Source organism: Leucoraja erinacea, chromosome 26 (genome assembly GCF_028641065.1).
Source record: "Leucoraja erinacea ecotype New England chromosome 26, Leri_hhj_1, whole genome shotgun sequence".
Classification (NCBI taxonomy): Eukaryota; Metazoa; Chordata; class Chondrichthyes; order Rajiformes; family Rajidae; genus Leucoraja; species Leucoraja erinaceus.
In genome coordinates this window covers 11,851,318-12,139,675 of record NC_073402.1, presented here as the reverse complement: position 1 = coordinate 12,139,675, position 288,358 = coordinate 11,851,318, and the positions used below count along the sequence as shown (strand labels likewise).

General features: G+C 40.9%; 1 protein-coding gene across 1 annotated transcript; it reads right to left on the bottom strand.

The window, feature by feature from the left end:
* Positions 1-46,798: 46,798 nt before the first annotated feature.
* LOC129709659 (CUB and sushi domain-containing protein 1-like) lies at positions 46,799-276,105 on the bottom strand. Its single transcript, XM_055656151.1, has 3 exons — positions 275,775-276,105; positions 139,658-139,874; positions 46,799-47,636 (listed from the first exon to the last, which is right to left on the bottom strand). Exons 1-3 carry the CDS (start codon positions 275,842-275,844, stop codon positions 47,516-47,518), a joined length of 408 nt encoding a protein of 135 aa, XP_055512126.1. The 5' UTR covers positions 275,845-276,105; the 3' UTR covers positions 46,799-47,515.
* Between the last annotated feature and the right edge of the window lie 12,253 nt (positions 276,106-288,358).

Below are 288,358 nucleotides of genomic sequence, written 5' to 3'. Positions count from 1 at the left end.
ATTCCAAGCCGCGCGGGGCGGTGATGTAGGCCCCGCTCCAGGAGCTCTTCGACCCCGCAACTCGGGCGGGGGAAGTCGCCATTGCAAGAGCCCTGAAAAGCGGTCTCCCTCCAGGGACCCGCGGGCTCCCGGTGCCGCCGTCCACAGACCTGCCGTTGGAGCCTCCGACTCTCCGGTCAGGCCGCAGCAGCAGCAGCAGCAGCAGCAGCGCTCCTCCACCGCTCCACCTGCTCCGGACTCGGCCAGCTCCGCGACGGTGACGGTGAGTCGTAGCACCAGAGTCCCCGGTCTCTTCCTGTTGGAGGCCGCTCCTCGTTGCGGCCCCAACGACAACGGAAACCCGACGAGAAAAGGTCGGGTCTCCCGTGCAGGGAGAGATTTAAAAAGTTTCCCCCCCCCCTCCCACCCCACCCCCGCCCCCCCACACACACACCCCAACAAAAAATAACAAAAACTACATAAAAACACAGACAGAAAATAATAAAACGCGGACAGACTGCAGAGGATTTTAAGAAATGGCATGTGACCAGCAGTGAAAACATACAACGGTTAATTCCAGGAATGTATTTGTCAAAGTAAATCACATCACTTTGAATGATTATCCATCCCTTTCCCTATAGTTGCCAAAGTATCAAGAAGTGGAATCCAAGGAAAAAAGTTTGGACAACGTCAGGTTTTGTTTCTTCAGTATTAATGTAGAAATGAACACCATGAAGTCATTGATGATGGCCTTTTTCAGTTAACTTGCCCAAGCATTGTACATGAGGAGCCAAAATGGATTTCCATTGATTCCAGGGAATGTGGCTCTGAAACAACTTTGCAGTGGTAGGGGGATGAATTAATGAGAACATTGTCAAATTTTCTGTGGCAACATATACATGGAAGGTTGGCAGCAATCATTCCATTATCACTATAATGAAAATTCTGAACCACACTGTTTATCTTCCCAATGGAGGAATAAGTCTGAATATTAAATCCTTAAATATACAATTTGATTACAATTTTTATAATTTTGCTCTCCCTTAAATATCTGATGTGATAAATGTCAAGCATATAAAGAAATATTCGATATAGAATTGCTTTTGCTGTCATCATTTTATTTATAGAAAAATGGGCTCTAAAATAATATCTCAGCTAACCCATTACCAGTAATTTGATCTAGTGCCTTTTGGTAAAGTTATACAGATTGCAAGCCTTGTAACTATAAACTCCATTAAATTTCCATAATAGGAAATTAAGCTTCACAGCAATAACCACGCAGATTTATTGAATCTGAGGCTTTTCTGTTACCATGTCACAGTTAACATTTTTACTGACTTAGGACTTCCGGTGGCGGCATATTGTGGGAGGTTCCTGGATTATGAAATTCAATCATTTTACACAAGGGGACTAAGTCTTCATACTCAAGTACATATTTGGGCAATCTGCAGGTTTCGGTTTCATTTTATTCTTTATTCTTGGACAGTTTGAATCAAACATATACTTGAGCCATGGTAAACAATGCAAGCTGATCCCAATAAGGGTCTCGACCTGAAACGTCACCTATTCCTTTTCTCCAGAGATGCTGCCTGACCTGCTGAGTAACACAATGGTTTTGTGTCTAAATGCTGTGACCCGTTGGCTGCTGGTTTGTGTTATAGCAAAGGGAGACATTGTCAATAAAATGTTATGCCAGCCTTTTTAACAGATCTATCAGTATTCAAAACAACGAAAAATCATCGTCAGCGATTGTGGGGGAAATAACCTGGAAAAAATGGAGGCATTTCTGTCCAATTTGTTGTATTCTTCTAGAGATTGCCTTAAGGATCTATTGGGATCTTATAATATGTTGCTACACAAATTCCCATGCACTAATCCAGACCTGTGATCAGAGAGAATAATTGATTAGAACAAAATGAAAGCCATTGATAAAAAAGACAGAAAAAGGAATTATATCAATATTATCACCATAAATTGACAAGGAGAATAGATTTGTGATTTCATAATTTGGAATGTTCATATATTGGCTAATAAACAAGTCCTTAGATACTGTGACTTGGTAAGGGTCCCGACCAAAAATGTCACCCATTCCTTCTCTCCAGAGATGCTGCCTATCCCACTGAGTTACTCCAGCTTTTTGTGTCTATCTTCGGTTTAAACTAACATCTGCAGTTCCTTCCTACACAACTGCAGTTCTTTTCTAGGCTACTTTTCTAATGTGTTCAAATTATATAAATATTTATTTCAGCATTGGTAATGTGGGAGCCACTTTCGATTTTCTGTCCGGATGATTCTTTGTCAGTCAGACCATTTGTCCACTGCAGACACTAGTCAATTTGCAGTCCACTGAAATAAATTGAATTAAAATGGGACAGGCTCCATAGACTCTACATCTCTGCCAAGAGATTCATTAGAGCCAAATATAAATGTTGGCCCATCATTCAATGACTTTGTTTGTAAATTCAAGCTCTGTAACATACTACCTTCCAAAATAAAGTATTCAATAGATGACTAAATAGAAATGCTTCATCCTTAATTTATATATGTGAACTGCCTCTCTAAACTACAATAAATAATCCTTTGCATCCCTCTGGAATACCAAGGTAAATTTGCGAAAGGATTGACTTAATTTTTAACCCCTAGAAAGCCTTGTAACTATGTGAAGATTTTCGAAATACTTGTGGCATGGTGGTCACCATGGTGGTCACAGAGACCCGGGGTTGATCCTGACTTTGGGTGCTGTCTGTATGGAGTTTGCACGTTCTCCCTGTGACCATATGGGTTTTATCTAAATGCTCCGGTTTCCTCCCACATTGCAAAGACGTGCAGGTTTGCAGGCTCATTGGATTCTTTAAAAGTTATCCCTAGTGTGTACAATAGAAGTAGTGCACATGGTGATCGCTGGCCGACAGTGTGGGCCGAAGGGCCAGTTTCAACGATGTATCTCTAAACTAAACAAAAAAATGAAATTAAATTATTAACCATTAAATATATTTAACTAACCCCAAGGGCATGAAATATGCCAAATAAAGGCAATAGTTTTCATTTCCTCTCTGCCAGTGGAAGTAGAAATAAGTTGTTAGACTCGGAGTCATGGAATAACACCACACAAAAATGAGCCCTTCTGCCCAACTCGTCCATGCTGACCAAGATGCCCCATAGAGAGTGGTGAATCTCTGGAATTCTCTGCCACAGAAGGTAGTTGAGGTCAGTTCATTGGCTATATTTAAGAGGGAGTTCGATGTGGCCCTTGTGGCTAAAGGGATCAGGGGGTATGGAGAGAAGGCAGGTACAGGATACTGAGTTGGATGATCAGCCATGATCATATTGAATGGCAGTGCAGGCTCGAAGGGCCGAATGGCCTACTCCTGCACCTTTTTCCTATGTTTCTATGTTTCTATCGAAGCCAATCCTATTTGCCAGGCATTTGGTCATATCCTCTAAGCCTTTCCTATCCATGTACCTGTCCAAGTGTATTTTAAATGCTATTATAGTATCTGCCTCAACTACCTCCTCTGGCAGCTGCTTCCTTATGCCCATCATTCTAATTGTAAAAGTTGCCCCTCGGGTTTGTATTACATCTGGTTTGTCTCAACTTAAACATTTGTCCACTTGTTTTTGATTCTCCTAGCCTGGGTATCAGATTCTGTGCACTCACTCTATCTATTCCCTTCATGATTTTAAATTGCCTCTATAGACCTCCCTCAGCCTCCTGCACTCCAAGGATTAAAGTCTGAGCCTCTCCTTATTAGTCCTGCCAACATTCTCGTAAATTTTCTCTGCATTCTTTCCAGCTGAATGAACAGCACGGTGACCAAAACTAAACACGATACTCCAAGTGTGGCCTCACAAGCATTTTGGACAACTGCAACATAACAACCCAACTTTTATGTGTAGGAAGGATCTGCAAATGCTGGTTTATACCAAAGATACACACAAATCTGGAATAACTCAGCAGGTCACGATAGCATCTCTGGAGAAACAGAATCAGTAGCATTTTGGATCGAGTCCCTTCTTCAGACTTAGGGAAAATGGAAATTAGAGATATAGAAAGTACATAGACCAAATGAATGAAAGATATGCAAATAGCAACAATGATCAAGGAAAGGTGGAGCCCACAATAGTCCATCGTTTGCTCTTGCTAAGAGAGGGGATGTAAGGGTTACTTGACTATTGATTTCTCTAACTTCAAGATGCGACCTAGTCACCAATGAGGCCTTGCAAGCTGGTGCCCATTTTCAGAAGCAAGAATTCCAGGATAAGAGAGAGGGGACGTACACTTATTCTCACTAGATTACGAGCGTGGGATGAATTTAGGGGGGGGGGGTGCCCATTTCAGAAGCAAGCGTTCCAGGATAATTGGACACACTCATTCCCACTAGATTACGAGCGTGGGAAGAATTTGGGGGGGGGGGGAGAAATGGTGAGGCCAAGCAGCGGACTGAATTGGACATGATTTGTTCCCACATTTCACAAACCGATCTTCATCAATACATCAGGCTGTGATTTGGGGAATTGAAAATAAGGGTGACTTAGAAAAATAAGCAGAATAATTTGCATGTTTATAAGGTGGCTGGCAAGAGCATGTAGGATGGCACAGTGGTGCCCATAGAGCTGCTGACTCACAGCATCAGAGACCCGAGTTTTATCTTGACCTCAGATGCTATCTGTGTGGACTTCACATGTTCTCCCTGTTACTGTACGTGTTTTACTCTGGCTGTTCGGATTTCCTCCCACATATCAAAGATGTACAAGTTTGCCAGTTAATTGGCCTCTGTAAATTGCCACTGGCATGGGGTTTGGATGTGAAAGTGAAAGTAGAACTAGTGTGAAGAGGTGATTGATGGTCAGTGTGGACCCAGTGGGCCGAAGGGCCTGTTTCCATGCTGAACCTTCCAATCAATGACAAAAAAATTGTGATGGAAAACTCACAAGGAGTGTAAGACACCTAAGAGATTGGTCACGCTGAAATCCTCTACTCATTTTTCAATTTATTTACACAAATCAGGCTGCAAAATGGTTCAGTAAATCACTTTCAGAAATTCTTCTCAGATCTTCCAATTTTAATGTCATGGATTAAGATGGATAATGGATAATTAAACTGAATTGTTTGCAAGTTTAATTTCATGATAAAATTCATGCAACACTGAGAATGCAAGGAATACTAATTGTGGTCCTGCAAATTATGTATTTAATGAGCTGTAAACACAGAGCAAGGAACTTTCTCATTTTTGAGCCTCCTTCTTCTTAGTAATGCAGAGAATCATTACAGCACATAGCAAATTTAATGGAACATTGGACTCTATTAATGATTTGATACTTTCCATTAATCCCAGTTGAAATGAATCTTTTAATAGTATGCTCCACATTTATTTTCCCGGCAGCCTCCATCTCATCGAAAACAGGTTTATCATACATTTGTATAAAACTCATCTTTTTCATTAAAACCATTTTCTCTGAATTAGTCATTAATGGAATATTAATTCAGACTCTGCCCAAAAAAAACGATTTGTAAAGAATTGTTTTTTTTTTTTTTTAAATGAGGCAAATGGAAAATAGTTTGGCAAATGAGTTTTAAATTTAAAGAGACCATAAACCGGTTTAGTTGATTTGGACTCAATACCCACAAATTCTTCACTCTACTACCAGGGTACCCTTTCCTATACAATTGTGCAATTAAAAAAAAATGATATTAGTTTTGTCCCTTGGAGTCTCATGCATTATAATATATGTATTCCAATTAATATTTGCCAAGCTAAGTTTTTTTATAAAATCTATTCATGCGATATTTATATTTTGCATTTTGGGAAGTCTAACATGGGCAGGACCTACACAGGGTGGCACGGTGGCGCAGCAGTAGAGTTGCTGTCTTACAGCGCCAGTGACTCGGATTCGATCCTGACTGTGGGTGCTTGTCTGCACAAGTTTATACATTCTTCCCATGAACTGCGTGGGTTTTCACCAGGAGCTTCAGTTTCCTCCCACACTCCAAAGACTTGCAGGTTATTGTAGACTCCGTGGGCCGAAGGGCTGTTTCCGTGCTGTATCTCTAAACTAAAGAGCAGGGCTCTGCAGAGTGTTGTGGAGCAGAGGGATCTAGGATTGCAGGCACTTAGTTCCTTTAAAGTGGTATCACAGGTAGATAGGGTGGTCAAAAGGGCTTTCGGCTCATTGGCTTTCATCAGGCAGAGTATTGAGAATAGAGGTTGGGAGGTCATATTGCAGTTATACAAGACATTGGTGAGTCCACATTTAGAGTATTGTGTTCAGTTTTGGGCACCATGTCATAGGAAAGATGTTGTCAAGCTAGAAAGGGTGCAGAGGAGATTTACAAGGATGTTGCCAGAACTCGAGGGCCTGAGCTATAGGGAGACGTTGAGTAGGCTTGGATTCTATTCCTTGGAGTACAGGAGGATGGGGGGTGATTTTATAGAATTGTACAAAATTGTGAGAGGCATAGATATACATATATAATTTACTACAGCTTATTTTACTTTGTACATAATATTTTGTCCCACAGCAATTATAATTTAATTAAAAAATTGAGCCACTTGGTCAGCTCCATATAGGCTACCTCTCATGGAATTATTGTATTTAAAGGATGCTTTTTGATTTGACTGTTACTCCTCATATTCCTAACACTTATATTGCTTCCAGTGAAGTGTTAATTTATGCATTTAGAACAACACATAACTAAGTTTCATAAACAACTTCCAGTATGAATTATTATTGTTTGGAAAGTCGCCAAGTAGAGCCGCTAATTCTATTTGTAAATATGAACTGCGCACGACTCCACTTTGACCACAAATGAACAAACTATTTAAAAAAAAAAATAACTACTTCATTTATCTTGAGTAAAATCCGTGAAGACTAGGCACATGTAGTACTGGCCCTTTAATTGTCCAATGTTAGTGTGCAGAGGAAACCGTTTCTGGAACTGAAATTTCTGCATGCAAAGAATAACCTATCATAAAAAAAAACTGCTATCAATTATTTCATTTTGAAAGAGCATTCCAATTATTGTGCAGTTTTCTGAAATTATTTTGTATTCTAATAGAATTTTTTCAAAATCGATCTTATTTGGCATGATGCACCAATAAACAATGAGATTTATTGTTCGTAATTCAGAACCTGATAAATCAAAGAAAAAAAACTTTACATTTTTCCTTTTAATTTTCAGATGTATTTTATATTCCCCCTGCTATCTTTCCTTTACTGGTAATGTCCCAATTTGTTTTTTGAAATAACTCCAAATGTGCACGATTATCTTCAATATCCTTGCAGTTATGCTTATGAAGTGTTCAATATTCTTGCAGCTTTGCCTGTGAAGTGTTCAACTTCAACTTCCCTGAGACTGTGCTTGCATTTCAAGTACCTTTTTGCATTTCACGCCAATGCCTTCTATTTACTTATTCTTTGTCAGCTCTGTTTCTCTGCACACAATATATATTTAATAGAGTTTACAACAACTGAGGCACCACAGGTCGCTTGAGCCTCTGCATGACAACAATACAATTATGTATCATGTGTCCCATGCTGAGAGTCATTATTCAGGAAAGGTTTCCCAGCATATAAACTAAACAGGACACAGAGATGTTAAGCAAGGAGAAAGAACAACATTCAGAATGACAGAAAATAAATCAACGGGTAAAAAATGGAAAGACTAAGAAAGCAATTTTCAAAGTGTTAGTTACATATGTCCTGCATTTACAGACCATTATTCCAAATCAGTGTGAAGGATAGCTGCCCTATTCAGTTTAGTAAACTTGACAAATTAAGCTGTATTTGCCAAAATGTTGCAGCACTGACTAAAAGTACCAGTTTTAAATGAATGATTGTTACTAGCCACATGAACATATTCTAAAATTATGTCAATTTGTACATGTGACAATAAATGACCTTTGAAACCTTTGAAAATCAAACTTAAAATGTATTCCATTCCATCGAATGTCGGACATCCTTGATTGTCGGACATTTATTCCATTTAGGAGCTTCGTATAACATAGAAACATAGAAACATAGAAATTAGGTGCAGGAGTAGGCCATTCGGCCCTTCGAGCCTGCACCGCCATTCAATATGATCATGGCTGATCATCCAACTCAGTATCCCGTACCTGCCTTCTCTCCATACCCCCTGATCCCCTTAGCCACAAGGGCCACATCTAACTCCCTCTTAAATATAGCCAATGAACTGGCCTCAACTACCCTCTGTGGCAGAGAGTTCCAGAGATTCACCACTCTCTGTGTGAAAAAAGTTCTTCTCATCTCGGTTTTTAAAGGATTTCCCCCTTATCCTTAAGCTGTGACCCCTTGTTCTGGACTTCCCTAACATCGGGAACAATCTTCCTGCATCTAGCCTGTCCAACCCCTTAAGAATTTTGTAAGTTTCTATAAGATCCCCTCTCAATCTCCTAAATTCTAGAGAGTATAAACCAAGTCTATCCAGTCTTTCTTCATAAGACAGCCCTGACATAACTATTTCTAAAGCAGCATTGCCATATTCGAAGAATATTAAATTAATATTCCTTCCACGCTCCCGTTTTCAGAAGGGTAGCTTTGGTTTTGCACAACGTTACAGTTCCTGAGGGGATAGAATCATGTTTGGAACAAGTCCAATTGCAGCAACAGGCCTTACCTGTTTGTTTTATCTCACATCATAACAGCCAAATTATTTTATCTGGCAAATGCATCAATATATTAGCTTATGCAAAATTAAAAAAATTCAATCTACAAAGATTTGTAAAGTGTCAACATGTTCATTCATCTGCCTCAACATCTGCTGAAGGTTAGAAGTGATAGGATCGGGGTGAGTTTTGGATGAATAACTCAACAGCTCAATTTAAAGTGCCTGACTGTCTCTGGGGAGTTGGATTAAAATCATCCAACCCATTAAATGTTATGACTATAAGGTGAAAAAAAGTATTTTTGTTGAAGATAGAAATCAGTGATAACAATAATCAGATCACATTATATTCTTTATTCTGAAGAAGGGTCTCGACCCAAAAAGTCACCCATTCCTTCCCTCTAGAGATGCTGCCTGTTGTACTTAATCACTTCAGCATTTTGTATCTGTGTTATTTTCTGGACCTGGAGTACTTAATCAGAATGCATATACATGTACTGTATATATTGAATGTTTATTTAAGAGATAGGGTTAAATATCTAAATTAAATCAGTCATTGATTGTAGATGAAGCAAAGATAAAATAAATGAAGTGTGAAAAAAATGACCTGGCCTTTTTTAATCAGCTGAGCTGTCGTAAACTACATTTTCATATTTGTTTATGAAATGAAGCCGAATCAGGTGACAGGACTGTGCAAGGAACCTAAATGGCTAGACCACAGTAAATAATATTGCAATTTGGGATTTTGTGTTATAAAGTGGATTTTGTGCAAAGTGCATGCATAGAAAGTCTAACCACATGCACCAATGACCTCTGCTGCTGGACGCAGACTGTGGGCATCAAGTATTTACGCACTGGCATAGGGATAACCGGCTAAAAAAAAAATAGTGGGACCTCCTACCAACAACTCTGTCTACCACAAAGTCTGCACTGAAATTCATTTGCTAGGTACTATTCTACAAATGGCTCTGTGTGTAAAAGAACACTTGCCTTGCACATCTCCTTTAAACAGCTCCTCTCATCTTTAAGCTAGTATTAGATTTTTCAGGGAAAATTTGCCATTTTGAGGGAGTTACGGCATTTGACACCAAGATTCCTCTGTACATTTATTGTATATTTTCCTCTTATGTTGACCTCACAGAGTGCAGCACCTCCCACTTGCTCGGATTAAACTCCATCTTCCATTTCGCCAACCATTTCTGTTGCAAACCGCGACGTTGGTCTTTAATATATTAAAATCAAAGCTCATTATTCAAGTTCTTATTCCGTAAAACAGGTCTGTAATTAAAGGGGTTAAATTAAACCAAATTAAATCAGGAATTTTGTATTTCTCAGATTTGACGAGATGAGTAAAGAATTTATTGAGCTGAAGCTGTGATTACAAGTGTTAGCAGAAATACCTGTCTATTTCTAGCTGATTTTTCTGCAGTTCCACTAAAAGTTACATCACTGGTTAGAAAACCACTAAGAATAAGCAAACCAAGCACCTTGTTAGAGATGGAAAGTAAACCTGTGTCAGGATTGACCATGTTTTCAAACAATACACACAGTCCTGGTTGCCACATTGTGAAAAATATGTCAAGGCACCAGCGAGGGTCCAAAGATTTAAGAGAATGATACCCGACATTGAAGATATACAGATCAGGAAACCATGAACCGACAGAGTCTCTATTCCCCTGAGAAAAGAAGGCTGAGGGGTGAATTTATAAAAGTCTTAAAATTAAGAAAGTATTTTGATATAGTTGATACAAAGATAGTATTCCCACCTCAGGCTCTAAATAAAGGTTTACGTCAGAGGATAATTCACAAGAAATCCAATTGGGAATTCAGAAAAGAATTCTTTATCCAATGACTGGTGAGAATGGGGATTTTGCAATCACAGGATGGGTCAATATCATTAGGGAAGGTTTCTACAACATATGTCAGAGAATTAGGCTGACATGTGATGAGGATAGATGAGAGGCGGTTTAAATGGAGCATAAATGTTTGCATACTCCGCTTGGGCTAAATCGTTTCTATACCAGACCCGTAAAGAACTGTAGTCAGATACTTTCAGCAAGAACTACACAATGATCAATGAGTTGACTGCAATTTATATCCAAAAGCAATGTGCAGAATTCAACTTTTTTTAAAGAAGTTGTTAAGCCATAAAATAATTGCTAAAGTGTTGTTTATGCAAACATCAGCTATCCTCTGGATCCCTGCTATGAGTGTGCTACTGAAGTAACAAGTCATCATATAAACAGCAAGATCACTCCAAGATATCTAGCTCTGTGCTCAACTAGCATTTGCAAATGTGAATATTGTGGAAAGATTCAATGAGAACTTTTAAACTGGTAATAAATCAAACTTTTCTCAAACAAAGCATTTTTGGTGTGATAAACGTTTGGTGTGCTTGCACTAAACGTTATTCCCTTAACATGTATCTATACAGTAAATGGATTAATTGTAATCACGTATTGTCTTTCTGCTGATTGGTTAGCACGTGACAAAAGCTGTTCATGGTACTTCGGTATACGTGACAATAAACTAAACTAACTAACTAACTAACTAATGCATAGCTATCATCCATTCCTGCTTTAGGCAACAGGATGGCGAGGATATGATCAAAAGTGAAGGTTGCATCAATCAAATTGTCACCTTTGTGATTGTTGCATTACAAGAAGGGGTTTGGGTGGGAGGGAGAAGGATGGTGGCAGTGGAGGGGAGTCAACTTGCAAAGAGAAATTTGTGAGTTATTGGTGTGGCGAGTGGTGTCTAAAATCCTCTGGTGTTAATAGGTAAAATATATTTAGAGTTTATAGATAACTTACACTGAAATGGCAAACAGATTTGACCATGTGTTGAGTGAGAGGGAAAGGGGGATAGGGGGAGAGGAGGAAGGGGGGGGGGGGGGGAGGAGCATTTACAATACAATACAAATTTATTATAATTTGAGCCCCAGTGAGACTCAAACGAAATGTTGTTTCCACAGCCATACAAACAAAGACACTGTCTTACAGACATACACATAATTAAATTCACACAAACATCCATCACAGTGAAGCCACTGTGAAGGAAGGCAAGTCTTTTCTCTCCCCTGTTCTCCGTGTCTCTCCCGATGTCCAAGCCCCAGGCGGGCGATGATGAGTCCCACGGCCATTTTAGGCCGCGCGGGGCGATTTACGGCCCCGCTCCCGGTCTGAAAGTCCAAGGTTGGAACCCCCACGGGCGATGGTGAGTCCCACGGCCATGAAGCCGTGCCGGGTGATGTACTGTCCCGGTCCGGGTTGTTCCAACCCCGTGACACCGGCTGGAGAAGTCGCGTTGCGGGAGCTCCGGGAAGCGGTCTCTCTCTCTCCTCCCAGACCCGCGAGCTCCCGATGTCACAGTCCACCGGACCTGCGGCTGCGTTGCTGGAGCCTCCGAGCCCCAGGAGTCGAGTCGCAGCAGCGAGTCACCACCGCTCCCCACGCTCCGAGGCCGGCCAGCCCCGACGATGGTGAGTCCGCAGCTCCGCAGTCTCTGGGACTGGAGCCCCCGGGTCGTTCAGGTTGGAGGCTGCTCCACGGTGCTAGGCCCCAACGACAGCCGAGACCCGACAGGGAAAAAGTCGGGTCTCCCGGACAGGGAAGAGATTTAAATAGTTTCCCCCTCACCCCCCCCGCCCCCCACATTTACACATTTAAAAATACTATTAAAAAACACCAAGCACTACATTTAACTAGACAAAAAATAAAAAAAAGACAGACAGGCTGTAGGGGCCGCTGCAACGGGTGAGTCGGGTAACCTTTACTGTTAAAGGTTAAAATATATACAGGATACATAAATTAAAGCATAGCAGTTTGTAATATTTTGCAGCATTGTATCCCACATTATTTGCACTGTTTGCATTTGTGGTACTTAGTTGAGATTTAAAACAGTTCGAACATTGAGTGCTTTGTGAGCCGTATGGGCCTGTCCCACTTAGGTGACTTTTTAGGCGACTGCAGGAGACTATGCGGTCGCCACATGTTCGCGGGTGGTTGCCGGGGAGTCCCCTTCATGGTCGTGAGGAGTTCCCGCATTCTGGGAACTAGTCGGGGCCTCATTATGGTCGAAAAATTAGCGGCGACCAGAATGAAGCCGCCATGGAGAGTAGCGAGAATTCTGGTATTGAAAGTTCCATGATCATAAGGTTGTATAATGGGCTCCTACCCCACCCATACACACGTAGGTGCATGACTCCCCTCCACCAGATGTCATCTACAAGAATCTTCACGGTAGGTGGGAAGGCTTCCTGAATAATCCTTCTGTCTGAATGCCTGCGCCCTCCACAAATGAGAGCTGCAGTCACTGGTGTTTGCATCAACACCCCAAGGCAAATTCTAATCAGTAATTAAGACCAAAGTTTGCAAGCTTAACCCAGACTTTGAAAATGACAGCATGCATGATTTCTGCACCTGCTTTAATCCATTCTCCCTGCAAGTCCTCGATTGTTTTAGCAATGTAAACAGCATTAGGCTGCCATGGACAGATTCAGTCTAGTTATTTCACCCAAAACCATGCAATTTATCATTCACTGCTAAATTAAACATGCATCAGCAAAACAAAACTCACAACGTGATCCATCATAACATGATGGTTGGCAAAAAAGCATCAAAGCTGGTTGAGTGTCTACAGTTAGATTTTTCAAAAAGCTTCACTTTTATTAGGTCTAATTTTCTCTTCTTTTTTTTAAATGTAATTGATGAAGTTGCATGTTTTTCCCTACTTACAAAAGGATAGTCACAGATTACTGCAGGTCTGAGATTCCCTCATCAAAGATGTGTACGGTCAGCTTGTAGATTCATTACTTAAACTGCTCACTGTTGAGAAGACGGTGGAGATACCGACACCAAGACCAAGTTGTTTCGTGGCTGAGATATGGCGTTTTTGGCATTTTACCACTCATTCTAGTCCTGCTGTGGGATGGACTAGAGAGAGCTCATGTCAAAGGCAGAATAATGTTCGAGGAAGTATTCAAAGTGATCCTTTTGGCAGGTGTTGACTGCCTTTCTGTTCTTGCAAAATTCACTATGAGTGGATGGACTCTTGGATATCTAGGATGTTGAGAGCCAGGTCAAATAAGAATCAGCCTGTCTTGCCAATGATCGAGCTGTTTGCCATCCTGCTTTCTTCACATCTGCCAGCTGCTCTTAAGATCAAGGCTTATTTTGGACTTTGCCTTCTGGAGCCTGGAGAGTGATCGCTCTTCCTTTAAGAAATGGTGGAACTTCCTTTGTAGGCACACTTTCTGTTTGCAGTTGACAAGCTCCTCAAACTCCTGGTCATATGTATCAAATTTCTGCAAGTTTTTCAAGGTGGACAAACCTAGAGAATTTTCACAGGTGCCAATTATGGTGAAACTCAGAGAAATTAATTTCTTGTGGCTGTCTTGGCCTTCTGTCGGCTGGGAGTCCTCATGTTGTATATGAGGTGCTGTCTGACAAGAGCTGCCTTTGTGGACCTTTGAAAGCTTTCTGAGGCTACGTTGATGGAGATAACAGAGTTCAGTGCTCATCCATTCCGGTAACAGTCTGGGTGCAGTTGTATCTTTATGGATTCTGGTTCAGATGGTGATATAATCCAACAGATTCCAATACCTGGACCAAGGTTATGGAGACAACACCTCTAGTGTAACGGGGAACTGGTTACAGGATCCTGCTCTAAGCATTTTGTGAAGGATTCCTGCACGAGAGACTTCCAGTCGCTCCTTGCCAATCATGCCATGCCAATAAGTTTGGGTCTTTTCCCAAACTAGTGTTGAAAATGCCCAGGAGAATCAGCTGTTGCTGACCATCTTTGAGTGGAGGCCCTTTTTGATGTTGATTGTAGCATTCAGGTTTAGGGAGTATCTGATGACTATGACCCATTGTTTCCATGTCAGAATGAGTTACATTCAAACATACTGATTACAGACAGGTATCCCTGATGTCTGCGACAGGGAATGCCATTGTGGACCAAGTGTGGACTTTATCCATCTCTTTAGGACCTTGCACAATGGACAAGATCTTTACCTTTTTACAATCCCAACAGAAACATAGGGAGCAGCACAGGCCACCATTTATGTCCTTTGTGACCTTCGTGAAGTCTTTGACTCCATCACAAGGCAACTACTGTGCTTTTTGCAATCGCTTGCTTCATCATGCCAAGCAAACCATGATACAAACCCTCACTATATCCATGACAGCCATTAGCACCGAAGGCCAAAGTCATGCTCGGATCTGCCATAGTGCCAGCAATTTTTATGAAATACCTTTTGCCACAAAGCTGCACCTCATCTCCAACAAGCTCGAGTGAATCTCATTGAGTGCTGTTTGCATGGTGTTTGTACGTTCTCCCAGCAATCACGTGGGTTTTTTAGGTGCTCCAGTTTCCTCCCAGATTTATAGATTAATTGGCTTCTATGAATTGTCCTTAGTGTATAGGAAATAACTAGTGTATGGGTGATCACTGGTCAGCACAGATTCGGTAGACTGACCAGCCTGTTTAAACATTGCACCTATAAAAGTCTATTCTGGAAAAAATGTTCAAACTACATATAGCAACACTGTACAACCAAGTCGACCCTAATCTCAGTCATCAAGACATGGCACACGGAAGCTGGGTCCATCATGGGCACTGACCTCCCACCATTGAAGGGATCTACAGGAAGTGCTGCATAAAGAAGGCCACTCATATCATCAAAGGCTAACACTACCCTCTCAATTCCCTGCTACCATTAGAAAAAAGGTACAAGAGCCTGAGAACCATTACTTCCACGTTCAAGAACAGCTTCATCCCATCAACAATAGCACAACCCCGAGTACAACCCTACCTCAGCACTGAAGCTGGTAACCTGGTTAGAAACATCAAAACACAGAAAATAGGTGCAGGAGTAGGCCATTCGGCCTTTCGAGCCAGCTCTGCCATTCAATATGATCATGGCTGATCATCCAAAATCTGTACCCCGTTCCTGCTTTTTCCCCAGATACCTTGATTCTGTCAGCACTAAGAGCTAAATCTCATTCTCTCTTGAAAACATCCAGTGAATTGGGTCCACTTCTTTCTGTGGCAGAAAATTCCACAGATTCCCAAGAGATTCTCCGGGTGAAAAAGAGATTATAATTGACTTCAGGAAGCGAAGCCTGGCATACATTGATGGTGCCAAAGTGGGGTGGCTTGTTTGTAATCATATATAGTCTTTTCATTGACTGGATAGCATGCAAAAAAAAACTTTTCACAGTACCTTGGTACACGTGACAATAATAAACCAAATAAATGAAGGTTGCATTCCATACTTCAGCTTGCAATATTATGGTCTGGTTACCTAATGTAACTGATAATTTGTAGTTTTATGGTTTATTATATATTTATTTATTGTGCTGTTGTGCTGTGCCTGTGAAGCTACAGCATGTAAGTATTTAATGGCCTGGTTTAAGTGCATATAGCAAATAACCAGGCTTGAGTCTCTCTTGACTTTTGAGGCTTGAATTTGTTCACATTTGGCAGCCAAGCTTCAAGTCAACATGAACTCATTCACGAAAGCACAAGACCAAATGTTGTGTTGTGCCTGTGAAGCTACAGCATGTAAGTATTTAATGGCCTGGTTTAAGTGCATATAGCAAATAACCAGGCTTGAGTCTCTCTTGACTTTTGAGGCTTGAATTTGTTCACATTTGGCAGCCAAGCTTCAAGTCAACATGAACTCATTCACGAAAGCACAAGACCAAATTAACTTAACGCTCAACATCCATTAGACAAAGACCTTACAACTTTACTAATAGTCAATGTGAACCGTTACCCATATTTTGAAAAATACCTCTCAAAAAAAGGAAACATTGATGATGAAATCCATTATTACTATTAATGCATCAGTACGGCATTTTGCCAACAGAAGAAAATTGTCACTCGAGATTGAGAGTTCAAAATTGGCGTATCACATGTGGTGTACTGAAGAACAGTGATTCCTGCCATTCTTAACTCTCCTGAGACTTGTATTACCACAAGCTCCTCAAGGCATTGAAACGTTACCAACAATGCTGTAACTCAAATCCACTGGTAGGATAAGGAAATCATTATTAGCGTCCTCTCTCAGTCAACATCCCCCGATCTAAGGTTCCAATTACAGTCTTTCAGCTCCGTTGGAGGATCCACATTGTCTGCACGCCTGAGATAAGACTCCGGAAACATACTCTCTATTTCAAATTCTGTCTCTGGAGAAGTCACCAGGTTGAAAGAGGAAAAGACTCGAGGATATTCTCAGAGCTACCTTGAATATATATATATATATATATATAAACAGCCCCCATCAATTCTGTGACTCCATGGAACATGCCAGGTTAAAGTGGAGGAGGAGTATTGGAATCTGGTTCGGAGAAGTTCAAGTCTGTATGTGGGGAGGACACAGAAGCTCAGCAGAAACTGCTCCATTTGCAGACAGTCTATAGTTCCCACATTGGCCTTATTCACCACCTCAGGACCCTTAGCAAAGAGAGCAAAGAGGGATGCAGCATGGGGGGGGGGGCACCACCAAGAACAAAAAAGGACCATTGCGGGCTACAATTAACATTTTATAACTTTGTCGGCGCGCGACATGTGGTGTCTCGTTGCATACTTTGTGTATGGTATGCAAAGCAAAGAATTTAATTGTGACACGACACATGTGATAATAAAGTATCAATCGGAACTGGAATCTGCCAGGTACTGCTGAAGAAAAAGACTGTTCCCCTTTCTGTCCATTATTAAGAGTGCCATTTGAACAATTAGAACAATAACAATCAAGGACAACCGTACAAAGAATGTGGGGTGGATGATGTGAGGGTGAGCTACAATGGAGATTTGTACTTGTTTATAAATCATATTAAAGAGTCAGTATAACAATCAACAGATTATTATTGTTTTTAATTCAATTGATTCACTGCATTTTGCACCTCAATTCGCATTTATTTTTTCTTGAAACTCAGATTGAGTTGTTCTACAAATTCATGTCTGGAGTGATACATGAATGTGAAGCCAAAGATGGGCAAGTATTGCAGTCATGGCAAACTAAATTGCTTTTCTATTCACAGAGTAAATGATATTCACAGCAAATTCATTAACAGTTAGGACCCCATATGTCCTTTCCTAATCAGAACCACTATAGGCCTAGCTGTTTCATTATGCAAACAAAATGACTGTCTCCAGAGTTAAATGCATTAATGCATTAAAGGCTGTTCCCCAATCACTTTAAGTCACTTGTGAAATTTGCTTTGGTTTTTGGAGCGAGTCACCCTTGTGCTTCCTGTTACTGAGTTCAGTCACTCCCTGTACTAGCTTCCCTTTAGAGGACTGTAAGGGGACTTGGACTACATTACCTGGATATGCCGGCTATTGGGCATTCCCACGACAGTGTGATCACGATGTTGTACAATTTTCAGGTGAGTATTTTCTCTGCTTTCCTCTTTGGGTACGCCAGTTCCTCTGCACTGATCCCCATCCCTCCATTGCTACTTCTTCAATCTTCTGTAACTCCATTGATTGAAAAATCTTATTCACAGTTCCTCCCAGGTCAAACTGCAATTGGCTGATTGCCACCCGCTTAGCCCTCAGCTATAAGTGACATCTTTAGTTTATCTATCATAATGCACTAGAAATGATAGAGAAAAGAAAATCTAATTCCACTTCTGAAAAAAAATTCTGTTCAACCAGAATGGTCTGTTGGATGTTGGTTGGATAGTCGGATGGGAGATATTGAGAGATCAGGAGCATTAGGGTCTGAGACTCTGATGATCACAGGGTTGACCTATGATAATCACATCTCATGTGCCACTGACACAGAAATCATACTAGGGTATCTAGGGTATCTGCGGCACAGTGGCGGAGCGGTAGTGTTGCTGCCTTACCCAGGTTCAATCCTGACTAAGGGTGCTGTCTGTATGAGGTTTGTACATTCTCCCTTTGACCATGTTGCTTTTCTCTGGGTGCTCTGTTTCCTCACATACTCTGAAGATGTACAGGTTTATAGGTGAATTGGTTTTGGTAAAAAATTGCAAATTGTCCATAGTGTGTTGGATAGTGCTAGTGTACGGGATGATAGCTGGTCGGTGTGGACCCGGTGGGCTGAAGGGCTGATTTCCACACTGTACCTCTAAAGTCTAAAGTCATACCAGAGTGACATGGTGGTTCATGCTGTGAAGCCCGGCTGAATTTATAGACGGATGCAGATTGCAAGAAATTGTTATTTTTTTACTTGAAAACAGATCATCAGATGGAATTTAAACATGGAATACTTGGAGTGAAGTTCTCAAGGAATAACACAATGAGAAGGGATGTGAAAATCAAAATAAAACTTAAGATGCTGAAACTCTGAAACAAATACAGACATTTCTGGAGAAAGCTGCTCAGGGAGTATGTATGGAAAGAGTAACAGTTTCACATCCCAGGCCCTTTGTTTGAACAAAATATTAACAGTATCTCTATTTCCCAAGACGTTGCTTGACCTGCTGAATGCTTCCAGCAGGTTTTTGAGAAAGATGGCCTCTTGATTTATGAGCATGGTGAGAGTGCTAATAGCACTCTTACCACTGCCTTACCCAGGTTCGATCCTGACAATGAGTGCTGTCTGGATGAAGTTTGTACATTCTCCCCATGACCGTGTGGCTTTTCTCTGCAACACCGACTGCAATGCCCAATGCTGGATAATCCATGTACTACTGCAGACCTTGCACTTAACACTCAAATAGCGCAACAATGTGTATCGCAGTGGCGAGCCACTATATAGCATAAGGACACGAAAGAAGAAGATGCGTGGTGAGATTTACAAAATAGGATGGAAGGAAGTGCCTGTGATGTTGTTATTGACTCGATGGGCTAAATGACACAGCAATGATGCACAGTTTATTTAACTACTTTCAAATATCGCACTCAAAAGGAATGGAAGTACACATTTGTGAAAGGGATAAGTAATTTTCTGTGAGTTCTGTTAAATTTTACAAGCGTGATCACTTCACAACAGCAGAAGCCCATCAACAAAGGTGTTCCTGAATAATGAGTTCAGGAAGTTGTTACATTTTAAATGCCTAGATTTTCTTTGAGACTGAATGAACAGTACCAATATAAACCATACAGCCTCATTTCACAAGCAAATCAAAACAGCTCCCAATTTAACCACATGATCATGGCAATCTACTATTTATTTCAGAGAATCAATTTTGCTTGAAGTGGAAGCAAGAAGATCAAAGCTGCCCATGGAATTTTGCAAATGCTTCTCTAATGGCTGTTCAGAGATATAAAGTTTGATATGACTACAGATTACCTTCCTTATTATTCACAAGATGGACAATAAGAGGCACTGAAAATGTAATTGGAATGTCTCAAGAAATAATGTATCATTATTAGTTACGCAGTAGGCAAAATAAGTGGGCTCAGTTCCAGGTTCCAATTCTAACCACAGTCACACCTCATTGTAATTACATTCACATGTATGACCAAAATAAAATCTATAATTACAGTAAAGGTCTCAATTCAGAATGACAGATAATAATCAATTAAATTCATTTTTAGCAAATAATATTTGAATCCAAAAAACTGTTGAATTTCAAGTAGTATTGAGTGCACAACATAAAAAGAATGCTCACCCATCTCCTGGTATTAATTAAAGAAACTTCAATGTTATGGTACTTGATACTTGTTAGTCAGTGGATGACTTAACTTTTCAATTTTTAATTCCTTCAAGAAACCACCAAGGTGGCACCGTGCCACAGTGGCAGAGCTGCTGCCTCACAATGCGAGAGACACGGGTTTGATCCTTATAACGGGTGTTGTCCATGCGGAGTTTGTACATTCTCCGTGTGCTTTCTGCGGGGCTCCAGTTTCCACTCATACTCCAAAGACAGCCAGGTTTGTAGGTTAATTTGCTTTAGTAAATCACCCCAAGCATGTAGCTCCTGGTGTGTAGGATGAAAAAGTGGATTAACATCAAACAAATGTGCATTTGATCGATGTTTGTCTTGGGCCAAAGCATTCGCGCCACACTGTATCATGAAATTAAACTAAGCCTCAGAGTGAATACATCAGCTGTATTATTTCATAGCTTCTCCAGAGCTTTTCACTGTCTCAATTGTGCCACTCTAATTTCTCTTTGGTAGAAGTCATCGCAGCACGATCCTAATCCATGAGTTGGAAGGAGAACAAAGATGGGATAAGAAATTAGATTTGGAGGAAGCAGATTGTGAGGTTTGTGGAAAATATATGCAATTACAAAGACAAGGTGACGGTGAATTTCTCGTGTTGCTCTGAAAGCCTCAATGATAGGTTAAATAAATCAGCAAATTCATCGCCATCCATCAAACAAACAGGCCAAAGATGGCACAATCAAAGGAGGGTTTGTGTCAATTAAATTGTCAAGAATGTGTAGGGTTAAGATTAAACTGAGCAGCTTCATAGTGATGTCGTCAGGACTGATCCCTTGCATACATAGGAACCCACCATGCTGAGTGATCATCAGGGCGAGTTATTTTTAAAACCATCTTGAGTCAAATAAAACAGTTCATATGAGTAACAGCAAAACTTAAATGGCAGCCTGCAAGGAAAGTGCACACAAGTGATCACTGTACAGGACTCCTTCAAATGATGCCAGGGTGAGTTGCATTCAGAGTCGTAGAACTACATGTGGGTTGTAATTAAAAATTAAACTTTTTATGGTGTTAAAGAGTCCAGAGATTATAGAAGTGTATAATATTCAGAAATAATTATAACAAATAATATTTGGTTGTATTTATATCAAATATTTATATCAAATAATATTTGGTGCACCACTGTGACTGTGGGCAGTCACGGTGGCGCAGCGGTAGAGTTGCTGCCTTACAGCAAAATGCAGCAGCAGAGACTCGGGTTCGATCCTGACTACGTGTGCTGTCTGCATGGAGTTTGTATGTTTTCCCCGTGACCTGCGTGGGTTTTCTCTGAGATCTTCGGTTTCCACCCCACACTCCAAAGGCGTACAGGTTTGTAGGTTAACTGGCTTGATAAAATGTAAAATTGTCCAGTGCTGAGTGATGCTCTATCTAGAGCTTTTCAACGTACTACATCCAGATCCAGTATAATCATATCCTGTTATGTTATTTTTAACGCTTGGATTATTATTATTTTATAAGCATCATCTTAAAGGACATTTAAGGGAGTTTTGCATCGTGTTGCTCTGAAAGCCTTGACTAGTTCTATCCCACCTGGATGGGCTACAATCATACTCAGTAGATAACTTGCCTTTTTATTTTATCACTGCAGTTTTGGAATTGGTCATCAAAATGTATTGCAAAAATCAGGAACTGGTCAAATATGCAGATTCATTCTCTCTATTCTCCAATTTAAAAAAAAGTAAAACCAAGAAGGTAGTCTTTCAAAATAACAAAATAAACATAATTATAATGGTCAGGGTATTCATCTATACCAGAAGTAATCCTATATGTTTGACCAATCCCAAATGACAACTCAGAAATATATTGTTAACGTCCACAATTGAAAAGTCTTGAAACAAAACATTTTTTGGTCTTTTTATTAGTCTCACAACAAGCATTCTGGAAATGAAACCATGAATGGAAACCAACATGCAAAAGATAGCAGATGTTGGAAAACTGAAACAAAGACAAAAAGGCCAAGACACTCAAACAACACACAGGGCGGCATGGTTGCACAGTGGTAGAGTTGCTGCCTTAGAGAGCTTTCAACGCCGGAGACCCTGGTTCAATCCCAGCTACGAGTGCTGTCTGTACGGAGTTTGTACGTTCTCCCCGTGACCGCGTGGGTTTTCTCCGAGATCAGTTTCCTCCCACACTCCAAAGACATACAGGTTTGTAGGTTAATTGACACGTGAGTCTGTAGGATATTGTTCATGTACGGGGATCGCTGCTTGGTGCGGACTCAGTGGGCTGTTTCTGCGCTGTATCTCTAAACTAAACTAGTGAACAGTGGATTAACTAATGTTTTAAATGTTTTCCCTTGTCCTCAATATGAAAACAACAACCATAGTGACATCCCACATTCCCACATATGAAATCCCAACATTTGCTGGAATATACCCATCAGTAAGGAGCAAGGAATCCATTTATCAATTCTCACTTCTCTTAGCTTCACAATATTGGAGCAAGTATTTAGCACAAAATCCAAATTCTTTCAAGCTGGACAGTAGCCACTGTGGAGATGTGGCAAGTCGGCATTTGACAAACTGCCCAGTTCCTCCAACAGTAAACAAGCTATTTGACTGTGCATTGAACAAACAATGCCAGATAACTGCATTGCTGGCAAGGATCCAAACACACATCACTTTTTGTTTCCATAGACTGATTATCTCTATCCCGCACAATGCATGGTGTATAATATATTTTCTTGCATTGTGCTATGCTCTGAAAAAGGAACATCATAATCAGCAGAATGATTCCTTGGCAATATAGCACTAAAGCAGTAATATAACAAAGGCAGCTGGTATTATCTTTTTAACTTCAGATGCTGAAACTCTGGAAGTCGTCCAAAGATGGGGAAAGGCAGACGATCAGACTTCTAAAAATGCAAAAGGCAAACAGTTACGCAATTCTATGAAATAATTCACATGGAAATGTATTTTGTTCCAGACAATGCTACTTTTTGTAAAAGCAAACCTAAATAGTTTGGTGGTATAAATCCACCCAGGAAGCAAAAGGAATGAAAGAGAACGTGAAGTTATGTGATGGTATAATGTGGAGGTTTGTCCTCCAGAACTTGCCGCTTTCTTAGCCAAGCTGTTCCAGTACAACTACAACACTGGCATCTACCCGGCGATCTGGAAAATTGCCCGGTTATGCACGGTCCACGAGAAGCAGGACAAATCCAAATTGTCAATTACGGCCCCATTTGGCTACTCTCGATCATCAGCAAAGTTGCTAATTCAAAGCAGCACTTTTGAATTAGCAACAAACTGATTGGCAGACCTCAATCAGAGCAAATCATCTAACAACATCTACTCCAAACTGACGATCAACACAAGTGCGCCACAATTACGCGTGGTTAGACCCTTCCTCTATTCTCTTTACACCCATGGCTAGTACAGGCCAAATGCTATCTATAACTATGAGACACTGTTGTTGGCTTAATTATAGCTGAAGAAGAATCACTGTACAGGAGTGAGACAGAACACCTGGTTGAGTGATGCCACAGCCCAGCACATATATGTAATCATGAAGAAGGTGTGCCAGCACCTCTACTTCCTTCAAAGTTCAAAGAAATTCAGCATGTGTCCGCATACTCAAACAAACTTCTGCAGATGCATTGTGGAAAGCATCCTGGCTTGCCGCATCATGGCCTGATATGGCAATTCCAATGCACAGGAAAACAAAAGGCTGCAGAGAGTGGGGGACTCAGCAGCCCAGTCTATTACAAGTTCAGCCCTCCCCACCATCTGAATTATCTATGTGAGGTGCTGCTTCAAGAAGATGGCATCTATCATGAAGGATCTCCACCATCCAATCCATACCCTCTTCTCACTGCTACCATTGGGCAAGAAGGGGTGGGGGGGGGGGGGGAAATCTGAATTACCACACTATCAAGTTCGGGAGCAACTACTTTCCTGCAACCATCAGCTTCATAAACTGAGCTGCTCAACCCTTATCAGGTGAATATATTCGTAGGGCCTGAGGGAATGGATTCTCGGACATTGTGGGAGGCTAGGGAAAAATTACTGGGGCACTGGCAGATATCATCATCTTTGCATCATCTTTAGCCACAGAACAAAATATTGAAAGACTGCAGGGTGGCTAATGTTATGCATTTATTTAAGAAAGGGTGCAAGGATAGGCCAATGAGTCTGACATCAGTGGAGGGTAAGTTATTGGATCGGATTCTGCAGGACAGAATTTATGAGCATTTGGATAGGCTAGTGTTGATTAGCGATAGTCAGCAAAGATTCATGCATGAGAAATTCTGTCTCACCAAGCTTTTTGATGAGGTTACTTGGAGGATTGATGATGGCTTTACCTTTATGGACTGATGATGACAATGCCTTTATGGACTTTGCCAAGGTCCTGCATGGTAAGAGAGCCCAGAAGATTAGGTCACATAACATCAATGCATTTGTGTAATTTTACAAATCCATGATGAATGTGACAATATTCAGCAAATGCACAAATATATAAAGCATGAAATTAGGTTACAAATTTTAACGGTGACCACATACTGACTTGTGAGTTATCTTATTAGGACCTAGAGTCATACAGCACGGAAACAGGCTCTTTGGCCCAACTTGCCCAAGTCAACCAATTTACCCCAACTTCACTCCTAATCAAATCTAATAAATCTGTTTTTTTTTCACACATCAATTTGAAAGAGAATATTTTCATTTTTAATTGAATGCCTTCACGCATAAGGACCAAACAAAAATAGCACTTCTGACTCTTAAATAATGAACAATTAAAAACAAATTGGGAAAATTGTCAGATCAGAGACTGCTAACATTTGGCTTCTGCAGAACTTCTTTAAGTCACTTTAAGGAAACCTTGCATTCCCTTAACAACATCTGCACTCACCATGAGAACCTTGAATATTATTTTTTACAGACAGTTTGAAAACTTATCTTTGTGATAAAGTGACACATCTGGTAGACCTGCTGCTTCATAGCACCGGAGACCTGGTTTAGATCCCAATGTCGTGTGCTGTGTTTGCGCATTCCCCCTATGACCGTGTGGATTTCCTCCAGGTGTCTGGTTTCCTACCACATCCCGAACGCATATGGGCTTGTAGGTTAATTGGCCTCTGTAATTTGATTCTAGTGTGTCGGGAGTCATAGAGTGTGGAAACAAGCCCTTTGGCCCAACTTACCCACATGTCCCATCTACACTAGTCCCACCTGCTTGTGTTTGGCTTATATTCATCTAAACCTACACTATCCATGTGCCTGTCTAAATGTTTCGTAAACATTGCGATAGTACCCAAGTGGATGGGATAACGTAGAACCCATGTGAACGAGTAATCTATGATCGGCTTGGACTCGATGGGCCGAAGAGATGCTATATATATACTCTAAAACATCTGGACTTTTTGTTTTCTGGAAACATGTTCACTTCAAGATCAAGATTCTTCATTACAGCTACAGTTTCTATTTTTTGCATTGGGTTAAAAATTATGAGACTCCATGGCTTTATTTTTACTTGCAGCCCAGGCTTCTTACAAACAAATGATGGACCTCAACAATGAAAAAATACCTCTGGAAGGGTCTTGGAGAAACTGAAATTTTGCTGACCAAATATGCAATGATCCTGCTAATATTAATGGCAGAGTATTGTTTCATTTGTTAGCTGTTTCAAGCTCGGCACCTGATGAATTGAATACTCGAGCCTGTTGGGCTGCGTTGTCTGGTAAAAAGAACACCAAGACGCCCAGTTGTATGGTAATGGGGCATGTCCATTGTTATCTTTAAATCAAAACCAGCCTCCATCCCAAAATTATGCATTAACCGTTCTTACCCCAGCTCTTTCCCAAGATTGTATGCTAACTATTACTTGCCATAGATTTCTCCAGAACCATCCAAAATCCTATCCTGACCCTCACATCAGCAGCAATTAAGCCCTAATCATTGATGTTTTTGAATCAATTTAGCCCAAAGGAGTACGTCAAAATATTCAGAAAAAAATAATTTCTGATTTTGTGTGGTACAGTAGCACAGCGGTAGAATCGCTGCCTTACAGCGCCAGAGAACCGGGTTCGATCGTGACGACGGCTGCTGTCAATACTAAATTTGTACATTATCCCTTTTTTTTACACAGAGAGTTGTATGTCTGTGAAATTCTCTGCCTCAGAGGGCGGTGGAGGCCGGTTCTCTGCATACTTTCAAGAGAGAGCTAGATAGGGCTCTTAAAGATAGTGGAGTCAGGGCATATGGGGAGAAGGCAGGAACGGGGTACTGATTGGGGATGATCAGCCATGATCACATTGAATGGCAGTGCTGGCTTGAAGGGCCGAATGGCCTACTCCACACCTATTGTCTATTGACCATGTGGATTTCCTCCACATGTTCTGGTTTCCTCCCACACCACAAAGACCTATAGGTTTGTTCCATCTATTGTCTCAGATATAACAAACAAGATGAGAAATTTAGGAATATATATATATATATATATATATGTCTGTCTATCATATATATATATATATATATATATATATATATATATATATATATATATATATATATATATGTCTGTCTATCATATACTTATTAAAAGTCAGATCTTGTACGTGTGTATATGTATACATGTGTGTGTATGTGTGGGTACATCCGGTTGCCTTTACATCTTCGCAAAAACACTACGTGGTAACGATTACATGTTTACATATTCTGATTAACATTTTTCCCCTAAGAGGCCGAGAACATCTTCACTGAACATTTTATGCTTCATTTCTCGACTTATTACTAATTAATAACATCAAAAGACTTTGAATTTTAAACAACCAACTTGCACTGATGATGTCACAATGGCTCGGCTAGCAGCGATCAGCTTCACTGAAGATTTCATCCTATATTCCACGTTATTCGCGATTAAAGCTTTAAAAATGCCAACTTTCACAAGATGTTTACATTTTCTGATTCACATTTTCCCCCTCTAGGCAGAGATCACCTTCACTGAACATTTTATGCTTTATTTCTCGACTTATTACTGATTAAAGTATAAAAAATTAAAATACTTTGAATTTAAAACGACCAGCTTCAATTGATGACATCACAATGGCTCGGCTAGCAGTGATCAGCTTCACTTACATTCGGGAACGGCTTGAGTTGGAGGACCATGCCGCCTGTGGGGACTATGGGTAGGGAACGGGTGCGTTGGGGGAGCAGCGGGTCTGCACTTGGTCAAGTATATAACTTTAAAACTCTCATCTTGTATGTGTGCATATGTGTGTGTCTTTGGATTTTCGCCAAAAAAACTACGCGGTAACGATAAGATTTTTACATATTCCGATTCATATTTTCCCCATCTAAGCAGTGATCAGCTTCACTGATGATTTTATGCTTTATTTCACCACTTATTGCTGGTTAAATTAAAAAAATATTCAAAGAATTTCCTTTCAAAATGATCAGCTTTGGAACGGTGTCTCGGCTCAGAGCCCATTTCACACACAGAATATTCCACGAGCTTCCTGTGACGTCAGGGGGATGGCCGCATTTCCATAATATTCCTCAATTGCTTCAACACCTCCCCAACGGACGACCTGTTTCATTCTCACTCTTTGATGCATTCTTTGATGCATCATTCTGACTTTGCTCTCTTTAAAGATAAGACCACGATTTTTACACTAATTTGTATTAATTAACGTTGCTTTCATTCACATAATTTCCACTGTTGTGAAAATACTTTGCCATTTGTTACTTCTGTGACTAACACCTCACGATTTCACTTAACGTTGGTTTCATTCCACTTTTTCCGAACCGCGCTACTACCCGCGACGACCCGGCTGGGGTTTTACGCGGCCATCAAGGAGACATTGAGACCGGAGCGGTGAGGCCTGTTCTTGGCTGGGCGGGAGTAGAACTGGGGTTGCCACTTCTTCTCCGCACACTGGCTGTGGCCCCCCCACAGCCAATGCCGTAAAGAATTGGAAACCCCAGCTCAAATAGGCAGCTAACACTGGCCAGGTTATTCACACTCCCCCTGCCCCGGGGTATTTACACAAACTCTCATCTTGTTTGTTTTCGTGCATGTGTGTTCCGGAAACTCCACCAATATGGTACATGATAGCACTACAATGTTTGGCCCACCTTAGTCACAATTGTCCTGAGGTGTGCAGTACCAAGTTTCATTCGCATTGATGTTATATTTTACATGATTGACATTTCAAACTTTACAAAAAACACTTTTATATTTTTCCCTGCCTGTCAGCCGCATTCAATGTCTCAATGGGATCCCAAATTTAATTTACATAAAATAATCGCGATTTTCATTGACATTGATTTTATTATTTGAAAAATAATCAAAAATAATCAAATTCCATTTTCATTAACAGCTAACATTGTGTTTACGTTATGTTAAAGAAAAAACGGGATTTTCATTGAGAATTTTTTTTTTTTTTTTTTAAATCATTGTGATTTTCATTGTGCGGTGGTGGGATAGGGGGAGGTGAGGAGGGGGGGGGGGGGGGGGGGCGGGAGAGGAGAGGGGAGAGGGAGGGGAAAGTGGGGGTGAGAAGGGAGAGTGGGGAGGAGGAGGGATCGGGGGAGAGGAGGGGGTAGGGAGGGAGAGGGAGGGGAATGTGGGGGAGGTGAGGAGAGAGAGTGGGGCAGTGGGATGGGGGTACATGAGGAGTGGGGGAGCAGGGAAATAGAGGGAGAGGAGGGGGGTTAAGGAGGGGAGAGGGGTTATGGAGGAGGGAGGGAGGGAGGGAGGGAGGGAGGGAGGGAGGGAGGGAGGGAGGGAGGGAGGAGGGGGAGGGACTGAGGGTAGGGGAAAAGAGAGGGAAGGGAGGGAGAGGTGAGGGGGAGGGGAGGGGAAAGAAGAAGGAGGGTGAAGAGGAGGAGGAGGGAGTGCTGTGGGATGTGGGCGAATGGCGGAGGATAGGGGAAGGAAGAGGGATGGTGAGGTAATGGAGGAGGGGAGGGGATGAGGGGAGGAAGCAGAGGAGGGTTGGTGAAGGGTTGGGAGAAGGAGGATAATGGAAGTGGGGAATAGGGGACTGAAGAAGGAGAGTGAGATGCGTTCACATTTAACTTATATTTTACAAGTTACTGGCATTTTGAACTTTAAAAACGTCGCCATCATCTCCTAACACACACGGCATAGAATATCTTCTGCATGCTTGATAACACTACAATATAGCTGTAAGTACTTGATCCAAGGCACCCTGCCCTTGCTACTTCCCAGAATACAAGAATGGGAGGACATAAGCTCTGGCAGGTTAATTGCAATGCAGTGAGTGTGGTCGACTAACACAATTCAGATTAGGAATCAAAGCAGGACAATCAATGCTATTACCTGCAAGTTCCCTCTCTAAGTTACACACCATCACAACTTGGAGATTTATCACATTTTGCTTGTTATCATCATCAGTAGCACTAAATACTTAAACTTCCTTCTTGGGATTTACGTTCTCACGGGCAATCAGGACTGTGTAATAAATACTAACCTTACCAGCCACAGTTCCTCCTATTCATGAATAAAATGGCTTGTCTCAATGATACGGTCATAAACCCAGCAATGCATTTATTCCCCCAATCTATGCGGAGTTGCCCATATACTTTTATGCTATTGTTTAATGGTTAAAGATTACATATTACATTGTCAGTACTTACCCATGTTATCCGTTTAAGATGTACTCGTTGTTTGATCAAATTACTTTCTTGCGAATTATATACAGTGATCTTGAGACTGGTTGTAGCTATTGAAAACCCCTTGTCTTCCGCAAGTGAAATTAGAAGAACACAAATGATTTCAGGTGGGTTTATGGTTATTTTTGAACACCTTTCCTATGCACAATTTCCCATCCTTAGCTGTGGGCTTTGGCCATTGACTAAGCCTCTCTCAGCTAAACTTAATATCTCTGCAGAAAAAACAGAATTATTGTCTGAACCCATTCTTTTAGCAAAAACAATAAGATTTGTTACATTTTATTATCACTTTAACAATTTAACATGGGAGATTCTAAAATTGTGGCTGCTGTAAATAAAAACACATTGTAATGTTTTTTTCAGAGATAACATCTATGTATACAAAGTGAACAGTTGATGTAGTGTTATTGAATTTGTTTCATAGTTAATCCCATTTTCAACTTAATTTATTCAAAATATTTAAATAATATGCAATTATTCATTGATTTAATATTTGGAACTGCAACACACTTATATTGGATATAATTTGAAAAAGATTGCTGATAAATGTAAGTAGATTTTCTAATGAGATCTGCTGAAACATTTTATTTTGACAAATGAATATATGGGGTTGTATGTAATTAAAGGCAAATAATAGGTATTGCAGTTAAATCTCATTATTAAGAAGCATATTTGCAGCAGAGGAGATCATTTTGCTTGGAATTACATGGAAGGAATAGCACAGATCAGAAGAGATTTTTCTGGTGGTATATCATACAAAACATGCAATCATAGCAGATTTAGTTTATAGATACAGCATGGGAACAGGCCCTTCGGCTGATCAGGTCCACGCCAACCATTCATCACCCGTTCACACTAGTTATCTCATTATGCACTAGGGGGCAATGTACAGAGACCAATTAACCTACAAACTGGCATTTGGGCTGTGGGAGGAAACTAGAGTATCAGGAGGAAACCCATGCTGCAAGAGGGAGAACGTGCAAACTCCATACAGACAGTGCTCAAGATCAGGATTGAACCCAGATCTCTGGCACAGTGAGACAGCAGCTCCACCTGTGTGCCACTGTGCCAGCCTGTTTCGATTGAAGAGTGGTGTCAAGGTGCCAGGGACCTGGGTTCGATCCTGACTATGGGTGCTGTCTGTACGGAGTTTGTACGTTCTCCCCATGACCTGCATGGGTTTTCTTTGGGTTCTCCGGTGTCCTCCCACACTCCAAAAACATACAGGTTGGTTGGGTAATTGGCTTGGTATAATTGTAAATTGTCCCTATTGTGTGTAGGATAGTGTAAGTGTGTGGTGATCGCCAGTCGGCGCAGACTCGGTGAGCCGAAGGGCCTGTTTCCGTGCTGTGTCTCTAAACTAAACTAACCTACTTTGGTCTGTAGCTCTACATGACTCGTCAAGTGCATGTCTAAGTACTACTAAGGTAATTTCTAAGCCCACCACCTTTTCAGGGAATGATTGTCAGACTCCCACCGCACATCGATTTCACAAAAATCCTCATCTCCCGTGTAAACCTTTCAGCAATTACTGCAAAACTATGGACCTTACTTTCTGAGCCCTCTGCCAAGAGGAACATCCTTCATAATTTTGCACATCTTGACTCAGTCTCTTCTCAGTCTCCACTATTCAGAAGAAAACAATTTTAGTTTAACCAACTCGAGATAGTTAAACAACCTCCCCTATGAAAGTCAAGTGGTAACAGATTCCAGTGACAAACACACACACATTAGTTATTACCTTTTGATTTCTGTCACTGAAGCAGTTTTGCATTAATTTTCCCACCCTCCTTTTTTCACTTATACTTTTTTGACCATCCTAATTTGTGGGACTTTGTCAAAAGTCTCATTAAATTCCTGCCAACTACATAAAAATGGATATATATATCCTTCCTATACTTTCCTCCAAAATAATTTCAATTGTTAGTTAGAATATGAATATGCAAGATTTAAACGACTTGACAACACCAATTTTCTTTATTGGAGCATGTTTGCACTGAAAACTTTGAATGTCATGGCTAAATTAATTTGAGTTATTCAAATAAACTGTTTCCAGCGAAATGAAGACAGAGAGCAAGGGCTACCTGATGTTAGAATAATGAGGGCTACCTGAAGTTAAAATAATTATCACCTTGTGAACTGAAACAGACGATGGGTCACTTGCCTTTACTCCTCCGACCATAAAATATCAAGGGAGAGATTATGCAGATTACGCTGAATAAAAGATTTGTTAGGCCACATCTCCAACTATTACTTTCAGTTCTGGTCACCACACTGAACGGCTATTAACAGGGATTCTACATCTATTCATGACAACTAGGGCAATGAGGGCAGAAACATTTTAGCGCATGTACCAACCCCGTTGGTACATGCGCCATTTGAAGTGATCAGTTCGCTCAGCGAGTCACAGCACAGTTGGCTTTCATTTCCATCTCTGCTAATTTTCTTCAATTTACTTTGTAAAAACCTTCACTAAAGGGGCAAAGAAACAAACAAGCCCCACAATGAATGCAACAACTTGCCTGAAAAGATATTACCATTACCAATAGTCAAGCTATCAAGCTGGTTACATGTGCATACAGTTAAACGGCCGCCAGTGTTGATAATTTAGAACTAGTCTATGTTCAAAAAGAATAGGTGGGTAGAGATGAAAGCAAAGATTGGAAACACATTGCATTACCATGCAGAGTTTGCTGGCAATCAGTTTCAGCGATGAATACCAGTATTGCCAGGGAAACGAAGAGATTGTCTCTGCCACCTCATCAGAAGAGAGGGGGGAGAAAAACTTTACAAGCGACGCACACACGCAGATGTTTGATGAAACGTCAGTTTAATGCTGTTAACTTAAGAAATATCTGGGGACTTTGTCTAAAATAACTGACTGACTACAACAATCTCAGACTTTATTATGTTATAATTCATGTTGATTTACAGGAACTCACTGGGGCTATGAGTTATTTAGCACCTGTGTCTCTATTTATCATCTGCTTTTCACACTATTAGGTAGCTTTACATGAATTTGTCTTGATTAGATTTTTTCCAAATTTAAGCTATGATATTGTAACCAGTTAATAATCTTGGTAATTGCATGTCCTTCTTGATTTAGCTAAATTGAGTTAATTTAATTAATACCTTGTTTGTATTCTTGTATGGTAACTTTGAATTTAAATTAGTTCATGGTAGGAACATTTCACAAAACAAGTATTGTATCATTTAGCCCCAGCAACCTATTTAAAGTTAAAAAGATTGACAAATAGAACACTGTGCAAAACACAGTCTATTCAATATTTCCATTAACAGTGAATAAGAATACCAAATTTAATCAATTATTTATAAATTCTAGGAATTCTGCTCCAAGCTGCTAATATCCTGTCAATTACATCTAACCAGATTAATTTTTGTGCAATGAAACTGACTAATTACAAATGACGTTAGAATATCCTCTGGGGAAGAGTGATCTTAATACGAAAACCTCCATATGAAACTCTGAAGGTAATGTCATAAATCCTGAACTGAGTATTAAACTGAACCACCAACAATTTATGTTAATATCAAGAAATAGTTACTGTTTTAGATGAGGAAATTCAAAGATATGACAGATATCCAAAGATATACACATTTAAAGAAATAATGCATACCCATCAATGGATATATATTCCTTACTAGAAATTGTCACTAAATAAGACAGTGTTTCAATCAATTCACGTTAGAGAATTTGTGAAAAGACACAGGACATTAACACGTTGCCATAATGACAAGCAAGTCATGAGATTGGAAAGATTTTGGAAATAAATAGAGCATTACCAAGCAAAAGAATACAGAATAAAATATTAAAACATGTCAAAACAGATAAAAGGAACATCTTTGTATATAAATAGGAAAATTAACAAAAAGCAGAAATATTGTTTGAATTATGGAAATAATGAAAATATCAAATATTTTATATCCACCTCCACACAGAGCTAAACTAACATTGAAGAGGTACCAATGTTACTTCTACAATCTTGCTAGAACAACATCTTATCAATGTTATTAGATTTTGCGACAACATAATAAATGATCAACAAATCTACATTTCGATGGTATTTGGTTTTGGGGGGTGGAGAGAAGAGAACGTTACTGGAAAATAGAGCTCTTTTACCTCTGATCCAGTAGAAATTGAGTTGAAGGGCCAGCTAAATGGTCTGCAAAGAAGTCATTATGTGCAAATGATGGTAAACTTGATCATTGACGAGGGAGATGGAGTGCCCTTCAAGCAGGCTATTTGGCTTAGATGTCATTGATTGCATTACGTACTCTGAGACTGAATTCATCCCACAAAGCAGTGATTATCTCATCATGATTGTGCAGAAGAATTTGAAGAAGAAGAAGGGTTTCGGCCCAAAACTTTGCCTATTTCCTTCGCTCCATCGATGCTGCCTCACCCGCTGAGTTTCTCCAGCACTTTTGTCTACCTTCGATTTTCCAGCATCTGCAGTCCCGTCTTAAACATGCTTGTGTAGATGCTGTCTTGTCATTGGTGCAAGTGTCTGAGGAATCAGGTAGTGAGTCAGAATATCTGGCTTTGGTCCCTAACCTTTTTCAATAAAATAGTTGGCTTGAATATATTTATGGTGGATGGTGACCCTCGGAATATCGGTTCTGGTCTATTTGCAAACAGCAATACTCTTAAATATCAGTTGTAGGTAGTAAAATACCTTTTGGGGAACAGCTTTTCTAGAATCAGTCATGAGCATGGAAATGGGCCATTTGGCCTATAACGTCCAAACTGACCAGTCATGAGCCGCGGAACCAGGGGAGGCTGGGGGGGGCTACAGCCCTGCCACTTTTATGGCTAGACATGTTTCAGTCTCCGGCTTTCGATGAGGCGCTGCCATGCTCTGAGCAACCTGATCGTGGTTGTTGGAGAGCTGGGGTGGAAGGAGGGATGGAAGCAGAAGCAGCGGCGGGGGCAGATGCGGACGGGGAGCAGGGCCGGCGAGTGTTTGCGGGGCTGGCAAGCTGCTCGCTGAAGCTCCGCCCATGGAGTAGCATCAGTGCCGAAGGTAAGGAGGAATCATTGCGCTGTTGCCGTGAGAGTCTCTGCGTCAAATTCGCCCTGGTGACGGTGCAACCAGTGGCAGCAGCCCCCGAATAACATCCCCCCCCCCCCCCCCCCTCGGTCGGTCACTCTGCTCCTTCGCTGTGTATCCCCCTAGCCGGTGCTCAGCCTCCCCCACTTTACAAAACGCTCCGCTGCCGCTGCCAGTGGGTACCTTTTCATATTAATCCTATCTTCAGCATTTGATTCAGAACTTTCAGTGCTCTGGTGAGTCAAGTGCACATCTTGACACATCTTAAATGTTTTTGTATGTCACTTGTGTAAGAAATCCAAGGAGAAATGCAATGCCCGAGGCCAAGAGGAGGACATAACTGGTCAAGAAAGTGTCAGATTAAAAAACATGAGTGTAGTACAAAATTTTCCTTTTTATCAGGGAATATATAGAGCAGAATAGTTTAAGAATATTCGAACAAGACACCAGATGTAAACATAAATTACAAATCAGAAATTTCAGCACACAATTAATTAAGGAATTAATATGTTGGCACTAATTTCAAAGAGATTTGTATAAGAGTAAATACGCCTCCCATAATATTCAAGCTTTCAGTAAGAGCAGACCTATAATACAATGTTCAGTCTTATGGGCTTGTCCCACTTAGGCGATTTTTCAGCTGACTGCTGGCAACTGTCAAGTTGCTGGCAGTCACCTGAAAAACCAGGAACTGGAACAGCGACTGTCAGAGTGGAACACACAAATACATCGCAAAGGCGGGGGCCAGGGCAAGTGGGGGAGAGCACTGTCTGAATTTCACTGTCTTAATTACAGCGCCAACCTTCCTGTTCATCGTAGTGTGTGTCTATATCACATTGGCTTTGCACCGTGTGAATTTCACTCAGACAGCGCTCCCCCCGCTTGCCCTGTCGGGCTGGTGAAGGAAGCGATGTGTGTGTTCCACTCTGACAGTCGCCACTCCAGTCGCCGGTTTTTCATTCACGTGAAAAATTGCCTAAGACAGGCCCATTATTCTCCCAAAAGGCAGACCATGGGTCCATTGACATTGACATTTGCATGAACGACATACTAACCATCCATGTCCGATTAAATGTTGTAGCAGGAGCAATGGGCAAAATGGCTAGTATCTAATTTCAGTTATGCGCATTATAATTTGCACATCGTTTGTAACAATAATGGGCACAAACATAAACTGAGTGGTGTTGCACTGCATAAAATCTAGGAAGAAGAAGAGATCATGAGGAAAAAAGAGACTGACAAAGAGCAACAGTGAACATAAAGTATTGAAATCTGCCTGTAAATCCAATATAAATGGACAAATACTGACATCACAAAACAAACTTGATAGTTAAAATTCACATCGTACACTGGAAATGTTTGTAGTTTCTCATGGAAACCAGCACTAAATACCATAGCACTAGATATAATATCGGTGTTCAATATACACTCATTGGCAAAAATAATTCTGCAAACTATCATTATTGGATATTATGATTAAAAAATGTTATTTTGCAATTGAACACAAATTTTATGTATATATAAACATAGTAAGTATTTTTCACAAGCAACAGATGGCCCTTCTACATGTTCACTGTGAAATTCAATTAAACTATTTTTATCCCAAAATTAATATATCACTTCAAAACAACTGATCTTAGTAATTAAAATAAACATTTGGAGCTCTGTCCTGATATATAGAAAAGTCAACATTCTCATTAAACATTTCACATGAAACAAATTAGCAGAAAACAGTAGATTTTGGTGCAATAATAGAACAGATGTGATACTTCAGAAATTTATGTGGTATATTTCTTCCAATATGATTATATTCTGAAAAGCCATCTAATATATTGGTTGCATAACATTCCATTTTAACTATATTTAATATCCTCCATAAATAACAAGGGGGAAGTTACTCAGTATGAAGTTACCAAGTAGTTGAACATTAAGTCTCAAAAGGAAATTGAAGGGGAAATAACACCACCAGAGGTTTCGGAAGCGAGTGTGACAGTGATAAATAAAGCCTCAAGGGAGATGGCACAGCAAAATGTATTCAGCTTGCAGATTCTTAAATCAATAGTTACAGAGATAGCCCAAAGGAAGATTATGGAGGGATTAGTAAACTAAAATGTAGAGTCCATTCTATGAAGAATATACTAACAAAACAGAGTTGAAGATGAGCTGGAGAATCAACAAGCTTTGAAGAAATGAATCTCCCTTGCAGCCACACCACAATGTAGCATTGTAATACACATAAGCAGGCAGGTTTAATAGGGGGATACAGACTACGTGCAGATAAATGTTCCGTTAAATTGGCATTATGATGACAGACGTGTGGGGCCAACAGACATACGCTTGTGCTGTACCGTTCTACATTGACTTTATCATTCACTGGCTTTCATATCCTTACTGCTATATCATGACCATTAACCATTCATTCATTTAATTAAATAAAACTATAAAACATTCTCCTTCCGCATACTTTCTTTCAGGTCACTGCATATCCACCGAGTCATTAAGGACCTGGTCACACTCCTTAAAATTGTGCAGTTTGTTTATTGTACCCTTTCTTGTTTGTCCGCACAAAGTGTATCATTTTGTCTGTCAAATTTAATCTGCTACTCGTCGATCTGTTTCAACTGTTCACTGGAACTTCTTCTCTCATTATAACATTAGTGACTAATGTTACATCTACAAACGTTGGCCTTATGCACTGTACATATTATTAATACCACAATTTCAATTTTCCAAATAAGCTAAAGATATAATAATACCCGTACATTTGTAAATGCCCATACAAATAAAATCAATTGCATTCCAATAGTCCACTCCTATATTACTGCAACAACAAAAAAAATAGGTTTGTCAAACAAAATTTACTTTCAATAAATCTGTGCAAGGTTTCATTTATTCTCTCATTTTTTTCTAAGCACAGATTTCTGTACCAGATTAATGCCTCAAAAAGCTTCCCACATTAACCCAAGTGGCCAATGCTGCCATTTCCATCCCTTCCTTTTTTGAACAGATTTGGACACAAGAAATTATTTATGCTCGAATCTTGAGGAAAAACAAAAGTGCTGAAGAAAAGGTTCAAGCAACATGTGTGATGATAATAGACAGACTACATTTTGGCTTGCAACCCTTCTTCAAACTGATTGAGCAGAGAAAACTGGGAAAGTGAGAGAGGGGTGGGGGGGGGGAGGTAGGGGTGGGGGGGGGGGGGGGGGGGGGGGTGAGACAATGCCTGGTAAGTGATAGATGGGTACAAGTAATGGTGGTTTGACACAGATGGTTGGAGTATGCAACAGCTGCCTGAGATGAAAAGGAGCCAAAAGGATATTGGATAAGGAGTGAAGAAAATAACGCCAGAGGGATGGATATGGGTGTAAGGGGTCGGGGGGGGGGGGGGGGGGGGGGGGGAGAGAGATGGGAAGAGGGGCAAAATAAAGGAAATGGGGGACATGAGTAAGGGAGATGAGCATATGAAGGGGGAGAAAGGAGCAGGTTGTGGGAGAAATGTGTACCCTTGGGGCAGGGTGGGAGTTATTAGCTGAAATTGGAATGGGTTTAGTTTAGTTTATTATTGTCACATGTACCGAGTTACAGTGGAAAGTTTATGTTTGCATGTTATCCAGTCTAAAAAATACTATAAAGAGTATGAATACAATCAAGCTGACCACAATGTACAGATAGATGATAAAAGGTACCACATTAAATGCAAGATAAAGTCTGATAAAGTCTGATTAAAGATAGTTCAAACATCTCCAATTAAGTAAATAGGAGGTAAGGACCCCTCTCTAACTGATGAAAGGACTGTTCAGTTGCTTGATTACAGCTGGGAATAAATTGTCCCCGATTCTAGAAGCATGCATTTTCAAACTTCTGTGCCTCTTGCCTGATGGAATAGGGGGAAAGAGAGAGTGACCAGGGCGAGACTGGTTCTTGATAATGCTGGTGGCCTTGTCAAGGCAGTATAGATGGAATTCATCAAAGGGTCATTGGTTTACGTGATGGTCTGGGCTTCAATCCACAACTTCCTGTAAGATCTTGATGTCTTGGATGGTGTGATGCATCCTGATAAAATGCTTTCCACAGCACATCTGTAGAAGTTGGTGAGGGTTGTTGGGGACATGCCAAACTTCCTCAGCATTCGAAGGAAGTAGAGGCATTGGTGCCATTTCTTTGCCATACCTTCAATGTGGCTGGTATAGAGAGGACAAATTGCTGATGATATTTATTCCTCAAAACTTGACGCTTTCGACCATCTCTACTTCGGCGCCATCAACATATGGTGTGTGTACTGCTTCACTTCATGAAATCCATTTCCCTGGTCTTGCTTACATTGAGAGGTTCTTGTCTCGGCACCATACTATGACATTGTATGAGGAGTATAGTAGGGGACTGAGAATGCATCCTTGTGGGACACTAGTGTTGAGGATTATTGAAGAGGAAAACTTGTCATCTAACCTGACTGATTGCTGTCTGTTGGTCAGGAAGTCCGGTTGTGTAGGCGTCTGACATAGGTGTCATTCCTCTCCAAGAATTCCAGGGATGAGTGTAAGGCCAGGGAGGTGCCATCAGCCATGGATCTGTTGTGGTGGTACATGAACTGCAGTAGTTCACGGCTGCTTGCTAGGCTGCAGTTAATATGAGCCTCTTGAAGCACTTCATGAGGTGGATTGCAAGGCTACTAGATGGTAATCTTTAAGGCATACAATCGTGCTTTCCTTCGGCACTGGGGTGATAGTGGTCTTCTTGAAACAGGTGGGTACCTCAGAACAGAGTAGGAAAAGATTAAAGATATATGTGAATACTCCTACTAGTTGGTTTGTGCAGTTTCTAAGGACGTGGCCAGGGATTCCATCCAGGCCAATAGTTTTCCATGAGTTTACCCTCAGGAAGGGCATTCTAACTTCTGCAACAGTGAGCATGGGAAAAGGCACACTTGAGTCTGATGGGATGGATGCATCAGGAATGGCTGCACTATCACCAGCTATGTTGCTCGACTTTGCTTTGCAGCCATTTATAGTATTCAGGCCCTGCTACGGTGGATGGATGTCCGAGTGACTATTCAATTCAATTCAACTTTAATGTCATCACACAAATACAAGTATGAGTACAACGAAATGCAGTTTTTGCGTCAGTCCGTAGTAGTTGTACATAAAGAAAAAAAAAAATAGAAAGAGGGAAGATACAGAATAATCAAGAAATACAGAATAATTAAACAATGGGGACGGAGGGACCAGAGAGATCTATCGGCGGGACTCCGAGTTCAGCAATGTGATTGTGTTGTTGTAGAAGCTGTTCCTCATCCTACTAGTACATGACCCGAGGCTCCTGTACCGCCTCCCTGATGGGAGGAGGGCAAACAGTCCATGGTTGGGGTGTGAGGGGTCTTTGATGATCTTCCCAGCCCGTCTCAGACACCGTTTTCGGTGGAGGGCATCCATGGCAGGGAGCGGGGCACCGATGATGTGCTGCGCGGTTTTCACCACCCGTTGTAGTGCCTTCCTGTCCGCAGCAGTGCAGCTGCTGTACCAACCGTGAAGCAGGTGGTCAGGATCCTCTCTATGGTACAGCGGTCATAGTGGGTCAGGATCCGGGGGGACAGGTTGGCTTTCTTGAACCTCCTCAGGAAGTAAAGGCGCTGCTGTGCCTTTTTGATCAGCTTGGAGGTGTTGAGGGACCAGGACAAATCCTCCGAGATATGTACTCCGAGGAATTTATAGCTGGAGACGCGCTCCACCTCAGTCCCGTTTATATGGATGGGAATATGACTGCCTCCTCTGGTCTGCCTGAAGTCAACAATAATCTCCTTCGTCTTTTTGGAGTTGAGGACGAGGTTATTGTTGGCACACCAGGCTGTCAGGTGCTGGATCTCCTCCCTGTAGGCTGACTCATCGTTGTCGCTGATCAGTCCTACTACCGTGGTATATACTGGGACCTAAGTTTGTCCCTCTATTGTCTCTGCATTCCTGATGGCTTTGCAAAGATCGTAGCGAGATTTCCTGTACCATTGTTTGACTTGTATGCCGCGGTCTTTGGAGAATTTAACAAAACATAGCATTGGGTTGTAAACCTTCCAAGAGGAATATGAGGTGTGTTATTTCAGGTTCATGTAGCTTCACTGTGCAATAGTGGCCATGGACAGGTCAGTATGGGAATTTGAAGAGGAGTTAAAATGTTTTGCAACTGGGGGATTCAGCAGGCTTTGGTAGACAGAGCATGTTTTATTTGAAATGGTCGCCGAATATACACTTGGTCTATCCAATGTAAAAGAGTCCACATCAGAGAAACTTATTTTCAGTCCCCCTGCAACTTTTATTTGCTCATCCCTTCCTACCCAACCTGCCCACTTCCCAGGTACATTCCCTTACAACTGCAAGAGATATAACACTGTCACACCTTTCTATTGAAAGCACTCCCTCCACAACTCATTGGTTCACTCATCCCTTCCTACCCAATTCACCCTCTTGCCGGGTACGTTCTCCTGCAACTTCAAGAGGTGTAACAAACTGTCATTACACGTACTTTCTCACAACCCAGCAATCCTTCCAGTTGAGACAGAAGTTAACATGTGCCTCTTCGGACCTCATGTGATGCATTCAGTGCCCCTGTTGTAGACTCTTTTACATTGCCGAGATCCAATGTAGATTAAACAATTGATGAACATTAGTGGTCTGCCCACCTAGGCCTGCTGGATCTCTTGGATGCTAACCATTTTAATGCCCCTTCCCATTCCCATACTAGCCTTTCAATCCTTGGCCTCCTCCATTGCCAGAGTGAGGCCACTTGCAAACTGGAGGGACAGCACCTCATATTCTGCTTGGGTAGCTTACAATCCAATGGTATAAACGTTGAATTCTTCTAATAAACGTAATATCCTCTTACCCACACGTCTCCCCCCCCCCCCTCCATCCTGGTGCACATACGCTTCTCCTTTGCCCCTCTCCTCCACCACCACCCCCACCCCAGTAACTGACCTTTCTCTGTCGTATGTTCTTTGCCTATTTTTATATCCCCATTCCCCTTTTATTTCCCTTCTTTTCCCTCCCCTCTTCCTCTTCATTTTATAATTTCCAATTTTGCTGCTGCTGTCCCCTTTATAATAATATTGGTAGCGCTCTCTTTGTTGGAGTAGTCACAGGCAACCTTTTCACTTTGTAACTCAGGGATGCCTACATCACTTTGTTGGCTTCCAATTCACCTCACCTTCCTTCTGTCTTTCCTGATCACTTTAATGCTTTGTACCATTTCTGGCTTATTTCTTTATTGCCCATTAATCCAAGCTCATGCATTCCCTTTGTCCCTTTTATTATCTCCTCCATTCCTCCGCTGCACTTATTGTATTCAGTTTAGTTCTCTGCTGAATTATGCATCTGACATTCACCATCAATTTGCTTTCACTGTTTTGGTTTAAGGTTTAAATTTTTAGTCATGCAGAATTCTTTAGACGCCACTTCCTTTTCTCCTTGTATAATGTGTCCAGTCAGTTCCTATTCAATTAATCTTTGGCAGCTTACATTGTTTCACAAAAAATTGAATTAACCACCAAACATTAGATTCAATCCATCTGATCCCCACAGAACTCAGTGACATTTTGCAACAAGGAACTGCAGATGCTGATTTAGAAAAACTCACAAAGTGATTCACTTTGGAGTAACTCAGCAGGTTAGGCAACATCTCTGGAGAACATAGACAGGTGACGTTTTGGGTTGGCACCCTTCTTCAGATTGATCGTGGTGGGGGTGGGGAGAAGGAAGTTAAAGGTGACTGAAATGTCAGTGAATGTAGTGTCAGAAGCTTCCAAAGCAATAGTTGAGCAGGTACCATTACAGTATTTAAAAGACACTTGGACAGATTATAGATAGGAAAGGTTTAGAGGAAATATGAGCAAATGTGGGTTAATGGGATTAACTTAGATGGAACCTCTTGTTCAAATTCCATGCACTAACTCCCATTCTCCATAGACCTCCCTACACTTGCAATTCTTCTAAAATAAGCTGCTCAATATTCTATCCAACCAATAACTTGTACATATTTAGTTTCATTTCATAGCCTTTCTGTGCAATATCTGTATTAATAACAGCTAGGTGTTATCAAGTTGTTATCCCCATTTCAAAGATTTGTGTGTCTGAACTCCTGTCTCTCTGTTCAACCACAATTTTGGCATTGTGTCATTTAATTTATATTTCCTGTCCTCATTCTTTCCACCAAAATACATCACCACATTTTAACCTCATTAAATCTTAACTGACATGGGTAAGATCAATCTTCAGATCTGGCTGCAGCTCAAAGTTGCAGCTTGTTGCAGTTAATCATGTCCTTAATTGTGCCCTATCCCCATCAAGTGCCTTTGAAAATGCACACACACAACATCCTTGAAAGTTCTTCCATTGTAATGTTCTATTATTTGCTCCAGACACTTTAATTCAATTTGTCTGACATTACTTATCATTATAAATCACATGCTAAAGTAAGCCCAGAATATGCTTTTAGGTGAATATTAATTTTGTTCAATATTACAACGAGAACCTGACTATCAGTCTTGTTTAATGCCAGCTTGGTTTATCTCTTCTCCCCTTTCCTCTGTTGATGAGTCGCATTGGCAACTGCCCATCCATTGGGATAGCTTTAATGCAAGAATATCATAAGGTCATAAGAAATACGAGCAGAATTAGGCCATTCGGCCCATTATGTCTTCTCCACCATTCAATCATAGCTGACCTATCTCTCCCTCCTAACCCCATTCTCCTGCCTTCTCCCCATAACCCCTACCACCCATGCTAATGAAAAATCTATCTATCTCTGCTTTAAAAATATCCATTGACTTGGCCTCTACAGCCTTCTGTGGCAAATAATTCTACAGATTCCCCGCCCTCTGACTAAAGAAATATCTTCTCATCCCCTTCCTAAAAGAACGTCCTTTAAATCTGAGGCTATGACTTCTAGTCCTTAACTCTCCCACTAGTGGAAACAACCTCTTCACATCCACTCTATCCAAGAATAAGGACTTGAAGTATCTCTGAACAAAATGAGACCACTTCAAGCCCGAAAATAAGATTTGCTTATTTCACAATGTATAATATTAAAACATGAATGTCTATATTTATGATAAATGTTCAAAGATAAATCAAATTTTATAATCAGCATACTGCATGTAATTTTCCCTTTAAAAATCTTAACAACATCTCATAAAATATCACTGCCAAAAGTTACACTTCGATTGCCTGATACAAAATAAAGTCAATTAACAGCTGTAGTGAGAGGAAATCATTAGAGATTGTTGTAATTGTCCAATAGTTTTGATTCTGTTGAACTACTTTAATTAGAATCATATGGTCATAGAGTGATAAAGCACAGAAACAGGCCATTTGGCCCAACTCGTCCATGCCGACCAAAATGCCCCATTTAGACTCGCTCCATTGACGTGAGTTTAGCTCATAGTTCTCCAAACCTTTCCTATCCATATACTATCCAGCTGTCTTTTAAATGTTGTAATTGTACCGACCTCAACTACTTCCTCTGCCAGGTCTGCATTGCCTGGGTCCAGTGTGTCATTTGCATTATATAACATTACAAGCTTGCTGTCTCTTCACTGACATTTCATCAATAGTCCATTTTACCAATGATACATTTCCAATCTCAGATTCTGCCCATTCTGCCAAAAATATCCAATAAGAATATTGTGAGATTGGTTAAAATGAGACAAGGGGCATTCAATAATCATAATTTATTAAATGTATTTTGAGGAGATGATCAATGAGGGTAGGGTAGTGAATGTTGTATAGATGACATCCTAGCATTACATCTGAATAAATCTGTTGTACACTATTCCCATGGAAATCCTTTCCTTTCCAGCAACTTTTGATGAAGTTCTTTGATTTCTCATCGACAATTCTGGTTAAAAATGTAAACTGCAAATGCATTGATTAAATGATTTTGCTTTTCATAAGTCCGTCTTGAATTTGCACAAACATTCCAATCTTATGAGTGCCAATTAGTACCCACACTGATAATAGATCAGTGTTTCTCAACACAAATATCAAATTAACTTGCCTGAAATCTATACAAACATAGATAGGGAAAAGGAGGAATTAAATATGATGAAGAGATTTTTCAAATTCTTGATGCTCTTGAATACACTTGATATATTTGACTGACAATGAATTAGCACAGCTTTAAAATCAGCATGCTCATCAAAATCAAATAATTGCTTTTGAAAATCAAAATCACAATAATACTTTATTAGCCAAGTATGTTTTGCAACATACGAGGAATTTCAATTGTCAAGTCAGTCATACAAATAAAAATGCAACGGAACACACAAAATACATTTTACCATAAACATCCACCACAGTGGAAGGCGGAAAAAAAAATTCAAATCTCTTCTCTTCTTTGTTCTCCCACAGCCGGGGGCCTCGAGCCCTCCGTTGGCGGGACGATCTTGACTCCAGTAGCCGGCGGTGCTTGAGCCCACTGCATCGGGGGATCAGCTATTGCATTGGGGGGAAGTCAGCTTCCCCGCACCAGCCATCGGACCCTGCGTCCAGGCTGGTCGAACCTCTGCATCGTTGGAGCTCCCAACTAGCCTCTCGATGTAAAGTCCGCAGGTCGCAGTTGGAGCAATCCCAGGCAAGGGATCGACTACGATTTTAAGTCCTCACCCCGCGGTGGGGCTCAAAGTCAGTCCGAGGAGGCCTCCTGCTCCATGGATGGAGGCCGCAGAGCGACCAGAGATACGATTCGGAAAAAATCGCATCTCTGGCAAGGTAAGAAACTGAAAAGGTTTCCCCCGACTCCCTCCCCCTTTCCTCACATAAAACAAACTGGAGAACATTTATACATATTTTAAAATGCACTAAAACAGTTTTTTTTTTAAAAGACAGACTGTTGGCGGGGCTACCTATCGTGCAGCGCCCCTGGTGGATGAGTAATAAATTAAACAAAGGAAAAAAGTCATATCATACCAGCCACATCTTGAAGGATTAGCAACTACTTCTGAATAATTATTTCCAACTCCACTCAATTGTAGCCCTACTCATACTCTGTTATTGAAACAGTAACAGAGAATACCACTGCTGCACAGTCTACTCCTACTTGACAGCTTTCAAAGCTGTAGCATCCAATGATAAATCAAAAAGATAAACGAATCTGAAATATGCATACATATGTTACATTTGGATCTTTTGTATTTTAAAGTATTTGTTGTTCATTGACAAAAACACGTTATAAATTGTTTTTAGTTGCTGATGAAATTGCAAACTTAAGTACACATTTATATCAATGATACAAGCAGAGCTAACCTACTCCATTGGAATTTAGGCTGATTCTTATTAAATTTGTCTCTAGCTGTTTCTGCACCAACTTTATTGCAAACCTGGAATGTTCTCAGTTTCAGTTCATTATCTAGAGCGACATCACAAAACATCTATTTGCTATTGAATTCCCCTGCTAAGTCGTGATTAATCTTGATTATCAGATGTCTGATGAGTCAACTATGCACCTGGCAGTGTAAAGCAATGCACATTTGTTATCAAGTGATGGCAGTCACACATCTAGCAACATATGGCTGGTGTGCAGTTCAAATCTCAGTAACTCTTGCTGTATCAGAAAACCAGTGTCATTTTCTTTCAAATAATCCATTTATTCATTCATTACCATTTGTCACACTGAATTAATTTCTAATTAAAGAAGCAGTATCATGTAAACTAATACTTGTTTTTACTTGTGCAAATACATAACATTTTGATTCATTTCACCATACAATATCAAGGCAGACATCAGTACAACTTCCTGCATTGATTACATTCACGTTTTCTTGCTCTTATCATTTTGTTTTACCCCTTATTGTGTAGGCTGAATTTAAAAAGTGAAAATAATATTCATCGACATTGTGGAAAAGACTCGGGAGGATGAATTTTCACTTTTTTTCCCACTCCCAACAATTCTAAGCAATAGATCTTATTGTATTTTCATTACCATGGGTGAGAACGTGATACTAATGTGCATCGCACAGGCACATGAGAGAAATGTGTATGTTCTTGCAACTCGTAACAAGTGTTTACAACTGGTGTCTAATTCTAGATGATCATGCAACTTCTTCCAACCAGCCAATGGCGACTACATTATCTGAGCAAATGCAAATTTCAAAACAATATTTTCATGAGGATATTACCCAAGCCTCCCTGAGGCTAAAACCTTTTTTTTTTTCTGTTAATATATTGGTGTCTAGTGGTGCTCATTTTTTTAGTGTACGTTCTTTTTTTGTCATCAGCATTTAAAAATGAATCTTGTGTAGTATAATTTTCAAAACATAGCATACTCCTATCTTTATATTAGCGATTAATATAAATTAGCAATAATTTTCCTCAAAGCCAACCTATTTTCAAAATTCAACAAATATATCTCCAAGATGCCTTTCCTGAACTTGAGATTGATGAATAGGAGGCCTTCATTTAACATAATGTCTCATCAACAATGTTTTGAGTGAGCATTAGTGTTTTCTTTACAGCAACACAATATACAACAACACAGGAAGGTATTTCCAACAAGAAACAGTTACTTACCCTCATAGACTGCCCTGAAGCCTTGAGCACTCACGGCATAATCGCTGATCAGCCACAATGTGAGTACAGATCCAGAACTCACAATTGGAGAAGGAAGTTGAAATCCTGTTAACCTGTAATAAAAAAAAACACAATGCAATCAGCAATGTTAAACTCATTGAGTGTTAAATTGGAGTGATTAATCATTAAGATAAAACTAAATTATAAAGGCAAAGAGATGGAACAGGAGGTCAAATTGGCCTCATTAGAACTGCACACTCGTCTTAATTCACCTGAATTTTTCCTGGTTGGTGCTCTCCTGGTGTGGGATGTGGATCAAAGGAAACTATTCACTAAATTTCCAACTTGGTGTTTGTGTAGCTCTGCCCTTTGTGACGTTCTTAATGCTATCACCTTTCAAGCCCCGGAAGATACCAACAAGACCAAAGTCATTAATCGGGCTGAGAAATCTGACTGAACAATTATGATACAGTAAACCAAACGTTGAGAGGCATTTGTTTTTTAACAACCATTCTAAACAACTTTAGACGACCAAGATAAAGATCGAGACTGACATATGGAACATGATAGAAGATGAAATATCAAACTTTCTAAACAAAAATCAATAAAACCCATGCAGTTGGATCCGATTTCTCTGAGGAAAGAACTCCCATATATTTAAATTTGTTTTTTTTCTTTCAGTAACAGAATGATTATTAAGCAATAATTCTGACTGTGTATATGATTAACATAATATTTCATTCAACAAGGTAAAACATTTTCAGATTTCTATAGATGATAAAAAAAAATGTAATCCCTCCGCAATTCATTGGTTCTGTTTTGATTTGTTTACAAAAACATCAGTGCATCTCTGATAACCAGTCATGGATTTCTACTGGTAAATATGCATCTTTAGACCAGAACTTTGTTAGCTTTCCTCCCTATGCTGGTTTGCTTCCAAGGGTTAATTATTAAATTCCTTATACATACTAGTCTATTTTTGGAGTGACCTATATTTCTAAGAAATACAGCCTGCAAAATTGTTCTCCCAACAAAATGTAGCTGGGATTTCTCGTCAATGTAAATTGGAAGCACAAGTAGGTTTGCAGCTCACCACCTTAGAGCACAACCCCAATTTGACTGCTTATGTTGCAAAAATTACTTGTTTAATATAAAAATGCATTCACCAGATGTGAACATCACAGGAAATTCCAGCATTTATTGTCTATCATCAAGTGGAGTTGAATTGAGGAGACAATTAAAAGTCAATGACATTGGTGAGTTTGGAATCACATACAGATCAGAGCAGCCAAGGACAGCAGACTTCCTTCTCCGACAAACATCATTCAACCAGATGGAATTTTGCAACAACAGCTTAATGATTATTGTCCCAAGCAAATTCCATTTTTTAATGTAATCACTTGAATTTTAATCTCCCATCTACTGTGCTGAGATCTGAATGAAACATGAAATCAATGATTCAGAGCTCCGGCTAGTAATCCAGAAACTTACTCATCATTGTGTGGTTGATTATTAATTGGACCAGCTCCACCAACATGGTGCAAGGTTGAAATCAGAGCCCACTGTTCACTTGGTGCGTTCAAAAACAACATATTCATAAAGGATGATTAATGTACAAATTACAAATGTACAAATTAACGCAATGGAAAGGAAGGACATTAGTTTGGAGGATGTGGAATCGGTATGGGTAGAGCTGCGAAACAATAAGGGGCAGAAAACGCTGGTGGGTGTTGTGTACAGGCCACCTAACAGTAGTAGTGAAGTTGGGGATGGCATCAAACAGGAAATTAGAAATGCTTGCGACAAAGGCAAAGCAGTTATAATGGGTGACTTCAATCTACATATAGATTGGGTGAATCAAACTGGCAGGGGTGCTGAGGAAGAGGATTTCTTGGAATGTATACGGGATAGTTATCTAAACCAACATGTAGAGGAACCAACGAGAGAGCTGGCTATTTTAGACTGGGTATTGAGTAATGAGGAAGGGTTAGTTAGTAGTCTTGTTGTGCGTGGCCCCTTGGGCAAGAGTGACCATAATATGGTTGAGTTCTTCATTAGGATGGAGAGTGACATTGTTAATTCAGAAACAATGGTTTTGAACTTAAAGAAAGGTAACTTTGAGGGTATGAGACGTGAATTGGCCAAGATTGACTGGCAAGTAATTCTAAAAGGTTGACGGTGGATATGCAATGGAAGGCATTTAAAGACTGCATGGATGAACTACAAAAATTGTTCATCCCAGTTTGGCAAAAGAATAAATCAGGGAAGGTAGTGCATCCATGGATAACAAGGGAAATCAGGGATAGTATCAAAGCAAAGGATGATGCGTACAAACTAGCCAGAAAAAGCAGCATACCGGAGGACTGGGAGATATTCAGAGACCAGCAGAGGAGGACGAAGGGCTTAATTAGAAAAGGAAAAATGGATTATGAAAGAAAACTGGCAGTGAACATAAAATCTGACTGCAAAAGTTTTTATAGATATGTGAAAAGAAAGAGATTAGTTAAAACAAATGTAGGTCCCTTGCAGTCAGAAACAGGTGAGTTGATCATGGGGAACCAGGATATGGCGGACCAATTGAATAACTACTTTGGTTCCGTCTTCACTAAGGAAGACATAAATGATCTGCCGGAAATAGCAGGGGCCCGCGGGTCAAAGGAGGTGGAGGAATTGAGTGAAATCCAGGTTAGTCGGGAAGTGGTGTTGGGTAAATTGAATGGATTAAAGGCCGATAAATCCCCAGGGCCAGATAGGCTGCATCCCAGAGTACTTAAGGAAGTAGCTCCAGAAATAGTGGATGCATTAGTAATAATCTTTCAAAACTCCTTAGATTCTGGAGTAGTTCCAGAGGATTGGCGGGTAGCAAACGTAACCCCACTTTTTAAGAAGGGAGGGAGAGAGAAAACGGGGAATTACAGACCAGTTAGCCTAACATCGGTAGTGGGGAAACTGCTAGAGTCAGTTATTAAAGATGGGATAGCAGCACATTTAGAAAGTGGTGAAATCATTGGACAAAGTCAGCATGGATTTACGAAAGGTAAATCATGTCTGACAAATCTTATAGAATTTTTCGAGGATGTAACTAGTAGCGTGGATAGGGGAGAACCAGTGGATGTGGTGTATCTGGACTTCCAGAAGGCTTTCGACAAGGTCCCACATAAGAGATTAGTATACAAACTTAGGGCACATGGCATTGGGGGTTCAGTATTGATGTGGATAGAGAACTGGCTGGCAAACAGGAAGCAACGAGTAGGAGTAAACGGGTCCTTTTCACAATGGCAGGCAGTGACTAGTGGGGTACCGCAAGGCTCAGTACTGGGACCCCAGCTATTTACAATATATATTAATGATCTGGATGAGGGAATTGAAGGCAATATCTCCAAGTTTGCGGATGACACTAAGCTGGGGGGCAGAGTTAGGTGTGAGGAGGATGCTAGGAGACTGCAAAGTGACTTGGATAGGCTGGGTGAGTGGGCAAATGTTTGGCAGATGCAGTTTAATGTGGATAAATGTGAGGTTATCCATTTTGGTGGCAAAAACGGGAAAGCAGATTATTATCTAAACGGTGGCCGATTGGGAAAGGGGGAGATGCAGCGAGACCTGGGTGTCATGGTACACCAGTCATTGAAGGTAGGCATGCAGGTGCAGCAGGCAGTAAAGAAAGCGAATGGCATGTTGGCTTTCATAGCAAGAGGATTTGAGTATAGGAGCAGGGAGGTTCTACTGCAGTTGTATAGGGTCTTGGTGAGACCACACCTGGAGTATTGCGTGCAGTTTTGGTCTCCAAATCTGAGGAAGGACATTATTGCCATAGAGGGAGTGCAGAGAAGGTTCACCAGACTGATTCCTGGGATGTCAGGACTGTCTTATGAAGAAAGACTGGATAGACTTGGTTTATACTCTCTAGAGTTTAGGAGATTGAGAGGGGATCTTATAGAAACTTACAAAATTCTTAAGGGGTTGGACAGGCTAGATGCAGGAAGATTGTTTCCGATGTTGGGGAAGTCCAGGACAAGGGGTCACAACTTAAGGATAAGGGGGAAATCCTTTAAAACCGAGATGAGGAGAACTTTTTTTCACACAGAGAGTGGTGAATCTCTGGAACTCTCTGCCACAGAGGGTAGTTGAGGCCAGTTCATTGGCTATATTTAAGAGGGAGTTAGATGTGGCCCTTGTGGCCAAGGGGATCAGAGGGTATGGAGAAAAGGCAGGTACGGGATACTGAGTTGGATGATCAGCCATGATCATATTAAATGGCGGTGCAGGCTCGAAGGGCCGAATGGCCTACTCCTGCACCTAATTTCTATGTTTCTATGTTTCTAAATGTTTGCCAAAGTGATGCATAAAGATATAATCAAAGAGCTTGATATGAGAATCAGAGATAGCATAATTCCTGATGGTTGGAGAACAGGACTAAGTGAACGTGCAAAGGACAAGATACAGCACAGAAAAAGTCCTTAGTCCCAGCTTGTCCATGCATACCAAGGTGCCCCATCTACACGAGTCCCACCTGCTTGCATTTGGCCCATAAGCCTCTAAACCTGTCCTATCCATGTACCTGTCCAAATGCCATTTAAATGTTGTTATTGTTTCTGCCTCAACTACATCCCCTGGCAACTCATTCTCTATACCCACCATCCTGTGTGAAAAAAAAAAATCAACTTTATACTCAAATTGTTGAAGACCAATATGCCGAAAGCCTTCTTGACCACCTTATCTACCTGTGATGCCACTGTCGAGGAACGGTGTACCTGCACTCCTAGATCCCTCTGCTCTACACCACTCCCCATGTCCCTGCCATTTACTGTGAAAGCCCTGCTTTAACCTATCTTCCCAACAAGCAGCTCCTCACATTTAACAGCATTAAACTCCGTTAACCATTCCTCTGCCCACTTGCCCAATTGATCAAGCTCCTGCTGTAATCTTTGATAACCATCTTCACTAACTACACTGCCACTCACTTTAGCATCATCTGCAAACTTACTAATCATGCCTTTTACAGTCTCATCCAAATTGTTGACTTAAACCACAAACAGAATTGGCCCCAGCACAGAACCCCGAGGTAGACCCATAGTACTATGTAAAAAAACAGTGCTGACTATCCCTAATCAGCCCCTGTCCTTTTAAATGCATGTATATCCTACCCCTCAGAATACTCTCGTGAAAGAATGACATTTTGGAGAATTGCCTGTAAATTTCCTCCCCTCACTTTAATCCAGTTTCTTCTAGTTCCAGATTCTGCTATCGGGGGGAGCCCTTTGCTCCTCTAGGGTGCATAGGCCATTGACAAATGTCCTCCACCTCACTCAGTTGTTGGCAGTTCTTTCGAGATCTCCTCAGTTGAGCCCACTCTCAGACATTTCTGTCTGGACACCTCTTCTCCAGCTGTTCCTGGGGCAACCTCTTTTCCTTTTTCCTTGGGGGTTCCATTTCAGGGCTTGCCGGATGATGTTTGTGGCAGATTTCCTGAGGGTGTGTCCAATCCAACACCATTTTGCCCTTCGAATTTGTAAAGGTTGCGGAGATGAGGCGAGAGCTGATGGGTTCCCATTCCGTTAGACCCTTTCTAGTGTCCTTTGTCATCATGATGGCCACTCCCTCTGTATGCTTCGTTCCCACCTCTTCCTGTCCGGAGTAGATAATGGACTGCCCGCTGACCAATTTGATCTCCCCTGACTGCGTACATCTTGTTTCAGCCAAGCCCAGGACTGAGAGATTGTAGCACACCATTTCATTGGCAATTGTGGCAGCCTTGCCAGTCTGGAACATGGTTCGGATGTTCCATGTCCCCACAAGGATGGATTTCTTTGGCGTCAGAAGGTGTGTCAGCTTCCCAGCGCCCTTGAGGGTTTGGCTGGGGAGCGTCATGTTCCCCATCGCTGGGGCACCTTCTTCAACCCAGTGTGTAATTTGGTTTCCATTCGTCAATATTTCTGTAACTCACACTTTTTTCCAAGGTGGGGTAGTTAACCCCACGCCCAACCCCCAACCTGGAGGACCAGAGACTGCTTCGTCTGCCTCCTCACCCGGGACCTGTCCGGTTTGGTTGAACCTGCCAGGGATATGAAATCCCATTCGACATAACTCTCAGGATCACTGGAGTACACAAACCTCTCCTCCACATCAAGGTTGCAGTCCAGGAAAGGGCAGAAGTTATTGTAGTACGATAATTTAACAATCACTGGTTACTCTCAGTGTAATGGCATTCGGGAAGATGAAGCATTATTTCAATAGATGTATCTAAATCTTTGAACAGTCATAATTACTGTTGAGCAACATAACAAGGGAGAAAGTGAATTGTGAAGTCCCACTTATTTTTAAAATTGTAAATATTCCAGAGATCACAATGAACAACTTTAAATTAAAAGTCATAATTTCCAGAACTTGATTTTAACTTTCTACCTAAATTGCATTGGTATGGCCAACTCTATGCACTTTTTTAATGCGTTCTCCCTTCCCCATGTAACTCCACAGAGTCCAGAACCATTTTTTTTATCATTGGCCTCCAAAATCAGTTCACCGGTTAGTTGGCTATTATTTGTTTTTTCTAAACCAATTTTGAAAATGTTTTTGCTAAGTTCTTACAAATCATTTGCTTGCACCTTAATTAAAGCTTGATTGTATCTGCAACTGGAATTGCTTCATACATTTGGGTAATATTGAAATTATTTCCAAGGAATCCAGGCTTTGTTGCACTATAATTCAGCTTTTCAAAACAAATGTGATTTTAATGTACTTTTGGCAATGTATTCTTGGTGAAGAAGTTGTAATATTAGCCCAATGTAGCACCTAAGAAGTTGTGATACCCAATATTCCCCATATCTTTGGTGAATGCATATTTGTAAATAGAAAAGCCAAAACTAAATGTTATGTGTCTGGAACTGCTACTTGGTTTAGTTTAGAGATAGTTCTACCTAGTTTAGTTCATACCTACAGGGTCTACAGCCCTCTGAGTTCAAGCTGATTATCTGCTTACATTAGTATACGACACTAGTTCTGTGTTATCCCACTTTCAAATCCACTCCCTACACACAAGGGGCAATTTACAGAGGACAATTAACCTACAAACTTGAACGCCTATCGCATGTGCAAGGAAACTGGTGCAACCAGAGAAAACCCATGCAGTAACAGGGAGAAGATGCAGCTCTATCAGTTGTGCCACTTTACTTGTAGCGGTTTTAGATTCTACAAAGTCGTGCAAAGTACAGGTAGCATCTGTGCGTGCAGGGAATGGATAGGCAACGTTTTGGGCCAGAGCCCTTCTTCAGACTGAAGTGTACTGGCCCGAAAGATTGCCTATCCATATCGTCGACTTTGTGTTTCACTCCACTTTTTGCGCATCGCATTCCACTTAAGCATGGTTCTTGAAAGAAACATGGAACTTTCATTCTTTTAGTATTGCCCTAGGAAAGCAGCAACTACTTCTAAAATTAATTAAGAAAAAGCAATAAGGCCTTTGAGAGCGTAAAATTTAGATTCATAGGATACTGTCCAATTATACGAAGAGAGACTTGAATTTTGAAGCTTTGAAATTAATCTTTTTCCGTTTCAACAGACTAGGCCTTAATCAAGCCATCCACAGTGTACAGATCCAGAATAAAGGGAATCCTTTGTCACCATCCAGAATGTTCAGAATTCCAGAAAGTTTACCAGAATGCTGCCTGGATTAGAGGCTTTCACCTACTGGGAGAGGTTGTATACACTTGGATTGTTTCCTCTGTAATGTCAGAGGTTCAGTGGAGACTTGCCAGAAGTGTATAAAATTATCCGAGGATTAGATAGGGTAGATAATCAGAACCTTTTGTCCAACACAAGAGGGTGTTAATCCTGGCTAAATTGGAGCAGCTAGGACTTCAAAATCGGGTAAAGCTTCAGGGTTGCTGGGGGATTTGGTCAATTTGCAGAGCTGGGTCAAGCTGCAAAGAGGTTCCAGAGTATCTGGAGCTTAGATACAATTTGCAAGCAAAGAATGGGAATATCTGCAAACCCTGGAAATTATTGCAAAATGCATAGAATGGATTGGATGGTTGCAAACCAGAAATACACCTTGTAAATAATGTTGCAGTTTGACTTTGCCAAGTGTTGATTGGATATGTTGAGCCTTGTCTGGGTTTTCTGTAAATCAGGGTAAATGTTTCTTAGTTGGCTTCCTTTCGAAGTAGTTTTGAATACAATGTATTGAACTGTTGTAACAATGGGTTAGGGGAATGCCGTTTATGTATGGGGTTAATCGATATGTGTAATTGGGTTATTAAGAGACCACCCCCATGTGGTTCGGCCCCTCGAGGTCCCGGGACATATAAAAGTCCGTGATCATGAGGCTCAGGGTCAATCTTCTGGGAGAGCGCTTTGGACTGCGTGAATTTCAGGAGTGTCTCTGTTTGGGCGAGGCCTAGAGGGCTTGAACAGGCATACACGAGGATTGAACCCGCGGAGGGATAGGTACAGTGTGTGATCTGTGACGCGCTTTTGGTAAGATAAAATTTAGTTGTTTCAAGTGCTTGATTCAGTGTTTTTACTGAAACTAGACTGGGGGGGGGGGGGGGGAAAGCTTAGAAACGAGCAATTATCAAGGGTATAGCTATGTGGAGGAAAGTTTAATGGAAATGTGCAAGTTTTTTATTACACAGTGGCGATGCCAGGGGTGGTGGTGGAGGAAGCTATGATAGCAGCATTTAAAAAGCTTTTAAAAGGCTTTTTGGTAGGCACGTGGAAGTGCAGGGAATAGACGGATATGAATCATGTATAGGCAGATTTGATCAGTTTAACGGCAGCATATTTGACACAAACATTGTAGGTCGAAGGGCCTATTCCTATGCTGTACATTCTTTTCTTGTTTTGAGGGTTGTTAAGTTAATTGACAACTGTAAATCACATCTTGGAGAAAAGGAGGGCATGTCAGAGACATCGGGTTAAGGGAAATAAATGGGGCTGCTCAGAGAACAGGTATTGACTCAATGAACCGAATAGTTCCGTATTGCAACCAAATCCAAAAACAATATGAAACAATCAAATCAGTGAAAAACTACAGATGATCAGTACCACAGATTTCCGTTAAGATCCTACAATGACGCAGAAATCCAATCCCAATCCAATCACAAACGAACCCACAGAAGGTACAGAAATAACCTTACCATCGCCCGCCGGGGGCTTGGACATCGGGAGAATAATGGAGAGCAGGGGGAGAGACAAGACTTTGTCTTCCATCACAGTGAGGAGGAGATTCACTGTGATGGATGTTTGTGTAAATTGTGTTGGTGTGTGCCTTGGTTCTTTTCTTGTTGTATGGCTGCAGAAACCAAATTTTGTTTGAACTTCATTTGAGGTTCAAATTACAATAAACGGTATTGTAATTGTAATTGTTTACACGAGAAAAGTTCGAAAAAAATGTCAAAACTGAAAAGTGAGCAGGTGCTTAAGGAAGCAAAGGTGGTGCAAAGCAAAGACTGGTGTCATGAATGATATTGATACCTTGAATAATATTGAGGCACAAGATGAGGATGGGAATAAAGATTTATTATTGAGAAACTCCAGAAATAGGGGCATAAAAAAAGTTGATGGTGAAGACAGATTTTCTCAACTTTTTACAATTTATTTAAATGACTTGGATAAAGGCACAGAAGGCAGGGTTGCCAAATGTGTTTATGATCCAAAAGAAAGGACAGAAAGTAATTTGTGAAGAGGAGACAAGGGGACTACAGAAGGATTCTAGGTTATGTGAGTGGGCAAGAAAAGTAAAAAGTAAAAGCATATTGTCTATGTGATGAGAACATGCAGAAATTGGACAGATTTGGGTGGAGGAGTTGCCAAGGAAATGAACACTAAAATATAGAAGTGCTTGAGTTGCGTAGGGCATTGACAAATACATATCTGGAGTACTGGGGAAATAATTTGTGTCCCTAAGAAAGGATATGAAGCAGTTCAGAGAAATTCACTAATACCAGCGATAGACAGATATTCTGATGCTAAAAGACTGGACAAGCCAGGCTTCAATAGCATCGGGTTTAGAAGACTGAAAAAGTACTTGATTGCGATGCAAGATCCTGAGGGATTCTGACAGAATGGATGTGAGGAGGATATTTCCACTTGGGAGAATATAAAAATAAATACAGGCCACCCATTTAAGACAGAAACAACAGTTTCTAGAAAGAAGGTTGTGTCTTTTAAGCTCTCTTGAAGGATGGTCAAGCCAAACTCATTGAATGTTTAAAGCAGCAGCTGAAAGATTTCTGAGATACGAGGATGAAAGATTATTGTGGGAAGAATGTGAATACAATCAGATTAGCCATAATTTTATTAAACGGGGTGCCAGGTGTGTAGGGCTGAATGGCCTACCCTACTCTTAGTAAGTATAATTACATGGAGGCATTATATGGAATGTAATGGCTTTGCTTTTATATATCCTCTGCAATTGCTCAGAATGATATTTCACAATGCGATTCACATCCATACATTTACAGCTGACGTAACAACTTACTTGTTCTGCATTCTTAACAGCAAATAAAAACCATGGCAGGCAAAGCGAGCACGTACTTCAAAATATGGAGGAATATTGAAAGCTTCAATATTGAAATGTTTTGTCACGGTCTATTAATGTAACATCATGTAGCAGTGTAGCAACAGGCACAGAATCGCATCAATATTTCCTATGTCTAAGCACCTGACCTCTATCAGATTAGATGTGTGTACAGCAACACATGCAATTTGCCTTATTTCTTTCTGCATTTGATCGGTTTGAACATTAGCTCTCAAAGTCAGGTATTGATTGTCTACAGTAAAAAGTAGACTTAGGAAGAAAGAAGCAAAAAACAACAAGAAAACTGGACCAAATTTTCTCTTTAATTTTTGAGGCATGGTGGCACAGTGGCGCAGCAGTAGAATTGCTATCTTACCACGCAGAGACCAGGGTTTGATCTTGACTTTGGGTGCCATCTATTCGAAGTTTGTACGTTCTTTCTGTTACAGCGGGGGTTTTCCCCGGCTGTTCCAGCTTCCTCCCACACTCCAAAGACACAGGTTTGTAGGATAATTTGGCTTTGGTAAAAATGTAAATTGTCGCTAGTGTGTAGGATGGTGCTAGTGTACGGGGATCGCTGGTCGGTGCGGACTCAGTGGACTGAAGGGCCTGTTTCTGCAATGTATCACCAAAATAAACTGAGGTACATTTCCCAAATAATGAACATTTTAAAAAATGGCTTGTATCACAAATACTTTACACAATGCACTCGAAGTGGCATTGCAAAACCTCAAAGCCCCTGTCCCACTTAGATGTTTTTTTTGGCGATTACAGGCAACTAGGGCGTTGCCACATGGTCGCGGGGTGACACCGGTAAGGTCGTGAATAGTATCTTCAAGTCGTCTAAAGAGTCATAACGCTTTTCTGATCGCCGCTGGATTTTGAAATGTTCAAAACTTCTCGGTGACTGTGGGCTTGACGTAGCTTTTCTTCACCTGGCGTAGGTGCTGTTGTAGGTTGTCACCAGGATGACGCAGGTTGTTGCCAGATGACGTTGGTTGTCGCCGGGTGCTGACTTCGGTGAATTCCATTGGCGACTACCTACGTCATCCTGCGACAGGTACTGGCGTTTGAATTGTCTTCAGTTGTCGCCAACAGGGTTTGTTGCTTATCGTAGCTTGTCGTGGGTTGACTTTGGTTGTCGTCTGTGTGGTTGTAGGTTATCATAGGTGAGGTCGGAGGTGGACGTCCTAATGGGTCGTCGGTTGTCAGTAGCTTGACGTCGACTAGGTGGTAGGTTGTCGTAGCTTGTCGAAGACATTATCGTGGGGGGGCTCAATCGGCGCTTTTTCGGTGACCTGCTACTACCATGACGGTCGCCAAAAAAATCCCCTATGTGGGATAGGCCCTTTATACTGCTGATAAACTAGCTTTATTAAAACAGAATTCAAATGCATCGGCAGTGTTAATTCTAGTGCCGTGAGCCTTTATGCAAACAAAATGTATATCCTATATTTGTTAATAAAATAAAAAATGATTGAAAAGATGTTGTTTCATAATTGCAAAAATGAGTATGTAATCACCAAGCCACTGATGTAAAGCAGGTCCAATTATTAACCACAGGAAATGCATCAGTTCCAAAACAAATAAACAAAAATGAACATAGCCAAAGAATAATATTCTTCATTTCAATTCTGAACAATAAACTATGTGATTTGCATAAATTGCTAATTTTTAGCCCTCGAGTGTATTGCTGCCTCAATGTTATTGTTTATGTAATGGATCAGATGATCTTGTTTCAGCTTTTCCACTGTCACTTTATGCTGACAAAATTATGTTTATTTTTTGAAATATTGAAACCATAGATTAACTTGGGTTTTATTAGCGAGGGAAAAAACTTAATCGCATTTAATAATCACCAGCCACTGATGAAAAATTATTTTCTTGTTGTTGATTCATGATATTTTAGTTTTATGACAGGCAAACATTTCCCTCGCATCACAATCTACATATTTGATCACTGATGCCTGAAATGGGTGTCACCTTTGAAACATATACTTGTATTAAATCTTGCACATGAATAAGCTCAATAAATGATCTCCAACAGGAATAAAAGCATTAGGTTTACCGGAGACACATCTACAAAAATAATTTTAAATCAACATGACCCCCATTAAATTCAAACAGCAATTAGACAACGGGGGAAGACAGATTTCTTTAAAAATGTATATTTCTGTTGATTGCTCAGTGACAGGTGTATGGTGGAAATTAAGAATTTCAGTGTGTTAAGAACTTCAGTTTGTCCCTCACCCATTCTGAATTGGACCTTTCTGTCCTGGGCCTCCTCCATGGCCAGAGTGAGTCCCACTGTAAATTGGAGGAGCAGCACCTCATATTTTGCTTGGGCAGTTTACACCCCAGTGGTATGAACATTGACTTCACCAATTTCAGGTAATCCTTGCTTTCTCCCTCCTTCCCCTCCCCTTCTCAGCTCTCCTACAGCCCACCATCTCTGCCTCTTCCTTTCTTCTTCCCGCCGCCCCACCCCACATCAGTCTGAAGAAGGGTCTCGACCCGAAATGTCACCTATTTCTTCGCTCCATAGATGCTGCCTCACCCGCTGAGTTTCTACAGCATTTTTGTCTACTTTCAGTGTGTAAGGGGCCTGTCCCACTTAGGCAACTTTTTAGGCGACTGCAGGAGACTTTGCCGTCGCCACATGGTCGCCACATGCTCGCGGTGGTTGCCGGGGAGTCGCCTTGATGGTAGTGAGGAGTTCCCACATTTTGGGAACTAGTCGCGGCCTTATTATGGTCACCGAGAATTTTTCAACATGTTGAAAAATTAGCAGCAACTGGAATGAAGCCGCCATAGAGTGTAGCGAGAATTCTCGAGCCGTGGGTGGGTTCTCTTGGAGGTACTTGTAGGTTGGAGCCAGTGCTGACCAGTGAATTTCATTGGCTCATTGGGGACAAAAAAGGTAAGCAGTAGTTTTCAGAACCCAGGGAAACCGACCGGTAATGTTAATATCCACCGAACTTCAGAGCCGTGTATCTCTGGCTTCGTAAACGTTGTCTCCACTCCGTCTCCCCCCTCTTTTAAAGGACTTACCATACACTGTGTTTTAGCAGTCTTAATTACAGCGCCAACCTTCCTGTTCATCGCTGTGTGTGTGTGTGTGTGTGTGTGTGTGTGTGTGTGTGTGTGTGTGTGTGTGTGTGTGTGTGTGTGTGTGTGTGTGTGTGTCCGCTGAAAAAAATCTAATGAACCTAGTGTGTGTGTGTGTGTGATAGTGAGCACTATGTTAAGACCATTCTGACAACAGGCGCTGTTCCAGAATGAGAGTTAACCCGGTTTTTCAGGCAACTTGGCAGTCCGCTGAAAAATCGTCTAAGTGGGACAGACCCATTACAAAAACAGTTTGCCATTCCTAGCATATGGCTTTGATCAGCTATTTATTGATAGTGAGCACTATACATTAAGACACTTTGGGATACAAGTAGCTTCGCCAATCTTAATAAAGAACAGACATTATTGGGACAATAAACCCCACAGATCAAGCAACAACTGTGGGCAGGGAATTAGAGTTAACATTTTGGTTTTTCAACTGAAAGATTACTCTGTTCTCCATCTCAGGGTCATTTGCATGACTGGAAGTTGGTGCAGAAACATGTTGGTGGACGTCTCCGATTCCTCCGATTCCGGTTCAGTGTTACTGAGGAAAAGTCATCAAGCTAAAATGTTCTACAAAAAAATTCAAGAAGATTAGTCCTCTCCTCAAATATTCCAAAACTTTTTCTGCTGCGCAGTACGCCAATCCTCGGGGACTTCCCGTTTCTAATGACATTTGAAATATTTCTTTCCCGGCTATTTTCCTATTCCCTCAATGTTAGGGAATTCTTTGATTTTTCAAAAGTGTTCTCTCTCCATATATAAGCTACTCTACTAGGTCTTGTAACTAACATGTAACTGGATTGAACATCTTTTTATTTCTCTTAGCCAAGCACTTTCTGTCACTCCCTTTTTGATGTGTAAAGGGCTCTTTCATTCTGTTGCATGAACATAAATGCAAATTCCCCTTAAATGTCTTCCATTTCTCTTCTACATACATATATAATCGTTCCTCATTTTTGCTGTCATAGCCCCATGCAAATTGATTGGAGCTGTGCAGGATGCACCTACCATTGATTTGTCTTCTTGGAATTTTATGTGAGAAATATTTATTGTTACAGAAACCCAGTAAAATCCCCTTTTCCCTCTGGTGCGTTAAAGATTGTGTTAGTTCATTATCCTATTCTTGTTCCCAATTAGAAATTAATGATGCTGCTGTGATAATCGCCTTGAAATGTTGATTTATTTTCTCTCTCCTCAAACATTCCAATATTTTCTGCTTTTATTTCAGATCCAGTTTCAATGGAGCTTCTCTGCATTCACATCATGACCAATATCCATGGTTTCTCTCAATTCCATGAGCATACTTCCCCCTTTTTTTAAACTTCTCCATCTGTGTTACATTTGTTTGAACATCTTCTATGTCACAACTTTTCTTAGAGTTTTGCCTATTTCCTCGACTGAGTCCACTCCAATATGGATACAAGGTTCGTATGTTCTACTCCCTATATATCTGTTGCCATGCATTACCATGAACATGATTCCATCAAACAAATTTCCTTTTCTCGTCAAGATTTATGAAGGACTGTTTGCACCTTCACACCTGGTTGATTCTTCCTTCTACAAAGATCTTTTCCTTCACATGGCATCCTGCTGAGCAACTGTAGCAGATGCTAAATTTGCCTTTTCAACACATCCCCTTTTTGACTCTTCCAAATTACCAGAGTTCAAAAGATTCTTTCCAAGTGAAAATTTGCTCTGATTATTCTATTCCAATTAGAATTGTAACTCCAAGCTTACTGAAACCATGTTGCTTTAATCCATTGTTCAATTTGGAATCCGACTTATCCATTCTCAGTCTCCTATATTTGGAGAAGATACTGTCGTTTTTCAATCCTTTACTACTCAAACTGTCACTCTTTTCAATGTCCATCAGCCCTGCGCTGCAAGAGACAGCTGTGGTACAAATTCGAATTCACTGGCTGACAGTGTCGTAAATAAATATCCTGCTTCAAATAATGTTTCTCTTCTGTCATTGCTATTTACAGTCTTTGGACCCATGTTTTAATTCTTCACTTTTCCCAGCTCTTTAAACTTTGTACAATGGCCCTTTTGATATTTAGTACCAGCCTTTCTTGCTATATCAGACATTTTGATCTTTCCTTCCCTTGCCCCTTTCACTACACATCAAAATATAATTGTTTATCTTTTTTTCAAAGTCTGATGGAAGGACATTGATCCATGGCCCACTCCAAAGATGATGCTGGATCTGCTTAATATTTCCATTATTTTCCATTTTACTTCTGATTTCTGGCATCAACTCTATTTTGCGAAATAGAAATCCTGGAAAGATCAATGGTGATTTTTTTGTGATAACTTTTTTTTTTTAACTGAATCAATGTTGAGAGGTTGCTCTCTCTTTCTGGAGAGTTAGTGAACATAGTTTCAGAATAAGGAGATCAGGGATTTAACCCCAAAAATAAATTCCTCCAGTGAAAGAATTGAGCACATTTAGAATTCACTTTTACAGAGAATACCTGATGGGTACGCAGTTTCTGACTGAATTCAAGAAATAAACCAGTAGTAAGCAGTTGCAAAAAATGATCACGTAACAGGTACTCAACATGAGGTAGTCAACATGAGAACATTGAGACGCTGTCAAAGAAAGCCAGGGTTAAGCATTTCCACAATGAAGTGAGGCTGGAGGTTGGGAAGAAGCAAGTAAAGTTAGGTATACACCTACACAAAGAGAATAGGTGCAAACATACAAAAAGGAAACAAACACAATGAAATATATGGTTGACTTTATCTTTTTTTCCCCCAAAGTAATATTACTGTGTTATTTGTGCTGTGCTACTTTTTGTATTCAGGTTTAGGCATCAAACTTCAGGAAGAATGTGGATCTTAGACCATGAACAAGGTGCCTACCATTTAGCCCCTGAACTTGTTTGTCATTTACTTTGATCATGACTGACATTTGACCTATCAATACAAGTCCCTTCCCTTTAACTCTCTATAACACGGGTTAACAGATCTATCAATCCAGGCCTAATAATGAACAACTGGCCAACCATCAATTGTCATTTATAGAAAAGAGTTCCACATTTCTTTAACCCTCATCCTCCGTTACCTCATCTCATAATTTCTACTAAATACAACCCCTAGTTTGTGTAATCATGCCTGATAATTTAAGCCATAAAGTCTCATTTGGTATATTTAGCTTGCAAAATCTAAAATGCCCTTCCCGAGGTGTGGCTCTTAAATTTAATATATTTTCAGTGCATTTTGCTGCTATACCATGACTTATGCCTCCAAGCTGCAGATAAAAAGCTAGCATTCAATCAGCCTTTTTGATAATAATATGCACCAATCCACAAGATTTTAACTATCTACATATTATCACCTCACTTCAGATTCCCATGCTTTTAACTAATTCTACCTATTCTGCACATTTCATGCCCAAATTAGTGAACCTCACATCTGTCTGTAATGAGAAGCATTTAATAGTTTTACAGATTTTTCATATCTGTTATAATGTATTCTCTCCATCTCTTCTGTCTATAAGTGCTTATGACACCACTTCATTTGGTGTCATCAACTAACTTAGATCTGCTTTTCCACCTCATCATTTAAACCCATGGTTCGCAACCTTCAGTGGAGAGATTCCTGTCTTGGGCATTCAATATAACATATTTTTTTTTTTTAAGTTATTTTTACTTTTTGTCAACTTTCTAATTTACCATTATATTATTGCAACTCAAAGCCCCCTCTTAATCTCTAGTGTTCCTTGCACAGTCTGAGGGAGTCACCCATCCCAGGTTGTAAACCATTTATTCATCAACAAATGAGCTTAGAAACTGGATTACAATAAATATTTTTCTTTTATGTATAAAAATGCAGAGGTGGTTTTGCACCCGTTTTAAAGAGTTTGTTCCCATGAGACATTGAAGACACCCCCCAATCAGAAAACTAACTTCTTGTTCATTACTTTCCCAAATTAAATTGGGGCACAAGATTGTGACTCGTACTTAAACATAAACCCACACCTCAACAAGGAGCAGGTCACACTCAAAGTGATGATCTATATGTGATTTGAGATGTGCCTCCAGGATAAGATGTTGAAAATAATCCACAGTACTTCTGTATGCGTTGCAGACAGTTCTCTCGACTGAGAATGGATGTTATAAACTGATAACAGCAGTTCATAGATCTCTCCATATATGAACAAGATGGAGCCTCTGATCACTGGGTCTTGGGATCACTCCTGACCACAGGAAGCAGTCAGACCATGCTCAGATTCCAGTCCAAGGACAGCCAGGATACTCCTTCAAAGACTGCAGCCCATTTCTTTATTTATCCCCACTCTTCAAATTCAAGAACCACTTCTTCAGATTTAGAAAAGTATATATTTGAGAAAGGGAAACGAGGAATTATGAATCCATTTGTTTAATAACCTGTTGTTGACAAATTCCCCATCGTATCGAATGTGAAAAAATACCTTTAAAAATTTAGTTCATCTGGAAAATACAGCCTGCGGCCATCATGAAGAGATGTAATAGGGCTGACTCATTTCCCCTTGGTCCGTGCATGTATGCTTTTGCTGGTACAAGCCTAGCAAGAAGCAATGTGTGCAAAATGTGCAGGTGGGTTTTTAAAAGCAGCAACCATATTAGTGGTAACACCAGGAACCAAAGCTGCGGGAAGCTGTGTAGAACAGAAAGAGCTGAAGTTTTTCTGCAGATCAAGTAGCATCTAACTGGAGGACATGGACAGGGTGTCGATACTGTTCTTCGTGTCTTCTTAAAGCATTGATCCTCCAAACTCTTTTTAGACTTTAGAGTTACAGCAAGGATGCAGGATCGTCCGCCCATTTAGTTCGCGTTGGCCATCGATCACCCCGTATACTAACACTACACTGCACACGAGGGATGAGTTACAATTTTGCCAAAGCCAATTAACCTACAATCTGTCTTTGTAGTGTGGGAGTAAACCAGAGAAAACCCACGCAGTCACGGGGAGAATGTACAAACCCCGGGTCTCTGGTGCTGTAAGGCAGTAGCTCTAACAATATACCGCTCTTTTTTTACAGTTAGATTTTGATTTGACTATGCTCTGCCCAGTGGCCATTTATTGCCGGAAGGATGAAGGTAATCCAGTTTCTGGGCAATGGTGAACAGGTCATGAAGAACCAAACACATTCTACCCCTTAGAGGAACTGCCATGATCCTTACTCTGTCAACTGCTGCTCCGCCAACTCTCAGCCCTAATCCATGAGCATAAACTAGCGGATTCTCATTTAAGATTTGAATCAAGAGAACATTAGAAGAGGATAATAAGAGAATAATTAACTTCCAGCAAACCACAATATGGTAAAAATTTGTTTTTGGAGTTTTGTCTTTCTTTAACATCTCAATATACTTTATTAGTGTTAGATTACTTAGATTAGTTTAGCTTTCTCTGATCTCAGTTTAGCTTTCTGTTTTGGGTGAGGCTTAGTTAAAGGTGGGGTTGCTATCTTTCTCTACTCGTAAGGCTACGCTAAAGTAATTATTCTACTCGATTACTTCCTAACACTTACAAGACCACCAGTTAACATTGTTAAAATAGCTCCCAACATCCCACAATCCCACTTTCTATTTAATATATGGTTTTGATTTTGATTTCCAAGACACAAACTGATAACTTTGATTTAAAAAAGTTATGCTCTTTTTCTGTTAAGTTTTACTGCAAATCTGTTTTTCTTTTAAAACGTGTACACACACACACACATGCATTGTGTGTCAGGAATCATTACTATCTTTTACATTCTCTGTTAACTATGCCATGAAAAATGGAGAGCAGGGGAGGGAAAAGACTTTGCCTTCCATCACAGTGAGGAGGAGGTTCACTATGATGGATGTTTGTGTGAATTAAATTGGTTGTATGTCTAGTAGGAATCATTTATTGTTTGTATGGCTGTAGAAACAGAGTTACGTTTGAGCCTCACTGAGGTTCAAATGACAATAAATATTGTATTGTATTGTATGACAAATGTCATCCGGATTGGGTGCAGATAAATGTGTCACTTTTCAAATTTTCAAACCAAGTGCAAATTGTAAACACTGTTGACAAGATGGTCAGATTCTCAGCAGCAATGTCAAATCAGAAGACGTGAAGAATAATTGGGTTATTAATTTTTCAGAATGTGGGTATATTGTCACGGCCAGTGTGTATTGTCTAACCTTGAATGCTCCTTGAGAAGGTGGGCTGCTGCAGTTATTTTAGATAATGTCTCTGCAGTGCTATTGTGCAGGGAGTTCCAGGACATCTCCAAAAATGAATTAAAGGGTTTATATTTCTAAGTGAGGAGGATGGGCAACTTAGAGGTGAACCTGCAGAAGGTGATGTTTCCATGCAGCTGCTGCCATTGACTTTCCTGGTTTGGGATATGCTCTCGGGGGGGGGCCTAGGCGGATAATTGCAGTGCATTTTGGTGATGACACACAATGAAGTCACAGTGCATGAATGGTGTGGTGAAAGGAATGAAAGTTTGTGCAGGATGTCAATTATGCCTTCCCTTGTTCTGAATACTGACAAGTGCATTGGGAGTTGTGGATACGCTGCTCTCATCCAGGCAAGTGGACAGCATCCCAGCACATATCTGACAATGTGTTTGCCGGATGGTGAATAGTCATTGAAAGTCAAAAGATATTTGCAACACCAAATTCAACTCCTGCCTTCATGTAGAATTACAAATGTTGGTATACAAAATTAATACATTTGATACCATTTTGCAGAAAATATATTCCTATTTAAATGCAGATCTCTTATGTACAATCCCGAGTTATCCAGTGTTGCTGAAAATGTCATGTCACTCTGAGTCAATTAGTACTCTATAACCACCCAGCTTCCAACATTCCAAGGAAGAAAGTCCACGCATGCCCAACCTTTCCCTAGAGCTCAGGCCCTCGAGTCGCAGAAACATCCTCTTAAATTTTCTCTAACCTCTTTCCAGCTTAATGACATCCCTTCCATGGCAGGGTGACCAAATCTGAACACATATCCAAATACTTGACCGACGTCTTGTACAACTGAACCTAACACCCCAAATTCTACGCACAATACCTTGATTGATGAAGGTCATCATACCATAAGTCTCCCTTAGAACCCAACCTACCTACCCATCAAATAGACGTTCCTGCTGTTGGGATAAATTAATTGCAAACAAGTTGAAAACTTTTTATACGTGCATCTCAGAAGCATAATTAATGAGATAAATAATGCGAACATTTACAAGAATGAACTGTAACATTTGAATTTTTTTAGTCTGTGCAGGATCACAAATTTAGGAAAAATCTGATGGGCATATACTTTAATAAGTGGAATGTCCCGGAGGCCTAGAGGGAAACATTATCTATCAACATGAATGATGCTGTCAGAAATGATGTGACATTGTCAGTGGAGAAATGTTCACAAAGTTGAAATTGATTGATTTGTCCATAGAGTATATTAAATGGCAGCTTTGTCTGGAAATAGCGCATTATTTCATTTGACAGTCGTTGATAGAAATGCTAATAGTGCAAAAACATATAAATCGTGTGAAAATCTATGCAAAATGTTATTGGCAAGCTGCCTTTTAAGTTAATGTAAGATGAACACATCGCATTCATTGGAAAATGTGGCAACTCCTTTAAAAATGAAAATATCTATATTTTCCATTTTTACTATCTTTCAGAGCTATAATTTTGCCGCACACGTTGATTTAATTACCGTAAGTAAATGTTATTTGCAGAAAACTCAGCATTTTCTTGTGATGAGAAAGTAATTACTCAGGAAATTAAATCAGTCAAAATAAAACTTCATCCTGATGTCATTCTAAAGGTACTTTGGCACCTATTACCAAAGTTCTTGGAATATGGAGACAAGGTTACACACATTGCATATTTTTAAACAAAATGTTTGACTCAGATTTATTTGAATATTTTTGTTATAGCTGGATCTCAAAAACTAAGCTGTCATCATTTTAACACACAATTAAAATTTCAAAGCATGCTTCAACTTTAATGCCCTGCCACCATAATACTTTACAATCTGATGTAACACGAGTTAACAGTTGCATGTCTTGGTTAAATTTCACACTGTTCTCCTACACCAAACGCAAAGAAAATGGTTCCTGACAGAAGCTGCATTAGAAGCTCCTAGCCGTTATGTCTTTGCTATGCTGATGACTGGCAAGGGCATCAGGAAGGGCATCAGGCTGCATAAGGTGGCACAGCTGTTCAACGAGTAGAGTTGCTTTCTATCCTTTCCAGCAATCCAGGTTCAATGATGACCTCCATTGATACCTGTGTTTAGAGTCGTCCTGACCATGGGCGGAAATCTTGGTGGGACCGGGGGGACACATGGGGGACACGAGGTGGGGGGCAATCCCTGTCCATGTTTTGTAATTCGGACTTTATCAGACGCTTTCTAAGGGCTGAATTGGCCCGGTGCGGCTTAAAATCAAACTGCTGCATCGAGGCGATCGAGGCTCCCAATGTTGAAGCCCCCGCCGGCCAATGAACGGGTGAACGGGCCGATTTAAGCCCCACGATTTGGGCCGGATGAAGCTGCTGTTGCTGGAGTTCAGAGTCGGTCACCAACCAGGTCAGTTGCCTGGGATTGACCATGTGGGTTTCGTCCAGGGGCTCCGGTTTCTACCTACATACTGAATGTAGGGAGGTTGGTAGGGAAATTGGCCACTTTGAAAAGCCTCTAGTGTGTAGCCAAGTGGTAGAACCTGATGGGGGCTGAGGTGAGGAGTAGTGATAGGAGTGTGGCGAGAGTATGATTGCACTGACTGTTAGTATAAAGTTGGTGAGCTGAAATGGCTTCCTTATAAGTTGTAAGGAAATAAACAGAAATAAAAGGTTAACATGGAAATGTGGGGAAAATGTTAGAGTGGACACAATGACCTTTTCTGCACCCTGTGCAGCTGCCTGTCCTGATCAGATCATGTGCTTCAAGTGGCCTTATGCCACTGTAAAATGCGGGAAGATCAGTGATGCAGAACATACAGTATGCAACCCTGATGTACATGTAATATGAAGAGGCTGCAGTCAGAGATGGATCATCTAATGATGAGGTTTGAAATATCCTGAACATTGAAAACTGAAGCAGGCAGATGCCATGTGCAAGGTATCGATGTCAGAATGGAAACACTATAATTGACAAGTCATTCCCAATCTCAGCATGAGTGTTCACAAATGTCAAATGGTGCATTGAACAGCTCCAATTTATGCTGGTATGGGAGGAATTAAGCAGTACATGACTTGAGACATTATTATGTACGTGACTGACACTGGGAAAACAGATCCTCTAAGGTAAATTGTGCAGAGAAAAGTCCAGGCTAATTTCTCATTGGGGATGATTTCACCCACAACATATTGACAATATAACCAGAGTTAAAAGGCTTTATTGTACAATTTATGGTGCTACTGGACACAACTTCAACGCCAGTTAATGTTTGGCAGAGGAAGAAGATTGATTGAGACAGGAGACGGAAGAAAGATTCCTGACTGTTGTCAGCTAAGTCAAACTCTAAAAATAACTAATGATTGGGCTAATTAGATGAACACGTTTTAATTTAAAACATTCTCTCAAACAATACAAAATTATCATCTGTTATCTTTTACAGCAGTGCATTTCTATTAATATATTTAATTGCATGCTTGAGTACATCCATGTATCTGCCATCTAATTGGGTTTCTTGATACTGCTTTTCGGAGAGACCATGGCTCTGAAGTGAATTTTATACATGTCATACAGTTTCCCATTCATTCTGCAGGTTAGCTCCAATCAAGTAGACAGCCTGTTGGAGGCGAGGTGCAGCAATAAAGATCTAGAAATGTGCTGGAAGGATACACAGCTTTGTTGACACTAATGACTAGAGCCAGGATATTTAGGCACTAAAAAAAACTCTGAAATAGGCAGGAAAAATGGCATAATGAAAATGGCAAAAAAAGGCATGCAAAAGGCATTTATTGACAAAATAAAAACCCGAAAAGGGCATTTATTTCCACCACAAAAATATGGTTTAAAATGATAATAGAAAGGTATACTCCATTAAATGACCAAAGTTGCCTGGTTGCACATCATTACTCGCATTTTTTTCAAATAATCTGGTGTTAAACTATGCCGTCTGTCAGACAGGATGTGCTTCAGTTGTGAAAAACGTCTTTCTACCTCAGCTGAGGTCACTGGTGCATACCCGAAACAAGCTACCGACTCTATATTCATGTTGATATCTTGTGCATTACAGCTACCTTTAAGACATTTAGCTATGTTTTCTATTTCTTCAAGATCTTTGTTAGCTAAAATCACTCTCTCACAATTTGCTTGTAGGTCTTTACCTACATCGTCAGGAACTTTACGAATATCGTCAGTTACTTTGTTGAAAACCTGCAAGTTGTTCACTAATGTTTCGCCATGTTTCTCAAGAGAAGAGATAGCTTGTGGGAAGTTTGCAAAATTGGAAGCAATAAACACAAGATCATGGTGGTGGGACTTTTTCTGCATGATTTCACTGACGATCCTGACTGCAGCAGATTATTTTTCTTCAAAACAGTCGACAATTTATTTTATCTTTTTAAAATTTGCAGCATAGTAGATTACAGCAGAGAGCTATGTACCCCACCTAGTCAAAATGGGATAAGGAGGTAGTGGAATCTCGGGTGCCATTTCCTTGAACAACTGCATACTTGACGGTGCTTTGAAAAGAAGATTTTTTCGACATTGGAAACTAGGCGATCGATATTTGTAAACAAGCTACATATGTGCTTGGCAATTCTATGAAGTCCTTGAGCTAAGCATGTCAAATGCAACACTTTCGGGAATAAAACTTTAAGTCACAAACAGAAAAACATTATCGTGTTTTATACCTTCTGGCCAAAGTACAGCAAGTGAAGATGTAAACAACTTGAGCTGCTTGACTTCTCCAATACTTCTGATGTCAACAAATACTCCTTTGATGGTTGACCTGACTCCAGTGTACCGATGACCACATTGGCAACATATCTCCCCACAGTATTGAGATCCATATTTTGTTGCATGCAACTTCATCTGCACATCAATGTAAAAGTTGCTGTCAACATAGTTTTTCCGTAATGGTGACTCGCTAGGTCTATGTTCCTCTGTGTATTTCTCGAAAAAACCTCTGAGAGGTTTGTTTCCAATTTCCACAGTGGAATTCCAGCATCAATGAATGCCTTGCACAGATCACTCGAAAACTCAGATTTGCGACTGGAACCAGCAGTAAATGTAGTAAGGAGACAAGCTTGGGTATTTTGGTTGGGTAGTCTACACCCCAGCGGTATCAACCTTGACTTCTCTAATTTTAGATAACCCTTGTCTTCTTCCTCCTCCCTCTCCCCTTCCCAGCTCTCCTTCTAGTCCTACTGTCTCTGCATCTTCCTTTCTTTTTCCCGTCCCCCCCCCCACACATCAGTCTGAAGAAGGGTCTCGACCCGAACATTGCCTATACCTTCTCTCCATAGATGCTGCCTCACCCGTTGAGTTTCTTCAGCATATTTTGTCTACCTTCAATTTTTCCAGCATCTGCAGTTCTGTCTTAAATAGATCTTAGAGAAAACTGAACCAGTGGGCAGCGGCACGTACGAATTAATGACCGACGGTGGCTCCCCCAGTTTCACCCCAGTGGTGGAAGTTTTCTTGTAAGTTATACTATGTTAACACGTTAAGAATAATATTACCGTGAAAACGTCATTGCAATCACAGTACAACTAGAGAAAATAGCACGACCTTTTAGCAAAATGGCAAAAAAAGGCTGATTTATGCTCTCGATCATGAAAAAGGCATTATCCTTGTGAAATCATAAAAAAAGGCATGAAAAGGCACATGGCATTTATTGCAAAATCATGGCTCTAATAATGACACTAATCTGCATCGCGAAATTAGAATCATTTCCTGCATAGGATCAAGAAGTAGACGTTGAATGGAGACAATTTTTTGTTAGACAGCCAAGATAGAGAACATTCTTCATCTTATTTTCCAATCAGAAAGTCAGACCCCCCTGTCTCTTGGAGTTCACGAGTTGGTGAAGCTTATGTCACAAATATACTGAGATGAACATTATATACACCGCTATTTGGGCAACACTTCTTTTGTCAGTGGAAGTTGGCAATGAACCTTTGCAATGACTTTGCCTGAAGCAAACAAACGATCCCTCTGTACTTACCATAATTAGATTTCTCTCCTGTCTTGAAGACGATCACAGTTACAGTACAGCAGCTCTGTGGTCCCAAGTATATACTCAACTCAGCTGTGTTCTTCTCTGCCACATTTAATAAATAACTCAATGCTGCCTTCTTCAAAGGCTTTGTTGTTTCATCAGTTATCAGGCAAGGCTTGCAAATATATATATTGAGACCAAGCTTCAAGTTATTAACCCATTCGCTGACGCTTAAACAAATCGAGGGTCCCCAACCAACCTCAGATCGACTGCACATCGCCATGCTCTGCATTAAAACTCCACCATGAGACCTGAGGAAACAGGCTCACTGTCTGTATCTTATTTCACCAAAGGCTGACTTCAAAGATGAAATTCATCATCACCTCCAGTACCACAGTGTAAGCTTTGGCAAAAGAGTGTGCAAAGATCAAGTGCTCAAATCTAATACATAGCGTGCGGCCTACGGTGCTGCAAAGATCCTCCTCTTCCTGAGTGCTTCGAGACCATAGAGTACCTACAGCTGCTCCTGTAGAGATAGCACAACAGAGTCTCCACACAATCTTGTAAATCCACTAGCAGAAAAAAAGATCAATCAAAAGCCAAAGTTTAAAGCATCGTCCGAATGCCTGACACCATACTCCTGAAACAGCTATTCAATTCCAAGCTCTGTCATGATAACCAGCATAGCAGAGAAAATTATTCAGTGATATTCTCACAGCATCCTTGAGAAGGAGCAAAATCTGTACCAACTCCTAGAGATGTATAGTCATTGAGCAATGCACCTTGCAAACAGACTCTTCTGCTCACCACTTGCCCATCAAGCACTAATTAATACCATTCTAATCCACCTGAGGGGGACTCACATAATCACAGGCAGGAGGCAACTTAATGCACAGCATTAGTGTACACCTGGTAATCATCAGGAGTTCTGTGAGGGAACACAAGTATGTCTCTGCATTAGTACTCGTGTAAAATGAAAGTTCCTGTCCATCATGTTGTTTTGTACGCGCATAAAAAATAAAGCTGTGTAAATGTCACCATTTTTTTGCCTATTGATTTTATGTGTCGCTGAGCTGTGACTCTGACAAAGATCACGTGATGTTGATGAAAAGAGAGAATTAAGTGCATCCCATCTTCTGGAGTGAATAGCTTTGTTTATTTTACTGAAAGAGTATGCATTAATTTAGAGCTAATTGGTTCTGCAGTTAATGGACGACGGAGCACTTCCTAGTTAATTATCTGCATCTTGGTGTTTTGCATGTGCATCAGGAGGGACATGACCTATTATTTAGTTGAGTTAGCATCTATAATAAAATGAAGTTTATAGACAAGCATTTTTCATCTAATATATGGACATTCTACCTATCCCTCCCCACTGGCTCTCTTATAATGTTTCTTACATTAGATGGCAAAGGGTCTTGTTCCCAGTCCTCTCATTTCAGATCTCCTAGTGTAATTATCATATTGAAATTAATTTTCTCCCCTGGTACATATTACATTAATGATGGAGCATCTGTAGCTCTGTGCTCTAAGCCAATCCCTCTGGTCCAGAAAGTCTTGCTTCCTCAACAATGATGCAGTTACTAAGGATATTAAAAATGCCAAAATGGGGGTTGTAGACCCCACTGTAGATGTGGCAGATGTTCAGCCCGCCGCGGCCTACGCAATCACCCTCTTGCCAAACACTTTAACTCCCCTTCCCTTTCCTACACTCCTCCATTGTCAGAGTGAGGCCAAATGCAAATTAGGGAACATCACCTCATACATTGGGCATTTTACAACCCAGCAGTATGAATATTAACTTCTCTAACTTCAAGTAGCCCTTGCAAAATCAAAGAGACAGTCATTGATTTTGAGCATTGAAGGATCACTCTCAGTGTTTCTTTTATTAAACAAGAGGTAAAAAGCAGGCTTGTTTTTTAGAGGTACAGCATGGAAACAGGCTATTTGCCCTGTTGCCCTGTTGAAGGGGAAAAGATTTAATATGAATCTGAGGGGTAACTTTTTCCACACAAAGGGTGATGGGTGTATGGAACAAGCTGCCAGAGGAGGTAGTTGAGGCTCGGACTATCCCAATGTTTAAGAAATGGTTAGATAGGTATAAAGATAGGACAGGTTTGGAGGGAGATGGTGCAAATGCAGGCGGGTGGGAATAGTGCAGCTGGGACATGTTGGCCGGTGTGGGCAAGTTGGGCTGAAGGGCCTGTTTCCACACTGTATCACTCTATGACTCCACACAAACCAGCAATCATCCATACTCTAATTCTATCCTACACACTAGAAACAATTTATAGAGGCCAATTAACCTACAAACATACACGTATTTGGAATATGAAAGGAAACCAGAGTACCCACTTGGTCACAGGGAGAACGTACAAATTGTACAGACAGTACCCTTAACCAAAATCGAACCCAGGTCTCTGGCACTGTAAGGCATTAATTCTAGCACTGTGCCACACCAAGTAACTAATTTATTTTAAAAAGGAAGTGAAATTAATTGAAATAACTATTTCAAAAGTGTTGAGGAAATTTTGTTCAATTAAAATGCTTCTTGATACAGTCTATAAAAGTCTGGTTATATAATACTGTGCACCAAATTCCTTTGTGGGCCAATTTACTTAAATTCATCTTTCATGGTTTGATGTTAGACAGGAGAGATTCTTGATCAGTGCTGTATATAAAAAATGTCATGCTGGCCTGTGTGGAAACTACAGGCATTCATTGAATTATTGATAAGTAATATTACAGGACACCAGTAAACTCAGCGTACTTCAAAGGAATTGAGTGAAGAGAACGATCAGGATTTCTATTTTGTTGCCAGGATTTGAGAAGTGTGTTCAATCACTGAGCACTTATTAGTGTTCCATACACATCTTTCTCGAATCGATACCAACCTTGTACAATGTAAGCTTTCAGTGGCGGTTTTACATATATAATAATAATTAATAATAATAATGATGATGATAATGCATGCAGAAAGCTTGCATAGAATTGGCCACGTCCATGGAATATTCAATATTGTTATCTGGGTTGTTCATCATGTGGTGCAATCACTTATTTCAGTAATAATTGGTTTTTAATACACTTGGACAGAGCGACCAAAAATGAAAACTATTTCAGGGATAATTCACATTATTTTGGAAATTGAACCCTCCTTCAATTGCCATTGATCACCTGTCCCAACATGCATCAAGGAAATTGTACAGTGCACAGAGAAAATGGATAAAGGATCACCATCATCATTCTTTTCATTACAATGCAGCACAGAAATGATATGCTACTGAGGCAAATCCCATACACAGTGTGGTATCTCCGTGTGCTGTAATGGAAGCCCATCACACCCAGGCATTGGTCTCATTACACATACACCAAATGCCTTATCACTCGAAGCCACCAATCCTCCATTCCTTCCATCTCCAGCGCCCAGCACTTGTCCAACAACCAAAATTCTCCATTGTCTCTTCCTTGCCGAACCACAAGATGTTATCCTAATCCTCTGATGTCCATCCCAACCCACACCCACCCAAGACCCTAAATCAGTGGTTCTTAACCTTTTTGGCACCACTAGGCACATACGCAAACAAAATACTGTATGTGGTATGTACTTTTGTTTGGTTCCAAACCATGGGCTCAACAAATTGATATGCTAATTTGTGTCTCCTTCATGACCCCCGACAAAGCCCCAAAAGACCCCCAAGACCGCTGCCCTAAATGGACCTCCAACTGTTTGCCCTTTCTGCCCTCAGATGTGCCCTTGGTTCCAGATAGTGCTTTCTGTACACTCTGCAGCTATAACAGGTATCACACCAGTTCAGTGGTTAGATTCATGACGACCAATTTCTAGGTGGATGAGTTAATTTACTTTATAGGTACAGAGTGGAAACAGGCATTTTCCAAACAGCATTCTCTTAAACAGTAAGGACAATTTAAAAAAGCCAATAAACCTACAAACCTGTATGTCTTTGGAGTGTGGAAGAAAACCAGAGCACCCGGAGAAATCCCACACTGTCACAGGAAAAACATACAAACTCCGCACAGGCAGCATCCATAGTCAGGATTGAACCAGAGTCTCTGGTTCTGTAAGGTAGCAACACTACCGCTGTGCCACTGTGCCACCCCTGAATGTTAAGTGTTGATTACACACATTTGATGAAATTCCAAATCACCATGCCTTCTACATCCAGACTAACGTGTCAAGTTTTTGACCAGAAACGTTTAGTTTCTCTTCCCACCAGTGTTTGACTTGCTGAGTGCTTCCAGTAATTTCAGTTTTCATTTCATTCCAATCAATGGGTCAGACCACATCGCAGGTTCGTGATTTGGTCGATGAGGTGGCAGAATGGATCAATGCCAAAAAAAAAAGTTATGCTATTTCAAGTGTCAAGTTTTCTGCAGCAGGATCTGCACACCAATTTTGCATAATTTTAACTCCAAAATTGCCCTGAATTTGGATGAATTGCAGGTGAGAAGAACAAAATATACAAAGCGAGAAAATGATTGAATCTGCACAACCGGCAGGGGATTCGCAATGTTCACTTTGTCCTCAATTGTTTGAACTGGATTCATGTCTTTTTAATTGAAAGATACAGCAGAGAATGATGTCCTTCAGTGCACCAAGTCTACACCAGCCATCGATCACCCTTTGGTACTAATTCTGTGTTACCCCACGCGCATCTACTCCTTACATAATGGTCAACTTATAGAGGCCAATTAACTTACAAACCTGCAAGTCTTTGGGATATGGGGGGAAAGCAGAGCACCCAGAGGAAACCCATGTGGTCACTGGCAGACAGTGCCCTGTACCTGTGCCTGTGCCTTGTATTCACAGTGCCTGAGGTCAGGATCAAACCCTGGTCTCTGACACTGAGGCAGCAACTCCACTCACTACACCACTGTGCCGCCCACTATGATGTAATGTAAGAGTTAAATTGTGTCTGTGACTGAAATGGAATGGCCAGCTAACAGCAGCAGGCTGAGCATGCATGCAAGTTTGCTGAGGAATCAGCAAGAAAATGGTATGGCCTTGAGGCTTGCAGTTGTAAAAAAATATAGTAGTGGCACGAGACAAACTTGTTCATGAAAGAAGGTAATGTGATGAGCTTGGTGCAATAGCTCTGTATCATAAAATTATTTCGTTTATGTAGGGTTTTTTAAATCAAATCCAGCAGACATTTGTTGTTTATGGAATATGAAAGAAATGCAACATTTTTGGTCACATAAGCGCAAAGGGCGAGTGGGTTCACCGGATTTCTCCTCAGACTGGGGCCCAGAAAGATGCCAGGACCTTCCAGTTCTCTAAGCTATCCTCACATAATCGTATACACCTCCATATGATCACCCCGCAACCTCCTGCACTCCAAGAGCTTTCACTTTCATTGGAGCTGCCAGAAACCAGGATCATGGCCCATATGATATAACATTATGTTTTGTGGCTGTTCATCTTCTTACATTCTACTGCTCTTATCTCACAATCTCTTTTGACTTTTGAGACATGCATGTCGTAGGCAATTCTTCCTTATTTCTTCGCCTTATTGCTCCCAAACTCCCCATCATGCTTTTGTTTTTGGACAGCCAGGAAATATCAAAAGGAGTCCACAGTGCTACTGCTTAACAAGGAATAAAGTTCTGAAACCTCACTGATAATGGCAATCACCAAAACTTTCTGACACGGGCACAATAGAGCAGTGGGTCTCTGCATAGCAATCTGCAGACAGGCTGAGGAAAAGGTTGACTGAGATTCCAACTCCCCAGAGCACAAAGACACACATTGTGCTTCAGAAGCCTAGTGAACGCTGAAAAGGCTGAAAATATTCCGCAGGGCAGATTGCATCTGGGGTTGAAGAAAAACAGAATTAACGTTTCAGGTCAAAGATTCTTTATTAGCGTTTTTTATTTCCAGGGATTATAAAGAGGTCCATTTCCATTACGGCTTTCCATGGAGCCTGGAGTCAACTGTACCCAGCCAGTTGGTCTATGTAAGTTTTGAGAATGTGACCTGGTATATCATCAAGTCCAGGCACTTTCTGAGGGTTCACCGTTCTGAAGGATCTTCTGATGTCAGCCTATGTAACTGACATTGCAATACCATCAGGGGCTATAGGGGTCTGGGAAGGTACATCAGTGTTATCCCTGTAGAACATATGCAGCTCATCTGGGAGTGATGACTTGCTGTCATTTGAACTGCCTGGTGGTTTTGTCTTATAGGAAGTGATGGAGTGTAAGACCTGCCACATCAGCTGAGTGTCCGTTTCATCGTCCAGTTTAGAGCAAAAGTCCCTTTTAGCCTTTTTGATGGCCTTATCAAGGTCATATCTGGACTTCTCATATGAATCTGTGTCGCCAGACTTGAATGCTCAAGATCTGATCCTCAGAAGTTTAGTTTAGTTTATTATTGCCATGTTCACTGAGATACATTGAAAAGCTTTTGTTTGCGAGCTATCCAATCAAGAAAATGACCATACATCAATGCAATCAAGCCATCCACAATGCAAAGAGCAAGGATAAAGTATACATTTGGTGCACAGATATAACATTGAAGTCCAATAAAGAATGATTAAAGAAAGTCTGCAGGTCTACAGTGAGGTAGATGGGACCACACTGAGGTCAGGATTGCACATTAGTTGATGAGAAGATTGTTCAGATATCTGATAACAGCTGGGAAGGAACTATTCCTGAATCTGGAGGTTTTTTTTCGAAATTCTGTACCTTTTGCCTGATGAGAGAGGGGAGAAAAGGATGTGACCAGGGTGAGACTGGACATTGATTATGAAGATTGTGATCCTCCTGGTTCATCCAAGACTTCTGATTGGGGAACACTCGGATGGTTCCTCCACACATTTCCTGGTGAAGTCGGGAACAATTGTGGCATATTTGTCTAGGTCTGTTGCCAAGACCTTGAACTACACCCAGTCTACCTACTTGAACCAATCCCAGAGTCATTCCTCTGCCTCCCCCGACCAGCTCTGTGCAGTCCTCACCTCTAGGGGTGTATTCTTCAGCTGCTGCCTATTTCCAGGAAAGTTATTGGCAAGTAGTTCGATTAGGACGATCTATTTCTGATGAAGGGTGTTTGATCCTCTGTTGCTGCAGGACACATGCTGGTGGTTGTTTGGGAGTGATTTCTTCAAGCTGGCTTTGTTGAATTCTCTGGTGAAGATAGGAAAGGCATTGTGGTACGCCATCTGGTGTTTGTTGACCATAGTGTGCAACACCTCCAGTGCTGGGTGGATGACTGTCCTGGGGTGGGATGCCTGGTTCTGTGAAGGATCGGCTATGGAGGGCAGGGGGGAAAGAAGGGGAGGGGAAAGGAGGGGAGATGAAAGGAGGGGAAGGGAAAGGCGGGGAGGGGAAAGGAGGGGAGGGGAAAGGAGGGGAGGGGAAAGGAAGGGGAAGAAGAGGGAAATATGGGACTTGAGAATGGTAGATGACAATGTGGAAAGGGTGGAGATGGCGGGAGAAATGTGTCTGCACTGGGTTGGGAAGAAGGGGTAAAGGGCATTCAATGTCAATACTTTTGGGTTAGAGGCTATAAGCCACATGCAGACAGTTCTTCCAGTCTGCATGTGGCTTCACTCTGGCAAGAGGGGCAGTCAAGGACAGAAAGGTTGGTATGAAAATAAAATAGTGAACCACTGAGTTTTTCAGCAGACAAGTGTTTCAGCAAGTGTTCAGCGAAACAATCATATAGTTGAATTCATGTCTGGTTGTGCAACTTTCACTTCAGCAGGATGTTACTGCTGACAAATGACAATTTGCATTCAAAGCTGGAGACTTTATGACCAAGAAATTTAGTCACATGCCATTTCGTTTCTGAATTATCTAAATCAACACTGGTTATATTCAGGATGGAATACAATTAGGATCTGTTCCAGGTCAAACCTCAACACTCCAGAGATTCACCCAGCTAGTGCAGATGGTATAATTTCAGCACAGATATAGATAGATTGATATCATTCCCTAAGCACTGCTCTATTGCCCAGGAAATTAGGTCAATTGTTCAGAGTTGCAATCCCCTCCCCTCGCCTACTCCAACCGCACCCGGTCTGAACGTACAGCCCTCCACTCACTCTGCAGCAATCCTGACATTATAATCAAACCCGCCAACGAGGGAGGATTTGTGGTAGTCTGGCGTGCTGAACTCTACTGGGCTGAGGCTAGGTGATAACTCTCAGACACCTCCCCCTACTTATCTTTGAACCATGATCCCACAGATGAGCACCATGCCTTAATCTCAAACATCATTAGTGATTTCATCACTTCTGGCTGTCTGCCTTCCACAGCCTCCAACCTTATCATTTCCCAGCCCCATACAGTAGATATGTTGCAAAACCTACCTGAATCATCGTTGAGAATCTGTCCCAGCCCGTGTGTGTGATTTTGGCGCTGTTTAGAGGGGGCGGGTTTAAAATGCAATTTTTACTAGGCTGTTGCAATCGAAAATGTTCAGCCTAGTAAATCATTAACGAAAAATCGCTGAAAGACCCCGTCGCAAAAGGTATTATTAGTTTTTATGGCCTTGTATAATAGTTATAGTAGTTTAAAAATCACTCTCTCAACCCGCGACCTCTCGCAGCCCCAGGGTTTTATAAAGCAAACAATTAAATGTATGTACCTTATTTTTACATTAAAAGGGGCTTCTTAAGAACCCTGTATATAAAATTTTCTATAGCGAATAGTTCATTTTTGGCTCTTTATATCCCGCAGTATTTTTCTGGGCATTTGAGGGCACAAATCCAGCGCAATGTGAACGTTCTAAACCAGCGCGTTCCACAGGAACCCTCTAGAAAGCTGATTTAAAATGGACTTTAATTTATAGCAATTCAACACTAAATTCCTTCCATTTGGCCTATAAATTAATGTAAATGAGATTTTAAAATCATGTTTTATTGTGAATTATTTATGAATATTATTTGGACACTTGGGCTATTTAAAAACGTTAATCATTTATTAAGAAATGGATAGATGTTTAAATCTAGTAATTGAAGTTTGAAATTAGCTACACTTGGGTAACTAACTAATTATATGCTTTAATTTCAGGTCATCCAAGTTAGATTATTTTATGTTTGTTTCAGAATGGTTCAATCTACGATAACTGAAAATTTCATTCAGTTCTCTTAATTTTTAAGAAGGTTATGGGCTTTTGACAGCACACGATCACAGCTATTTTGTTATGTCCATAGAAAATCAATAGGGAACAAGATGCTAATTTCCGAGTATGAAAATGGCCATAACTTTTTAAATACTTGAGATCTGAAAGTGAATTAGGTGTCAAATTAAACTTCTTTTTATGCTTTATCTGATGGGATAAATTACAGACTTGATATTTTAAATCTCAAAATTTTGTAACATTGCTACATACAGCCCGTTTTTACCTTCTCCCCAAAATCCACACACAACTGCCCTAGCAGACCCATTGTTTCTGCCTGTTCCTGTCCCATGGAAATAATTTCCACATACCTCAACTTCATCCTCTCTCCCCTGGTCCAATCTCTCCTGACCTATGTCCAAGATACCTCACATGCCTTTCGTCTCTTTAATGACTTCCGCTTTCAGAGCCCCCACTTCCTCATCTTCACCATTGACGTTCAGTCACTCTACACCTTTATACCCTACCAGGTTCCCCTCTCCCATCATAGATGAGGCCCTCACTCGTTTCTCCTCAGTACCCCGCAGCTCCGCCCTTGCTCCCCCTCCCCCTAGTCACAACAGAGACAAAGTCCCCCTAGTCCTGACCTTCCACCCCATCAGCTGTCACATACAACACATGATCCCCCAGAAATTTCCGCCACTTCCAATGGGATCCCACCACTAGCCACATTTTCCCATCTCCACCCCTTTCCGTCTTCCGCACGGTTCCCTCTGAAACTCCCTGGTTAACTCATCCATTCCCACCCAAACCTTCCCCTGCAACCGCAGAGGATGCAACACCTGTCGCTATACCTCCTCCCTTGACTCTGTCCAGGGACCTCGACAGTCCTTTCAGTTTTGGCAGAGGTTCACTTGCACCTCCTCCAACCTCATCTACTGTATCCGTTGTTCAAGATGTGAACTCTTATACATCGGCGAGACCAAACGCAGACTGGGCAATCGTTTCGCAGAACACCTTCACTCAGCCCGCCTGAATCAATCTGATCTCCTGGTTGCTGGACACATTAATTCTCCTTCTCATTTCTACACTGACCTTTTTGTCCTCGGTCTCCCTCATTGTCAGAGTGAAGCTAAACGCAAATTAGCGGAACAGCATCTCATATTTTGCTTAGGTAGCTTGCTGCCTAGTGGTATGACTATTGATTTCTCTCACTTCAGGTAGCCCCGGCATTCCCCCTCTCTCTGTCCCTCCCCCACCCGCTGCACTAGCTTCACATTTTCACCCCACAAACAGCTTACAATGGCCTGTGTCCTTTATCATCGTTACCTCTCCACATCATCGTCTATATCTCTCGTTTCCCTTATCCCTAACCTGTCTGAAGAAGGGTCTCGATCTGAAACATCACCCATTCCTTCTGCAGAGATGCCGCCTGTCCCTCTGAGTTACTCCAACTTTTTGTGTCTATCTTCGGTTCAAACTGGCATCTGCAGTTCCTTCTTACACACAACAAATGTTGAATCAGTTAGCCTTTTCCAGTCACCAAACATGATATTCTTGGCAATTTAACCAATACAATTAACAGCCATCTGGACACATTTATTCAATGAGTATAAGAATTATTTTCACTTCCAACATTACACACTTCTTAATTCTGAATAAACAACAGTGAATTTGCATTGATACCCAGATAAAGATAAGGCTGAACTAATTCCAGAATTTCACTTCCTATTTTCTTTTCACATTCCAGATTTCCTGACGTTCCTCAAATAACTTGATAAATAATGAATAGAATATATAAACTATTTATAACAGGTTTCATTTCAAGGACTGCTGTAGAACTTAGCACTTTGTAAATAATACAGGTTCAGAAGTGGTTTCTACAATTTTATTTTTACTTAAGCTTATAATTAATAATTGAATACACGGTGTTTTACATTTTAATTTATGAATTACTGAAACAGTCAACAAAATACTTTCAGAAATTAAGCAAAATAAATGTTACCAGAGGTGCACATTTAATCAGCCACGTTTGAATTTCAATCTGGATATCTGAACCACAAGCCATCTGTAAAAGTCTCCACAGATGGGAGATTACCTCAATATTGTCTTTGCCCCAGAGTATAAAATCAAATGAAAGCAAAATTGCTATCTTTTGACATCTCTAATAATCATAGTCTGAGAGCAATACAACACGGAAACAGGATCTTTAGCCCAATTACCCAAGATTCCCCATCTACGTCCGTCCCACATTTGTTTTAGTTAGTTTATGATTGTCATCTGTACCGAGGTACAGTGAAAAGCTTTTATTTATATGTTATCTAGAGTCAGCAAAAAGATCATACATGATTACATGATTAAGCCGTCCACAGTGTACAGGTACAGCATAAAGAGGAAAATGTTTAGCGGAAAATAAAATCTAATAAAGTCTGATTAAAGAGAGTCCAAGGTTCTACATTGAGGTAGAAGGGAGGTTCGGACTGTTCCCTCTCTGGTGAGAGCATGGTTCAGTTGCCTGATAACATCTGGGAGGATACTGTCCCTGAATCTAGTGGTATGCATTTGCAAACTACTATATATCCTGTCTGATGGGAGAGGTGAGAAGAGGTGGTGACTGGGGTGAGACTGGTCCTTGCTTATGCTGGTGGCCTTGCCGAGGCAGCATGAAGTATAGATGGAGTAAAGAAAAGGGTTTGCATGATGGCCTGGGTTATGTCCACAACTCTCTGCAATTCCTTGCAGTCTTGGATAGAGTTTTTTTCCAAACCATGCTGTGATGCATCCTGATAAAATGCTTTCTACAGCACATCTGTGGAAGTTGGTGAGGGTTGTTGGGGACATGCCAAAGTGACTAAGCCTTCTTAGGGAATAGAGCCATTCATGTGTTTTCCTGGCCATAGCTTCGATGTAACTAGTCTGGAAAAAATTGCTGGTGATATTTATTCCTAAGAACTTGTAGCTTTCAACCATCTCAACTGCGGCACATCTCAATGTATACTGATATGTATGATCCACTTTACTTCCTGAAGTCGATCATAATCTGCTTTATCTTGCATTGAGGGAGAGGTTGTTGTCTTGGCACCAGATCGTCAATCTCCGTCCTGTACTCTGTCTCGTCATTATTTGATATCGGACGATTACAGTGGTGTTGGCTGCAAATTTGTACTTTGAGTTGGATTGGTAATTTTGGCTGCACAATCATGAGCTTAGAAGGAGTAGGGAAGGGGTCTGAGAACACATCGTTGCAGGGCACCAGTGTTGAGGATTACCTTCCAGGATGATCTAGCACATATCCTCACTGATTGTTTTCTGTTGGTCAGGAAGTCGAGGATCCAGTTACAGAGGAGAGTGCTGACTTTAAGTTCCACGAGTTTGGATATGAGTTTGAATGGGATAATGGCATTAAAATCAGAGCTGCAATCTATGAATAGGGGTCTGATGTAGGGTGTCCTTCTTACCCTGGTGTTCCAGGGATGATTGTAGGGCTGGAGAGGGCTAGGGCTGTTGTGCTCAGTAGGCTGGATAGGTTGCATTTTGATCTATATCCCTCTAAACCTTTCCTATCCATGTGCCTGTCCAAATGTCCTTTAATGAACTTAAAACCAAGCTCCCCAGCAGTTCACCCACCTCCCAATAATATATTCACTGGAATTTAGAAGGATGAGAGGATATCTTATAGAAAAATATAAAATTCTTAAGGGGTTGGACAGGCTAGATGCAGGAAAAATGTTCCCAATGTTGGGGGAGTCCAGAAGTTTAAGAATAAGGGGTAGGCCATTTAGGACTGAGATGAGAAAAAACTTTTTTCAGGCAGAGAGCCATGAATATGTGGAATTCTCTGCCACAGTAAAATGTGGAGACCAATTCACTGGATGTGTTCAAGAGAAAGTTAGATATAACTCTTAAGGCTAATGGGGAATCAAGGGGTATGTGGAGAAAGCAGGAACGGCGAACTGATTTTGGATGATCAGCCATGATCATATTAAATTGCAGCGCTGGCTCAAAGGGCCAAATGGCGTACTCCTGCACCTATTTTCTATGTTTCTATGTCTTGCCTGCTCACTAACAGATACCAACAGATGTCATTGAAAATGCGACTGTATAATTGCAGCACTAGACCATCACTGTTATTGGAATAAATGTTTCCTGGGTCTGGAGGGAGGCTGCATAAAAGAGAATATGGATTACATTTGAAGGCAATGTTATCCTTCAAAATTGATAATAGTGCCCTGAAAGCTCCAATCATTGCCTTCACAGCCAAAACCAAACCAATGCAGAGCATTTTGCCATTCAAAGTAGCATCTATAACTTCAACTGGTCCAATTCCTAGCATGAAAAAAATGCCCAATACAACAGTAGCGATTAACTTGTACTTATATGGGGTTTTACCCAAAAAGCACCCAAGGGATTTTAGTTTCATTTAGTTTAGACATGGTGTTGAAACAGGCCCCTCAACCCATCGAATCCGCGCCAAGCAACAATCACTCGTACACTAGTACTACCTACACCCGAGGGAAACTTTACAGAAACCAATTAACCTACAAACTTGTACGTGTTTGGAGTGTGGGAGGAAACTGGAGCTCCCAGAGAAAACCCACATGGTCAGAGGGAGAACATACAAAATCTGTACAGATAATACCTATAGTCAGGATCAAACCCATGTCCCTGGAGCTGTAAGGTAGCAACTCTGCCGCTGCGCTACTTTTGAAAGAGTTTTCTCTCACCACACGATGAAGAATGCTAAGGATCAAGCTTTCCTTTTTAACAAGCAGCTCAGCAAAGAAAAACATTGATTATTTGGCATCGTTGAACTCTTGTGACAAAAGTCAGGTGCCAGTGTCGCCAATCTCCTGATTCATCGCTAATGAGAGCAGTGATGAAGCTTTAGTGTGCAGTGGAGAGGGGTCAGATGCTCTTCACATCCATTTTCACCCGAATGGTTCACCAATGACATTAGACTTCAGAGATATAGCGCAGAAACTGACCCTTTGGTCCACCAAGTTCGCACCAACTAGCGATCACCCTGTACACTAACCTACACACTCGGGACAATTTTAAAACTCACCAAAGCCTACAAACCTGTACGTCTTTGGAGCATGGGAAGTAACTGGAGCACCCGGAGAAAACCCACCCGGTCACAGTGTGGACGTACAAACTCCATACAGACAGCATGCGTGGGCAGGATCAAACCTGGGTCTCTCATGCTGTAAGGCAGCAACTCTACTGCTGTGTCACTGTGCCTCCCAATGCTGTTAGAACGGGTTAATCAAAGTAAGAGGTTTACTTACATTACTCCAGATTAACATTATTTTAAGGTTTACCTAATTATTATCTATTATTTTACCTTTTGGATGTTAAATAATTATTGTTTAACTTTTTAACTTTAAATACCTTTCTTAAAAAGCACAACTTTTTAAACCTTTATGATCAGGAATATTTAATAACTGCTCTGAAAGCATTTAGCAAGGAGCTGCTGGAAAAGCCCATCAGGGCAATTGAATTGATCTGTTGCCTGAGGAATGCTGGCAGAAGCCTCCCAAACATGATGGGTCAGCTTGCTTGCCCCAGCAACCTGCTTCCCACATCAATAATTGACAAATGCAGGCCAGAGAGCATGATAGATAGGATCTTTATCACCCAGAGGGTGGTGGATATATGGAATGAGCTGTTGGAGGAGTTAGTTAAGGTACACTTGATTCAGATTCAGATGCATTTTGTTGTCTCTGTACTGTACACTGACAATGACAATTAAAATTGAATCTGAGGTACACTTGATGACATTTGAACTGGTACATGAATAGGAAGCGTTTAGAGGGATATGGGCAGGCAGGACGAGTGTAGATGGGATCTTTAGACTTTAGGAATACAGCGTGGAAACAGGACATTCAACTCACTCACACCAACCAGTGATTACCGCCAAACCTTAGCACTATCGCACAGTCTAGGGACAATTTACAATTTTTACTGAAACCAATTAACCTACAAACTTGTACATCTTTGAGTGTGGGAAGACACCAGAGCAACCAGAGGAAACCAATGCAGGCACAGGGAGAAGGAACAAGCTCCATACAGACAGCACCCAAAGTAGAAGCAGAGAGTCAGTCTGCTGAAGAAAATCTCCCAGTTGACCACGGCGTAAAAAAAAATCATTGTTCCTTTCATCACTTTCTTGCACTTGATCGACTCCTATGCACCAAAATCTTTTTTCAAGGTTTATAACATGAAATATTAATGTCTATTTTGTTTCTCATGAGATAAGCTCCGAAAAATTTTTTTTCTACCAGTTAGAACACTAAGTGCACTAAGAATAGAACAGTTAGAATACTAAGTGCACCAAATCATTAATATTAAGGCATAAAGAAAATAAAGCAGTAGCAAACCACTAAGTGAAATTTGCATTGGATCTGATTATTAGTTTGCAAGCGTCAGTGGGTGGTCAGAGGAACTGGCACTGAATTTCTAACCAGCCAGAGCGGCACTCCAACTGGAGTGAACTGTAACGGTTACAGAGGCAGAATAAGTGGATTTGGGTGGCACAGTGATGCAGCAGTAGAGTTGCTGCCTTACAGCACCAGAGCCCCGGGTTCAATCCCATCTATGGGTGCTGTCTGTACAGAGTTTGTACGTTCTCCCCATGACCAGGCAGGTTTTCTCCAGGTGCTCTGGTTTCCTCCCAATGTTCAAAGATGTGCAGGCTGGTAGGTTAGTTGGCTGAGGTAAAATTGTAAATTGTCCCTGGTGTGTAGGATAGCATTAGTGTATGGGGTGATCGCTGGTCAGCGTGGACTTAGTGAGCTGAGGGGCCTGTTTCTGCACTGTATCTCTGTATCTGCACCAGTGAGTCAAATTTTGCTGCTTATGTTCAGCTTTAAATTGATAGCACATTGAACGTAGAAAGTTACAGCACAGGAACAGGCTCTTCAGCCCACAAAATCTGTGCCTGCTCATGATTCATGCCCCTCCAGCTCCAATGCAACAGTGTAATACGATCTCTCATGATGCTCACCCTTTCCAGTAATTAGATATAATGCCTTGGGATAGGTACGTCTTGATATCAAAGTAATCCCAAACAATTCAATAGCAAAATGAACATTTTTTTTCACTCTAAAGTTCTAATACTATTCCCTAAGATCTCACCTATACTGCTCATTAAATTAAATCTTTCCTTGGGTCAAAAGATTTCATTGTAATTATATTTAGAGGGTAGTCTGAGATTGGAATATGAAGTTAACTGCAATGGAGTGAAAGTGATATTCTCATTAAGGTTTAGAGGATATTTAGCACTGGGGATGTCAGCGCAGCTGGTATGAAGCTTGTGATGACTGAATTAATATAAACTATTGAGGCTTTTTACAGCTATTCTTCTCCATTCATAGAGTTCCACAGTAAAGGACCAAGCTTGTCAGCCCAACCCGTCTATGCCGACCGATTTGCCCACTGAGCTAGTCCCTCTCGCCAATATCTGCCCCACAACCCTCCAAACGGTTCCTATCCATGTATCTGCCAAAATATCTTTAAAATGGTGTAATTGTACCTGCCTCTGGCAGCTTGTTCCATATATGCATCACTCTCTATGTTGGAATGTTATCCCCTTAAGTCCCTTTAAAATATTTACCCTCTCACCATAAAGCAATGCCCTATACCCGCAGGTGTACGTTTACCCAGGGGAAAAGGCTGTGGCCATTCACCTCATCTCTGGCCTCGTGATTTTCTAAACTTCTATGAGGTTACGAGAAGCACAGTGGCACAGTGGGAGAGTTGCTGTCTTACAGCATCAGAGAACCGGGTTAGATCCTAACTATAGGTGCTGTCTGTAATAGAGTTTGTACTTATTCCCTGTGAGTGTGTGGGTTTTCTTCAGGTGCACCAGTTTCCTCCCACACTCCAAAGACGTATAGGTTTGTAGATTAATTGGTTTCTGTAAAAATAAATTGTAAATTGTCCCTAGTGTGTATTGTAGTGTACGGGGTGAGCACTGGTCGGCAGGGACTCGGTGGGCTGAAGGGCCTATTTCCACACTGTATCTCTAAAGTTTAAGTCTAAAGTAAAAAAGTAAAGTTTACCCTTCAAACTTCTACGCTCTAGAGGAAAAAAAGGTCTATCGAACTTCTCCTGAAAACACAAGTCCTTCAAACGGTAACATCTTCTGAATTTTTGTTGCACCCTTTTCAGTTTAGTCACACCCTTTCTACAGCAAGGCAACCAGAACTATGCACTGTACTCCAAATGTGGCCTTCAGATTCAGATTCAGATTCAGATTCAATTTTAATTGTCATTGTCAGTGTACAGTACAGAGACAACGAAATGCATTTAGCATCTCCCTTGAAGAGCGACATAGCAAACGATTTGAATAAAAAATAAATAATAAGTGTCCGGGAGGGGGTGATTGGCAGTCACCGAGGTACGTTGTTTAGTAGAGTGACAGCCGCCGGAAAGAAGCTGTTCCTCAACCTGCTGGTTCGGCAACGGAGAGACCTGTAGCGCCTCCCGGATGGTAGGAGGGTAAACAGTCCATGGTTGGGGTGAGAGCAGTCCTTGGCGATGCTGAGCGCCCTCCGCAGACAGCGCTTGCTTTGGACAGACTCAATGGAGGGGAGCGTGGAACCGGTGATGCGTTGGGCAATTTTCACCACCCTCTGCAGTGCCTTCCGGTCGGAGACAGAGCAGTTGCCATACCATACTGTGATGCAGTTGGTAAGGATGCTCTTGGTGTCTTGTACAGCTGTAATGTACTGTCTCAACTCGTGTACTCAATAACCTGACTAAACATTTCTTCACTACCTTTGTCATAAATCTCATGAAACCCCAAAGTACCTCTGACCCTATCCCTCCCCCTCATCCACCAGCCCAGGGCCCTACCAATTACAGAGTACTTCCTGCCCTAGTTTGCGTTACCAAAATATAGCACCTTGCACCAATGTGAATTAAACTCCATCTGCCATTCCTCAGCCCATTAAAGATAACCTCCTTCACCAACCACTTCACCACCAATTTTAGGTCACCTGCAAACTTACCAACCACGCCACCTATATTCGTGTCCAAATGGGGTGGGAGATTGCAACCTTCACGTGGTCCACCCTGTTTCAATGAATGCAATCAACCTGGCGTGCATAAACAGAAGAACCTGTTGTCTTCCAAATTTAGGTTGTGCACGCCATATGCAAGAAGAAGAGGAGGATGTCCAAATCATGAATACAAATAATGAACAACAGTAGATTATTACTCATGAAAAGTCATCCAAAAACAACCAGCATGTTCTGTGGTTAGACACAAAAAGCTGGAGTAACTCATTGGGACAGGCAGCATCTCTGATGAGAAAAAATGGGTGACTTTTCGGGTCTGGACCCTTCTTTAGACTGAAAGTCATGGGAAAGGGAAACAAGAGATATAGATGTAGAGAGATATAGAACAACAAATGAAAGATATGCAAAAAAGTAACACTGATAAAGGAAACAGGCCATTGTTAGCTGTTTGTTGGGTGAAAACAAGAAGCTGGTGTGAGTTGGGTGGGGGAAGCATGGAGAGAGAGAGTAAATGCCGGGATACTTGAAGTTAAAGAAATCGATATTCATGCCACTGGGTTGTAAGTTGCCCAAGTGAAATATGAGATGATGTTCCTCCAATTTGTAGTTAACCTCACTCTGACAATGGAGGAGGCCAAGGACAGAAAGATCAGTGAGGGAATGGGAAGGAGAATTAAAGTGTTTGGCAATGGGAGATTAGGTCCAGGTGGATTGAGTGAAGGTGTTCAGCGAAACGATCGTCCAGTCTACATTTAGGCTTGTCGATGTATAATAGTCCACATCTTGAACAATGGATACCGTGGGTGATGCTGGGGGAGGTGCAAGTAAACTGCCTCACCTGAAAGAACAGTTGGGGTCCCTGGACATAGTTGAAGGAGGAGGGATAGGGACAGGTGCTGCTACTCTTGTGGTTGCATGGGGAAGGTACCTGGGGAGGGGGGTTGGTTGGTGTGGGAAAGGATGAATTAACCAGGGAGTTGTGGAGAGATTGATCTCTATGGAAGGTGGAAAGGGGTGGAGATGGGAAGATGTGACCGCAGTACATAATGAGGGGTCTCACCTTCTCATCTAAATGTGCACCCCCCATCTAAGTTCCATCTTAAAAGTTGTACTGTATATTTTTAATGTAAGAGAAAGTCAAGATAAAATCGTAAAGGTTTTGCAACACCTAATTATAATGGAAGGCAGACACAGAGACAGGGCTACAAGATACAGAAATCAAAGAGATTGCTCAGTGAAGATAGATCAGAAGTACCCAAATCAGAAATCAATAACTTCAGGAGAAATGGCTTTAACGATTAACTTATTTTTAATCCATGTTAAGAGTTTATTTACTCAACAAAGTATAATGTTCACTTTTAGGGCAGGTTGATGTGGACAGAGTCGATGGCTCATGAGGTTTACATTCTCCTCCATTCTAATTGCAATTGCTTTTTGTCCTTCCCAATGCATCGACTCAAGTTACTCAATACCATTCCAAAATCTCCTACTCCACTTTTTGTGGCTGTAGGTTGAGTAAATGTAAACATTGCAATTTTACAAGGATATGTTGAACAATATGAGACAACTTCACCATCCATCTGGTAATCTCTTCCTATGACAGTGCTTGGAATTGAGTGGCTGTTGTTGGAGTCCCCTTTCGGGCATATGGCATTCTTATGCTTGAGTGTAACCAGGGCATCAATGCTGGAAGTGTTGCAATGCAGAAGACATTTATATTGTTCAAGAAGGAACTGCAGATGCTGGAAAATTGAAGGTACACAAAAATGCTGGAGAAACTCAGCGGGTGCAGCAACATCTATGGAGTGAAGGAAATAGGTGACATTTCGGGCCGAAACCCTTCTTCAGAATGATATGGGGTGGGGGGGGAGAAGGAAGGAAAGAGGGAGGAGGAGGAGGAGGCCGAGGGCGGGTCTGGGAGGAGACAGCTCGAGGATTAAGGAAGGGGAGGAGACAGCAAGAGCTAGCAAAATTGGGAGAATTCAATGTTCATGCCCGCCGGTTGCAGGCTACCCAGGCGGAATATGAGGTGCTGTTCCTCCAATTTCCGCTGTTGCTCACTCTGGCAATGGAGGAGACCCAGGACAGAGAGGTCGGATTGGGAATGTGAGGGGAGTTGAAGTGCTGAGCCACCGGGAGTTCAGGTAGGTTCTTGCGGACTGAGCGGAGGTGTTCGGCGAAACGATCGATCGATGTAAATCAGCTGGCATCTAGAGCAGCGGATGCAGTAGATGAGGTTGGAGGAGATACAGGTGAACCTTTGTCGCACCTGGAACGACTGCTTGGGTCCTTGAATGGAGTCGAGGGGGGAGGTAAAGGGACAGGTGTTGCATTTCTTGCAGTTGCAACGGAAAGTGCCCGGGGAAGGGGTGGTACGGGAGGGAAGGGAAGAATTGACAAGGGAGTTGTGGAGGGAGCAGTCTTTGCGGGAGATGGGAAGATGTGGCAAATGGTGGGGTCGCGTTGGAGGTGGCGAAAATGGTGGAGGATTATTTGTTGTATTTGATGGCTGGTGGGGTGAAAGGTGAGGACTAGGGGGACTCTGCCCTTGTTGCGAGTGCGGGGATGGGGAGAGAGAGCAGTGTTGCGGGGTAAGGAAGAGACCTTGGTGCGAGCCTCATCTATGGTGGAGGAGGGGAATCCCCGTTATATTGATTCATTTCACTTCCAGTGGATTTGGATGATTTTGCGAAGGCAGTAATGGTGTTTTGTTTTTTTAATTCACTTGCTTCAACTGCAGAAGAGTCTGCTGTTTCTCGTTGACCTCAACAACCAACTCAGTAATCACAAACCAGAGTGGAAACATGTCATCCTGTATCTAAGGCACCACCTCATTAGAAGGCACCAATTCAGTCTGAAGGGTAACAAGACCATCAACACACAACCTTATTTCAAGAGTAAACCAGGCAAGTATTGATGAGGAACTCATGCACCGTTAAACAGGAAATTAGGCAATCGCTGTCAACATTGCCCTTTTCTTCAAAAGTCACAATGTACTGATGAGAGACCCAGGATCGACATATATGCTAGAAGCTGCTGCAATGATCGTCAGGTACACAACAACCAGAGATTCAGATTTATTCCAGCATTCAGTCAAATGTTCATCATATGTTAAGTCCTAATAACTAAAGAAAAATACTCACTTGGGTTTGGAAAATATATAGTAGTTTTGCAATTGTGCTCCTTCAGATTTTAATTGCTGTTACGACTAGTAAATCTAAATATCAATTGTTAAAATGTTTTTCCTCGTCACTCTAAACCTGTCTATCCCTTATTATTGTGCTTTTAGTACAAGATTCGCCCTTAATCTAACTATTCTTCTCTTTCTGGTCTGAGTGTCTTGTGAAGGAGTTTTCATTTGGATTGATGCAGGAGATACACAGTTGCATGCCCTGTGTCAAAGTTCATTATAAATAAAAATAGAATGCATGGCTGCAGCAAATAAATATTTCTCAAACAACATTTTCAAAACAACGAGATCAAATGACTTTTACTTTGATGTTCAACATGACAGAATCTTCATAGATAGTTAATGAGCACAGATGAACATTGATTTTTTTTTTCCACTTTTTACATAGATGCAGTGTATTTGAAGCAGATGTATTGAAAAGAGTAATTATATTGAGCACAGAGTGTTTCTTTTGCCCTGCATGATATAATTATTTATCTCACAATTATCTCATAAACAGTTAAGGGGCTGCCCCACTGTGGCGACCTAATTGGCGAGTTTAGAAGAATTTAGGAGAGTTTGAAAAAGTGTCCAGTTGAAGAACTCCTTCGACTATGTAGAAGACCTCCTTCGACCTCCTTCGACTATGTTGAAGACTAGCTTCGGGAAAATTGGACACCGAATAGTGGAGCGTGAAGGCGACCTCCTTCGATCTCCTTCGACGTCCCTTCGACTATGTTGAAGACTATCTACGACTACCCTCGATTACCTACAATAACATGCCGATTTTTTCCATGGCGACCTTTTCTTACTAGCGGGCATTTTTCAGCATGCTTGAAAATATGCCGCAACCTAGCTGAGGCCTCGAGTATGCGGGGACTGCTCTCGAGCATGAAGGAGAGTTACAAAGACCTCCTAGGACCCCGTGTCGACCATGCTGCACGTATGAGTCAAGGGCAAGCTCTTCTAAACTTGCCAATTAGGTCGCTGCAGTGGGACAGCCCCTTCACAACTCTAGAAGGATAATTTTAATCAAATGGTCATATATGGTTCAAAATCAACAGAATAAAATCTGAATTTTTATTTCCACTTAACAACACCCTTTATATAATTTTCCAGCTAATTTCCAGAGTTTAATCTCCTGGTATAACTTGAGTTTAGTTTAACGAGTTTAGTTTATTTTCACGTGTACCGAGGTACAGTGAAAAAAATTTGTTGCGTGCTAATCAATCAGTGGAAAGACAATACTTGATTTTAATGCTGCCAATTATTGTCAACTTAATTTTACTTATTAATGTTGTCAAGCTGGACAGCGTACAGAGAATATTTACGAGAATGTTGCCAGGGCTAGGAGGTCTGAGCTATAGGGAGAGGTTGGGTTGGCTGTGACTCTATTCCTTGGTGCACAGGAGGATGATGCGTGATCTTATAGAGGTGTATAAAATCATGAGAGGAATAGATCGGGTAGATGCACATAGTCTCTTGTCCAGAGTAGGTGAATCGAGGACCAGAGGACAAAGGTTTAAGGTGAAATGGAAAAGATTTAATAGGAATCTGAGGGTTTAACTGTTTCACACAAAGGGTGGTGGGTGTGTATGGAACAAGCTGTCAGCGGAGATAGTTGAAGAATGAACTATCCCTACGTTTAAGAAACAGTCAGAAAAGTACATGGATTGGACAAGTTTGGGCCAAATGTGGGCAGGTGGGACTAGTGTAGCTCAGACATGTTGGCCGGTGTGGGCAAGTTGGGCCGAGGAGCCGGTTTCCACACAGGATCACTCTATGACTCTTTAGAATTTGGATTAAAAATAATTCATAATAAGTTGGAAAACCATGTGATAAGAATATATTTTTTTAAATAGAAGCAGTAGTAGACAACCAGGCCCCTCAAATCTGTTCCACCATTCCATGTGATCAAGGTTGATCTCCCCCAGTCCTCAATAGCCCTGAATTCATTGATCTTTCAAAAGTATCTATGGTCTCTTTAAGTTCTCCTAATGTTAAAGCCTCCACAACCCTCCAGGGTGAATAGTTCCAGAGATTTGCCTTTTCCAGCTGAAGCGATAGAACAGCGGACCACTCAGTGAGTGGTTCTTGGCCCACATTTTTTTTACTATTTACACTAATTACCTGGTGGGGGGAACAAAAATGAAAAGTTTCAATGTTTGCCAATGTGCTATAAATAGGTGGAAAGACGTGTTGTGATTGAGTTTAAGGTGGGGGTGCGTGAGGTCTTGCACTGCAGTCAGACCGATCAAACTTCAGAAACAGACACCAAATGAGTAAAGAGGTGGGATCTACGTGTTTTCGTACATGAATATTTGCAGTCATGTCAAACAGATAGTTGAAAAGGCAAGGAACCATTCCATCAGGATGCATCACAACTTGGTTTGGCAATTGCCCCACCCAAGTCACCAAATAAATCACAGGGTGTGTGCATGCAGCACAATCAATTATACATACACCAATATTTCACCCACATCCCCTTCCCCCTCTCCCCCAATTAACTTAATTTACACTTCACACTGCCTTAGGAAAGCAGCCAATGGAATTAAGATCCACTCACATCCCACTCATCCTGTCTTTTCCTCTCTCCCATTGAGCAGAAGATGTAACATTTTGACAGGATGTACAAATCAGATTCAGGAACAGCTTTATCTTCACTGTTATCAGATTACTGAGGACCTCTAATATACTAAGGTTGTGGTTCCAATCTCACAGTTCGGCCTCAATGTGGCCTTTGCACATTTTCTCTATAGCTGTAATGCTGTAACACTTGTTCTTCTTGGTTCTTGGTTCTTGGGTCCTCCAAAATATTCCAACTGGAATTTAAACTGGAGGTGGTGAAGGGAGGGATTAAGCCAGAAAGGGTATAAAGAACACACACTATATAATTTAACATAAACCATCCCCACACAGCAGAATCAAAGTTTCCCACTGTGTGGGAAGGCACAATAGTCAGTCTCTTCCTTCACTGTTCCTCGTGGTCAGGGCCTGTAGCAGTAACACTGTAACAGTATATTCCCCACTCGGGTTATCTTTTCTCTTGCACTATCTGGCTCTATTGTACTGAGCTTTATATGGCTTTATTGTACTGAGGACCTGGGATGCAAGCAGAAGCCTCAACGTGGCACATCCCAGGCAATGCTGACGACAGAAACTGTACCACAGTGACTGACTGAAGTAGCCAATTCTGCAATAACCGACCGTCATCCGTCACTGACCGACCGGTAAGACGTGATATATAAAGGTGGCCGGACACGAGGAAGAAGAAGACTGAGGTACCAATACCTGTACCAAATGGCATTTTCACCTTCATTGTAGAAGAATTGGTATTTAAATATAGTTGTACAGGGCTTTTGCAAGGCCACATCCTGGAATTTTTGGTCCCATTAGCTAAATAACAATATCATTGGAATATCCTGGAAATTATGGAGTTGTCCTACCTAGAAAAGAGCATAGTTTGGAGAACTAAGAAACCACAGATGCTGGCTTATAAAAAAAAAGCCACAAAGAGTGAGAGGAACTCAAAAGGTCAGGCAGCATCTCTGGAAAGCATGGATAGGTAACATTTCAGGTTGAGATCTTTCTTCAGGCTGATTGTGCTGCGGGGTGGTCAGAGAAAGCTGTGTGAAAGGAGGGCATGAAAGTGATAGATGGTCACAGGTGAGGGGGGATTGGAGCAGTTGATAGGCAGAGGATTGAACAAAGGCCAAAGATGAAAAGACAAAAGGGGCGATATAAGGATGGAAGAAATTAGAATAGTGTAGACTGAGGAAGGAATACAGGTGGAAGGGAGGGGGAGGGGGGTAAATAGATGGGACACAGGGTAGAGAGGGATGGAGGGGAAGGAGGGTGGGGGGAGGGGGTTGTAGAGCAGTTACCCACAATTGGAGAATTTAATGATCATACCTTGAACCTCCGTCTGGAGTAGGGGGAGCGAGAGCAGAACTTAAAATCACTTGAACTATCTCCGACACCTCTCTCCCCTTTCTTGATCTCCATCTCCATCAGAGGGAACAAACTATTGAATAATATCTACTACACACCAGCCAAATCCCACAACTCCTCCCACCCTATCTCTTGATAGACCCAATCCCCTACTCTCGATCTCTTCATCTCCACCACATCTGCTCCCAAGATGAGGTTTTCCATTCTAGGACATACAAGATTGTTATGTTCTTGTGCTCCTAAAGGACATTTTAATTTCCTTTGTTTTGCCAGAAGCCCAAAACATTAAGAACTTATTAACAGCAACATACCCTTGGATGTCCTGATTTCATCAATTGGGTGTGCTTCCAGTTTCCAATTTATCTTTCTTACCTCAACAGGCTCTTCATTGTCAGAAATTGTCCTATTCTCACACTTGTATTCAAGAATTGCTTCACTTTCAGTAGCAGCATGTACATGAGTAAATGAATTGCCACCATCTCATGTTCAAGTTTGCTTTTGATTTTGACCTTGAATTTCATGACTTTCAGCTTATCAAGCCGTTCCACTTTGTACTGTTATAAGATGTATGCAGTTGTCACCATATACTTAACGAATCTAGTAATGAGATCTCGTATTTATTTACAACAATGCCAAATTGAAATCACTTTGATCTGTACACTCAACATTAAAGCACAATGTTTAACTGGTATTACAAATGATAATTCCAACTTCCCTCGTGTATCTAATGAAATAACATTTTCATGGTTTGTAGCTGTGAATACTGCAATTACAGTCTAATCAAAAATGCATTTATACCCTCCGAATTGATTAACTGAAATACTTTGTTTTACTACCATTGCCATTCTAGTAACAGTTATTTCCATTGAAGTTCCACTTAATTGGTCAATTTGTTATGGAATGAAATTGACAGCAAAGTAATTTTATACCATGCTATTTACTAATCTTTTTAATATCTATGCTGACATCATTAAATGTAAAAAAAAAATCGGAAGACTCAATCACACTGGTTTTATAAAACTAACTAAGCAATTTGGTCAACCTTTGGTAATGGTTTTAAGCATGAATTGCTGCACATATTTCCTGTTTGTTGAAGAACTGTCAGCAGTTTCCTTCAGAGCCTTGTTAGTTTTGGTGCATCAATTTCAAGGTTAATCTGTATGTCATACATCTTGGTTAAGCATAATATACCTCAGATTGTAGTTAAAGGTATTGAACTGATCAACAACATTACCTCTTGTCATATTGATCAACGTACTTTCCATTTCAAGAGCAGGGGAATTTAAAAGGAGAGTGGTGCTCACATTCATAGAGTCATACTGTCATGACTGATTGACCCAACTTGCCCACACCGAACAACATGTCCCATCTACACTAGTTCCACCTGCCTGCATTGGCCCATATTCTTCGAAACCTATCCTATTCATGTACCTGTCTAAATGTTTTTTAAAATGTTATGATAGTACCTGCCTCAATTATGTCCTTTGGGAAGTCATTCCATCGCTACCACCCTTTGTGTAACAAAAATTGCCCATCAGGTTCCTATTAAATGTTTTCCCCCTCACCTTTAACCTATGTTCTCTGATTCTTGATTCCCCTATTCTGGATAAAAGACTGTGTATTTACCATATCCATTCCTCTCATGATCTTATATACCTCTATAAGATCACGCCTTATCCTCAAGAGCACCAAGGAATAAAATCCTAACCTGCTCAATTTCTCCCTACAGCTCAGGCTCTCGAGTCCTGGAAAATGGTGTTTTTTTAATGAATATCATTTACAAGTCCATAAAAAGTAGAATTCCTAAATTTCTGGACATTGAATTGGAAAGTACAGTTATTACAAATGATTGCACAAAACACAAAAAGACATTGATAAACTTTCACAATGGGTATACAATTGGTGAATAAATGCCATAATAGAAATTTGTGAATTATTATTTTTCCTCAGAAAGTAAGTGGTTCAATGTAGTCCAAGAGCAGAGGGATTTAGAGATACAAGAAAAGGAATAGCTAAATCAATACAGAAATAATTAAAGAAGGGATACAGTAAATCACTGGGATTGATCTGAAGGAAGGATGCCTCTGAAAAGTAGAGGTCACTAAACCTTTGTGAAGCTTTTCCTGGCTGACACATAAAAAGGCCATTGAAGTAATGGAGAAGTAGAATTTGTAAGGATAATTCAATAGGCTAGATAAAAGGGCGTAAATGATCTATAATGTTTTTTACAATTAGATTTTAGGATTTAGAAGACATAGATAGTTTTTAATGTTGATCCATAGGCTACTCAATTAGGATTTATGAATCAAACAATGGAAGTACAAGGAAAATAAGACCACTCTCATGATTTAGTACGAGGAACTTGCATAACTGAGAAGTATATTAACCATATAACCATATAACCATATAACAATTACAGCACGGAAACAGGCCATCTCAGCCCTACAAGTCCGTGCCGAACAACTTTTTTTCCCTTAGTCCCACCTGCCTGCACTCATACCATAACCCTCCATTCCCTTCTCATCCATATGCCTATCCAATTTATTTTTATATTCTGCACCTTTGCCTTTTCTCTACCTATTGTATGAGTTTGGGTTGTTTGCATTTATAACACAGAGTTACACAGCACAGAAACATGCCCTTTAGCCCAACTTGCCTATTTGACCTAGATGTCTCATCTAAGCTAATCCCATTTCCTTGCATTTGGCCCATATCATTCAAAACCTTTCCTATCCAAGCACCTGTCCATGCGTCTTTTAAATGCTGTCAGAGTATCTGCCTCAAATACCTCCTGTGGTAGCTCCTTCCATATATCCATTACTCTGAGTGAATAAGTAGCCCACCAGGTTTGTTTTAAATCTTTCCCCTCTCACCTTAAACATATGTCCTCTTGTTTTTGATTCCCCTACCCTGGGTATAAGACTTGCATTCATCCTTTCTAACCCCATTGTGATGTTATACACCTCTTTAAGGTCACCGCTGTCTCCTGCACTCCAAGGAATAAAGCCCCAGCCTGCCCAACCTCTCCATACAGCTCAGCATCTCAAGTCTTGGCAACATCCTCGTAAATTTTCTCCACACACTTTCTAGCTTAATGACATCTTCCCTATAACAGGGTGGCCAAAACTGAACACTACACTGCAAGTGTGGACATGCGGGTATGGGGTATTGCTGAGGGAATGTTACATCACAGTATCCGCTGGGGAATTGGCTGGACCTTGGAAAATTCATTGGCTAATCCATTGCAGATGTCAGCCGATGGTGACCCTCATGTCATACGAAGTTTCCTTTGATACATTCAGTGCAATTTGTATATTTACACTTTGCACTGATTTCTCTAAGAATTTAGTCTTTTTTCCCTGTGCACACATTTGCACAGATTTATTTGCTAATAAAAGTACATTAACAGATCATAAACTCTGACATTAAATCAGCTCATCCTAAACACATATTCTGGGATGGAACACTGAATCATTAAACAAATGACATTTTAATCTTTCACATTTACCAGTAACCTCAAAACAATTATCCAGCTTTTCTTTCTTAGAAGTTTAAATATATTCAGTTCCGAACATAGGACAGTACAGCATAAGAATAAACCCTTTGACCAACAATGTCATGCTGCCAAGACCAACTCTTATCATGATCCTTACTCCTCCATCCCCTGCATATCCATATACCTATTTAGCTTAGTTTAGTGATTATAGCATAAAAACAGTCTCTTTGGCTCATCACGTCAGCCCCGACCAACATCTACCCATACATTAGTTCTACCCTACACCCTCGGATCAATTTACAGAAGGCAATTTACCTACAAACCTGGATGTCATTGGAATTTGGGAGGAAACCGGAGCACCCGGAGAAAACCTACGTGGTCACAGGGAGAACATAGAAACTCCATACAGCCAGCATCCATAGTCAGGATCAAATCTGAGTGGCGTTGTAAGATAGTGATTCTACCACTGCACCACTCAGGCTTCATTTATGCGACATAATTTACGCACGACGTGCGCATCATGACGCGCACACGATGCACGCATGGCGCATGGTGGCATAGGCAGCGAGGTGCGGTTGCGCGCAGCGCCCCAGGATTTTGGGATTCACACAATCTTCGAGCGCCATCTGCGTGACGTGCAAATTACGCCAAGTAGGACAGGCCCTTCACATTGCATCCTGGACTGAGTTCCATGCCATTGCATGCCTGTGGGAGGCCATAGTTTCAATTGTAACTCAATGGGTAACCCACAAACCCACTGCATTTAATTGATGAATAATTTATCTGGAGACTATCTTTGAGCAGAAAACTCAAAGAAAATAGGAATCACATAGTACCAGGCTTTTCTAAGCTATGCATTCAATTTCAAGGAATATAAATCATAAATTGAAATTATGCAACTTTGCATGCATGTCCCCAAGCTTTCTTCTGGGCTTCCCCATGCTAACACATATATATAACCACATTATTCACACATAAATCACCTTCAAAGCCAAGGTCACAGTCATTTCTCCATAAGCACTTTTCTCCTGCACCCCTGATATCTAATCTGGGGGAAAAAATCATTACTTTCAAGTCTGAAATGATGGTTCTGATTTTGAGTCGAAAGGATTTCACCCTGAAACATCGTCTAATTGTTCTCCAGAGATGATGTTTGACCTACTGAGCTACTTCAGCACTCTGTGTTTTTTGCTTAAGATTCCAGCTTCTACAGTTCTTTGTGTCTATCCCTTGTTTTATTATCCAAATCACATTGCAACGCGTCATTTTATCAGCTCTCTAAATCTTCTATTTTTTCTTTTAGTGGTGTTATAGTAACTTCCATGGATTCTGATCCATCATACCTGTTATTAATTCCAACTGCATGACAACACCTAATTTGGATGAAATGGTACAATCCTTTCACTCAACACCAAGATCCATTCATTATTCTGATATTACCCTGAGACCTTGGAAGGCAAGTGTGTGGAGTGTGTGGACATTACTCATACCTTCCAATGTCTTCCCCACTTCCCTCCCATCCTCAGTGAACTCTTCAATGCATGTTTATTTGACTCAAATCCATGCTTCAGACGTCTCAATCTCCTATTTGCTGGTCCATATTACGAACATCTAATTATCCTCAAATCTTATTTCATTCTTTAAAAAATCACACCCTCTTAGCTCCTACATTTAATCTGCAACTGGGCACCATCTCCAAGGTCCTGCAAGGTGGCTGCAGAACCAACTATGAGGCTCTCTCTCTCTCTCACATACAACTGCCTGGAAATACATTTGACATCATGTTACTAATTGCACTAATAGAAGCATCATTTTATTTCAGTTCTATTCTCAAAGTCATCGAGAAGTATTTTGGACGCAAACGCACCCTCTTTCCCTACTGTTACCACTTCTCCATACTGCCTCCCACAAATGAATTACGAGACAACCATTCCTTCCTAGTTTTCCCTGCCAACTTGCCAATATGTCCACATTATTGAAAACTTCAGAGTCTAATTTAACATCGACATTCTTATTAATTATACACTTGGACACTTTTTCAGCAAATTACTTTCTTAATGTTTTTTTACCATTCCTATCTTTAAGAGGCCACAGTATTTTCAATACAGTAGCTTCACTTCTTTCATCCACATTGCCATCTTTCCCCATACATTATGGTTACATGTATGTTATCCATATCATTTATTATCATCCATATGCTATCACTCAGCAATATTATCTGCAAACATATCTTCCTCCTTCATGGAGATGTGGACAATTTCCAATGCTTAGATTTCCAGTACAATAGGGCTGGGAATGGAACTACCTGACTGTGAATCTGACATTTAACTTCTGAAAATATTTAACTCTCCTGCAATCTATAGCAAGAATAATGCCATATTTTTCATTGTGATATGTTCACATATTATTATTTCCTTGTATTCAAGATACACTTCTTTAAAAAGTTATTTTTGCTAATTTTTGCACATCTTTTTATCTCCAAATTTCAATGAACCAGACATATTAAAAATTACATATACTGACAGCCCATCTCCTTTCTCACCCATTGTCATAATCTCCTGAATCAATGCAGACCCTTTTCATAATATCAACTCATTCCCAAATAGTTCTATGGTTTCACCATTAGGGAGAGGGTTGCTGTGTACCAAACTGTAGGCAGCAAACTTTAATAATGAACTATTTCTTGAAGATGGATCCATCACTGTTCAGCGACCTTTTCAATTCTTAATAAATTACTTCAGCTTAATCACACTTTGCTGTATGGTAAATATTTTAAACACTAAACCCAATTACTTTGTACATACATGTACCTCCCTCAATGCAAATCACCCTCCCTGCATGATGAGTTTGCATAAGTGTCATACAAACACTGTCTGTGGTTTAACATGTTTTGTACTTCAAAGGACTGTTTGAAGTTACTTAAAAATATTGAAAATGGTCTCTAAAGTTTAAATACATAAAATCCTTCTTGGCATTTGGCATGTGTCTCACTTTGCAGTGACTGCAACAGAATTAAGGGCATATCCCACTTTCACGACCTAATTCAAGACCTTTTTTACTCGTGGACATTTTTCATCAGGCTAGAAAAACGTCCCGACCTACTTGATGCCACGAGTACCTACGACTAGCATCACGACCTACCTACGACCTACCTACGACCTCGTGATGACCATGCTGCGAGTATAAGTCAAGGGCAAACTCAGCAGAGGTCGTGAATTAGGTTGTGAAAGTGGGACAGGCCCTTTATTTTAATTGTCTGGAGCACGGAATCATATACTTTTCAAACACGAAGAATCAGTGACAAATGCCAATTCCAAACAGATTCTAAGATACCCATACAGCTGTTTCTATCCACTGCATTTGACAGAATAAGTTAATTACAATTCAAGCCTGAAATATAGGATCTGCAGCCATTAGTAACATCAGAGAGCATTAAACTATCAGCTAAAGGCCTCACGGGAAGTGTGCAAAATGGTTTCTTAAGTTTATTTAGCTGCTGAAGCAAATGATTGTTCAAAGCCAATAAAATAATTCTCTCTACAAAAGGCTGGTGTACAACAAATTAGTATTCTGTATTTAGGATATTCTCAATTCTGACAAAAGAGATCTATGTGGTTTGGAAACCCCCCACATTTTTATGCATGTCTGACTAGTGAAAATTATCATCCTGGTAATATGAAAAATTCCTTATAAAATTAGTAACAGGATTGTAAATGCAAGATGTGGTCATCTAACTTCATGTGTATCTAAGCGATGGAATGGAATTTCAGTTCAGTAAATCATTTACCACATAAACTGGAATTTACAACCAAAATTGGTATCATTATTTTGATTTTGGAAGTATGCTCAATGCCATCTTCTGAAGATTTTGAGTAATACATGTTATATTTAGATTTTATATACAGGTGCACAACCTTTTATCCGGAGTTCCGGAAACCGAAAAGCTCCGAAAACCGGACATTTTTTCCAGGATGTCGTCTGCACACCAAAGCTCGTGTTTGGCGCCAAACTTGACCCGAAACGACCCACGGTCAACCCAGGTCTGTACTACTGTAGCGGCTGCTGTAGCGCCCGCAGCCCCAGCTCCGCGATGTTGGGAGTCGGCGGCCACAACGCTCCGGAGCTTACTGCACGGCGACCCGGTAAGGCATTGCCTGCTCCCCGCCTCTCCGGCCAGGTAGGGGACTAAGAATTAAAGTTTCCCCCTTCACCCCCCCACCACATAAAATCTCTCCAAACTAACTGACTAACATTTAAGCAATGATTTACAATGATTCCCCAGTCTCCGGGGTGGAGGCAGCCGCTCCAGACTTTTCAAGCCGCCCGGCTACCTACCTAATCTACGCTAAAAATCTTCCATTCCGAAATCCGAAGAATTCCGAAATCCGAGAAGTGTCTGGTCCCAAGGCTTTCGGATAAAAGGTTGTGTACCTGTAATAATATATTCACTTGATTTTAATCTGCTCTTTGGATTTACTAGCAGTTAGAAGACCTTCCTTGTAAACAGAAGACAAAGGTTAAGTAATTCTTTAACAATGCTTTGTTCGTTATGTAGAATAATTTAATCACATTTATTTGACAAAGACCTCAAATGTCACTAAATTTACTCTAGGTCCTCTGAGTTTCGTTTAGATCATTGTCATGTGTACCGAGGTACAGTGAAAAGCTTTTGTTGCGTGCTAACCAATCAGCGGAAAGACAATACATGATTACAATCAAACCATTCACATTGTGCAGAAATAAGATAAAGGGAATAACATGAATAACATTTAGTGCATGATAAAGCCAGTAAAATCTGATCAAAGATAGTCCAAGGGCCTCCAATGAGGTAGTTTGTCATTCAGGACTACTCTCTAGTTGTGTTAGGATGGTTCAGTTGCATGATAACAACTGGGAAGAAACTGCCCCTGAATCTGGAGTTGTGCATTTTCACACTGCTATGCCTTTGGGTCTCTAGATCCTCTGAGTATTTGATAGTTTACACACAGAAATGTTTGGATACATGTAGTGCTCTGATATAACATTTGAAACCTTATGCCACAACATGAAATGCATGAAATTCATTTGTGCAGAGGTGAGATGGATTGGACAGTAACAACCTTTTAGAAGACAATCCAGACCCAGCTCGGTGCAACTTAGCAGTTACCAACGTGACCACACACATGGCTGACAAGTCCAGTGTGTGGATCTAACAAACGGAGAAACACATTGATTCCAGCTGCTGCCTCTTTCACTGCAATTGCCCCTTGGGGTTCTTCCAGTCTAAATTATGATGCACACCAGCTGGAGGGAGGTATCTGAGATAATCCAGGTGAATTTGAGGGCAGGGTGGTCTTCAAAGTTAAACTGATCTCATCTGCTTGTACATGATCCATTTCCCTTTATTCCTTGCCCATTTGTGTGCCTATCTAAAACACTCTTAAACCCTCTTAAACATAACTGCCTCTACCACGAACCGTCACAGTACGTTCCAAGCCCTCCCCACCACTCTCCGTTAAAAAAAACCCATGCCCCACACATCTCCATTAAACTTAAAACCTTTTGCCTTATAGCTATGCCCTATAGCTTGAACATTTCCACCCAGGGACAAATGTTCTGACTGTCTACCTATCCATGTGCCTCTCATCATTTCATATACATATATCTCAACCTCTGATGTTTCAGAGAAAACAATCCAAGTTTATCCAATCTTTCTTTGTAGCTGAACCCCTCTAATCCAGGGTAAGCCTCTGGTAAACTTCCTCTACACTCTCTCTAAAGTCTCCACCTTCTTCCTGTGATGGGGCAACCAGAACTACATGCAATACTCCAAATGCAGCCGAACCAAAGTCTTCTAGATCTGCATCGTGACTTAGTCATAGAGTCATACAGCACAGAAACAGGCTCTTTGGCCAAGCTTGTCCATGCTGACCAAGATGCCCCATCTACACTAGTCCCATCTGCTTGCGTTTGACCCATATCCTTCTAAACCTTTCCTATCCATATACCTGTCCAAACTCCTTTAAATGTTGTTATAGTTTCTGCCTGAACTACCTCCTCTGGCAGCTCATTCCTTATATCCAACACTGTCTGTGGGAAAAGTAAACCGAGTGCACCATTCTGGTGTGCCATGATATCTCCTTTGGCCAGGGTCAAGTTGGCAGGTTAAACAGGAAGCATTTTAATTCAAGTACAGTTGCTCAGTAGTCAGACCCCTTGTCTTGTATTCAAGTTATCTTGTACTCAAGTTTAATATAGTGTCGAAATGAGAAAATGTCTTACTGAAAGACAAGAAAGTTCCGATGATCCAATCTGTCATTGGTCAGTGCTCCCCATACCATGGCAGGAGTTGCTTAGCCAATGTCAGTTATTTCAACACACATTCCACTCATCCTGAGACTAAAATCAAACACGTTGGATGACCAGAACATTGGGTGAGACACATTCATGTCCTTTTGATGCAAATTAAGTTGAAGTAAGATGAGGAATTAAAACCAGCAGTTGTGCAAATAGCTTTTTACTCTTCAAAGGCAGACTTGCATCAATATAGTATATCGGTTAAAAGCATTTTCCAGACAACATCAAATCATGTGATGAAGATGTGAAATACAAATCAGAAAATGCTGCAACTCGCCTGCATCTCTGGCAGTGGAGATTCCACTATTCAGGTCAATAATTGTTCTTTAGAAATGAAAATACAGGTGCACAACCTTTTATCCGAAAGCCTTGGGACCAGACACTTGTCGGATTTCGGACATTTTCGGATTTCAGAATGGAAGGTTTTTAGCGTAGATTAGGTAGGTAGCGCGGGCGGCTTGAAAAGTCTGGAGCTGCTGCCTCCTCCCCGGAAACCGGGAGAATCATTGCATAAATGTTAGTCAGTTAGTTTGGAGGCATTTTATGTGGTGGTGGTGGAGTAGGGGTGAAGGGGGAAACTTTAATTCTTAGTCCCCTACCTGGTCGGCGACTCCCAACCTCGCGGAGCTGGGGGCTCCGTCCGGCCGCGGGCGGCGCCGGTTGTAGCTCCGACCCTGGCAACTCTACCCCTGGCTGCGAGGCGCTCCAAATCCGGCGCGGCCCGCGGCCGGACGTCCCAGCTCCGGGAATGTCGGGAGTCGGCGGCGTCGCAGCGCTGAGATACCAGCGGGGAGCGGGCAATGCCTTACCGAGTCGCCGTGCGGCCAGCTCCGGAGCGCTGTGGCCGCCGACTCCCAACATTCGCGGAGCGTCGCTGGATTTGGAGCCGCGGAGCTGGGGGCTCCGTCCGGCCGCGGGCGGCGCCGGTTGGAGCTCCGACCCCGGCAACTCTACCCCTGGCTGCGCGGCTCCAAATCCAGCGACGCTCCGCGATGTTGTGTGTCGGCGGCCACAGCGCTCCGGAGCTTGCCGCACGGCGACCCGGTAAGGCATTGCCCGCTCCCCGCTGGTATCCCAGCGCTGCGACGCCGCCGACTCCCGACATTCGCGGAGCTGGGGCGTCCGGCCGCGGGCCGCGCTGGATTTGGAGCGCCTCGCAGCCAGGGGTAGAGTTGCTGGGGTCGGAGCTACAACTGGCGCCGCCCGCAGCCCCACCGGCCACAGCGCTGCGGAGCTTACTGCACGGCGACCCGGTAAGGCATTGACCGCTCCCCACCTCTCCGACCAGGTAGGGGACTAAGAATTAAAGTTTACCCCTTCACCCCCCTTCACATAAAAGCCCTCCAAACTAACTGACTAACATTTAAGCAATGATTTACAGATGTTTAAGGGTCTCCCGGTCTCCAGGGAGGAGGCAGCCGCTACAGTAGTACAGACCTGGGTTGACCGTGGGTCGTTTTGGGTCAAGTTTGGCGCCAAACGCGAGCTTTGGTGCGCAGACGACATCTGGAAAAAATGGCCGGTTTTCGGAGCTTTTCGGTTTCTGGAACTCCGGATAAAAGGTTGTGCACCTGTACAAAGCAAATATGAGACAGAGAAAGGAGTGGAAATGAACAGAATGTTGAGTATGAAGGATGGCAGCAATGATAAAAGAGATGTTTGGGCAAAATATGACATGCTGATGATGGTTTAAGCAATGCAATAAACAATGTGTTCAAAGAATTGAAACTTATATCCATCCTAAAAGGTGAGTAAAATGGTTGTGAATTGAAGCTTGAAAGGTGGTAAAGTGTTAAAGTGGTGAGGTGCTGTTTTCTGAGCTTCCATTAAGCTTCACTAAGCCAGTGGGGTGGAGATTGCAACCTTCACGTTATCCACCCTGTTTTGACTCATGCAATCAACCTGACGTGCACAAACACAGGATCAAATAGAACGTTGACCTACAACTTTAGGCTGTGCATGCCATACGCAAGAAGAAGAAGAAAACTAAGCCAGTGTAGAAGACCAGGGGCAGAATGGGCAGGAGGTTTTGCATCATATTTGCAAACTGGATAGTAAACAAATCTATGGGCCAGATCTCATCACAAAGAAAGTATAACACATAAATTGATTTGCTTCCTCATCACTACTGGTTACGACTTTGGTTCCTTTCATATTACAATCAAGTTATAAATACAAATAAGTGAATATAAAACATAAAGGAAGTGCTGTACATGCAATGTGTAGAAAGGAACTCCAGATGCTGGTTTATAATGAAGATACTGTCGACACAAAATGCTGGAGTAACTCAGTGGGTCAGACAACATTTCTGGAGGAAAGAAATAGGCTATGTTATGGGTCAAATCCCTTCTTCAGACTGAAAGATAGAGAAAGACAGAACATAACAGGGCCGGCAACAGCTGACTTCAGGAAGAGTGGAGTCCACAATGGCCCATTGTTGGCTGGGGAAGATATGCTCATGTAAGGGATACAAGTATGTGAACAGTAGAACTGGTAGAATGACTGGGAGAATCAAAGATTTTGTTTAGCAGTACCCAACTCCTGATGAAGTAATGTCAGAAGCTGTTACATGCTCAATAGGATACTATCTGGAGAAGTACTCTTAGAGGAAGGACTTGCCATTTCTCATCACATCGGATTCTGACCTATGGTCCTTATAGATTATAAATTCAACTCCTCCAGCAAAAACATATATTTAGGCAGTGTGTTTGGTGTAGAACAAATGCACTTGAATTTATGAGAGCTTTTCACAATCTCAGGAAATTATAAGCCACTTGAAGAGGACTACATTTGAAAGCAGATGAGATCCCATAAATAGCCATGTAATCATGACTCAATAACCTCATGTGAATTTTGGTTAAAGGGAAAGGTTTACCCAACGACCTACAATTGGAGAAAAATATTACATATCTAGATTATAGAGGGATGCCCACCTTAGATGACAAGAGGCCAAGGAGTGATCGTATAGAGGTGGTTCAAAACATGAGAGGAATTAAAAGGATGAATGTAAATAGTCTTTTACCCAGGGTTGGAGAATCAGGAAGCAGAGGAAATAGGTTTAAGATGAGAGTGGAAAGATTCAGTAGGAACCCGAGACACAACATTTTCATTCAGATGGTGGTGAGTATATGGAATGAGCTGCCAGAGGAAATAGTTGAGGTAGGTACAATAACAATATTTAAAGACACTTATACATGGATAGGTAATGTTTGGAGAGATATGGACAAGATGCGGGCAAATTGGACTAGCTTAATGGGGTATCATGGTTGGCATGGACAAGTTGGGCTGAAGGGCCTGCATCCTACTCTGTGACAATGATTATATTGAAATTACAGGAGAAAAGGGTAAAAAGATTGTTTAACTGCACCATCAGTAACAACAAAGTTTTACCTGCACCTGCCTGCATCTTAGTAATTTAATTAAGCAAGCCAGCAAATGTTCTTAAACAATCGTGCTTTTAACTGGTGAATCAGTAAAGTTGATGGATACACTGTATGTTGTTTGTTATATTTGCTACAGTTTCCTGAATCAACTGTAACATAATTGAGATTGGGTGTAAATGATAATCAATCCCAGCAAATATAAATCATTCCATTTCATATCTGGTAATGACAAGGAAGATTTATGACTGATCATTAGTCAAACAGAACAGGAGATATTAAACTTTGCTTCAAATGTGCCTTATAACACAAATTAATTGCAAAAAAAGTGAAAAGTGGCAATTTAGCGTACTTTAGTCAGGCACAGTTATTAATTTGAGGTTTACTTGACATCTTGATAATTCTACACTAATTCCTTTTGGCTAGGTTCAATTCAAAACATGAACATTGTGTTACAAAGCCGAAGAAATTTAAGAAATTCAAATTCTATCAATCTCTCATTATCATTCAAAGCAAGTTTTTTTCTTCTCTCAAGGAATGCAGCTAATGTATTTTTGTTTAATCCTACAGGACAGTAAAGCCCATATGTATTGGTTAGTGTCTGATAGAATGCAGAATATTCACAAAGAATAGTTCCTTTTCTAAATCTAACATGAAAGAGCAGGCTTACTTTGCAGGAACGTCATAGTAATGACTAATTGGCTTCTCTTCAGTTCTCCAAGGTATGACTCAGTGGTGCCCAATTTTAGCTGGTTCATTAAAACATGCTTTAATCACATTAATTTGACAAATCATACCCTGCATCCCAATGACAAGCTGCTTGCGGGAAACAAGAAACGTGTTTTAAACTTGCTCAGGCATTTTTTCTTTCAGGCAATTGAATGATTGAACCAAATGAGTAACCAAAACGACATGTGTGTGGGTCGCTTGGTTGCATATATGGCAGTGTACCTGGAACTATCTACTAGACCAGGGGTATTTATATCCTTTGATTTTCGGGTTTCTGATCACAACATTCAAATTACAGTGTTTAAGAGGGAACTGCAGATGCTGGAGAATCGAAGGTTACACAAAAAAGCTGGAGAAACTCAGCGGGTGCAGCAGCATCTATGGAGCGAAGGAAATAGGCAACGTTTCGGGCCGAAACCCTTCTTCAGACTGATCGGGTGGGCGGGGACAAGAAAGGGAAAAGGAGGAGGAGCCCGAAGGCTGGGGGATGGGAGGAGACAGCAGGGGGGCTGAGGAAGGGGAGGAGACAGCAAGGACTAACAAAATTGGGAGAATTCGATGTTCATGCCCCCGGGATGCAGACTCCCCAAACAGAATATGAGGTGCTGTTCCTCCAATTTCCGGTGCTGCTCGCTGTGGCCATGGAGGAGACCCAGGACAGAGAGGTCGGAGACGGAGTGGGAGGGGGAGTTGAAGTGCTGAGCCACCGGGAGGTCAGCTTGGTTATTGCGGTATTACAAATGACAGTATTGTGCAATGACAATAAACATATTCATTCATTCATTACAACATTTTATTCTGGACACAATAAATATTCTGGACACTCTCTGGACCTGGAGAGAGTGGACGTGGAGAGGATGTTTCCATTAGTGGGAGAGTCAAGGACCAGAGGTCATAACCTCAGAATTAAAGGGGCATTTCTTTAAGAAGGAGATTAGATGGAATATCTTTAGTCAAAGGGTAGTGAATCTGTGGAATTTATTGCTGTGGAGGTCAAGTCAATGGATATTTTTAAAGGAGAGAAAGATAGATATGTGATGAGGATGGGTGTCAGGGTTTATCGGGAGAACACTGGAGAATGGGTTTGGAGGGAGAGATAGATCAGCCATGAATGAATGATGGAGTAGACTTAAATGGCCTAATTCTGCTCCTCTCACTTTTGAACATATAATACACTTACCAAACCCATTCCACAATAGAACACAATCACTTCATAAGGAGTAATGGTGGATTGTCACCTTGTCGTGTTGGAGAAGCTTGTGTGGTCCTGAGATCCAGAGAGCATCTGGAGTTATGCTCCTGGTAGGGCCACCCATGGTGGTAAGGTTGAGGGGGAGGTTCCTGACAAAGAGCAATCCAACCAAGACCTCAATGGTGGAACAGGCGGAGGATGATGGCTGACTTTAGTGAAGCGTCACAACGGCTGGTAAGGCGGTTGAAGGCTGCAGCAGAAAATAGTCCCCGGTCGCCTTAGACTCCATGCCACTGGATCCTGACCCAGATCTGTCAAGAACCGTGGGGTGGCTGTCTGTGCACCAGTCTCCCCACGTTAAACAAAGTCACGCACAGGCGTCCTCCCAAGAGAGGACAGTCATACTTGTTTCGAATTACCGCGCATGAAGATGATGGCGGAGGCAGATGCGATAATAACATTTAACAGGCTTTTAGATAGGCATACGGATATGCAGGGAATATATCATGGTGTTATAGATCATGTGCAGACAGATGAGAGCGGTTTATCTTGGTAACATAGACATCGTGGGCTGAAGGGCCTGCTGCCGTGCTGACTGTCTATGTTCTAATATAACATGGATTACAAAAATGCAGGGATAAGACCATTTTGTCTCTAGGTCCCGTTCTAAGATCCTGGCTGATCTTGTCTCTCAGCACTACCTTCCTGCACTAATCTTATATAGCTATATTTTCTTATTATCCAAAAATACATGTATATAGATGTCTGTCTTGAATATATTCACTGAGGAATAATGTGGAATAATGAACTCTGAAAATTCACACGCTGTGTCTGAAGAAATTCTCAGCTCTTGTTCCAAATGGCTCACCCTTTTGAGACTGTAACCTCTGGTTCTAGGCAACCCAGCCAGGGGAAATGTCTTTCTTTCATCTACCCTGTTGAGCCTCTTAAGAATTCTATACATTTCAATGAGATCAACTCTTATTCTTCTAAACTCAAGAGACTAAAGGTCCAGTCTGATCAATGTCTTCTCATGCAACAAATGGCACAAGAGAAGCTTTTGGTTTTCAGAAGTTTCAGTAGTTCAAAAGTGATTCCCAAGTAAATATTTCTGAGGTATTTAATTAATTGGCTTTAGATTACAGGTACTATAGCGACGTTTAGGAAACATTTATACAGATACATGGATAGGGATGGAGGGATATGGTGCAAACATAGGCGGATGGGACTAGCGTAAATGGGGCATTTTGGTCGTCATGGGTAAGTTGGGCCAAAGGGCCTGTTTGCATGGCTGACTCTGACTTTAGAAACATAGAAACATAGAAATTAGGTGCAGGAGTAGGCCATTCGGCCCTTCGAGCCTGCACCGCCATTCAATATGATCATGGCTGATCATCCAACTCAGTATCCCGTACCTGCCTTCTCTCCATACCCTCTGGTCCCTTTAGCCACAAGGGCCACATCTAACTCTCTCTTAAATATAGCCAATGTACTGGCCTCAACTACCCTCTGTGGCAGGGAGTTCCAGAGATTCACCACTCTCTGTGTGAAAAAAGTTTTTCTCATCTCGGTTTTAAAGGATTTCCCCCTTATCCTTAAGATGTGACCCCTTGTCCTGGACTTCCCCAACATCGGGAACAATCTTCCTGCATCAAGCCTGTCCAACCCCTTAAGAATTTTGTAAGTTTCTATAAGATCTCCTCTCAATCTCCTAAATTCTAGAGAGCATAAACCAAGTCTATCCAGTCTTTCTTAATAAGACAGTCCTGACATCCCAGGAATCAGTCTGGTGAACCGTCTCTGCACTCCCTCTATGGCAATAATATCCTTCCTCAGATTTGGAGACCAAAACTGTACGCAATACTCCAGGTGTGGTCTCACCAAGACCCTGTACAACTGCAGTAGAACCTCTCTGCTCCTATACTCAAATCCTTTTGCTATGAAAGCTAACATACCATTTGCTTTCTTCACTGCCTGCTGCACCTGCATGCCTACTTTCAATGACTGGTGTACCATGACACCCAGGTCTCGCTGCATCTCCCCTTTTCCTAATCGGCCACCATTTAGATAATAGTCTGCTTTCCTGTTTTTGCCACCAAAATGGATAACCTCACATTTATCCACATTATACTGCATAATCACCCTACTGCATAAAACACCCTACTCATAATCAATCCTGGGTCTCTAGTGCTGTAAGGCAGCAACTCCACCTCTGTGCCACTATAGAGAACATCTCAACATCTCCCCTGTTAAGACCACTCAGTAAATTACATTTATGAATAAGTTGGATCTTCATTGTTCGGAATTCATGGAATACAGACCCAAACTGTGTAACATATCTTGAAGGCCAACCCCCTCATTCTGAGGAAATGGCTTGGTGAACCTCCTTTAAAATGCTACTGTATTCTTTTTTTGGTAGGACACCAAATCTGTGCACAGTATTCAAGGTGTGGCCTCACCCACACCCTGTACTATTGAGCAAAACCTTTCTTCTCTTCATTCGAACCATTTTGCAGGAAAGGCCAATATGCCATTTCCCTTCCTAACTATCTGTTGGACCTGCTTGCTAACTACTTTTGGTCAGTTGCTGTAGTACATCCTGTGGATGGTAAAAACTGCTGCAAATGTGTGTCAGTTGTGAAGCGAGTGAATGGTTGTGGACAGGGAGTCTATCAAGTAGGCCGCTATGCCTGTATACTATCAAACTTCTTGAGTGTTGTTGAACATGCACTCATCCAAGCACGTGGGTGGTATTCCATCGTACCACTGAATTCAGCCTTGAAGATGAGATGGTGAGTTACGCACTGCAGGATTCCTAGCCTCTGACCTGCTCTCGTAGCACATTATGTATAGGATAGCACCAGTTCAGTCTCTGGTCAAAAGTAGCCCCCAGGATATTGATAGCGGGAGATTCAGTGATAGTAATGGCATTGATTATCAGAGTTCGGTAGCTGGATTTTCTCTTGGTGGATATTGTCATTGCCTGGAACCCGTGTAGAATGAATGTTGCTTGTCGGCGAGATAATGTTCAGGTCTTGCTGCATTTTTATGTGGAATACTTCATTATCTGAGGACTTTAACTTTAAAGATACAGCATTGAAAGAGGCCCTTCGGCACACAGAGTCTGCACCGTCCTGCAATCGCCCCGCACACTAGCCTTATCCTACACACTAGGGATAATTTACAATATTATCAAAGCCAATTAATTGACAAACTAGTACCTCTTTGGAGTGTGGGAGGAAACCAGAGCACCCGGAGACAACCAATGAGGTCACAGGGAGAACATACAAACTCTGTAAGAACAGCACCCATAGTCAGGATCGTACCCGGGTCTCTGGTGTTGTAAGGCAGCAGTTCTACCGTTGCAACACGGTGCTGCCATTTATGCCACTATGTGCCCTTGGAGTCATGAACCAGGTAGAACAGGCCTCCGGGAAAAATGAGGATTGTTTCTTTAATTCTTGAAACACGTTAGCAACTGGAACGGCCTCATTGCTGTGGAATCTGGAGCATGGATTCCCCCGTTTACACTCGGCCTTCCTCCAGATACGCTGAGTATGTCATCAGCCCAACGGTACATCTGTTCCCTCCCTTCTCTTATATTTCGAGACATGCAAAACTAGAGGAATTCAATTAAATCATTGAGTGTAATGTTACTTAACTTAACAACACCTGCCAAAAAAATACTGAACATTTAAATAAAACACACCTGCAGTTCATTTTTGATCGAAAATACCTAACTATTCAAGTGAATGACATTTCTGATGGCAACCATCCCTAGCATAAAGCTGGAGAGCCAAAGACAAAGCACAGAGTATGGAAGAGGAACAGGACATTAGAAATGGCCGGAGTGAATTGACTCTCTGTGGAACTGCTACCTAAAGTTGAGTGCATGTGCATTGTAAATGAAAACATTCAGCCAGAATAAAGCTGGGATTCTCCACTGAAAGAGTGAAAGACCCAGTAGTTCCTGGGAGTAGTAACTCGTATATGTCCAACAAAGACCCACGACCTGAATTGTCACCCATCCATGTTCTCCAGGGATGCTGCCTGACTTGCCGAGTTAATCTAGCACTTTATGCCTACATTTGTACAATATCTGCAGTTCCTTGGTTATATTTCCAACTCATGTGTGTTTATTGCTAACTTCATATTTACCTTCAGCCCATATTCTTGTGACAAATTCTATGGTGAAAATAGCCCCATCCAAAACTTCTGAATGCAATTGGCATTTTATTTAAGATTCTAAAGAGTCCTGCCCACATAAATACCCATGACAACTTACGAAGCATCATCCTTTGCAACTATATCCAATTTGTTCATTTCTTGCAAATTTTTGACTATTTCTGATTGCAAATGGTAATAATTAATGCACAGAATCACAGAACAGAAATGCGTCCATTAAAAAAAGGCATTCCTAAGTGACTCAATGAATTCTTCTGCACATTTTGTGAAACTTTGCACGTAATGATCTTTTTGGGAGGAAAAATAACATTTGCTGGGCTCTGGTTAAAGAAGAGGGGAAGGTGACAGTTTATTTTCGAGATACAGTCCCTTCAGCCCGCTGACCGATGATCATCCCGACACTAGTGCCATATTATCCCAGTTTCACAACCTACACAACATGGGGAATTTTCAAAGTCAATTAACCTACAAACCTGCACATCTTTAGAATGTGAGAGTAAACTGGAGCACCCTGAGGAAACCCACGTGGTCACAGGGAGAACACACAAACTCTGTACATACAGCACTCATAGTCAAGATCAAACTCAGGTCTCTGGCCCGATGAGGCAGCAGCTCTACCGCTGCACCACGGTGCTGCCCAACACGATTGGTCAAAGTTGAAATCATTATAATTATATTCAATCATAGATTTTAATTTCTTTATTTAATTTATAAAATTGACTAAAAGTTTAAAACATAATTAAACCAAGTAAACCACCATTATATATGGCCACCGCTCAATTTCTTAATGTAAATACTGTTTGTGTAGAAGTTGCTTGCTTATTCACTACTTCCTACAATTTCTAATCATTATAATGCTTAGGTTCCATTTGGGGCCAATGCAGGAGATTAAGAAGATTTGTGTCTGAAAGGAACCTTAAGCCAAGTTGGTAAGATGTTCCATTTGGTAACACACCAATTAAATGAAGATTAAATTATAATTAGAAATCGTTTTACACATTTTCTTATCTAAAGTCAAACCTAGATATCAAGTGGAAACTTCTGCCAGTAATTCAGAATGGAAGCATGATTTACATTGCATTTTGCATCCTGTTCAGTTGTGACATCCTCACACTGTTCATGACATTGTGCCAGGACTGAACCATTAGGAAATGAAAAATAATAGCAGCCAATATGTCAAAAACTGGAAATATGTCTTTTTGTGATTGACAATTAATTTAATGATGACAACCTCCCACACTGGATTCGTTTTTAGGTTATCAACAAAAGCAAATATCTGTGATGACCATATTTCTTTTTTGAAATGTACTGCTGAAATTACATAAATGCCAGAGCCTGAAGTAATGATTCCGTGTTGAGCTGGTTAGGCTGTGCAAAGCTCATAAGCACTTTATTCCAAGGGACTTCTGAGGGGCTTTCAAGTGCACTCTTGTAATTTTTTCTGGATTAATGGAGGTGCCGGACCACCAGTTGTTGGAAAATCGGTGGTGGACGTGTACCTTCCCTTCATAAATAATGTATGGCAGAAATTCACTCTTCTTCAGAATAATCTTTAAACATTCTCCAGAACTTTCAAAATTTCCCTATGATGTTCCTTCCTTTCTCTGAAGTGCAATGTACTTTTTTCTATATTAAAATGGTAATAAATAATATGAGGCTTTTATTTTACCTGCAGGGCAGAAGTTTTCCACTTTCAAATATATTATCTATAATAGTCTTGTCTTGAAACTTTATTAAAAATCTATATATGATATCCGTTACAAACACACGCAATAGCTTCTGGACTTCAAAATTTGATTGGAAAAATTCAGTAATTTTGTCAATATTGAAAATTGCACATCTCCTACTACAAAATCTTTCTGATGATTTACAAACAACTTTTTATTATGTTCTAAATCATCATTAATATTTTTACTTGGATACCTTCACAGACTGGATATTCATGAATTCCATGATGTAAAACAAAACAATCTATTGAGCTAGTAAAGCAAGAGAAACAGTGGAGTTGCTGGAAATCTGAAATAAAATCAGACATTCATGCAGATGACAGGTTCTGCGGGGAAACCAAAAATTAGTAGTTCAAGTCATTCCATAGACGTGCAAGTGTGTAGGTTATTTGGTTTCTGTAAATTCACTAGTGTTTAGGATAGAACTAGTGTATGGGTGATTGTTGGTCAGCATGGACTTGGTGGGCTGAAGGGCCTGTTTCCACACAAAAAATTCAAAACTCAAATAGGCTAATGACCTTTCATTAGTTTTGATGAAAGTTTTTGTTTAATTCATTAAACCGGTCACTTCATCAAACAATCCATACCTCCGCCCACTGCGCACTCCTCCCCCCAAAGAAAATGTAGGTCAGGTATTCAACGACATTAAAGTCAATCTTCCTGTGAAGAGATGTCGTTCCCAAGTAAATTGAGGAGGAATTTCTTCATGCAGAAAACAAAGAATTTGTAACATTTGTAAAATCCTCTATACCAGGTTTCTGTTGATACATAGAATTAGGGCATTAAAGGGAAAGAGAAGTTGATGATCAACAATGAACTTAATGAATTTCAGGCCAGGCTGTATTTATGTATTTATAAATAAAAAATACAAATTTACCAAGGATCTGATTTATGACAGAAAAAAAGACTGCTGATAGGGATAATTTAAAAAGCATGAATTATGAGTTAATTTTCACATACACCCTCCAAATAAGTTTGATGTCAGTAAGCTGACAGAACAGATAGAAGAGTGATGAGATTTGAAAGACTTAAAATTGCTTCAGGCTGAAATAAGGTGGAAGAATAGAATCCAGTGAAAAGTCTAATAAATTCTGTAGGATTGCATGTGGAAGATTTTTGTGCAGCTTCAACCAGCAAGGTATGATTTATTCCACATTATTCTATTCTGCAGAAACACTATTTTTGGTATTAAATTTACTCAAAGGTTACAAGAAATCAGATCAATGGAGGATTTCATAACTATACACTACACTTATGGATCTGTATGGCACAATACTTTCTATGGTCAGACAATGAAATGAAAAATAAAGTTGAAAAATTACAGCTCGGCACTGAAAGAATCTTGGATAAGGCAATAACTCAAGTGAGACTGATACAGATACATTTGTTACGAAATCACGCAAGTGACAGAGGTGAAGGATCAAAATAATGGCAGCTGACAAGAAAGACAGACCCCAGCCAATCAGCGGTGGTGCAGCGGTAGAGTTGCTATCTTACAACAGCAGGTTCAGACACACAAGTTCGATCCCGACTACGGTTGCTGTCCGAAAGGAGTTTGTAGGTTTTCCCCATGACCCCATGGGTTTTCTCCAAGATCTTCGGTTTCCTCCCACACTCCAAAGACATACAGGAGACATACAGGTCTGTAGATAAATTGGCTTGGTATAAGTATAAAATTGTCCCTAGTGTGTGTAGGATAGTGTTAGTGTGTGGAGATCACTGGTTGGTGCAGACTCGGTGGGCCGAAGGGCCTGTTTCCAAATGTATCTCTAAAACCAAAACACTACTAAGCAGAATTTGAGAAGAATGCAAACCTGGGCCCAATAGAAAGAAAACTATTTACACTGCAGATGCCAACAACATACCAGGTCATTATCTTCATCAAGAGAGCTACCTTAATACCAGTGAAAGGATCAGTTCCAACCAGCACTACAAATGCAAAGTGGTGCTAATGTTCAAACATATATAAATATGCCTTTTAAAACACAAAATAAAGAGACAATACCTTAGGATGGGTGGAGTTTTTTATTGTGGAGGAGCCTTGAATTTAACAAAATATCCTGATGGATCTTTGATAGGTAGTATCCTGTATAAGGAAATTTAACAACCGTTTGGCGATCAGGCTAATTAAGTTTAGTCCAAGAAAAGTATCAGAGGGCATAACTATGAGATCAGAGGGAGAAAGATTAAAGAAACGTGCAGTTTTTTTCTGCACAGAGACTAGTTGGTGCCTGGAATACACTGCCTTGGTGGTGGTGGAGGCAGATACAATACTGGCATTTAAGAAGCTCTCAAATAGGCACATGGATATACAAGAAATAGGAGTGTATATGGAGCTTGTGCAGGCAGATTAGCTAGATAGGGCTTAAAGATAGCGGAGTCATGGGATCTGGGGAGAAGGCAGGAACAGGGCACTGATAGTGGATGATTAGCCATGATCGCATTGAATGGCGGTGCTGGCTCGAAGGGCCGAATGGCCTACTCCTACACCTATTGTCTATTAAATTAGTTTGGCTTGGCAATACCTTCAGCACAGATGTGCGATGAAGGACCTTTTCTTGCACTGTACTGTTCTGTTCTCTTCCATCTCAGCATTCAAAATATTAGGAAAAATATTTTGTACTAGATCTTAATCTTGACCCATTATAGATTATTGTAATTATAACATGTTCGTGAAAGGAGTCACTCATAGGTTTGTTTTAAGTTTGGGTGGAAATCACTTAAAATCCAAAACCAATATTTTCATCAATACAAAGATCACATATTAGAGGCATGGAGCTAAGCAATACAGAAACAGGCCCTTTGGTTCCACTTCACCATGCAGACCAAATGATCCATCTACACGTCCCACCTGCTCACATTTGCCCCATATCTCTCCAGACCTTTCCTATCCATATACCTGTCCAGATATCTTTTAAATGTTGTTACAGTACCTGCCTCAATTATCTCCCCAGGCACCTCATTCTATATACCCACCATCCTCCATGAGACAATGTTGCCCCTTAAGTTCCGATTAAATTTTTCCCCTCTCACCTTAACCCTATGTCCTCTGGTTCTTGATTTCCCTACTCTGGTTCAAGGACTCAGTGCATTCACCACATCTATTCTCCTCATCATCTTAAACATCTCTATAAGATCACACTTCATTTCTTCCTGTGTTCCAAGGAATATAGTACGCACCTGCCCAACCTCCCCCAATAACCCCACCTTATATATACGGACAACATTAGTCACCCTCCCTTCTTCCGGTACATCACCTGTGTCTAATGAAGATTCTTAGATCTCAGCCAGGGCACCTGCAATTTCTTCTCTAGCTTCCCACAATGCCCTAGGATACATCTGATCAGGCCTGGGAGATTTATACACCTTCCTATGCCTTACGATGCTCAGCATCTCCTTGGCTGTAACATAGACTGTCCTCATGATATATCTATTAACTATCCCATGTTCCCCAGTCTTCATGTCATTCTCAATGGTAAAATCAGAGGAGCAATACTCATTGAGGACATTGCCCATCTCCAGCAGCTCCACACAGAGATAGCCACTTTGCTTTCAGAGAAATTTATCTAGTTACCCTCTTTCCTTTAACGTGGTTATAAAAGCTTTTTGAATTTTCCATATTGATAATGTTAAACTAATAAAATAAAATAACGGATGTGAATGGAGGTGCCAGGAATAATGAGAACAAGAAACATCCACAAAAAAAGTTCAAAGTCTTCAGCGAAAATGGTCAAACCCATGACTTTGCTGATGAAGATCATGTTAGAATTTTAAGGCATTTTCTTTCATTTCAGGAGTTACAACAGAATTATGGACTACACTCAAATAAGTTTTTCAGATATCTACAATTTAGAGATTATGTTAAATCACATACACAAGATTATAGAACTAGGGAGCCAGAAACTCTTGATGAATGTTTGAATAAACATCCTAATACAGATAAATTAATATCTCATATTTTAATACCCATTTAGATAGTGAGGTCCCGTCGACGGAATTATATAGACAAACATGGGAAAATGAATTAGGCCAACCTATAATGAAAGATATTTGGGATGAAAGTCTACAACATACACATCAATGCTGGTCAAATGCCAGACATTCTTTAATACAGTTTAAAGTATTACATAGACTGCATTACTCTAAAAAATTAAATAGAATTTTCCCACATATCTCTCCTATCTGTGATAAATGTCAATACTCAGAGGCTAATTTATCTCATACTTTTGTAAATTGTATAAAAATCAAAAATTTCTGGATGGATATTTTTAGAATAATTTCTGAAGTTGTTAACACCCAATTGGATCCCGACTCAAAACTAATAATATTAGGAATATCAGAACAAAACCTAAAACTTACAACAAGCCAAAGAAACAAGGAAGAAACTTCCTTGATTATAGTATAATAACTGGGAAAAAATGTATATTAAAATGATGAAAAAGTCCAACAACCCCCACAATTAAAATGTGGATTATGGAGATGTTGGAGACCTTACATTTGGAAAGAACTAGACTTGTCTTAATTGACAAACAAGAATTATTTGCTAGAATATGGTCTCCATTTATTGATTTTTTGAAAGGGTAATTGGTCCGGCACGGAACTCTGATTGAAGCTTGAATCCAGGATTAGATGAATAGTTATGTTTTATAATCTACGGACCTATCTCCAAAGTTGTATTATTGATCATTTTGTTCTATTCTTTTTTATCGTGCTTTTTTTTCTTTTCTCTCCCTATCTATAAAAAAAATAAAAAATAAACAAATAGAAGCAGATAAAGATTTAGAAGATCCGGGCTCGTACAGAGCTATATCACTTTTAAATACAGATCAGAAAATTTTAGCAAAGATTTTAGCAAGAAGATTAAGCAAATATATTAGTAAATTGATAAACCCTGATCAAACGGGGTTTATACCTAAAAGATACTCATTTAATAATCTGAGACGCCTGTTTAATATAATGTACTCGCATAAAGTAGAGGAAGAAGATATATCAATTATTTCTTTGGATGCAGAGAAAGCATTTGATCAGGTAGAGTGGCAATACTTATATAAAGTACTACAAAAATTTAATATGGGAGAGAATTTTATAACATGGGTAAAATTATTATATGATAAACCGATGGCAAGAATTTTAACTAATAACATGTTATCTCAAAAATTTCAACTATCAAGGGGTAATAGGCAGGGATGTGCACTATCACCCCTGCTATTTGCCCTTATGATAGAACCCCTGGCTGAAAGTATAAGAATTCATCCGAATATTCAGGGCTATAATACCAGGGACTCAAAGAATAAAATCTCATTATATGCAGACGATATACTTTTATATATTACAAAGTCACAAACGAGCATACCAAATTTATTAAACTTAATAGAGGAATTTGGGTCTTTTTCTGGATATAGAATAAACTGGAACAAAAGTGAAATCATGACATTAAAACCTCAAGAACCTACACACTTATTGAAGTTCCCCTTTAAAATCGCAACAGAAAAATTTAAATATTTGGGTATTCAGATTACTAGAAAATATAAAGCATTATTCAATGCTAATTTCATACCTTTATTAAATAAACTTAATACACTGATTAAATTTTGGAAAACACTTCCCTTATCATTATTAGGTAGAATAAATGCAATAAAAATGATCTTCCTACCACAATTACTATACCTATTTCAGTCTATACCGGTATATATACCAAAATATTTAAAAAAAAAATTAGACTCTAACATTACAAATTATATTTGGGACTATAAATCACATAGAATCACAAAAAAACACTTATGTAAACCAAAAGAGGTCGGGGGACTTTCACTTCCGAATTTTATGTATTATTACTGGGCAGTGCATATTAAGAATATTATTTATTGGTTGGATAGTTCTACCCAACAGACAGAATGGATAAAAATGGAGATTCAAGATTCAAGATTCAAGATAGATTTAATTGTCACGTGTGCCAGATGGCACAGTGAAATGAATTCCCATACAGCCATACAATAAAAATAAACAGGACTCAACACACTATAGAATTTAACACAAAACATCCCCACACAGCAGAATCAAAGTTTCCCATTGTGTGGGAAGGCACCAAAGTCAGTCTTCTTCCTCCACTGTTCCCCGTGGTCAGGGCCTCCCCAAGCCCTCTGCAGTTGCAGCTATGGGCGGCCCGATGACCAGGACCGCTCGCCGGGATGATACCAGTCCGACGTCAGGGCTGCGGGACGTCCTCAGCGGCGTGGATACAGAGTTGGCCCCCTCCTACCGGAGTCGGCGGCTTCCAAAGTCCACAGGCCGCGCCGGGTGGAGACTGCTGCTGGAGACCCTCTGCAAGGCGCCCCAGGACTCCACGATGCCGTTCAGCGCCGCCCGCGTTGGAAGCTCTCCGCACCAGAGCTCCACGATGTTGGAGCAACGGCCCAACGCTTCGGAGCTCCAACGGCGACCCAGGTAGGCACCGCCCGCTCCGCGATGACTCCAGCGCTGCGCCGCCGCTGTAGCAGCCCTGGTCCGGTTCCCGATCCCCGGCAGGAAAGGCTGCTCCGGTCCAGCTGGTAGGCCGTGAGGTGGGGGGCGATGACGCGACTCGGAGAAATAGTCGCGTCCCCGCCAGGAAGAGACTTGGAGACGTTTTCCCCCTTACCCTGCCTCCCACCCCCCCCCCCACATAGAAAAGTAAAAGTTTCCCCCTAAAACAGACTTTAGACTAACTAAAAATAATAAAAAAGATAGAAATTACATACAGGCTGTAGGTAGAGGCTGCTGCCAGTGCGGCGCCCCTAGTGCCCCTAGTGGAGAAGGAGGATTGCCATCCTTGTAATATAGGAACGATCCTCTTTTCCCCAAAAAAACTAACACAATATATAAGAAGAACCCAATTATATATGGTACAATAAGAATTTGGAAACAAATAAAATTATCTTTAAAATTAAGAAATCTATCACTGTTAATGCCAATAGCGAACAACCCTTTATTTAAACCATCTCTTATTGATAAGACATATAACCAATGGGAAAGTCTCGGAATTAGAAGGATCGGGGATATGTACGAAATGGGAAACCTACTATCATTCCAACAACTATAATCAAAATTTAAATTGAAAAACAACCAATATTTTAAATATCTTCAGATTTGCTACTTTGTGAAAAAATATATACAAGGATATCAAAAAGTAACTCCTGGAATCATATGGTGCAACACAATTGTAAAAAAATAACTGTTTCAGGACTGGACGAGGGTTGGTCAAGATTATAAATAATGATCTCCTTTTCTTTTTTATTTTATTTTATTTTCACTATTTTCTCTCTCAACTTTCTTCATTTACTCGTTTTCTTTCTTCACACACTATATATTTCACATCTTTCTATCCTTTACTATCTAACTTATTTTTCTTATTCTCATCTTTTTTCAATGTAACAAAAAAAAAAGAAGTTGTACATAAAATGTATTATGAAAATATATATTAGGCACTTTGGTGCCATATGACTGTACTTACTTCTAATAAAATAAAATATAAAAAAAAAAAAAAGAAGCAGAGTTAATATACAATTGATAATTGATAAATGAGGACCCCTATTATTTTGATAGTTAGAATCCCATCTATTAACAATATGTAATTGATATACAAAATGAGTTTTGATTATGATATTTATATGCTACTAATAAAAATATTATAAAAAAAAAAGAATTTTAAGTTCTGCCAGATCGCTCTGCCCATGGATTTCAAGTTAAGGCCCTTATCAACCCATTTCAACAGAAACGTCCCCTGAAGATACATAATAGTGTCCTACATAGCAGAAACAACCCTTCAGCCTGCCATCAAGAATGATCATCAAACACCCAGTTATGCTAATCCTACACTAAGCACGTTTATATTTTCTCCACATTACTGCAAACCTCACCTCAAATTTGACCCTCACCTACACACTGGAGGCAATTTTAAGTGGACAATTAGCCTACCGACACACATCCCTTTGGTGCATAGGAGGAAACCAGACCACTCAAAGAAAATTCACGCGGTTACAAGGGGAATGTGCAAATCCCATAGAGACAACACTGGAGGTCAGGACTTGACCCAGGATGTTAGAGCTCCTCCAGTTGATCTGCATCCTAGAAACTGATTGTTGACTTTATAAGAGGAAGGCCAAGGATCTACAAACCTTCATCGATGGGATGATGTTGGAGGGGGTCAAAACCATCAAATTCCTGGGCATGCATACAGTGGCTTGCAAAAGTATTCATACCCCTTGAACTTTTCCACATTTTGTCACGTTACAACCACAAACGTAAATGTATTTTATTGGGATTTTATGTGATAGACCAACACAAAGTGGTGCATAATTGTGAAGTGGAAAGTAAATGATCCATGGTTTTCAAACAAAAAACTGAAAAGTGTGGCGTGCAAAAGTATTCAGCCCCCCTGAGTCAATACTTTGTAGAACCACCTTTTGCTGCAATTACAGCTGCAAGTCTTTTGTGGTATGTCTCTACCAGCTTTGCACACCTCGAGACTGAAATTTTTGCTCATTCTTCTTTGCAAAATAGCTCAAGCTCAGTCAGATTGGATGGCGAGTGTCTGTGAACAGCAATTTTCAAGTCTTGCCAGAGATTCTCAATTGCATTTAGGTCTAGAGTGACTGGGCCATTCTAACACATGAATATGCTTTGATCTAAACCATTCCATTGTAGCTCTGGCTGTATGTTTAGGGTCATTGTCCTGCTGGAAGGTGAACCTCCACCCCAGTCTCAAGTCTTTTGCAGACTCTAACAGGTTTTCTTCCAAGATTGCCCTGTATTTGGCTCCATCCATCTTCCCATCAACTCTGACCAGCTTCCCTGTCCCTGCTGAAGAAAAGCATCCCCACAGCATGATGCTGCCACCACCATGTTTCACAGTGGGGATGGTATGTTCAGGGTGATGTGCAGTGTTAGTTTTCCGTCACACATAGCGTTTTGCATTTAGGCCAAAAACTTCAATTTTGGTCTCATCTGACCAGAGCACCTTCCTCCACCTGTTTACTGTGTCCCCCACATGGCTTGTGACAAACTGCAAATGGGACTTCTTATGGCTTTTTTTCAACAATGGCTTTCTTCTTGCCACTCTTCCATAAAGGCCCGATTTGTGGAGTGCGCGACTAATAGTTGTCCTGTGGACAGATTCTTCCACCTGAGCTGTGGATCACTGCAGCTCCTCCAGAGTTACCATGGGCCTCTTGGCTGCTTCTCTGATCAATGCTCTCCTTGCCCGGCCTGTCAGTTTAGGTGGACGGCCATGTCTTGGTAGGTTTGCAGTTGTGCCATACTCTTTCCATTTCCGGATGATGGATTGAACAGTGCTCCGTGAGATGTTCAAAGCTTGGGATATTTTTTTATAACCTAACTCTGCTTTAAACCTCTCCACAACTTTATCCCTGACCTGTCTGGTGTGTTCCTTGGGCTTCATGATGCTGTTTGTTCACTAATGTTCTCTAACAAACCTCTGGGGCCTTCACAGAACAGTTGTATGTATACTGAGATTAGATTACACACAAGTGGACTCTATTTACTAATTAGGTGACTTCTGAAGGCAATTGGTTGCACTGGATTTTATTTAGGGGCATCAGAGTAAAGGGGGCTGAATACTTTTGCACGCCACACTTTTCAGTTTTTTATTTGTAAAAAAAATTGAAAACCATGTATCATTTTCCTCCCACTTCACAATTATGCGCCACTTTGTGTTGGTCTATCACATAAAATCCCTATAAAATACATTTACGTTTGTGGTTGTAACGTGACAAAATGTGGAAAAGTTCAAGGGGTATGAATACTTTTGCAAGCCACTGTATCTCTGAAGATCTGTCCTGGTCCAATCAGTGATGCAACCATAAAGAAAGCCCATCAACATCTCCATTTCCTTAGATGATTGAAGACATTTGGTATGTGAACAAATGCTTTCTTGAACTTCCATAGGTTTACAGTTGACAGCAAGCTGACTAATTGCATCACGGCTTAGTTCAACAACTCAAATACTCAGGAATGAAGAAAATTGTAAAAAGTGGTGAACACTGCCTGGTCCATCACGGGGACAGTCATCCCCACCATCAAAGGGATCTACAAGAGTCACTGCCTCAAAAAGGCAGCCAGCATCATCCAAGACCGACACCCTGCCAACACTCTCATTTCACTCCTGCCATTGTGAAGAAGGTTCAGGAGCATATTTTTCCCCAACAAGCATCAGCCTATTAAACACTACAACTTCCAACTAATCTCTGAACTACATAGACTTGGGGGAACATTGTTTTTGTCTTTGTACTCTTACTGTTTGCTCATTTTTTTTAATGTATATATATCTATATATATATATAGATATATATATATATACTGATTGATCATGTTTGCAGAGTACTAGGTTTACATATATGTTATGCTACTGCAAAAAATAATGTGATTGTTCCGTTTCGGGACAGATGAGAATAAAACATTTGTGGCTCTTGAACCACTCTGCTGCCCAATCTCAAACCGAGCTTCAAAAATATTCTATGCTAAATGGATGAAATGTTATCAAATGGCAAAATCCGATCTGAATATGACAGAGACATAAGATCTGACTTGAAAGTATAGAAGAGTAAGTCATTTGGTTGAAAGATGAATGTTAATTTTTTAATGGCCAATTTAAAATGTGTCATAAAGATATATATGTCCTAAAGATACATAGCTATATAACAGCAGCTGACAAGATATATCGAAATAGCGAGCCACAACTGATTAATACAGGAAGTATAAGTAACATTCAGACATCGACTGAAAAGTGACATGTAACATTCACACAAACACGTATCAGTCATTAGTCATTTGGCTGATCATTGTAAGTGTGATTTGCAGCAACTGACATCCAATGGTTCCTGCATATGTTTCTCACCATGTGTTCTTAATTGTCATTTGAATTCAGATTGCACTGCAATGACTATCATAACTGATGCATTTCTCAGAAAGCAAAGCAAAATACATGAGAAGCATATTATTAGTCAGTCATCCACAATAGTTCATGAAGCCATCAGGTTTTTTTATAAAGAGTTCCTGATGAGGGCTGGATCGATTTGAAATACAAGAGAACAAAGGAATAACAGTTAACAAATTATTCTAACAGCAGAAATCAGTTATTTTGTGGCTGTTATATCATGACACACTACCAGCTTGTATGTATTGACAGGAGCTTTGGGGAAAAAACTGCAAATAATGTGTTTTTGCCACTTGTTGTGTGCCTCACAAAACCATGTACAATTTAATACACTTACATATCACTGCCAGAAACATTACCAGAAAATCAAGTGTGATTCATCTAAATTTCTTAAATCTCAGAAAATAACAAACTCTACTGAAAGTTGTCACCCGATCTTGCACAAGAATTAAAAATATTCTCACAATTTGTTCCAGTTTATTTCATTCACTGATGGAAATGAAAATTCTATTCTTTAGACATCAGCTTTAGAAGCACAAAAGGTGCTCCCTTGAAATTGCATGAGATGATTAACAAAATCCCAATTAATTGTCTAATTTTTTCAGCCTTTACAGTTCTGTTCAAAAGACGTATAATTAATTTATATCAAACAGACAGTTTGCTGTCCGATCCATTTGTTCCATGTAATTTGAATTAACTGATTTTTAGGGTGCTTCTCCTGTATTGTAATAGCCTTATTTTCCTGTTGAAGATGTTTAGTAAATTCACACGAGAGTCAAAGTCATGCAGCATTGACACAAGTCCTTCAGCCCAATTTGTCCACGCTGAACAAGGTGCCCAATTTAAGCTGGTCCCATTTGACCAGGTTTGGCCAATATCACTCTAAACCTTTCCTATCCATGTACATGGCTCAATTACTTCCTCTGACAGACGGGACGTACTGTCGTGGAGCTGGCGGTCCCTGTCGTGGATCGACGGTCGCTCCAACCACGGGAGCCTGCGGACTTTAACATCGTGGAGCTTGCGGTCCCTTGCTTAGGGAGCTCCATTAAAAGCCGCAGGAGCTTCGATCACCCCGACGCGGGGGCCTCAATCACCAGCTGCGGGAGCTTCGATTGCCCCAACTGCGGATGGTTCGATTGCCCTGACCGCGGGAGAAAAGGAGGGCAGAAGGTTCGACTTTATTACCTTCCATCACAGCGAGGAATGTGGAATCTGCTGTGGTGGATGCATATGGTGACTTTTATGTAGTTGTGTATCTTGTTGCTTTTTTCTGGCACGACTGTATGGTAAATCGAATTTCACAGCACCTTAAATGGTGCACGTGACAATAAAGGACCATTGAACCATTGCCCAAGGAAACATTCCTGAATACACTTGATAAATTCTACCCTATTCAAGCACTTGGCACTATGACAGTCCAGGTCTATATTGGGAATGTTAAAATCCCTTAGTATGACAACCCAATTAGCTTGGCAGCTATCTAAAACCTCCTGGCATGTTTGTTCCTCTAATTAATTTGATTATTTGGTGGCCTATAGTCCAATTTACAACAAATACTATTTATATTTCTCAGCTCCACCGTATAGCCTCCCTGTGTGATCTTTTAGTAATATCATCTCAGACTCCTGCCATGACGTTCTTCTCAATCATTAAAGCAACTCCCACTCGTCTTTTACCCCCACCTCTATCTTACCGGTAGCACCAGTACCCTAGAGCAAGAAGCTGCCAATCCTGTCCTTCCCTCATGCAAATTTCTGGAATGGCTATAAAACAAATCAACCACATATACCTATCCAACCTCTAAGTTCATCCATCTTACCTGTCAGGCCTCTCGATTTGAAATAAATGCAGTTTTATCCAACCCTCTTTACTTGCTCCCTTCTGTGCTCCTGCCTATCCTGTCTACTTAACTTGCTGTCATTGAATTCTGTACCAACATCCAGCCTCCCATCTATCACGCTATTTATTCGATTCTGTCCTCATGCCAATCTAGTTTAAACCTTCTCGTGAAGCACAGGCGCACCTACCTGCCAGAATGTTCTGCAGCTGCTCTGAGATAACTGGTCCATAACACCTGGGAGGTAACACATTATCTTGGAGTACCATTTGCTGACACAGAATCATCTATTTGTCTCACCGACTAATGAGTCCCCTATCACAGTAACCTTGTTTGACCACCCTGTTCTGCCGTACTCAAGGCTTGGTGCCACAAACTTGACTGCTGCTCTCCTCTGAATTGTCATACTCATCAGTGTCCAGTGTAACCTTGTTTTGGAGGACAATGGCCAAAGAGGATTCTTGCACTCTGCCTGCCACTTTTCCTGGCCATTCACTTCCTGCTTATACTTAATGTGTGACCATCTCACTATAACTTTTATCTATTGAGTAGAAGTCAGGAAGTGTTGTGTGATGACCATACAATAACAGAAGCTTTACACCACGAGAAAGATCCAAAGACTTTATTAACTACATCGCAAGCACGACTTCACACTTGCACATTCCACTTACACGAAGGGAATCCAGCAAGCAGTGATAACTGAAAAGCTAGTTATCAAAGCTAACCAAAGAAGCATGACTCATGATATGAGTGACACTAATCTACAGGAAGTCATGTTGCAGTTTTATAGGACGTTGGCGAAGCCTCATTTTGAATATTAGGTGCAGTTCTGGTCACCCCATTAGATATGGAGGCTTTGGAAAGGATGCAGAAGGGATTTAACCAGTTAATTGCCTAGATTAGAGGGTATTAGTTATAAGGAGAAGTTATGACAAATGTGATTGTTTTCTCTGGAGGTTGAGTGGAGACCTGATAGTATATGAAATTATGAGGCATAGATATAGAGTAGTTCTACCTCACTGCTCTTCCTCTCACATGCTCACTCAACAGTGAAACATTGTGCACAGTTTTCGACAATCCATGCTTCTTAAATGAACAATGTGTCTTCCTCGCAGCAAATAAAACAATGACAAACATTTAAATCTTTCAAAATTAATGAAACAGAGGGTGAAGTAATTCAAATAATTAATGTGATAACACATTTAATTTCCCTATCAAAGTTAACCACTAAAGCGTGAATCAGTGATATTATAGAACTTTTAATGATGTCAGTGTTCATTCGGCTTTTCATGGGTAATATATTGCAGAAGATGTCATTCAGCAAAAAGTCAGAAAGACATAAGATTTAATGCATGTTAGAAAGGTACATTGATAGGAAAGTTCTAGTTTAGTTTACAAGTTCATAAATTATAGGAATAGAATTAGGCCATTTGGCCCATCGAGTCCACTCCGCCATTCAATCATGATTGTTTATTTTAGAGATACAGCATGGAAACAGGTCATTCAGCCCACCGGGTCCGCACCAACCAGTGATTTCAAACATTAACACTACCCTACACACCCTGGGGACAATTTTATATTTTACATTTACACAAAGCCAATTAACCTACAAACCTGTATGTCTTTGGAGTGTGAGGGTAAACCGAAAATCTTAGAGGAAATCCATGCAGGTCACAGGAAGAATGTACAAATTCCCTAGACAGAACCCAAAATCTGTATCGAATCCGGGTCTCTGGTGCTGTAAGGCAGTAGCTCTACCACAGCACCACCATGCTGCCTGGTGGCAGAAGGATATGAGCTAAATGCATGCAGATGGGATTAATGTAGATGGGGCATCTTGGTCATTGGGGGCAATTTGGGCTGAAAGGCCTATTTCCATGCTGTATGACTGTCACTGTAATTATTCTTTGCATTTGTAAAATATTACTATACAAATCAATGCAAATGTATTTCCTTTTTTGTTTGCCTTCCTTTTTATTTTCAAATTCTTGCAGATTATGTCAAAATAAATATTTTGGAAAAGCTCAGATTTCTTGGCAATCTGATCACGAATGGTAGGTGGGACAGGAAGACTTACGAAGCACAAAAATCATTCCATGTTAAAAGGGTAAGGATATTTGAGCTAACTGTGAAAAATAATAAGTTGCGCACCAAGTGAAACTAAATGTTACAACTAAAGGAGAGATACTGAATTTTGAAAAATCGTTGGACAAAGGGTACAAATCATGAAATTCAAAGCTAGTCATTCTTCAGGGTTAGGTGTGCACAAATTTTAGTTGAGCCTTCAGTGTAGACCTGATGTTCTACTGTTTTTGGATATAACATTAAACTAGACTTGAATTCAGTTTACCAAATAGATTTGGGAACAAATACATTGAGTTTTAACATTTCTCTAAAACGGCTTTGGGAACCAATCCCTTTGCAATGAACTTCTATAAAAACTGTTGAATGAGCAATTATCACTCAAACCAGTCCAACATGTGGAATCAACCACACTAATGGAGAAAGTCGTAATTACTTTAGCTGATAGCTCCATGGAAAACCATAGAACATAGAACATATAGCTTCAGTTCACTTCCCACTATGATACCCATGTGTTGCAACTGAGAAGTTGGAGTTAAATTAATGGCTAGTTAAATCCTACCTTCTAATACACTGATAGACAAACCATAAAGTCAACAGAGCAGAAAGATTCTGACGACAGTATCTTGATACACAGGAAACCTGCCTTTTCAGATTATCTGTTGCCTCAAGCAATTGAAATGAATGGCAGTCTGATGAAAGGTCCTGACTCAAAACCTTCCCTATCCATGTTTTCCTGAGATGCTGCTTGACCCACTGAGCTATTCAAGCACTCTGTGTCTTCAAAATGAAGCGTATGACTGGTACTGAGTTAAATAGTCACTCTAGTTCAGTGAATTACTCATTTTACATCATATTATTGTTTTAACTTATTTCTGCTATTTTAGATAGGATTTATTACTTTTTTTTCCCCTTATTTTAGATACGTATAAAATAAGTGATTTTGAATATTATTGGTCATTACTGATTTTAAATATTCAGTCTGTTTGAACAGTTTTCAAAATTGCTTATGGGCTGGTAGAGCTGCTACCTTACAACGCCAGAGTCCCGGGTTTGATCCTAACCTTAGGTGCTGTCTGGATGGAGTTTGCACGTCCTCCCTATGACTGCTTGGGTTTCCTTCCAGTACTCTGGTTTCTTTCCCATATCACAAAGATGTATGGGTTTGTAGGTTAATTGGCTTCTGTAAATTGTAGGGAGTGGATGAGAAAGTGCTACAACATGGAACTAGTGTGAAAGGATAATTGATAGTCAGTGTGGATTTAGTGGGTTAAAGGGACAGTTTGCATGCTGTATCTCTAAACTAAACCATTCGGATATTTAAAAATAATTCAAAGCCATCTTCAGGGCTGAGCTACCAAATCAATCTGGGCATTCCAGGAACTGAGCTTTAGAAATCCATGCCTGAGCCCTAGTTGTTACTTGCATCCTGGTCTGCAGTGTGAGGTGATTTTTGTGTAGAGAGGATCCCATTAGAAAGGGCACAATACTGATCTCTAGGAACAGGTATCTGAACTGTCAGCAAGGAAGCACTTTGGGACCATTAACCACAATTATATTCATTTTAAGGTAATTATGGAGAAGGATTGGACTGGCCAATAGGTTAAAGTCCTAAATTGGGCAAGGCTAATTTTGGAGGCATTAGGCGGAAACTTGCATAGGTCAATGGAGAATTTGGGAACGGCTGTCAAGTGAGAGGCTTTCAAAAGTGAGGTAGCAAAAGTAGGCATGTTCCTGTTAGAGTGAAGGGCAAGGCTGGAAAGTTTAAGAAACTCTGGTTGACGAGATATGTTGAGGCTCTGGTCAGGAGAAAGATTATAGGTCTTTGGGATTATACAAATCTCTCCATGAGTAAGAAGAGAGAAGTAAGAAGGCAATCAGGAGGGCAAGAAGGTGGGCCAAAGAATGGCAAATGGAGTTTAATTCTGACAAGTATGAGATGTTGCACTGGTTATGTCAAACTTGGTTTTATGGTAAATGGTAGAACTCTGTAGAGTTGAACAGAATCTGATTTATTTCTGTAAGTTTTGTAAACATGGAGTGTATTCTTGCCAGCCAGCATCTACATTACACTTGCAGCTCTTAATTTATGCATTGCTATTCCCTTAAATCACTCTTTGCAGCTTTGTTGCCATGTTAGTAATCATAGAACTAGAATGCCAAATTGAATGACAGCTTGCTAACCACAAAGGGTAATGATCTCATCCATGGTGAAGTTTTCAGAATAAATATTGTCTATTTCAAGCGAGATTTTTCAGCAATTCACTGGACCGTGAAAACCGAACAACTCAAAATCCAGTGAACTAACCCGACAGCAGCACAGTCACTTTTATTTCTTAGTGATTACAGTTTTCTTTTATAATTCTGAACTATTTTATTCAGCCGAATTTAAGTGGTTTAAATTCCCAACCGAGGAGTAGGTCCGAATCTAGGAATAGGTAAGACATGTGGAGACTGGACTAGATCCAAGCAGTCATCATCGGGTTGGGAATATCCCAGTGGATCTGGGGTCTAGAACTGACAGAGTCCTGGATGCAAAACATTTGCCGTTTCTTCCTGCACAGATCCTGCCTGACTGGCTGAGTGATTCCTTATATCTTTGTGGACCATTTTTTTATTGACGTGAAAACAACTGGTCATATTAAAGGTAGACGTCGAAGTTACCATTGGATAGATACATTCGAAATTATGTCTTGTCAAGGGCCAACTGTTCCAATTAGCAATTTACTTCCATCCTTCTTGTCAATTGTACAATTTGATGGCAAATGTAGGAGACACAAGCAAGTAAATATACCCATTCATTTGTAACTCAAAAAAAATAAAATACCCAGCTATCTAATTCCCCACAAACATGCAAATTTTCCATTTTTATTATGACAGTGAGCGTAAATATCCAACATGTTCTCCTGAACACAATAAAAAAAAGTATACTGCCAATTTCTCAATGAAGATAAACGAAAAACAACAGGAAATAATGATTTCATTTAATTGATAATGTAATATTTTATTGGTGCACCCTGTTTTTTTAAACTTATTTTTTGACTCATTATAAACAAGCATAAGCTTGGTAATTTGTGTGTCGAGGTCTTTATCATAAGAGTGGTTTCATTATTTTGGGGAAGTTTTTTTTTCAGGAACTGAACATCCATCCCTGCGAGCATTTGTTGTCCATCCATGATTTCACAGAGGTGCTGGAGTCATCTTCGTGGATTTATGCAATTCTTTGGTTAAGATATTCTCCACAATGCTGGTGAAGGGGGAGAATTATAGGATTTAGGCTCGGATGAGGCAATGGAGATAAATTTCCAAGTTAGGATGGTTTGTGATTTATAAAAGATCATGCAGGTGGTGATGATACCATGGACTTGGAATTTTCCAGCTCTTCACTTCCCCTCCCCACCTCCTACTTTGCCTGAAGAAGTGTCCCAACCCAAAATATCTCACTTCCTTTTTCTCCAGAATTGCTGCCTGACCTGCCGAGTTAATCCAGCACTTTGTGTCTATCTTCGGTACAAACCTGTTCTTTGTTTCACTCATTGGAATATAATCCCATTTATGCTCAAGGGAGTCAGTCTTGCCATTTAGCTTGTTGCTCTATATTTGGACTAAGGTTGTGATGAGATTTGAAGCCTAGTAGACCCAGCAAAATCCACATTGGCACCAGTGAACAAATTCTTGATGAGTAAGAGCTGCATGAAAACATTGTTGACGACATCTGCTTTCACTTTGCTGAAGACTGACAATAGACTGGGCAGTAATGAGCTGGATTGCATATGCCCCACTTGTTGTAAACAGAATAGTTGAGCAATCTTCCACATTGTCAGGTAGACGCGGTGTTGGTACTGTTCGCAACAGTATAGAAGCCGGGCTAGTTCTGCTGTGCAGGTTTTCTGTAATTGTGTTATCGATTAATCTTTGCAATCAACCTTATGAATCTCTCAAGAACCTATGCTAGGAAAATCTGAAATAAAGCTTTTAAGATAGATCTGCCTAGATGCCATCAATGTAATTCAAATTACAATGAAAGAAACATGGATAGCCTTTGCCTACTAATAATGCCCTACATTAGCTGTCAGCAAAACAGCAAAGTACATTTGTATTTGAATGGAAAGGCAAAAATGATGTTGCATCCTGTAGAGTGCTAACTTTATAGAGTGGCATGTAAAGATCAGTGGAAAATCATGACTGATCTCTAAATAAACAAATCACATAAATCATGAATAACCATAAAATGGAGAGTCTCTGGACTGCAGATTCGGGTATCTTGGGGAAAAAGGTCTGAAGAAGGCATCTGACTCAAAACATAATCTGTCCATTCCCCCACAGATGCTGCCTGAACCATTGAATCCCTCCAGCAGCTTCATTTTTGCTCGATAAACCATTTGATCATTTGGGATGTTTTTTTATAGCAGTGGAATGCTGCAGGGAAAATATGTTAATTCAGTACCACTCCACGTGTTCAACAACAATGTGAACATACTGTCAGCCGGAACCACAGTCTGAACATTTTTATTGCGAGAAACTTTGAATGATGTGAGAAATTGCAAAACCAACTTTCCTGAACCTGGAAAAGAAACCAACTTCTCAAAATATTTTTCACACGGGAAAATTATTCCCTAGCAAAGAGAGGAAACAAGAAATTGTATGGCTCATGTGTGGAAATGGAACTATACAGACTATGATTATTCAGCATATGATTGGATTAATATCACATTTTCTGTCACTGGAAACCAAGAAAGAATACAACTTAGGTGCAGCTTTTTGTTTTCAATAAACTCTGCAAAAGTTTGAAATGAAATAACTTTAGATCGTATTTTTCTGACTTTATAAAAGTTAAAGATTAACAAAACCACAGTTCAGCTTTGCCAATCTGAACCAGAGATGACAAAAATTTCAACGAGTAAAGAGGATCTAAAATGCCTTACTTCCACCACTTTGCGAATCCCGAACTGTGCACCTGACGTATCAACTTTACCCTCTCTTAGAGCAGTAAATTCATGACATAAAATTAATTTTTGCAATACTATTATTTTTTTATTTTATATAAATAATTGCAGGAGCAGAGAAAGTTATGGTTTCACAAATAATCATTTTAGTTTGACAAATCCTCAAAATATTATCATAATCTAATTTTCTTAAACAGACTGCAGACAGGTATGAAAAACATTTTCATCAACATTGAAAATTAGGTTTGACTTCAATTAAAGTTAGCCTTAATGTGTGAACAAAAGTACCTGGTTCTTAGGTTTTCCTGTCGCAATTGACCATCATAAACTGATAGTACATCGAAGTCTTCCTCCAAGGCAAATGACTGAAATGCCAATTGTATTCTATTCCGTTCTTCAGTGACGATCGTCCAGGTGCAGTTGGCATAATTTGGATACCCATATGGAAAGCCTGGACTATCTATTGTTCCATTAGGTCCTCGTACTGTATCACCACAGTTCTGTCCTGAAATGCAAATTTGACATTGGGAACATTAAATGTCGCGTCACATTGAATTAATCTGCTTCTAAATTGAAATAAACATTAAACCTACAGAATAGCACAGGAGCAGGCTCTTCCGCCCACAATGTCAATGTCAAAAATGATGCCAAGACCCAACCTTATCTGTCTGCATATAATCAATATCCCTCATCTCTGTTATATCTCCTTCATAAATCCCACCATTTCCCTCATAATCAGACTGCACATAAATCTATATCCCTATATCCCTCATTATCTATATGCTTATCCAAAAGGTCGCTATCATATCTGCTTCCGCCACTAAAGCAGCGTATTAAAGGCACTCATCACCCTGTGTAAAAAAACCTTTCCCCGCATATCTTTAAACATTGTCCCTCTCACCTTAAAGCTATTCCTTCTAGTATTCGATATGTCTATCCTGGAAAAAAAGCACCTGTCTGTCTGTTCTATCTGTGCCTCTCATAATTATATATACTTCGATCAGATTTCCCAGAATCTCTGGCGTTCCAGAGAAAACAATCAAAGTCTGTCCAACCTCTTCCTGCAGCTAAGCCTCTAATCCAGGCATCATTCTGGTAAACCTTGTCTGCAGCCTTTCCAAAGCCTCCATATCCTTCCTGTAATGCAGAGATCAGAACTGCATGCAATACCCCAAATGCAGCCTGACCATGACTTTAAAAAATGGCTTCAGAAAATACAGTATTATTTAATGTGAAAACAGCTTGTATATTTTCCTGTTAAATATTTCAGTAAAATAGAAGGTTATATCACGAGCTGATGTGCCAAAGAAAGAGACCCATTTGTGTCTGACTTCTATGTACAATCATGTACAAAGAGCAAATTGTGCCAGACTTGAAGCATTTGTGGCCATTTCTGACCCCATCAATCAGGAAACTGGATCAGACACTTCAGGAAATCATTTGGCCTTGCGTAGGATTCATTTGCCTGCTGTATTTTCCGCAGATGTTATCAATGGGCCCCACTCATTTTAATCACTTAACAACAGAAGTAGGATCAAAAGGTCTTGAAGTCAACTGTCGAAAAGACACATAAAACAAACATTCTGTTGAATGCAATGAACTATGAATAATTTAAAAGTACCTTTCCAAAACAGGATATCATCTTATGTTCAAAAGGGATATAAAGCAAAAACAAGCCCCTTCAGCCCACCCAGGCCCACAACGACCAGCAATCCCCACACATTAACACCATCCTACACACAGGGACAATTTACATTTATACCAAGCCAATTAACCTACTAATCTGTACATCATTGGAGTGTGGGAGAAACCGAAGATCTCGGATAAAACCCATACAGTCATGGGGAGAACGTACAAACCCTGTACAGAGTACAACTTTGTTGAACTTCAGAGACAACTTTGTCTCTAAAGTTGTAGAGACAAGTACAATTGCAATATTTAAAGAGGTGCATGGATAGAGAATGTTTTAACAGATATTGGCAAAATACAGAGAAATTGAACTAGTGCTGACAATTTGTCAGGTTGGACAAATTGGTCATGTTTCTATACTAGCCAAAGTATAGGGCCAATATATGGTCCTATATTATATAATGCCTTGACTCGAGGATATAATTCATAGATTTAAAAGGTCATTACTTTTCCTTTGCTTCTCAATAAGCTAAATTTATGCTGGAGTCAGAAAATAATAAACTGATGCTGCTGTTAGTGGGGTAACACCCAAGGATCTAACTGCAAAAGATTGGAAAAATAATTTGTTGACAGCAAATAGATAATTTAATACATTGTATTGTTCAACTTACAGAACTATCACTGCAAATAACAACTGAAATGAGGATTCTGACTCTCTCCTCTCTGAGACAAGTCAAAATTCCACTTGATCTAATGTATTAGGAACACTATATATTCATCTCTAATCTCCGTTAACATGCTCCGCACATGTCAAATGGTCAATTCATTGCTCTGATCTTTCTGGTTATTGAATAAACTCTACTGGTCACAGAGGGGACTTAAGATTACATTTAAGAAGTGGAGTTCTTTCCACCCCATGTTTGTTTAGAAAAGGAAAAAACGTGTATACAGATGGTGTCTACGTTGAGCTTCTCTTTCTTCTTCTCTTCTTCTTGCGAATAGCGTGTACAGCCCAAAGTTGTAGGACAACTTGTTCTATTTGATCGTATTTCATTGTGCACGCCGGGTTGATTGCATTCATCGAATCAGGGCGGACCACGTGAAGGTTGCAATCTTCCACCCCAGCTTCTCTTTCCAATGTCCACTATGACAACCATTTAAATATCCCTGGTCACATTTTTACTGCCATCTATGAAACAATGCAGCTAATTGTCCAGAAAAGCAACGTGAAATGATTTTATGAAAAATTGCTCAGTGCATTGGATAATTCCCCTGTTTCTCTTCAAAACAGTGGCACGGAATTAAATTGTTTCTGGTCACGTGGGAAGGAAGACAGTGGCCCCATTTACTACTTCTCATAAATGAGAGAACTTTGACAGCGTGGCACTCCAATACTCTGCTGAGGAATCAGTTAGACATCAGAGCTGCATGGAACGAAAAAGAACAATTATCTTCTGGAAGGTAGACAAAACAGCTGGCGAAACCCAGCGGGTGAAGCAGTATCTATGGAACAAAGGAATAGGTGACGTTTTGGATCAAGACCCTTCTTCTGACTATTCAGATATTCCTTTGCTCCATAGATGCTGCCTCACCCGCTGAGTTTCTCCAGCTTTTTTGTCAATCCTTCGATTTTTCCAGCATCTGCAGTTCTTTCTTAAACATTATCTTATGGCGTCATCTTCAGGCAAGTTGAACAAAATGGTAAAAACACTAAGCTACGCAGTTTTTGCAGATATTCCCAGAGCAATAAAACCGATAGTGGACAATTCTAGCTCACAGAAAAGTGTCTCGACCCAAAACGTCACCTATTTCTTTTCTCCAGAGATGCTGCCTGACCCACTGAGTTACTCCAGAATTTTGTGTCTATCAGAGAAAAGATTGATCTTCTCATTTACTTAAACTGTCCAATCATTAAAGGCAAACAATTGGGCCTCAACATATCTTTGTTTTTTCCCTCCCCCTGTCAAAGGTCCAATGCATGTTGACACCACAATAGCACCTCACCTGAACCTTCAGGTTTCACATCCAAATCTTGACATTGAGTATCTGCAAGTTCTTACTCTGTGGTCGGTTAGTAACAGCCAAGCCAATCTAATCATCGTTTCACTTTTAGATCTTTTACTTTTCACCCACTCCTTGAGGCTTTGGAGATACAGTGCAAAACAGGCCCTTCGGCCCACCTAGTGCTCACTGGTCACCGCTTACTCCATACGCTGACCTACACACATTGGGGACAATTTTACAACTTACCAAAGCCAATTAACCTACAAACCAGTACGTCTTTGGAGTGTGGGAGGAAACTGGAGAAAACCCAAGCGGACTTGGGGAGAGCGTACAAGCTCCATATGGACAGCATCCGTTGGCAGGATTGAATACGCGTTTCTGGTGCCGTAAGGCAACAACTGTACTGTTGCACCTCTGTGCCACCACCTACGTATTCAAAATGATCAGTAAAGATTGATGTCTTCCCCAGTTTTACTGTGGTCAACTGTGAAGTTCATTACCACCCTAGTGGGCAATCAATTAATTTGATTCACAGAGAAAACTTAGTCCAGTAGGAGAACCGTACCAAACCATACCCTCAGAATCTGCCCATTAAAAGATTGTTGATTCCATCTATCCTGTTCACATCTGCAATATCACATAAAATAACCTTTATTTACTCTTGTTGCTATTCAGTTTTAATTGGATTGCTTCAGTTACGGCAATGTTAATCTTCTTATACTTCACAAATGAATTTTGGATTAGGATTAATAACAATCTACTATTTAATAACGGCATGGAGACTGAGTGTGAAGTTTCTCCAATGATCCTCATCAATAATACAGAGGACACTGGACTTCAAATAATATAATGAGATCAACTCTAATTGGAGATTCGTTTCCCAGCAATCACAAAATGGGATTCATTGTAATGCAAATTTCAGAGTCAGCAGCATCCCTTCCAAATGTGCTGACCAATAAAAAATTAAGATCAATTGTTTGTCTGAGAATTTTTCCCACAAGTGCACCGAGTTAGAAATTCAATCAGTTTGATGATCCCAATGCGTAACAACTGCCTCTCGTTCATTTCATGAATTTTAAACAGGGGATTTCAAGCTGAAGTTTGATCTTGATATTATATCTTTTCCAGGCACCTGGATTTGTTCAGAACAGCATTTTGAAGGGCCAGTCCCATTTTCGCGACCTAATTCACGACCTCTGCCGAGTTTGCCTTTGACTCATACTCGCAGCATGGTCGTCACATAGGTAGGTCGTAGGTAGGTCATGATGCTAGTCGTAGGTGCTCACGGCATGAAGTAGGTCAGAGCATTTTTTCAACATAATGACAAATGCCCACGAGTAAAAAAGGTTATGAATTAGGTCGTGAAAGTGGGATAGGCCCTTTAGTTGATAGCTTTCAAACTTGCAACATAGACAGCGCCTTTGTTTATTTTTCTAAAAATGTATACATAGAAACATAGAACATAGGTACAGGAGTAGGCCATTCGGCCCTCTGAGCCTGCACTGCCATTCAATATGATCATGGCCGATCATCCAACTCAGTATCCCGTACCTGCCTTCTCTCCATACCCTCTGATCCCTTTAGCCACAAGGGCCACATCTAACTCCCTCTTAAATATAGCCAATTAACTGGCCTCAACTACCTTCTGTGGCAGAGAGTTCAAGAGATTCACCACTCTCTGCGTGAAAAATGTTTTTCTCATCTCGGCGCTAAAGGATTTCCCCTCTATCCTTAAGCTGTGACCCCTTGTCCTGGACTTCCTCAACATCGGGAACAATCTTCCTGCATCTAGCCTGTCTAACCCCTTAAGAATTTTGTAAGTTTCTATAAGAACCCCCCTCAATCTCCTAAATTCTAGCGAGTACAAGCCAAATACAATTTAGGACTGAAAGTTTAACCTCAGAATTTCGAATAGAACCGCAAAGATTAGAAGAAATTAGAATGGCATTTTATTTATAATAAACTTTATTATAGTTAAAGAAATTGTTAGGACCTCATCAATAAAGTATCATGGATTCATGTGTCATTCTCTGAGCTGAGATTTCCCATTTTATCAATATCCTCATCATAATACTGAACAGTTTACAAATATGTAGCAAACTTATTAAACTTATTAACATTTAATGTTGCTGATATATATTGTACTGACAAACGTCCCTAGTTCTAATATTCTGATACATGGCATTGTAGTTAATATCAAAACACATCGTTCAGTACATAAAGATACTCAATCATTTGAAATGCTTCTTAAAAACTTTCAGGCACATTTTCTTTCAATAATATTTAAATTTTTGTTGCAATTTACTGAATTTCATTTGTGAAAATGGTGTTAGTAAGACACTCGATTCATATTTGGTAATCTTATTAACAATCTAATATGACATAATTTTGCCCTAGGGCATTATTGATGCATCAAATATTGGTGTTCTGTGCCAAATGCAGTTTATTTTCTGCCTAACAACTTGAAAACAATCTACATCTTGATAAAGTTTTATATTCTACAACTACTTAGTACCAAACAAAAAGTATCATTGCTGTTATCGTATACTGAACTTGGTACATGACCTAATGTTCTTGTAGAATTTGAAATGTGAAAGAGAGAACATTATGAGGCAGCACATCTTGGACAACAATCTATAACTTATAGGTTAGCACCTGTCAAGGTAATGAAATAAATTCCCCTTGCCTTTTCTAACAAAAGTGAATTAAAAGTAATTTGGTTTATTAATCATCTAATAGATTGAAAAGTCTGCCAGTCCAGCAACACTGTATGTGGGTACTTTTTGAGAGAAATCATACTGTAGATGGTTTATGCATGCAACATATAATGTAGCTACCACAACACCACTAACCACGCCCAGCCATACCAGTATAACTGTGATATCCTCCCCTTGTTCCTCCCTTTTGGTTCCAGTACGCCTGAAGACTAGATGCAGTCAGTGCTGGGACGTGTGTGACATGTGCTTTAAGAAATGACTCAGAAAAGATCAGTGTGTCAGACTGGACCCCTTTACATGGTGTCAGCAAGTTAAACGCGCGCCTCCTGTTTATCGGGTTTTATTTGTGCCTAGTGTAACCAGTGTTTAATTCCGCATTCATTATGGCATCCTCATGCCGAAAGCCCTCTCCCCTTGTCTTTGATGCTGACATTGCGGAACGATGGGCTATTTTCGTGATTGACTACAACCACTTCGTCAACATCGTGCACCGAAATGACCCAGATGCGGTCAAAGCCTCACTTCTGCTGAACCTTGCTGGTCCCGACGCCATGAAACAAGCTCAGACTTTCATCTACAACCCAGCGGTCCTGGATGACAACGACCAGGTCGTCGAGCCGGCGGAATCTGCCAACGACCCGGTATGTCTCTTACGCAAGTTTGCGGAGATTTGTGATTTGCCCTCCAACCGCATATTGGAGCGGTCTAGATTTTTTACACGGAAGCAGCAGCCTGATGAACCTGTTGAATGTTTTATCGCTGACCTGCGCTACCTTGCTCAGTGATGCCGTTTCGATACCATGCGTGACCAGCTCACCAGAGATATCCTTGTCACCGGCATGCTCGATCAGAAGCTACGTGCTGATCTACTGCAAAGACCTGACTTCACCCTGACTCGGGCAATGCATGCATGCCGCATTGCTGAAGTAGTTGCCCCTGCCATATGGGAAGTGGGAATCTGACAACCGAGCTATAAATCTGACTGACAACTTTCGCCCTCTGCCGCGGCCCATTCATGCTCCTCGGGTCCCGCTTGCCAAGAAGTGTCCCAACTGTAATTTTGTCCACTCCATGCAGTCCCAGTGCCCAGCATTTGGCAAAGCTTGCATTTTCTGTAGGAAAATGAACCACTTTGCCGCTGCTTGTCGCTCCCGTGGGAATGATCCCCCGGCTCCTAGACAATTCTTAAACAACCTTCAGCAGGTTGATAGTGAACTCGATTCCCAGTCTTCTGTCGACACTGCCCCCGACTCTGAGCCCAGCATTTCCATGGGAGATACTAGTGTTTACACTCTCCTTCATAGCCGATCTCGCCTCCCCGATCCCCCTGTGCTCGTTACTATGAACAACAAGTCCTTCTCCGCGAAGCTGGATACAGGGGCGAAAGTGAATGTTATGTCAACATCCCTGTTCAACCGGGTAAGAAATAATGAGCTGTTGACTGCTGATCGCTCTATATTGCGTGCTTATGGGGGAGATGAGCTAACACATGTGGGGAGGGCCACCTTCCATTGTGTGCTGCAGAAATCATCCCGCGACCTGTCGTTCTTCATTCTGGACTGTGAATGTGTAACTCTCTTGAGCAATCAAGCCTGCCAGGTTCTCGGTCTGGTGTCTTTCGACCGCACGGTCCACGAAGTGCAGGCGATACTGAATCCACTCTCCGAGTACCCTGACCTATTCGACGATAAGTTGGGGAAACTGCCACTTGTGTACAGGATCGTAACTGACCCCTCGGTAGTGCCTGTGATCCGTGCCCCACACAGAGTATCATTTGCCATGAAGGGCAAGGTGGAAGCCATGCTAAAAAACATGGTTGACATGGGAGTGCTGGAAGCCATCAGCGATGGGTCTCCACCATGGTCGCCACCATGAAGAAGGGTAAGAATGAAATACGGGTGTGCATCAACCCCAAGGATTTGAATCTGGCAATTAAACGCCCCCACTACCCTATGAGGACTGTAGAAGATGTTGCTGCCCAGGTCGGCCAGGCCACTGTGTTTTCCGTCCTCGATGCCAGGAGCTCGTTCTGGAAAATACCCCTGGCCAAACGCTCCTCGGACTTGACCACTTTCGGCACACCCTTCGGCAGATTTAAATTTTTGCGGATGCCTTTCGGCATCAACTCCGCTAGCGAAGTGTTTCAGCGCTCTATGGAGCAACTGTTTGCGGGTCTGCCATGTGCCATTATTGTGGATGACATTCTTGTTTATGGGAGAGATGCTGCTGAGCATTATCGCCACCTCCGACGGATTCTAGACCGCGTTCGCCAGATCAACTTAAAGCTTAACCCGTCAAAATGCAGGTTCCGGTAAGAGGAGGTACCATATGTTGGCCACGTTTTCACGGCCCACGGGCTGAAACCTGATCCGCAAAAGACTAACGCCATCTCCGAGCTGCCTGCACCGACAGATGTTACCAGCCTGCAGCGTTTCCTGGGCATGGTCAACTACTTGGGCAAGTTTATCCCCGACCTCAGTGAGTTGAGCGCACCCCTGAGGCAACTGACGAAAAAAGACATTGCCTGGTCCTGGTTTCCGCACCACCAGCAGGCTTTCGATTTCCTCAAAAAGAAGCTGATCAGTACGCCGACTCTTAGATTCTTCGACTTCAGCGTCCAATTGTGGTTACGTGCGACGCTTCCCATTTTGGACTAGATGCTGCCTGCCTGCAACTCTATGATGATGGCTCGCTGCACCCCATTTCCTATGCCTCGCAGACCATGACGGACACTGAGCAGCGCTATGCACAAATAGAGAAGGAGCTTCTGGTGGATGTGTTCGCCTGCTCTAAGTTCAAGGACTTCCTTTTCAGCAGCAGGTTCACTGTCGAGATGGATCATCAACCCTTGGTGACGATCCTCAACAAGCCTATCCACATCGCTCCAGCCAGATTACAGCGAATGATGCTACAGCTCCAGCGGTTCGACTTTCAGATCGTTTTCAAGAGGGGCACTGAGATGCATGTGGCTGATGCGCTGTCCCGGGCCTCCCGGTCCTCCTGTGACAGACATCCCTACGAACAGGAGGACCTGCAGGTACTCAACGTCAACTTTGTTCCTTCTAAGCAGCTTCAGTGCCTGGTTGAGCACACCGCAATCGACCCCGACCTGCAACAGCTCGCAGCTGTCATCCAGCGCGGGTGGCCAAGCAAACGGTCTTTGTTGCCTGCTGGTGTCCACCCTTTCTTTCTGGTTCGCGATGAACTGGTGCTCCGGGACGGAATAATCATCAAGGGTCACAAGGTGGTCGTCCCTGCCTCCCTGTATGACTCGTACTACACTGCTGCCCACATGGGGCATCCCGGAGCCGATGCCACTGTCTCACATGCCCAAGAACAATATTATTGGCCAGGCATGGCAAAGTACATTAAGGCCCGTGTAGCCTCCAGTCCTGATTGCAGCACTCTTGCCCCGCATCAGCAGCGCCAGCCGCTTCTGCAGCAGCCTGCTCCCGCCATGCCCTGGTCATCGTTGGCTGCAGACATATTTGAATGGCGTGGCAAGCAGTACCTAGTGTTAGTCGATTCCTACTCAAACTGGTTCAAGGTAGACCTTCTCCCTGCTATCACCTCTGAAATGGTCATCAGTAAGCTACGACGACACTTCAACACTTTTGGGTCCCCGGTCCGCTTACAGACCGACAACGGCCGTCAATTCACCAGTGCCGAATTTAAAGCTTTCGCTGTGAAGTGGAACTTCACTCACTACACCAGCAGCAAGCCCTGAATACCCGCAGAGCAATGGCCTGGCTGAGCGAGCTGTCCGCAGTGCCAAGAACTTGCTCGAGCAGTCTCGTCTCTCCAATGGTGACTTCTACCAGGGTCTGTTAAACCTTCGTAACATTTCCAGGGACAGTACCATGCGATCCCCTGCCCAACATCTGATGTCCCGCGTTCTTCGCCCACCGATGCCAATCGCCCAGCAATCCCTAGTGCCCAAGGTCCTCCAGCCTGCTGCCGTCCAGCAATGGATTGCTCAAAGGCACGAAACACAGCGCCGCTCTCATGACAAGTCCTGCCACCCTCTATCACCACTACTGCCTGGCCAGGTCGTCCGCATGCAGACAGCCACCGGATTCTCCCGACTCGCAAACGTGGTTGGGGAGGACAGTTCACCGCAGTCCTACTTAGTGGACTTTGAGGGAACTATCTACCGCCGTAGCCGCCAGCACCTGTTGGCCGTTAACGAGCCTAAGCCTCCTCTTGCGGTTCCATATACTCCTCCGTTGCGTGTCGAGCCTCCCATTACTAACTACCCCTCAGCTCGCTGCATGCCCCGGTCAGTCCGTTTGCAGCGGCCTCCTCCCTCTGCTCTTCCGGGGTTCTCAACCTCTGCCCGCTCCTCCCCTGCCCGTTCTCCTCTTTCTCCACCGGCATCTGTTCATTCTACCCCGTCTCCTTCCCAAGAAGTAGCTGTCTTGTACAAATAAGAGACTCATAATGCAAAGTCAATAACTTGTTACAAATGGGAAGTTGGCTAATGAAAATGCAGGTCTTAATAGTTCCTTATATAATGATTGCAAATTCAATCTGCAAACCTTAAGCTTAAATGTTTCTTTTCAAATAGCATTTGCATCTGTATAACAGTCAGTGAAGGAAATGAAAATAGGTTCCTCTTAAATACACGCATTTATATTAATTGGAGAAATAGCAAAGTAAAAATTGGAATTAACAGTCAATACAGTTTGCTGTTGAATTCACAGAAGCCCATAAAGGTTATAGAACAGAAATGACTGTTCAGTCCATTGAGTCTGTGATGCATATCCAGCTCATCTAACTCTCTGCCCTCTCCATTGTGTTCTTTTTGGTGTCAAATAGGTATGCAGTTCCCCAATGAATATCATAATTGAACTGAATTGAATTGAAAGATAGAGTCCACACCAACCACAAATCAATTAGTTTTATATTATCCCATAATTGCATCCACTCCCTATATACGAGAGATAAATTACAAAGATCAATTAACCTCCAAACCCACACACCTTGGGCATGTGGGACGAAACCAGAGCACCTGGCGAAAACCTACGCAGTCACAGGGAGAATGTGCAAACTCCACGCAAACAGCACCAGAGGTCAAACTATCACCCAGATCTCTGGCACAGCAAGGCAATGCCACTGTGCTGCACTAAATGTTTTTCACATTCTAGTCGAGACATAAAATAAGTTTCTTGCATCAGTTTTGTTTTCTTTGCCAATTATAAAGTTATTTTGACACTGAAAGAAATGAATTAAAGAAATTAATATTATAAAAGTACAACAGAGAATGGTGCAACAATCCTTTAAGACTCGCGATCAAAGAATTGCCTCAATCCATGGCCTCAATTTGCCCTTACAGAAATTGCAGCTAAAAACATGCAACATTTCCAAGAGATTTGTTGGCAGATATTTTTAACGTGATATTGCTAACTTTGTATGAAACATCAAAGAAAATAACGGTGGAGTTCCCATGAGCAAATGAAAGATTCCTTTCCAAAGCTGTTGTTGTAGCATAGTAGAAGGTTAAAAGTAGTGTTCTGCTTGCGTGATTAATCATTCGTGAAGATGAAGAAAGTGATATCCGAATGTAAAAATCAATAACTTCCAATGCTTGCCTTCATTTAACTTCTTAAAAACTTTAGACAGCAACTAAAGAGTGAATATTTGTTTATTTTGGTGCAGTAGAGAGTAAAATTGTGCCACCTGATAGCACTAGTGTTAAACCAAATGCAAATCACCCCTGCTCAGTTCAAGCGTGTGTAAACATCCCAATCTAAATCCCTGATGACAACACAGTGCACACAACAAACTGTAAACCACGACTGTTAACATCAAGTGGTACTTTGCAAACACAGGTAAATGCTGATCTAATGAAAATTTGATGTGTTACGTAGATCAGTTACATGTGGCAGTGTACATCTACCCTGTAGTTTAGAAAGCACGTGGCTGCAGAAATTAATCTTATATAAAGTCCCACATCGTGTTATAGCTGCAAGCCAAAATGTTCTAAATTCACTTTCTTTTTTTTTTTTTTTTTTTTTTTTTTTTTAATTTATATTTTTATTATTATTGGAGATAAGTACATAGTCTATTACATCATTACTGTCTTACATTTTTAAAATGATAACATTGACAGTTATTATTACATTGTCTCCAATATTTTTTACATTTTTCTTCGTTTTTTTTTTTTTTTATAACTAGATAGAACTAAAAGGATAGGTGAAATAGAGGGAAAGAAGAGGGAAAGAGAAATAAAAAAATAAAAAAAAAAAAATAAAAAAAAGAGAGAGGGGTGAAAAAGGTAATTAAGGAAGAATGGAAAAGTTTGTTTAAGTTTAAAGACATCATTCGAGATATGTTCGTATATTTCAAAGTGTAGTATTTCATCCAATCTTTAGTCCGGGTGCTAGTCAGGTTCCTGTGCTGAACTATTCTGACCCTTTAAGTACTCAATAAAAGGAGACCATGTTCCAACGAATAATTCCTGTTTGTCCAACAGGGCAAGTCTAATTCTTTCCACGTTTAAGGTCTCCGTCATTTCTATAATCCACATTCTGATTGTGGGGGCCGTAGGGCCTTTCCAAAATTTTAGGATTAATTTTTTTCCTGTTATTAAACTGTAATCGATAAAGTTTCTTTGTGTTATTCTAAGTGTTTGATTTAATTCTAATATTCCGAGTATTATTAATTTTGAGTTTGGTTCCAGTTGTGTTTTGGTTACTTTGGATATTATACTAAAAATATTTACCCAAAAATTTTTAATTTTTGTACAGCTTGTAAACATGTGCGATAACGTAGCTTCTGAATGTTGACATTTATCACATATAGGTGAGATATGTTGAAAAATTTTATGTAATTTTTGTTTTGGCGTAATGTAACCTATGTATTACTTTAAATTGTATTAGAGAGTGTCTGGCGTTTAGTGAACACTGATGTATGTATTGTAAACTTTCTTCCCAAGTGTCTTTCGTTATTACCTGATTTAATTCTTTTTCCCATGCTTGTCTGTGTAAGTCCGTCATAGGGATGTCACTGTCTAATAAGATATTATATATAAAAGATATTAATTTTTCTGTATTAGGATGCTTATTCCAACATTCGTCAAGAATCTCTGGGTTTCTATTTCGAAAGTTTTTAGAATTTGATTTAACATAATTTCTAAGTTGAAGATATCTGAAATAATCATTCCCTCGAAGTCCATAAACCTGTTGCAACTCCTGAAATGTCAAAAAAGAGCCTTCCTTGTAAAGGTGTCCCATATTTTTAATTCCATTATTCTTCCATTGTGTAAAACCCCCGTCTAAACATGAAGGCTTAAACAATGAATTATTCACGATTGGAAGAGAAAGAGATAAGTTATCTAATTTTAATGTATTTTTTAATTGTTTCCAAATTTTTATAGCACTAAATATTATAGGGTTTTCCCTGTAAATTTTCTTGTTTAATTTGGACGTAGCAAATAATATCGAACCAATGTCATAAGGCATACAATCTTCCTTTTCCATTTTTAACCAGTCTGGTTGCTGGTCTATTTCTCCCAACCAGAAGTTCATATTTTTAATATTAACTGCCCAGAAATAAAACAAAAAGTTAGGTAAAACCAAGCCTCCATTATTTTTTGATTTACACAAGTGTCTTTTGCTTATCCTATGATTCTTATAATCCCAGATAAAATCATTAACAATAGAGTCCAATTTTTTAAAGAAGTTTTTTGCCAGGTATATCGGAATCGTCTGAAAAAGGTATAATATTTGTGGTAAAAAAATCATTTTTATGGCATTAATTTTGCCAACCATTGAGATAGGTAATGTTTTCCAGTATTGGATATTCTTATGTAATTTATTCAATAATGGAGGGAAATTCGCTTTAAATAATGATGTATATATCTTAGTTACATAGATACCTAGATATTTAAATTTTTCATTTACTACTTTAAATGGGAATAGTTGTATTATCTGTTTGTTATGTTCCCTTATTGGCATAATTTCACTTTTATTCCAATTTATTTTGTATCCTGAAAGTGCACCAAATTGGTTTATTAGTTTTAATAGGTTTGGGATACTAATTTCTGGTTTAGTGATGTAAATTAATACGTCATCTGCATATAAAGAAATTTTATTCACTGTGTCTTTAGTGTTATACCCATATATTTCCGGATGCCCCCTAATTCTTTCTGCAAGTGGCTCAATTGCAAGTGCAAATAGTAATGGAGATAACGGGCATCCTTGTCTACAACCTCTAGATAGACTGAATTTAGATGAAAGTCTTTGGTTGGTAAGTATTCTAGCCGTTGGATTTGTGTATAGTAGTTTTATCCATGTGCAAAATTTCTCCCCTAGCTGCATCTTTTCCATCACCGAAAATAAATAAGGCCATTCGACCTGATCAAAAGCTTTTTCAGCGTCAAGTGAGGTTATTGCTAAATCTTCATTAATAATTCTCTTGGTATATATAATATTAAATAATCTTCTTAGATTATAATATGAATACCGTTTCTGAATAAAGCCTGTTTGGTCAGGGTGTATTAATTTATTTATCACTGTACTTAATCTACGTGCTAGTATTTTAGTTAGTATTTTCTGGTCTGTGTTCAGAAGTGCAATTGCTCTGTATGATCCCGGATCTTCCGGATCTTTATCGGCTTTAGGAATAAGCGTTATTATAGACTCATTTAAGGTGTCTGGGAGTTTCTGTTGAGTGTAAATGTAATCATATAGTCTTTGCAAGCGTGGGCTCAGCAGATCATGAAATTTTTTGTAAAATTCTGAACCTAGACCGTCTGGCCCTATTGCCTTACCATTTTTTAGAGAGCCAATAGACTCCTCAATATCCTTTATCGTAATTTCCCTTTCTAATAATTCTCTATCATTTGCATCTAAACCTTTTAAATTACATTTTTTATTAAAAAATCTGCTATTCCTTCTGGTTGTGCTACCGTTTTAGTTGAATAAAGGTTATGATAGTATTGTAGAAATCTATCATTTATATCTTTGGGCATTTTTAATAATTCTCCTGTCTCTGTTCTAATTTTATGAATTATTTTTTCCCCTTCCATTTTTCGCAACTGGCGTGCTAATAGTTTGTGTGGCTTGTCTCCAAATTCAAACTGTAATTGTTTAGTTTTTTGATAAAGTTTTATTACTTGTTCTGAGTACATTTTATTTAATTTATATTTCAGTACAGCAATTTTATTATGTTTTAACGTAGATGGCGTTCTCGCGTTTTCTATATCTAGTAACTTAATTTCACTTTCCAGTGCTTGTTGTTTAATCCTGTTTTCTTTATTATAAAATGCTTGTGCAGAGATTAATGTACCTCGAGCATACGCTTTAAACGTCTCCCACATAAGGGAAGCAGGTGTGTCAGGGTTGTCATTTACCTCAAAAAATATTTGGATTTGTTTAGTAATATATTCCTGGCATGATCTTTCGTTCAAGATTTGTGGGTTAAGTCTCCAATATGTTTGTTTCTCGGACATTCCATTTAATTTAATCATAAATGTTACTGGTGCGTGATCTGAAATTATGATGTTGTGATATTTTGAATTATAAATAAATGGAATAAACGTAGAGTCAACTAAAAAGTAATCTATTCTTGAGTATGATTTGTGTACTGGTGAATAAAATGAATATTCCCGTCCGGTTGGGTTTTCTATTCTCCAGATATCCTTAATATTAGTGGTATTAATAAATTAATAAAAATACACTTGAATTGGATTTTGTTTTTTTTTGCCTTGATGATCTATCTAAGTATGGGTCTAATGTACAATTGAAGTCTCCTCCGATTATTAATTTGTATTGTGCAAATTCAGGAATTTTATTAAATGTTTTGTTGAAAAAAGTGGGGTTATCGAAGTTCACTTTCTTACTGGCATTAAACCTTGCAAACGATGCAGATCACTTGCACTGGTAAATTCTGATCCTAGTGTAATTCTGCACCTCTTGGATCCGTGCAGCTCTGGTACAGCATGAGACTCTTCACAGTGTCATTTTCATGTTACAGATGTGAGCTGATTTCCACATACAGCCATAATGTTATAAGTGTCTGTTAAATATGCTGTCCCTATCCTATCCCATACAAAATATCTGTTGATTCATCATTCCTGTTTTTCTTGACCAATATTAGCTCCTAGTCACCCAATGACTCAAATTAAAAATGTTTAGTCTTTAATTAAAGATGTTCCTGGACTCTCGTTTCTTTCTTTCAACCCTATTGCCTTTCAACACAGCACCACACTGCCGGTATGCTCTGCAGGTATGCATTGGAATTGTATCAGAAACAGCAGGATAATCCTACCAGACTATTTCCCAGTGAAGGATAGGCTGCTGAGAGAGACTGAATGCTTCCAGATCAGCGAGCATATTGCATTTCTGATGGCCATGGTCATCAAGCAGAACTGAGTGGCTGTCGAGATGTGCCACAGAGAACTCTCAGAGCAAGGATATGTTGACCATTGACTTTCCTTGCCAAGAAAACAATGCTGATGCTGTCAGCCACTGCACATCTGAACATTTAGTTGGTGTAAATAGCTGTTCTGCCTCAGGTCTTGTTATATTATTTTTCATACCATCATATTAGAAAATAATCACAACAGAAGTCGTGTAAATTTATAGGCGTAGGAAGGAAATACCGAAGATAGACAAAATGTGGGAATAACTCAGTGGGACAAGCATCATCACTGGAAAGTACGAATGGGTGATGCTTGTCACATGAAATGTCACCCATTCCTTCACTCCAGAGATGCTGCCTGTCCCGCTGAGTTACTCCAGCATTTTGTGTACATTTATTATTATTAATGTTTAATATTTTATGTGTCATTCTTATTGTTACTGTATGTCGTGTTGTTACTTCCGAGCGGAGCACCAAGGCAAATTCCTTGTATGTGTACATATTTGGCTATTAAACTTATTAATTCATTCATTCACATCCATTAAATTCTTAAGTCTCAAACATATATTGCACGGTGTACATTCCTGTAAACTTGTTTTTATGTAGATGGGCCAAAGACGTGTGTGCTATAAAAGTGACCTTGCACAATTTAACAAATTCATGTCTTTCCTCTATTTGCTCTTGGTGTGGATACTGCATCTCAAGATCATTTTGGAGCATCAGAGAAGAGGTCAATGAGATTGGTTCTAGGGGTGGTGTTGGGATTGACATTGTTGGTGGGAGTTGTAAAGGGGTGGGGTGGGAGAGAACAAAAGAGTATGTTGATGGAATAGTGGGTGACGATTCCACTCAGGGATCCCAAAGGGAGACAAGTTTAGTTTAGATTAGAGTTACAGAATGGAAACAGGCCCTTCGGCCTAGGGAGTCCACGCCGACCAGCAATCACCGCACACCAATGCTATCCTACAGACAGAAGGGACAATTTACAATGTTTACCAAGTCAATTAACCTACAAACTGTAAATCTTTGCAGTGTGGGAGGAAACCAGAGCTCTCAGGAAAATCCCACGCAGGTCACGGGGAGAACGTACAAACTCCATACAGACAGCACCCATAGTCAGGATCGAACCCAGGTCTCTGGCTCTGTAAGGCAGCAACTCTACTGCTGTGCCACTGAGCCTCTCAAGTGCCTGACGGTGGCTTCCACAACCTGTTTCCACTACTGTTGCACTGCAGCAAGCATGGGTATGATGGCAGTGGTATTTGGAACGAGCGAGTTCCCTACCATTGGACACTATTGCACATGTTCAGGCGGGTTGTCAAATTGATGCACTGAGGAATCCACGTATGCATGTAAATTCTTCAGCATCTGTTGGAATTTCCAGGTTCTTCAGTTTGGTTTGATGAATGACCACACTATTTCTTGTCACATGTATCCATTATTCTTCAGTACATTCGAGCAATTGGCAGCTTTGAGCTTTTTCCAAATTTTACATGTGAGAAACATTTCTTTCCACCAAGATTGACATCTTGCTGCTTCCTTTGTTAGTTGTTTCAAACCTCTTGAGAGGAAACTGAAATGTCTCCGAGCAGATGGTGTTGCACATACAAGTGATCTTTGCCTTAAGCATTTGATTTCTAGCCTGACAAAAGAAAACGCCATCGGAAAACCCTTAGTTTAAAACTGTGTCAATCTTGATTTTAATCTATTGCAAAGCACAGAACAATGTTTTAAAAATCAAATGGGAATTGCAATTGAACTGCTAAAGAATTACCATAAAAGCAATGATAGAAGCTTTTTAGCCAAGATGTTATGAGCCAAGGCAACCAGAACCATTGTCGCAATATAAACTAGCTTGGCATCCGAATATAAACACGCTTGGCACAATTTTAAGGCATAGTAGATGGTGGGGATTCTTCTACTGCTGTCATTGAATTGAATAGTTTTAGTGTTGAATAATTGAGGCTAGAGTTTCAAAGGGAGATCAGTGACTGCTGTTTTCTTTGTTTCATGGCTCACCCATGACTAAGTTTACCCTGCTATACAAACCGAAGGTTCTTCATTTATCGTGTTATCCATAAGAAATCATCAGGCAAGGCAAAGGCGGCGGTTTTGCCGTACACCTACCCTCGGTCCACCAAGGATCTCACGATTGCTAACCATTTCAACCCACCTACCCATTGCCATGCTGACATTTCTCTCCTGAGGCTCCTCCTTTGCCAGAGTGATGCCACAGCAAACTGGAGGAAGAGCACCTCATATTACTCTTGGATAGCTTACAGCTCAATAGACTGAACATTGACTTTTCTAATGTTACGGAAATACATAACTCTCTTCCCTCATACACTACTCTTCTGGTCACCATGTCTGCATCATGTCTGAACAGTGCAAGGTCTAAAAGATTTCCTGAAGTAGTGCAGGGTAATCCTCAGAGGACTGGACTCCACCATAGGTCTCTGGAGCTAATCGGCAAAGTGCCATGACTGATTTGACAAGGAAAGCTGTCAGAAGGCCCATACTCACAGGCTATGTTGCTTAGTCCAGGACTTTACTTTATCTTGGATGACTAAACGCCAGTGAATTTCAGCCTAATGCTCATTAAAGCTTGCAGGGTAAACACATCGTCCTGTTATTTTATACCACCAAAAATCACCTTTGTTCCATAATATATTTTTGTTTCATGACAGCTTCACCGTTACTTGGGAGTAAAATGAAAGGAAGCCTTTGGATCAGCTGTCTTTTTGAACATTGGTTTTGCCACATCTTACCACAGCAAGACATCATATATTGTTACTTAAATTCTGTACATGGAGATGCATACGCCACATAGCAGCAAGTCTAGCGTTCCTCAAAATTTGTTTTGCATGGCAGCACAAATACATTATTTATGGTTTCTTTTTAATATGCTCTATAATCTATTGTTAATCTTCATAATTTTTATTTGACGATTCCACATGTGTAGCCATTTGTGACTGAGGTACACACAGTAGGAATATTTAAAGTTTAATTCTGCTCTGTTCTAAATTGTCAGATGGGTGGGCCAGTGGTGCAGCTAATTTAGTTTAGTTCAGAGATACAGCATGGAAATAGGCCCTTCGGCCCACCAAGCCCACGCAGACAATCAATTACCCCTATACTAGTTCTATGTCCTACATACTCGGTGTAAACTTTACTGAAGCCAATTAACCTACAAACCTGCAAGTCTTCGGAATTTGATAGGAAACTGGAGCACCTGGAGAGAACCTGCACGGTTACAACATAAAAACCCCACACAGAGAGCACCCATAATCAGGATCAAACCCAGGTCTCTGCCACCCCAGAGCTGCTGCCTCATAGCACCAGAGATCACAGGGTTCTCTCCTGACAGGCACTGTCCATGTGGGGTTTGCATATTCTCCTTGTGGTCACGTGGAGCTTAATTTCATTGAGAGTTGAGCACAGCTAAGTCTGCGCAGACCCTTAATCATCCATTTGCACTGATCCTACATTAATCCCATTTTCCGTTCTCCCTTCCTGCATCCACAACCTCATCAACTCCCCATATGTTTGCTCCACGCAAGGCTATTTACTGTTCCCATGTCTTAGGGTGTGGGAGGGAACCAGCTCACCAGGACAAATTCAATGGGGCCATAGTTGTGTGTGGTGGCTAATCAAACATACCAGCACACCACTGTTTCAGTGAGTTACAGAGTTATACAGTATGTAAACAGGCCCTTCGGCCCAACTCATCCATGGTGGCGCCAACAGCAGTGGCTGCCTCGCCAACAGTCTGTCTGTTCCTTTTCTTCTTTTTGTTATTTTTAGTATGTGTTAAAAAGCATGTTTTAATGTCTCTTGGATTGTTTTATGTGATGGTTGGGGGGGTGGAGGGAAACTTTGTACCAGTTGAAATTTGAGTTATTTGAACATCACTGTACCTCAACTGGTGAAACCTTGAAGCTGGTGCCAATTGCTTGCATTTGGGACATGTCCCTCTAAAACTTTTCTATCCATGTATTTGTCCAAATGCATTTTAAATGTTGTTATTGTAGCGGCCTCGACTACTTCCTCTGCCTTGTATCTTTCAGCAAGAAGTAAGGGTGAGTGAAAGCTTCCTTAAAGCTGGTCAGTTTTAGAGCATGTTCTCATGTTAATTTTCACACTGGAGCTGAAGTGCAATTACAATCATCACATAATATATGTAACAAGATGACACTTGCTTTTAAACAATAATTAAATTATCTTACCCTGGAAATTCAGCCATGCAGTGCTAGGTTTTCATAATCTCTACTATAAATTTTGATTAATAAAATCTGATCACTAAATGGAATCAGGTACTTACTGAGTTTCCATGAATTAATAAACCCTTTGTGCACATGACAAGGAGGAAGCTGACAAGCATGGCAACATTGCATCACTGGAGGAATAAGGCATTGCACAGACAGGCCCGGGAATTAAACAGAGAAGCAGTCTCTTACATGGCCAGAACTCACCAGTACCGAGACAGGAGACATTGTCTATCTCCCTGAAATATGTTCCGAGGTGTTTCAGTGGTCTACCTCAGTGAACTTCAACCCCACTTCTACGTTCAATGTGCTTAGGTGACACATCCCTGACCAATACCTTTTCGATCAGTCAGATTCATTGAGTCATACTGTACAGAAACTGGTCATGGTGGCGCAGCTGTAGATTTGCTGCCTTTCAGCGAATGCAGCGCTGGAGACCCGAGTTTGATCACGACTACAGGTGCTGTCTGTACGGAGTTTGCACGTTCTTCCCATGACTTGCGTGGGTTTTCTCCGAGATCTTCGATTTCCTCCCATGCTCCAAAGACGTACAGGTTTGTAGGTTAATTGGATTAGTAAATGTAAAAATTGTCCCTAGTTGGTGTCGGATGGTGTTAATGAGCGGGGATTACTCGTCGTCGCGAACCCAATGGGCTGAAGAGCCTGCTTCTGCGCTGTATCTTTAAACTAAAAAAGCTGATCCTTCAGCCCCACTGTAGCTCTCATCTGTGACACTCGCACTCTGGATAATTCCGAGATCATCCAGCTGCAGCTCCAGTTCTTTAACGAGGTCCTTTAGGAGCTGCAGCTGGACACATTTAATGCAGATGTAGAACTGAGGGACACTGGAAACTCCGACAACCAACATCCTGCTGGAGGAGCAATTCAGTGTACCACCTGCCATCTCTATGGCACCAAAACGTAGGAGGAATTACCCTGGAGGACAGACCATACCTTTACCTGCTATTCCTCTTTTCTCAGTTGTCTCACCAAAGGCTCAGTGCTACACTTTCCCTCAGCACTTAGCCTCAACACCACCTCATTCCTAACACTGCTTCCAATAGGCTGCTCCTGCTAAACTTTCCCTGTCCTTTATTGGCAGTTGTGTATTTTCCTCAGATATTCAAATGCCTGATTTTTAAATGTCCCACCTTGACTTGAAACAAAGCCACTTCAAACAAAACTAAAGCCCTCCTCCTCCTCCTCCTCCTCCTCCTCCTCCTCCTCCTCCTCCTCCTCCTCCTCCTCCCTCCTCTCTTCTCTTCTTCTTCTTCTTCTTCTTCTTCTTCTTCTTCTTCTTCTTCTTCTTCCTCTTCTTCTTCTTCTTCTTCTTCCTCCTCTTCCTCTTCCTCCTCTTCCTTCTTCTTCTTCTCCTCCTCCTCCTTCTCCTTCTCCTTCTCCTTCTCCTTCTTCTCCTTCTCTTTATTATTGAGAATGAGATACAGTGGGAAAACATTGTATTATGTGCTGTCCAGGCAATTCATATTGCGCATGAATACAACAGGTAGTGCAAAAAAGAAAATAAACAAAGTGCAGAATAGTGTTACAGCTACAGAGAAAATTCAGATAAAAAAAATCCAAGGTCACACTGAGGTAGATCGAGGATACATCCTTAGCTTATGGGGGGGTCCATTTAGGAGTCTAATCGTAGCTGGCAAGAAGCTGTTCCTGAATCTGGTGGTACTTGCTTTCAAGCTTTTCTATCTGTGATCCAATTGGAAAGAGGAGAACTTTGCCCATTCTCTTGAAATGGGTTCTGAAAACTAGCATGTTTCCTGTGCTATGAAAGATTAAGCCACTCTTTTCTTGCAAATAGGAGTGTTGATCCTTAACTTCATGCGGATTTAGACAAGTACATGGACAGGATAGGCTTAGAGGGATATGGGTCAAACACAGGACGTTGTGTGTAGATGAGAGACAAGACTTTGCCTTTCATCACAGTGAGGAGGAGATTCACTGTGATGGATGTCTGTGTGAATTGAGTTGGTTGTGTGTCTTGTAAAATTGGTTCTTTTTATTGTATGGCTGCAGAAACCAAAGTTCCTAACGGAAAAATAAAGTTAATTGAAACTGAAACTGAAATTGAGATGGGACACGTTAGTCGGTGTGGGCAAGTTGGGCCACCAGCTGTTTCCACGCTGTATGATTCTATGCTCCTGTCCTCAACAGCAAACCTGATAACCAGAGGTCCTTGGGTGAAGTCAATTCTCAACAGCTTGACCATATCCTCTCACATATCTGCCTTGATTCACAAGTTATTTCTTTGAGGAACTTCAACAGATATCCACCTCCTTAGTTATAGCCAGAGGGAAATAATTGCAAAGGAACACCACCAAAATAAGAGAAGGTCTGCAGCACATGAGAAGGATGGGAGAGAGAAAACAGGGAATTATGGACCAGTAAGCCTGTCATCTGTGGTTACTGGAAGTCAATTATAAAAGATGAAATAACGGCACATTTGGATGGCAGTAACAGGATCGGTCCGAGTCAGCATGGATTTACGAAGGGGAAATCATGCTTGACTAATCTTCTGGAATTTTTTGAGGATGTAACTAGGAAAATGGACAAGGGAGACACAGTGGATGTGGTGTACCTGGACTTTCAGAAAGCATTTGATAAGGTCCCACATAGGAGATTAGTGGGCACAATTAGAGCACCTGGTATTGGGGAAAGGGTGCCTACATGGATAGAAAATTGGTTGGCAGACAGGAAACAGAGAGTGGGATTAATGGATCCCTTTCTGAATGGCAGGCAGTTACTAGTGGAGTGCCACAAGGCTCGGTGCTGTGACTGCAGCTATCTACATTATTTATTAATGATTTAGATGAAGGGATTAAACATAACATTAGCAAATTTACAGATGACACAAAGCTGGGTGGCAGTGTGAACTGTGAGGAGGATGCTATGAAGATGCAAGGTGACTTGGTTGAGTAATTGGGCAGATGCATGGCAGATGCAGTTTATGTGGATACATGTGAGGTTATCCACTTTGGTGGCAAAGACAGGAAGGCAGATTATTATCTAAATGGTGTCAAGTTGGGGGAAAAGGGAAGTACAATGGGATCTGGGGGTCCTTGTTCATCAGTCAATGAAAGTAAGCATGCAGGTACAGCAGGCAGTGAAGAAAGCGAATGGCATGTTGATCTTCATAATAAGAGGGGTTGAGTATAGAGCAAAGAGGTCCTTCTGCAGTTGTATAGGGCTCTAGTGAGACCACACCTGGAGAATTTTGCACAGTTTTGGTCTCCAAATTTAAGGAAGGACATTCTTGCTATTGAGGGAGTGCAGCGTAGGTTCTCAAAGTTAAATTTCAGGATGGCTGGACTGTCATATGTTGATAGAATGGAGCGGCTGAGCTTGTAAACCCTGTAATTTACAAGTATTAGAGGATACTTATTGAACCATAGAAGATTATTAAGGGTTTGGACACGCTAGAGATGGGAAACATGTTCCCAATGTTGGGTGTGTCCAGAACCAGAGGCCATAGTTTAAGAATAAGAGGTAAGCCATTTAGAACAGAGATGAGGAAAAATACTTTGTGAGTCTGTGGAATTCTCTGCATCAGAAGGCGGTGGAGGCCGGTTCTCTGGATGCTTTCAAGAGAGAGTTAGATAGAGCTCTTTAAAGATAGTGGAGTCAAGGGATATGGGGAGAAGGCAGGAACGGGGTACTGATTGTGGATGATCAGCCATGATCACATGGAATGTGGTGCTGACTCGAAGGGCCGAATGGCCTACTCCTGCACCTATTGTCTATTATCTATTGAGAGACATTAAGGAATTATGCAACAATGATATATAAATATCAATCACATACATATACAGTAAAATTAATAATAGTAAATTGGGACTCTGAAGGAAAATATTTTGCAATGGCATTGTTTGTCTTTATGATTCTGTTGATGTAAGAAGAAAATAAATCATGTACAGACTGTGGACATTAATATGGTAGATATCAGGACAAAGTTAAAATGGTAAGAAGGGATATTTATTCTGAAGCAGCAGAAAGAATATTGGCCACAAACTGTATATATGTTTCTTAGTCCGGTCAATTAGATGCTCAGTCAACCTTGGCATACGTGATCTCCCAGTTGCCAAACATTTCAAGTTCCCTTCCCATTCTGACCTTTCTGTCTTGGGCCTGCTCCACTGTCAGAGTGAAGCCGCACACAAATTGGAGGAACAGCAGAATTATGAGAAGTGATTTTGAACTTTAAAGGACCTGTCCCACTGTATGAGCTAATTCACGAGTTCTCCCAAGTTTCCCCTGATTCGAACTCGGAAAATTACGGTAATAGCCGTTCGTAGGTACTCGTGGCTTTCGTGGACATTTTTCAACATGTTGAAAAAACTTCATGAGCTTATCGCGTTTCCTGAGTAACTGCCGTTAGCGTTACGAGCCGCTGAGAAACTTCCTGAGCTCCGATGTACCCGCTACCTACATTCTACGCACTTACCGCAAGTTCCATTTTTTTTAAACTCGGGAGAGCTCTTGGGTAAACTCGTATAGTGGGACAGGCCCTTAAGTGTGGCTGTGAATTGAAAACACTCTCCCAATCAACTGTTCAGGAACATCAGTAGTGATATAATAATAGCCATGGATATATCAACGATATATGCATGACTATTATATCAGAGCTCAGCTTATTCTTTCCATGAGACACGTGCAGCTGGTGCAAGAAAAATTCTCATCTCCAAGTTCTCATGTGTTGAAATGCAAAACGATAATGTAAATGCTGGAAATCTGAAATACAAATCAATACTGCTGGAAATTCTCAACAGGTGAGGCAACATCCATGGAAAGAGAAACAGAATTAACATTTCAAGTCAAAGACGTCTCTTGATAGGTCTTCGCCCTGAAACATTAAATGGTTATATTTCAATGGATATAGCTTTTGATGTTCTGCGTCTGTGGGAATTCATTAATCAATTTGCCAGTGTTCTTGCTTCAGAAAATGTCTTCAGCAATGAGAAATGCTAATTTTCCCATGACTAAGCATCTTCAGTTGTCTTGCTAAGGATTACCAACTTGTATTTACTTTATCGTTCTTTGCCTGCAAGAATCTTTTTATAAGATTTATTAAACCCTCAAAATAAAACTTGGATCATAGTTTGCAAAGGCATACAGTCATTCGATTGTTCTGTTCTGGTGAATATAATAAATCAAATGCACTTTCAAAGATAACGCATTACCCTCGAACTCATGAAGAAAATTACTTCAGCTAATGTATTAATATGACAGCAAACACCTCTGTGGTCGACCAAGAACTAATATCCAAAACAACAGGTTTCCATGTAAGGTCAATGTGCACAGATTATTGCAATGAACCATATGTTATGACATGTTTACTTTAGCTGTGGGAAATATCAGTAATTTTCCATTCCAATTTTCCCCTTCAGTAACAGAAATACTCATAAATTACAGTGCTAGATTCCAACATGAATTAAGAGATTCCTAAGGGTGCATTTGGGTGCAATTGCTTGTGAGAAACAGTAATATTTGAAGGTATGAATTAAATACCAGCTTCTCCTCATTCCACAGCCCCAATTCTTTGCAAAGGCCGAGAACAATGTACAACAGGGCCAAATTGGCAAATCAAACACTCCAAGCCAGCCCTTTCAAGTACCTTACCTTGGAAGCTTACATTGACAGAAATTTTAGTTATGAGAGGAAAGAGAAGGTATGAGATTAAACTAGCAAAAAAACAAAAATGGAATTCAAGAACTTCTATAGACAGGTAAAAAGGAAATGTCCAGCAAGAACAAAACGTGTATGTCCTGGTAGATAGAATGGGAGAATTTACAAGGAAACGACTGTGAAATAAAACTTTCCATCTATCAATGTAAATCCTGGTCAAAATAGGGCCAAAATAAAGCAGAGGATTCATGAATTGACAAAGCTTGATAGCCCTTTCTGTCTAAGAAGCCACAGGCTGCTGCCGGGAAGTCTAGGACCCAGATCAGATAAGGAAGGTCCAAGTATTTTTGCAATTGTTAATATGTATGAGAATCTTGCAGAGAAACTCCAAGGCATCGTGAATGCATCAGTTTGATTGGATTACTGCAAAGGGATTGTAAATAATGTTGCAAGACAGTTACCCTGCTGTTTGTTGATTGGCCAGAGTGTAAAGCCCTGGCAGAATTGTTTGTGTTCCAGGGTAAATGTTGCATTATTCAGTTAAACTGACTTCCTTCAAGAAGCTTCTGTAAGAAACATTATTTAGGACTCTTTGTAATTGGGTTGGGGAACTGTCAATAATATTCTGATGTAATTGATATGTATGATTGGTTTGTAAGGGGAACCACTCCTATGTAGTTCGGCCCATCGAGATTCGTTGATCTATAACAGGTAGCCCCCATTTAGATTGGTGTAAATCTTCTGGAAGGACGCTTGTGACTGTGTGACCTTTTGGGCAGTGTCTGCTTGCATGAGGCTGAAGGGCATGGCCAGGCAGAGACAAGGATCGAACCCGCGGTGGTTTAGGTATCATGTAGGGGAATTTCTTGTTCGTGTTTTTCCTGAACTAGACTAAGGGAGACGGGGAGGGGGGGGGGGGGTGTAAGCTTTAGGAGCATGTTTACATCTTCACAGAATTAAAGGACTAAAGAACTTATCAGAAAGATCGGGAGTAAATGAGGTAATCTAATAATCACATAAACATAGTACAAGAAAAATTGAAAAGCCAATAAAACGTAAAGATTCAGATGATCTGTACCTCCGAGTTTGGAAACAGTTAACTATTGAAATATTGGATGAATTGATTACAGCCTTTCAAAATTCTATAGGTTCTTGAATGGTTCTTGTCATTAACAGTATAGGTACAGTAAATATGACTATCGAACAGAAGAGGGGGAGAGAGAACATAGAGCTGATCTGTAGTCAGCATCAATAGCACTGATGAAACTCAAATCTACAGGAATCAGTGCTTGGGCCCAGCCATCAGAGCTTGAAGCTCAAATCTATAATGAGGGATATGATAACAGAACAACTAGAAAATATTAATAGGATTGAGCAGAGACAGAATTGATTTATGAAACCAAAAATCACATTTGGAGAATTCACTGGAGATCTTTGAGGGCATGACAATCATGACAAACTAATAGGTTACACAGAAAAGCTGGAGAAACTCAGCGGGTGCAGCAGCATCTATGGAGCGAAGGAAATAGGCAACGTTTCGGGCCGAAACCCTTCTTCAGACTGATCGGGGGTGGGGGTGGGTGGGGACAAGAAAGGGAAAAGGAGGAGTAGCCAGAAGGCTGGAGGGTGGGAGGAGACAGCAGGGGAGCGGAGGAAGGGGAGGAGACAGCAAGGACTAACAAAATTGGGAGAATTCGATGTTCATGCCCCCGGGGTGCAGACTCCCCAAACGGAATATGAGGTGCTGTTCCTCCAATTTCCGGTGCTGCTCGCTGTGGCCATGGAGGAGACCCAGGACAGAGAGGGCGGAGGCGGAGTGGGAGGGGGAGTTGAAGTGCTGAGCCACCGGGAGGTCAGCTTGGTTATTGCGGACCGAGCGGAGGTGTTCGGCGAAACGATCGCCCAACCTCCGCTTGGTGTCACCGATATAGATCTGCTGACATCTAGAGCAGCGGACGCAATAGATGAGGTTGGAAGAGATGCAGGTAAACCTCTGTCGCACCTGGAACGATTGCTTGGGTCCTTGAACGGAGTCGAGGGGGGAGGTAAAGGGACAAGTGTTGCATCTCTTGCGGTTGCAAGGGAAAGTGCCCGGGGAGGAGGTGGACCGAGAGGGAAGGGAAGAATTGACGAGGGAGTTATGGAGGGAGCGGTCTTTGCGGAAGGCAGATATGGGGGGAGATGGGAAGATGTGGCGAGTAGTGGGGTCACGTTGGAGGTGGCCAAACTGACGGAGGATTATTTTTTGTATGTGACGGCTGGTGGGGTGAAAGGTGAGGACTAGGGGGACTCGGCCCTTGTTGCGAGTGCGGAGATGGGGAGAGAGAGCAGTGTTGCGGGGTATGGAAGAGACCCTGGTGCGAGCCTCATTTATGGTGGAGGAGGGGAACCCCCGTTCCCTGAATAGTGAGGACATTTCAGATGTCCTGGTGTGGAACACCTCATCCGTGGAGCAGATGCGGCGTAGATGGAGGAATTGGGAGTAGGGGATGGAGTCCTTACAGGAAGCAGGGTGGGAAGAAGTGTAGTCCAGATAGCCATGGGAGTCAGTGGGTTTATAGTGTCAAGATATGACAAACTAATAGATGTGGTCTGTTTAGAGTTTAGGATTAAAATCCTTTAACAAAGTTCCACAGAGATGGTTGGTAATCCTGTTGAACAAAGTAATTTATTGACATGGATTGAGAATTAGTTATCAGACACCAGGCAAAAATGAGGAATAAATATGTGATTTTGTTGGTTGATAGGCCGTAACAATTGGGGTTCTTCAGGAATCAGTTCTTGGGTCCCACACTTTCAAGCTGTAAATCATTGGTTTGGCTGATGGGACCAAATACTTGGAGAACCCGTTGCCCATGGCCTTGAAGCCGAGCTGCCGCCGCTCATCCTCTGAGGACCAGAGGATGGAGCCAGCCATGATGAAGCCGTGATTGGAGCGGAGAGAGACCATGGAAGAGGGAATAGGGGTCGGACATACCACGCCCACGAGGTCAGCTGCAAGAGGCGCCACCGGGGAAGAAAGGTGGATGGATGAGGAGGACATCAGTTGCTGGTTGATCAAGGGAAGGCGATGGCTGGAGACCCGCAGCAACTTGAGGCTTGCCTGAATCATTCACCTCTGATAACAACTGGAGCATTCACTAGAATTGGAAAATGGTGCAAAACATGGAGTCTCTTGCATGTGGGCTCAGTAGACTATGTTGGTGCAATTGGTAATCAGGTGTGGTATGGTGATGCTCTACTGGACTGTTCGTAAGAAAAGAATTTCACTGTGCGTTTGCACTTTGCACATGTGACAAACGAGCACAGTTGAACCATTGATGTCACATTTTCAATTTGGCAAGTGAGACAAAACTACATGTGGTCATGAGCAGAAGCTCAGATCTTCTGATGGAAGTAGCCCCTATCTTTTAGATCGCCCTTGGCCCCAACCTTCCATAGGTTCATACGTGATAGAAGCAGAATTAAGCCATCTGCACATGAAGTCTCCTCCGCCATTCAAACACGGCTGATCTATCTGTCCCTTTCAACCTTATTTTCCTGCCTTCTCCCCCCAACCCCTGACACGTGTACTAATGAAGAATCCATCTATCTCCGCCTTAAAAATATTTATTAACTGCCTCCACAGCCTTCTGTGACAACCAATTCCACGGATTCACCACCTTGCAATCCTGAACCCTGAAATAGACCCCAATTTCCTTCCCTCGGGACCACCCTGTACAAAGTCTCTGGCAGCTGAACCATGACTCTTCCTAACCTATTGGGGTGGCCCCTACCCTCTACACCACCCATACACCTAACCCCACCCTTCCAACCTTCAGAAATATTGACATAAACGTAAACAGATTGAACAGAAACATAAGGAATACAACAGAAATAATTACAAAATCAACTAAAATATAATCAATTACAAATGAAATTATTCCAAAATATTAAACCAAATGCTGGAAATGCCTTCTCCTTATTTTTCCCTGAAGTTCTATTATTCCCATCCAGGTGAATGAGCTCATAGATCCTGCAACATTCCTTACAACGGTCTGTATTTAGCTTACTTAGCCATTGTGAAGTCGAAATGGCACTGTAATCATCATGTTAATAAAATCATGCTTACATTTTGAATACCTCAGAGTGCAGCTGTTTAATATTATATTTTAACCCACGAGCTTCAACATGTCCCTGAGACTGATATCATTTTATTCCTTGAGTTAGCACATTGTTATGACCCTTGTTTCTCTTATAAAATTCTTGATTGCTTTGCGAGATATTGTTTTCTATTCTATTGCCCATAATGCATGAACAAATGCAACCAAATTCACCAAAGTCCATGCCTAAGACATTAAAAAATCGAGTTTTTCTTTGGTCTTAACATGTCTCCTGAGTTCAAGTTCTGAATGTTTGTGTCAGCTGTTTGCTTAACCTTGCATTTTACTAGATGACTTTTGCCATTTATTTGAATTGATCGCTGAATTTTAGACACGGCAAGTGAAGCAGTTGAAAATTAAAGAGACAGCGAGGGCAATATAGGGCACGGAAGGTCAATGTTACCCTTAACGTTAACGTGCTGCCAGAGGAGGTACTGTCGGCGCCGATCAACTGGACTCGGACAACTTTCATTCATTTTCCAGACACACTTTATTTACTTGTGTACAATGAGAGCAGCACAGTCCCAGTTACTGGACTACTCTGAAATTCCAATCAAAACGGGCAACGTTTTATACAGATTTTGACCCTTGAAATTGTGCGCACTTTCTAATTTCTTATCATCAATAACAGTACGTTCTCAAAACACTAATATACAAATGCAATAACATTAATACAAGTAAACCTACATGCTATTTAATCCTTTATTTAATTTATTTACTTAATTAATTTTAAATAATTTAATTAGTTTATTTAATTTTCAATATCAAGAACCTTGTAGTGTGTGTCAGGGAATACCCATCCCAAAACATTGCAGTACGTCAATGAATATCTATCCTAACATTTGTTATACTGCAGTTTCCACATTGTGCTGTGCAGCTATCTTAAGCCCCAGTCCCACTTTCACGATCTAATTAGCGACCTCTGCCGAGTTTGCCCATGACTCATACTCGCAGCATGGTCGCCACGAGGTTGTAGGAGGTCTTAGTAACTCTTACTCATGCTCGTGAGTGGTCTCCGAGTACTCATGGCTTCAAGTAGGTGTTGTTTCCAGCCATAAAAAAATGTCCATGAGTAAAAAAATGGTCGGCATGGAGAAAATTGATACTTTTTACTCGTAGGTAGGTCGTAGATAGGTCGTAGTAGGTCGTGATGGTAGTCGTAGGTAGTCGTCGGTAGTCGTAAGTCGGTAACTGGCCCTAGAAAAAAAATGCAACATGACATCATTTTATCATGTGATCATGTTCCACTCGTAGCTAGTTGTAGTTGGTCTTAGGTGTGGAAGACTGAGGTCGAGGGGGATCGTAGGAGGTCATAGGCATAGTCGTAGGAGGTCTTTTACTTTGGTGGATCAACACGACTTTGACATTTTTTCCAACTCGTCTAGGGTCTTCTAAACTTGTGGATTCCACACTTGAGGCAGAAACTATAACAACATTTAAAAGGTATTGGGCAGGTACATGTAAAGGTTTTGAGGGATATGGGCCAAATGTGGGCAGGTGGGTCTGGTGTCGATTGGGCTCCTAGGTCAGCATGGGCAAGCTTGGTCGAAGTGTTTGTTTCCATGCTGTATGAACCGATGACTCTATAATCAAAGTAGAAACAAGGAACTGCAGATGCTTGTAGAAAAAGAAAGACACAAACTGCTTGAGTAGCTCAGCAGGTCAGGCAGCATCTCTGGAGAACATTTTGGGTAGGGACCATTCTTCAGACTGCTCACTCTTTGTATCACTTTGTACCATTATATCATTAGAATCAAAGACCTTATCCCCAACGATCATTCCGTTTTCTCCCCACTGCCGTCGGGAGACAATGCCAAAGCTTCCAAATGCATACTACCAGGCTCAGGAACAGCTTTGTCCTCTCTTATCAAATTTGAATTGTCCTTCCATAAGTCCATAAGCTGAGGCTCAGTCCAGATAACCTATTCTCATTACAGACATTGGTCTTTTTCTGTAAAACTGTTATGCTATAATGTTGAGAAACTATATTCCGCACTCTCATATCTTTCTCTTCACTTTACCTTTTGCCAATCATGACAGAAGCCTCCTCGTGGCGATCCCCGGAAACGTCAACATGAAGCATTCTATGAAGCATCGGGCGATCAATTCTGTCAACATGTTGGATGACGACAGAAACAAACAGCGAGTTATACGTCGTCTGACACAGGAGCAAAAGAACTGTACCTTTTGCACTTGTTTGGTTTGACAGTATTCATATAGAATTCTGATTTGATTCAATAGCATAAAGGGCCGTTCCTCTACTGTCCTGTTCAAACAAAAGCTTTTCATTGTATATGTTTATGTATATGCTTAAGTTTATGATCCAACACTCTTTTTAAATCCACATTGTCTTTAAGAGATAATAACAATGCTGTTATAGAGCTACCATTGCGTTTCTACCTGCAAAAATATCTATCTCGTTTTACTACAACAATCATTAATAAATCTTTTTCAGTGAGACCACAATCCTCTTCGCATTTCTCATGGAAAGTGCAGAAAATTGCATTTAACCCAGGTCCTTTGTGCTGCTCTCTCACAACTGAACAGAAAATGGGGGTGAGTTGACTTCAATACCAAGAGTCAATTTAATTGTCATTTGGACCCCTGGGGGTCCAAACGAAATGCCGTTTCTGCAGCCATACATTACACACAAATAGACCCCAGACACAACATAATTACATTTAACATAAACATCCATCACATAACTGTGATGGAAGGCCAAAAAACTTATCTCTCCACTGCACTCTCCCCCCCCCCCGATGTCAGAGTCAAAGTCAAAGCCCCCGGCTGGCGATGGCGATTGTCCCGCGGCCATTGAAGCCACGCCGGGTGGTGCGAGGTCGCACACCGGGTCTTGGTGTTGGAGCCCCCGGTGTGTGCTCGCAAAGTCCCGCGGCCGTTCCAGCCGCGCGGGGCAATGGTGTTAGGCCCCGCTCCAGGAGCTCTTCGACCCCGCAACACGGGCAGGAGAATTCGCCGTTGCAGGAGCCCCGAAAAGCAGTCTCCCTCCAGGGAGCCGCGCGGGGTCGTCCGAGCCGTCCGCAGACCCGCAGTAGCAGCCTCCGACTCAGCAGCAGCAGCGGCATCGGCAGCAGCAGCAGCAGCAGCAGCAGCGGCAGCGGCAGCGCTCCTCCACCGCTCCACCCGCTCCGGTCTCGGCCAGCTCCGCGACGGCAACGGTGAGTCGGCACCAGAGTCCCCGGCTTCTTCCCGTTGGAGGCCGCTCCTCGTTGCGGCCTCAACGACACCTGAGACCCGACGAGAAAAGGTCGGGTCTCCAGTGCAGGGAGAGATTCAAAAGTTTCCCACCCCCATCCCCCCACACACACACCCCAACATAAAATAACAAAAACTACACAGAAACACAGACAAAAAATAACAAAAACGCGGACAGGCTGCAGAGGCCGCTGCTGGCCAGAGCCGCGCCGCCTACCGGGAATAAATGCCATTACTACCATCCTCAAAATGTCACAGTCTTGATAGGGAAGGAATCATCAAGAACATAAGAAGTACGAGCAGGAGTAGGGTATCTGACATTTCGAGCTTTCTCTGCTCTTCATCAATATCATGCCTGATCTTCTATTTCAGTTCTATTTTGCTGCACTATCTCCATTTCTGTGCCCGGTCTGACAATATTGCCGAGACTGTGGTCGAGCAAGAAGTCTTTCAAGGCCATGGATCAATGTAAACAAGGCGCTCTCTCTCCTGCTGAACACCATTAACGAACAGCAGCGGGACCACCCCGAAGGTGTTCACATAATCGCAGGGGACTTTAATAAGGCCAACTTGAAGACTGTACTGCCGAAATTCTACCAACATGTCAAGTGTTCTACTAGAGGGGTGAACACGCTGGATCATGTTTACACCAATATCAAGCACGCGTATAGAGCCATCCCCCTCCCCCAACTCGGCCAGTCAGACCATCTCTCCCTCCTGCTCTCTCCAGCCTACACCCCCCTCAGACGCAGTGCCAGGCCCACCATAAAATCTGTTACAACCTGGCCTGAAAATGCACTCTCCAATCTACAGGACTGCTTTACCCAGACAAACTGGGACATATTCGAACACCAGGACCTGGAAACTCTCACAGAATCGGTGCTGGACTATATCAAGTTCTGCATCGGAAATGTGACTGTAGACAAAAACATACGGGTTTTCCCAAACCAGAAACCCTGGATGTCCAGTCAGGTCCGCACACTCCTCAGAGCCCGCGATGCTGCCTTCAGGTCAGGTGACTAAGCTCTGTACAGGGCTGCTCGAGCCGACCTGAAAAGTGGTATTAAAAAGGCCAAGGCGGATCACAAGAGGAGCATAGAGTCCCACTTGTCCAGCAATAATACACGGGAGGTATGGCGGGGCATACAAGACATTACCAACTACAGAGGCTGTGCCACAAAGTCAGAAGACCTGAGTGCGCCGCTGGCAGAAAAGCTAAATTGCTTCTTCTCCCGCTTTGAGACATCACAACAGCAGCACTCACCTGCTACAGCCCTGTTCCCACCCTCACCTGGCTCCTGTACTACCCCACTCACTGTCGGGGAACACGATGTCAGACGGGTGCTCCTGGCAGTGAACCCCAAGAAGGCTACCGGCCCAGATGGAGTCCCTGGTAAGGTGCTCAAAGCGTGCGCCCACCAGCTCACTGCCATCTTCACCAGAATTTTCAATCTCTCCCTGGCCCAGGCAGTTATTCCGTCCTGCCTAAAATCAGCCACAATCGTCCCTGTGCCGAAGAAGTCTCCCATCACCAGCCTTAATGACTACCGTCCTGTTGCCCTCACTCCGGTAATCACGAAGTGCTTCGAGAGATTGGTCCTCCAGCACATCAAGGACTATCTACCACCAGACTTCGACCCCCACCAATTCGCTTATCGCCAAAACAGATCCACAGAAGACGCCATCACCGTAGCTCTCCACTCTGTGTTGAGCCATCTGGAGCAGGGGCAGAGCTACGTCCGGATGCTCTTTGTGGATTTTAGTTCAGCCTTTAACACAATCATCCCGGACATCCTCATTGGTAAACTGGTCACTCTCGGCCTCCCCACTGTCACATGTGCCTGGATTAAGGATTTCCTCACAAACCGGCCCCAGACTGTGAGACTTGGCCCCCACCTCTCCTCCACTCGCAGGTTGAGTACCGGTTCCCCACAGGGCTGTGTGCTAAGCCCCCTCTTATACTGTCTCTCCACCTACGACTGTAGTCCGGCCCACAACAACAACCGCATCGTCAAATTTGCTGACGACACTACTGTGGTCGGACTTATTTCAAAGGGAGACGAGGCAGCCTACAGAGAGGAAGTCCTGAAGTTGACAACCTGGTGCTCAGAAAACAATCTGGCTCTGAACACCAGGAAAACAAAAGAGCTCATTGTCGACTTCAGGAGGCACAGCACCGACTTAGCCCCCCTACACATCAACGGCGAGTGTGTGGAGAGGGTCAACACCTTCCGGTTTCTCGGCGTCCATATCGCGGCTGACATCTCCTGGACGGACAACACGACAGCGGTCATCAAGAAGGCTCAGCAGCGGCTGCACTTCCTGAGGGTCCTCAGGAAGCACAGCCTAGACTCTAACCTGCTGCTGACCTTCTACCGCTCGTCCATCGAGAGCCTGCTGACATACTGCATTACAGCATGGTATGGCAGCTGCACCATGGCAGACAGGGAGAGGCTTCAGAGGGTAACCAGGACAGCGCAGAGGATCATTGGTTGCCCTCTCCCCTCCCTGATGGACATCTACACCTCCCGCTGCCTTAGCAGGGCAAAGAAGATCACCAAAGACAGCTCCCATCCTGCGTTTGGACTGTTCGACCTGCTGCCCTCTGGAAGGCGCTATAGGTGCATCAAATCCAGGACAAACAGACTCAGGAATAGCTGCTTCCCGAGAATTATATCTACCATGAATTCAAATCCACACATTCACTGACTACACCGCCCAACACGGACTTCCATCTGTATATATGTATATATGTATGTAGCGCCGTAGAATTTGTGCACCTATTCCCCCCCCCCATCTCCCTTCTGTTTTGTTTTCTGTTTCTTGTTTTTTGTGTAAAATTGTATGTATGCACTGAGTACGAGCAGCTTTCAGTTTCACTGTACATGTATAGTGACAATAAATGGCATATCTATCTATATCTATCAGTGACTTAAAAATGTCTAAAGCGTGATGGAGAAGCTTTGGTGGGCATGGTGAAGGGGATGGGAGTGGGTGTAGAGATGATGTGGAGTCATCAGGAAGGCAACTGGTCTGAAAGGTGCAGCTCTAATATTTCAGAGGCTATCAATCTAAACACAGTAGCCCAGCGCTATGGACAGGCATAGTGAGGAGATAGCAGATTCAGTGTGAAGAAGGGTCTTGAAACAAAATGTTATCCATTCCTTCTCTCCAGAGATCCCACTGAGTTACTCTGGCATTTTGTGTCTATCTTTAGTGTAAACCAGCATTTGCAGTTCCTTCTTACAGAGATTCAGAGAGTGGAGTACAGAGAGGAGGCAGAGAGTGAGAGTTTGGAGAGGCAGGTAGAAAGCTAGCAGAGGTAGAGAGGGAGCATGGGGAAAGTGATAGCGTGAGGCAATTAATTTTTCATAAATGGGATTGATCAAGAAACATTTAAATTTGCATTAATCCCTATAAAAAAAATGATAGAGCATCTGTGCACAGTCAGTCTTGGCAGTCAGACAAGCTTCTGTTTACATCGCTTCCTCTAAAGTCATTGAACAGAAAACAATGCTTTCAACAATGCTCTCAAGTAGAGTAATATCTCTTCATCGGTAAACACTGCTGGTTTGACATTGATTGCCCTTACTAGTTTAAACTATCCACTTTGAACCTGTTGAAGTGCACTTGCTCCAACTTTAATGCCAATCAAACAACTCCTTACCTGTAACAACCCATCACTTGTCAGGCTTTGTTCCACCACTGCCTCTTTTCCAGCTTTCTACTTCCTATCACAATCAGTCTGAAGAAGGGTCCCAACCCGAAACAGCGCTATGTTAGAGTCATACACTACAGAATCAGGCCCTTTGGCCAAACTCACCCATGCACCCAAGATGCCCCACCTCAGCTAATCCCATTTTCTTGCCATTTGTTTTCCTCTGATGCTGCCTGACACGTTGAGTAAATCCACAATGTGTTGTGTTCAGGACTTTCTGTTTTATTACTGTGATTCTTTGTATTACCCAAGTGATTAGGGTCATAGTCATAGAGTAATACAGTGTGGACACAGGCCCGTCGGCTCAACTTTCCCACACCGGTCAGTAATGTCCCAGCTACCCTAATCCCACTTGCCTGCGTTGGTCCATAACCCTCCAAACCTGTCCTATCCAAGTACCTGTCCAACTGTTTCTTAAATGATGGGATAGTCCCAGCCTCAACTACCTCATCTGGCAGCTTGGTCCATACACCCACAAAAAAGTTACCCCTCGGATTCCTATTAAATCTTTTCCTCTTCACCTTAAACCTATGTCCTCTGGTCCTCGATTCCCCTACTCTGGGTAAAAGACTCTGTACATCTACCCGATCTATTCCTCTCATGATTGTGTATACCTCTATAAGATCTCTGCTCATCCTTCTACGCACCATGGAATAGAGACCCAGACTACTCAACCTCTCCCTACTGCTCACACCCTCTAGTGCTGACAACATTCTCGTAAATCTTTTCTGAACCCTTTCAAGCTTGGCAATATCTTTCCTATAACACCATGCCCAGAACTGAACACAATATTCTAAGTGCGGTCTTATACAACTGCAACATGACCTCCAAACTTCTATACTCAATACTCTGACTGATTTGAGGGAATGGCGGGTAAAAATTTTTTTTGGAGGTTTAATACACATATTTTAAATGACGTGCAAGGCTATCAATATTTAAAACAACAAATGAAACTTTTTTTTGATACAAATGATATACCAGGTACTTCGCCTTCTTTATTATGGGAAACTTTTAAGGCATTTATGAGAGGAATTATAATTTCATACCAAAGTTTTCAAAATAAAAAGAATAAGACAGAACAATTGTTGTTAGAACAAGAAATCAGACAGTTAGAGTTGGATAATGCCAAAGATTCCACGACAGATAAACACAATAAGATAGTATTACTGAAATTTAAACTTAATCGAATTTTATCGGCAAGAGTAATAAGACTATTCCAAATTACAAAACAGGAACATTTTGAGTTTGGTGACAAGCCACATAAACTTTTAGCTCGCCAATTGCAAAAAAAAGAAAGGGAAAATACTATAACCAAAATTAAATCAGAGAAAGGCGAATTACTAATACTACCTAAAGATATTAATAATAGATTTGCCCAATTTTACCAAAACTTATATACATCTAAAATTAAAATAGAAGATAGTAAAATAAAAAAAATTCTAGATAACTGTAATCATCCAATACTGGACCCTTTGGAACAAGAGGAACTAGGAGCTCAAATTACAATCAAAGAAATAGGTGAAACAATAAAATCGTTGAAAAATAGTAAGACACCGGGACCAGATGGTTTTAATAATGAATTTTATAAAAAATTTCAGGAGATAACGGCCCCGTATTTATTCAATTTATACTCCCATGCTTTTAAAGAAAACAAACTACCTGAAACACTAACAGAATCAACTATTACGCTTATTCCAAAAAAAGATAAAGATTTAGAAGATCCGGGCTCGTACAGAGCTATATCACTTTTAAATACAGATCAGAAAATTTTAGCAAAGATTTTAGCAAGTAGATTAAGCAAATATATTAGTAAACTGATAAACCCTGATCAAACGGGGTTTATACCTAAAAGATACTCATTTAATAATCTGAGACGCCTGTTTAATATAATGTACTCGCATAAAGTAGAGGAAGAAGATATATCAATTATTTCTTTGGATGCAGAGAAAGCATTTGATCAGGTAGAGTGGCAATACTTATATAAAGTACTACAAAAATTTAACATGGGGGAGAATTTTATAACATGGGTAAAATTATTATATGATAAACCGATGGTAAGAATTTTAACTAATAACATGTTATCTCAAAAATTTCAACTATCAAGGGGTAATAGGCAGGGATGTGCACTATCACCCCTGCTATTTGCCCTTATGATAGAACCCCTGGCTGAAAGTATAAGAATTCATTCGAATATTCAGGGCTATAATACCAGGGACTCAAAGAATAAAATCTCATTATATGCAGACGATATACTTTTATATATTACAAAGTCACAAACGAGCATACCAAATTTATTAAACTTAATAGAGGAATTTGGGTCTTTTTCTGGATATAGAATAAACTGGAACAAAAGCGAAATCATGACATTAAAACCTCAAGAACCTACACACTTACTGAAGTTCCCCTTTAAAATCGCAACAGAAAAATTTAAATATTTGGGTATTCAGATTACTAGAAAATATAAAGCATTATTCAATGCTAATTTCATACCTTTATTAAATAAACTTAATACGGATTAAATTTTGGAAAACACTTCCCTTATCATTATTAGGTAGAATAAATGCAATAAAAATGATCTTCTTACCACAATTACTATACCTATTTCAGTCTATACCGGTATATATACCAAAATATATTTTTTTTAAATTAGACTCTAACATTACAAATTATATTTGGGACTATAAATCACATAGAATCACAAAAAAACACTTATGTAAACCAAAAGAGGTCGGGGGACTTTCACTTCCGAATTTTATGTATTATTACTGGGCAGTGCATATTAAGAATATGATTTATTGGTTGGATAGTTCTACACAACAGACAGAATGGATAAAAATGGAGGAGGAGGATTGTCATCCTTGTAATATAGGAACGATCCTCTTTTCCCCCCAAAAAACTGAATAACACAATATATAAGAAGAACCCAATTATATATGGTACAATAAGAATTTGGAAACAAATAAAATTATCTTTAAAATTAAGAAATCTATCACTGTTAATGCCAATTGCGAATAACCCTTTATTTAAACCATCTCTTATTGATAAGACATATAACCAATGGGAAAGTCTCGGAATTAGAAGGATCAGGGATATGTACGAAATAGGAAACCTACTATCATTCCAACAACTACAATTAAAATTTAAATTGAAAAACAACCAATATTTTAAATATCTTCAGATTTGCGACTTTGTGAAAAAATATATACAAGGATATCAAAAAGTAACTCCTGACTTATTGGAAGAAGCAATGAATATTGAAGCTGACTCACAAAAATTAATATCCTATTTATATAATAGTATTCTAAATATAGACCTACCATCGACAGAGGTACTTAGAGAAGAGTGGGAACGGGAATTAATGATAAAAATTACGAAGGTTAAATGGGAAAAATACCTGATATATATTCACAAATGTTCAATTAATGTAAGACATAATCTAATACAATTTAAAATTGTACATAGATTATATTATTCAAAAACAAGATTGAACAAATTTTATCCAAATATATCCGCCACTTGTGATAAATGTCTAGCCCAAAAGGCAACTATAACACACTCCTTAGTTTCCTGCATAAAACTTTATAGATTTTGGAAGGATATTTTTGAAATACTTACAAAATTATTCAAGACAAGAATGGAACCTAATACTGAAATGATTATATTTGGTGTAATGGAAGATGGGAATAAATTGAACGCGTCTCAAAATCTATTCCTTAATTATGGTTTAATAATAGCAAAAAAATTAATACTTAAATTTTGGAAGGGTACATCAATACCAACGCTTAAAATGTGGATTGCAAGTATGTTGGACACCGCTCATCTTGAGGAAATGCGATTCCTCCTAATGGATAAATCAGACCAATTCATAACGAGTTGGTCTCCATTCGTCGTTTTTTTGGAATCATATGGTGCAACACAATTGTAAAAAATAACTGTTTCAGGACTGGACGAGGGTTGGTCAAGACTATAAATAATGATCTCCTTTTCTTTTCACTATTTTCTCTCTCAACTTTCTTCATTTACTCGTTTTCTTTCTTCACACACTATATATTTCACATTTTTCTATCCTTTACTATCTAACTTCTTTTTCTTATTCTCATCTTTTTTCAATGTAACAAAAAAAAAAGAAGTTGCACATAAAATGTATTATGAAAATATATATTAGGCACTTTGGTGCCATATGACTGTGCTTACTTCTAATAAAATAAAATATTAAAAAAAAAATAAAAAATAAAAATACTCTGACTGATGAAGGGCAAAGTGCCAAAAGACTTTTTAACCACCTTATGTGACTCGACCCTCATGGAACCATGCACTTTTACTCCTAGATCCCTCTGCTCTACAACACTACCCAGAGGCCTACCATTTCCTGTGCAGGTCCCTTCCCTTGTTCGACGTCCCAAAATGCAACATCTCACACTTCTCTGTATTAAATTCTATCAACCATTCCTCTGCCCACCTGGCCAATCGATCCAGATCCTGCTGCAATCGTTCACAACCATCTTCATTGTCTGCAAAACCACTAACCTTTGTTGTTGATCAAGTGGTTGGTAATCACTTGGGCAAAACAATAGTTTGTATAAAAGTAAACTTACTTTTGAAGTTATTTGCCTGCCCTTCGTGTAGTGGCGGCTAAGGCCACATTTCAAAATGAACAAGAACTCAAGTTTTGCATTGTATATTGCTCTATGGCAAGTTTAAATATAGACTGAATGGAGCTTGACACCGGAATCATTGACAGTTTGTTCCCTTGCCTTCTGTGCACATGGCTTACTCACAGCTACAGCTGAATCAACAGTGAATTTAATGAAACAGTTTAGAAAGAGGATAAATAATCTGGAACATCACTGTTAAGTAGTGTAATGATTTCTATGTGAATGTTTGAAAAGATCCATATACAATGCAAAAGTTCAGTTTGATCCTGAGAACACCGGCTTGGGTTGGAATGGTTACATTGGTTTACTTATTGTGTCAGTGGAATCAAAGAATTTTGTGGAGACAGCATTAGCAGTGCATCATGCTATAAGATGCCTGTTGTAAATGGACCATATCTTTGAAGAATACATGAGGATAAGGATCATTTCTACCTCATAAACCATACACCATGTGGGATTGATGTATTGACTAGGCAGCATAGTGGCACAGCTGCTGCTTCACAGTGCCGGGGTCCTGGGTTCAGTCTTGACCTTGGTGCTGTCTGTATGGAATATGCACGTTCTCCCTGTGACCGTGTGGGTTTCATCCGGGTTCTCCAATTTCCTCCAACATTCCAAAGGTTTGTAGGTCAATCCGCCTCTGTAATTTGCCCCCAGTGTCATAAGGTCATAAGTGATAGGAGCAGAATTAGACCATTCAGCCCATCAAGTCTACGCCATTTAATCATGGCTGATCCATTTCTCCGTCTTAACCCAATTCTCCTGCCTTCTCCCCATAACCCCCGTCACCCAAACTAATCAAGAGTCTATATCTCTGCCTTAAAAACATCCATTTATTTGGCCTTCTGTGACAAAGAATTCCACAGATGCACTACTCTCTGACTAAAGAAATTGCTCATCACTCCTTCCTAAAGGAACATCCTTTAATTCTGAGGCCATGACCTCCAGTCCTAGATTCTCCCACTCATGGAACCATCCTTTCCACCTCACCTCTATCCAAGCTTTTCATTGTTCTGTATGTTTCAATGAGGTCCCCCCTTATTCTTGTAAACTCCAGCGAGTACAGGCCCAGTGCCATCAAATGCTCATCATATGTTAAGCCACTCATTCCTGGGATTGTTCTTGTAGGCAGTGGATACAAAAGTGGGATTACATTGAACTAGTGTGGAATGGTTGGCATGGACACAGTGGTCTGAAGGGCTTGTTTCCATGCTATATTTTTATATAAAAAACTTGAAAACATCCATCCAAACAAGTTCCATTGACAATAATGAAGGTTGCAATAGCACTGAAGTTCCTTGCACATGGGTCATGCCAGTCAGCTATGGAGATATGTACAATATCATACACACTGTTGCAAAGTCACAAACACATCAGGCCACAAAATCAATTCAGTTATTCATCTGAGTTCATCTCACTTGACCAGTTCATTACTGCAGACACCGTCCACTACAATGACGAAGTGTTGACAAATTATGGAGAGGGCCTAAATAGGAACAAAAGCACTGGTGCAAAAAGGAACAAGGTATTTGTTAGCAGCAAAGACCTTTACTGGGGTTTGATAAACAATAAAGAGAAAAGATAGACGGGAAGCCATTTGCTGATTGAACACCACAAATTATTTTTATTAATCATCCTATTAAAATGTTTCAAATCATAAGTTTAATCATGGCTACTTTAAGAACAAAGATTCACCCATTTTCTGCCTGAGCACCTGCAAGCTCTGACCTTTGTGAGATCTATGTCGACGAGGCGTACAATTGTAGCAGCTGTGCTTCGTTTTCTCTAATGCTGTTGTAAATTAATCTACATTTAATGTTATAGCTGCTTACATTATTCATAACTAATAATAGAACATCAGATCATTGATAACCATTTGCAAGGATCCTTCAGGCCAACTTGGTATGCATCACACTCTGTGCACCACTTGTGGCCAATCTCTGTTAACAGCTTCAACTAATAAAAATGCTAATGCTATACCTTTTTACATATTGTATACGTCAATATTGCTTATAGAGAAATGCAGTGGTTTCTAAAATTAGATTTAATTACATTAAGATCTTATTAAAAGGTCTGTGGAGATCTTAAGCATGATATAGCAGGTAAAATGTGGAACGGCATTTGTGGGGTGTGGCTTTCAGAAAACAAACATAAAAGGCACCAGGAGCAGATGGTACCAGGACCAACACTACTCCATTGCCACAGTTGTGAGCAGACGTAATCAGGGGAAGATCATGCCACTTCCAACAAAAAGAACAAAGACTGGGGGTGATACTGGCTCTTATTGATCCTCGTCGATGATTTGGCCCTTCAGGTTAGAGATGCCAAGATTAAAAGCCTGATCTAGTCTTCATTTGTGGGATCCACATGACTCGCACTGAAATCTTAGAAAATAGGAGAAAATAATAGCTGTCAGACCCTGCCAACTAAGCCAGCTCCACCATTCAATGAGATCATGGCTATTCTGCCCCAGACTCTCGGCCAGTTCCCCATCATCCTTAATTCCATGGCCTTTCAAAATGTAACAACTTCCTCTTTATGTTTGCCTGGTATTAACATGTTTCCTGCTGGATCTTGTGGCTGCTAACCATTTTAACTCCCCTTCCCATTCCCACAATGAAATGTTGGTTCTGATCTCCTCCATTGCCAGGTTGGGGTCACATGCAAACTGGAGGAACAGCACTCATATTTCACTTGGTTAGCCTGCAACCTAATGTTTAGTTTAGTTTAATTTAGAGACATAGCACAGAAACAGGCCCTTCGGCCCACTGAGTTTCCATCGACCAGCGACGTCTGTGGTCATTGTAAAGAGGGTCTTTCTTGATTTCTGTGCTTTATCAGTTGATCGGAATGCCTGCATTAAAGTATTTACCAAACACAATCTAGCGATCTCCTATTTGGCAAAAGCATTCTTGCAGCAATAATTTGACACAGAAATTTTACTTCACAAAATGCATTCAAACCTTTGTATTGTATTGTATTGTATTCAAATTTATTGTCATTGTCTCAATTTGAGACAACAAAATGAATTTCCCTTACAGGCAGTATCGTTAAAAAAAATCACAAGAAAAATAATAAAAATAAATAATAAATAAATAATAAAACATTAAAAATAAAATTGAAATTGAAATTAAAAATTTTAAAAACCTGATGTCAAAGGTCAATGATGTTGTGAGATAGGACCACAAATTGAAAGATGCGCCACAAAAATTAAATATTACGAAGCAAAGCAACAGATTGTGCATTATGTCTGGAGTACTGGGATTCAGATGGCTGATCAGCTGCCAGACATTTTCATCACAGTTTGATATCACTGGACCCATGCTTGAAATTACTGTCCTGGTAAGTTCCCCCTGCATTCCAATATTCCTTCAGTGAGTCAATGGCTATTCAATTTAGCAATATTTCTAATGAACTAATATGATAGCATTTTTCACAGCATAAATTATTACCAGTGTGATATCAACTTTTAATAATCTCCCCAAAACAATGTGGCTAAATCTTAGTGTTCCATGCTTCAGCCAGCAGGAAATTGTCAGTACAAATCTCCTGTACTGTGCCAATTAAATCAATATGATATTATCAGTGAAGCTGGAGATTCTGGTGCAGTAAGAATAACCAAATAAAATAATTCTAATTCATGAAATGTTACTGGCCACAACAAGTTTATTTTAATTCTCAAATTAAAAATGATGGTAATTACATCCACAGAATAACTTGCATTTCCTTTTGCGGGAAACAATTTGGTCCATCTTTCACACTTTGTCCATTTTATTATTTGTTTTGTGATGAGGGCAAAGCCAACACTTACTACCCAACACAAATTGCCCACATGACACTATATAAGTGAACGGCAATTGTACACTCAACAGGTAGAAGATTAGAATTGTCTTTATTCCAATATAGCAGGATTACAACACTGCCACTATTGACCACCTCAGGCACCACCATGGACGTATTTAGTTTAGTTTATTAGTATAGAGATACAGCACAGAAATAGAGATACAGCCCACCGTGTCCACACTGACCAGTGATCCCTGTGCATTAACACTATCCTACACACACTAGGGTCAATTTATATTTATACCAAACCAATTAACCCACAAACCTGTACGTCTTTGGAATGTGGGAGGAAGCCGAAGGTCTCAGAGAAAACCAAGCGGTCACAAGGAGTACGTACAAACTCCATACAGACGGCACCCGTAGTCGGGATCGAACCCGGGTCTCTGCCGCCGTAACTGCTGCAAGGCAGCAACTATACCATTATGCCACTGTGACGTCCATGGTTTTCTTTCTAAATATGTGTTTTTTCACTAATGTTATGTTTTCTTTTTTACACAGGGTATTTCATAAAGTCAGAGAATCACACAGCAATAAAACAAAACCTTCGGCCCAGCTCGTCCATGCCAACCAAGATGCCCCATCTAAGTAGGTTCCATTTGCCCATGTTTGGACCATATCCCTCTAAACATTTCTTCGCCATGTACTTGTCCAAATGTTAAATGTTGTTGTGGCATCTGCCTCCACTACTTCCTCTGGCAGTTCATTCCAACCTCTGTATGAAAATGTTGTGCCACAGGTTCATTTTAAACCTTTCCCCTCTGACTTCTACTTGACTCCCCAGCTGTCGGAAAATATACTTTGGATTTTATAACCTCCATGAATCGCCCGTTAGCCTCCTGCACTCGCATGAACAAGGCACCAGCTTGTCCCTATAGCTTAGGCCCACTGGGCTTAGCAATATCCTCTTAAATATTCTGTTTTCTGTCCAGCTTAATGGCACCTTTACTATTGCTGGGTGAGCAAAACTGAACACAATATTTTAAGTGCAACCTCAGCAATGCCTTGTACAACTGTAGCTTCAAAAAACTGTCATATCATTGGCATACCTGGCCTCACCCTACCAGAAATATTCCTTTTGCCCTATCAATTATCCACAAGTACCTAAGCGCTTATAATGTTTCTCTCGCCTAGTTATTTAGTGCTAGTATCAGGAACTCCAGAAACATTTGAGACAACCAAGGACTGGAAAGGAAAGAAAGAGAACAAAACCCAATTTTATACGTTGTGGGTTAGAAATGGTTTGACATCTTCTTCATTGAAGATCTTCAGAACTGCTCACAGTCAGATTGTAACTGATTGACTAACAGACCACAGTTCAACTTGAGCAGCTCAGTGGCACAGCTTGTAAAGGTACACCTTCACAGCAAGGACCAGATTCAATGTTGAACTGAGGTGCCGTCTGTATATAGTTTGCACGGTTTCCCCTAATCATGTTGGCTTCCTCTGGATGCGATGGTTGCCACCCACATCCCAAAGATGTGTGGGTTGGTGGATTAATCACCCACTCTACATAACACCTAGTTTCTGGGTGAATAGTAGAATTTGATGGAGTTGACGGGAATATGATGAGAAGAGGTTACAAACAAACGATTAGGTTAATTATTTGCTCTGTATGCCAGCACTTTCTAATAGTTTTCTTAGATGCAATAAGCAGATGTGATATGCCTGCATGAGCATCATCATAACAAGGATTTTTTGGCAAAAAATTATTCTATTGATGGCAATAGCATTATATAGCATTTGTTAATTAACATTCGGCCACAATCCCAAAAAAACAAATAATTCATCAACATAAGTCCTTTATCAACAAACCACTGGTCTATGAAATTGAATAGGTGTGCTTCATCTATTTGCAATGTAATTATTGGTGACAAAGCAAGAATATCCACAAACATCATGCTATTTATAAATGATAGAACCTTTCCCACCCCCGATCATTTCGGCTTCTCCCCACTCATGTCAGGCAGCAGCTTGAAGGTCCATACTACCAGACTCCGGAACAGCTTCAACCCTTCTATCAAATACTAAATGGTCATTCATAAGCTAGGTATCAATTAAAGGGTGTTAGCTATGAGAGGTTCGACAAACTTGGATTGTTTTCTCTGGAATGGTGAAATCTGGGGGGAGACCTGATAGATGTACTGCATATAAAACCATTGAGAAGCATAGACAGGGTAGATAATCAGAATCTTTCTCCCACAGTGGAAATGTCAAAGACTAGATGGCATAGCTTTAAGGTGAGTGTGCATATTTTAAAGGAGATGTGCGAGGCAAGTAGTTTTACACAGAGTGGTGGGTGCCAGGAACAAGCAGCCAGGGTGGAGGTGGACTAGGATAGGATAATGGCATTTAAGAGGATTTTGGTTGGTGATGGCTGAATAGATAGGGAGATTGGATAGAGAGATAATGGCTGGATGGAGAGGTGATGGCTGGATAGAGAGGTGATGGCTGGATAGAGAGGTGATGGCTGGAGGCCCTGCAACAGCACATGACTGCAGATGACCAAGCACACAAACTGTATTGCACTTTAACAATGGCGCCAAAGCTGGCAACTCTTGCATGCTGTCTCAGTATACTATTTCAATGCTCTTTGGACTAGTTGGCATTGTGCATAGGCATAGCAATACTTTACTCAACTGCATGCAGGTACAGCAAGCAGTGAAGAATGCAAATGGCATGTTGGCCTTCATAACAGGAGCAAAGAGATCCTTCTGCTGTTGTACATGGCCCTAGTGAGCACACCTGGAGTATTGTGTGCAGTTTTGGTCTCCAAATTTGAGGAAGGGCATTCTTGCTATTGGGGGAGTGCAGCGTAGGTTCACATGCGGCGTAGGTTCACAAGGTTAATTCCTGGGATGACAGGACTGTCATATGTTGATAGAACGGAGCGGCTGGGCTTGTATACTGGAATTTAGAAGGATGAGGGGATCTTATTGAAACATATAAGATTATTAAGGTACACAAAAAAGCTGGAGAAACTCAGCGGGTGCAGCAGCATCTATGGAGCGAAGGAAATAGGCAACGTTTCGGGCCGAAAAGCTTCTTCAGACTGATCGGGGGCGGGGGTGGGCGGGGACAAGAAAGGAAAAAGGAGGAGGAGCCTGAAGGCTGGGGGATGGGAGGAGACAGCAGGGGGACTGAGGAAGGGGAAGAAACAGCAAGGACTAACAAAATTGGGAGAATTCAATGTTCATGCCCCCAGGTTGCAGACTCCCCAAACGGAATATGAGGTGCTGTTCCTCCAATTTCCAGTGCTGCTCGCTGTGGCCATGGAGGAGACTCAGGACAGAGAGGTCGGAGACGGAGTAGGAGGGGGAGTTGAAGTGCTGAGCCACCGGGAGGTCAGCTTGGTTATTGCGGACCGAGCGGAGGTGTTCGGCGAAACAATCGCCCAACCTCCGCTTGGTCTCACCGATATAGATCTGCTGACATCTAGAGCAGCGGACGCAATAGATGAGGTTGGAAGAGATGCAGGTAAACCTCTGTCGCACCTGGAACGATTGCTTGGGTCCTTGAACGGAGTCGAGGGGGGAGGTAAAGGGACAAGTGTTGCATCTCTTGCGGTTGCAAGGGAAAGTGCCCGGGGAAGGGGTGGTACGAGAGGGAAGGGAAGAATTGACAAGGGAGTTATGGAGGGAGCGGCATCTGCAGTTCCTTTTTAAACACTAAGATTATTAAGGGTTTGACATGCTAGAGGCAGGAAACATGTTCCCGATGTTGGGGGAGTCCAGAACCAGGGGCCACAGTTTAAGAATAAGGGGTAAGACAATTAGAACGGAGATGAGGAAAAATGTTTTCAAACAGAGTGTTGTGAATCTGTGGAATTCTCTGCCTCAGAAGGCAGTGGAGGCCAATTCTCTGGATGCTTTCAAGAGAGAGTAAGATACTCTTAAAGATGGCGGAGTCAGGGGATATGGCGAGAAGGCAGGAATGGGGTACTGATTGTGGATGATCAGCCATGATCATATTGAATCCAAATGGCCCACTCCTGCACCTATTGTCTATTGTCTATGCAAAACAAAAGTTCACTGTACATGTGACAATAAAGAACAATCGAATGAGGAGGTGATTAGTTTTCCTTGGTATTATGTTTCAGTTGCAAGTTCAGAAGTATTCTTATTCATTTAAAATAAAAGTAGCACAGTAATTTGCTTAGAAAGTAGCTATCATTATAAAATAAGCAATTGGAAAAGCCTGTGATTAGTCTTGAGAATGTGAAAGATGCTATTACATTTACTAATCGGAAGAAGTTTGAAGTGTGACATGTTGGCTACTAGGGATTGATCATGGGGATGGTGAGTGGTGGTCAGACCAAGAATTGGTTGCCAGAGCTCAGTAAGTATGATTAGGGCAGGTAGAGTGCAGGTTCAGATGCTCCTCCAGACATAGGACTGTAAGACCAGGGGCCTACATAACCACATCCCCTTCAAGCAATGACAATGCAGGGCAACAGGTGATCTTAACATTTGAATTGTACACTGAATACGAGAAAGACACAAGATTGCCTTGTGTTATATCAGTGCTCACTGGGCACCATAGGAAACATAATTTAGTCTCATTATACTATGCCCCTTGGATATATCTTGCTGATAGTCTAAAGGCAACCACTCTGGATTAGTCATTTGAAAAGGACGACCAAATGAACCACAGGTTGATTCCAATTAATTAATGTTTACCTGCTAGAGATAAGCTTCATTTATCACTGATAAGCAATTTGCTTCAGGCAATTGGATTGGTGGAAGCTGCTTGCATGTCAAAACTGGCACAACTGAGCACTCCCACTGCTCTGACAGAAGAATAATTGATGTTATGTGGATAAGTGAATCTCTGCAGAATTCATTAGTGGATGAACTTGCCAGCCCCCCATATCAAAGCATTAGTCACGTCCTTTCCGTGAGGTGATGTGCCCTACATTTTACTTAGGTTATCATCTTCCATAAAAATATAACAGCATCTATATTACTCCAATGTTTTCTAATGAAGTACTTGACCTTGCTGAGCCAGCTTGTGTTTAATTACGTCATTAAGATCCAATTCTCTTCTCACTTTGATCTTTGATCTTGATTGGAAACTCCCTAACTCCCTAATTATCTTTAATATTGTTATATTTCATGGCAATTTGAATGAGAGTTTGCAGGAGTTTTGCACTGCTCGTGTTATATAACAACTGTAGCCACAGCATTAGTGGGCATCTAAGTTAAGCTCTCATAAAGAAAAAGTGAAGCTATTTCTTCTCAACATTTTGGGCCGGGTCCAAATCTAAGATTGGGTGAATCAAATTGGCAGGGGTGCTGAGGAAGAGGATTTCTTGGAATGTATGCGGGATAGTTATCTAAATCAACATGTACAGGAACCAACGAGAGAGCAAGCTATTTTAGACTGGGTATTGAGTAATGAGGAAGGGTTAGTTAGCAATCTTGTTGTGTGTGCCCCCTTGGGCAAGAGTGACCATAATATGGTTGACTTCTTCATTAGGATGGAGAGTGACATTGTTAATTCAGAAACAATGGTTTTGAACTTAAAGAAAGGTAACTTTGAGGGTATGAGATGTGAATTGGCCAAGATTGACTGGCAATTAATTCTAAAAGGGTTGACGGTGGATATGCAATGGAAGACATTTAAAGACTGCATGGATGAACTACAAAAATTGTTCATCCCAGCTTGGCAAAAAAATAAATCAGGGAAGGTAGTACATCCGTGGATAACAAGGGAAATCAGGGATAGTATCAAAGCGAAGGATGATGCGTACAAATTAGCCGGAAAAAAAGCAGCATACCGGAGGACTTGGAGAATTTCAAAGAACAGCAGAGGAGGACAAAGGGCTTAATTAGGAAAGGAAAAATAGATTATGAAAGAAAACTGGCAGGGAACATAAAAACTGACTGCAAAAGTTTTTATAGATATGTGAAAAGAAAGAGATTAGTTAAAACAAATGTAGGTCCCTTGCAGCCAGAAACAGGTGAGTTGATCATGGAAAACAAGGATATGGCGGACCAATTGAATAACTACTTTGGTTCCGTCTTCACTAAGGAAGACATAAATAATTTGCCGGAAATAGCAGGGGACCGCGGGTCAAAGGAGTTGGAGGAATTGAGTGAAATCCAGGTTAGCCGGGAAGTGGTGTTGGGTAAATTGAATGGATTAAAGGCTGATAAATCCCCAGGGCCAGATAGGCTGCATCCCAGAGTACTTAAGGAAGTAGCTCCAGAAATAGTGAATGCATTAGTAATAATCTTTCAAAACTCTTTAGATTCTGGAGTAGTTCCTGAAGATTGGCGGGTAGCAAACGTAACCCCACTTTTTAAGAAGGGAGGGAGAGATGGGGGATTACAGACCAGTTAGTCTAACATCGGTAGTGGGGAAACTGCTAGAGACAGTTATTAAAGATGGCATAGCAGCACATTTGGAAAGTGGTGAAATCATTGGACAAAGTCAACATGGATTTACGAAAGGTAAATCATGTCTGACGAATCTTATAGAATTTTTCGAGGATGTAACTAGTAGCGTGGATAGGGGAGAACCAGTGGATGTGGTGTATCTGGACTTCCAGAAGGCTTTCGACAAGGTCCCACATAAGAGATTAGTATACAAACTTAAAGCACATGGCATTGGGGGTTCAGTATTGATGTGGATAGAGAACTGGCTGGCAAACAGGAAGCAAAGAGTAGGAGTAAACGGGTCCTTTTCACAATGGCAGGCAGTGACTAGTGGGGTACCGCAAGGCTCAGTGCTGGGACCCCAGCTATTTACAATATATATTAATGATCTGGATGAGGGAATTGAAGGCAATATCTCCAAGTTTGCGGATGACACTAAGCTGGGGGGGCAGTGTTAGATGTGAGGAGGATGCTAGGAGACTGCAAGGTGACTTGGATAGGCTGGGTGAGTGGGCAAATGTTTGGCAGATGCAGTATAATGTGGATAAATGTGAGGTTATCCATTTTGGTGGCAAAAACGGGAAAACAGACTATTATCTAAATGGTGGCCGATTGGGAAAGGGGGAGATGCAGTGAGACCTGGGTGTCATGGTACACCAGTCATTGAAGGTAGGCATGCAGGTGCAGCAGGCAGTAAAGAAAGCAAATGGTATGTTAGCTTTCATTGCAAAAGGATTTGAGTATAGGAGCAGGGAGGTTCTACTGCAGTTGTACAGGGTCTTGGTGAGACCACACCTGGAGTATTGCGTACAGTTTTGGTCTCCAAATCTGAGGAAGGACATTATTGCCATAGAGGGAGTTCAGAGACGGTTCACCAGACTGATTCCTGGGATGTCAGGACTGTCTTATGAAGAAAGACTGGATAGACTTGGTTTATACTCTCTAGAATTTAGGAGATCAAGAGGGGATCTTATAGAAACTTACAAAATTCTTAAGGGGTTGGACAGGCTAGATGCAGGAAGATTGTTCCCGATGTTAGGGAAGTCCAGGACAAGGGGTCACAGCTTAAGGATAAGGGGGAAATCCTTTAAAACCGAGATGAGAAGAACTTTTTTTCACACAGAGAGTGGTGAATCTCTGGAACTCTCTGCCACAGAGGGTAGTTGAGGTCAGTTCATTGGCTATATTTAAGAGGGAGTTAGATGTGGCCCTTGTGGCTAAGGGGATCAGGGGGTATGGAGAGAAGGCAGGTACAGGATAATGAGTTGGATGATCAGCCATGATCATATTGAATGGCGGTGCAGGCTCGAAGGGCCGAATGGCCTACTCCTGCACCTAATTTCTATGTTTCTATGTTTCTATGTTTCTAGTAATGAAAGGTCATATACAACCCACTCTATTGCTCAAATCCCCAGAACAATTCAGTGACTGAGCATGCAATCCTGCTTGCTGATCCTTAAATCTGGATTCAAATCCTTCATCCATCAAATGTCATTCTGCATTACCCATGAATCTAAAAATAAATGAAAAGTAATTGCCATGGATGAGATCATAATATTTGAAGACACTAAAAAAACATTATGATCTTTACATTGCAATTTTTAGTTGCCATGGCACAACAAAGTCATTTATAATTATCATGTATGCACATTATATGCAGAAATAAAAGCTAAAAATAAAATGGACACACAACCTTGTCTTGGCTCAGTAGTTAATTTTCTATATGTAACTCCTTTTACAGTCACTGCAGTGAAAAAAAAAGTCCTATCTCATTTACCTTATACAAAGGCAGCCTTAAAACACTTAGTTACCAGCACTTAAGTGCCATTTAAAGTTACCTTCTTCCTCACTGGCTTCATTGTTCATTTGAAAGAGGGCTGAACTTATATATTTATTGGGTGAAACAGATTAATAAACTGATTTTACAATCAGCATGCCAAGTATGATAAGTGAATTATTCCATTTCATTCAACCATGACTAAGCATTAAAATAACCCAACTTATCAAGAGCCAAATGCAGCATAGAAGAATAAACTAATTTTTCATTTGAGTATTTTATGTGGTAAAAACTTCTATGACTGGGGCATTGTGGCTACAATATGAACTACCTACAAAATGAACTGCAGCAATCCACCATGGGATTGTTGATAGCACCTCACAAAATCAAAGCATTACCATGTTTTTAAGTGATAGAAGCAGAATTAGGACATTCGGTCCATCAAATCTACTCCACCATTCAATCTTGGCTAATCTATCTTTCCCTCTTAACCCCATTCTCCTGCCTTCTCCCGATTACCTCTGACGTCCGTACTAATCAAGAATGTATCTCTGTGTAGGAAGGTAGTGCAACCGCTGGTTTAAACCGAAAATATAGGTCAGGGGAAAGGGAAATTAGAGATATAGGAGTCAGGGGAAAGGGAAACAAGAGATACTATATCTCTCGTTTCCCTTTCCTCTGGTCTGAAGAAGGGTCTCGGCCTGAAACATCACCCATTCATTCTCTCCAGAGATGCTGCCTGTCCCGCTGAGTTATTCCAGCATTTTATGTCTAAGAATATATCTATTTCTACCTTAAAAATATTGACTTGGCCTCCTCTGCCTTTTGTGGCAAGGAACTCCACAGATTCACCACCCTCTAACTAACTAAAATTCCTCCTCATCTCATACATGAAGGAACGTCCTTTTATTCTGGGGCTATGACCTTTAGTCCTAGACTCTCCCATTAATTTCACCACCTAAAATGCCAAATGATATGGGTACATGGGTGCACTTCCAACTTCAAATACATGAGAATTCACATAATTTTGTGACTTGGAAGAAGAATATTATTTCCTTATCACTGCAATGAGAATTATCCTAGGAACTGTCAATTCAACAGTACTGTGGATGCGGCTTCATCACCCGCAACTGTACAAGGAGGACAAACACCACTGCTCCCCTGAAACTAATCTCGAATGGGCAATAAATGCCCACCTTGCCAGCAACCCACAGATCCAGTTTCATCAGTAAAATAATCGTCTGGATCTGAAAAGAAGGAACAAACATATCACAAAGAAGATATGAGCCAAAGCAAAACGTGTAGAGACTAGATAAACAGAAACATCTTTTAACTGAAATGACATATTGATCAAGAATGTTTTCAAGGGTAAATGATAGGAAGCAGTGCAGAGTCCTCAAACGCATTTGTGCTGCTGTTCACTCAGACAAAAAGCAAGGTTAGAGCTGCCAACAAAATGTCCATTATTAAAGGTAGTTAAAGCTCAACTAATCGTTGTGGCTAATACAACAAAAATTGGTGGCTACTACAACAAAAAATCACTTCAACTGGTACAGACTGCTCTTAACGGTACACCGACGTTCAGATATGCTAAAGCCACATGCACAGTTTGGAGAGAAAATTTCAAAGTAAGGCCAGGTAAAATAAATATAGTCAATGCTAAACCAAGACCTGAGTTTAGCCTCAAAAATATGAAAGCAAGAAATCCCTAGAGTCAGGATAAAAAGTAAATTGTCGATTACTGAGAGGCTAAGAATGTTTGCGTAGTTTTTGTTTGCAGTTCATCTTCCTGAATCCTTCAAATTAACTCATCAATTTATAAATTCTGGCACTGCTAATTTTAATCAACAAACTGGCACGAGAAGTTGATACGGTTTATGGAATCACCAACAATATTTCATCTCCCTCCAAGAATGAAGGATAAAAGCCTATTTCAGATTGTTAAAACCGTTGCACAATCATGAAGAAAATACGGTTACGTACAACACAGTTATTAAATCAATACTATATTTCACTTCACACAAGCACTTCAAAACCTAACGAGTGGACATGAAATTAAATATTACAATAACATGGAGAAAAAAGTAGGAGATTTAATCTGTCAGTAAACATTGAATTTTTTTTCATTCATTCAATTTTGTGTATTGGGCATGTCTGCCAAGACCCACAGTTATTGTATTTCCCATCCCTGGATGATGATGGTGAGGTGTATTCTTGGTTCATCACTACCCTTCATGCGTGGCTAGAAGCGATTAGCTTAATTTACCATTATGTTCAACATGGACATTGAGGGCTGAAGAGCCTGTTCCTGAGCTGGGCTGTTCCATGTTCTATGTTTTGGTGAATTCCCGCAGTGTTTAGTTGGGCCAGAATAACAGGATTTAGACCCAGTGATAACAAAGGGAATGCGATACATTTCCAAGTCGAGATGGTGTAGAACTTAGAGGGGAGCTTGCAGGTGGTGTTCCCATGTGCCTGTTACTCTTGTCCTTGTTGGTAGCAAAGGCTGTGGGTTTGCCAGTTGCAGTTGGAACACTTTAGACAGTAATAGCTGCCTCGCCAACAGTCTGTCTGTCCTTTCTGCTTTGGTGTTTTTTTTAGTATGTGGTAAATGTATGTTTCTAGTGTTCTTTAGCTTGTTTTATGTGGGGGGGTGGGGGTTGGGGGAAACTTTTTCTAATCTCTTACCTCGACGGTGATGCAAATTTTTACCGTATCATATCTCCATCTGCACTGCGAGCTAACATCAAGGAGTTGGCGGCCTTTGCTGGAGAACGACTTCGAGAGCTCTAACCCACAGGAGTTAACTTTTATGTTGTTGTGTGCCTTGTTGCTTTTTTTGGTATGGCTGTATGGTAGTTCGCATATCACTGTACCTTAATTGGTACACATGACAATAAAACACCTTTGAAACTTTTGAAAGCTTTGAAAGCTTTGAAATAATTGGAGTGCATTGGAACAGATTATTCTTGGGGCCCCATGGCTCACATTCATCCTCACACAATACAAGAGGTCATACTTGCCTCCTGCAACCACAGAGCTCCCAACATCCTGGCAGCTTCATTGAAACATGGTGAGCCGCAAGCCAGCTGATACTAAAGGTCCTAATACATGGTGCATTAAGTGTATCAAGCTTCTACAGAAGCATTGGAGACAGCATTTTATTGGAATGCATCACAATATGGTTTGGGAACAGCTCCATCCAAGACCTCAGGAAATTGCAGAGAATTGTGGATGCAGCCCAGACCAACATACAAATCAACATCTCTTCCATTGGCTCCATCTACACTTCATGCTGCCTCAGCAAGACCACCACAATAACAAAGGGCTAGTCTCACCCCAATCACTCCCTCTTCTCCCCTCTCCCATCAGGCAAGAGGTACAGAAGTATGAAAGCACATACCTCCAGATTCAGAGATAGTTTCTTCGAGTTATCAGGCAACGGAACCATCCTACCGATAACTAGAGAGCAGTCCTGAGCTACTCTCTATCTCATTGAAAACCCTGGACTATCTTTAAATCGGACAGACTGGACTTTATCTTGCAATAAACATTATTTCCTTTATCAATTACAGTATGGACAGCTTGATTGTAATCATGTATAGTCTTTCTCCTGACTGGTTAGCATGCAACAAAATGCTTTTTGCTATACCTTGGTACACGTGACAATAAACTAAACTAAATAGGTGTTGTTTCAGGACAAGACCCTTCTTCAGACTGAGCATCAAGGAAGAGGGAAACTAGAGGTATGAAAAGGTACAGAACAGATCAGAGCCAGTACTGATGACCAAAGAGCCCACAATGGTCCATTGTTGGCTGCGGAGGAGGCGATAATGAGGGGATACAAACAACTCCTTTTGATTGTACCAACATGTAAAATGTTGAATCATATGGTGTATTTATCATGGTTAAAATAACATCCAAATAAACTGCCTTCCTAATGTATTGTTTATTTAGAGCTCAATTTTATGCTTAATTTCTAAACAGTTGAAGATTAAAGCAATTAAAACGATCTACAGACCGTTTAGTTTATTTTATTAAACTAACCCAGCAACACAAGGAGTTGTAGATTGATATCTTATACAAGATTATGTTAAGATACTACAAAAACAATGTCACCTTGGTTTAATAGATAAGGCGGCCACAACTTAAACTCTTTCCAAAGTACATATTGATTATTCACTGTTCATTTACAAAATCATTCGCCTTCATGCCACAAAATCTCTGTCCTTGCGAGAGGCAACTTATCAACTGATCTGAGGATTGTTAGCAGCAGAACTTAGACGTTTATCGGGTCAAATGGTTTTAAAAATGTAACATTTCTAGCCCCCTGGCCCACTTCATTTCTTGAAGGAAAATTCACAAATTTATTTGTAAAAATGCAAATTTGGTTTTCAAATCTATAAACTTAAATTGCAATATTGGCTTCTACTTGTCCAAACAAAGCATGCATAGATGAGAAAGACTGGAGATCTGATGAAGGAAAGATTAAAGAGGGCGGTGACAAATAATATTATCAAGTTATGAGAAAACATTAATGTCGTTCATGCACCATAATCAGTATCTCTGTAAAAGAAAATGTAAGCATTTGGCATCTCTGATTGTCTACTAGCTGCAAGTATAGTCGTAGCCAGTTAATAGCAGTAGAGACTGTAGGCAAATAAGGAGGTAATTATTTTGTTGTTCATACCTTACAACTTGAAACACAAGCAGTAACATGAGATTCCAACCAAAAGGCTCAAATCACATCTGATGAGATTCAACAGTTACTTTTCACTTGAATCACAGGATAAATGAGGGAATTTGTACTTGGAGTCAGAGGATGAAGGAAAGATACTAAATAAGAACTTTGTGCATCGGTATTCTCCAAGAAGAAGGACACGGAGGCCAGTGAGATCAGTTTGGAAAATACTAATGTTTTCGGGCAATTTGAAATCAAGAATGCGATGGTGTTGTTACACTTGAAAAGCAATAACATAAAACCGTAGAACATAAAACAGTACATTACAGGAACAGGCCTTTTAGCCCACAATATCTGTGCTGTTTTGGTCTCATTTATATCCAGGTCCAACCTGAGAACAACTGACTGTCAAAGCTACGTGTAATAAATAAGTGAATAGAGTCAAAGAGTCATACAGCATAGAAACAGGTCTTTTCACCAACTCAGCCATGCCGAGCAAGATGCCCCATCCAAGCTGGTGCCATTTGCCTGTGATTGACTCTCTCAAGCTTTCCTACTGATGGACCTGTCCGATTGTCTTTTAAATATTATTGTATCTTCACGTCAACTACATTCTCTGGAAAATGTGAGTGTTTTAGTTGCGGTGATTTTGCTTGGGATATGTTCAGGAATTCAGTCGGCATTTTCCTCTTTTGAAGCTCACGCATTTAAGGTTCTAATTTTTGGCAATTATGGGAAGAACAAACAAAAAAAACCACGAGGAAGCAGTGCGGATGTCCTGCCCACAACAGAGCCGTCGAGCCTTCAAATCCCTCTCAAGGGGAACTTCAGGGCTACCGCTGTCAGGTCTCGGGTTTGATCTAGTTTCTGTTTCTTATTGTTTTTTAGTATTAGAGTGTGCATTCTTGTTTTATTTTGGTGTCTCGCATCTCCTCTTGTTTCAGGTCCCATTTCCTGTCGGGTCGTTTACCCTCATGTGATTATTGGCCCCGCATTTTCACCTGTGTCTTTTGCTAGTCTGTATTTAAGCTTGTGTTTAAGGTTCTCAAGTTTTGTGGCTACTTGGTATTACCTCATTGGGAAGAAATCTTGTGACCTCGACCATTGCCTGTTTTTCGACCTCTGTTTTTTGCCTGCTCCTAGATTGTACTGTTGCCTCTGTTTTGCTTACCTGTGTACCGACTTGGATCGATTAAACTCTGAAGACTGATCTGCCCTGTGTCTGAGCCTGCATTTGTGTCCTCCTTGTTCAGTTCTGATAACCGTTAGCAGTGCAGTAACCCAGAATTAAAATTATTTTCTGTTTACAGCCAAAATGTGCATTTGGTTCCTTTCTGCTTCTTCATTCCTCCCACTTTTAAGTTAAAATAGGTGAAACTAGGTTTGACGTTGAGTTTGCAGCAAACAGCATCTGTGAATGTGGCCATGACACTTTAGCTTAAGGTTAGTGCCAAGTGCAAGCACTGGTGGCTGGCAAACTAAATCTGGACTGCACTGAAGGATTAAAGTGCCTGCTTAGTTTCAGTTTCAAATTGACTTCCCTCTGCCTTGCCTTGTGCCAATTTCCACAGCCATGCTGGACGGAATATGGTGCTAACCCCAGGGCCACACGTGTACACTTCAAAATCAGCAAGCATAAATGGAGTTCTAGGGATTTCTCAATTGCTTTGCTTCTCTAGGCAAATTTCTTCAACCACCTGGCTCTCTAATGATGTATCTGATGCTTAAAAAATGTTGTGGAATTAACAGCTGCCCAAAGCTCCTTAGACGCATTTTTAGCCAGATTGTAATAAATGGGTTCAAATTAAAGATAAGCTTCTCACTTATACAAATTTGCATCTTTTCTGCAAACACAATAATAAGAAAGAAACACAAATTTCATGCGTATCTTTGACTCGGTCTAAATGGGTAGGTTAATAATGTATCACCAAGAGTATGTTACAGTATAAATCCAATATCAATCCCTTCAAAAGCTTAATTTTTAATCTATATTACTAATGAAAAATCCCATAAATAGCCTACATATCAAATCATTATGTGTAAGTGTCCAGTGCGCTTACATACTTGTTATTGTTTCTTGTTTGACCACAACCAGCTTCAATTGATGCAAAAAGTAATTGACTGCAGGGGCTCAGCAGTTTAGGCAACATTCATGGAATGAGATGGACAGTTGATGTTTTGGGATATGACTCATCAGTTCAAATGAAGGGTCTGAATCAGAAATATTGACTGTACATTTCCATCTACAGATGCTTCCTCACCCATCGAGTTCCTCCAAAAGATTGCTTTTTAACACAAAGAACTGCAGATGCTGGTTTACAAAACAAGACATAATGTGCTGGAGTGATTCAGTGGGTCAGTCTGCATCTCAGGAGAACTGATGACTCAGGTGACTCAGAATCTGAAGAAAAGTCACGACCCGAAAGATCACCTAACCGTGTTCTCCAGCGATGCGGTCTGGCCCGCTGAGTCACTTCAGCACATTGTGTATCAACAGATTGTTTGTTGCTTCAGATTCCATTATATGCAGTCTCATCATCCAACTTTACTTGATTAAGCGAGGAGAAGAAGAATTTTCTATTTGACCTGAAGCTGTACACACAGCTGAAGTTGGGCTGCTAACTTCATCACTCCCAAATAAGGGACAAAAGGTCAAAATAAGGTACAAATTCCCAATGGCAATTCATACTCGGCCGTGGCTGGGTGAATGAAGAGTTGGCCTGTGTGCTGAACTGCACACAAAGCCCTGCCGGTGGGCCAGCTGAGGAATTTTGGCCAGGGCCCTGCGACGTCGTGCGCAAACTCTGGCACCCCATCCAACTCATGAACCGATGATCGGCCATGAGAAGGAGGGGTGGTGGTGTCCGCGGTAAGCGAAGGTCCTGAAGGTCGGACAGCTGGCCGGGCTGCTGACTAACGGGGCCACGGGCGAGGCACTGCTGCTGCATTCCATGGGCTGCACTACATCGGGAGGGGTGAGGCAGGGCCGTGCGCTCTGACCCGACAGTTCTCCCGACCCGAGTAGTAGCAGTCAAGTAAGGGACATGGGCGGTTCTGTATGGGACAAACCAATTTAACCCAATATATGGGATGACCCGGCTAATACTAGACAGTTGGCAACCCTACCTGAAGTGTACAACACTTTCCAGGCCCACATTTATTGAGATTATCTAAAATTGCAGCAAGATCTTGATCAGTTGGGTGGGTGGGCTGAGGAACGGATCAGGTCAGGACCTTCACAATTAAAGGTAGAGCACTGGGGACTGTTTTAGAGCAGAGGGATCCAGGAGTGCAGGTACATGGATCTTTGAAAGTGGCTCACAGCTAGATGGGGATGAGGTACGGTTACAGGAGGTGCATATTAACCTCGGTCTTACCTGAAAGGAGTGCTGGGGTCATAAAGTCATAAGGTCATAAGTGATAGGAGTAGAAATAGGCCATCCGGCCCATCCAGTCTACTCCGCCATTCAATCATGGCTGATCTATCTCTCCCTCCTAACCCCGTTCTACTGCCTTCTCCCCATGACCTCTGACACCTGTACTATTCAAGAATCTATCTATCTCTGCCTTAAAAATATCTACTGATGGCCTCCACAGTTTTCTGTGGCAGAATTCCACGATTCACCACCCTCTGACTAAATACATTTCTCATCATCTCCTTGCTAAAACAACGTCCTTTAATTCTGAGGGTAATGACCTCTAGTCCTAGACTATCCCACTAGTGGAAACATCTTCTCCACATCAAACCTTTCACTATTCTGTATGTTTCAATGAGGTTCTCCCTCATTCTAAACTACACATATAGGGGGCCCAAAAATTCCTCACAATATTCCAAATGTGGCCTTATAGAGCCTCAGCATTACATCTCTGTTTTTGTATACAAGCCCTCTTGTAATTAATGCCAGCAATGAGTTTGTTTTCTTTACTACTGATTTGACTTACGAATTACGTTTTTGGGAATCCTGCACCAGCACTCCCAAGTCCCTTTGCACATCCGATTTCTGGATTCTCTCCCAATTTAGAAAATAGTCTACGCCTTTATTTCTACTACCAAAATGCATGACTCCGCTTCTCTGCCCACTCCCCCAACCTGTCCAAGTCATTCTACAGAGTCCCTGCTTTCTCTACACTACCTGCCCTTCCATCTATTTTTGTATCATCCGCAAACTTGGCCCCAAAACCTTCAATCCCCTCGTCCAAATCATGAATATACATGTCCCTGGATGGATGTGAAGGAGGAAGGATAGGGGAAGGTGTTACATCTCCTTCTCCTGTCGGTAAATGGTGAGTTGGATGTGGAGGCTGGGGAGGTGAAAGACAAGTACAAGGGGAACTCTATCCTTGGTCCATCTTGGGGGAGAGGGATTAAGAACAGAACTATTGCACTCAGAGGAGACGAGGGTGAGAGATCCATCTATTACAGCAGGGGCGAAAATATGTTTACTAAAGAACGACGACAATGTTGTAAAATCGAAACCTCATCTTGGGAATAGATGCTGGTGGGTTTATAGTAGATGCCCGTTCATGGTCTGTCCCCTGTGATGGAGACAGAGAGTTCATGAAAAGGGAGAGAGGTGTCAGAGAGAGGTCCCAATGATTTTAGGACATACTGGAAGGACATATAATAGTCATTTAGCATATCTATTTGCTTACACTATAATAGCCAGGCAATGTGTATAGACAATGTAAATACCTTTTTTTGGGAGCAGTTGTACTTTATACAGATCATGCTCAAATAGCTGAAACTGCAGTTCAGCTTAGGAAGAAAAAGTCACGTTTAATTAGTGAATAAAAAATATCCTTCAACATTGATGTGTTGCTGAAAATGTCTTATAGCCATTTATTCTTCCACCCCCTCCCCCAATTACTGTGCATTATATTGCCCAGCTAAGCATATTTTTCAGTTCAGCGCTAACTAGGCACATCTTAGGCCACTGATGACTTATGTGAGATCAAAGTTTGTCCTGCAGAATACTTCCAATTACATACGACTTGGTGCAAGCCTGAGATGCAACAGCAATGTTGATTACTCTTTATATGCACATGTCTCAATAGAGAGAATAAATTGAACTGGATGGATTATTTATGGCCAATGGGGCTGCAACACTTAATTCTAATTACACATACCAGCATGTAAAATGAGCAGGGCAAACATGCCCGTAGGACTGAGGTTTGTCCTCCATCTGAAAGGTTACTTATATTAACTATCTCGACACAAAATGCAGAATACAGCACAGGGACTATCATTTTGGCCTACCATGTCCATGCCAAACATGATGCTAAATTAAACTGATCTCCTCTGCCAGCACATGATCCATATCCCTCCATTCCCTGCATATTTATGTGCCTATCTGAAAGCCTCTTAAAGAGCATCCTCATACCCAATTCAACCACCGCCCCTGCCAGTGTGTTCCAAACACCTGCCACTCTCTGTAAAATTAAACTCTCCCCGCACCTCCATAATACTAAAAGTCTCATCTTGACCACGTCCTGTCTGTGCTGTATATTGATTTGAGAAAAAATGCTACTGCATATCACTATGATTTTTGGCCATCTTACTCACAGTCCGCCTCCGCTGAGACCGCCATGAGGATTTTTCCGCTCGATAAAACATAAAAAAGGGTATGAGTGTTTAAAAAATCTTGAGATCAGCTGATTGGTCCTCTCGCCTGTCAATCACCATGATGAATGTAGCGCCCCTTCCGGAGGGAGGACAGGACTATAAAACCCGGGATGCCTAGATGTGAGTCAGTCACTCTGAATGATCAAGAGGGAGAGGCCACAAATCTGATTCTGCTGTGAGTCTACTGAACTGTGAGTCTACCCTTTATGTGCTTTATGTGCTTTAATGTGGTTAACCCTTTATGTGCTTGCAATAAATGATTTGTTAGCCAGCAATGTGCTTGAAATGAATGGTGATTTGTTAACCCATAATGTGCTTGCAATAAATAATTTGTTAGCCAGCAATGTGCTTGCAATGAATGATCATTTGTTAACCCTTAATGTGCTTGCAATAAATGATTTGTTAGCCCTTAATGAAATGAAATGAGTTGTTTGGCCTGCCCTGTGCTTTTGTTTTGGATTTGCTTTGCTTGAGCTCACCTGAAATGTAAGCAAATGGATTGTATTGTTGGCTGGCCCTGCCTGACCTGTACTTTTGTTTTTGCCTTGTCTTTGCTTTAGCTCACTTGAAATGAAAACAAATGGATTCTATTGTTGGCTGGCCCCGCCTGCCCTGTACTTTTACTTTGCTTGACCTCACCTGAAATGAAAGCAAATGGATTGTATTGTTGGCTGGCCCTGCCTGACCTGTGCTTGACTTGACTTAAAATGGATTGACTTGACATGAAATGGATTGTTGGCCCTGCACTCACTGTACTTGTCTTGACTTGACCCACAACACCCATGCCAGTGCCTCAGCACCCCCCTCCCCCCCCCCCCCCACACTGGCCACCAATATTGGAATTGGTGGAGATGTGGAATATTGGGGGACCAGCCCTCCCGTGTGAACCTGGATCCCAACGGGTCCCACTTAGTCTAGTCTCCTTTATAGTTCCCATCTTAGCTGCAAGCAAGAGTATCCATTATGTTCCCTAATGCATCAATTACCTTCTCTCCAATTTACCTTATGAAATCATGTGTCATAGAAAAAATACCTGCACCGCAGACCATTTAGTTGAATTCGGAGCATACCATATTGAAACTTTCAGAACATTGAAAACAAGCTTGGATAGAAGCTCATAAATTTCTTTTTTTTTTAATTGACATTCAATCTGCTCCTTAATGCTAATGAATATTATTAGTCGTATTATTATTCTTATTATATGAAATGTGTCTGTAACAAAAGTGTAGGCTTATTTGAATAAAGTGATTAGCACAACAAATAACCTGATTTGTACTTCACAGATTAAAGACTTTCCCTTAAATCTATTTTTTCTTGAACCATCTGTCATTTGTCATTCAGCATTACTAATATATGCATGCAGAAACAATAAATATGGAGAAAAAGACAGCTATTCCTTTTAGGTTCTTAGGTATTTGCATTTGTTTCAGATGATCTGAAGAACACTAGACAATTGCTAAATATTTGCTTTCAATTCCAAACCAGTAATCTGAGCATCTCCAATGTGATTGACCTCAGTTTATATCCATACATCTAGTTACTTTCAACGATAATGTATAATTCAGAAACAAAATGAGTACTGCCTTGATTTGTTTATGACCCACTCTTAGAAGAATGTGTAAAATGTTCAGTGATTATCTTCTTTTATTTCCTCACTAATTTGTGGAATAATTGAATTATAAAATCTATTTTGCATTACTAATTTTATTTCATATTGATGGCCTTGTTCATTTTGTTTAGAAAAGCACATCCATCCACAATAAAAAAAATTATCTTCCTGAAAATTCGTGAACCTTGTGGGTGGAACAGATTTTGTTATTATTTTTACTTAATAGGAAACAAAAATCATCACAAGCTGAAATAATTTACGTTGCAAGAACCACTGACTACTCATTCTGATTTCCAATAGCTGAGATTGCTCACGAAGCTCAGAACATGGCCTTCTTTACATCGGCATGCCCGATCATAAACAAGGCGTCCGTTTCACCGAACACGTGCTCAGTTAGCCAAGGCTGCTGCATATCCTTCATGCTAACCAATCAATTTCCCTTCCCATACTGACATTTCAGCTCTGGGCCTCTTCCATAGCCAGAGTGAGCCCACATGCAAGCTGGAGGAACAGTACTTTATCTTCCAATTATGTGGCTTACAACCCAATTGGATGAACATTTAATTCTCCACTTTTAGTGGAACTACCCACAAACTCCCCCCCCCCCCTTCCCCCTTTATCGCCCCTCTCTTCCATGTGTCCCATTTGGATAGGCACCATTTCTCCCTCCCCACCCCCTTCCACTTCCAACCATATTTCTTCCTTTAGCTTCGCATTTCTTGCCCCTCTTCTTTTTATCTTTCATCTCTGCCCTTTGTCAACCCCCTCTCACCTGTATCCACCTATCACACACCAGACTTTCTCTCAGCTTTCTTCCCCCCTATTACAGTCAGTCTGAAGAAGGGCACTGACCTGAAATGTCACCTATCTATTTCCTCCATGCTTGACCCACTGAGTTACTCCAGCACCGTGTTTAATTTAGTTTAGAGATAGAACATGAAAACAGACCCTTCGGCCCACTGAGTACAGGCAGACCATCAATCCCCACACACTGACATTATCCTACACTCACTAGGAACAATTTACCATTTTACCAAGCCAATTCGCCTACAACCAGAATGTTTTTGGAGTGCGGGAGTAAACTGGAGCACCAGGAGAAAACCTATGCAGGTTACGGCCAGAACTAAATAAATCCATATTGACAGCACCGCTAATCAGGATCGACCCTGGGTCTCTATAAGTTGGCAACTCGACCACTGCGTCACCATGTCTTTATCACTCTTATGGTTTGCCACAATTACTGCTGATCATAAGCAATCCCTAACTACACATGTCAATGCTTAACAAGTGTCAGTGGCGAAATTAGGTATTGTAGTGGTGAGCATGCTATCAATATAAAAACAGATATGATGGTCAGCAATACACAAGCAATCCAAAGGTAGATCGATGCGCAGACCAGCAATCCAAAGGCAGATCTGTAGAACTGCACCATAATGGTCAAGCTGCTGAAACAAAGAAAGGGTTGAAATTTGTTCCAAAATCTAATCTAACATCTTGGTGAGGAAACATTTCTATATTTGCAGAATAAAAAATAATTACAAATCTTTATCAAAATGTTAAATAAAAACAGAAAATGCTGGTAATACTCAGCAGATCAGGCTCTGGGCAAAACTGTGCATCTGCCCCATCTATTCGCCTCATGATGTTATTCAGGGGCAAGATCACCCCTCATCCTCCTGCACTTCAAGGAATAAAGTCTTCTCAAGCAGTCGAGTGATGCATTTTAAGAAGCAGCAAAGGTTGTGAGGTGAATGGACTGTTGGTTCCATGTAGTGAAGGAATGGTTACCAATGGTGAGAGCAAAGGAGAGAGGATGCATGGAACTCTATAGTCAATGAAATAATGGCACAGGAGGTTATGAGGCTGAAAGAATAGGGGAAGGCAAGGCCATGGAAGAAATTCGGCACTGAATCGCAGGAAAATAATTTCCATATGGCAAATTGCACTTCTTGCAGTAATAAGATTTCTAGTCATGTAATTTTGCAAAAGATTTCCAGGGCCCAGAAGTTTAGCTTTGAGTAGTTCTGGCATAAATCTTGTGTCCAACAGTATCTGGATCTTGTTGGATTGCACACACATCAGCAATAGACAGAGAAAGAACCAATTAGGAAGGTAAACTTCTAGGCTACCTGATAAATGTGATGCGTCTTTAATGTAAAATGTTAACACTGTTTCTCTTGCCACAGATGCAGCCGATCTACCAAGTGTTTCTAGTATTCTTGTTTCATTTTATATATCCAGCATCCACAGTTTTATTTTTACTTTCATCAAAATATTATTGGGTTTCCGTTGTTGCAAAACTATAATTTTCTTTCAATAAAAAAAGAGCTGGGAGCAACAGCTGAGGAACGATCTAATTACCAAGAAAATTTTGACAACAAAGCATTCCTCAAGTTATAAATGTCTCAAAATGCTAATTCTGCAAATTGCTTATATCATGACCTATAACATATCATGCATACATAATTGTTATTACATTGAAGGCAGAAAATCCGATTAAATGTGTCTTTTTCCAGGCAAGAAGAATAACTAACAGAGTTAAGTCAATACCCCAATGATCAGATCCCAGTCTTCAATTATTTACTATTTTCATTAATGACTTAAACATGGGATGCAGAGTTGGTGTCTAATTTGCTGATGGGACAAAAATAGGCAGGAACCTATTTCTGCTATAATGAGGTTGTTTGAACTGTGCAATAATAGGTTGAGTGCATAAGTTAAAACTTGCCAAATGGAGCTTAATGCAGAAAAGCGTAAGATCACGCACTTCAGAAGGAAGAATGAAAAACCAGGCCTTTGCACAAATGGAGGGAGATTTTAAATGAATGAAGAGAAGCGCTTTTGTGCATGAAGCACACATAGATGGCATGCCTGTGGACCAAATGATTAGGAAAGCAAATGGCATATTGATCTTTACTGCGAGAGAATGGGAGCTATAAAAAAATTGACATACTCTATCAAGTGTGCAGGTGAGATGCTGAGGCAGCATTTACAATTTGGGCCTCTTCATTTAAGAACCGATATTGGCAGTGGTGGCAGTCCAGAATCATAAGGTAATAAAGTCATAAGGAATAGGAGAAGAATTAGGCCACGTCTACTCCGCCATTCAATCATGGCTGGTTTATCTCTCCATCCTAACCCCATCCTCCTGCTTTCTCCCCATAACCTCTGTGAATCGATTTACTTGGTTGATTCCAAGAGGCAGAATACATTTGGTTCTCATTCCAGGAATGGAAGAACACAGCATATGAAGTAAGGGAATCAAGAAGAAAAAAAGATAAACAACGTACTTATGACCCATATGTTTCCCATCCTGGAATGGTCCAAAGTATTTTAGAATCAAAGCATCTCAGAAGTATACTTATCATTTCACTGAACACACATATTTTCCAGCAACAATTTGTTTGCAATAGTTATAGTTTTGATTAAGACCAACTGTTTGAACAATTGACATGCACGAGATTACCACAATAACTCATGGACGTGTGATGCACTTTCAAATTTGCATTTGTTGACTTCACTGAACCATATAAGCTATTGTTTACAAATGCATGCTACAAAGCAGACCAATAAATACATTTCAAAGCATCTTAAGTATCCATTACAGGGGGATAGAAAATGACACCCATCATGATTTTTTTGTAAAACAAAGCCACTTCAACTGCACACGTCAATAAACGTGTTGGAAGAAAATAAATTGTGCCTAATTAGTCCCTTTTTTTCCCACAGATTGTAAAGTACATGAGACTGAATTTTCATTTGAAATCTCAAACTTTTGACACCACGATACCGATACAGAAGAAATGTTTCTAAACATTAAAATCAGGATGCGAAATAAAATTGTAATTAGCAAAAAAAGAGTAATCAGTGCACAAGAAACAAAAAGAAGAATATGGAAAAAACATAAAACATGGAAAAGAAAACTGACAAAAAAATGAACCCATATTTCCGAGACTCAATAAGAATAAGTTTCTTCAGCAATGTGAAGAACACATAAGAAAAGTATATACAGTAGATTCTACAAAAATTATTTCATAGAATTATACAGTTGATTTAATACAAGGGACAAATAAATGTAAGAGATAATTGCTAAATTAAGCATTATCATAAGAAAGTATCCAAACCAAATAAACCAAAATGGAGATAGGGCAGATGAAGCATCGATGGATGAGTGGGATGGAGGGGGCAAGTATCAAAATACTCAAATTGTTTCATTCGTAAAAAAAAAAAAGAGGGAGATAACAGAAAAATATTTGAAAAACTAATAAATATTATCCAATATCTAATTTAGTTGCGTTTACTTCTATGTTCATAACTTTTTCTCAATCAGGATTATGTCAAGCATCAGCCTTACCATATAAAATGAGTTTGACAATCATAATCTGGAATATTGGGCCATAAACTGAGAAAATTAAAGGCAAGAGATAGATGGGAGAATGGCAGTCTTTTGGACTGCCCAGTAAAATGACTGTACTTTGCACATTTCTGGTATGCTCAACTCTGCTGCTTGTTGGATCATTCATGTCATGTAGATGTGAACATCACTATTTTTGTCATATTCAGAGAAATGTTACTTCATTGTACTCAGAATGACAGCAGTAACTGGTGGTAACATACGTGCTATTCTTCTCCACCATGGACAAAACAAATCTGCTTACTAACCATTAACTTTCCTGCAACTGGTAGGCCTACATCTCCTTTAATTTGGACAAAATTATGAGGGCGATCTTGAAATCCCCCCTCCGGAGGTCCCCCCGTAAATGCGACACCTAGGCCGGGTGAAGCAGCCGATCTTGACCCCATCGGGACTTCTTCACCCGATCGGCAGGTCCAATTGGCTCCCTACAGCCAAGGGCTCTGGAACTCCAGCTTAGTCAGAGCTGGCAGATGCATTCCCATAGCCGACTTCTGAGGCCAAATTTGCGGTCCAGTACCTGGCCCCTCAGCAGCCGAAGCGGACCCTTTGACTCCTCTGTTGGTCTGGCAAAATGAATAATCTAGAAAAGTTATGGAACCAAGGGTGCCAGAAAAATTGGTAGTGGACCAGTATAAAGCTCTGACAGCACAGACAAACCAAGATATTTTTTTCAATATATTTTTGTTTGCTGTACAAAATGATTTATAAATAGATGTTGTTATCCCAGAGAAAATTATGTGTTGGAGGTGTTAGATGCAAGTTGGCTATGTCTACAATATTGGCAAGGAAGCAAGCAATCATTTAAGGGGCTAATTTCCTCGTTATGTTGTTTTTAACACATTAGTTGAAGCATTTGTCCGTACAGATAGGAATCTATCGTGAAGGCATTAACCAGCAAACCAAATTTAATGCAGAGAAAATTACAGCTCTTAATAGCTATTTCTGTGGCACCAAAAATTAGCAAGTTAATAAGCTCAGTTAGAAAATGATTTGTGTTTTTTTTGCCTACCATTTATATGAGATAAGTATTGACTGCTTTGCAAATTTTGCTTGGAACAGGAATGAAAATTTGACACGTTACTTGTGTCTTGCCTTTGGCTAATTAATTGAACAATTAATCTGAGTTTAACGAGATTGGTGCATTAATGATTCAACATTTTCGTTTCTACTTTGGACAGGTACATGAATTGGAAAGGTTTAGACGGATATGGACCGAACTCTGCCTAGTGGGACAAGAGTATATGGCATCTTGGTTGGCATGGGCATGTTGGGCCAAAGAGCCTATTTCTGTAGCATATGACTCTATGACAATATTTGTCAACTTTCTTTGCTTTCTATCACCTTTGGCATTCAAGAAAAAGATATAGAAGAAAACTGACAATTTACTGAAGTTCTAGTGTCAGTGTTATGAGAATTTTTAAATAAAAGAAATGTATCTTAATTGCCGTTTTTATACACAAAACTAAGGTGAAGCTACTTGAGCTAATGCACTCATATCATGGAATGAAAACACCCAGATAATAGCTGTTTTACTACATAACTGCATATAACTGGACAGAATTATATGCAGTTATATAATAAAATGAGGGATAGTGTTATTTTTATCATAGGTCTCAGATTTTTTTCTGTATGAGCAATTAACATTCCCATTATAATGGAGGAAATCTGAAACAAACTTTGAGTAACCATGCACTAGTTAAACACTGAAACACAAAAAGTGTGAAGATTGTCTGGTGTTCCACAGTGTGCCTTGTTGCATTGCTTTCTGGAATCTTCATCAGTTTTGTGACAATTTCCTATTCTAGTCCCTGTCTATATCCTATATATATATATATATAGGTATATATGTCTATATATATATAGGTAACTAGTCTCTAATCAATTACAAATGCATGGGCATATTACTAAGTAACTAGAATCTATATTACTAAAAGTAAGATCTTGACCACTTTTGGCTCACTGTGCTGTGATTTCCGAGAGAACGCCGCCACCTACGGCCATCATTTTTGGCCACCTCACTCAGAACCCCCCTCCGCCTGCCTGGTCTGGAGGATTTTTCCCATCGATGAAAAATCAGAGATGTATTAACGTTTTAAAAAATGTTGCCATTCTCTCTGCTGCCCCTGCTGGTGGGAGGGGGGAGGGACTATAAAACCGGGAAGTGGTGTGCCTTACTCAGTCTCTGCAAGATGGAGGAAGTGAGAGGTTCATGTCTCTCTGATCTCTGAATAACACTGAACACATGTCTACTCAACTGTGCGTGCCCTTAATGTGGTTTGAAAATGAAAATATGGTTGGTTTGAAGTAAAAAGGAACTGCAAATGGTTGTTTGGGGGGGGGTTTGGGTTGAAGTAAAAAGGCACTGCAAATGGTTGTTTTTTGTTTTTTTGGGTTGAAGTAAAAAGGCAGTGCAAATGGTTGTTTGGGGGGGGGGGTTTGGGTTGAAGTAAAAAGGCAGTGCAAATGGTTGTTTGGCTAAACTTGACAACTTCCTGTTTGCACTACATTGATTTTCAATTAACCTGAATTTTGTGGCCTTGCATCCTGCTCGAAGAGGTAAGAAACTGCACTTGAATGTGGTGGCCTTGTACCCTGCTTGAAATGGTAGGGAAATGGATTTGAATTTGGTGGCCTTGAATTCTGCTTGAAATGAAATTTCAAGGAATAGCCGTGAGTCAACTGCCAGCCCACCAGCCGTAAGTGAGTTGCCAGCACATCAGGCTCGAGGGACTGAGCTGCCACCCCAAGAATCCATTTAGCCCACAATGTCCATACTAGCCCTCTGGAGACCAGTAGTCCCTGCAGCCAACAACACCCATAGAAGCACTCCAGAAAGCCCCACCCACTGGCCACCAATATTGGAATTGGTGGAGAGGTGGAATATTGCATTGGGGGACCAGCCTTCCCATGTGAACATGGGACCCAACGGGTCCCACTTAGTCTAGTATTTTATATTGCTATAAGCCTCAGTAAAATGGTTGGTCCTCATATAACTACTCATAATCCCAGTGTTTAAGGGCAGCCTAGTGGCACAGCTAGTAGAGCTACAGCCTCAAAGCAAAAAAAACAAGATTCAATCCTGATCTTAGGTGCTGTCTGTGTGGAGTTCTCCCTGTGACCACATGTTTCTTCCCGCATCCCAAGACATGCAAGTTTCTAGGTTAATTAGTATCTGTAATTTATCCCTCGTGTGTAGGAAGTGGACAAAGAAATTAGAGTATCTGGGTGTGGGGGGGGGGGGGGGGGGGGGGGGGGGGGGGGGTTTGAAGGGCTGTTTCCATGCTGTATCTCTAATCTAAACTGAAGTATGAGGCACTTGATGGGAATAGAATCTGTAAATGTGAGCAGATATTTATTTTAGTCATACATCATGGAAACAGGTTCTTTGGCCTAACCTGCACATGCTGAACTAAGGTTCCCCAATAATCCCACCTGCCCACGTTTGGCGAATACCCCTCCAAACCTTTCCTATCCATGTATCCGTCCAAATGAATTTTAAATGTTGGTATAGTACCTGCCTCAAATACCAACTCTGGTAGCTCATTCCATATACTCACTAACCTTAGTTTGAAAAATGTGCTCCTCCGGTTCTTAAATCTTTTCTCTGGTTCTTAATTCCCCTCCTCTGGGCAACAGAGTCTGTGCACCTACCCTATCTATTACCCTCGTGATCTTATAGAGTACAAGATCATCCCTCATCTTCCTGCGCTTCAAGGAATAAAATGCCTGCCTGCCCAACCTCTCCCTGCAGCTCAGGCTCTCAAACGGTCAAGGGATGCATTTCAAGAAGCAGCAGCGGTTGTGAGGTGAATGGACTGTTTGGTCCAAGTAGTGACGGCAATGTTACCAATGGTGGGAGCAAAGGAGAGAGGATGCATGGAACTATAATCAATGGAACAATGGTGCAGGAGATTATGAGCAAGGCCATGGAATAAATTCTGCACTGAATCACAGGAAGAGAATTTCCATATGGTAAATTGCACTACAACACCATGATAATAAGATTTCTAGTCATTTAATTTTGGGAAAGATTTTCAGGGCCTACAGATTTAGTTTTGAGCAGTTCTGGCATCAATCCCATGACCAACAATATCTGGGTCTTGTTGGATTGCACACACATCAATAGACGGAGAAAGAACCAATTAGGAAGGTCAACGTTTGGATTTCCTGACAAATTTACTGCAAATCACTGTTTTAATTATTTCCCTGATTGTCCACAACAGAACTCATTGAATTAAGAAGCCAAATAATACAGCAGATGTCAGTGTGAAGTAACATCACCTTTTTCTAACTCCTACCTTGAAGTTCACATTGCCAAAATTAAATTAGTAAAGTAAAGTAAATTTATTTATATAGCACGTTTAAATCAACTCGCGTTGAGACCAAAGTGCTTTACATAGAAAAAAATAATTAAGCTTCCAACATCCATAGAAAAATTAAAATTAAGAAAAATGACACAACATATTGTATAATTCAACACAAACGTCCCCCCACAACAGAATAAAAAATTTCCACTGTGGGGAAAGGCATCAGAAAGTTCAATCCTCTCCCTCTGTGATCACCCAAGGTGGGGGCCTATTTGTGGCCTCCGCAGCCAGTCCGATGTTTTCAAGCCCTCTTGCTAGAAAGCTGGAATACCGGCATCGGGTGAACACTCCTCGGCGGCTTGGAAATGTCTGGAGCGGCCGCTTCCTCCCCGGAGACTGCGGCACCTGAAGATTTCAGACCGCGCTGGTTGGAGCTCTGACTCTGGTGATCTCGAATCCCAGGCTCCGCGGTGTTTAAATCCAGCGCCGCCTGCGACTGGACGCTCCGCAGCCACAGCTCCTCGGATGCTGGTTGGCGGTCACAGTACTCCGGAGCTTACCGCACGGTGACCCGGTAAGGCATCACCCACTTCGTGTTGGTGTCCCAGCGCTGCACTGCCGCCGAAGCTGTAGTCCCGGCCGATCCCGACAGGAAACGCTGCAACAGTCTGATGGTAGGCCGCGAGGAAGGGGCGAAGAAGCAGCTCGGAGGGAAACCGGGTAAGGACCAGGAAAAGGACCAGGAAAAGTTTCCCCCTTCCCCTCCCCCACCAACCACATAAAAGAAGACCTCCAACAAACATTTTGTGGTAACAGGACTAAAAATGAAAAAAAAGGGTGAAAGGATGGACTGCGGGCAGAGCAGCCATACACAACGGCGCAACCATACACAACGGTTCAAACCCAATGTTGCAAGTTTAGAGATACACGGTGGAAACAGATCCTTCAGCCGACTGTGTTCTTACCGACAAGCAATTCCCGGACATTAGTTGCATGCTACACACTGGGGATAATTTGCAGAAGCCAATTAACATGCAAACCTTCACATCTCATATTCTCAGTAGGTATTTTGCAGTACATTCTAACTTACTATTTTACATAAAATTCCCCAAGTAGCCACTATCAACCATCAATGGTTAAACTGCAAAATTCATGCCTCTCCTGTTATTAATAACAAGCTGTTACTGCCACATTGCTTTCCCTCGCCATTTGCCTTGTGTGTATATCTATTATGTACATATTCCTCATGGGAAATAAAGCGCACATTGGTCCACAAAGGGAAGGGGTTGAAATGGCCTTTGTTGGCTTGTGAGGTCATTGATTATTGTCAAGAACAGCAACCAAGAAGCTCACGAGGAAGGCCATCAATTTCCTATGAAACAATGTGAGATTAAAGGCAGATTTCCAGTGACATGTCAATGACCAATGCTCACACAATATTTCCCCTTTTCTCATTCTCTTTAATCAAAGACAATTGTGTGCCTGCATTATGAGCTTCTCCTGAAAATTCATAGAGTCATACAACGTGGAAACAGGCCCTTCGGTTCAACTTACCCACACCGATCAGCGTGCCCCATCTACACTAGTCCCACCTACCTGCGTTTGACCCATATCCCTCAAAACCCATCCTATCCATGTACCTGTCTAATTGTTTCTGAAACATTGCAATTGGCCTAGATGTGTTACTTCACACTGACATCTGCTGTATAATTTGGCTTCTTAATTCAATGGGTTCTGGAGTGGACAATCAGGGAAATACTTACCCAAAAGTATAGAGAAAGTTAATGTGAGGGAAAGGTGAATAAATGAACCCCAGGATTATTATTAAATTGTATGCCAAATTCACACTTGCTTTTGGTGGAACCCCCATGTAAACCTCTTCCATGCCCTTCAATGGGGAGATGTACATGATACAGTGGGAAGCCAGAGTGTTGGGAGGGGTGGGGAGTGATAGAAAAACACCTGCCCTTTAAATCGCTAAAGCATAACATTTGCCAATCGCCCAACTTGTCAAGATCGTTGAATGTATGGGACCTGCAGAAGCCTCCAAAATAATTGAAATGACATTAGTAATTAAAAGTACTAAAACTAAAATGTCGCAGCCTAGCAAACATCGCATGAAAGAGCAGCTGCAAATATGTGGTGCCTCTGTGCGTGTGTGGAAACCGTGAACTTGGTGGAACTTGTACAGAAAAGTCAGCAATGGCATTTGGAACTGACAGGGTTTCTCTGCAAATCCCAATCCAATGTTTGAAATGGAAAATGCCCATTCATAAGCTTATTTGTCGCTTTAGCGTGGCAACCAATTCTCACTTATTTATCATCCCCATGGCTTCGGCCACATCGCTAACCAACTGGCTTGGGTCTTTGACCTTATTTATTCCACTAATGTTCTCTATATAGTCCAGCTCACAAAAGAAAGAATGTTATCACGTATGATCAATGATTTCATTGGTTGAAGTATGATTGTTTTATTCATATACTTTTCTTTCCTATTGACTATTCCAAGCATTTCACATCACCAGCATGCCTCTCTATCACTTTGACATTTCATGTGCAAAAGTCCAAAGGCTAGCTTTTCCCTCGTTGATCTTGAATTTTTAAATCTCGGCTTTGACATTTAATTTTATATTCACACATTCATTTTTCCATCAGCTGGATGCCTAGATCATAAAACATCCCATTGCACCTCTTGAATTATATATTTAGTTTGTTAATAGTATCAAAATTCCAAGAACTGCACACTGTTCAATTATTTTTTGGGAACTGGACTTTTAACATTGTCATGCCTCGATATAATCCAACAAAATTATTTTTCTGTATTATTTTCAAAATTAGAAGCTTTCGTATGGTAAATTGCACTATAACCGCAATTTAAAAGGAGGAAAAATAATAACATTTCCAATCATTAGCCTTTGGGAAATATGTTTTACGCCAACAGATTTCCATTGTAAGAGTTCTGGCATAAATCTTCTATACAACAGTATTTTATTCTTAGACAAAAGTGCTGGAGAAACTCAGTGGGTGCGGCAGCATCTATTGAGCGAAGAAGGTTTTGGACCGAAATGTTGCCTATTTCCTTCGCTCCATAGATGTTGCCACACCCGCTGAGTTTCTCCAGCACTTTTATCTACCTTCGATTTTCCAGCATCTGCAGTTCCTTCTTAAACAAAGTATTTTGTTCTTGTTGGATCTCACACACAGGTAGAGAAACATCCAATTAGGAAGGTCAACTGCTGGTCAATTGACTTAATTGCTTTGTTTTAACTATCTAAATATGGCGAGGATTGCTTACTTCAATAAATTATTTAAACCACATACACACTCAGCATAATTTCAATTATAATTTCCCCTTATAATTTAACACAACATGTTATCTGTGTTGACAAAACACATCTGATTCTCTCCCATCAATGGAGAAAATAACAGCTCAGACTCATATAGTGCAGAAACAGAGCCTGTGGCCCAACTTGCCCACACCAATCAACATGTCCCATCTATACCAGTCCCACCTGCTCACGCTTGTCCCATATCCCTCTAAACCTATCCTACCCATGTACCTGTCCACATGTCTCTTAAATGTTATGATATAACCTGCCTCAACTACCTCCTCCGGGAGCTCATTCCATATACCCACTACCCTTTCTGTAAAAAAAAAATACTCCTCAGGTTCCTATTAACTCTTCCCCCCCACCCCTCACCTTAAACCTGTCCACTGGTTTGCATCGTTGGGCAAAAGACTGTGCATATATCTGATCTATTCCTCATGATTTTGTGCTCTGTAACATCATCCCTCTTCCTCCTACGCTCTGAACAAAGTCCTTGCCTGCTCAAACTCTACCTATAGCTTAGGCACTCGAGTCGTGGCAACATCCTCATATGTTTTCTCTGCATCCTTTCCAGCTTGACAGCATCATTCCTATAATAAGGTGAGCAAAACTGAACACAATACTCAAAAAGTGGTCTTACCAATGCCCTGTACAACAGGAACATGGCCTTCTAACTTCTATACTCAGTACTCTGACTGATGAAGGCCTATGTGCTGAAAGTCTTCTTGACCACCCTAACTAACTCTCCATAACTAACTTGTGCTGGTGTTTCAGCTGTTGCTAGGCAAAATGAACAATCAAACATTTTGGGTTTATGCGAAAATGTTTCCCTTCATGATCTCGTTCTGACTTGATAATCTATGATTCAATTGTAATTATCTTCAAAAATGTTTCAGAGTGATCCATACTCGAGTTTTAATAACAAGGATTTGCAGAGGCTGTTTTAGCAAAGAATGACACAAAATGCATCTTAATTCAAACCTCCACCTACTTGCCCGATCTTCTATGTGCTCCCTAGCAGGTTGCAATCTTCCACCCTTCACTAGTTCTAAACATAAAAAACATTAGAACCTGTACATTGTATCTGCTTACAAAATGTGGTTGTCATTGGAAACATATTTAAAAAGTGGATGACAATGTACAGCTGGCATTACATTTTATCCTTAGTGTTAGCAATCAATTTCTAATCTGAAGTTTCACGTAAACCTCCAGTGGTGTAGATACCTACCAATTTATACCTCTTTTCTGGGAATCCTAACAAGCATATTAATAAGTCCCACTAACAATTTTCATCCTGATGTGAATAAAACAGCCCTGCCTAGTTAAGTCTTAGAAATTTACCCTTACTGACATGTACTAAATATGCATATATGATTTTAATTTCAGATTGTACTCTTTGTCCAAACTTTGTCAGCTCCAGTAAGTATGAGACAAATTTTGGAAGCAGAGTACAATGCAATTTTTGCACAAGAAGCAGAATATGAACCCCTGCACCCCATCTCCATCCCCAATAAGGGCCCATACTCACCACTAAGCAGCAGCCCATCATTAAAAAGTGATTGCTGCAATGATCAGAAACAAATTTAAACGTAAAAAAAAATATTCCATACAAAATCTCACTTGCCTGTAATCAGCTTTCAAAAACTCGGTGCATGAAGTTAGGCTATGATTTTTCAATCCATACCCATCATACAGAGCCAACAGAGCACTAAAGTAGACTTACTAAATAGTGAACATTGTTCCTTCCATTGCAGAGAAATATGAATAGATTAAAAAAAAATAACTTCTGTCCTGGATGACATTGATTTTAGATATTTTTCACCCACAGTTGAGTGATTTTGGTTTCTGCTTCAAATCTAAGCATTCAGTATCTCTTAAATGTAATGACAAAACTCTTGGAGACTGAAATTAAAATTATCTGTTGTTCAGTCAATTTTAATACTTACGGCCAATGTTAGTCTTCCATCTAAACTATCGCTTATAAAACTGCTAATATATAGATATAGATATATATATATTGTCAACATGCATCAACTATCTGAAGTGAATAGATTTATTGATGACAAGCTGGCCATCACAGAGTCGAACAGTAAAGCATGTAAATTATGAAACAAATGATAATGATTAGAGATTTGCAGGTTGATTATTGCACAGAATATTTAAAATAGGCAGAGGCTTAAAATGAATAAAGGTACAAGACTATACTGGTGTAAAGTAAAGAAGGGATAAAAAAAAAAGATCAGCAGAACACAAAAGGGAAAGGCAGAAAAAAATAAAATGAAATGCTTTCAATTGACATGTGGCAATAAGGCATTGGAAAAATTGGGAAATGTTAAATTTGCCTTTGAAGTGAAAACAGGACTTTTTGGTTGATAGAAAGTGAAAAAAGAAACAAAAGGAAATTCTACTACAAAATGAGAGAGGGACAAGGGAAACAATATGAATAAAAGGGAATATACAAGGGTGGAAAGGAAAGAATGACAGTAATCAAAAATTTAAAAAAATGACTAAAAACAGTCATTGAGAAAGAAGAGAAAGGCATTTGGAGTAACACATTCATACTACAACCGTTGCATTAAGGGTATAAGGTGGTGGTTGAGGCAGAAGCTATAACAACATTTAAAAAAACATTTGAACAGGTACATAGATAGGAAAGGTTTAGAGGGATATGGGCCAAATGTGCGCAGGTGGGACGAGTGTAGATGGGGCACCGTGGTCAGCATGGGCAAACTGGGCCAAAGGGTCCATTTCCGTGCGGTATGACTCTATGACTCTAAGCCAACATGCCCATGGATTACCTTGTACATTTAACAGGGTTGAACAAAGACTTGGAATGTTTTTGAGAGAGAGGTATAGAAACACAAGGGTGCAATATGTGATAAACATATATGGTTAATATGTGGTTTACCCATGGTGAACTGTGGAAGACTTATGGATAGACATATGGATGAACATATGGATATGCAGGGAATGGAGGGACATGGGTAATGAGCAAGTAGATACATAATGTAGGTATGTTACAAAACCTACCTGAATCGTCATTGGGAATCTGCCCACAGCCAGGTCCGCGATTTTGGCGCTGTTTGGAGGGGGCGGGTTTAAAACGCGATTTTTACTAGGCTGTACTAATCGCAGATGTTCAGCCTAGTAAATCATTAACGAAAAATCGCTGCAAGACCCGGTCGCAAAAGGTATTATTAGTTTTATAGGCCTCGATAATATAGTTATAATAGTTTTAAAATTACTGTCTCATTCCACAACCTCTCGCAGCCCCAGGGTTTTATAAAGCAAACAATTAAAGGTATGTACCTTATTTTTACATTAAATGGGGCATATATATAACCCTATATATCAAGTTATCTATAGCGAGTAGTTCATTTTGGGCTTTTTATATCCCGCAGTATTTTTCTCGGCATTTGAGGGCACTAATCCAGCGCAATGTCAACGTTCTAAACCAGCGCGTTCACATGAACCCACTAGAAAGCCGATTTAAATGGGCATTTATTTACAGCAATTGAACACTAAATTCCTTCCATTTGGCCTATAAATTAATGTAAATTAGATATAAAAATCATGTTATATTGTGAATTATTTGTGAATAATCTTTGGACACTTAGGCTATTTAAAAATGTTAATCTTTCCTTAAGAAATGGGCTTTTGACTATCCAAGATCACAGCTTTTTTGTAATGTCCATTGAAAATCAATAGGGAACAAGATGCTAATTTCCGAGTATGAAAATGGCCATAACTTGAGATATATTTAATACTTGAGATATGAAAGTGAATTTGGTGTCAAATTAAACTTATTGTTATGCTTTATCTGATGGGATAAATTGCAGACTTGATTTTTAAAATCTCAAAATTTTGTAACATTGCTACATAATGGTCTTGGCATCATGTTTGTCACAGACATTGTGGGCAGAATGGCCTGTTCTTGTGCTGTACTGTTTTATAGTCTATGTTTACTTTAGTTTAAAGATATAGAGGGAAACAGGCCCCACAGCCCACGCCGATGAACGATCACCTATACACTAGTTCTATTCTACACACTTGGAACAATTTAGAGAAGTCAATTAACGTGGAAACCCGTACATCTTTGAAATGTGGGAGGATAATGAAGCATCCAGAGAAAACCCAGTCAGACACAGGGAGAACGTACAAACACTGTACAGACAGTCAGGATAAATGCGGGTCTCTGGCGCTGCAAGACAGCAACTCTACCGCTAGGCTGATGTGCCACCCTGAATATAAACCTGAAGGGGTAATTGTCTTGCCTCCCATCATAAAGTAAGAAAGTTCAGAACTGTTTCACATTCACAGAAGCAGACTCCACTGTTTGTTCCTTGTGAACGTAAAACATAAAAGTATGGCCTAGAGCTGTATATGATCCAATGGTTTCCGTGCCAATGTGTGAAGGGAACGTCTAAGAAGAAGATGATAGTATACTGCCTATCCTGGGTCTGGGTGAACTACTCAAATATTAAACCATGTTGTGTCCTTAGTCTATGCATTGTTATTAATTTCATGCATTTCAAAATGCATCCAAGGCATGGACACACAGATGTAATCGCAAAAGAGAATAATGTTGTCTACATATTACAAAATACATTAAATATGTTTGGAACATGTTGCAAATTGAGTTTGAGTATGGTCCCTGTAATTGTAACATACAGAAACATAATTGATCCTCAATGGTTGTTTGAATTGGACAAAAATTGCAGCACAATCTTCAACCCATCACTCTCTATTTATTGAAAAGGAACTAAATAGTATCGATGCTCCTTGCCTGCATGGTAACATGGAAATACAGTAATGGCTCATTCAAAAATAACTCGCTGTCCTGGGTAACTAAAAATGTTTTTTATGAGATGTGGCAAAAAGCAGTGGGAGGCATCACTGTAGTCACAGTGGTATGGAATGCACCAATTTTAAATGAATGCTATGAATCAGCCACCTCACAGGGCACAGAAACAATGTCATGCTCCAGCAAATAAAGAAGTCATGATATGAATAAAAATATGCCTTTTGTAACCACAGGGTATTCAATTTATAAAGTCAGCTAGAAATCTTAAAAACTGAATGAATTGAAGACACAACCACTGAACCGGACAAATTAGTTATTTCAAAATCTATAATGACTTAAAAATAAAATCAACCACGGGAGTCACTTTGAATTCAGAGCAACATCTCAAAAGCTGCGAGTTCCAGTCACACTCCAGACAGTGAACACAAAAATAAATCTAGCTGACATCTTAGTGCAGTCGTGAGAGAGTGCTGTACTGTCAGAGGTGTCGTCTTTCAGATGAAGTGTGAAACCAAGACCCATCTGCTCTCAACATTTAGGCAAAGTTCATTGAGTTGAATACATTCTATTAGCCAAGATTGGATACATACAAAGAATTTGCCTTGGTGCTTTGCTCGCAAGTAACAACACGATATATAGTAGACAATTAAAAATAAAACATTATAATTGAAATGTGAAGAATGATATAAAATACCAGAGCAAAAGGAGGCTACAGACTTTTGGCTGTTGAGTAGAGCTACTGCTCGTGGGAAAAAGCTGTTTTTACATATGGCCATGGCGACTTTGACAGTCCGGAATCGCCTTCCAGAGGGAAGTGCTTCAAAGAGTTGGTGGCCAGGGTGAGAGGGGTCAGAGATGATCTTACCCGCTTGCTTCCTGGCCCTTGAAGTGTACAGTTCGTCGATGGGGGGAAGGTTGCAGCCAACAATCTTCTTGGCTGATCGAACAATGTGCTGCAGCCTCCGGATGTCATGCTTGGTGGCTGAGCCAAACCAGGCCATGATGGAAAAGGTGAGGACAGACTCTATGATGGCAGTATAAAACTGGACCATCATTGCCTGTGGCAAATTGTGTTTTCTCAACTGCCGCAGGAAGTACATCCTCTCTAGGGCCTTTTTTGGCTGTGAAGTCAATGGTGGCCTCCCATTTAAGGTCCCTGGATATGATGGTTCCAAGGAACTTAAATGACTCCACAGATGTGACTGTGGTGTTGTTGATGGTGAGTGGGGGGAGGGGAGAGGGAGCTCTCCAAAAGTCTACAATCAATTTCACTATCTTAAGAGCATTGAGCTCCAGGTTGTTGTGATGAACTTGAGAAGCTTGACAGAGGAGTCTGTGGAGGTGCAGTCGTTAGTGTAGAGAGAGTAATGGAGAGGGGAGAGTACGCAGCCTTGCAGTGCTCCTATGCTGAGGGTCAGCGGGTACGGGATGTGCTTTCCCACCCTCACATGCTGCTTCCTGTCTGTCAAGAGGTTGGTGATTCACCGACAGAGTGGTTCAGGCACAGTCAACTGGGAGACTTTGGAGTGTAGTAGCTGTGGCACAATGCTGTTGAATGCAGAGCTGAAATCCACAAACAAAATAGTTGCATAGGTCCCCTGGCAGTCTAGGTGAAGGAGGATGAAGTGCAGGCCGATGTTGACTGCATCATCCACTGATCTATTGGCCCGGTATGCAAACTGCAGGGAGTCCAGCAGGGGGTTTGTGATATTTTTCAGGTGGGCCTGCACGTCTTTCGAGGGTCTTCATGATTACAGAGGTCAGTACAACATGCCTGTTAGTCATTAAGAAAAGTAATCCTTGGCTTGAGGATACTGCAACAATAGTAGAGACTTTGAAGCAGGCAGGGACAGTGCAGGTTTGCTGGGACCAATTGAAAATGTCTGTGTAGACTGGTGCCTTTTCAGCACGGAGTTTGAGGCTAAACGGGAAACATTGTCCGATCCAGGAGATTTTATGGCATGATTTGGTCTGTTAAGTATTCTGCAGTGTCTCTGCAAATATTTATGCTCAAATTAAAATTAATTAAAAAATCTGGTCATTCTCACACTATCGCTTGTGATGCACAGACTTGTTTCCTACCTATTGACAATTTCACCACAGCCTGTGCAAGTGTGAAGCATTTCATGAGGTTCTGAAAGGAGCTGTATATGGAGCTGAAAAGATATACATATTCCTTTCATAAAGTATGGTTAATACAATGGACATTCTGCAAATTCTAATTATGGTGGATAGGCAAAGCTTAACTCAAATAAATATGAGTGCTCTGAGCTTTATATTTTACCCTTGTATAAAGGATAAAGTTAATCACTTTTTTCATTTTAATTCCTCAAAACTACCTGCCCAAGTACCTCCACAAACATGTCCAACTTTTAAACAGGAGGACAGTAAGTGATTTAAAGCAAAATGTTCCAGAAGAAAGCACGTGGACCAAAAAAGGCTCAATTCTACAGGCTAACAAAGGAAAGATTAATCTATAACATTTATGCTAATATCATGTTTTAAATAATTAGCAACATAAAGCTATAAACTGAGCTTTCTATTTACACTGACACTTTTGAGCATCTGTTGTTACATTCTCTGCATATTGAGATATTTCCTTTTATTAATGAATACTATTCTTCCATTAGCACCATTTTCTGTTATCACTGCCAACCATATTGTGAAAATATAAAAATAATCAGAAATGGAATGCCTGATCTGAAAATATTACAACATATTCAAACAAAACCAAGAGGTTCGCACCACCAGGGAAGAAATAAGAACTCCCAGGAACTTGGCTCACCCAACATGATGAATGTCATCTAAAGGTAAACAAAGGCAAAGAGTTTGCATTAAAGTAGGGAATAGGGAGATACAGATATGTGCAGGCAGGTAGGATTAGTTAGATTAGCATCATGGTTGGTGCATACATGTTTCCTTGCAGTACTGTTCTCTGTTCTATAAAAATCATAAAACTAATACTTGGGGCACCCAGTGTATTACAGCTGTATAGTTTCTGCCTTACAGTGTCAGAGACCCAAATTCAATGCTGACTACAGGTGCAGTCTGTATAGAGTTTGTACATTCTCCCTGTGACCACATGGGTTTTCTCCAGGTGCTCTGATTTCCTCTCACATTCCAAAGATGTACAGGTTTGTAGTTTAATTGGCTTCAATAAAATGATCTCTAGGCTGTAGGACAGTGTTAATGTGTGGGTGAATGCGACTCGCTGGGCCGAATTTCCACACTGTATCTCTAAACCAAACTAGAAATCTGAAATCAGAACATAAAATATTGTTGATATTCGGCAAGTCATGCTGCATCTGTGGAGGAATCGTAGTATTAAAGTTGCAGATCAATGATCTTCCATCAAGACAATGAAAGTTGGTTAAAGTCAAATCTTACAAGGATATTAATACTTTCTAATGTTCCCGACATGAATAAACATTCAAAGGCTATTAAGATTAATGAAAAAATGTAAACTTACAACAAAAAAAAAAATCAAACTCACAAACGTGCATTTAAATTCAAAGCTCCTTCTGACTGGAACACTCTGCCTAGTACCATAAGAACTATTAGCTCATTTTGTCTATTTAAAAATACACTTTTACCCTTCCTTATAAAACCATGTACCTGTTTCTAGTATTAGAGTCTTCGAGCTCCTTTATCTAGCTTGCTCTGTGTGTGATCATTTGGCATAACTATTGTATATGCATGGCCATTACACTTATGTATTATTGTATTGCATAGTGTAACAAGGTCTTATATTGTGTTATGTCACAATATCATGAAATAATATATCATGTAATAATGTTGATAGTATGTATTAACGTACGATGTATGATAGGTGGTATATGGTATTATGCATTAACATTATGCTGTAACACATAACTATTGTTATTATTGGATATGTAAAGCCAATTAACAATTGTTATAAACTATAACAAGTGGGGAGGGAGGGGTTTTGGGATTGGTGTGTGGGTAGGTGGGTCAATGAGAGCCTCTATGTATGTTATGTCTTGTGCTGTATGTTCTATGTTGGACCCCCTCGAAAACGAGATGACTGTCCATCTCAAGGGAGATATCCATGAATAAACTTGTTTCAACCACTTCTTGTCCTTTTCTTCCTCTCCACTGAAATAAATGGGCTTAGCAGACCTGACAGAGGCTTAGCAGGCAGATATCTCACTGTAACTTCTGGGAAATTACAGTGTGTTCAGGCCTTACAGCAAGCCTCCGGAAAAGTCAAATGTCAGTCCACTGTCATTGAAAAGCTGTCACAAGTCTATGTTTGTGTGGCAACCACAACGGATCTGTGCAATGGAACTGACATCCGCCAGGAACTCTGGGACATGAAGCCTTAGCCAATTTCTTTGTCTGCCTATAGTACATTCATTTTATTTAGAGACAAATAGCTGGAGTAACTCAGCGGGACAGGCAGCATCTCTGGCGAGAAGGAATTGGTGATGTTTCAGGTCGAGACCCTTCTTCAGTCTGGTTAGAGATAAGGGAAACTCTTCAACATTTCAAATGCATTCTCAAATCTGTCTTAATAAATTCCAGATATTTACAGGACCAACTCAGTTAGATAACAGTCCAATATGATCATTACATGTTTTTCTTAATCCCCAAAAAGAGTCAACTGGACACCTTCAGAATTTTAATCTTGACCAAGTTTCTGAAATGTGCTGCATTTTAGACCATCTTGAGAGAAATGAATCAACTCTTGAAAATGAAATAAATAGGAACTTTTCAATCAATTTTTGGTTTTAAAAACATGACCTGCATTTAAGTAGTACTTTAAATGTATTAAACAATTTCAAATTTCTTGATGGAAGCATTATCAGACAAAATAAAGATATGAAAGAAGATAGACACAAAATGTGGAGTAATTCAGCAGGTCAGGCAACATCTCTGGAGAGAAGGAATGATTGGCTTTTCGGGTCGAGACCCTTTTCTACTCTCAACCTAAAACATCACCCATTCCTTCTCTCCAGAGATGCTACCCGTCCCGCTGAGTTACTCCAGCATGTTGTGTCTATCTTCAGTTTAAACCAGCATCTGCAGTTCCTTCCGATAAAGATATGAAAAAGTATGAATGATGCGCTATAATTTTAACGAAGAAATGGGGATAGAATTTCCAAGATTTTTCCTGATTATTCCTAACAATAGCCTCAAAAGAACCAACTAATGATTTTTTTTCCCGAGATGAGGGCCAATCTTAGATCAGGTTACAGAAGTTGTTAATGGCTGGACAAAATAGTAATAATTAATTAATTATCTTGTTAAATTGCCCTGTTGTTCTAAATTTACCCAAGCAGTTAAATCTCAAATGTCCCGGGTTTTTCTCTTTCACTTCCAATGCCTGATTAACTGCTAAGTCTAGGATGTGATTTGTATTTTCTAGAATAAAAGACTGATGCAAAATACCTGTTCACTTCATCCACCATCTCCTAGATGGCCCATTAAATCACTAAATAATCAAAATCTACAATATATCTGTGTTCTGCTGTAAGCTTAGTAAAAAGATAAGTAGAAGCTAGAGGTGATCTTGTGGTGCTGTTCGAGATTCAGAGAGAGATTAACAGGGACAGTCGGAGCCAATGGGACACATGACTCGTGGTAAAGGGTCAGACATTAAGAACCAAGATGAGGAGAAATTTCTTCAGGGAGTTGCAATTTTTTTTATTATTCTACCTCAGAGGGTGAGGAGCATTGAGATCTTGAGTATACAGTACGTGTAGAAAGGAACTGCAGATGCTGGTTTAAACCAATAATTCCCAACCTGGGGCCATATGGCAATTTTCAGGGGAAGCCACAGAAACATTTTGGGATTTAGGGGGCCACAGGTTCAATGAAGGGGGCCACAGAGCTACCACCCTGTTGCCTCCTAAATTTCAGTTCTAATATATTTAAATCTATGTAATTGAAATATTTTTGATGTTTGTGGAATAGAATAAAAGAGAGTATATGTGCAATTAATAGACACTGATATTTTTATGGAAGGTATTATAATATTGAAGTACTTTTTTCCGCTAATAATGTCACGGGGGGGCCACAGGAAAATTAAAAGATCCCAAGGGGGCCATGAGCTAAAAAAAGGTTGGGAACTACTGGGTTAAACCAAAGATAGACACAAAATGCTGGAGTAACTCAGTGGAACAGGCAGTGAGACAGACAGTGGCGGTATAATTCCAAGGAACCACATGGTTACTCCTACTTCTATCTTCTACACTCTGAAAAAAATGATGCGACTGGACTCCATTATTCTGGGGTTACTGCTGACGTTCTGCCAAAACGTTGGCGAGCAACTGGAGAACATCGTGAAATTTAATGATGTTAAAATTTATGATCTGTTTATGATTCACTGGAATAAGATTACCAGCCTGCACTTAACAGTCAGTAGTGAACAAATGACTTGTTCATAGGTCTCCTGTGAGATTTTGCAACCGATGTTCCCCATCAGCCAATGTTCCTTCTGAAGCTTTTGGGAGCAGGGCCAGCAACTGTGCATCTCCTTAACAAATTAGACTGAAGAATTATCAATAATCAGCACAGTATTTAACCAGGAATTGACAGCCATTAAACTTAATGTCAAATTAACTATAACAAGGAAATTGAGAGATCTCAGAAGGTGATCCACTCACTGCAGAATTCTTTAGCAGGTTTTTTTATGCAGCTGATCCAGTTCTGGGTAGAGCTGCTGCCTCAGTGCCAGAATACCAGGTTTGATCCCAACTATAGGTGGTGGCTGTGCGGAGTTTGTACATTCTCCCTGTGACCGCATACAATACAATACAATTGTATATGTCATTTGAACCTCATTTTACACAGACATCCATCACAGCGCATCTCCTCCTCGCTGTGATGGAAGGCAAAAACTTATCCCTCCCCTGCACTCCCCATTCCCCTCCCGATGTCAGAGTCAAAGCCCCCGGCGGGCGATGGTAATTGTCCCACAGCCATTAACGCCGCGCCAGGTGGTGCAAGGCCGCATTCCGGGTCTTGTTGTTGGAGCCCCCGGTGGGCGCTAACAAAGTCCTGCAGCCATTCCAAGCCGCGCCGGGGCGGTGATGTAAGGCCCCGCTCCAGGTACTCTTTGACCCCGCAACTCAGGCGGGAGAAGTCGCCGTTGTGGAAGCCCCGAAAAGCGGTCTCCCAACAGGGACCCACGGGCTCCCGGTATTACTGTCCACCAGACCTGCGGTAAGCCTCCGAATCTCTGGGGGTCCGGTCGCAGCAGCGCGCCACCACCACTCCTCCCGCTCCGAACATGGCCAGCTCTACGATGGTGAGTAGGTCCGCAGCTCCGCGACTGGAGCCTTAGGTTGTTCATGCCGGAGGCCGCTCCACGTTGCTCAGCCCCAACGACAATGAAGACCTGACAAGGCAAAAGTCGGGTTCACCGTGCAGGGGAAAGATTTTAAAAGTTCCCTCCCCCCCACACACACACATACCCCATCAAAAAATCAAAACTACATTGAAACAAGACAAAAAATAATAAAAAGACAGACGGACTACAGAGGCCGCTGCGACGTGAGTCGCGCCGCCCACCGGACGCTCCTAAATTGAGCATGGGGTGTTGATAGTCAGCGTGGACTAGGTGGGCCGAAGGTTCCTGTGTCCACGCTGTATCTCTAAAGTAAACATCAGTTGTGTTCAGGGTAACACCCAAAGTGTTGTTGAGTTGATAGCTGCAAAAGTGAACTCTGCAATGGGGTATTTCCCTTTGATGGACACCAGTTTTACCAGTTTTCTGAAGAAGGGTCTCGACCTGAAACATCACCCATTCCTTTTCTCCAAAGATGCATCCTGTCCCACTGGGTGACTCCAGCATTTTGTGGTTATCTTGAGTTTTACAAGGGTTGCTTGCTGCCTTGATGCCAAAGACAGGCACTCTCACCTCATCTCTAAATTCAGCTCTTTGGCAAAGGTCAGGCGATAAATTGAATTCTTGAACCCTAATATTATTACTTTACTGGGACCACAGCTGGTGCTGGAAGACATTTCCTCAGTTCCAGAGCTTCTGTGCTTAATACCATGTGAATTGCATTAAACTGGCTGAAGGCTGATTTCTGCCTTGGTGGGGGGGCTCAGGAGGCTGACCAGGTGGATCATATATTTGAGTGTTTAAGAAGGAACTGCAGATGCTGGAAAATCGAAGGTACACAAAAATGCTGGAGAAACTCAGCGGGTGCTGCAGCATCTATGGAGCGAAGGTAATAGGCAACGTTTCGGGCCGAAACCTTTCTTCAGACTGATATCTTCAGACAGATCATATATTTGACATTTATGACAGTGGATGCTTCAGCCTTGTCTTCTCTTCTCACCTCTGCATCTGCTGTTAGAGGATACAGATATTCCTGGACTCTCCTTCTTCTATTAGCTCTCCACTATATTCTGCTCCTCCCAATGTTTTCATTACTCAAATATTTGTGCTTTAATTGCTTAAATTTAAGTTTTGGATTTTTAATACAGATTATTATAGTTATAGTTTTAAATGTTATGAAAAATTCAAAATCTTAAGGAACACAGAGATTTTGGCAACTTTGACGTACAGTCAAGTCATGGTATGTGGCTCAGTCATATATCAGTTTTTTTTTGTAAAGTATGTTGAATCTTTTTTCTGGCCCCTCCACAGTATGGACTTGGAGCCTTTCTAGAATGATTCAAAGGTTGACAACTTACAGTTTGGTGAAGAAAATGTGCAAATCTGCTAGGATGGTTAGCCTTGGAACAACGAAAGAGAATCTCAGGCATTTCGTTAATCATTTTCATGAGTAGTAATAATGCAAAAATAGTCTTGCAAGGTGGCATCAATCCTTACAGACCATATAAAAATGAGTCAGCCAATAAATTATTCAATATACAAGTTATCAAAGCAAGATCAATTTGCCCAATAGCAAGGCAGGTCAATCCCAAACATCAAACTTTGGCAACTCAAGTTGTCACTCCTGATAATTGTAGAACTGCTACCTCACAGCTCCAGAGACAATCATTTGATCCAGACCTCGAGTGCTATCTGTGTGGAGTGTGTACATTCTCCCTGTAACCGGGTGCTCCGGTTTCCTCCCACATCTCAGAGGAACAGGTTTGTAGGTTAATTGGCTTCTGTAAATTCCCCCCTGTGAATAGGATGCAAAAGTGGGATAATATAGAACTACATTACAGGTAATTGATGGTCACTGCGGGTTTGGTGGCCGAAGGACTCGTTTCCATGCTGTATATTTAAACTAAACTGCTCCAACGGAAGCATCATGATCATATTTAAATGTTAAAAATTCCTCTTAACCAATTCCCAACCAAAATACAAAATTACTCAATATTTCCAGGTTCTCTGCTGTGCAAACTTGCCAAAACATTTACTTCTACATCTAACAGTGTCCGATGACTGATTGCATTTAGCTGATGTTATCCAACAATTCACTGAATTGAGACAGATTTATTATTGTCTTGTGTACCGAGGTACAGTGAAAAGCTTTTTGTTTGCGTGTTATCCAGTCAAAGACTATACATGAATACAATCAAGCCATCCACAGTGCACAGACAAAGGATAATGGGTGCAACATTTAGTGCAAGATACAACCTTGAAGTTAGACAAAGTCCGATGAGAAGGGAGAGGGTGAGCACAGATGTCTTTGTGCACATCAGTACATGACATAGGTAGGGAAAGGATGTAGTCCTGTGGAGTGAATCTAGGGAGTTAGGAAAAAGGATAAAATGCAGGATATCAGGGATGGTAGTCTCGGGATTAATACTGGTGCCACTTGCTAGTGAAGATAGTAATAGGAAGATAGGACAGCTGAATGTGTGGTTGAGGAGTTGGTGCAGGGAACAGGAATTCAGATTCTTGGACCATTAGGATCTCTTTTGGGGTAGATATGACCTGTACGAGGGGCAGGTTGCGCTCAAATCCGGAGAGGCAGCAACGTCCTTGCAGGGAGGTTCACTAGAATGACACGGGGGTGGGAACCAGAGCAGCAATTCAATGTAGGGAAGGGCTGATGAGAAAGTGCAACTTGTGATAAGTAAATCTCAAAGGAAGAACAGGTGGGGAAAGGTTCGCAAATAGGGGGATAATGAAGTGGGTTTACTTTTCAATGAAAGGAGCATTGTGGGTAAAGCTGATGAAAGCAGAGCCTGGATCAGTGCTTGGAATTATGGTGTTATAGTCATGACAGAAACCTTGCTACTGGAGGGATTCAACTGGCAGCTCAACGTGCCTGGGTTTCGATGTTTCAGATGAGATAGAGCGGGAGTGTGAGAGAGATAAATGAGTAGCTTTGCAAATCAGGGAGAATGTCACAGCCTCATGCAGAGAGGACACACTGGATTGAGCTCAAATAAGAAAGGTACACTAGGAGTCTTTTATGGACCATCCAATAGCCAGCAGGAGATAATTAGACTCATTATTCCAGTTTTGGAGGAAAGGGTTAATTTTTCAAGGGAATGGAGGACAATTTGAATCACTCTTTTAAATTCCTATCTAGTCATGCTTATGATGATTTCATAATTACTCTCCATATTTCCAATGGTCACTACACGATTTAAATTCAAATTAATAAACAAGAGTGGATAAAATTGGACAGATTTCAATTTCCATTTGAAATGCCCACATAAATTACGTCTCAAATGTTGATGTTAAGTGAAATTGGATCAAATAGATTGCAATTCAAATAAGGTCCACTGCCAGAATTTAACATTTATCTATAAGTTTTCTTTTAGTAGACTATTTCTGGTACACTTGCTAATTGAGGATTGTGGGCATGGCAATACTCTAGTCAACAATAATTTCACTGTGTTAGCACTTGTGACACTAAGAAGCACCACTGTAGAATGAATATGCTTTGGGTATTAAAAGAATCAAAGAATATGGATTTAGTGCAGGAAATCGATGCTGAGCTCCGAGATCAGGTAGAATTGCGTTGGAGTAAGGCATATGCATATATGGAAGAGGCCACCACTCAGCATCTGCAGTTCCTTGTATATATGGAAGGCGTTGTTCCATATCTTATATTCTATAGAACTGTACCCAAACAGGTTGAACAGATATAAAATGGGATCAATTAATGAATAATTTCAACATCTCACTCAAATCTTCTTTAAGTGACTGTCAGCATAATGACAGTTTTCAGGTACTTAAATACGATATTAAATGGGCAGTGGTGCATTCAATTGTATTCCACCTAGATTCATAGTGGGAGGTAAAATTAGGAAGAGATCCTGGCTATATAGTAGCAATGCAAATTAATTTAGAAACAATAAGGTTCCGAATTGAACTGTATAAAATTCAGCTTTCTCAACCAAAGGGTACTCCTGAATAGACATGCCAATTCCCAGTGTATTCACATTTACCTTATCCCGCATGATGTTTAATTTCTTGGTTGTTGGAGTAGTGGTGCATAAAACATCAATGTGTAATAGAATTTCTGAACTTCTTATTTTTATAGCCAAATGTCCTTGCAATAAAGACTAATAAACCATGTTGTTTCTAATTGTTTGCAATACCTTCATGTTCATTTTCTCTGCTTCATTACAAGGACATCCACATTCTACTTGATACCAGATGAGGAACCAAAGTCTACATGGCTGAGGGAAATGGTTATACGGAAAGCAGGTAAATATATTTTGGATATGTCAAAGTGATAGTACAAAGAAATTCTGCAGAGAAAATGCATACTATCGCAAGATAGAAAGGAAACAGCATAGCAATTAGTAGTACACGTACTGCCTCTGGGCCAAATCATGCCATTTAAATCCATACAGAAAAAGGCAGAATATTTCCAGTGATTGAGATACTTGTAAAGATTTCTGCACTTTAGTTTAGAAAGGCAGCAAGGAAACAGGCCCTTCAGTCTACCGTCCATGCTGACCATCAAAACACAATGACTTACTCAGAGACACTTACTAAATAATGCAAACAATTTCAGTTCTTAGACTAAAAACTTAAAAACATTACATTCATTCAGAAATTATTCATGAACAAGAATATTTTGTTGAGCAACAACTGCAGCAATAAGCAGTGGTCCCCCCTTACAGATGCTCATGAATATGCTAAGCATTTCCAACAGTTTGTATCAAGGTATTAAATAAGTCGTTTTGTTATCTCACAGTGACCAGAAATAAAGTTAGTGGTTTAAGCAAGGAAATGGGTCTTCGGGGACACGCTAACACACATGAATGTTATTACCTTCAAAAGCACAGAAAGTACAAGTACAATTAAAAACAAGAGTGCTAAAAGTCAATTGTGTGGAGCTGCTAAGCAGCAACTTCTTAATAAAACATATGGAGCAGGACATTTCCTACTTAAAAGACCATCAGAAATTCTTCCTTTTCTGAAATTAAATAAATGATAACATCATTGAAGTCTTCATGACTTTATTTTTACAGGATACCATACTCTAAATTTATATTATGTCATAATGCCTGGGAAAATGTCGGGGAAAGGTCAAACAATACCCACATATTATAAAATAAACTGATCAACGTGCTGAATCTGCATGTTCAAGTCAGGAGGAGGGATAAGGACGGCAAGGCTGGGGAACCGTGAATGAGCAATGAGGTTGTAAACTTGGTCACAAAGAAAGAGGAAGAGTGTGTCAGGTTTAAAAAGGTGGAATCTGAGGGGGCTTATGAGGAATATAAAGTGATTAGGAAAGAACTCGTGAGCAAAAGGGGCCATGAAATGCCATTGGCAAGATGGATTAAGGAAAATCCAAAGGCTTTTTACACATATAGTAAAAATACGCAGGTGAGCAAGGAGAAGGTAGGACCACTCAAAGATAAAAGAGGGAATCTCCGCTTGAAGTCAGAGGATGCTGGTGAGACAAGGATGTGGAGAACAGAGAAATTAGTGTGGAGAATTGAAATATGATCGGGCCGTTTGAGATAGGAAGGAGGTGGTGCTGAGACACTTGAAGAACATTAAGGGAAATGTCCACAGGCATGATGGGATCTATCCCAGGTTCTACACCAATGACTGCACCTCCACAGACACCTCTGTCAAGCTTCTCAAGTTTGCGGATGACACAACCCTGATTGGACTGATCCAGGCTGAGGAGGAATCTGCCTACAGACAGGAAGTGTCACAGCTGGCATCCTGGTGCCATCGCAACAACCTGGAGCTCAATGCTCTTCGACAGTGGAATTGATTGTAGACTATAGGAGAGCTCCCCCTCCCCTCCCCCACTCACCATCAACAACACCACAGTCACATCTGTGGAGTCTTTTAAGTTCCTGGGAACCATCATCTCCAAGGACCTTAAGTGGGGGGCTACCATCAACTCCACAGTCAAAAAGGCACAACAAAGGATGTACTTCCTGCGGCAATGGCCACAGGCAATGATGGTCCAATTCTACATGGCCACCATAGAGTTTGTTCTCACCTTCTCCATCATGGTCTGGTTTGGCTCAGCCACCAAGCACGACACCTGGAGGCTGCAGCGAATCGTCCAATCAGCAGAGAAGATTATTGGCTGCAACCTTCCCTCCATTGATGAACTGTACACTGCAAGGGCCAGGAAGCGAGTGGGCAAGGTCATCTCTGACCCCTCCCATCCTGGCCACAAACTCTTTGAATCACTTCCCTCTGGAAGGCGACTCCGGATTGTCAAAGCTGCCACAGCCAGACATAAAAACAGTTTTTATCCACGAGTATTTGCTCTTCTCAACAGCCAAAAATCTGTAGCCTCCCTTTGATCTGGTATTTTGTTGGTTCACATGCTTGATCAATGGTGTTTTATCATTAATGTTTTATTATTATTAATGTTTAGTATTTTCTGAGTCATTCTTAATAGTCACTGTATGTCATGTTGTTACTTGTGGGCGGAGCATCAAGGCAAATTCCTTGCATGTGAATACTTGGCCAATAAACTTACCTGCTTCCTTATTGAGGGAGATATGGGAGGAGATTGTGGGTGGCTTGACAAGGACCTTTATTTCTTCTCTAGCCACAGACATGGTCCCAGAGGATTTGAGAATGGCCAATGGTGTTCCTTTGATTAAGAAAGGAAGTGGAGAGAATCTAAGGAAACATAGGCCACTGAGCCTCATGTCAGTGACAGGCAAACTATTGGAGAGAATGCTTTGAGTTAAGATTTACTCCCAGTGTAGAGACATGCATTTTGGTAGTTGGAATAAAGGTGTAGACTATTTTTGAAATGGGGAGAAAAATCAGAAATCAGAGAGGCAAAGGGACTTGGCAGTGCTGCTGCAGGATTCCCAAAAATAAGTCAAATCAGTAGCAAGGAAGGTAAATACAATGCTTGCATTTAGTTTGAGAGGGCTGGAATACAAAACCCGGGATATAATGCTGAGGCTTTATAAGGCACTGGTCAGACCGCATTTGGAGAATTGTGAGCAGTTTTGGGCCCCATATCCGAGGAAGAATATGCTAGCATTGGAGAGGGTCCAGAGAACATTTACCAGAATTATCCCAGGAATGGTTGCGTCAAAATTTGCTGAGTATTTGAAGGCACTGGGCCTGTAGTCACTGAAGTTCAGAAGGGTGAGGGGGAACCTCATTGAAACTTACCGAATAGTGAAAGCCTGGCTTGGGTGAAAGTGGAGAGGATGTTTCTACTTGTGGATGAGTCTAGGACCAAAGGCCATAGCCTCAGAATAAAAAAAACATACCTTTAGAATGGAGATGAGGAGGAATTTCTTTAGTCAGAGGGTGGTGAATCTGTGGAATTCTTGTCCAAAGCCGGCTATGGAGGACATCGATATTTGGAAGGCAGAGATTGACAGATTTTTGATTAGTAAGGGTATCAGCAGTTATGGGGCAAAGGCAGGAGAATGGGGTTGAGAGGAAAAGATAGCCATGATTGAATGGTGGTGTCAGCATGATGGGCTGAATGGCCTAATGCTGCTCCAAGAATTTATGAAGAATGGGCTGATTTGGGATAGCCAGCATGGCTTTGTATGCGACATGAACTTTTGACGATGTTCAAAGGGGACTGATGAAGAGAGTGGCCTGGAACTGGCCTCTCAACAATCTATGTTAACTTTGCTTGTTCCACACTGAATTATGTGTTACCATTTATCGACCTCAAGCTGATTTAAAGAAATCCATGGCACCACTAGAAGATGAGCAAATGAGTTTTTCTGACCAATATTTCTAGCTATACGGCCATTCAATAAAACCCAACAGAACAATTATGTTTTATATTGTTGTTTATGGGATTATGCCAGAATTTAATAAATTGTTATATTTGTGAGCACTGAGTGACTGTGTGTGATGTTTGGTGGACCATGTGGGGTGGGAGGACCCGTTGCTCCTCCCATGCAGCATGTGGCACTGCACAGGACAACTTCTGAATTCTCTGGGGTGGAATCCTCTCCAAGACAGACGTGAAGGTCACCGTTTGATCTGTTTTTACAAAATGTTAAATGGTCAGCTCGACAGACTACAAGACCTACACCAAACCCAAACCATTTAGGAGCAGACGAGGGCATTCGATCCAATTTGTGATCCCAGCTACAAAGACAGATGTATACAGCAATTTGTTCTTCCACCGCACAATTAAAGCATGGAATTACCCAACCGGATGCAACTAAATTTAAAGTAGCTCTTTCTTCCCAATAACCCTTTCTGGCTTAAGCCCTCCCTTCACCACCATTTATTCCATTTGGAATATTTTGGAAGACCAAGAAACCAAGAACCAAGCCAAAGGGAGATGTTTTGTATATAATTATCTCTGTTTGTGCACACTGCAAATCTGCAGTCAGATTGTGTGGTTGCAGCCATTTTTAGTTGTCTTGCTGCCAGCATTGAGATAATGCAATAAAGACTTCTATTGTGCCTTGAAGACTCTCAAGTTTTACAGACATAGAACAAGAGTACAAAATTGTGCTTTCAAGGTTCTGAAATTAGCATATCATCCTCTGAGATATTCTGAGAATGCAGAGTGCTATTTAAATCTAGGTTGATTCCTGCTGCATAATGAGGCGTGGCAATATTAATTGAACAATCTTTTGGACAGATATGTTCAACAACACTTTCTCATTTTAACTTACTTGACCTTCCAGCAAAACTACTGATAAAATGCATGCATACTATGCTGATGTTTCCAAGATGTTGCACTTCATTCTTACCGTCTTAAAGACACAATTTTGTGAGGAAGAGTTTAATTAAATATGAAATAAATTTACTGTCAAATTGATGTGCAGGTTCTCAGAGACCTTGTTTCTAATCACATACAAGTAATTTTATTTTGTATGGCTTTCTTCAAGGAAATGGGAATATCGACATGCATTACCCCATTTCAGCCATCAAGAAAACGCAATTACTTTAATGAATTGCAATAACAAGTTAGCAGTTGTAAGTAGATAAATTTACTGTATAGATACAGGACAGTATACAGTAGGGCTCGCTGGCTATTATAAATAGCTTACGTATGATACACAAAATATATTTAATAACTTATCAAATCAATTTTATTATATAAAAGCACATTTAACGGCTGCACAAACTATTCAAAGACATATATTACACTTAATATCCAAATTCTCAAACCACAGGCTAATGATATTACGACTTAAAGAATTTTACAACAACACTAAAACTATATTTAAGCAGAAAAGAGAATGTATATCCTGAAGGAATTTGTAAATGTGCTCCTTGATGAAAAATAGCTCCTTAAATGTTTTCTTCAGAATAATTGCTCCTGAAATGTATACACACATACATATATTAATACACGCATATATGTATATGTATATGTACTAGACTAAGTGGGACCTGTTGGGTCCCAGCATCACATGGGAGGGCTGGTCCCCCAACACAATATTCCACGTCCACCAATTCCAATATTCAGGAGAGAGAATCTCAACATTTTTTAAACACTACTAACTATTTTATTTTTAAATCGATGGGAAAATCCTCTTGTCCTGCGCAGCACAGGTGGACTCTGAGTAAGATGGCCAAAGATCACAGCCATAAGTAGCAGCATTTTTTCTAAAATCAATATATAGAACAACAGGAAGTGGTCAAGATCAGACGTTTAGTAATATAGATAATTATATATACACATATATATACACATATATACATACATATATATATACACACACACACACAAATGCTGAACTTTTTCCTTTATTATATTTTTCACGGAGTACTATGTTTACATATTCTGTTGTACTGCTGACAAGTCCATACCCTTGCAACTAACCCATGGAGATGGGACTGCAGGATTCCAATGCTGCTGTGAACAAATATACTTTCTTTTGTCCTCAAGGGATTATGAATGTAACAATAAGAAGGCGGCCACTTGGGAAAAGTGCAGGGGACCATTTGTTCCTTCACAAAGTAAGAATGGTAAGCAAAATAATTTCCATTTAAAGAGGAATGAAGGCGGCCATGTATCTACAGTGTTATGATACAATACGATAGTAGAATTGTATTCATCCCAGGAGGGAAATTGATCTGCCAACAGTCATAAAACACAAAATAAGGGGGGGGGGGGGGGGGGGGGGGGGGGAGTGGAGTAAGTCTACTCCATGACAGCAGGGGGATGTTGTGCAGTTTGATAACCACAGGGAAAAAGGATCTCCTGTGGCATTCTGCACTGCATCTTGGTGGAACTAGTCTGTTGCTGAAGGTACCCCTCACCCAGGGGGGGTGAGCTGTAATGTCCAATATGCACCGCATCTACTTGTGAACAAAGTAAAACTTTTAGGGTAAGATTCTTCAATCTTTTCACTGATTTTTTAAGTTCTCCTTGAGATAACTGCTACATGGAATATGTTTGTTGCACTGTATGAATTGAGAGCATTCTTTCTTTAAAAACCTTTCAGAGCAGCGAATACGATGTTAATTAGAAGAAAATCATACACCCTTCTTCCTCTGAAAAATCTCATCAACCCTTTGCTTAGCCTTACCTTTGAACTCAGGCATGTTACAGTGAATCCAAATGAACCCTCAACCATGAAAACAGGATCAGAAGTAGACTACTGAGCCCAGAGAGTCCACCCTACATTCAACGTGATCATGGATGATAGACATTGGCCACATCTCCACTACACTTTTATTTCAAAAGGAAGGGACTAAGACTGTGTGCAGTACTCTGGGTTTGGCCTCACCAACACACAAACAGTTATAACAAAAATTCCCTATTTCTGAACTCCAAGACTTTTGCAAGGAAGGTCAATGTGCCATTTGCCTTTGCTACTACTTGCTGCACCCGGTACCCGGACGTGGGGTCGAAGGACGTGAAGCCGAAGCAAAGAAGTGGAAGTCAACTAACCAAAAGGGCGGGATGCCTAAAAGCAAACTCACCAAAAGGCCGCTCTACCGAAACGCCAACTCACCAAAAGGCTGCGTCGCCTACAAGCCAACTCACCGAAAGGCCACTCTGCAGAAAAGTCAAATAACGGACATGACGTCGCTGGGGATGGCGGGACTTGTAGCGATTGGTCCAGACCATTCTTCAGACCTGAATGGTCTCAGCCGACGAAATGAGACAACTGTTACACCAAAGATGGACACAAAATGTTGGAGTGACTCAGTGGGACAGGCAGCATCTCTGGCGAGAAGAAATGAGAGGCGTTTCGGGTCGAGACCCTTCAGACTCAGTCTTCAGGTCTGACGTGAAACACCACCCATTCCTTCTCTCCAGAGATGCTGCTGTTCCGCTGAGTTACTCCTGCATTTTGTATCCATCTTCGGTTAAAACAGATTACAGATTATCTGGTGTTTTGAGCATAGGAGCTTGTTATGCAGGCAACCAGACGGAATTGTTGTCCAGACGCGTGGGGGAGGGGGGGGAGTGGGAGGAGATAAAATTGTTCATTACCATGCACACTTCCCTTCCATGTTTTAAAAGCGAATTACTACGGCTGCAAATGCCCCGAACCGTCTGTCCCCACGGCCGGGGTGGGGGAGGGAATCACTCAGTGTGGATGTGGGGGGGTGAATCACCCTGGTGTGGGTTGAGGTCCGGGCTTCGGGGGGTGAGAGGGGGGGGATGAATCACCCTGGTGTGGGGGTTGGGATCCGATGGCGATGCATCGTGGTCAGTGACCCTGGGTGGGAGGAGGGACCAGCCTGTCCCACACCTCTACTCCACCTGCCGCTGCTGACACACAGCCCATCACAGTGTGGCCACATGGGGGAGACGAGGCGGAGGGCGGCCGTGGCTGTGGGAGAGTGGGGGCTGTCCTGAGGGATTTGCTACTTTGGCCACTTACAACTTGGTGCACGGGTTCAGAATGCTCAGTCACCTGATGGACGCGGGGGTCTGAACCAATCGCTGATCAGTCCTGCCCACCCGGTGACGTCATTGTCCGTCATTTGACTTTTCGGCAGAGCGACCATTCGGTGAGTTGGCTTGTAGGCGACGCAGCCTTTTGGTTAGTTTGCTTTTAGGCATCCTACCCTTTCAGTTAGTTGGTGTTTCAACTTTGTACACTTTTGGTTATTCGGCTTCGTTTCCATTTGGTTATTTGGCTTCCACTTCTTTGCTGCCGCTTCTCGTCCTTCGACGGCACGTCCGCACACAGCTGCACCCACCCACTAAATCTTTGTGCTTCATATATTTGAACACCTAGAGTCGTCTGAACGACCCGTTTGCAGTCTTTCTCCATTCATATAATAATCCACCATTCGGTTCCTCTTGACAACGTGCATGACCTCGCATCGCCCACATTAAACAAGATGAACAGATTTCTTTCCTGCATTGTTCCTCTATTATAATGAAGATGCAGAGATACTCAGGGGGTCGTCATCCTCTAAAAATATTCTTGTCCCTTATTCCCCCTACTGAAATAAAGTAGGAAACTGAACTGGTAAACTAAAGATTCCAAGCATAATGTGATTTTACTGGTAGGAAACCATGGCTGCCACAAATTAACTGCATATTTAGGGAACTTAAGCTGCAAGGTTAATATCCAGAGCTCAATATGTCACCATTCCAAACAATTGAATCTGACTCTGCAAAAAATTGCTGTGTTGTATTGTTCAATCGTTTTCTGGAAGTACTGTCATTGTTTAAACAAATAAAATGTGTTTGTTGCTTCAACACTGGAACAGAACTACCCATTACATATAAGAAAGGTTTCAGCAAACATGTTTAGCTAAGTACATCCTGCTTCGTGTGCAAAACTGTGTTTAGCTTTCTTCTACTGGAGTCAAAATAATCAGCTCCCCCTGTCCTCTGCTGCTGATCCAATATGTCCACCTCATGTTTTGCAGCAGGAATGTACGGCAGGAGAAATACCACAGGGAAATGTCACAGCTTTTTATTACATTGTTTCCTTTTAAGCCAAACCTTAATGAGCAGGTACTGGAAGTTGGGTCTAATCTATAATCAGAAGGGGGTCTAGGTTCTAAAGACGGGTCCCGACCCAAAACGCAGGGCTGCCAACTCTCACGCATTGAGCGTGAGAATCATGCATTTGGCAAAATTCTCACACTCTCATGCTGATCACAAAGTTCTCACGCTCTGTCGTGAGAAATTCTGTGATCAACGAAAATTTCAAAACTCATATCAAGCTCATGGGCCGTGGGTGCTGGAGAGCCGGGGATGAGGGAGGGATGGAAGCAGAACCAGCGGCGGGGACAGATGCGGACGGGGAGCTGGAGCTGGTGAATGTGTGCCGGGCTGCGAGAGTTTGCCGGGCTGGCAAGTCACTCGTTGTAGCTCCGACCATGGAGATCATGGAGTCCTGGGCCATTGGTCTGTGCCGAGTTCGCCCAGGTGACTGGCATGGATCAGGCTCTTGTGGTGCTCTCTGGAGGACAGGGCAGTGAATGAGCGTCACCCAGCACAGCAAGTAAGGCCATGTTCTGCTCCCGTCGGCAGTCGGAATTTAAGGATTTGTGGGAAGCGGCTGGCATGAGCGAGGCCGGCGAGCGGCAGGAGAGAAATGTTCACATGGGCCCCCCCACTTTTTTGGCTCGACATGTTCCAATATCTCTGGCTCTGGACAAGGCGCTGCTGTGCTCTGAGCAACCTGGTCGTGGGTGTTGGAGAGCCGGGACGGAGGGAGGGATGGAAACAGAAACATCGGCGGGGGCAGATGTGGGTGGGGAGCCGGGACTGGCGAGTGTTTGCCAGGCTGGCGAGTCGCTCGCTGCAGCTCCGGGCATGGAGCAGCCTCAGTGTATGAGTCCCAGGCCGTCGGAGGCGTCGGAAGCATTGAGCCCCTACCGTTAGAGTCTCTGCGCTGAATTTGTTCTGGTGACCGGCATGGACAGGCTGCGGCTTGGTGCATCCTGGAGGACAACCAGTGGCTGTTGGAAGTAGGTACCAAGCACTGGGTAGATGCGGTGGAAGATAGTGGCCTTCAAATGGGGGTGGTTGGAGAAAGCATCTGTCTTGCCTGCTAGATTTTCACTTGCTGTAACTGCAGGAAAAATGTTCCCGATGTTGGGTGAGTCCAGAACCAGGAGACACACACCGTTTAAAAATAAGGAGTCAGCCATTTAGGACTGAGATGAGGACAAACGTTCTTCACCAAGAGAGTTGTGAATCTGTGGAATTCACTGCTCACTGGATATCACTGGATATTTTCAAGAGAGAATTACATTTTACTCTTGGGGCTCACAAAATCAAGGTATTTGGAGAAACAACAGGAAAGAGGTACTGATTTAAGATGAACAACCATGATCATATTGAATGGCAGTGCTGGCTCGAAGAGCCGAATGGTCTATTCCTGCACCTATTTTCTATTTTTCTATGCTTGAGTATATGGCAATAAAACTCCCCCACTTGATTTTGAAGCATTCATGCATGGTGGAGGTATAATGTAGTCATAGAGTGATACAGTGTGAAAACAGGCCCTTCGGCGCAACTTGCCCACACCCGCCAATATGTCCCAGCTACACTACCTGCTTTTGGTCCATATCCCTCCAAACCTGTCCTATCCATGTATCAGTCTAACTGTCCCTTAAATGTTGGGATAGTTCCTGCCTCAACTACCTCATCTGGCAGCTTGTTCCATACACCCACCACCCTTTGTGTGGAAAAAGTTACCTCTTAAAAAGTTACCTCTTAAAAATACTTTAAACAAAAAAAACATTGAAATCTGACCTGCAATGCACTAAAACATGATTTTAATACATCAAATTTCAAAAAGCCCCCCCCCCCCACCCCCCCCCCTCCTCCCCACCCCCCCCCCCCCCCCCCCCCCCCCCCCCCCCCCCCTCCTCACCCCCCCCCCCCCCCTCGGTCACTACACTGCTTCGCCGTGTACCCCCAAGGTCAGTGATCAGTGATCGCTCAGCCTCCCCACTTTCAAAAACGCTCCGTGGCCCCTGGTTCAGACAGAGCACTGCCAGATGTGAGCGTGGAACTGAGGCCAGTTGTCCGTGATGTCTGGATCCCAATGCTCAGCACTTCGTGTTTCTGAGTTGGCTAATGTTATTGATTTTTAATTAGTCTGATTTGTAATTAGTTGACTAAACCTTAATTTATAAATCTGGAATATCCAGGGGGATGGGATAAGTGTAATATTAAAATGACATGCAAGGTGTCAGGCTGTCTGTCACAACATAAAGCCCCGATAATCCATTATTTCCTTCAGTTAAATATTGGGAAGGTAGCATTATTGTAATTTGCCACTAAACTATTATGTTTGTTTACCTCACTGACTATTTCTAAACCCGCCCCACCCCAAATTCCTTTGACAGGTTCAATAGAAATCTTGTTGTTTTATTAATTGAACACGTAGATGAACATCCTCAAGGAGTCTAATCAGATGGAAACGGATTTGGATGCGATGTTTAAGAGCTTATTCAAAGAAGGGGCATATTTTAAAGGAATGACATAGATACTTGCAGGGGAATGTGTGAGGCGGTTCTTATTTGTCTTTAGTTTTAGCTCGAACCAGGACATCTGAAGATTCAAAGTTTAATACAGTAATTGTGCTGATACTGACTCTAACCAACCACATAATGAATATCTTCCATTCTGGAGGTTTTATTCATCTGATGCCATTTAAACTTCACTTGGATATCAATCACTTCAATGTAAAAATAATTGGCTATGGGGAGCATTGGAACAAAAATTTGCCCTCGGTACATATTAACTGTAATATAATAATGTATGCATGTTGGTAGGTGCAATCAAAACAATGATCTCTTTATCATTGTTGTGTTATGAATACCACAGAAAATATTATGTACTCTCAAGATCACATTAACTAGAATATTATTGCTTAAATATATATTGTTATTGGACTTTGCATTTCGGAAAAGCCTCAGCTGAGAAGAAGACAGCAAAATACTGAAAATATTGGAGGTAAAAATGACTTCAGGCCAGTTTGTTAAGAAAATGAAGGAAATGGTAACAGAATACATACAGCTAAGTTAGTATAATTTAATGGATGAGAAATTGTGTTCAACCAATTGATGACTTCTTTGACAAAATAACTAGCATGTTGGATAACAAGGAAGCCAATAGATGTAGCAAATTTTGTTACACATAACAGATTGCCGCATTAGATAAACACCTGTGGACTTGAACGTAATAGGTTAAGTCCAGGGGGTCTGATATGGGGCTTTATGTGTGGTATATTGTCAGTGCAGAGGGGCTAGAAGCAAGGCAAAGTGTGCATCCAGAGTCAAGGTCTGGATTAGTACTAGGTGTGCAATCAATGCTGGAACAATGGGAGTGTTCAGCACTGTGAACCTGAGCAGGTAAGCAGCTATGATCAGGGTAGAATAGGGGGCCAGGTGTAAGGCTGGACTCAGGGTTAGGAATGAGAAAAGGTATGCAACTGGAGTCAGGGACAGGAGTAGTACCAGGCGTGCAGCGAGACCCAGGTTGGTCAACGTGGGCCAAGTGCTTGATTATAATCTGATTTCCATACATGAATACACCAATATCATTCATGTGCTGCACCTGTTGATCAGAGCCTGGCTCTACTGTGGAATGTAATTAGGAATGTAATTTAGCCTAACCTTATTCATAGATAATCCAATTTAAAGCATAAATATTGCATTCAAGTGTCAGTTAAAAGTCTCGCTACAGTAGGCACCAGATTGCACAATTTCAAGCTGAAAGATGCAAAAGCTCCATACCAATATAAGCATAAAACCCCTTGGTGAAAAAGTAATTAAATATTGTCTTATCTATTTGGTATATTTGCAGGTCTTTGATCATAATTTACTGATTGAACTGGTTCATCTCTTTTCTGATGCTCCTATAAGAGGGTTGGCAGCCTAATGAAGAGTCTGACATGTTGCTATCACTATCAACAGACGGCTCATCAAAGCCTAACTACTGCATGACTTCATGTTACTGATAAAACTTCCCTTAGTCTGCAGCGACCTACCAATATAAATATGCTTGTAGCTGCAGGAAGTCACCAAAAGATTAACATTTTTTTATATTTATATAAATTTGAGCAGAGAGTAAAACTGGCCTATGAGTTATTATTGATTATTTTGTGCCAACTAAAGACAATTACAGCCCTAAAATATTAAGCCTCCACAAATGAAAAAATAAAATTTATGGATGCAAAGAATGGACTCCAATGTATATGCATATGTTTCAGAAAGATTAAGGCGGCACGGTGGCCCAATGGTAGAGTTGCTGCTTCACAACGCTTGCAGCACCAAAGACATGAGTTCAATCCTAGCAATGGGTGCTGTCTGTACGGAGTTTGTACAGTCTATCCATGACCACGTGGGTTTTCTCCGAGATCTTCAGTTTCCCCCTACACTCCAAAGACCTACAGGTTTGTAGGTTAATTCGCTTGGTATCAGTGTAAATTGTTCCTAGTGTATGTAGGATAGTATTAATGTGCAGGGATCGTAGGTCAGTGCGGACTTGGTGGGCCAAATGGCCAGTTTCCACATTGTATCTCTAAACTAAACTAATATCCAAACACATAATTACCTTTGCAACTGTTGAAGCATTGGAGAGATTACCAATTTGAACACATTGCTTGGAACAGCAATCTTTAGCTTAAAATTCAGTACAAATATTTACTTTGAAGTTTCGCACATGAATAATATATTGAAAAGAATTGATGCAGCTCAGATATTTCGACCAGGTCAAACAAATGTTTGTGGGGTTTTTTCTAAGCTCTATTTGCCATCCATTATTTCAAAATGTTCATCGAGTCTTCAAATTAATCTCCAAGACCATCAATTCTTAACATTCGATCTAAACAAACAGTGGCTTTAGATTCCAATAATGGAAGTAAAACTGAAAGGAAATCCTCCACAATAAATGATTCAGAAATAGAAAATGTGCCTTGGAGTATTGTCTACATAATTAAACTTGCAACAGGAAATTATTTTCTGGGAGTTTGGCCAAGGGTTTGGTCAATTAAAGTCAAGTCAACAGAAAATAAATTTAAGCAGAGAATAAAACTGGCCAGCGAGTTATTAATTATTATTTTGTGCCAACAGACCACTTACAGCCCTAAAATATTCAATCAGTTCTTGAGCCTCCACAAATGAAAAGACACTGTAAGAAATCACCAAAAGATTAACATCTCTTTAAATTTATAGAATATCATTCTATAATGATATTAACTCAATATGCAAACCTACACAGATCTCATGAGAAATTTACGGAGTACAAAATAAGGCAGCTCCAATGTCCAGCAGATCATAATTATTTTGTTGCTGAAAATTATCTTACTTGAAACAACTCACATTGCAGGTCATGACAAATATAATATTGAGCATAATGTTAATCTTTGGTTGAGAGGGGATTCACAGTAACATGGAAAATATTATCAAATTCCATTTACAGCAATCATTACCGTGCAATAATATATAATGTTGCTGCTCAATAGTATGACTTATGTGTCATTATAAAGGACAACAAGAAATCACATAATTTTTAAAGATAAAAAGGAATATAATTAGGAATGAAAGACACGGCTGATTCTAATCTCAATTACTTTGAATAGTCAAGATGACACTTCAAGTGATTATAGACTATGAATCTGCCCAAGGTATTGAGATTCTCCTTGTAAGTGCTGTGGAAAACAATTTTAATATTAGAAGTGGCTTAATATCATCTGGAGGTTTGCAAACATGCTATATCACAATGATGCATTACCAACTTCAACAGATGCATCGTAGAAAGCAAACAATTGGCTTGCATCCGCAAGAAATTGCAGAGTTGTGGGTGTATCCCAGCCCATCACACAGACCAGACTCCCCATCATTGACTCCATCTACAACCATTCTGCCTCAGAAACGCAGGCAACATAATCAAGGTCCTTTTGGTATGAATATTGATTTCTTTAACTTCAGTAACCCCTGCACTCACTCTCTCCATCCCTCCCCCACCCAAATCGCACCAGGTACCCATTCTCACCAAACAAACAGCTCACAATGGCCTGTTTCTTTTATCATCATTACTTTTTTGCATAACATTCATTCTATATCTTTCTACATCACTGTCTATAGCTCTCGTTTCCCTTTCCCCTGATAGTCTGAATATGGATCTGGACCCTAAACGTCACCCATTGTTTCTCTCCATAGATGCTGCCTGTCCCGCTGAGTTAGTCCAGCATTTTGTATCAATCTTTGGTTTAAACCAGCATCTGCCATTCCTCCCTACACCCTTTTATACCCTGGTCATCACTACTTCTACCAACAGGCAGAAGATACCAAAGCTTGAAAACACATACTACCAGCTTCAGGAAAACCCATTATCAGATTTCTGAAAACAAATCCCCAAGCAAGGATATAGTCCTTATCTTTCAAACTATCAAGTTATGGATATTTGACTTTCTCTGGAATTGCAATGCTGAAAACTATATGCTGTACTCTGGTATTCACATGGAATATTTTCTGATTTAATTGGATCACATGCAAACAAAAGCTTTTCACTGTATCTTGGTACACGTGACAAAATAAACCAATACCAACATCTCATAACCATTGCTAGTGATTGATGCAACTCTGAGGAACTCCATTCCAGATGTCACTGAACATCAATATCTCTCCTCGGATGAAAAAGTGATAACATATCTTGAAATACAGTTCCAAATACACCAAAAATCCTGTGTAATGAAAATGCAGGAATACCAGAAATAGGAGGAATGCGAATGGCATGAGCTTGTTCCATCATTCAATGCAATCATGACATTCTCAACCTTGTTTAAATTTCTGGTAATATCCCTCAACCTCTTTAGTGTACAATAATATTGATCTGTGCCCTGAATTCACTAAATGATTGAACATTCAAATCCATCAAAGGCAGATATTAAATGGCAAAAAGCATTTCACTTCATTACACCTCGGTGTATGTGAATGTGACTAATAAAAACCTTTGAATACTTTGAAATATTAAAGATTCTCATTAAGTTTAACCTCTTCTCTGTGGATTGTCACCTTGTCGTGGCGGAGAAGCTTGTGTGGACCCAAGATCCTGAGAGCGATGCCATCTGAAGCTATGCTCCTATGGCAGTAAGGTCGAGGGGGAGGTCTCTGACAAAGAGCAATCCAACCACGAACCCAATGGTGGAACAGGTGGAGGGCAATGGCTGACCTCAATGGAGCATCACAACGGCTGGGAAGGCAGATGAAGGCTGAAGCAGAAAATTGTCTCCGGTCATCTTGGACTCCATGCCACTGGATCCTGACCCAGATTTGTCAAGGACCATGGGGTGGCTGTCTGTGCACCAGTCTCCCCATGTTAAACACAGTCACGCACAGGCGCCCTCCATATAGGGTTAGCCTCCTGGAGACACCCCATGGTCAGGCATGACCAAAGGGGGCCTAAGAATCTCAGTCATGTCTATGTCAGAGAAGCAGAATTAGGCCATTCAGTCCATTGAGTCTACTCTGCTATTCAATCATGGCTGATCCATTTTTCTTGTGCCGTTAATGAAATGGCTCCTTGGGGATGGAAATAAATAATCACAACAGAATGAATCTTTTTTGATGGACATCAAGGAAATATACAGAGATTAGCAGCAAATTGAATTATGAACCTAAATCTCATGACAATTCATGGTTTCGAGGTGAGAAGATTGAAGCAAGGGAAGTGTGATGAATATGTTAAAATTACTGAATATCAGCATTGAAACCTACAAGAGGCACTTGAAAAGGTTTCCTGCAACAATCGGATAATCTCCGTGGCATATAATTACTGTTTATGATAGCTTTTCCTCGTGGACTATCAATTTCCAGCGGATCTATGGTACCTAACAAGTGCGATGTCAACAAGCTGGTTGACAAAAGATACAAAAGAAACCTCATCAATAGGATACAATTTTAAATTAACCATTGGTTATTAACCAATTTTAAATTAACCATTGTAAATGATAACGGACATCACTAAAATAAAAATATTGGAATATGCTTAAATATAATTAAAGTAAATGCTGAAATGTTCTTAAATGATTTTTGTTAGGACAGCAAGTACTTTCAAAAGTGGATCTGATAGGGATCTAGATTATAACTAAATGGGTTTAGATGCTGGTATTGAAATGGAGAAGGTTGCTGAGGAGGGATGCTGGCTTGGACTTGATGGGGCAATGGCTCATTCAGCATGGGAGCTGTTCTACCATCTCTGAAAAATAAATTCCATTCCATTTTAATGAAAAAAGGAAATTAAATCTGCAATTTTTTTAAGGCGAGACAATTTGCTAAGTAATAATCATGACTCATTGTTCTTTGGGAAACTCAAATAGATCCCCTTCAAGAAAAGCAGATTCGTTTTCAGAATTTACAAAGGCAATTTTGCTGTACAAGTATTTGGAACTCTTGATAATTCAAGTGATTCAACTGGAATACAATGAAGTGTAGCTCATCAACAGATACTGCATCACATATACCATTCCAGCAACATCTGTGTTTCGCTACACATTCACAAAATTTCCCAACGGTGCTGTCAGTTTCACAGAATAACAACAGCAACAACTGTTCGGTACATCACCATGTGTGTGCCAAATTCTGGGCTAAAGATTCTTGAACAAGAGAGAGGAGCTAGGAACCTTGGCACTGCCTCGAAAATGAAAAAAAAAAACAGTCTGTATGACACTGCTGCAATGCCTGTCGACTCATAACTAGGAATACAAAAAATAAGCAGTGCATTTATTATGTCTCCATTATCAATGTTTAATCACCTTCCTTTTGTAGATCTTACTTTTCCCCCTCTTCACCAGAAAGCATCAAGTTACAGTAACGCAAGGGGCCATGCTTTCCAAAGTGCAGATGCAAAAATGTATCCCACAAACACCAAAGATGTTCACAGCTGACATATGAGGAAACAAGGTAATGACCTTCAGTAATAAAAACTTATCAAGCTGCGAGCCATTCAAATTCGATAGCAGAGATTAATTAGATCATAGTATAAAGCCATGGTGTTTAAATTACTGGAATAACAGCCAAATTTCTATACCATTGATCCAAGACACAAGCACAAATGCCATCATGGAGGTAATCAATTTGAGTAACTAAATAAATCTATAAAGTTAAAGAGCTGCTAACAGTAACCATGGAACTGCAAGACTGTTGTAAAAAAGAACTTCAGAGGTTGTACTTCGAGGAAGGAAATCTTCCATTCTAACCAAGCCTGAGCAAAATGCACCTCCAGATCCACCAGTCCAGTTAAATCTCAACTTCCTTCTCAGTTCAACAACAATTAAGAAAGAAGGATATAAGTGACACCTGCATTCCAGGGTGAGTTGCATTCCTAGAAAATGAAGAAGCTGTGTCATCTGAAATTGCATCAAGAAAGTGAGATGAAAAAAAATGATATTGATTTAATTGCTTTTATTTTCCCAAAAACTCTCATATGAGAGAATTTTATTCTGTATCTCACACTTTTAGGCAGTGATTTGAGAGCTAGACTTTACAATTTACTTTAAACATACAGCGTGGAAACAGGCCCTTTAGCCCACCAAGTTCACACTGACCATACCTAACACCAGCACTATCCTACACACTAGGGACAATATAACAATTTTACCATGGCCAATTAACCAGCAAATCTGTTCGTCTTTGGAATGTGGGAGGAAACTGGAGAAATCCCTCCCCCATCACATCCAAATACGTAAAAAACTCCATACAGCCAACACCTGTGATCAGGATTGAAACCGGCTCCCTGGCATGGAAGGCACTCTACCAATTGGCGTGCTGTCCCACTGTTCTGTACAAGTATATATCCTGGCCTAAAAGGAACAGGAATAGAACCAAAATTTAGCAGAGGATTCATGCATTGTAAGGCCATTTTGGTTAAGTCTGTGTTTCTGTATATCACGACAAGCTGCTGCTTGGTGCCATTAAGTCTAGGTCCCAGATCAATGTTGCAGATATGAAATGTATGAGTATCTCTTCAATTGATAGAATGAATGAGATTCATATATATTTATGTATGAGAATTATACATGCATGAAGTTGATCGGATTACTGTAAATTACTTGTAAATAATGTTGCAAGACAGTTACCCTGCTGTTTGTTGATTGGCCAAAGTGTTAAACCCTGGCGGGTTTGTTTGCATTCCAGGGTAAATGTTGCATTATTCAGTTAAGTTAGCTTCCTTCCAGAAGCTTCTGTAGAAACAATGTATGGTAGACTCTGTTATTGGTTTGGGGAACTGTCAATAATGTATTGATGTAATTAATATGTTTGATTCGATTGTAAAGAGAACACCCCTATGTAGTTTGGCCCCTCAAGGTTCGCGGACCTATAAAAGGTGTCTCCATATTAGTTCGGTGTCGATCGTCTGGAACTGCGATTGGGACTGCTTGACCTTTTGGAGTGTTTCTGCTTGCAATAGGCTGAATGGCTTGGCCAGGCAGTGACAAGGATAGAACCCGTGGTGGTTTAGGCATCATATAAGGGAATTTCTTGTTCAATCTAAAAATAAAGATTAGTTGTTCCAGTGCTTGACTCAGCGGTTTTGGCTGAACTAGACGGTGGGATAAGATGGAGAGAAGGCATGTACGGGATACTGAGTTGGATGATCAGCCATGATCATATTGAATAGCGGTGCAGGCTCGAAGGGCCGAATGGCCTACTCCTGCACCTAATTTCTATGTTTCTATGTTTCCATGATAAGCTCAAGAAGAGTGTATTTAGAAACACAGAAACATAGAAATTAGGTGCAGGAGTAGGCCATTCGGCCCTTCGAGCCTGCACCGCCATTCAATATGATCATGGCTGATCACCCAACTCAGTATCCTGTACCTGCCTTCTCTCCATACCCCCTGATCCCTTTGGCCACAAGGGCCACATCTAACTCCCTCTTAAATATAGCCAATGAACTGGCCTCAACTACCTTCTGTGGCAGAGAATTCCAGAGATTCACCACTCTCTGTGTGAAAAATGTTTTTCTCATCTCGGTCCTAAAAGATTTCCCCCTTATCCTTAAACTGTGACACCTGTACTCATCAAGAATCTATCTATCTCTTCCATAAAAATATCCACTAACTTGGCCTCCACAGCCATCTTCAGATAAGGAAATGTAATTTTAATTATTAATTGCAAGAGATTCAACGTTTGATTATGCATCTTGGATAAGCTTCAAAAACAGATGAATTTCATCAGGTTGGTGTTAGTGCAATATGTGGGAAATCAGCAGTAACAGAGGCAGAGGCTCTCAAGTTCAACCTGTGCCAACTGGGTGAGTCTGATACAAAAGATGAGGCTGGTTAATATAAACTGCCACTGATGCAATGGTTCCAGTCTAGAGCAGTGAAAGGTGAAAGGGCACACAACCTCAATGTGTAAGCCTGGACCTATGACAATAAAAGACTATTGTCTCTCTTGTAAACCCATGACTTCAAGTCAGGTTAACTTCAGCAAACCTGACACTCACACAAGCATAAGCAGTTCCGTAAAGGTGAGTTTCCACAATCAGACTGGCCGTAATTTGGGAGCTGCCCATTCATAAACAGCATCTAACATGACTGCCTTCTGTGTGTCAGCCGTGCCTTTGTTTGGCAAACATTAATGTACTCCAATGGATATGCGTCAGCATTTGAGGTAGTTGAAACATAAAAATTGAAAGCAGAAGTATGGCCATTCAACCTTTGACTCTGCCCTTCCACCATCTTATTATTTCCCTGTCCTATTGATTTATTCAATATACAGAAAACTAATGTGTGCTGTTCGTAATGTAATCAAGTTTGCGTGCTTTTACATGTCTAGCGTGAAGCATTTTTCACACTGAAAAAGAATCAAGAATGGTTATGGTTTCAATGTTAAGAAAATAGCAAGAACCCAAGATGTAACAAGCAACTTGTTAACTATATCGGCAAAAAGGTATTTGTTAAGACAAAATAAATTATGTCAACATGTCAAATATTTTAATCCACAAATTGTGGTCTCTCCTTTGAGAGCAAATACATCACACTATTTATGGGAGTGAGCACCAATATTGCAGAAGCAGGCTTTCCTTTAAAACTACTAAGAATTTTGCCAGAAATATTTTAACAGCAAAATATTGCAAAGTAATGTGAAAAGTACCAATGAATTACAAAGATGGTCTTTATTCATCAACTCCAAACCATTCATCAATGAATTCTGCCTTTGGTGCAGAATAGATCGGGCAAGAACTAGATGCACAATTTGGTTTGCTTGCAGATTTCTTCTTGAAGAGAAATATTCTTGAATGGCTCAGTAATCAAATAACCATCAGCATCTCTTGGGAAGAAAATAACCCAAATTCCTTTGAACAGAAATGTTGGTTCATCGCCTCCTCCACCGTATATTCTGAAAAATGCATTTGACAATATAATGGCCCAAATTGTGTATATCTTTAGCTAGTAGTTTGGATGAGAATAGTCATAAACTTATTCTGCATGGAAACAACCATCATCCCACATTGTCTATGGCGACTGAGGTGCTGTGATAAGTTTGTCTCATTTGACCGAGTTTGGCCCATATATCTCTGTATGAATCTGGCATGGGAAGTTATATTGCATCAGTAGATGAAGATGGTACACTTTTTCCAAAGAGGCTTTGACAATATTCTTGGCAGACAAAAATGCTGGAGAAGCTCAGCAGGTGAGGCAGCATCTATGGAGCACAGGAAATAGGTGACGTTTCGGGTCGACACCCTTCTTCAGACTGATGGTGGGGGTGGGGGGGAACGTGGAGGGAAGAAGAAAGGAAGATGCAGAGACAGTAGGCTGTGGGAGAGCTGGTAAGGGGAGGGGAAGGAGGGAGAAAGCAAGGACTACCTGAAATTGGAGATGTCAATGTTCATACCGCTGAGGTGTAGACTACCCAAACGAAATATGAGATGTTGCTCCTCCAATTTACGGTGGGACTCACTCTGGCCATGGAGGAGGCCCAGGACAGAAAGGTTGGATATGGAATGGGAGGGGGAGTTGAAGTGCTGAGCCAACGGGAGATCGGGTTGGTTAATGCGGGCTGTGCAGAGGTGTTGGGCGTAGCGATCGCCAAGCCTGCGCTTGGTCTCACCGATGTAGAGCAGTTGACACCTAGAGCAGCGGAGGCAATAGATGTGGTTGGAGGAGGTGCAGGTGAACCTCTGCCTCACCTGGAAAGACTGCTTTCCTCCATGGCCAGAATGAGTCCCACCATAAATTGTAGGAGCAGCACCTTATATTTCACTTGGGTAGTCTACACCCCAGCCGTATGAACATTGACTTCTCCAATTTCAGGTAGTCTTTGCTTTCTCCCTCTTCCCCCCCCCCCCCCCCCCCCCCCCCCCCCCCCCCCCCCCCCCCCCCCCCCCCCCCCCCCCCCCCCCCCCCCCCCCCCCCCCCCCCCCCCCCCCCCCCCCCCCCCCCCCCCTCCCCACAGCCCACTTTCTCCGCATCTTCCTTTCTTTTTTTCCCCCCCCCCCCCCCCCCACCCCCACATCAGTTACCCAAAACTTCACCTATTCCTTAGCTCCATAAATTAGCTCTATAGAATACGAACTGATCGACTGCAATTGCAGCTTCAATACTGTGATGTTGGTCTGGGGGAAAACAAATGTTGCCTCTCTTATCTATCTGATGGATTTGAAGAATTTTCTGGTGATAGCATTTTGCCTTTGCTTTGGAGATATTACTACAAGTAATCCAAGGTTCTGAAGCATTCAGGAGAGTGGGCATCACTGTTGCCTGGTATCAGATAAGCTTTGTGTTGGGTTGATGCATGAACTAAGAACACCACTTTCCTCAGACAGCTAAAGGCTCTGCTGGCACACAGAATGCGATGGTGAACTTTGTCAGCATTGTTTAGTTTCATTTAATTTAGAGAGAGAGAAAGGAAAGAAACCCTTCAACCCAGCGACCTCATCATCAATCTGATCATCAATCACACATTCACACTAGTTCTATGTTATCACACTTTCTCATCCACTCCATTAGGTCCAATTTACAGAGACAAATCTTTGGAATGTGCGAGGAAAGTGGAGCACTGAGATAAAAATTGTGCTGTCACAGGGAGAATATGCAAACTCCACACAGACAGCACCCGAGGTCAGGATCATAGCTGGATCTCTGGCGCTGTGAGGCAGTAGCTCTACCAATTACCCCACTGTCATTCTGATAGACAATATTTTCTCCCTAGAAAATACATCTATTGTCTCCCACAGTCTCGCTGTGAATATTTATTTTTGAATGGCAGAGTTATGCACTGAGGACAAAGTGATTTTACAGATGTTCTGGGTGATGCCCATTCGTTTTATCATTAGGATGATTACTTGGATCAACAAGGTCTAATCAGATGTAAAAAAAATGAACTGCAGATGCTGGTTTATACCAGATAGACACAAAATGCTGAAGTAACTCAGTGGGTCAGGCAGCATCTCTGGAGAAAATGGATAGGTGACGTTTAGGATCAAAGACCAGTGTTTAGACCGAAATGTCACTTATTCATTTTCTCCAGAAATACTGCCTGAACTGCTGAGTTACTCCGGAATTTTGTGTCTACCTTCGGGTCTAATCAGAGGCGCCCAACATGGCTTTCTCAAGTGTAGATCCTAACTGATCAATCTAATTGAATTTATTGACAAGGGATAAACAAGTGTATCATTGAGGGTAAAGCAGTAGATGAGGTTCACATTAATTTTTGTAAGGCCGTTGACAAAGTCCCACATGGGAGACTGGCCCAGAAGTTGGGAACCCATTGTATCCAAGGCAATTTAGCAAACTGGATCCAAAATGTATGCAACAATAGGTAACAGAGGGTAATGTAGAAGTTACACAATGGTAATTGAATGCCAGTTAAACGATTAGTGAAGTTGTGCATAGTGTGGAGGGTACAGAGTGACATTGGCATGTTGGTGAAATGAGCTGATAAATGTCAGATGGAGTACAAGTCAGATAGGTGTGAGACAATTCATTTTGGGAGCACTAATGAGACTGGGACACAAACCATGAGTAGTACCATCTTATGGAGCACTGATGAACTAGATCTGTTCACCCTGGAACAGATATTAAAAGGGCACTTAATTAAAGTATATAAAATTACGAGGAGTATACATTTCCTTTTAGCTGTGTAGCCTGGATGATAAGACTGCCACAATAACTGTCTAAAGAAAATTGTACAGTGTACAGCCACATGATTACATAGTGTTCATTATTTGAGAAACAGGTCCATTAGCACATGTCTGACAGAACAGATGTTCATGTTTGGAAACTGAAATGTTTTTTTCTATACTCAAAGACCTAATGTTACCAAGAAACCAGCTGCCATGCTGCACATCAGTAACACCGCTGCTGGAAGGCTTGTAGACTGCCCCACAAATACATTGGTTCAGGCTTTCCCATTAATAACTTGCACTGTTAAACCAACCCTTACAATTCCAGTCCTATTCAGCAATGGAATACCACAGGCTACCTTTTGCAGTACCATGGACTTTTTCAGCGAATTATCTTTTGCACTAATTACCGCTTTTTTTTTTTTGCAAGTATTTTTTTCAAAATGCTGTCAGGGTTTCTTCCTTCACTGCTATTCGAGACATCCAGTACTTTTTTACTGTAATCCTTCTATTAATTATTTTAAGTCTATTTCCCCTGGTCTCTGACCTATCTGCTAATGAAAACAAGTCCTTTGCTTCCACTCCCATAATATTATCCTCTTTAATTAATTAACTCCTCATTGTTCAATGTTCCAAAGAACGAACCTGACCTATGCAGCCTCTTAACTGCAATGCCACACAGCCTTGACGATATCCTCAAATCATATTAATCACCAACTTTTAAAAGATGGCAAAGTGAATCAAAAAGCATTGGATAGATGATTGCAAACTGCAATGTCTGCAAGCACTTTTTTCTGAATTGCTGGCTCAGACATTTCAGATCATATATTCTGTGTTTTAAAATGCAGCTAACAACTATTTTGCTTGCAAGCACCCCCATTGCACATTTCCAGTGTGGCTGAGATGGGTTTTGTGCATTCAGGAGTGAAGAAACACGATGAACAGCATAAATTGAGGCAAATTTGATTTTACATGCACCCAAATGTCAGACCTTACCTTGCTCAACCTTACCAACTATTTGAACATTGAACTTTCCAATTTTAAGTAACTACTACCCCCTTCCCCTTTTCTCTCAAGACCCCCCCCCCCCCCCCCATCTTTCTTTCCACCCACCGCCACCTGGCCTAAACCTGGCTGAGCTTGCACCGGTTTCTCCCCTCGCGATCCACTTGTGCCATATACAATGGATACACAATTCTTAACTTTTCTATCCCCGGGTTTCACAATCCACAACTCTAAGTCATAGCCATAGGAGCAGAATTGGTCTATTCAGCCCATTGAGTCTACTCCGCCATTCAATCGTGGCTGATCTATCTTTCGCTCTTAACCCCATTCTCTTGCCTTCTCCCCATAACCTTTGACGCCCCAACTAATCAAGAAACTGTCAATCTCAGTTTTCAAAATACCCGATGCCTTGGCCTCCACAGCTGTACATGGTGAAGAATTCCACAGATTCACCACCCTCCGACTAAAGAAATTCCTCCTTATCTCCTTACTTAAGGTATGTCCCTTTATTTTGAGGCAGTGCCCTCTGATCCTAGACTCTCTCGCTAGTGGAAACATCCATTTCATTTCCACACTATTCAGGCCTTTCAGTGTTCGCTAAGTTTCAATTAGGTCTCCCATCATCCTTCTGAACTGCAGAAAGTACAGGGTCAGAGCCATCAAATGCTCATCATACGTTATCTCAATCCACCCAGAGATCATTCTCGTAAACCTCCTCTGGACCCATTCCAATGCCAGCACATCCCTCCTCACATATGAGGCCCAAAATTGTTCACAATACTCCAAATGCTCCTTTATTCCTACCACCAAAGTGCATGATCACATATTTTGCTATGCTGCATTCCATCTGCCACTTATTTGACCAATCTCCCAACCTGTCAAAGTACTTCTGCTGACTCACTGCTTCTTCTACATTACATGCCCCTTCACCTATCTTTGTATCATCTGCAAACTTGGCCAAAAAGCTAAAAAAAATCCATCATCCAAATCACTGATATACAACATGAAGAATAGCAGTCCCAACACCAAACTGTGCAGAACACCACCAGTCACCGGCAGAACCAGAAAAAGCCACCTTCATTTCCATTCTTTGTCTTCAGCCATTCTGCCAACCTTCTATCCATTCTAGTATCTTCCCTCTAATACCAAGTACTCTTATTCTTTTGGGCTCACACCTGTCTTCATCTTTGGCCTTTGTCCAACAAAGTGCCTATGCACTAAAAGGAATGTACTAAAAAAGATGTCAGAGTTTATTGGAGATATGGGATGGAATAGAATAAAGGAACAAATCAGAGCTTAGGAACTGGAAGACTAAAAGCACCATTGGTAAAAGTTGGGAGAAGGAAAATAGTCATGCCAATTCTGCCACAAGAATCAGAATTGGCTCAATGCAGGGTAAAGGTTTTGGAGGCATGAACTATGTCTCAAAGGAATGGATAGAACATGCTGCTGGAACAGAGCCAAGTTACACTTGAGAGTACTTCTGCTGAGCACATAGAAGGCATAGCTCACATTGTGGAAGAATGCAATGACTTTCCATCAAAGATCATTTTGAAAAACGTAATTATTAATAACTATACAAAATATTGGCACAGGTCTTGGTGAATTCACAGTTCTAATATCCATAAACTGTTTCCCCCTTTTATATCACAGATACTAATAACAGTATCTAATTTAACAGCAGGTGTGCGCAACACACAATCATTTTGATGACCAGAGGGAAGAACTGAAACAATGTAGTAAATTGCTAATAATAAATAATAAATACTAATAATAATAATAATAATAAATACTTTATTGATCTACCATATTTAACTAAAAAAAATCTCTGAGGGGCATTGCAAAATTAAAAGTTGAAATTTATATTCCAACTGGGTTTGCAAGTAGTTTCCAAGCTGCCATGGAAAATATTGAAATTCACTATTTCATTTGGAAGGTCTTTAAATCATGGTAAATCTGTAGTTCACACAAAGTGTCTCCAAGCAGGGAAAAGTGACAATTAGGAATGGAATGGAATATCTTATTGTCGCATGTGACCAGGCACAGTGAAATTCTTTGCTGCATTCCCAAGGTATACAAATAACGACAATATACAAAATGGTCTTTATAACAGAACAGCATTTCAGACACATTAGCAGATTATTGTGTGTGTGTGTGTGCGTGTGTGCGTGCATGCGTGTGTGTGTGTGCACTCACACACACACATCATGAATAACCATATAACCATATAACAATTACAGCACGGAAACAGGCCATCTCGGCCCTACAAGTCCGTGCCAAACAAATTTTTTTTTCCCCTTAGTCCCACCTGCCTGCACTCATACCATAACCCTCCATTCCCTTCTCATCCATATGCCTATCCAATTTATTTTTAAATGATACCAATAAACCTGCCTCCACCACTTCCACTGGGAGCTCATTCCACACCGCTACCACTCTCTGCGTAAAGAAGTTCCCCCTCATATTACCCCTAAACTTCTGTCCCTTAATTCTGAAGTCATGTCCTCTTGTTTGAATCTTCCCTATTCTCAAAGGGAAAAGCTTGTCCACATCAACTCTGTCTATCCCTCCCATCATTTTAAAGACCTCTATCAGGTCCCCCCTTAACCTTCTGCGCTCCAGAGAATAAAGACCTAACTTATTCAACCTATCTCTGTAACTTAGTTGTTGAAACCCAGGCAACATTCTAGTAAATCTCCTCTGTACTCTCTCTATTTTGTTGACATCCTTCCTATAATTGGGCGACCAAAATTGTACACCATACTCCAGATTTGGTCTCACCAATGCCTTGTACAATTTTAACATTACATCCCAGCTTCTATACTATATATAAGTTGCTGAAATGTGTCTTTAAATGCCGTTTGTATATTATATATTCTGTTAGGTGGATACAAAATGCTGGAGTAACTCAGCGGGTGAGAATGGTTGGCCAAAATGACATCACTGATATGTTCCAGTTCCTGTAGTTTTGTGGATTTCTAGGTTGAAACATTAGCAGAAGATCAGTTGAAGATCAGTTAGCCTGGGATTAGATAGTAGCATATGCCTGGAGTAAAGAGTAAAGTAAATGAACCTGATATAACCTCTGTACCCTTGCCCAGCATCTCTTCAACTTTATCACAACTATGGCAAGGTTCGTCCAATAACATTTAGCTGGGACACTCAGTGGCGACCAGCTGTGGCAGCTCTGTCAAGTGCTCCATCTGGTGACCATGTTAAGAACTGGATACCAGTGAAACACACCAGTGGAGCGAGCTCGCTGTTTTCAGGTGAGGTTACATTAATGCCAATTTTCTTACTTTTCAACCACAGAAGAGAGGCTAATTATTCAAAGACTAAAGAGCCCAACAAAAGAATTCTTCCTTTTTATGTTCACAAGTATTCTTTAAAAATAGGAAACACAAATCAATTCCGAATTAGAGCATAGATTTGTAATAAAGTTTATTATTGATTAATCAAAATATAGAAATAAGCTGGTGATGGAACATGATGAGTCAGATTACGTTGGCCCAAACCCACACCACCTGGTCACTGTTGGTACCAGTGCCATAACTAAGCTGCTATCATTGTGTGCAAGGTGCAGAGGACCACAAGCAGTGATTTGGTGCAAACTCCTAGGCCATATCCACAGACTCCCCGCCCCATCACCTTCTAACAGCTTCTGCCTTCAAAGGCCTTTGGACGGCTTCTTAATATCCGGATAATCGGAGATATCTGGAAGCAGTTGAAATAAAGCATTTGAATTGTTGGACACGCCAACTGTTAATTGAAAACATTCCACAAAAAAAGAAAAGAAGGGGGAAACAAGCAAACCAAAACCTAATCTTTGAATTGATGGTGACTGATCCAGATGAATGGGATGGTGCTGGAGGGCCCAGCGATAACTGGTCCAACCTTACAGGCCATGAACAAGCGCATCTGGTCATGGTTCAGCAACTTCCAGAGCAACTCTGTTGAATTCAGGAGCGAGGCGCAGATATGACTTTTAATTCCTTCGCAAGTCCAGAACATATGCCGTAGGCCGCGGAGCGTTTTTGAAAGTGGGGCCGAGCGATCACTGATCACTGGCCTTGGGGGTACCCCGGCGAGGGAGTGGAGCGATCAAGTGAGGGGTGGGACTTTTTGAAATTTGATGTATTAAAATCATGTTTTCGTGCATTGTAGAAGTTTGTGATTTCAATGTTTTTTGTTTGAAGTATTTTTAAGATAATGTGGAGATACGAGCAGGTGATTATTATTTTTGTTATTGCTTGACTTCCAAAAACTGGGGGATAATAATACAGGCCATCCCCCACCACAAATGGTGGGGGGATATATATATACCCCATCCCCCACCCTCCCCCCCTGGATCAACGCCAGTGCCTTCCACGATACTGAAAATTTGACAAAACCTTTTAATGTGTTATCATTTCAAGTGCTATTTTTTTTGTTTGTAGTTGGAAAAAGGGACATGAAATAATCATAACATTTCCTGATTTTGCAAAGTCATACAAATTATGTTTTGCTCGGTGGGAAAAAAATCAGTGTATTTTGAAAGTATGCGTTTTCCTTTTGACATATATTTCATTTTGATTCGAATTTAGAATCATCAAACCATGAGATTAATAAAGGGGGTATATGTTTGTGGAAACGTTACTTTTTTTTTTAAAGTAAGACTTTCGAGAAATCTAAAATGCATTAGATGTTCATCTAAAATCAGTACCCCTTTCCTGTTTTTTCCATGTATATCCCTTGATTTCGCTAGCCCCAAGAGCTAAATGTAATTCTCTCTTGAAAACATCCAGTGAATTGACCTTCACTGTCTTCTGTGGCAGAGAATTCCACAGATTCACAACTCTCTGGGTGAAGAAAGTTTGTCCTCATCTCAGTCCTAATTGGCCTACCCCTTATACTTAAACTGTGACCCCTGCTTCTGGACTCCCCAACATCAGGAACATTTTTCCTGCAGTTACAGTAAGTGAAAATCTAGCAGGCAAGCAGGATGCTTTCTCCAACCAACCCCATTTGAAGGCCACTATCTTCCACCGCTTCTACCCAGTGCTTGGTACCTACTTCCAGCAATCACTTGTTGTCCTCAAGGATGCACCAAGCTGCAGCCTGGTCCATGCCGGTCATCAGGGTGAATTAAGCGCAGAGACTCTCACTGCAATGGCGCAACACTTCCGACGCCTCCGACGGCCCGGGACTCTTGCACTGAAGCTGGTCCATGGACGGAGTTGCACGGAGCGACTCGCCAGCCTGGTAAACACTTGTCAGCTCCGGCTCCCCATCTGCATCTGCCCCCGCCGCTGCTTCTGCTTCCATCCCTCCCTCCACCCACGACCAGGTTGCTCAGAGCACAGCAGTGCCTCATCCAAACCCGGAGACATTGAAACATGTCTTGCCAAAAAAGTGAGGGGGCTGTAGCCCCCCCCCCCCCCCCGTACCACACACACTGCATTTAGCAAGCAGTGCTTCAACTGCCAGTGCATTGTGGCCCATTATGTGACCTTCAAGTATATATGAAGCCTCATTGCCAATCTGGGAACCACCTTTAAAATATATACCCTCTCGACTAGTCCCCAGTCACTGACAAGTGCAAACTTCAAAATGTTTGCAATACAAATGACACTAAAAGATCCAGCTCATGTTTTGAAAATGAAACCAGCTATGAATCAACAAAAACACCAGTGGCACTGGAACCTTGTGTGGTTCAACAGTAGAGCACCAAATCCTCAAACAAATCTGAAAGATAAATACCAACTTAATAATCCATTCATGGTGCAGCAAAAATTGGTCATCACCCAACAACAACCACATATGGAAGATGTCGTGTACTTTATAGTTAACCATAATAGATTTTGATATGTGGCTACAGTAGTATAATGTGGTATATTTTATATCAGACTGGTCCCTACTAAGAAATAAATATGACCAAAGTTCCACTCATTCTCTTTACGCACAAGTAGTGATAAAGAGGATGTACTAAGCAGTTCTGTGAGAAAGATTGATCATTACTTATCACATAGTTGCCATGATAATGCAGATCCATTGAAAATAATCTGGTACCAAATTACTTAAGGCAATGGTCTTGTTTATGACAAAAGAGATGTTCTAGCATTTGAATGGCTTAAAATGTTCCAGGTCTTGCAGATCTCCAGAATAATCTTTGAATACAGACCCATTGCACTCTTAATGAAATTCATAGAAAGTCCATTGTTGAAAGCCACCATTCCCTGACATACTTGCTTCCTCTTCAACTTTAGGAGGCAATTTTTTACTTCCTTCTTCTCTACACAAGAGGATGAGAGATAGCGAAGCACATCAATGAGGAATCCTAAATAGTAAAATTCTGAAGGCGGAGAATTGAAAATATCAAACAAACTCAAAATTGTGTTTGAAGGCAGGACTTATAAGCACTAATATGGAAAAAAAATTAGGGGAGGAAAAACTGTGTGGGGAAGTAGGTTGGAAGCACTGAAGATGATTTGGAACAGTGTCTTGCATATAAGCTGCGGTATGGTTTCTATAAGAGAGTCACTCGCAAATAAAGAGCAGTCTGTGGGAGTTAAACCCTGAGAAAGCTTGCCTCGGGATCCCTGTAGGTTGGCTCTCGAAGTTTTGCACATGACATGTTGGCAAACTACCAAAGCGCAGACATTCAGGAGACGCTTCTCATACACCATGCCCCTCCACTGTGCTCACTCATTACAGCACTTGCCTGATGCCAGAAACTAATGCTGATTCTGTTGTGGCATGAACCTTCAATGGCTGCTTTCTCAGGTCAGCTCTATAATGATGAGTATAGAAATGATACTCCTATTGCCAACTGCCCATAAAGCAGTGGTGTTCTATTAGCACTGCTGTCAATAGATAATGATTTATTTTATTTTCAATATTAATCATTTTGAAAGACCATTGAAGAGGCGTTTTAATGGCCAGCAAATATGCAGTGATTACTTTCTTAGCTAATTTGCCCATTTTATTTCCAGTAAACTGATCTATGTCCAAGTTCATAGCTCACTGAAGATGGCAGCACAAGTAGATACAGTGGTTAAGAAGGTGAATGGTATGCTTGCTTGTCTACATTGCTAGGGGCACCGAGAATAAGAGCGAGGAAGTCATGATACAGCTCTATAGGACTATGCTAGGCAGCAACTGGAGTGTTGCGTGCAGTTCTGGTTGCCCAATAACAGGCTTTGCAGAGGGTACAGAAGTTGTTTACCAGAAATGCTGCCTGGATTGGAGGGTTTCGGTTACAGGGAAAGTTTGGATAGACTTAGATTGTTTTCTCGGGAACATCAGAGGTTGAGGGGATACCTGATAGAGGTATATAAAATGATCAAAGCACTCATAGGGTAGATATTCAAAACCTTTCCTCCCCACTCCCCCCCTCAATCTTTTTTTTTAAAGATTGGTCGAGGCCTAGAATGATCTGGTGGTGGTGGTGGCAGACACTCTAGATACATTTAAAAGGCTTTTGGATAGGCATGTAAATGTGCAGGGAATAGAAGGAACACATACAGATGGATGACATGCATATGGATCAGATACAAGAAAATTAGATCAGTTTAACTTGGCATCATGTTCGTCCTTTTTCTGTGCTGTACTAAATGCAGGACATTTCCCCAAACCAAGAGAGTGACATTATTGTGCAGAATTTCATGGACTGCAAATGAGTAAACTCTCAACAAGAAATAGAATGCCAAATAAGATCCAGGGCATTTATATTTATTATATTACAGCAGTACCATTGTGAATGCAACTTTCTTCCAAGTCTTTTTCTGACACAGGTAACTGCAGCAACCAAAGATGGTCAGGAATTCCCTCAATTTCCTCCTGCCTCCGCATGTATGCGGAGGCACTCAGGTTTTTTTTTTCCATTCAATTTTTGGGATCCAAGCATCACTAACAATAGTCACTAATTCATTCCCAGTCCTAATTTCCCTTAAGAAGGTTGTGGACAACTGTCTTCTTAAAACACTGCCATATTTTTGGTGAAGATAACTGTGACATAGAAAGACAAAATGCTGGAGTAATGCAGCAGATCAGGCAGCATCTCTGGAGAAAAAGTATGGGCGATGTTTTAGTTTGAGATCCTTCAGACTGAGGAACTGAACTAACTGGAGTCTGAAGAAGGGTTCCTACCTGAAATGCAACCCATCCATTTTCTCCAGAGATGCTGCCTGACCCGCTGAGTTACTGCAGCACGTTGTGTCTATCTTTGGTATAAACCAGCATCTGTAATTCTTTGTTTCTACATGCTATTAGAGACATAGTTCACTTTTACTGAAAGCACACTCATGTATATCTCCTAAAAAAGGTTAACCAACCTGGGGCAAGATCCACCAATTCACTTCACATGGTCATTCAAAAGGAAAATTTGTACAAAAATAAGTTAAAGAGATAAACTAAAATATATTAGAATAGCAGAATCAAGGGATATGGGGAGAAGGCAGGCACCGGTTACTGATTATGGATGATCAGCCATGATCACAATGAATGGCGGTGTAGGCTCGAAGGGCCAAATGTCCTCTTCCTACACCTATTTTCTATGTTTCTATGTAACCCCATGATTGCAATTACACTAAAAAGTCAACTTAAACAATATACAAATGCATTGGTTTTGACCCAGAAAACACTTAGTGGGGAAATAAGTTAATCACACCCTGAGTTTCCTTCCAAAGTACAAATGGATTGATACAAGCTAATTTTCTCTGCCCTTAACTGTCTTATTTCACTTTTCTCCCTACATAAAAGAGGCCAAATAAAATTCAAAGTTCAAACTCTATTAAAAAACTGCATACTGATTAAAATGCACTGTGTTGTGATTGTGAACAAAAAGCAAATTCTGTACATTGGCTCCAAACTGTGTGAGGCAATGCCAATTCTAGTCTCAAACATATTTTCCCTTGATGTCACCAACCATAAAACGAACCTGGAATGGCTTTCAAAACTGCATGCAATTTAGATCCAACTCTGAAAGCCAAGTTTCATACCTGAATGGATTGCAAAGTAACTTTATTCCTGAGATAGTTTAAATTAAATCTAATCACTCAAAGCCCTTCAAATACAGTGATTGGAAACACAAAGAGAGATAGCGAAAGGTTTGTCTTTTTTCCATAATAAAGGGTGATCCATTTTAAATTTGAATGTGGCACTATCTCAATTTTCTTGCAATAATGCAATAAATGCAATCTGTTTTATGCGAATGACAAGAACTTAATTTAAAAAAATGACAAGAACAAAAAGACAGTTAATAAAATCACCTAAAAATACTTATGCTGCAAATAGTTCCCAAGCCACATTTCTCTCAAATGCAGAGATGGTTCCAATCCACAAGTAGTGAGGCTACATAATGAGATATTAAGTCATCCAGGTGAGGTCCTCTACTCTGCCCCCACCTCTCTTTTCCCACTTTGTTGCTACACGTTTCTCCTCCATCAAACAATCACCTCCCACTGCCTTTGCTAACAAGTTCCACCCCAGTGAAGGGTCTCGACCTGAAACATCACCCATTCCTTCTCTCCAGAGATGCTGCCGGTCCCGCTGAGTTACTCCAGCATTTTGTGTCTATCTAAGCTCCACACAGGTATGTAGTTTCTGCATTTTTCAAAAAGAAAACATGTTGAATTGAGTCGGTTTGGCTTGGGTCAGAGCTGTAGGGAGAGGGTGAATAGGCTGGATCTCTATTGATGAGTGATGGTCTTATAGAGGTGTATAAAATCATGAGAGGAATCGATCGAATAGATGCACACAATCTCTTGGCCAGAGTAGGGGAATCAAGAATCAGGGGACATAGGTTCAAGTTGAAGGGGAAAAGATTGAAGAGGAATCTGAGGGGTAACTTTTTCACACAAAGGGTGGTGGGTGTATGGAACAAGCTGCCAGAGGAGGTTGGGACTATCCCAACGTTTAAGAAACAGGTGCATGGAATGAAAGGTTTGGAGGGATGTGGACAAAACAAAGGCAGGTGGGACTAGTGTAGCTGGGACAGGTTGGCTGATGTGGACAAGTTGGGCCTAAGGGCCTGTCTCCACACTGTATCACTCTATGACTCTAGGAGACATCACTGTCAGGGACCATTAAGAACCCAAGATGTAATTTGACCAATGTTTGTAAGTTGACTAGAGTCATACAGCCCAAAAATAGGAATATGAGCCCAACTCATCCAAAGGCAATCACCCCTTCCCATGCCGATTTACAACACCCCTTCCCAATTCGATTTCTCCGTCCTTGGCATGACAAACTGGATTCTGCTTGGGTAACTTTGAACCCAACAGTATGAACAGTATTGCATTCTCCAATTTCAAGTAATACAACCCCACTTCCCCCCTTTTCCCCCCATGCCACCTCACCCCAGTTCACACCCATTTATCCCACCCCTACCCTACACATTTCTCTTCCTTCATCTTCATCCCCAAGTTACCCCATTTCCTTTATATTCTCCCCTTTCCCTTCCCCCATCCCATTCCAACCACATCCCACCTTCCGGCTTTACAGTTCACATCCTCTTTACTCCTGATCAGACATCCTTTTTTCTCCTTTTCACCTCTAGCCTTTGTCACTTGCACCACCCATCTACCAATTATCCCCTTAGCTGCATCCATCTATCAGCTGCCAAGTCTAGTCCTGCCCCCACCTCTCTTTTCCCACTTTTGTTTCAACAGCATCCTTTTTTGCCTATTTACTAGCTTGTTACTGGCAAATACTGCAATATATGTTTAGCGGAGGAAGCTCAACCGCACATTATCTAACGCTTGGTTTCATCCTTGCACTATTTTTGTAGATATTCATTACACTGAAATAATTTATTTTTATTTTTTAAATTGCTGCAATCGCAAATATATTGATGGTTGTTTTGCTACAATGCAGTAGGCCCACTGAGGGGTTGAACTAACCACTGGGAGAAGCTGATTTTTGCAGTAAAAAAAACAAAAATGAGTTATGTACCTCTCATCACATTTTGGTAGAATTCATTAACATGTGGACTTAAATTTATTCTCTCAGATGTCTACATTTATGTAACTTAAATGAATGTGCATGACCTTGAATGCTGTTCAATGTGCGTCATTATAATGCCCCAGTGTTTCATTAAAACACTTTAATATTTGTTATTTAGCAATTCATTCACACGAGGATCATTACAGATGTTATATGTTACAAAATAGATAAAATTGAAGGATATCTAAATGTGATCAAAGTATCATGAACAGACAGCACAGAAACAGGCACTTTTGGCCCATCTTGATCATACTGACCATCTATGCTCATCCCATTTGCCTACAATAGACCTGTATCCCTCGACACTTTCCTCTCCAAGCACCTGTCCAAATGCCTTTTAAATGCTGCAATTGTATCTATCACTTAGATGGAGGTGTATATCTATCCAAGGGGATATATATCACTGTCTGGCTGCTCGTTCGAGATAACCACCAGAGAATGCAAAAGACATTTGCCAGTATGTTGCCAGGAAGAGAACCATAGGTATAGGGAGAGATTCTATAGGTTGGGTTTATTCATATTGGAACGTCAACATCAGAGCCAAATGGTGAGCTTTATAAAGGTTTACAAAATTGAGAGGTGTAGATAGAATAGCTAGTTGGAATCATTTTCCTGGGATAGAGGAGTTTAGAACTAGAGGGCACAGGTTTAGGATGAGAGAAATTTAGAGGAGATCTGAGGGGCACATTTTTCACGTGGTAAGTGGTCAGCTATGAACTTGCAAACCAAAGTTCCACTGTACATCAAAGCTCATAGGTTCCCTGCTATTTATTATATATGTCCTACCAGAATTTGACATCTGCAAGCTCGTAGCAAATTTCAGTTGAGCCTAGAGAGAAAGGAACAGGAGTAGACTACAATACCCATCACTTCTTCTGCCATTCAATAATTAATGCAGACCTTTGACCTAACTCTCCATACACACATATTTTTCAACTATATTCCATTGGGCACTGAACATCTTACTGAAATTAGCGCTTTACTTTGTGGTAATTATAGTTGAAGAAAATCCAAATTTTCATCTCCCCCTACAGTCCTGAAAGAGCAAGCTCCATTAAAAAAAAAACTCCAACTACCTACAGAAATATTTTCCTTCCAATTTCCACAATTTCTTACATTTTCCTACATTTTCCTTCTACTTCCCATTAATCTAATTTATGGATAACTTTAATTTGTATAATTATTACATGTATTTAACCTTAAGAGGGATCTATAACTGGTCTAGACCCTTGCAAATTTAATGGAAGCCGAATTTTACAACATCGCTTCCGTTAACGATGCAAGGCCCTGTTGCTTTGAAACAATTGTCAAATGGACAGCAAATAGACATTATCTATGGAATGAAGGACACACAAACCACAACAATTATTCTCCCAATCAAAGCAGAATAACTTTTCTCAGCTAAAAAATACATGTTGTAATTGGAGGAAAATCACAGAGATTGAATTGATGATCAATATATTATCATTAACAGGATTACCCCAATTGCGTTGGATTTTGGGGGCAGCACATCACTCGCAAACATCACAATTATGCACTGGCCCACAAATAAATACTAGGGAAACCCATTAGAAGTTTCAACATACAATTTTACACAAAAAACAAGAAACAGAAAAACAAAACAGAAGGGAGATGGGGGGTGGGAATAGGTGCACAAATTCTACGGCGCTACATACATATATACATATATACAGATGGAAGTCCGTGTTGGGCGGTGTAGTCAGTGCATGTGTGGATTTGAATTTATGGTATTCTCGGGAGTGAATATCTGTTTGTCCTGGATTTGATGCACCTATAGCGCCTTCCAGAGGGCAGCGAACAGTATGGGAGCTGTCTTTGGTGATCTTCTTTGCCCTGCTAGGCATGTAGATGTCCATCAGGGAGGGGAGAGGGCAAATGATCCTCTGCGCTGTATTTACCCTCTAGCCTCTCCCTGTCTGCCATGGTGCAGCTGCCATACCATGCTGTAATGCAGTATGTCAGCAGATGGACGAGGTAGAAGGTCACAGTTAGAGTCCAGGTTGTGCTTCCTGAGGACCCTCAGGAAGTGCAGCCGCTGCTGAGCCTTCTTGATGACCAAAATGTCCGTCCAGGAGATGTCAGCGAGATGGACGCCGGAAACCGGAAGGTGTTGCATCCACCACATCGCCGTTAATGGTAGGGGGACTAAGTCGGTGCTGTGCCTCCTGAAGTCGACAATGAGCTCTTTTGTTTTCCTGGTTTTCAGAGCCAGATTGTTTTCTGAGCACCAGGTTGTCAACTTCAGGACTTCCTCTGTAGGCTGCCTCGTCTCCCTTCGAAATAAGTCCGACCACAGTAGTGTCGTCAGCAAATTTGACGATGCGGTTGTTGTTGTGGGCCGGACTACAGTCGTAGTTGTAGAGACAGTATAAGAGGGGGCTTAGCACACAGCCCTGTGGGGAACCGGTACTCAACCTGCGAGTGGAGGAGAGGTGGGGGCCAAGTCTCACAGTCTGGGGCCGGTTTGTGAGGAAATCCTTAATCCAGGCACAAAGGAATGGTTAAAGCAAGACAGTCAGACGCCATTCCTTCCAAAATGGAAAAGGCAGAGACGGAGGGCATACATTTAAGGTGATAGGGACGAAGTTTAAAGGAGATATGTGGTCCTTTACATCAAGAGTGGTGAATGTCTGGAACATGAGGTGGTGGTGGAGGCAGATACAATAATGGTATTTAAGGGACTTTTAAATGGAACATGGATATGCAAAGAAATTAGTTCAACTTGGGTTTGACAGAAATACCATGGACCAAATAGTCTGTTCCTGTGTTGAACTGATCTATGTTATAAAGGGGGGAGGGGGAAGGAAAGACAAAAGTGTGCACACCTCCATTTTCATTTTGCACATCTCCTCTGTTAATTAATGCATGGCATTCTACCACAACTGTTCTTGCAGGGATGTTTCCTTTTGAAGGCATTGGATCTCTAATTTGTATAAAGTTCCTTAGTGCTTGCTACCCTCAGGTATCTCATCTAGATACCTCTTCTTTAATGGTGGACTCACCTACAATGCTTACTAGTCCAGCCATAGCTGAGCAAGATCTTATTGTCACCCAGCACCTCCAATAAGTGGTCATGTTCATGGAGAGGATACAAGATCAACTCAGTGTAGATCAGAAAATACTTGACAAGGTTTTCCTGATTTCACACTGGTAAATACCACCAAATGGCCACAAGATCTGTTGATATTAAATCGTGACGTGAAGCACACAACAAACCAAATTGAGAAAACTGATGACTGTGGAGGCCAAGTCAGTGGCAGGGATAGACAAATTCTTGATTAGAACAAGTGTCAAGGGTTATGGGGAGAAGGCAGGAAAATAGGATTCGGTGGCAGAGATAAACCATGATTGAATGGTAGAGTAGACTCGATGGGCCGAATGGCCTAATTCTACTACTATAATTTGTGAGAAAATGCAAAGTAAAACAGATATTTTTATCTGTTTTATCAGTATCCAAAGATAATGCATGAAGCTGAAGAGGCGTAAATTTCATGTTAAATGTTCAATTACTTTTCATGTAGTTGACCAAAATAAGACACGTTTTCAACATGAAGTTTAATTGTTTGCTTTTAACCTTCTAGAGATCCATGGTAAAATGCGGTTTGTTTCAGATTAATTGACCAATGCATATTGTAACGAATTGCATTCCGTAAATTAGAACTATTCATTCCCACTTGATTTATTAAGCCCATAACTCTGTTTCCAATGGCTTGTAGAACACCGAAAGCTGTTCTCTTTCACTTCCGAACTTTATTCCAAACACTTTCTCAGCTAAATTTGGAAATACCCTTTTATAAAGAAAAGTCACTTTCCCATTATTTCCGGAGGAAAACACCACTGATGTTCCTTTTAAAATAAAAGACTGCGGGGTTACATCATGTATTTGCAACCCAATTAATAATTAAACGTAGTTAAGCAGTTTATAAATGCATAAATTATAGGGCATGATTCATTGGGTTGAAACTCGTGGGAGATAATTGGAGCTGAATTAAGACGAATCGATTCTAAAAACACACACACACACACTGGAAGACATTTCAAGCAATACCGGATTTATTATTAAAATGAATCGCTTCATTCTGCTTGACGAAAGAACATTCACCATGGACAGTGACTTTCCACGTGCGTTTGGTCTTAATCTTCAGTCTCAGCAAGTCCACAGAGCAACAATTACCGGTCGCAGTCTCCGCTTGTCCTTTCAGTCTGGGCGATTTCTCCACTGCCCCAATTTAATGCACTGCAAACGTGCGCACAATGCACCAGACTGTTAAGAAACCAGCCCGCACCGGTACAAATCCTTCCCCCACTTTCTCGGCGCGTTTTCATGAAGGTCGATTAGGATTCGGCCAAGTCATTAGCGTCTCGATAAAGGAAGCAAATATAAACCATAACTTTACGAGGGGAAAAAATGGTCCGAAATCGGGATGCGCCCAAGCGACCACAGTATTTAAATCAACGATGTGGTTCGTCACCTTGAATTCGCAGTGAATGTGCGAAGTGTTACAGGTCTCCGTCAAGCCATGGTCTTCGCCAACAGAGGTAGTCAGTCATTCATTATCTTCGCACACAATCCTTCCCCTCGGCAAACCCGACCGACCGAGCAAACGCTTCGTAAGTCGAGACTACATTTCCAAATGATTAACAAATGCCAGCGAGCCAGATACGTTGAAGGGAAGGGAGGGGAGGGGAGGGGAGGGGGTTCAGATCCAAGCTGGAGCCAGCTATTCCACTACACTTAAATTATCTTTGATCACATCCAAATTGAAACCGGTTATTGCAACAGATGTGCTCGGATATGAGAAACAGTCTGCAGAGATGTTAAAATTAAAATGATGTGCTCCAAACATAGGAAACAAATCAAACAAAATGCGAACGTTGTTTCAAGGATCCCTGTTGTAGTGTGGGAGCTGTTCACAGCACCTCGACCGGGTTAAGTATTCCCCGCAATGCAACGCAATTGCAAGTCAAACAACCTCCTTTCACCTGTGACCACCACCACCACGGGCGGTTCTGGACAGTCGCGGGCTGTTCGTGCTCATAGCAAAGTAGAACAGAGGATTCCAAACTGTTTCAGAAAATGCACGACAAAAAAAAGACATGACTTCCCATCCATTCTCCTCGGCATGAATTCCCCAGTGTCACTGGAATGGCGTGGGGTAACCGGGATACACCTGCTCTGGGGAAGTAAATGAATGGGAGACGGGAGGCGCCTCCGATCTGAGATGGGAAACGAGCAGAGGACGGCTGCGAAAGGATTATAACACGCGCGACCTTCCTCCGATTGCGTTTGACACCGGCTGTTGACTATCAAGGAGAACTATCTTGAGATTATCCAAGGCGTCCGGAGAGGAAAATAAACAAAAAGTTCAACGGGGCAGATATATAAATGGCAATTGTTCGGCTGTCGGTTGGCTTTGACGGACTGTGCGTGTCCTGCTACCCATTTAAATTCTCCGGCTCCGGTAACCATTCACCAAATGTTCCCACTCCCTTCCTCTATTCAACCCGGACCTTGTCTTCGCCTCTTAAATGTGAACGTGAAGCATATAAAGTTCACCCATCCGATGATAACATGTTTACAGTGTCCCTTGGCTTAGGCGCTTCCAAATTCCCACCTGAAAGTAATTGCGAGTGCATCTGACTAGAAAAGGACAATTCATTTAAGAACCAAATTTGCGATTGCCCAAAAATGACAAATGTGTCTTCTTTTTTACGAAAAGGGGCAGAAAATCCCCCCACTTTATGGATCTTATTTGCATACTGCAGTCCAGAATAGTTTGCTGGACAGAGGAAAAATATTGCAGCGTTGCTACAGCAACGCCAACCCGTAAAATCTCCCGTCATTAAAACAAAATGCAAACCTCCTAATAGATTGCGGCTTTGCATCATGTAACGAGATCATATAAAAGGGTGAATAGCGACTCGCAACTTACCGCCGGCTGCAGCGATCCAAAGCAAACAGCAGAGCAGGATCCGGCTCAGATTGACTTGCGCCTTCATCATAACTGTAATCCCGAATGCACCAGCACTGTCAGAGCTCCGGCGGATCCGTGTTATTCTGAGCTCAACAGCGGCAACATGCACTCTGTTTTTTTTTAATATATCTAACACAAGAGACGTGGAGACGGAGACTTGTGGCGATGGAAGCCCTTTCAGTATTATTCCTCCTCTTCTTTCGTCCAGCGCCTTGGTGTTGAAACGTTAAGAGCTGAGGAAAAAAACCGATGTACGAAGAGCTCCCTCCGGCTCTTGCTGTTTCACGCATGGAATGAACCATCTCAGGGAGGGTTGTTGCGCCTTCAGTGGACGTTTTCCGAAAAAAAAATGTCTTATGTCACACTTGCCAGCCTATTTTAGTCAAATCCTCTTAAGTGAATTACACAGTTATCACACATGCTCACTTGACAAGAGTTTCATTAAAATACGAGTGGGTGGAAGAGTGCAGTAATATTGCTCTGGGACATAATAACATTACACTGTATATTGAACTTGTGAAATACAAAACCATGTGAATGGATGGATTCCCACATGTGTGAAGTAATAATGCCAATTGCCTACAACATGTCTGGTTTAAACTATGATTTAAAGAAAGACAGACCATCAACCTTAATAATTTAAGATGTACTCTGTACAAGTTGTATATATTTTGTAACGGTTTTCTTGCATTTATATGTATTCCAAACTCATTATTGATTTCCTGTACATCTCATCTCATCCTGTCTCTCACCAGTTCAATTTGACATTTACGTCAAGGCATCCTTGTGACAATCCCCTATGTTTTCCTCATTCTTCATATATTTGGTGAAGGTTTCCCCAAATTACAAGAATAGCAATATATCAAATGTAATGTGGGATTGGGCTGTCATGAAATGGCTTATTATACAAGTAATAATGCAATTAAAAAAAAATATTTATTCTTGCATTGCAAACCGATCTCCTTTATTTTTTTTTCTCTGGTTCCTAGACAATATCCATGCATCCGATTGACTCAAATCAGAGGACAAATAGATTTCAAGTGCAGTTTATTTAGTTTGGGGAGTGAATAGGACATCAGGACTGATGTCTAACATCAATTGTGTCATATTCAGGTAACAATACAATTTTTGCACATTATACTAATTTGAATTATTTGGAATGAGACAAAATGTGAATGCTTCCATTTTGTAACCTTCTGTCTTTTAAAATTAAATTGAAGCATGCGTTACGCGAGATTTGTGGCCCATTTATCACTGATCCATCTAATTTTTGCAAACTGATGATTTCCAGGCATTTGTGTATACAATTAGGCAGTGTCCATTATTCATATATAAGCATTGTAAAAAGCTAATTTATTTAGTGGATAAACATTGTTTCATTTATTTTAATGACAAATGTTTCATTTGATAACATTGATCAATATGGGATCATTAATCTAATGTATCAAGTGAGCACAGTGATGTCAATAACAACTACGCATTCAGTGTCTTTGATGTTGGAAAAAAAAGATCAACGTACTTTAGGAACAAAGAGATCACCAAAAACTTTCAGAGCTGAATTTTAAAGAGGATCGTTACTAGGAATTGCAGCTGAAAGGTAGAAGGGTTTAGCGACAATTCTAAAGACACAACTGACGAAGATAGTTTAGAAAGTGCAGAGAAAACCATTATAATGATAAGGAACAGTAAGATACTTTAGACATTTCTGCTGAAGCTAATTGTTGATTTCCATGAGGAAAAGCAGTATTGAAATATAGAGTGTTTATCAACATTAATGTTTAAAATATGTACCCTCAAACACATCATGCAAAGCCTTAAATTGTCACCAGTGATTCATCAGACAAATTGCATAAGATCAAAATCAAAAGCACATAATTTTGAATTAAAATGACTTCTGGAGTCCTGCACTTCAAACATTTTACACTTTTGTTGAATTCTTCCCCCTCATTATTTTTCCTCCCTTTTGCTCCTTTGAATGTGAGCTTCACTGGCAGCAGTTCACCTTATTTTAACTGTTTTAAGTCAGAGATATAATAATACAGTACGGTCAGTTCGATGATGATAAGGGGGTATATCAGAGAATCTTTTCACATCAATGTAATCGGAGTTGTTTGGTATTTTCCATGAAAAAAATAACCACCAAGATTTTTTTTAGAACAATTACCCATACTCCTTGAAATGTTTTGGGAAAATTTAAGGTTGACACAAAATGCTGGAGCAACTCAATGGGCCAGGCAGCATCTCTGGAAGAAGAAATGGATGATGTTTCGGGTTGAGATCCTACTGTTTAGAGTTTGATACAGCTTTGAAACAGCTCCTTTAGCCCATCGTCCACATTGACCATCGATCACTTATTCATATTAGTTCATATTATCCCATTTTCTCACCGAGTCCCTACATTCAAGGGTAATTTACAGAGGCCAATTAACCTGCATTTCTTTGGGTTGTGGAAGAAAACTGGAGTGCCCTGAGGAAACTCACTTGGTCACAGGGAGATCACACAGACAGCACTCGAGGTCAGGGTGGAATCTGCTCCTGGTGCTGAAAGGCAACAGTTCTACCAATGTAATCCACTTCCCATTTATTTTAGACCCGTATTGATCTATATCAATAGGAATTTAGATTAATTACCATAGTAATCAATTATCAAGAGGACACTGATGCATTAGATCCGATTGGAGTCAAGATGGATTGTTCCGTACAAAATGTGGTCTGCTGACTTGACACAATCTCTCTCTTGCCTTTTTCATCAATTTTATGTTAGATTGCTTAATCATACACATATTGTAAATATAATAGTTTTATATAATACTGAATTAATACATGATCACAATACAATGTCTGATTCTGTATGGCACATATTACTCATGAAGCTTTTATATAAAAGGCAAGATGCATGATTTTCCTGGAAAGGATAGAATACATTTTGTGAACAAAAATAGCATTTTATGTATGTTAATATCAATATTATTAATGTTGCATTAACAATAAAATAATATTGATAACATATCAGCAAATGGGATCCAATCTCTAAAACAGCCAAGGATACATCACTCCTTTCACACCATGAAAGTTGGTGAAAGTCATGAGTTCACTCGAAATTTTTCAGCTGCAAGTAATTTTGTGGGATTCAAATAACAACACAATACATTGGAAATATAATGTCTAGAAATTGGATTGCATACATTTTACATGTCCACATTGACAATAGTTATACAGCACGGAAACAGCCTCCTCGGCCCAACTTGCCCATAACGACAAAGATGCCCCTTCTACAGTAGTCCCACTTGTCAATGCTTGGCCATATCCCTCTAAATCTTTCCTATCCAAACCATATCAGTGCATTTGCTTGGGATTGATTGCAACAACAATCTAAATGGCACACAATTGGTAATCCCATATGCGAATCCCCTTAGCGCGGCTGATATTTAGTCGTGTCCATTGTACAACTAATGTCATATACGACACACCATGCATTTCAACCAATATATCTGCCAAGTTTGTATTCTTTGGGCCAACCCCGATTTATAACACGCAGCAAAATCAAGCAGCCTCTGGCCACGAGACATTAATGAAGGTATTTTTATTGTGATAGAGATCAGACTGGATTAATCGGTTGGTCTTAGTTTTTCCTTCACCTTTCCCAGCCATTTTGTGGCAATAACGTACATCTTCATCATCCCACACCACGGAGTGGCGTGTCCCCTCGCAGCTTGGGAGTATGTGGTGCAGACCCGCGTGTGTGGAATAGGAATTTAAGGAAGTAATTGAACTAGACCCCCCCCCCCCCGCCTTAATGTCAGTATACTGTATCTACCACCATGAGTCTTCTTTAAGTCCTGGTGTTCTTCTCAGCAAGGCAAATATGCAACAAATGTAAGATCTGCTGGCAGCTCCTGATAGGAACCGCACAGTCAAGATTCTGGTGAGCAAAACACCAGAGCGTTGCTGTTAACAAGTTTCACCCTGTTGTATTTATTTTGGAGGGGAGGTGAAGAGAGGGGAGGGAGATAACGTGCGTACATGCTACACAGCAAAACGGTTGAATCCGATTGTGAGAGGTTAAGTAGTGTCTCTCCCCTACCCCCTCCTCCAACAAAGGTGTGGAAGTGGCAAGTTGAACTAAAATGGGTTTTGCGGAATAGTTTGGCGCAAGCTTGCTGCACGGATCCGGTGAAACTGCACAGCGCGCCCTGTTGACAGATGCAATTTATGCTGCAGCTCTTTGGTGGCGAGACTCGGAGAACCATTCTTTGAACTTGTGCTGCCTTCAATCGCCCTGTTGTCTGTCGTGTGGTACGATGCCAGCGGCCAATTGAAAACAAAATGCCACAGAACCGCTTTATTCTTATTTAAAGAGAGGGATTTCTGTCCTCTCCCCCCCGCACAATAAAAGTCCACTTTATCCATCTTCCCTATTTTAATCGTTAAGTTGATGTTCTCTCCACCCATAAACACGCTGCTTCCACCTTTGTCTTACATTTCCAATGACTTGGGCCGAATCAATAATTCTGGAGTTCTGATATTCTTGCTTTAATTCCATCGCGTGTCCTTATTTCTTTTTTTTTATAATTTGTCAATCGTCATCCCGCTTCCAAAATGATCAATGATGGGGTTGCGTTGGCCGTTATGTAAAGGCACAATGCTGTTTGCAGGACCGATTGAGCTGCTGTAGATAGATGCGCGTGGTTACAAAGGTTGCGTTATGTCGGAGTTTGCTTCAACCATCGCATTTGCAGTGTCAGCGCCGATGTTTTGTGATGCAAATCAGGAAATCGGCTTGATCTGGCTGTGGTGCCAACTGGAGGAAGATTTCCCCCCGAGTGAGGTGCGGTTTCAGCCTCGATATCTGGCCGATGGCATTGTAGCGCAAATGGGTATTTTGTCACACGTAATCCATTTCTTCCACAATGGATACATTTAAAACAAAATACAAATCTGGCCGCCGATACTGGACTCGGACCATATTTCCAAATGCTGTAAATAAAGAGGCTTGTTTTGAGGGGGGAGACGGACCACCGTGGCAGCAACAGCTGAATCCTGGAACAAATTTGCCACCTACAGGTGATTCCCTGCAGCACATCATATATATTGTGGGGAGAGCTGGATAAAGTATGTTTTTTTGTTTGTGAATGACATGCAGAAATTTGCACTTTGTCCCAACCCGAAACGTCATCCATCTTTTCTCCTCCAGAGATGCTGAGTTTCTCCAACACTTTGGATCACACTTAATTAAACATGAACAATTGGAACTTTCTCCATCAATGTTAGCATCACATTCTGGAGTATCATGGCTGAACAATTTTCAACATAAAGGTTTATAAATACTTCCAACTTGTGATATCGGAAATTAAATTAATTTCTAGATTTCAACATTGTACTCTGCAGCAATGGCAACGGAATGTACCCGAAATTCAGCTATTCCAGGCCGCGACACCATTGAATCCCACAACATTCATGCAGCAAAATCAAAGCTTTCTGCTGCAGCTGCTCTGTTGTTGGGATGGACACAAATTAATAAACTTTTATTTTGAATTTTGCAACCCAAAGCCTCCACACTTCAGTTTATACTTAAAGGGGAAGAAACAATCAGATCTTAGCTTCTTCTCCTGAAGTGAACAGTCACGATTCTCTGGCCAAAAATCTGTTCAACTTTCTTTTGATTTAACTGCAATGTGTTAGGGTGAATTATTAGCACTTTGATAAATAGTCGCAGGAGTTCCCACAGGCGAAAAACAAAACCAATGAATTGAAACAAAGGCAACTCGCCCATAGCCTGTTGTATTTGGCTGAATTAACTCTTCAACTCCCATCCAGAGTGAACCTTGGTCCATATCAGAGGTCACTGCACTTCATAGCTATTTCCTGGATGGGAAGGGATTTGGGAGTTGTCAGAGTGGGGTGCTTAAATTCAATACTAATCAGCAAAAACGATATTTCAATTAGTGATTGACATATCTTGGGATATGATGTAAATATATAGCACCGGTGCATCAAAATGTAAATTAGATCATTAAATTCAGTGAATAACAGTTTTAGGCTTAGCATTTGAGTAATCTGAATAATGTAGACTTGAATGTCCAATGCCTGGGAGGATTCAATATTCCTCCCAGGAGTTCATTTTGTATTGGGTTTATAGTAGACTAATTTATAGTAAGTGGTTGCTAAAAATAAGAAAACAAGTATTGTTTTAACTTTGACCAGACCAATGGAAGCCAAATTAGTAAATTTTTCTTTTTTTCATGCAGCAATTTTCTCTCGATCTTCTCTCAGATTCAGTGAAACATCTTACCAACAACTAGAGAGCTGACCTGAGCTGCGATCTACCACATTGGAGGCACTCGGATTATCTTTAATCAGACTTTACTGGACTCTATCTTGCACTAAACGTTATTCCCTTTATCATGTATCTGTACATGGCTCAATTGTAATCATGTAATTTCATTCTGCTGACTGGTTAGTACGTAACAAACCCTAACCCTAATGTACCTCAGTACACGTGACAATAAACTAAACTAAACTGGTCATACTTGTAAACAGAGCTTCAAATTCAGGAGTGAACTCTTCCTGCACAAATCTAGTTTGTAACCAGAAGATGCACCGATATTTTAACCGATAGACAAAATGGATACATATCATCAGCACATTCAATTCATTAACTTACTGAATGGTGAAACTGAATAAAATTCTATTGCGACAAGGTCAAAGAATAAAGAAGCCGATTTATATCTACAACTAAATGGCTGAACAAAATATTATCTCTGGTTTTATTTTGAAAAAAGGGTTGCATTCTATAACATATCCAATTCCATAGTAAGTAACAAAATGACGTGCTCTAAATTATGGCTGGAAAATAATTTTCCTTTACAACTTCTAACTGTGATGTGATGACTGACCACCTTATACCCAATTTGTAACCTAGCTCAGAAATGCTCAGAAAATCCTTCTTGGAACCAGCTGACCTTTTAACATGTATTCCTTTGTGATTTTTTCTGCTTTTGAGTTTGTATGTGACATTCCAAATGACTTTTTTTCATATTTCATTTATATGCAGGTTCTAGGGAGTGAGCTTGGTTTTCAGAAGTCTGATATATAACTAAACTACAAAGTTTTAAACAGGTTTGATATATTAATCCTAATAAACTTTAAACAAAATAACACCGTAGAACCTGCTACACCATTTCATAATTACAAAATCAATATCACTAGTTACTCATGTGCAAATAGTTTTCTTTTGAAACTACTTTATCATAATACGATCTTCCAAAAAGATCATTTTGGTTAACTTATTAACACGGGTACATAATCATAAAGATTTGGTTTTGTTTAAATCCTGTTCTCAAAGGTATCATTTAAGCAATTTGTTTGGCCTCAATTCTCCAGCCAAGAAATAAAAAACATGCAATGGTTCAATGGTGCTTTATTTGTCAAGTGCAACTGCAGAGTTTTTTCATATTTACACATGAAGGCACCACCATTTTGTTTTGTTTTGGAGTCATTTCCAAAGTCAAATCCGCATGTGTGCTCAGTCTACTAGAGCGGCTCCCAATCAGGTAAGTCGCAGGCTCCTGCAAGGCCTCCATTCATTGCCTTCAACCGGATCGGCCCACAAACAGACACCTCTCTCCTCGTCCAGCCATCTTTGTATCCCAGGGGTGCCTCCTGCAGCCAAACTTGCAGACACTGGAGGCATTACCCTGGTTCACCCATCTACCGGCTCCTTGTTCCTCATGTCCAATGTCTCCAGTGGCTCTCACCTCCGGAGTCATTCCGCAGTCTTCAAGGAACAAGCAGAGAACGGGCCAGCAGCGTCGTGTCATGGTCTGCTGAGCCTTCGGGTGCTCTGGCACCTTGGGAAGGCTTCCTACTCATTATTGTAAACAGGCAACTGATCTGTAGTTCACTAAGTAGGTACATTTCTAACATAGGACTATTTCAATATGTTCTGGATTATCTTGTGTTTCAGTGCAGGCAAGTACAGGAAAAGCTTGATCTTCATAAATGCAAATTATGTCCTTGTTGTCTCTTTAAGTGAAATGTATCAGATTATGTATGCACTGTATGCTTTTAATTTGTTCAACTATTAATCACTATTTATTATATGTTCATTCCAATATTACTCAGCTATTAATTGTATGCAAGGTATTCTGCAACCAAATCTTACTAACTTTTAAAAGATCTTACTTTTGCATCTATTTTTAGTAAAGAAGGCAGGTATTCAAATAAAAAACACAAAGTAGTGTAGTAACTCAGTGTCAGGCAGCATCTCTGGAAAACATGGACAGGTGACAATTCAGATGAGGATCCTTCTTCAGATGCTGGTGTCTGAAGAAGCACCACGACCCGAAACATCACTTATGTTCATACGAGATGCAACCTGACACGCTGAGTTACTCCACTACTTTGTCTTTTTTGTAGAGAAGCAGCTGCAGTTCCTTGTATCCACAGGTATTTGGATGATGGTGCACAGTTATATTCTGGAATTTGAATAATGACATTTGTAGCATAATTCATAATAGTGTGTTTTTATTTCCCTCAAGTTTTCAGATTAGCTGCTATGAGAAATAAATTCCATCCTAGTTCATAATAGTGTATTCCTGAGTTATAGCAGTTTGGATAAACGTAAATTCACAAGAAAAAGAGATACGGGGGAAAAAAACACTTTTGGGAATTTAAGTGAACATAAATAAACAAAATATATTCTGAGAACTGAACTAGTTTATCAAGGCTAATGAGTGCGGGCCGTTGGTTTACAATGGGGGGGGGGGGGGGGGGCGCTTGAAAGGTTTGCTTTTGAAACTGCCAAGGAAATCTCTTCTCTCGATATGTACAATTATTAACAAATAATGTAACATTTATTTGTACTTAAAGCAACAACCCTTTATCATACGTGACATGTCAGTGAGATTCTTTATTTTGCAGACACAAGTATGCAGAGAGTCGCCACATAGAGTGCCGTCAAAGTTGTAAAGTATCCAGTCAGTCCCCAATGGGCCCTCTGTTCTCAGCAACCCCCTACACCAGGTATCCCTTCTCTCAGCAGCTCCACCATGCTTGGACCCTTTTGTTCTTTCGGCGCCCCTTCTTCCCCACCCCCCCCCCCCCCCCCCCCCCCCCCCCCCCCCCCACCCCCCCCCCCTCCACCCAAGCCGGGTCCCCCTTTGTTCTTGGTGGGGCGTAAGGCACCCACCGTAGGCCCGTCCAAGCTTTGGGACCCATGCAGCCCATCATCCAATCCCTGGCACCTGCCCACGACTGCCAGTGCCTCCTTCGCAGTCGAGAGGTACCATCTTTGTAGAACTGACGTTTTGGGTGAAGACCTTTCTTCAGACTGATTTTGCCTAAAATACATATAACCACTTATAACATGGGATCCAATTGGGGGCTGGGGGGGGGGGGGGCAAAAAATAGTTTGTGGAAAATCACAAACAGGTGGTTTACCAGCTTTGTAACTACCCCCCTCCCCTCTCCCCCAAACCCCCTCCCCATAATGTGGGAGTACACAGTTTTCTTTTCAATTTTAGCAGTAACTGCTCTTGAAATATCACCATGCATTGACACACTGGGACCCAAGGATCAAAACCAATCTCAACCGAACAGAAAACTTCTTATTTTTAAATGCTGGAAAATTACCGAGGGACTGGAGGACGAAAATTACTTTCAAGGGAGTCTGACATTGAAAGCATGTTTAATCTTACATCAAGTAAAATGCTAACTGTCATTTTAAAACAAAAATCAAGAAACTAATAAAGAGCCAAGGCAGAATTACAAAGTAAGAAGGGATAAAGAGGCAGAAAAATGAAATGTTAGCAATTTCATTCTAAAATGTTTAAACCACTGGTGAGTTTCGTGGGAGGAACAATTTGTTGTGACCAGATGAATGAATGATGTCTATTGATATCACAGCAGAGAAAATGTAAAAGTAGCATGCATGACTGGCTTTGTGCAGTTGAAAAGGAGTAATGAAGGATTATTTAAGTAAAATACAAACTGCCAGAGGAACTCAGTGAGTCAGGCTAAATATTTTTTTAGGTAGACAAAAATGCTGGAGAAAGTCAGCGGGTGCAGCAGCATCTATGGAGCGAAGGAAATAGGCAACGTTTCGGGCCGAAACCCTTGTTCAGACTGTATATTTTTTTAATACTTTCCCAACCTGTAATCCCCTTCCACAATTCATGTGGAAATTAACAATTACTGTGTCCTGCACCCACCACCAGCCTTTGCTTAATTGTTATTAAATTCTAAAGTGGCATGTACATCCTGCGCACATACTCTTCTTCCTGTAGAAATCTGACCATGACCAATGGTTTACTCCCCACCATCTTCATGACCACACAGTGGGTGTAATTTGACTTTGCACACAATCTTCCTAAGCAAAAACATTTAGTTACTTCATAGAAACAGTTACACCCTGTCTCAGTTCTGCAGCATTTCCGAAGATAATTACCAAACTAAACATCTTGATTGCAGTTAAAAGTTAAAACATCTCTGGAGATGGTGACTGACCAGCTGAGTTACTCCAGCAATTTGTTATCTAACTTCAGTATAAACCAACATCTGCAGTTCCTTCTTTCAATAAGGAATACCACAGGTTAGGCTAATGAGTTTAAAGACTGGATTATTACATGGATCCACAATATATTATGGCAATTTATACATAGTTTAAATATTAACCACACAATTCTTTAACCCTTTAATAACGACCAAACTTCCAATTATGCCTTACAGTTCTAACACTATTCAGTAGTAAAAGATCAAGTAGGCTTTATCAATACCCGATTGATACAAATACATCGATAGATGCTCCTGAACACATCATCAGTGATGTAACCTGGGGTCATTGGGTGTTTCGGGTCTTTCAACATCAGACACGCTCACCCAGGCGACCCAGCCGTGGTTGATCAGACCACGACTTGTGTTCAGGTGGCATTCGCTCCTCCCCATGGACCTCCTCTCCTGATCCAGAGCCATTTCGAGGCCTTCTCCCCTGCCTCTGTGGTGTTCTTGATGGCTCTTCTCCTCGCCACTCCGTTGATGCCCAATGCACTCAAGGCTTTGTAGAGCGGTTGCCCTGCAAAACCTCTGCAGCCAACCTCGATGTTTCCTCGCACTGAATTCTCACCATTTAAGGGCCTGTCCCACTTTGGCGTCATTTGCGCATCATTTACGCGACCTCATTTACGAGTCGTGATGCGCGCATGGCGTGCATTACGTGCGCATGGCGCGTCGTGAGGCGTGGAGGCGTAGGCAATGATGCGCGGAAGCGTGCAGCGCCCCAGGATTTTGGGATTCTCAAAATCCTCGCGTGCCACCTGCATGATGCGCAAATGACGCCCAAGCGGGACAGGCCCTTTAGCTAACATCAGAGATCCAATCTCTAGGCTATCAGGTTCCTAACTTGAACAAGATTAACAATGCCTATTACTATTTTGGCCCTTCACAGCTGCACAATATTTTATATTTGGATAATTGTCATTCTGGACACCAAACCCTAGTAATTTCATACATATTTTTCCAATTAACCTCTCCAGACTACAAGTGAATGTTAGCTGACTAATCAATACCATGAACTGTACAGTGAGTAACACTTGATAGGTAATCCTGCCTTTAGAAGTACTTAGACATTTGAGCTATTATCATAAGACACAGGAGCAGAATTAGCCCATCGAGTCTACTTTGCCATTCAATGCTTGAAGGTGTCCTACCTTTCATTTCTGGAATATCATCAGTTTCCTTTTGGCAGTTTACGTTTGCCTCTATAGTAGCAATGTTACAAAATTTTGAGATTTAAAAAATCAAGTCTGCAATTTATCCCATCAGATAAAGCATAAAAAGAAGTTTAATTTGACACCTAATTCACTTTCATATCTCAAGTATTTAAAAAGTTATGGCCATTTTCATACTCGGAAATTAGCATCTTCTTCCCTATTGATTTTCTATGGACATAACAAAAAAGCTGTGATCGTGGACAGTCAAAAGCACATAACTTTCTTAAAAATTAAGAGAACTGAATGAAATTTTCAGTTATCTTAGATTGAATCATTCCGAAACAAATATAAAATAATCTTACTTGGATGACCTGAAATTAAAGCATATAATTAGTTAGTTACCCAATTGTAGCTAATTTCAAACTTCAATTACTAGATCTAAACATCTATCCATTTCTTAATAAATGATTAACATTTTTAAATAGCCTAAGTGTCCAAATAATATTCACAAATAATTCACAATAAAACATGATTTTTAAATCTCATTTACATTAATTTATAGGCCAAATGGAAGGAATTTAGTGTTCAATTGCTGTAAATTAAAGTCCATTTAAATCAGCTTTCCAGTGGGATCCTGTGAACGCGCTGGTTTAGAACGTTCACATTGCAGTGGATTTGTGCCCTCAAATGCCCAGAAAAATACTGCGGGATATAATGGAGCCCAAATTAGCTACTCGCAACATTAAACTTTGTATAAAGGGATCTTAAGAAGCCCTTTTTAATGTAAAAATAAACAGCCTACCTTCTGTTGTCCCCTGTATGAGATCTGGCCAG

What these genes read in the sequence shown, in the direction of transcription:
- LOC129709659 (XM_055656151.1), bottom strand. Translation starts at nt 275,844, where the DNA reads ATGATGAAGGCGCAAGTCAATCTGAGCCGGATCCTGCTCTGCTGTTTG. An exon ending in TTGGATCGCTGCAGCCGGCG is followed by an intron (nt 139,875 to 275,774) that starts GTAAGTTGCGAG and finishes TTTGCATTTCAG; the next exon opens with GACAGAACTGTGGTGATACA. An exon ending in CAGGAAAACCTAAGAACCAG is followed by an intron (nt 47,637 to 139,657) that starts GTACTTTTGTTC and finishes TTTTTATTACAG; the next exon opens with GTTAACAGGATTTCAACTTC.